The sequence below is a fragment of the Vulpes vulpes genome, chromosome 16 (assembly GCF_048418805.1).
Source record: "Vulpes vulpes isolate BD-2025 chromosome 16, VulVul3, whole genome shotgun sequence".
Lineage (NCBI taxonomy): Eukaryota > Metazoa > Chordata > Mammalia > Carnivora > Canidae > Vulpes > Vulpes vulpes.
In genome coordinates, this window is record NC_132795.1 from 66,033,756 (window position 1) to 66,322,113 (window position 288,358).

General features: G+C 44.0%; 1 protein-coding gene and 1 long non-coding RNA gene across 9 annotated transcripts; both read right to left on the reverse strand.

Moving 5' to 3' along the window:
• Window positions 1-31,389: 31,389 nt before the first annotated feature.
• On the reverse strand, window positions 31,390-182,421 carry NCK2 (NCK adaptor protein 2). Of its 8 annotated transcripts, XM_072742601.1 has the most exons (7): window positions 181,080-181,243; window positions 180,322-180,461; window positions 179,995-180,132; window positions 104,744-104,929; window positions 70,323-70,564; window positions 49,805-50,526; window positions 31,390-32,796 (listed from the first exon to the last, which is right to left on the reverse strand). In XM_072742601.1, exons 5-7 carry the CDS (start codon window positions 70,546-70,548, stop codon window positions 32,602-32,604), a joined length of 1,143 nt encoding a protein of 380 aa, XP_072598702.1. In that variant the 5' UTR covers window positions 70,549-70,564; window positions 104,744-104,929; window positions 179,995-180,132; window positions 180,322-180,461; window positions 181,080-181,243; the 3' UTR covers window positions 31,390-32,601. The 8 variants fall into 8 exon arrangements, with proteins under 8 accessions (XP_072598702.1, XP_072598705.1, XP_025848157.1 ...); XM_072742604.1 differs by lacking the exons at window positions 180,322-180,461; window positions 181,080-181,243 and adding an exon at window positions 182,347-182,421; XM_025992372.2 differs by lacking the exons at window positions 180,322-180,461; window positions 181,080-181,243 and adding an exon at window positions 182,110-182,191.
• Window positions 182,422-284,576: 102,155 nt separating this feature from the next.
• LOC140595884 (uncharacterized) lies at window positions 284,577-286,213 on the reverse strand. Its single transcript, XR_011997829.1, has 3 exons — window positions 286,089-286,213; window positions 285,847-285,982; window positions 284,577-284,695 (listed from the first exon to the last, which is right to left on the reverse strand). It is a non-coding gene; the product is annotated as an uncharacterized lncRNA (long non-coding RNA).
• Window positions 286,214-288,358: the final 2,145 nt, after the last annotated feature.

The following is a 288,358-nucleotide window of genomic DNA, read 5'->3' on the forward strand; positions in this document are numbered from 1 at the left end:
TGGGCCTATCAGCAAATTTCCCAGTATTGATCGGGAAATTCCATGTCAACTAGTTAAAGGTTACATTCCCTGAGAGCTTGACAACACTGGTAGGTTAGGTATTAAGTCCTGGTTTTCTGACTTGGGGCCTTAATCTAAGTGATGTCATTTGGGGCCTGCGATTTTCTTTTTGACACCACTAAATAAATATCTGAGTAATGAAGGGGACGATTTTGTCATATTCAAACATGCACCCTTAATAGGGCTCAGACCTGGGTCTGTCCAATTTTCAATGCCTGTTCGGTTTCCTGCATCATGCTGAAAACAATTCAGTTACCTCTGCTTCAACAGAAACTGATTGCCTGCTCCATGTGAGACAATCCTGGGTAGCCACAGTCCAGGAGACACAAGGAGTAGTTCAGGCAGAGACAAATCCCAAGTCTCCTCTTAAGAGAGGGTGCTAAACGCATATGTGCCAAGAAGCAGCAGGGCGTGCGGTGTTATTGAGGAAACAGAGATCACAAGATACTTTCTGAAAAGGAAAGAACAAAACAAATGTATGTATTTGATGAACCACATCTTGATAAAATGCCAAGGCCCAGAGGATTCTGTGATGAGTAAGAGTTCTCACCCTTGAGATTTCCTGTTTTAGAGGCTGTATTAGCCAGGGTTCTCCAGAGAAGCAGACCCAGTAGGATACACAGAGATATATAGATTGAGATTTGTTGTAGGAACTGGTTCACACAGTTGTGGAGGCTGTGAAGCCCCACAGTCTGCTTCCTGCGAGCTGGAGAACCAGGAAAGCAGGTGGTGTAACTTAGCCCAAGTCTGATAGCCTGGGTACCAGGGGCTAGTAGTGTAGGTCCTGGGCCGATCAGAAGCACCCAAAACTGGAGTGCCGATGTCCGAAGACAGGAGGTGATGGACATCCAGCTCAGATAGCAAATTTGCCCTTTCTCCAACTTTTTGTCCTATTCAGGCCCTCAAGGATTGGATGATGCCCATCCACAGGTGTTGGTGACGGCAATCTTTTTTTATTCATCTACAGATTCAAATCCTAATCTCTTCTGGAAATGCTCTCACAGACACACCCAGAAAGAATGTCTTCCAGCTAAGGGGGTTTCCTTAGCAAAGTCAAGTTGACACAAAATTAACCACCATAGAGAGGAAGTCAGAATTGAACCCAAACATTTTCAAACAGTGGAGTAAGGCTGGAAGCCAGTTTCCTTTATTGCACGGACACTGCTGCTTGCTGATCTAGAGCTAGGCTGTCCCATAACGGTAGCCACTGCCATGTGTGGCTCTGTGGCCAGCCTGGGCTTCCATATGTCATAAGTGTCAAGTACATACTGGATTTCAAAGACTTACTTAAAAAAAAAAAGCTATCTCATTAATTTTTTTTATATTGAATACATCTTTAAGTAAAATATTTTGTTGATCTAAATAAAATATGTTATTAAAGTTAATTGCAATTATATGTGGCTATTAGGAAATTTTGAATTCTATCTGTGGCTTACATTTTTTTCTACTAAACCAGCACTGACCTAGAAGGAAACCTAAGATTCCCTTTCACAATTTTTCTTAAACCAAGACCCCAGGAAGAGCCCTGAGGAGCTTCCAGAATTGTCTTTTTTGGACTCCCCATGCTGAACCTTCAGGCTCTCTTGAGTCTCCAGAATCAGAGACCACCCAAGCAGATGCCACTTGAGTCAAAAATATTCCTCCCACAGGGACTCCTCTAAAAAGGGCCTTGGGAAGTTGACTCCAAAAATGACCTGCAGAGATTCTGTGCGGAGAGCTCCTCACCCATAAACAGAGTCTAGGCACATCTTCCAATTGGCTGCTTCTCTTTGTGCTCTGTCGTATAATACGCAAAACCATGTGAGTAAACTTGATGCATGCTGGACCAGCCGAAGTTACCTTTTCCATGTTGCAAGAATGTTCAGAGCCTTTATGTATTAATAGATATTGCGACTCCCTAAGAGTCAAATATATTTTTTAAAGATTTATTTATTTATTAGAGAGAGAGTGCATGCATGAGTGGCAGGAGGGGTAGAGGGAGAGAATCTTCAAGTAGACTTCCCACTGAGTATGGAGCCCAACTCCAGACTTGATCTCACCACCCATGAGGTCACGACCTGAGCGGAAACCCAGAGTTGGACCCTTAAGCGACTGAGCCACTCAGGCACCCTTAAGAGTGCCAACATTTTATGTGACTCTAACTCTACTGAGGACAGAGTCCCCACACCTTGTTTGAGCATCCGCAAACATGCATCAGAGAGGCTGTGTGGGCTCCGTGACTTCTGGCACCACCCGCATCCTCTCCTTCTCTGGAAGTGGCCAGGGTTACCAGGCACACCACTCTGGGTCTGAGAGAAAACCACAGCTGCCTCTAGTTTCTAGAATACTTTGCTCACTGGCATTTGGCAAAATGGCGCTTGATTTAATAGCGAGAGGAATTTGCTGTTATTCAACCAGGTAAGACCATATTTCTCTGCCTGGTTTTGATATTCTGTCCCCCAGGCCTCGGGAGAACTTAATTGTCCTCTGATTTATATGATCACAGGAGATTTAAAAATATATATGTAATTTGTATACTGGGAGTAAGCAAGAGAGCTTTATATCAATGCCTAATTCATTCACCTCTGCGGAAAAATATAATCAATTTCCAACAGATAGCTTGGAAGATTTACAAACTGTTGGATTAAGGACCTTACTCAATAATCATCATTTCTATTATTTCATATCCAAGCTCTAACCTGCCCAGAGTGTGGGGCAGTGGAGGATAGAGCCTGTCTGTGGCCTGGTGGCAGTAAGCCACTGCAGGCTGGGGCTGAGGGACGGCTGGAAGGGGGCCAAGAAGCTCATTTACTTCAATCCATCTTGCTAACATTGGCTGCTATTATGTTCTATCCCAGTCCCTTTCCTCCACCTCACCCCTGAAACTCTGAGGCCCCTCCCAGTTCAGACCACAGCTAAACTTCCAGCTCCTGCCATTGGCTTCCCACATCTGGCTCACTTAAAAAAAAAAAAAAAAAAATCACCTATAGGTTGGTCTTGCCATCCAGGTATTTTCTTTCTCTTAATTCAATCTCCCTGGCTTCATCACTTAACATTTTTCATAAACAGAACAGCAACACTGTGCCAGGCATGGGCTTAATGGGGGCCAGAAAATCGAGCTCCTACAGGGTCTGCACATACAAAATTGATGTGGATTTTATCTTATTTTAATTTATTTTATTTAAATTCAATTAATTAACATATAGTGTATTATTAGTTTCAGGGGTAGAATTTAGTGATTCATCAGTTGCATAGAACACCCAATGCTTATCACATCACGTGCCCTCCTTAATGTTCACCACCCAGTCACCCCATCCCCCCCACCTCTCCTTCAGTGACCCTCAGTTTGTTTCCCAGAGTTAATGACTTGGGTTTTTTTAAAAAAAGAAGTCCTGGCCTTATCTGGTATAATTCTTTAATCCCTTTTGTTCTTTTATCTTCATAACAATGAAATTAATGTTTGATCCCGATTCGTGGAGGACCATGTCTGCCAGCTGTCTCTCCTTTGGAATGCTCCCTTATTATCCTCATGTTGGCAGTGCCCCTGTTCTCCAGAGGACTTGCTTTCTGCTCTCTTCCAAATACTGGAAACTCCTTGGTGGCTGGTTGCAGGGCAGGGCCATCGCTGGATGCCAGAGCCTTCTCTGCCTCTGCTAACACAGCAGAGACCCAGTTTCAGCTGACAATCTCATATTGCGGGACAGGAAACAAAAGAGCAATTCAGTCCTTGTGAAAACATGCCAGATTTCCATGCAACGATTTTCCTTCTTGAAATCACTTTTTGTGTTTCCATCACAGAAATGAATTCAAAGGAAAATGAGTAATTGCTGGTCTACTCGGAATCACTGGGCCTCCGCAAGTAAGTGCATTCCTGCGTGAATCTATTAATTTCCATTTCCAGGGCTTTCAGATGTAAAACAAATGTTTGATGTAATATGCACCAGTACTCTGCTATAATTAAACAACCTCTTACTGTCTAAATTGGCGAAGCACTTCATCGATCAGTATAAATTTGGTCCTTAGGAGATGGCTTTCACATTTTCTTGATACATGAGGAAATGGCCACAAGGCTTCTGTAAGATTTCTTGGATGCTGTTCTCCCCCAGGTTCCAATAATAGAAATGACTGCTTCTTGGTGGCCTCACTGTACTGTTCATGTCCTGTGATGGCTCAATGCACATGTGGGTAAAGGGGAGTAAAGGGGGAGGAGTCTCCAATTGGAATCAGATACAAGGGCTCCTTGATGGCTCAATGATTGAGCATGATTCCGGGGTCCTGGGATCAAGTCCTGCATCAGGCTAGGTCTCTGCCTCTGTGTGTCTCTCATGAATAAATAAATACAATCTTAAAAAAAAAAAAAGGAATAAAATACAATTTACCCTTAAATAGCAGAGGGGATTAGGGATGTTGATCCCCAGCAGTCAAAAATCCATGTATGGGGTGCTTGGGTGGATTAGATGGTTAAGCCTCGGACTCTTGATTTTGACTCATGATCTCAGGGTCATGAGATAGAGCCTCACGTTGGGCTCCATGCTGGGTATGCTTCATATTCTCTCTCTTGCATCCTTTGCCCCTTTGCTTTCTGTCTTTCAAAAAAAAAAAAAAAATCCATGCATAACTTTTGACTCTCTCAAAACTTTACTAATAGCCTATAGTTGATTAGAAGCCTTACTGATCACATAAACAGTTAACACATAGTTTGTGTGTTATATGTATTATAATACTGTATTCTTACAATAAAGTAAGCTAGAGAAAAGAAAATGTTATTAGCGATATCATAAGGAAAATACGCTTACAGTATTCTACTATATTTACTGAAAAAAAAAATCTGCGTCTATGTCGACCTGTGTGGTTCAAGGATCGGCTGTAGGTTTCAATCCAGGACCATTTCTCGAGGTTCTATGCAACAGCATTCTGAGCCAATGCACTAAGCACCTCGTGCGTACCAGGACTCAGTCACTGTTCAAGAAGGGGCCTCCGAAGGTCTCCCTACGGCTTCTATCCTCTGCTTTCTTCCTCCGCAACGTGGGGAGGTGGGATCCCTGCCGGGTCTGACAGCAGCAGGCGCCCCTCTCCCGGGGCTTGGGGCCGGCTGGCTGCGCCGCCCGGACGCGGGGCGAGGCTGGGCCCGGGGCAGGGGGCTGGGGGTCCCCGCCCAGGGCAGCCGCCGCATCCCCCCGCGTTCCTTCCCGAGGCTCGGCTGCCGACGGAGAGTGCGCTCGAGCCGGCTGAGGCCGAACAGGGTGTCCCACGGGCCCTGCCTGGACACCCCGGGAGGAGCTCCCCGGCTCGCTCAAAGCCGCTCCGCAGAAGCAGGTCACATTCCCGGCCACCAGGGAGGGGCTGCAGGATGAGCAACAGCCCCACACCCGGGGCTGACGGCGGCGCACCCCTGCTCCCTGCACACCAGCTGAAGTCGGGGCTCCGCCTCTGCCTTTCTGGCTATTTGGCTCTTTCCAAACTTAACCTCCCCCTTTGACTCGGGACGGGGATCCTAAGTGATGTCTCGAGTCCTGGGGGGGGGGGGGGGGGGACGGGGCTTTCACTTGCGCGCCCCAGCAGCCTGGGAGGGCACTGGGACACCGCCCGACCTGCATTGGGAGACACGCGGAGGAGCCGGTGTCCGGCTTCCTCAGTTTACCCCTCCTGACTCCATCCACTTTTTTTTTTTTTTTTTAAAGATTTTATTTATTTATTCATGAGAGAGAGAGAGAGAGAGAGAGAGACTGGCAGAGGGAGAAGCAGGCTCCATGCAGGGAGCCCGATGTGGGCCTCGATCCCGGGTCTCCAGGATCACACCCTGGGCCAAAGGTGGCGCTAAACCACTGAGCCACCAGGGCTGCCCACTCCATCCACTTTTTTAAAAAAAATTTTTTATTTATTTATGATAGTCACACGGAGAGAGAGAGAGAGAGAGAGAGAGAGAGGCAGAGACACAGGCAGAGCGAGAAGCAGGCTCCATGCACCGGGAGCCCGACGTGGGATTCGATCCCGGGTCTCCAGGATCGCGCCCTGGGCCAAAGGCAGGCGCTAAACCGCTGCGCCACCCAGGGATCCCCTCCATCCACTTTTATCTTCATAGTTGGCATAATCCCCCAGAGCTCTGGAAACGTATTTCTACTGGCTGAGAACCAGCTGGAACCAGCCACCTGCTGACAAATTCCAACCCCAGGACTGTTTTGTCTTGAGCGCTGGTCTTTGCCGAGGTCCTATTTTCTGCCGGGCGCCTCCCCGCCCCTCCACCCTCCACTCTCCACCCTCCACCTTCCACCCTCCACGAGGGACCGTTTTATGAGGCGTCTCGGCCACCGAAGGCCACGGGTCGTTGCTCCAGGAATAAGCAGCTCCCTAGTCTGAGCCAATCGGGGAGCCCCTCTTGAATCTCTGGGCTGTAACCCAAGACAGTTGCATCAAATCTAGTGGTTGAAGCCATAAAAAAATATCTCAGGAGCTCTCAGAGGCCGTGATTTCTGTCACGTGGACAGCACTGACCACAGTGAGTGAAAAGGAAGCCGAGGGAAGCGGGAAGGGCATCCCCAGGAGAGGCCGTGCTGAGGCCCTGGGCACCCGGCCTCCAGTTTCTCTTACTTCCCGCCCCTGCCAGTCTCTCAGCGCCGGGGGTTGGCTCTGTACCTCAGGAGCGTTGTCTTTCTCCCTCTTTCGCCTCAGTTTGAGGTGGTCTCTGTCCTCTGACACAGGGAGTCTGAATTAATTCATATTTATTGAGTGGTTTAAGGGGGACTGCCTGATTCTCATTAGCGTACACACATACGGCTACTACTTCTAGCACACATGCACACGCGTGCATTCTTGTGCATGCACACACGCTTCCTGAGCCTGCCAGCTCTTAAGGCTCCAGCCCTGTTACTCTGCTCCCCTTCCTCGCAAAGCCTCAGAAGAACTGTCTGTACGTCCCTCCCCACCTCCTCTCTCCCATCCAGTGTCCCCCACTGCTGGCCTTTATATGATGTGGCCCACTTAAGGTCATCTCTCAGCCCCTCTCTTGACCTCTCTGCAGCACTGAACACCACTGATCATTTCCACCTGCCTGGAATTTTCTTCATTTGCCTGCAGGCGCTGGGTTAGTGTGACTTCCCTCCTGCATCACCATTGCCCTTGCCCAGCATCCCTTTTGGTTCCTCCTCATATTCTTGACATCTTAATGTTTGTGCTGTTTGATGGCCCCTTTGCAATTATCTCCCTCCTTTGTCCTTCATCTGCTTTTCTCTATGGCAGGAGACCTGGCTGGGAAGGCTGTTTGCTCAGATGACTACATCACCTGGTTTTTGCTGCACATGACCAACTGGAGGCTGTGCTGGGAGCCCAAGCAGGGAGCCTTGAGTGTTGTCTCCAGCAGCAGCTTCTTTCCATCCTGTGTCTACCTCCGGGGGCTTTATGGGCTCAGGGCCCATCAGGTAAGCCCAGCCCCCAGGTTCTGATAACCACCTCCACTTTATGTCCTAGATGACACGGCTGTCTATATAAAAAATATGATGGAATCTAAAGATCAGCTATGAGAATGAATGAGTTTAGCAAGATTGCAGCATACAATATCAAGATATAGATCAGTTACCTATCTATATACTAGCAACAATCAGAAATGAAATAAGATCCATATGACTTAATGTCACATAAAAATATAAAAAGTGTAGGGACAAATCTGACAAAACATGTGAAAGGCCCCACACTGGAAACCACAAACCTTTGCTGAAATTAAAGAGACTTAAACTGATGAAGATATATACCTTATTCATAGGCTGGAAGACTCACTTTTCCACCAAATGGATCTATAGATTAAAAACACATAGGGAAAGGCACCTGACTGGCTCAGTTAGAGGACCATGAGACTCTTGATTTCAGGGTCATGGGTTTGAGCCCCACGTTGGGTAGAGAGATTACAAAAACAAACAAACAAACAAACAAAAACAAAAAAACCAACTATAAATAAACAAATTTTAAAAAAACACATAGGGAATAGAGTCAATATTATGGTAATAACATTGTATGGTGACAGATGGTGACCATGTTTATGGTAGTCAACATCGCATAATGCATAGAATTGTCAATTCACTAGATTAGGCACCTGAAACTCATATATCATTGTATGTCAGCTGTTCAAAAAAAATAAAAGAACAGTCTCAAATCAAAATCAAAGTAGACTTTTTTGTGGTAGAAATTAACAAGCTGATTCTAAAATCTATATGGAAATGCAAAGGACCTAGAATAGATGATAACATTGAACAAAGTTGGAGGATAGATGCTACTCGATTTCTAGAATTATTATAAAACCATAATAATCAAGACAGTCTGTTACCAGCATAAACACTGATAAATAGAACAGAGTTTAAAAATAGACCCACATATACACATATATATACAACTGAGTTTTGACAAAGATCCAAAGAGAATTTAGTCATCTAAACCAACAGTACTGGAACTATTAGATATTAATATATACAAAAAAATAAACTTTGATTCATAACTTGTACCATATATAAAAGTCAACCCAAAGTAGATGATAGTCTGAAATGTATGACTATAAAATTTCTGGAAGAAAGCAAGAAGAAAATCTTTGTGACTTTGGGTTAGGCCGAGATTTCTCAGTTACAACACCAAAAATAATGATCCATAAAAGAAAAAGTTAATCTTTGCTCTTTGAATGACACAGTTAATAGAATAAAAAGACAGATCACAGGCTGGCAGAAGATAATTGCCAGTCATATCAGAAAAAGACTATTAGAATAAAGGATTCAAAAGCTCAATAATAAAACAAATAGCCTGGTTTGGGGGCAAAAGTTTGAACAGATACTTTACCAAAGAAGATATTTGGATGGCGAAGAAGCGCAGGAAAACATGTTCCATATCATAATCATCAGAGAAATGCATATGAAAACCACTGTGGGCTAACACTACACACCTATCAGAATGTCTAAAATGTAAGAGATGGGCCTCGCCAGCTGTGAGGCTGTGGAGCAACTGGTGGGGCTGCAGAATCGTACAACTACTTCGGAAAATCCACTTACCATATGACCCAGCCTTGCCAGTCTAAGCATATATCCATACAAAGGTCTGTGCACCAATGTCAGACAGTGGCTTTGCTTGACATAGTCAAAGACTGGAAGCAATTCAAATGTTCACCAACAGGTAAAGGATAAATTTTGGTATGTCCGTGTGATGGAACGCTACTCTGCGCTAAAAGGGAATGAACTATGGATACATGCAACGAGCTGGATGAATCACTAAATAAATATCGACTGAAATAAGCCAGAGAAGAGAGCACACGTGTTGTGATTCTATAAAATGCAAGGGGTGGAAAAGAGGTGAGTGTTTACTTGGAGGAGGGGTGGGAGGGAGAAATTACAAAGGGGCAGGGGTAATCTATTCATGAGCTTGATTTGGTGATGCTTTTGTGGGTGTGTTCACCTGTCCACACATTAAATTGTACACTTACAAATATTTGCAGTTTATGGTATATCAATGATACCTCAATAAAACTGTTGTAAAAAAGACTAAATCAGGCCATATTTGCCCTCTGCATCAAACCCTGCATTTCACGTGCCCTGAAAGCCAAGATCCTTGCCGTGGCTTCACACACTATGGCTTTCCCCATCCTCATCTCTCTCTGCTCCGGACACACTGAGCGCCTGTTCTTCACACAACTGTTGAAAGATAGCAGGCAGGTTTCCACATTAGGGCCTTCATGTTTGCTGTACATCTGTTACCCAAATTTGTTACCTGAATTTCTACATAGCTGGGTCCTTACTTAAGCCTTTGTTAAAATATCACCTTGTCAATGAGACCCACTCTGACCACATTATTTAACTCCCCACAATCCTGAGTCCCCTTTCCCTGCTCTGTTTTTTTCCTAGCACTGACCACCTTTTAATAAAATAGACATTTTACTCACTTACTCTATTTATGATTTAATTTGTCTCCACCTCTTGCTAGAATATAAGCTCCATGAATGCAGAGGATTTTTGCTGTTCCCACCCCACCCTGATGGATCTCAAGACTTAAAACAGGATCTGGCATATAGCAGATTCTCATAAATATTTGTTCAATGAATGAATGAGTAATACATGGATAACATTTGCTCATGACAGAGGTAACTTAGATAAGTACAGTTATAAAATCGAGTCAGAATATGTTGACAAAGTTTTGACTTTCATGTCCAGAAAGTGCTTCATAATTTTACATGATTGTGTTTTGAGCAGTAGTATTCTCGATCAGTAATAATGCTCCCCCAAATGCTCACTGACTGTGAATGATTGCAAATACAGCTTGCTAACGTCTCCCAAGTCAAATCTATACATAAAGACTCCCCATTAATGGCTTTTCTCATAACACGCTGAGTTAGAAAAGCAGCAATTACGGATATCCCAAGAATGAATAAACTCATTTTTTGCACGTATTACCCTTTGAGACAATAGAGTCAGCTTGAGAAATTGAGTGCAATAGGCCACTTACTTGCTTCAGTCAAATCTGGTTTAGCTCTACTGAAATTTCATCTTCACACAGACAAGGGCACTGTTCAGATGCCAACGAGCTTTTAGGTAAAAAGTCTTTAAAGTAATTTCGTGACACAAAAATGCACATGTTATTTTTTCTGATTTGATGTTTCAAGTTCAGAATGCCTACCAGTTTCTGCACAAGAATTGTCTACAGCAATTGTTCTCAAAGTTTGATTGCTATTAGAAATGCAATTTTCTAGACCTCAATCAGACCGACAAGTCAGACACCTTGGGGGTGGGATCCAGAATTCTACAAACCTTCTAGGGGATTCTGATGGCTGCCAAAGCAGAACCAGGACCACTGGTGTTCTACACAATAGTGAGGTTTGGAAACAAATTCACTATGATGCTATTACTGCCTGAGCTAGAATTAGTGCCCTGAAAGAAATCAGCAAAAAATTCCTTATTTTTAACAGTTTTGCTTTTTCCTCCATTTTATTTTTTTTTAAAACAGACAACTTTTCAGGAGGCACATTAAAATTTAGATAATTAAAAACACTATTCATTTCCAGTAATCAGCAAAGATTCATCAAGAACAGAATAATATAGATGCATTTTTTAAATAGGTTAACACAATAGATTTACTATCCAGTGGTAAAAATGAAGCGTGCACATATACACATACATGCAGTGTTTTTACTGATGTATTGTGGAGGAAAAGAAGCCAGATGCAAAATAATACAGTATAATTTCGTTTATATAATGTCAAAAAACAGGTTAAACTAAACTGTACTGTTCAAGGATTTGCACTCGGGTGGTAAAAACTATAGAGATCGAGGAGGGTATTGAGGTCAGAATAGCGGTTGCCTCTGGAGGGAAGGAGGGTGTTTTGATGGAGAAGAGTTACAGGCAGGGCTTCTGGGGTAAAAGCAATGCTCTGTTTGCTGACCTGGGTGGCAGTTATGTGGGTATTTGCTTTATAAATATATTAAACTGTACATGGACTTTTTTATGCATTTTGAATGGGCATATTATATTTCACAATTCAAAACTGTCTTAAAAAGAAAGGAAAGTAAAAGAGTTGTACTGCTGTACCCCCTTTGGCTTCAGGAATTAATGTTGCCAATACAGGTGGAGGGCCTGTGGGTTTCCCTGATCCAGTTCTGTCTACTTCCCTTGCCCCGCAGGAATTGTTCTGAATTTGTTATTAATCACTGGGACTCATTTTATCCATTTCTGTTACATATGTGTAACTGTACAAATAAAGCTTTAACTATTGTGTATCACTGTGTTGCCTGTTTTTAAACTTCATATAAATCATCTTACACTAAATATATTCCACTGCAACTTTTTTTTTTAATTCAAATTGCAAATTCGTTGGATTCTTCTGACTGTGGTCATTCATTATTATTTGTTTAGCTAGTGCATTCATTATCTGTGGATGTTCAGTTGTTTATAGTTTTTGTTATTTATTATAAATGGTGTTGTTATGAGACATTCTTGTGCATATGCCACAAAATTCCATCTATATGTATGGAAGATGATATTGTTTTACAATTATATAAACTATGGAAATATGTGTATATAGGCATATAGAGACAAATATGTAGTATATATATATATATATATATATATATATATTTGCCATATATATATGGAATTTCCTGCTGTGTGTTTAATGGTGGATTTCTCAGCCATATACTATGGTTACATTGACCTTGGTTAGATATTGCTGGTTGGTTCCCTAGGAGGTCGCACCAGTTGACCTTCCTCCCAGCAGTACATGGTGACTCACAGCACTGACACACCAGGACTGTCTTACGGGTCTGAAACAGAATCAAAATTTGGTTCTAATCTGCATTCCCCTGTTCCCTGACCGGATGACCATCCTTTTATATGGCCATTATGTTTCCTCTTGTGTAATTGCCTGTGTATATGTGCACCCTTTTTAAATTGAGTGTTTCTCTTTTCCTTTTGTAAGTTCTTATTGTTGAGAAAGTGTTGAGCATATATTCTCCCAGTTCATGACCTGACCTTATTTTTCTCTCTGGATTGTGTCTTCTGAGAAATGGAAATCCTGGTTTCTAGTGGAGTTGTCCTTGTTTATTATTTCCTTCAAGATTTCTGCTTTTTGTGTCTTATTTGTAATTTTTCCATGTCAAATGCGTAAAAATATTGTTTTACAGCATCCTCTAAAAGCTTGGCTTTTATACTGATATTTGTCCTGTCATGTGAATGGGGCTGAGGGTCCGCAGCTGTGGGCTGGCTTGAAGTGCCACCAATTGTCCCTTTCTTTACAGACCATCACTCAGTATTGACTTCTGGACCAAATAGCTAAATATGATGCAGTTATACTGCTCTTTATCAGTTTTTCAGGTGTAGACATTTTCTACCAACTTCCTAGTATGAGGGATTAAATGTAGCTTTTTGACCTGAACTTCTATCTCCTCTCCTTCACCTCCCAGAACTTTCTACATTGTTCTTCCCACCACTTTCCCCTTTTTTACTGGGGAAGGAATTCTTAATAGTTGATTGTTAGCTCTGGCATATCCTACAGTTTTCTTATCTCTTCTCTCCATTTCTAGAAGATGTCCTCAACATTATTACACAGCCCTTCTAATAAATCTAGTACTAAGGCCATCTTATTTGTCATTTCCAAGAGGTTGTTCTGTTCTGTTCTGTCACTGTTCATGTTTCATAGCATCCTGTTCTTGCCAGGGATACATTGTGTTCTGAAAGCAGGATCATGTAGCAGTCAGAGATGTGGGAGGGAAAGCCGGAAGGGGACTGGGCTGGGGAACCTGGGAATTCAGGTGAGTAAACAGCCCAGGCAAACATTGCCCCAGAGAGACATACTGCCACCCAATTATGTCTTTTTAAATGTTCTAATAGACATACTTTAAAAAGTGCAATGAAGGAAGTTGGAATTCATTTTGGTAAGGTATTTTATTTAACCCAAGATATTATTGTTTCAACATCTTATAGATTTAAAAACTTATTAATGAGATATTTCACATCATTTTTTTTTTTTTTTTTTGGTGTGTCTTCACAATTTGGTACGTATTTAACACTTAGGTATGTCATCATTTGGGCGTGCCATGTTTCAAGTTCTTGGCTACATGGCGCTAGTGGTGACTGTTGGTAGATCACGTCCACAGGGAGCTGGGCCAAGCCAGTAGGCTCATTTCAAAGCTGCCTTGACTCCCTCAAGAACTTCCTCTCCAGCCTGCCTCCTGTCTTTCTGGAACTTGCTCCTAGCACTCTGGCTCCCCTGGATGGCGGGCCCTAGAGCACTGCTCCATCCCGGACCCCAGTCTCCGCCAGGCCTCACTGGCACTTGCCCTCCTCTGTATTATCGCCTTTTCTGGACATCACCTGTGTTACTTCATTTGCTCCCACTTTCAACCCTTTGAAAGTGCTGGTGTACCCAGGGCTCACTTCTTGTCCTTCTCCCTCTACCAGGGCCTGTCACCCTCGGGCTCCATTTCATACCTCTAGCTTTGCCATATCAGCCTTGATACCCAGGACTGTTGCCCAGCTGACTAGCTTTTTCATGTGGCTCAAAACGCTGCAGCCTTAAGGTGTCATGATGGGCTGGAAGGAGCTCATCCCTGGTATGGGGAGCACTGGATCCAACTGGCAATTAGCTCTGGGTGGGGTGTGAACTCCCAGATAGGTGGCCAGCTCTGGTCATGACTGGCTCAAGAACTGGAGCAGGCCTGGGGCCTGGGCTCTGGCCTTTGCTTTGGTAGAGAGAAGGAAAGACTAGAAAAAATGCAGTAGGGGCCAGCAGGAGGCCGAAGAGATGCCGCTAGTGCTCATGGGGGCAGAGGCATGGACTAAGAGCCAGGGTTTGCAGGAAGCTCTGCCTGCCCCAGACCCCTGACGAATGGACCAGGCAGGTGTGCCTGATGAGTCAGCTCTGGGCCCCTGCTGCCCTCCCGATGACTTCCAGCTCACACAATAGCCCGATTGTGTCACTGCATTTAGCCATGGCTTGGGTTGCAACCCAGGGACTCAGCCCAGGGACCTCTAGGGACAGAGAGAAACAGCTATGAGAGAGGTCTTTGTGCAAACGCATCCTGCAGGAAGGAGCCTAGGGGTCATAGAGAGCATGGCTGTGGCTGAGGAAGGACAATGCTGGACAAGAGGAGACAGTCTCAGCAACTCTTTCGGACTGATGGCCTGTGGGTGTCAGAAAGTGGCAAGAGGAAAGCTTATCAAATCAGTATGGAATTGCTGTGCATTTTAAGTGGGTTTTCAGACAAAAGACTCTGGAAGTCTGAAGTCTAAGGAAGGTTAGTGAGGTCTCAAGATTCTGCAATGATTTCTAACCAAGTGAATCATTAGAATGCATTTGTCTTTTTTTTTTTTTTATGTTGTCATCACATGCAAGGACCTATTTGACACTGTTTGTAAACAAAAATGAAGGGTAGCTTGGCTCTCTTGGCACTGACAGCTCCAGTCTCCCCTGGAAAAAAAAATAGTTTAACCCATTTTGCAGAAGGTGAAATTTCTGAATGTTTATTCTCGACCATGCTTAGACATGGGACATATGGAGGCATCTGCTGCTTTCTGTGAAACAGGAAGTTAAAATGCTCAGAGATGTGGGGCTAAGACCAATGGAGCCAAGTCCTTTGTCCAAGATGCCAAACAGTGGTGTCTTTTCATGGGCATCAGCTTACAAAGAGTGCTCTCTAGGCGTCAGCCTCTTGTCTTCTGGAGGACATAGGTGGGGGCAAGATTTTTAAGCTCAACATTGTGTTGAAATACTAACACACCGGCCTACAGGCTTTAAGTTGTGATTGTCCCAAGGATATCACTGGTTTCTCTACCTCCAATTGATTCATTAGTGCTGGGTCTTCAGCCCCGCTTGGATTCCCACCTGATTCTTTATGGAAAAACTGGGTGAATCTCACCTAGACCCTGAGAAACTTCTTTGCTCCTGTGTGGACTCCTCACATTCTTTCATTATGGCCTTTGTTGCTGGTGTCCACTAAGTTGGCCTCACTGCATCTATAGAGACACCTTTTCCTCAGATTGTGTGTCCTCTAGTGGGCTCAGAGGGAAACCCAGTATGAGGGTGGGACCATTTTCAGAGAGACCGGGTACTCTTTTTCCTTGCCTTCCCCATCCCCCTGCCCACACGGCTGCACATTCAATCATTCTGTCAGGGACCCTCATGCAAATTCACTTCTACTTCATCAACATTCACAGAAAAGTCTGAATCTAAATGATAACTTAAATATGAGACCTCCATTATTTAATGAAAACTTAAATCCTGGGGGAAACTCTGTAAGGTGTGATAAGATGCCTAACTTAGGCTCTTTTTACCTTGCAGTTTGGCAGGTGTCCCAAAGCCTGAGAACAAAATGGCAGGTGCCACCTCCTAAGGCAATATTATAGGCGCCATATCCTAAAACTAAGCATGTAGAGTTAGTGGAATCAGTTCTGCCAGCATCACCCATCAACACTTGAGAGTGAGTAGGTTTTGGTGGAAGAGGTTGAGGGTGAGGAATGTTTAGGAGAGTGTTGCTGCTCACCCCCTGGGAAAGTGCTCCTCCTTCACCTCAGGCAATGGGATTTGGAGTTCATGAGGACCACTTGGAAATCTGGAGTTCATGAAACCCAGAGCTTGGGAAGAAGAGGGAGTTTTAATATCTACCTGTTAAGCTTAAAGGCCCCAGCCGTTCTTTCCTGGGATTGGAGTAGACAGAACAGACTGCATTGGGAGCAATGGGTACCTGTGTGAAGAACAAAGCAGATAGGTTCTGGAAAACAGTTCATAACTTTGCAGAAAGAAGCCAGCTTGGAGCTGTCGTAAAGGGGATCCCACCTCAGAGGACTGCCTGAGAGGTAAGGAAGCCTCCACAGAGGAAGCTCAGAGACTCAGGTAGAGTCAGAGAGAGCCAGCAGAGGACAGACATGGCACACATGTCTCGGTGGGGAGATTCCAAGAATTCACCAACTCACCCTTCAGGGATCTAAGCCAGAGGTTGTACATCCATACACACTCTAATCAGAACTGGACTTCTTGCCCTGACTCCACCTTTCTGTCTCATTCTAGATCCTTCAGTCAGGAGGAGATGAGGGGTAGTGCAGTGAAGAATAGGGAAGAGTCCACCATACTGTCTTCTACTCCATGGGCTTCCAGTCAGGTGCACCCAAGCTGGGGGAGCTTTCAAATGGACATTTCAGAAACACATTGGAGGGGCACCTGGGTGGCTCAGAGTTGAGTGGCTGCCTTTGGCTCAGGTTGTGGTCCTGGGATTCTGGGACCGAGTCCCATGTTTCTCACTCAGCCTATGTCTCTGCCTTTCTCTGTGTCTCTCATTAATACATTAAAAAAACAAACACACACACACACACATTGGAGGGGAATTTTCAATTATTGAAACAAGACTGGTTTTGTGACTGAAAGGGCCAAAAATACCGTAAGACCTGCTCAAGAGTTCATACATAGACAGGAAAGATGCAAAGAATAAGTTTGAAGGAATAATGGAAGAATAGAGTAGTTTTCTGCTTGCCCCAAATGGATCCGGCTACAGATAGCACAGTTGAATATAATTACTAAGAGTTAATATATAGACAGCAATTAAAAATATTTAGGTACAAGTCTATGGTACTCCTGCTATTAGAGGTCCATTCCACTTGAGATTTCCACTCACTGGCTCACTGGCTCTTCCGCATATTGAGGGCAGTGGTGCTGTTTAATGTTTAGGACATCGTGTTTTACTAAAACTCTTACCTCTAAGCATCAGGATCACACTCAGCATGGTAGCTCATGCAGGATCTGGGACCATGTGCAAGAAGAGCAGTCTTCCACTTCCCATCTCACACTTGCTTCCAGCAGACTCCATGCTCACCCCACAGCGGGGCCACCTACACCACACAGCTTCCTGCCCAACCTTTCTCTGTCTGGATACCACATACTCGAATTTTTGTGGTGATAAATGTGCATATAATGCAACTCCACCTTTATTTCATATATTTTTATATACTCTTATCACATAGGCAAGCTATCCTTTATTGTGAGAAGCTTGGGAACATGCCAGTAAAGACATAGGAAGAAAGCTCCCATAACCCCCGCCTCTTGTACTCCACCCTCAGGCAATTGACTTTTGTGTCTTTCATTAATTGGCCTATGCCACAGTTTCTAGATATATCAGTTTTGGGTATTATGAGATTTCTGCTAAGATGGATGAGAATCCAGTTTGCTTGCACTACATTCCACCTCCTCTTCTGATCCTTTCCGTACCTCACATCCTTCTTTTTGTTTCTCTGTAGGTCAACTTTGTGACTTTAAACAACTTCCACTTTTAAATACTATCTATCAACTACTGACAGGCTCTCCTGAGCTTTCCTTCATGCTCTCTTTCCCTCTTCTCCTATCGACTTTCATCTCAGCTGAAGAGAGAGATTTTCTCCTGGGACAGAATGAGAAGGTCTGGTCCACTTTCAAAACACAGAATTTTATGTGTACATTGTCAAGGTGGACAACATTCCCATGATGTCAATAGCCGCATCATTTCCACACTTTTTCCTATTAATAACTGTGACATTCTTTCAGACCTGAGATTCATTTTGTTCACTTTAAAATGCTTGTTGAATTCTCCCTGTTTCCTTCAGTTGTTAGTTCTATTTTGGGGCTTTAGCATTTCTCCTCATATTTCCTTTAGTATTGATCATTATCGGTTTGGTCACCTGCTTGTCGAATGCCAGTTTTGTTTACCAGAGCCTCCCTCAGGTGAAAAGTAGGCTACTTATGTACATCATTAGTTAACATTAGTTATCACAGGTAATGTTAGTCATTGCCATGTAACTTACCATTCCAGGGTTGGGACACAGTCACCAGGTAGCCCCATATCCGCTCATACACAATCCTATACCACTTCTATTCTGCAACTGTGCCTTGAGCACCAACAGATAATCTTCACAGTAGTAGAAACCTCTGGGGCAGGTCCTCTAGAATCAGGATATGCTGAGACTATGGTCTGGCTTGGGCTAATCTTGAGTACAACCAAGAAAGGCAATTGGAAACCTCCAGGAAAGAACTTGACTGTATAAAAGTAGGCACAGATCACTAGAGAAGATGGAAACTGAAAGTCTCATCAGGACTTACTTAGCTCAGAAAATGGCATATACTCTCTCAGCTCCATGCCATCAGTTTGTGTGCCTGGAATTAGTACTACATTAAATAGTTATTGAGCATGTAGTTTATGATAAACACTGTCTTAGTCTGTTCAGGCTGCTATTACAAAATACCATAGACTGGGAGGCTTATAAACAACCAAAAATTTTTTTTATCACAGTTATGGAGGCTGGGAAGTCCCAAGAGGTAGGTGCCAACAGATTTAGTGTCTGGTGGGAGCCCTCATCTTAGTTTATAGATGGCTGTTCTCTTGCTGTGTCCTCATATGGTAGAAGGGCAAGGGAGCTTTCTGGGGTCTCTTTATAAGGGCACTAATCCCATTTGTGAGGGCCATACTTTCCAAATGCTTCACCTTCAATATCATCCCACTGGGGGCTAGAACTTTAACATATGAATTTGGGGGGATGCAATCCTTCAGTGTCTAGCAGACTATGCTAATCTCTGGAGTCACAAAAACAAAGAGGACACATTCTTCACACAAGAAGCTCACCATCTCAGGAGAAAAGAAGAACGGACCCGTTATAGTACAGTGTGGTGAGTACTGCAGTGAAGATAAGCACAGATCCATGTGAGACCACACATGGCGGGTCCAAACCAAGAAGGAGACAAGCCTCTTGAATAGGTGATTTCAGAATGGAATCTTGGAGACATTCTTAGGTACGAGAGGGTGGCAACTAGGAATAGATGAATGGTCCAGGCAGAGGGAAGGGCAGGCACAAAGGCTTTGAGGCAAGAGAGAGCACAGCAAGACTAGATCTGAAGATAGCATGTATGGATGGAAGGTTGGCGGCTGAGGAAGAGGGAGCAGAGCATGAAGGGATGAGAATCTGGGAAATGGAGCCAGGACGTGTGTCCCCAGCGCTCTGGTTATCCATTGCTACAAAACAAGCCACCTGAAACAATGGCTTAGAACAATGACAATCATTTACTTTACTCACAAATCTGCAGTTTGAGCAGAGCTCACCATGGAGGGCTGGTCTCTGTTCCACATGGAGATCAACTACTTGGCTCAGCTAAGGGTGGAGGGATCTGCATCCAAGATCCCTCCTTATGTAGCTGCCAGCCAGCGCTGGTGGTTGGCTGGGAGTCTGGCCAGTGCTGAGGGCCAGGAACCTTGGCTCCTTTCCATGGGGGCCTATTCATGGGCCTGGTCTCCCTCGTGGCATAGTGGCTGGGTGCCCAAGGTAAGCATCTCGAGACAAAGAACCAGTGGAAGCTGTACTGCTTTTTGTGACCTTGCCTCTGAAATCATGTAGCGTCGTTCTGCTTACTCTATCAGTTGAGACAGCATGAAAGGCATTCAGTTTCAAGGGGAGGAGACTTAGCCCCCATCTTTTGATGGCTGAGTGGCAAACTTCCATAAAAGCAGGTGGGATGAGCTATTTTTAGAAATGCAATCTCCCACCTGCAGTAACTGTATGCATGGCAGTGCTGGGGGCTTGCTACTAGTGGAAAGGATATCTATCCACTAGGAGACGGTTCAAGTGAGCAAAGAGCAGCCTGGGGAGATGGAGATGTATTCCAGAGTCTCCTAGGTTCTGGAAGTCAGGAAGGGAGGCTCAGTAATTAGGGAGCAGCAGTGGCCATGATCACCTTGTCAACTGGACACTGGAGTTTGGATTGGGGGTTTGGTCTGTGTGTCTCGGCTCTCAGTTCCCTCCCTGGCGCCAGTTCTAGGCCATGCTGTGCAGGGCTGCCTGGGGAGTTGCTGGTGTGTGCTGTCCCCACATCAGTCAGGGCTGTGGTTTCTGTGGTCCCAGGGAAGGCTGGGGTGCCACTCACAGAGGCCTACTCTTGTTACCGGCTGATAATAACACCAGGACCTTGCTGCCCACAGAGACAAGCCTCCCCCAGACATCTCAGCTGAGAGAGAGATTTTCTCCTGGGACAGAATGAGAAGGTCTGGTCCACTTTCAAAACACAGAAACACCTCATAGTGGTCTGCAGAGGAGGTAGAGGACCCTGACCTCCAGTGCCTGGCCACCCGTTCAGTGGGGGAACAAGAACATTCGAGATAACATTCTAGAATGCTCAGGAACATTCAAGATGCTTCTGAGAAAGTGCTTATTTTCAAGTCCACATACCTTCAATGGTCAGCAACAATAGGACAGAAAATAACACTATTCAGCTTGCTTGTGAAAGACAAGAATACCTACTGGTGACCAATGGTCACCTATCTGTGTCTTGTTCTTTGAGTAGCACATACCTTCCTCTCTCCCAACCTTGGGATACACCTGTGCTCTTCCACCTGCAAGATGACTCCTTCAATTCACTCCCACCAGCAATGAGTAGGAAGTCATTTCTGGGCTCAGAAGTGTGGCCTTGGCTTTGGCCCAATTATCCTAGTGTTGAAACCCAGCTGGTTGGCCAGCAGAATCCCACCATCTCTGAGACCTTTGAAAGTGCATGAGGACCACTGAGATGGACTCACAAAAGGAAATTGTACCTGGCATCAGCACTGAAGTTGTCAGGCCTGGCTGTCACAGGCTTTTTCTTCATGCTGGCAAGATGAATCTTCAAAAACTCAAGAGTCCCTCACATGGCATGCCTCATGTGAAAGGTGGCTCATCCCGGCCATCTGTTAGAAGAAGCCTATGGCTACAGACATTGCTGATCAAACACTCTTCCCATGTTACTCCTACAATCTCTCTGAGCCTCAGTGTTATTGTCTGTAAATGTAGTGGGTTTGACCATCCGTGTCAGTGCAAGCCTTTGAAATACATTTTTGTAAGAGCAAGAATTGGCCAAGGTCATCCAGATGAATCCAGCTTGACTTTCTTCTCTTCTGTGATGTTTCCTTCCTCTCCTTCTTGATCATTCACTGCAATTGACAAGTCCTATTTGGCAACCACAACTGATTATCCTTCCAATTTGGTTACTTAATCTTTCAATATCACATAGACCTCTGAGTCCATGGATGCATAGGGGTCTTTCTTCCTTCATCAATTTCTCTTTACTCTCCTCCCCTTTATCCAGTGTAGATCATGTGGTTTTGCTTTATAACTATAGGAGAAGATATTTTATCCAATGTCATTTGTTCTGGCAATCAGTAATTTAAGTAAGAAAGCATTTCAAAAGTAAAAAGTTAAAATTGGGCAGGCCAAAAAAATGACACCTACACCTTGAACAAATTATTGTGGCTTACAACAGATAGATGGGCATTCATTCACCAGTCTTTGGAGTTAGGCCCATGCCTTTCCTTTGAGAACGGGTCTGTGGATGGGAATTCTGTACTGCTTCTCTCGTATAAGTCACTGTAAAGCCTCCACTACAATTTTGTTTGGTTTTCTTTATAACGGAGTGACCACCAATCAACACCTGAGAAGTGACCTGAGTGCAACTGTGTTTTTACAACAGTGTTTAAGCCTGGAATAAACAGGTGCTAAAACATCTGTGAGCCTCAAACAAATAAAACCACTTCTTGTTACATAGAAGAAAACAGTGGACAGAGTCAGTGCTCAGGAGTGGCATTTGTCTGCCTCCAGTGCTCACCATCTGGTGGGGTCCAAGTGCGTAAGGTCAATAAAACCCTTGTGCTCTTTGAAAGCTATTCCTCAGCACTTCTTCTCTCCTCGAACCCTAATCCCTCAGTCTCCTTAGGCATCTCTATCAACTGATGGCCTTGCCTCCATCCCTGGAGTGATCTTAGAGCCAGACAAGGCCATTAGAGACTCAATTAGGGGCTAGATGTCTATTTAAGAGTTGTGGCCCTCAAGAAGGACGTATTTGACGAGAATCCCTTCTAGAACGGGGATTCTCACTACAGAGATTAACTGCATCTGACAGAATGGAAGCTATTGTAGGCCTTCCTGCAGAGGGAAACAGCAGCAGGTTAGGCTGGGGACCATCTATGGGAAGGGGATGACAGAACCACAGGCAAAGCCCAACACCCCCCTCCCCTGAGGGTCACAGTAAGAATTCCATCACTGTCTGGGCTGGGACCTCTCTGATCATAAAATATCCCTGCAGTTGAGAAGGTAATCCCAGAAATCTCTTAGGAAATTTTGGCCAACATCATTGGGGACGGCTATGATTGCTCTTTTTGTTTGTTTGTTGTTGTTTTCAAAAGATTTTATTTATTTATTCATGAGAGACACAGAGAGAGGGGCAGAGACATAGAAAGAGAAGCAGGTTCCCTGCAGGGAGCCTGATGCAGAACTTGATCCTAGGACCCTGGGATCACGACCTGAGCCAAAGGCAGACACTCAAACACTGAGCCACCCAGGTGTCCCTGCTTTTGTAGGTAAATATTTCTTTAAATTCTAGAAATGTTTGCTGGGATGAAGCTACAACATTGACATTTTTGAGGTAAGAAAATCTGTGTGTATTTGGTAACTTATGTATTTATAAAATTTAAGAGAATTTGGCCTATTAATTTAAAAAGTCTAAATGAATTTAGACTTCTGAATTTAGGTCGGACTCTCAGTACCTGTACAAACAGCAATGGAACATTTAAGACAGCTTAAGATTCACTGAGTTTGTAAGCTGAATTTATTAGATTTCCAAGGATTACTTAAGTACTTGGAAAGGTTTGTTTATTAATTAGATCATTGAAGTCCTTAAACAGGAAATTGAATTAATGGACATATAAATTCAATTTAAAATGCTTAAAGGAAAAAAAAATAAGATGCTTAAAGGAGTTTAACTTCATGTTAATATGGACAGACACATTAATCAAACTAATTAAAAGGGATTGCTTCGTGTTCGGTTTATAAATAAAACAAAATTTGTAAACTGAATTAAGAAACTTAAGGAAGAACCAGGGTTTGGTAACTGTATTTTGTTTTTTTAAACTCAAGTAACTTCCTTTCAGACACTCTTTCCTATAGATTCAAACACCATTTTTTGAGGACACAAAAAATCTTCCACTGATGGCCTCATACTTCATGGGGAGACAGAAGCCATTGGACAGACATCCTGTCACTGTGTGATCACCAAATCCACAAGCGATCTGTGTCCACCATTCCCTCTTCCTTCCAGGTAAAAACAGAGTCTTGTTCCTTCTGTCATTGCTCAGTTCTCTTTTGCTCTCCTGTCCCTCCCACTTCTGCATGTCCCCTTTCCCACACCATCAGCTTTGCACTAGCACGTAAACAAGCTACCAGAGGGACCAACATGCACTCACTGGTTGGACCAAGAGCTACATATATGAATGGAAGGGGATGGGTTGCCTGTCTCCACCCTGAGGGATTCAATTCGTTTATTAAAGTCATAGGCAAAAGGGGAGTGGTAACTGTTGGAACAGGATTGCATTCTTTATTGCTAACTTGGCTGATTTTAAATGTTAATTATTTTCTAGAATCAATTTCCTTTTAAGACTAATCTCCAGTCTCACAATCTCGTGCTTTTAGATTTCATTTTTTTTCAAAATTAGGGTAAACTGTACTCTCTGCATTGCACCTATGAATTAAGATACATAAAAATTAACCTTTCAAAATAGTATAATGTAAGTTGAATGTATTTGTTAGTGCCAGAAGATGTGTGGCTCTGAGGATGCAGACACTCAAGTTTAAGCTTACACGTGCAGTTATGAACGTGAAACTGAGCTATAATGATGTGACATTTTCCTCTAATCTTTACAAAAATGTCACAGTAATCATACCCATTAGTATGGCTACTATTGGAAAACCAAAAACAGCAACTGTTAGCAAGAATGTGGACAAATAGAAAGTCTTGTGTACTGTTGGTGCGGACATAAAGTGGTGCAGCCATTATGGTAAACATTATGGTGGTTTCCCTAAAAATTGAAAATAGAATTACCTGAGCACCTGTGTGGCTCAGTGGTTGAGTGTCTGCCTTTGGCTCAGGTCATGATCCTGGGGTCCTGGAATCGAGTCCTGAATTAGACTCCCCACGGGGAGCCTGCTTCTCCCTCTGCCTGTGTCTCTACCTCTCTCTCTCATGAGTAAATAAATAAATAAAGAGAAAATAGAATTATCATATGATCAGGAGTTCTACTTCTGAGTATGTATCCAAAAGAATTAACAGCAGAGACTTAAAGAGATATGTGTATGTCCATGTTCATAGCATTATTCAAAATAGCCAAAGGTAGAAGCAACCTAAATGTCCACTGACAGATGAATGCATAAAATATAGCATATACATACAATGGAATATTATTCAGCCTTAAAAAAGGGAGGAAATTCTGATACAGGCTACAATATGAATAAACCTTGAGGACATTATGCTAAGTAAAATAAGCTTTCAGCAAAAAGACAGATGCTGTATGATTCTACTTATAGGAGATATCCAGATTAAACAAATTTATAGAGTTAGAAAGTAGAATGATGGTTGTCAGAGGCTGAGCAGAGAGGGAATGGGGCTCAATGGGGACAGAGTTTCAGTTTCAGAAGATGAAAGAATTCTGGAGATGGATGGTGGTTATGGTTGCACAACAATGTAAATATACTCAATGCCACTGACTGTACAATTAAAATTTATAAAGATAGTAATTTTTTTTAAAAAAAGGTTTATTTTTTAAAAGATTTTATTTATCCATTTGAGAGACAGAGAAAGTGCGTGATCGAATGAACAGGGGGTGGGAAAAGCAGACTCCCCACTGAGCAGGGAGCCCGACAACGTGGGGCTCAATCCCAGGACTTCAGGATCATGACTCGAGCCAAAGGCAGACACTTAGTTGACTGAGCCAGCCAGGCACCCAGCCCAAAGATTTATTTATTTATTTTAGAGAGTCAAAGAGACAGCACGCACGTGCAAGCAAGGGGGAGGAAGGAAAGAGTGAATCTCTACCGAGCATAGAGCCCAATGTGGGGCTGGATCTCAAGATCCATGAGAGCACAATCTGAGCCCAAATTGAGTTATACACTTAAACAACTGAGCCATCCAGGTGCTCCAAGATAGTAAATTTTGTTATGTGTATTTTACCACAATTTTTTAAAAAGTCACAATAGGTCACAGGGCACATTTGGTGTCCAATTTAAGGTATTTTCCAGAAACTCTATGGTAGATTAGACAGATAAGAAAATAAGAAACAACAGTTCTACCGAATGAGACCCTGACTCAATTTCAGACACCATATGACCTTTTTCAGACAGGGAGACACAAGAGCCTGAGAAACACAGGTTTCCTTCTGTGGTTTACATGTGCAAACTCAGGATAAATCAAAATACCACTGGGTCTTAGAATATACTCTTTATAGCTAACGTTTGATTACATCAAGGCTTCCTTTTAGTGTTTTAAGGTGGTTTGTTTTAATTCTTATTAAACTAGAAAGAAGGATGTTATTTCCCCTTATAGGGTCTCTTTTTCTATTGTTAATCAACCAACAAATATTTGTTAAGCATCTACTATGTATACGGAGCATAGTATTAAGCACTTTGAGAAGAGTTTTTAGGTTGAACTATATGAAATTGCCACTATTCAGTCAGTTATGACCTGGAAAAAGAGGCAATTTCACGTGGTTCAACCTAAACTGAGTTGTTGATAGTCTGAGTGGAGAGAAAAAGATACGGATGCCAGAGAGGTTGGCCAGCAACAGCCAGCACAACAAGGACAACAACCAGGAAAACCACTATGGCCCCAGACCTGGGTAAATGCTGTAGATCTCCTGGAGGGGAGGCAGCAGGGTAGAGGGAATAGGGAAGGGGCTGAAACAGTGGGGTCTGATGGACAGAGGAAGTTACTCATTTACCAAAATGGCCTCCTGACAGGTGAGCGGACTTGGAGACACGTGTGCCTGGGTTCCGTGTGGAGTTAGGAGCAGTGGTGAGGAAGCACTGAGGAGCTGAGGCTGGAAGGGGAGTGGGAGTATGTCAGCAGTCTAGTCTGGATTTCATCATCTCCGTTGGACTGGAGGGAGCTGCTGAACACTTGGGTGCTAAGATAGAAGCAGAGGTTCAGGAAGAGAGATGGTTGAGTGATGACATTAGGTGAAGATAGTGGGCAGAAGTTGCCATTTAGTATAGCAGGTGCTGTGAGAAAATAGACCAAATTCTTGGTGGTTGAGAATAGCATGTGGTATACTAGGGGCAGATGACGACCTCACAGAGGAAGCAGATGCTGTGGGGTTGAGTGAGGTGGGGCTACACCAGAAGGGCAGGAACAAGAGATATCGGTGAGGAGGGGATGTTCCTATCATGGATGAAGTAAAACTGGCTTAACTAAATCCCACAAAGTGACAGAGCTTCATTTAGAATTTTGGAAGAAAAAATTGTGACTTGTGAACCATATCCAGCCAAGCAACCATTCTTTTCCATGGGCAACAGGGAGGCATTTTTAGACATGAAAGGTTGCAAAGCACATTGTTCTTTTCTCTTAGGTTGATTCATTCAGTGCCATTAAACAAATACTTACTGAGTACCTACTATGTGCCAAGCAGTGGGCTATTCTGGTTACACTAGGTAGCGAGGCAAACATCCCTGCCCTTGTGGAATTGAATTCTAGCTGTGAGGTCATTCCTTCTTTATTACTCTTTACTATTCACACCCCTGGAAAGGAACTGCTTGTCTTTGTAGAAATGAATACCGCTGGCATCTGAATCCCATCTGTGACTAGATGGGAGTTCGAGGTAGAAATCATTTGAATACGGTGCCTCTGTGGTGCTACAAGCTGATGTGGCCTGGAATCTAGGGTTACAGTAGTAGGCTTCGTTTAGAAAATAACTTGGCATATTAATCGATTTCCTCCTTTTCATTAAGATCATTTAACAAGCTATACAAAGGTTCTAGCTATGTTATAGTATTATGCAAAGCAGTTCACCTTATCTACATGTATAATAATGTCTGACAACTATAATATCATCCTTAAATGGCTGTGTACAAAGTGCAGCTCTGTTGTGCCAGGTTTCTGAGGCCATGAAGGTACAGAGGTCTCCAAACTTTGATGGTCACACTGCTGGAGAGGGGCGGGCTTACTTCCAGGACAGATGCCAAAAGGGTTTGATGCCCATGAAAATCAGATCACTGCCTCTTTGGACTTGCAGTTTCCCCAGGCCATGACCTATTCTTGGAAAGCCACATGCCCTCATCCATCAGCAGGAGCTAGAGTACAAATCTTGAGTCCTCTGGTTCCTCACTTTGGCTGCAGAACCTGGTCCCCAAGCTGAAGAGTTGGCCAAATGCCCACTCCCTGGGGAGGAGGCCATGCATTTTAAAAATCTGTCAAAGTGAGCTTCTGTACCAGCTGTCAGCCTCATCCATCTTCAGTAATAACTTACTGTCAAGTAACAGGATCCTCCAAGGATGCAGTGAGTCTTTCCAGTTAGCTTGCATGGCTAGGAGCTGTGATATGAGAAACCTACGTGGAGGTTGAGGCGAAGAAAGATTATTCCTTAAAAAAGGACCACTCTACTCATTCAAGGTCTGATATTTCTATATGATCCAAAAAAAAGGACGTGCTATAGAAGGTGTGTGTTGTCAATAACGTGAGCACAAGGAGGTGGGAGCAGGTGGTTTTTCCAAAGGTTTCAAGTAGACTATGACAGTATCCAAAGTGTAGGCCCCAAACCATCTACATCAGAATCTCCATGGAGCATGTTAAAAATGCAGATGCCTGCCCCTTGCTCCCTTCAAATTGGAATCTGATGGTTGAATAACTGCATGAAAGGACATTTCTGAATGGTTGGAACGATAAGCCCTCTAGGTCTGAGTGAGCTGTATTTAGAACAGCAATGGCCAGTTTCCTCAGAGCAGTGGGGATACCTTAATGTCGTCTTTAAGGATTGATGTTTGCACTGCCCCTAAATTCATGTTAACATTTAATCCACAATGTGATAGCTTTTGGAGGCGAGGCCTTTGGGAGGGAATTAGGTGACGAGGGTGGTACTCTCCTCACAAATGGAACTATCCCCCTTATGAGAAGAGGCCAGTGAGATAGCTGGCTCTCTCTCTACCATTTGAGGAGACAACATGGTGGGTCAGATGTCTACAACCCGGAAGAGGGCTCTCGTCAGAATCTGATCACACTGGCGCCCCAATCATGACCTCCAGTCTCCAGAACTGTGAAAAATAAATCTGTTGTTTATGAGACATTTGGTTTATAGCATTTTGTTATAGCAGCTTGAGCTAAGACAGGAGGCAGAGGTTTTCTGGACATTGGTTGGCCTATGCAACATTTGCCAGGTACTCAGTGGCTCTTACGTTGTCAGCTCAGGCTAAGAAACAGAAGAAACGTGGAGGGTGTTCTGTCCTGCTCCCCCCCGCCCCCCACTCCTGTTAAGAAGACAAAGATGTTTGCTCCTCAAGGGAGGATTTTTTTTTTTTTAGGGATGCAAATTTGTCAACTACCTGAGGTAAGAATGTAAGGGGAGTATGGTGCTCAGTATGGTCAAGTATGGTTTGGGGCCTGGGCTTCTAATGAAAGATAGGTCACATATTTAGAATGAGGAGTTTCTTGGAACACACGTCCTTGCATACTTGAAGAGTCTAAGTTCTAAAAAGTGGGGCTGGGTTGGCACAGACATCTCCGGTCCAGACCACATGGAGCCAGACCTCTGCAGTGGGGCCCTCAAGAGGAAGCCCGTGGCTGGTGGGGGCATCAGAGTTCCAACAGATGAGGAAACGTGTTAAGTAGATTATGTGACATCCAGTTGGCCTGACCAGCACCGATTAGCATTGTGTAGCATGCCCTACAAAGTTGGTCAAGTGCTCCACCCCAGAGAATCCTCATAAAATCCCATGAATCTCAAAAATGGCGATGAGCCCCGTTTGCCTGTAGACAAATACACTCCGAGAAGCTAATTCTCTTGAAGGGACAGAGCTAATGAGGATAACCAGGCGCTCCTACCACACTTGGCTTTGGCAGCAGCTCCCAAGTCTGGAAGAGGGATACTGCTTCGGGGTGGGGGAGGGGGGGTGACAGCACCCCTGAAAGGTGTCAGGCCTGAAACTACACAAATGGTAATTACATGAATCACACACCTATGGCTGAGTTCTAGCGAGAAAGTGGCCAAGATGAGACCTGTATTTACTGAAAAGTTTTATTTCAGAAGAATACTTTCAAGCTTTTCTATGCTCTCATAGTTTTAAACTTTGGTCTAAAATTAATTTGGCATTCTGGTATCGGGTGGTGGAAACGGTAGAAAAGGAGTTTATAAACCACTTCACATATAGAAACCAAAGACAAAATTGTACTGGCACCGAAAATACTTTGTTTGGAAATGTCAGAGTTTCAGTAGACCTAAAGAGTCTAATTATAATTTAAGACTATAATTTGTGATGCACTTTGGGAGAAAACATGGCCAGTTTTAGATCCTGAGAAACATGATTTAATAGCATCTGGTACACGTCACGTGTGCGGGCTTGGTTGTTCAGGGTCGTAACTCAGCAGGGCTGTTTCTGAAAAATGAAGGCACATTTAATGCAAACAAATGATCAGAGTCACACAACTATAAAATGACTGACCTTTATTGTCCTTTGCTATCTGTGCAGGGGCAAGGGAATGGCAAGACGAGATCTGCCCAGGAAATCTCGGACATGTAGGAAGGTTATGGCAGAAGGGCCACCTGGACGGAGCGTCTGCGGTCCACACTCCAAACCCCGTGGGACCCTGCCTTGACTGCCTTCCCCACTGTCAAGAGGCTCATACTGGGGGCTGTCAATTCACCCTCCACTGGATGCTGTAACTTTTATAAATACGAATCCTGATCTGCCCCACGCAGCTGGAGGACTTCCCATGGTGGTTTGGGACAAGATTGGGAATGACGGTCAGTTTTAACTATAATCCTTAGAGAAGTTGCTGAAGCCAAAATTGTGTCCTTTAATCACTTGCTTCCTTCTTAATTGCTATGTGTACATCCAAGTATTTCAGCTATCCAGACACTCATTATTTAGAGGGATTCTAACATGAAGTCAAAATGGAACACGCAATAGTAACAATCTGAAAATGTCAGAAGGCCTTGTGATTTCGAGGGAGAAGGTATAGAATAGATGTGCTTTGTCTAAAGTAATGATCCATGTCACTCACCTGGATATATAGTCTGATGTAACTGGGTATCCCAAGTCCAGGTACCAGGCCCCAGACTTCTAATTTGTATCAAAGGCAACAAAGAGATACCATGAACTCAGAGAGAACAGGAATGGTAGATTAAGTGCAAACAATCACCAAATATCTTCTTTCTCCTGGAGGCAGGCCCCTGTGGGCTGGTGCTGAGAGGGGGTGGCACCAAAGTTGGCTCTCTGGGTTCACAACCCAGCCCTACCACGCACGTACCAGCCACATGAACTTGTGCATTTATTTTGTGCCTCATTTTCTCCATCTATATAAGGGGCATGAGAGCAGGACCACCTTACAGGGTTGTGATGAGGAGTAAGTGAGCACGCTGTGTCAGGCATACGTGGGACACTAAATATACATTTCCTGTCATGGGCCCACGAACCACAAATCCCGTGATGTGACTTCGTTTCCAGTGCCTGGCATGCTGCCACTGTTTGAAGTTCACTTACCAATCGAGCAAATGAAAGTTAGGACATAGGTGAAGAGAGAAAAGCTGGTGCTGAGCAGTGTGACTGACAAAAGTTTACTACTACACTTTTGAACAAATAATGTCCAAAGAGTAACGTTACGACCAAGCTTGAGATTCTGCTTTCTCTTGGAGTTTCACTAATTAAAATTTATTATTTCAGCATACAAAATACGTGGTGGTAGAAAAAGAAAACACGCAAATAATAAATTTGTTAAACTCCTCTCTAAAAATTGTTTCCCTGTAGGCACTGAGTGTCCAGTAAATGCTAGAGCAATTAGTCTCCCGTAAGGGAGTCTGAGTTTTACCAAAGATAAATACACACATAGTCTTGTCATAATACTTTTTTTTTATTACAATATCCAAAAAACTGAGTATGCAAGTTTAGGAGGTCTCAAGACCCCTTCTTCAGTTGTAGGAATGTGCCATCTCAAGACTGTAATATTTAAACTATAAAGAAGTTCAAATGTAAAGAAAAAAGAAAATGCAGTTTCTTCATAAACATTCTGTGTGTCTCTTGCTACCAATCACATATTCTCTTGTAAACCCTGAAAAATTCCCTGTAAAGCAAATAATATATATAATATATATATTATATATGTATAATATAATATATATATATATATATATATATATGGTGTGGCTGCGTGTGTGTGTGTAAAGTGTACGGTAGCTCCCCTTCCCCAAAGATCAGCTGTTTTCCTTAATCATCTGTTATTAGTGTCAACAAATGGCTACGGATACATATTACTTTGAGAATTAAATACATAATTGTGAAATTTAAACAAGCCAAAGGGCGAGAGGAAAAGCACTATGCGGATGGCACATCTGGGGGTAAATGACCACAACGTCTGTCTTTCTGAGTCACGGGTCTCGCTTCTGCAGACTGACTTTCAAGGAGATCCTTTTATTGCAAGCATAGCCCCGAAGGCACTGGACTTTCCCCACTACTCTCTCATCTGGTGGTTCCGGTATTGCTACCAGCAGGCGCGTCCACTCCCTGGACAGTCTGGGAGCCAGGTGAGGGCAGAGGGCACAGAGCGCGGCTGCCAGGCCCAGGGCCGGGGGCCTCTGCGGAGCTCCCGCCCCCGCTTTCTGAGCTGTCCTGGAGTTCTTAGTGGACCACGGCAGCCGCAGTGCGTTCAAGCTGTGCCCGATGTCTTTTTAACCTTTTTAACGAGGGGTTGTGTCTGCACGAACCATGTGAACAGGCTAAGGCTGTTCTCAGCGGAGCAGGAATGAAGTGAACCAACCTCCCCTCTTCCACCTGCCGTTCTCTAAGCCCGGGCGGGAGTGGGGGGCGGGCCGGAAAGTGGGTGTCAGGGCCCGGCCTGGCAAAGGGGAGGCGCGCGGCAAACAGACCGCCCGACGCACAGGTCAACGAGGCAAAGGAAGCCAAGGACCGACGAGGCGCCGGTCGCAGCGAGGCCGCTGCAGGAGGGCCCGGGGCCCAGCTGAGCGCAGCTTCCTCCCGGATTGCGGCTCCGGCTCCGGGGAGCGAGTGTGGCACCGAGGCCCGCAGGCGGCAGGGGCCGGGGCCGTCACTGCAGCGCTCGGACGAGGTAGAGCTTCTCCCCGTGCTCACTGGTGAAGATGGGCGCCTTTTTGTAGTGTTCCACCAACTCGTCCATGGTGTGAAACCGCCGCTGCCCGATGCAGTAGACATTGTCCACGAGCTGCACCTTGAAATGTTTGTTCTTCCCTGATGCTTTCAGAGACACGGAGAAGTCACTGGGCTGGGGAGGAGAGAGAACACGAGTCAGCAGGGCACGCGGGGAAGTGCACGGACACGCACACTCGCCCGAGGCCGCCCCAGGTTCCGCGTGTCCCGCATCCAAGAAAAATTGCCCCTTGCTTAGGACAGCTTCTGTGCCCCATGTATCTTAGTTATTCGAACACTGGGGACTCCAGGGCATGTAGGATACTGGTGTTAACCTGATGCTGAAGAAACTTAAATTTTTAAATTTCCCAACCTACTCCTGATCAACTGGTAGTTTTAAAAAAGTGATTTGCATATAGGCAGCAGCTAGAAATTTCCCTTGTTCTATTAGAAATGAAGCCATCAAAAATTCCCTAACTCTAAGCTATTTAAAAATAAATACTTTAAGAGCAGTTGAAAACTCTGGCTGCATGTTAAACATGGTTTGAAATATCCCAGGGGGGCAGCTGTACCATGGTTTAAGCACAGATTCTGTTGAGAAGTGTTTGAATTTGTGATTACGTCCATGCCTACTTATATTTGAATAAACTTTAATATCATTATTTTTATTAAAATTGGTCCTGCTCTTTCTGAGGCACTGACGAGCCAGCAGAGTTGATGCGGAAGTGGAAGGAGGCTGGCCCCACTCAGTGGCTCCAGAAGAAAAGCCAACCGCATGCCGTGCCTCTTCAGGGTGTGCCACCAGGCCCCTGCCTGACAGATCTAATCAATGAGACAGAAAGTGTGTCCCACCTCCAGTTCCATTCTCACTCCTGTTCCTGTTGTTCTTTGAACCATCTTGCCCCTCACCTTGGATGACCATTCCTGCAAGGCTCAGCTGAAAGGTTTTCCACCTGAAGAAGCCACCTCATCCTCTCTTTCAATCAAGGTAAGTTCTTCCCCTCCCTGGCTTGCCATATTGCATGAGGCTAACAGCTTCCAGTGGTAGGAGCAGAGTGTAGTCTAGTAACTGCTCTGTAATAAATACTTTACACGTATGTCCTATCCCTTCACTATGCATTAGGCCAGCCAGACCACATCCTCTCCACTGCTATATTCCACAGACAGCTGTACAGATGGTGGGAGCCCACTACAGTTCTTAACTGAATTCCTAAAGCAGGTTCAGCACTTCTCAACATCCAGCAACTTCCTGCTGCTGAGGACCCATCCAGCTTTGCGTCCTGCCCATGGGTACAAAATTAGCAAGGATTTCAGCCACTGTCTATAGGCTGACTTTACAAACATTTAATCCAAAGTGTGCAAATCTCACAAAACAAGTAAAAATTCCATAAAACCAATGACATCCCAGGGAAATGGGTATCTGAGGACATTTAACTCTGTAAAAGCACTGTGGGGCTCACCCACCAGTCATTGCTGCCATGCAAGAATCAAGAGACAACTGTATTCAGTTTGTATTTATGTATCCCTCTGTCCCAAACAGACCAAAGAGAAACAAATCTTTGAGGGAAAAGCCTCCATCTTATATCCATGCTAACCCCAGGACCTGATGCCCTGGAGGAGACCCTGGGAGCGCTGGTGGGATGAACTTTCAGGGAGACACAGAAAGATTGATCTCTGATTCAACCTCAGGCTACATATGATTTTCAGAATCATGGCCACAAGGGGGTCAAGGGGTGGGGAGGAGGACATGGAACTTAAAAATTATTTCCTCCACTAGACTTCTCAGAAACACATCATCACAAACCCTAATGTCACAGATGACCTGCCCTAATAACAATGTTCTAAACAGCACAAAACATCATTTTGGGTAATTTTAAGTAATCATGTGACTGCTCAATTCTCAAATCATGACTGTTTTCACAGGACTGAACAAGATGGATATAACCAACCTAACCTTGGGATCCTCCATATTATTATCCAAGTTGGTTGCTATGTATGGCTCTGAAAAAAGAACCAGGTTAAACAGGTACTGCTTGACAGGTCCTCCACACAGAAGCAAGGCCTGGAGCACTGGCATCACTGTTGCTGTCACAACAGTTACTGGTCCTAGGGCATGAGGACACCTCAACCATGTGTAATCGGACATAGAAGTTATGAACACTCAACTCTCTCCTGAGGGCTTCAGGTTTTCCTTAAAACAGTGTTTAGTTTCAAGCTTCTATTACATTTTATAAATATATAAATTCTGTGCTAGAAGCTTGTGCCTTTTAGATAAAGACAGAAGGCGATCTGATCTCACTGTTCTAGTTTAGCACAAGCCAGGCACTGTGCTAGTTTTATAGAGACTTTAATCAATTCACAGATTAAGCAGCATCATAGTGGAGGTAGTATGTGAGTCAGGGTAAGTACATGATACACCCAATTTTAATTAAGCCAAATGATCAAAAGATGACTTTTTGAACAGGGAAATGTGCTTTTAATTTAAGCTCCTTAATTTAACATCATGGTGCACCATGTGTATTTGTGTGTTACAGCGGTAGCACCAATGCAGTGGAGAAGGTAATTTTTAATTTCATGGGCTCTTAAGCAGAAACCTTAAAAGTTAAGGATGTAGAACGAACCAAGTTTATGTCAAGCAGGAATGCTGAATGCTTGGGGAATTCTCGATTCATCCTGAGTAGATTTTCCAATCTATATACTAAAATGTGGGTACATGTTATCACTAACAAGTACTAAGTGAAGCCTGAAGATGAGCTAGACCAGTGGTTCTCAAGATGTGCTCCCAAGACCAGTACCAGCAGCAGCATCACCTGGGAACTTGTCAGAAAAAGTAAATTCTCAGGCCTCGCCCCAGACCTGCTGAATTAGAAACTCTAGAGTAGGGCCCAGCCATCTGTGTTTTAACCCCGGCCATCTGTGTTTCATTGAGCCATCCAGGGGATGCTGATAAAGTCTGAGAACAGAAACGAAACCTGGGCCAACTACCAGCAGTGTTTTCAAATGTTCAGAGTCATGAGAAAAAGATACAAACATGACTGATGGGCTAAGTAGCCCCTTGAAGGAGAGAGCTCTGTGGCCACCCTCACTTTCAGGTGTGGATGCCTTTCGGATTCTGTCCTAAGGAATCTGGCCCTGTTCGACGTTCCCCTGTGGAACTGCCTCAATGAACAGCTAGGATGGTGGACAGAATCTCTTTGCCTCCCTTAAATTGGGCCAGTTCCCTGGGTCTGACAGAGATGGAGCAGCTCCAGACCCAAAACAACTCTGCCTCCAGAGAAAGAGCATGAGCCAGGGGAGGATGCTTTGGGGAGGCGATGCCACCAGCCTTATCCACATCTTGTCCATTTTCTGGAATGACTTAAGGGAGTCGGATGAAAAAGAACCATTCCACACTCCCCTCGACTAGTAGCAGTGTGCTGATACTATGACTGCACTCTAACTTGAAGCTGGTCAAAGAACCTTAACGGGGTTGTGTTTGAATACCTACACTGAGAAAGAGGACCCGAAGAGACTCCAGTCCCCCCTTCTCTCTCCACACAGGTTTTTGTTTTAGAGTGTTACTGACCTGAAGACACAGGCCCATGTGAGGTAGTTATTAAGCTTTCCACGCTGGGGCCCAGAGCTGAAGTCTGTTGAGTGTCCTTCACTGGGAGGCCAATATGCCACAGTGATTCTAAGGTGGAAAGTGTGCTGGCCTGGGGGACTCTTCATGGTTGCTAGGGGTCCAAGCCAGTACTGTTTTTGCATCACAAAGAAGTTGAAGATGGCATTCTTAAGAACTCTGCAATTTCATTGCAGGGATGTGCCCTAGAGAAGCATGCACATGTGTCCTAGGGTACAGGTTTAGGAATGTCCAAGCATTATTTATAATGACACTGAAGTGCAAACATTCTTCACATCCACCAACAGGAAAATGGATAAACATGAGGTATATACTTCCTCAAACAATGACACAGATGCATCAACATGGACTAAATAAATCCCACAGAGTATGGACCAAAAGAAGGAAGAAAAGAATAGCTACAGCAGGGTACTGTTTATAGAATTCAAAAGCAAGCAAAGCTAAAATATACTGTTTAAGGATACACACATAGGCTTAAATAACCAAGAAAATGATTATCATAAAATTAGACGTAGCAATTACCTTTAGTGGGAGGTGTGGTACAATCAGGAGGCTAATCTGGGAGTGGGCAGTAGCTTCTAGAGTACCGGCAATGTCCTATTTCCTGACCTGGACCTGCTTGAACATGTACTTCTTAATAGACATTTTCTGTGGGGTATATGTCACTATAAAAAATGTTTTAAAGGTGCTAAATTTGAAAATAGGAGACTTGGCTTGGCAATCCACTAGTCATGTGACACTGGCATTTATCACTTCAAATACCTCTTCTAGGGATCCCTGGGTGGCGCAGCGGTTTGGCGCCTGCCTTTGGCCCGGGGCACGATCCTGGAGACCCGGGATCGAATCCCACATCAGGCTCCCGGTGCATGGAGCCTGCTTCTCCCTCTGCCTGTGTCTCTGCCTCTCTCTCTCTCTCTCTCTCTCTCTCTCTCTATGTGACTATTATAAATAAATAAATAAAAAAAATTTAAACAAATACCTCTTCTACCCTCTTGCTGACCTCTCCTCCTCATCATCATCCACTCTTTTGGGACACCACTTCCATGTATGTTAAATCACTTGGGTCCTATAAATCTCAGTTCAGCCTTCTATAACCAAACACCATAAACTGGGCAATTTAAAGACAAATTTACTTCTCACAGTTTTGGAGGTGGGAAAGTCTAGATCAAGTAGCTGGTGGATTTGGTATCTGATGAAGGCCTGCTTCCTGCTTCATAGAGAACAATCTTCTCATGGTGTCTTCAAACAGCAGAAGGGGCAAGAGAGCTCTCCAAGGTCTCTTTTATAATGGCACTAATCCCATTCACAAGGGCTAATCCCATGCACTCACCTAATATGATCACATTGGGTACTGGGCCTCAGTGTGTGAATTGGCCGGGGACGAGGCAAGACATGCATTCAATCCATAGCAAAACTTCTTATGCTCTTTCTGTATTTTCTGTCCTTTTTTGTGTGTATCCTAAAATCTCTAATTCCTCTGGGCTACCTTCCCATTTACTAATCCTTTCTTTAGCTGCATTTAATTTACAGTTAAACCCACCAAGTTCTTTATTTCAGTTACTGTATTTTTTAGTCTTATAATTCTCACTTTTGTTCCTTTATATTGCTTCTAGTTCTCTACTCAAATTCATCTGGCTGAATTTCTTGAACCTACTAATCCATATATCTTAAAGACCACATTTACAAATTTACAGTCTGGGCTTCTATGAGTCTGTTTCTATTCCCCCTCCCCCCCTTTGTTTTTGGTAATTCGGTCTTGTCTTTGGTATTTTAAATTTCAGGTTTGCCTTTGCATCTAGTATGTAGACTTTGGGGAGTCCATACTAAAGGCCTGGATTTTCTTCTGGGGCCTTGCCTCCTTGGTGGCTCTGACCTCCAATTTTTACCCCCAGTACTGTAGGTTCCTGAAAGACTACTTACTTCTTGGTTGCTTTTGACTGTTTCAAGGTTTCACCAAGCTTTTTGAGCTGTTTTTGGCAGAAGTGTTAGTCTATGAGAAATTAGTCCACCGTGACCAGAAGTGGAAATTGGTCATGTAACACTGGACAAGTTGTCATTTGTTCAGACTCCAAGTCTCTATTACAGTTACACTACTGAGAAGCAGGACAGCTGGCTGTATTATGGGCTCTGGAAGCAGGCTTCATGGGTTCATATTCTGGTTCCTTTACTAACTAGTGTTGTGACCTTGGACAGATTTCCTGATGGTTTTCTGTCTCAATTTTCTCAACCACAAAACAGAGATAATTCCTGAAATTGGGAAGAGACTGGAACAGTTTAATGAACTAGAGTAATGTCAGGAGTACAACATTTGGGAAGATATTAAGCAAACACTGTCATTTAGGGCTTTTCCTTAAATTCCTTTTATGAAACTTTATAAAGATAGCAATCAGCATCTTGTCAATTTTTAAAAAGATTTCTTTTGACTAGAATTTCTTGAGAACACTTAACTTTCCAAACTAACTAGAAGAGGTCTACTTCCTATTGCAGAAGCACCACATTTTGCTCCACTCGTGGTCACGGTGTCATCTCTACTTGTTTACAACTGTCTCTCCTACTAGGCTCCAAGCTCTTTAAGGAAGAGGGTCATTTATATCTCATTTTTATATATGTAGGAGAAAAGATGTATCTGATACGTAATAAGCACTTGATAGATGGACACCGAACAATGTGCCACCCAGTGTCTTTGAGGTCTCCTCCTGATTTCCAGCAGAGGGAAAATAAACATTACCAACATGATGTTTGCTACTTGTTTGCTCTTTCTTTAAACAACCAATGGTAAAACTGTGTCTCTTGAACTTTGTCATCTTCTATTGTCGCCTTTCTTTCTATCCAAAAATACCTTATTATTTGTCTACTGCTGTGTCACAAATCACCCCTAAATTCAGTGGTTTAACCAACAAACACTTATAATTGCAGGTTCTGTGGTTCAGGAATTTGGGAGTACCTTAAGCCTTGAGTTGAAACCACTCAGCTCCTGTTGGGTTGTAGTCAAGACATCGTCTGAAGTCACAACTAGGGATTCAGGAATTGCTTCCAAGAACCAGGTTTGTTCACATGAACCACTCAGTAGGCCTCTGTTCCTGGTCTTATGGGCCTCTCCACAGGGCTACTGAGTCTTCACAAGCTGGCAGGTGACTCCCTCATGATCAAGTGATCCAAGAGAGAGCAATGCCAGAATGTCTTTCACAATCCAGTCTTGGAAATCACCTAACATCACTTCTACCACATTCTGCTCAATAGAAGTGAGTCATTAAGTGAAGCCTCTCCTGAAGGGGAGGCAGTTGGGCTCTACCCTTTGAAAAGGGCATCAAAGAATTTGCAGACATCTTTTTAAGCTATCACAGTCACCATATTTGTTAAACTTTCTCTGGCTGCTCTAAATCTAACTAGACTAAGTCCTGAAGCTTCTCTTCCATTTTGAAACATCTACTTTCAATTCCTATTGCTGAGCTTCCTCCCACTATCCACATTTTCTTCCCTTTTCTTCTCCAAAGGCTATACTTATTGGTATCATTTCTCTTCACTGAACACTAACTTTTCAAATTTTCTAACATGAGACCATGACTTCTTGTACTCTCTTTCTCTGTTCCTTAAAGGAATGATTTTTCTATTCTCATAGCTTTTGAACCGGAGATTATGAAGAATTATCAATTGGGATAACCTGTTCATTCTACTCTTCCTTCCCCTTTTAAGGAAGACATTTTCCAAGTGGAATGGGAGGACAATTAATAGATTGGCAGACAATCAACCTTTCTCAGGGCTTTTACTAATACATCATTTTGTTTAGGTTTTAGATCTTCTATTTGAATGTAATCCCTCTAAGTATAAGAACTTGATTTAACCCTGCATGTCCACACTGGGATCAGAGTAGGTGTTCAATGAATGTACTAACTTATGAATTTCCCACTCGGACCGTCTCTTCCATTCTTCATCCCTTTAGGTAATTCTGACATCTTTGCAATTTCTGTTCACAAGTGACACTTATAAAAGAGAAAATCAAAGAACACCCTCTCTGATAGTATTTCTATAGCTTCACCTACTTGATCCACTGTTATAAATACTGCTGTAAAGCACCTTTGCATTTTTAAAAACAGATGACTTGGTCAAATATTTCTCTCCTTTCCTCAAGATTTAATCACTATCTTCTCATTGATGGGGGAAATTGGATGCCGAGAACAGTCTGTAATGTCCTTTATTTCTTTTTCTATCCCTGATAGCTTAAGTATTAATATGATTTTCTTCTAAGCACATGGCTGGGAAGAAATAACAGGAGAGGGTGGGACCTTGCTCTCAGGCACTCCTGATTCTTCAAACTTCTACTTATCTTTCATTTTGGAGAGTAGAAATGTCGTTTGTGTGGTTTGCCCAGCATCCCGGGTAGACTGGATGGATTTCCAGTCTTGCAGGTTTTTGAACATCAACTATTTATGCATATGTATTTTTTCTTTTAAAAACATATTTTATTTAAATTCAATTTGCCAACATATACAATTTATGCATATATTTAACACTCCCTCTACTTCCAAATAGAGGTCACCGTGTTGGTTTCTTGTCAGTAGCTGAATCATTCTTTCCTTTTGTTTGGTAAAATGGATGTCTCTCTTTTTTTACTTAAGGAAGGGGCTCTTTGTCTAGAAGTAGTTCCTTTACCAAAAAAAATAAAAAAAATAAAAAAAAATCTGAGAACCAATGATCAGAGGCAAATTGTATTCCGCTGATCAATACTCTCTCTGTTCTTATCTCAAAAATGCTGCTTCTTGGTTTTATCATTCTTAGATCACCTGCCCTAGTTGTCCAATATGGCCTTCTTTTAATCAAAATTGACTCACTGTCTATACTTAGGCCACTAGCTGTCAGCTGATACTATTCTCTTTGTTTTTCTACATCAGATCTCTTCACTGGCATTTTCTCTTCTTCTACATATGTGTCTTTGAACTATTTCTTCCACAGGCCTAAAGCCAATTCATACATGACATCATCAAATATTATCATTTTTATTATTTTCTGAAATGAACTTTTTTACATAACTCACTTGTCAACCACAGAACAGTCCCATCTATTAATCTTCAAATGACAGTGTTTACTGTCCATTTCCAAATTGGTAGGTGCATGTGTGTTTATGCCTCCCTGCCTTCCAAAATGCATTTCCTAAAGTTAAATGTAAATACCTCACAGGCTAGACTTTAGAATACCTTTTTGCCATGGCATGCCCAGTGCAAATGATCAATAATAAATGATAGTAATTCAATTCAGAATCTTACCATAAAACATGGTGCTGTTCAAAAGGGCTGGAACCAATTTTATATGCCACAGTTCAGTGGTTCCCAAATCTCAATATCTGAATTGCTGGGAGACCTTGCTCACACTGAGGATGCAGAGTGCCACCCCAGAGACTCAGATTCAGCAGGTCTGGGGAGAGGCCTGATAATCTGCATTTCTAGCAAGTTCTGGTGACACTGATGCTTGTCCAACAACCACACTTTGAGAATTACTTCCATGAGGCTAAGGAAAATTTTACATGTGTCTTTTCCCATTTGCTTGCAGAACTAGTTAGATTTGTTTCTGTAATATTTCCAGTGACTATAATCTAGTGGGAACTTTCAAAAAAGGTGAAACAAGGGATGCCTGGGTGGCTCAGTGGTTGAGCGTCTGCCTTTGGCTCAGGTTGTGATCCCAGGTCCCGGGATCAAGTGCTGCATCGGGCTCCCCACAGGAAGCCTGCTTTTCCCTCTACCTATGTCTCTGCCTCTATCTGTCTCTCATGAATAAAAATAAAATCCCTTAAAAAAATGAAACAATACAGTAAGGAAGAAGGGGGTGAGCAGGCCGTTCGCATACAATTCCACTCATAGTTACTACCTGCGGACCTAATTCATAATGAACTGCTTTCTGTGTTATACACTCTGCGGGGGAAACTATATTGTTACTCTACCCGGCTCTTGCCACGCTACAGAGGCTATGGGGAGGAGTTGCTTAGTAATAGTGCCACATGAAACATCCCCAAACAAGCAAACAGTGAAGCTGAGAGTAAGAGATTACGTGCTGATGCAAATCAAAACCACAGTGAGCTGTCACTTCGCACCCATTAGGATGGTTTTCGTGAAAAACAAAACCCCCCCAAAACCAGAAAGTAACAACTGTCAGCGTAGATGTGGAGAGACTCTGTGCATCACTGGTAGGAATGTGCTATGTGCAGCCGCTGTGGCAAACTGATGGCAGGTCCCCCCAAAATTAACCAGTGATTACCATTTGACCCAGCCATCCACTTCTGGGTATACATCTAAAAAACAGATGGCAGGGACTCGAAAAGATACTTGCACAACCATATTCACAGCAGCATTATGCACAACGGCCAAAAGGTGGAAGCAACCCAAGTATCCACAAACAGAAGAATGGATAAGCAAAATACAGTCCATACATACAACAGACTCTCAGCTTTGAAAAAGGAAGGACATCCTGTCACATGCTATAATATGAATGAACCTTGAGGACATTATGCTACATGATTTAAGATAGACTACAAGAGAACCCATATAAGGTTCTCAGAGTAGTCAGATTCACGGACAGACAGAGAAAGCAGAAGAAAGTCACCAGGGGCTGGGGGAAGAGGGAAATGGGTAGTGCTTAGTGGCTATATAATCCCAATTAGGGAAACTGAAAGTTATGGAGATGGATGGTCGTGATGGTTGCACAACAGTGTGAATGCTTGTAATGCCACTGAACTTAAAAAGATAGTTAAAACAGTAAATTTTATATGATGTACATTTTGCCACTATAAAAAACATCTCTTAAGTAAGGTTTCTGTGCTGGTCTAAAAAGCTTTGTGAAGTTCTGGTGGAAACAGGAATGTGACAGAGGGAGCCAAGGCATCAGGACAGGCAAGGACATGTGTTCTTCCTGCCATGGAAGCTAACATGCAGTAGTCTGGGGGCGCGGGGTGCAGTCTCAAACTGCAGGGAATGCTGAGGTGGGTGGGGAGGCCACAGGGTCCAGTGCACTGCCTCCTAGTGAGGGCACAGTGGTGGTACACGGAACTCGACATTTCCTTTAGATCATCTCCAACACCTGGTGACCCTAGTTAACAGCTTCTCCTGGGAGCAGGGGGATGGGGCAGTGGGAGACATGGCTCGGATACGGTTCCTGAACTAAAAACGGTTGCTTTCCTTTGGCTTGTGGTCAGGTGACAGCGATTCCCTAAAGTTTACTTTTTTTCTATGAATCACTTTTTCTCAACCTCCCAAAAATGATACCGTGATACTGCCTGGCTTAGGCTGGGACCCCCACTGGGCTCTCTTGGAATATTTCAACATTGGTGGTATTAGTAAGATACCTTTGAAATCACACGGGCTGGGCAAGTGCTTATCTTGCACACATCTTAAAACTAACGTATCCACTTCTTATGGAATTCCTTCTATAGGTTGCAAAGGAATGGTTTTCAAGGGACACCTGGCAAAGACTCCTGGCCGGCAGTATAGGGTACTCAGTTTAAGAAGAAAAGACACGTGAGCTTGCCTTCCAGGTGTTTCCTTACATACAAGAATATCATGTTTATGTTTACCAAGTGTCAACCAGAGCCAAATTTAAACACTTCTCCATCTGTCCCGGCTCCTTGGCATCTGTCACCCCATAATCTTGAAGGCTGGAGATGGAACTCATAATCGTCCTTCCCTAGCTCAGAAACCACATCTACAGCAGGAAGCACCCCGCTGGACTGGCCAGTGTACACCTGCTGGGGCCTGCAGCCTCACCTGCCCCTCAGTCTGTGTCTACGCACGCATGGGTTGTGAAAAACAAAACAGAAATGCACAGTTCAAAAAGATCCTAATAATTCCTATGATTTTCTTTCATTGCTAATTTAGGGGAGCAATCGTTGGATTACTGGGAAGGTAAGCCTAACTTCTTTCTACCTCTTGTAGAAACCAAACAGAAGTCTCAGTCTAGAAGACAATCACATTTAGTTATTTCTGTAGCCACAGCTAAATTTTGAAATTGGGTTAAAAAAAAAAAATACCCAAAAAACCCAGAGGCCTACACTGGTACTGCACATGTTTGCCATATAAGCCTTTCTAATAGATTAAATGCTAAAAAACTTCCCTGACCCAGTTTTTAAAAATTGCCATTACACCTTTAAATGTTTTTGGGGAAAACCATTTCTTACAGGTACTTGTGATTTTCTATGAGAGCAAATATTTAGATAAGTGGTAGCTCATGATCCAAGAGATTTTTATGAAAATTTTCTGAATATGGTCATGGATACATTATTTACTTGGACATATTTTTTTGTTTTGCTTTGAAAGACTTGTTCTTCTGTTGCCAGTGGTTACTGGATGAGCATTTCTTTCCTCATTGTGTTTGCAGGCCTGAAGACAGGGTGTCTGGACCTCTCTCGTGGCAGCAAAGAATAAGCCAGAGGCACGGTTCTGATTCAAGCTCAACAGTGCATTTAGCACAAGCCCAGGAGAACAGAGGCAAAGAGAGAGAGAACTTAGGAATCTCCAGCATGCTGCACTGGTTGGCTGCTGATTCCCTTACTCAATCTATCATGCACATTCTGGATAGTCAATTCATCAGTTAACACAAATACTATTTCTTGGAGTCCCACCAAGATAGTAGGATTCAATGGCCAACAACATGCCACAATATGCACGCTCTACGCTGACGCGGCCTTTGAAGGGGGCAACATAGCCAGGTTCAGGAGGAATGCTACCCTAGCACCAGACTGCCCAATGCCCCCAGGAGCATGTGGGGAGCACGTGGCCCAGGCCTGCCTGTCAGAAAAGGCTTTGTAGGCGCAAAGGTGGCTGGAATGAGACTTGAAGGATGTGTGCACATTACATTGGTGAGGGTGCAGTGGAGGGGAGCTGTATTCTAGAATTTTCTAGACCTGTACGAAGGTCTGGAGGAAGAGACAGCCCAGTCCAAGAACCCAACAGCAGGAACAAAGGTGCTAGGACCTGGAGAGACACGAGGCACAAAGAGCAGGCAGGCCACTCAGCAACTCTCAGTGACACGATGGGAAGTGGGCCCTTGTAGCTTCGCCTCCCAGGTTCTTTCAGGTAAGGGTCAGCATCAGGAGCTCTATGGGGTGGGGCCTGACAGTCTCTATTTTACCAGGGCCTCAAGGAGATGCTGGCACAGAGCAGATTTTGAGCATCACTGATCTACAGCGACAAAGGGATATGACCCAAAAACAGAGTTTTGGCACACGTACACACAAAAAGATGATTTCTATAAGAAACAGAATTCAGAAACTGTAACAAGGAACTATACTAATTTTTTTCTTCTGCCTCTCCCTGGCCAAATAATCTTAATGGATTTTTCTTAAAAAAGGAATGAGGATTGGAACACATGACTGTTAGTGTGGCCAACGCGTACGTTAACATTATCTTTAGCGAGGTAGTTTGTCTCCATCAGAAACAAACGAATGAACAGAAATTAGTATCCACATCCTACTGTGGAACATAAAACATGTGAAGCAAAAGGAGATCTCTCCGGACTTTTAAAGTCCTGCAGAGGAAAAGATGGAGACGGTACAGCTAGCCCCTTGGTAGACTGCACCCCAGGTGAAAGCTGTCTCTATCCGAATGATCTTTTCAAGGACGAGGAGGGCAGAGCAACTGAAAAACTAAAATATTGCCAACTTCCACTGCTTACCAGAAACCTCGTTGCTGGTTATTCTTAACTGTGAGCATAGCTTTCCCACCATATCCACAGAATAAATGTGGGCAAATATATAAGCAGGTATGATGAGCACAAAGAGGGCAGCTAAGAACTTCAAATTTTCTAAATTTAATGAGCTAGGGGTTTGCAGGTGTAGGCAGGATAAGGGAATATGGAGAGTGAGAAATGGTGCTGTTTCACCTCGTGCTCGCTAAGGATAAATGACAACTATAGAGTGGGGAGGAAGGGAGAGAAGATGGTAGAAAACACAGAGGGTAGGTATTGAGATTCAGGACAGAAAAGAGAGCCCGAACAGGATCATGGGGTTCGTCTGGTCATTCCTTGAAAACACATGCCTGCCAGATACCTCCCCAAAATACCCAGGACATCACTGACACTGGATAGCACAGGATGCGGCAATGTTTGTGTTTGTTTTTCCAAAATATGCACTTCTTCTGCAAAAGCACACATGTCCTAAGGCTCAGCGCTGGGTATATTTTTATTTTTCAAAACAAAATAATACTGAGTATTTTTAAATGCAGGATAATGTCAAGCAAGAGCCTAGCTTATTTACATTGGAATCACTCAGGATATCTTAACAAGATGTATCTTGAAGCGGGGCTCTAAAAACGCTACTGTGCTTATTCAGAAGTCAGGCGTCCGTGGTAACCTCGATCAGAGGACGGTCCCAGGCCCAAAGATGGCAAGAGAGAAAGAGGAAGTGAAATGAAGATGCCTCTGAGTCCTGCAGGAATGCAGACCCCCTCAGCAACCTTTCTGGCCCTAGCATGAGACGATGTGCTGCAAGATTACAGCTGCTAGATTGAGGGCTCCCATCGGTCTGGTGGTTGCTTTGAAAGCCAGGCTCTCATCCCAGAAATGCCATCTTCAGAGATGAATAGGAAAAGAGACAAAGAAGGAGAGCAAAGGACAGGAGAGCACTGGCAAGAGGCAGAGGCAGTCAGTGGATGGTGGAAAATGAATACAGAATGGATCTGTCTGCCTGTCCATCTACATAGCTCCGCAATGACCCGGATGTGAGTGAGAAAAGCAGACCTAGGTCTGCTGTTGGAAGAAATAGAGCAACATGCCTTGGAGACTCCAAGAGCATCCCTTTGGCACAAGGCAGGCATCCCAACAGCAGAACAGCAGAGTTTACGTGTAATGGCACAAGCCACCGGGAGGCAGCTGTGCATATATGGTCAGGTCACATGGTGCTCTTTGGCTGAGCTAGTGCTAGTGAGGGTGCAGAGCTGATGCAGGTCCTCCTGTCTCCATTGCCCTAGAGTCACACCATGAGTGTGTCATAGCTTAGTTTTCTGAGTTAAAATCCAAAAAATTTGTAATGGGTCCTATCAAAGTAGTTAAAATAGAATGTAAACAATTAATGTTTCAATTATTTAGAAAGTCAGTATATTCTGTAATAATCTGAGACAAACAACACCCTGGAGCTTATTCAAGGGTTAAGATGGAACCCAGATAACATAAGCTCAGGTGTACCCCAGAGATACTTTAGACCACCGCAAAAAAACCCAAATTGAGTCAAATGAATTCTTTGGTTTCCCAGTGCATATACAGGTTATGTTTACACTATCCTGCAGTCTGCTAAGTGTGCGATAGCATTATGTCTAAAAAAATGATGTACCTGCCTCAATTAAAAAATACTTTACTGCTAAAAAATGCTAACCATCACCTGAGCTTTCAGGGAGTCAAAAATCACTGATCACAGATCACCGTAACAAATACAAACATAATGAAAAAGTTTCAAATACCTAGAGAATGACCAAAATGGGATAGGGACCCGAAGTGAGCAAATACTGGAGGAAAATGGTGCCAATTAGACTGGAAACAGTATCTGTGAACCTCAATAAAGAGAAGCACAATGAAAAGAGGTATGCCTGTATCTCTCCCCATCCAAAAGGATTTGGTCTCTGAGTCCAGAGAGTGATCCCAGCTGGGTGTGTTTTTCCTACGGAAAAGCAGTAGTAGATCTACTCCAAGGCCAGCAATCTGGAGGGTGCTTTACTTACCTACCCTGTCCTCAAGCCCTAGACAGGAAGAACAGTGAATGGGGCTGAGGCATACACGCTGTGGGGATTGCTTTAGCCCCTCTCCATTCTAGAAGTATCTTCAAATTCAAAATCAAAATTTGTTTTAAATTTTTAAGTAGTCTCTACACCCAGTGTGCGGCTTGCTTGAACCCACGACCCACGACCCCACAATCAAGAGTCGCACAGTTCACCAACTGGGCCAGTCAGGCACCCTTCAAATTTAAAATTTCTTAAATCAAGATTATACTTTCTAGTGCTGGATTAACATTTATCACCTAAGTACTCTGGACCAATCACCTTATGCTGTAATTGGTTTTCCAGTGATTTCTCTACGTTTCTGCTCAAAAGAGTTAAAGGTGTGGCATACCGCATTCTCCTAAGCCTCCAGCGGCACGATCTAAAGGAAGCTATGCACAGAACTTACGTCACGTGAGACCGATTCAATCTGATGTCCTGCCAGAAATGATAAGCTCTGGCGGCTGGATAAGAAAATCTCAGCATTCAGATTTCAGATGTAGTTAATACCCAGGTCTGGTATGCTAGCCCCAGCACGTCTAAGGCAGCCGCCAACCCTGTGACTTGCTGACACCGTGAGGGGTCTGGTTTCTACCACCAGGATGCTTCTCCTGTGTCTAAGAAGAACAGATCACAGCTGCCTTTCTCTCAGAAGAGGAAAAACATTTCTTGTGGCCTGGAATTGCTCTCAGATCAGTCTGCAAGAGTCTTGAATATGCACTTACTGTGGTATCAACCTTCCCAGAGGATACCAATTATGGTGCAGATCACATATTTACCAGTCTTACAGTATGCATTTAAAAAATTAAACTGAAACCTGCCAGAACCAATACAACGGAACCACCATGGATTCTATCTGCAGAAGTCATGTTTTTTTCTGGAGGTGGGGATCTTATTATATGGAGGGCATATCTGCAAAGAGATCAACAAAATCCATAACGTACCCATGGAAAGGTTACCGTGTGTGACAACCGGCTCAGTTCTTCCAGACAGGCTCAGCATACCCAAAAATTCAAACCCCCAATCCGCCTATCCCTGGAAAAGGATCTGCTGCAAGTCAGGCGGCCTCATACCTCTGATTCAGTTCACACACACACAAACTCGTCTCTTTCAAGCCCTGTCTTTTCCTTTTCGATTCTGCTCATAAGTGCTTTAAAAGCTTCTTGGAGATGAACTCCCTGATGCCGCCTGCGGTCGCCGTGCCCTTAGGATCGTCTGGGTTTCAAAAGAAAAAACAAACCGACCAACAAAAGGCCGTGTCAGAAACCAGGTGCCCCTCCCGCTGTGACCAGGAGACATGCCTGGGACCTAGAGAGGAAACAAAGTCAACCAGCGGGGCCTGGGCTGCGGGAAGTGGGGTCACTCACAGAACGGGAAACCTGGAGAGAAACTGATGTCGGAGTGTGTAGAACATCGAGGGGACAATCTCAGGAGAGCGGCACAACCGCCTTCGGCAGCTGCAGGACCATTCTACCTGCCGTCCCACCTGCCGGAGTAGGTCCCCAGGTGGGTTCCTACACCCACGGGGGACCGCAGTCCATCACAGTCCGTTACAGCAACCCCAAGCAGGCTTGCGGGCCGCGGGATTCCTCTAGCTGACCTGGATGCGCGAATACGTGGGGCTCTATGTGAACAGGAGCTGCACACACCCTCCGGCTACTTGCCGTGTGCGCCAGAGGGAACGGAGAAGAGCAGCGCGCCTGCCCTTGCGCACCCCCCCCCCCACCTGCACACACGCAACCGCCCAGGCCCCGCGCCTCCCGCACCCGCACCCGCGGCCTCCCGCAGGCACTCACCGAGGACTCGCTGTCCCGAATGAGGAAGTCGCCCTCCACGCCCCGCTCGTTGAGCGCGCACTCGGCCTGGTGGCGGGTCACGTTGCCGTAGTACCACTCGCGGCCCGCGAAGCGCCCGCTGCACGCGGGGCCCGCGTAGCTGATCTGCGGCGCGTGGGCGGGGTGCAGGGCCGGCCCGTCGCTCAGGACCACCACGTAGTTTTTGGGGACCAGGCCGACCTGCCCCCGCGCGTTTTTGCACTTCCACCACTCGGGGTCGTTCTCGGGCTTCTCGATCACCTCCATGGTCTCGCCCTTCTCGAAGTTGAGCTCCTCCTCGGTGACCGAGCTGAAGGGGTACAGCGTCTGCACCACGTGCAGCACCCGGGCGCCCTGGCCGTTGCTCAGGGACGCGCCCTTCCGCAGGCTCAGGAACCTGGGGGACTCGGCGGCCGCTTCGTCCATCTCCTCCAGGACGTAGTTGGAGGGGAACCAGCCGATCTGCCCGTTGTAGCTGCCTCGCCACCAGCCGTCGCTGCACTTCTCCATGACGGTGACGCGCGACCCCTTCACCAGGGACAGCTCGTCCTCCCTCTCGGCCACGTAGGCGAACTTGACGAAGGCGGGGATGTTGAGGTCGTAGATGCGGTCGGCGCCGCCCCCGTTGGCCGGGTACTCGGCGTCCGTGCTGGGCGTCGGGGACGCGTCGCGCGCGCTCGTCTTCCTCTTGGTCTTGCCGAGGCCTGCGGAGACACGGCGGGGCTGAGCGCTCAGGGCCGCCCTGGCCCTCCCCTGCCCCTGGCCCTGCCCCCGCCCCCGCCCCGGGGGCTCCACGCCCTGCCCCTCCCCCACCTCGGAGGGGCACTGCCAGGGCACTGCCAGGGCACCGGCGCCCCCCAAGGGTGGTGCTCCTGGAGGACTCCCGAGGGCTCAGCCCGGAGGTCTTCCGCCTTCTTGCAGGGGCGGGCGGATGGACTGATGGACGCAGACCTGTCCAAGGCCAGCCCGGGCACAGGTCAGAGCTGCGTGCCTGGGCCACTCCGGGGACACCCGCGACCCTCCGCTGGCTACAAACCAACACCCTCCCCTCCTTTATTCTCTTCCTGCGCTTCTGTCCTTCCAAAACGGGGGTGGTGGTGGGGGGGACTCACTTCCCACATGTTGCAATGAGCCAGTTGGAAGCAGTCAGCTGATCTGTTAGGTCTAAGGCAGAATTTTTTGTATTGTGCCTCAAAACCCACTAGTGGATCATAAAATCAATTTACTGGGTTGTGACCATCGTGTGTGTGTGTGTGTGTGTGTGTATGTTCTGGTTTTATTTAAGTTAGTAAGATAGAAAAACCTCCCAAGTGCATCAAGCATAGTGTGTTGCTTCAGTTACGTAAGGGAGCGAGTGCGGAGCTGCAGTGTGAAACTTATTTCTTCCTGTGTGTGGGGAAACCAGCGTGAAAAGCCCTAAGGTAAAAATGTTGCAGCCTGGGTGGAATGCAGAGAATTCTGGAGCCTTCCTGAGAGGGGAGCCTACGGGGAGAAGGCACATCAGCGCTCAGAGCTGTGGTGTGCCACTAGACCAGTAGGGCGGGCCATGGTCCCCAGCTTTTCCTTAGATGGCTGCCTGCCCACCAGCTCCACACAAGCTCCTAACTTGGTCAATGTGCAGGTTTTGATGGTACGGAGACTGGCCATTTGCAGATTCCCCACCCTTGCAAAATGACACCAAAGCACTTTTATGGTAGCTTATTTTATTTCGTCAAATAAAATACCTCTCTCTCATTTTATTTCTTCAAATGGAGTAAAGACAGAATGATCCCAAGAATTACCTTTGCTTCTACTCCTTTGTTGAGGGGGCCAGGAGTTCAAGGGGGGAACAAAACGTTGCCTTGTGATCATCCTTGACTGTGGAGTGCTGTGCACTGCCTTCTAGAGCAGACCCATCCCTGGCCTAAGACTCTGCTCCCCTTGGATACGTGCCCAGCTCAGCACCACCAGTGTGGCTCCGCACACTAAAAGGCACTTGGATAGCAGACATGAGGGGACAGCACACGGGTGTGAAGTGACTGTTCACAAGGTTTTCAAGTGAACATACCAATTCTTCAAATGAATGGCTTCTGTTTTTTTTTTTTTAAATACACATTTTATTCAAGCATACAGGGAATAGGAAAGTAAACCAGGATACTAAACCAAGTTAAAATTTTAGACTTCTTCTTACAAGTTAACTCACTTTACATGAAAACACAAACCTCTAAATCTTTGAACGAATCCTTTCATGCGATTTCAAACCTACATTAGTTTAGCTATGCGTGAGAGAGCACTGTGGTGATTCACTAGCTTCAGAATCCAGAAGGCAGACCGTACACGAAAATACACTTCTGTCCTGAAGGCTCAGGCACCAGGGTATTCTAAGCCTCATCAAGGAGTCGGCATGCTAACGCAACAGGCAGAGGACAATTTCTACTTGTAACAAGACTTCAAGAAATAACACAAATAACTTTTTAAAAAGATTTATTTATTTATTTTAGGAGACAGAAGGCACGTGCGAGAGGAGGGGCAGAGGGAGATAATCTTTCAAGCTGACTCACTGCTGAGCATGGAACCGAGTGTGGCGGCTCCATCTCATGACCCTGAGATCATGACCTGAGCCAAAACCAAGAGTCAGACGCTTAACCCACTGAGCCCCTCAGGCACTCCTACAAATAACCTTCTAACAGACCTTTTCAAGTTTGTGAGTAACGAAAGGTACTTGAGAAAATACCTACAGAAGAGCAGGATTTAGACTACTCATGGGCACAGAAAGATGTCAAGATCAGCAGAAAAGACAGTAGACCTTAGACCTCATAAAACTTTGTTGAAGACACTTCACAGCTGACTTACGAATATGCCACTTTGCTGACTCTTCAAGCACAAAATTACATTAGCCACTGAGTTTTTACACCAGGCACTTTTCTAGACTTTGGGGGAGACCAAGAAAAACAAGGTAGGCACACTCCTTGCCTGTATGGAACTTAAATTTCTCTGTCAAGACTGGAACATTCCACATAGCAACCACACCACAGAAAATTCACCTGTTTTGCTTGAATGGGATCCAAATAGTCTTTGAGGCAACTCTGTAAAGGGAGGGGGTCATGGAATACAGCAGAACAACTGAATCCCAAGGAGGCCACTCATCAGCTATATGCTCTTGGGCAACTTACTCAATTTGCGTCTTAGCTCTCTTACCCATAAAATGTGGACAACTGTGGCACTGTATCAATGTGCTAGGGCTGCCAGGACAAAGTACCATAAACTTCAGGGCTTCAACAACAGAAATTTATATTCTCATAGTCCTGGGGGCTGGAAGTCAAAAAAGATCAAGGTGTGGGCAGGGCTGGTCCCTCCTGAGGCCTCCCTCCCTAGCTGGCACATGGCTGCCTTCTTGCTGTGTCTTCACACGGGCTTCCTTTCATTGTAGGTCTGTGTCCTAATTTCCTCTTCTTATAGGACATCAGTCACATTGGATTAAGACCCACCCTAAAGACCTCATTGTAACTCAATTACCTCTTTAAAGGAACCTTTACCATGTCCAGTCACACACTGACTTCCTGGGGGTTAAGACTTCGACATACGCATTCTAGGGGACATAATTCAGATTGTAATATAAAACAGGAAGCACTCTATGAATAGCTATTACTACTCGGTCCAAGTCAGGCCTTTGAATTTCTGTTTTCTCAGACAGGTATTTTACCAGGAGAGGGCCAAAGTCCTTTCAACAGTCTTGGCAATGATGTTACCTGTGCCAGATGGCCACCAAAATAGAAAGCTTGCCTGTCAAGCTTTTGGCACCTGAGAAACATTATTCCAAGGGAGCAATGTCACATGTAGCTGCTGATGCAGTGAAATTCAAGAGACAGGTGTCTGGGAATAGGAAGGAACTTGACTGTACTGACATTCATGTGATCTGAACACTCACAACAGTCCTGTGACAAAGTGAGCACCTCCCTATTTCTGCAGATGGGGAAACTGAGGCTGAGGAGATCACGGAACTGGCTTAACATATACAGCCAGTAAAGTGGCAAAGACTTGGCACACCAATAAAGGCCTATTTAGTCCAGAAGAGTCAAGAAACACAGTTCCATGAAGAGGCTGATATGTAGCAGGCTTTCCATGGCTAACACATCATGATTTGTACCATGATTACTTTTTTTATTTTATGTATTTGACAGCAAGTAAGAGAGCACAAGCAGGGGCAGAGGCAGAGGGAGAAGCAGACTCTCCGCCGTGCAGGGAGACCAGGGCAGGGCTCGATCCCAGGACAACATGAGCCGAAGGCAGATGCCTAACTGACTGAGCCACCCAGGCGCCCCTGGGCCATGGTTTCTATAAGAAATGTATGAGGACCATGGAGTGTCAATAGTCCATCCTCACTTTCCATTCCAACCCTCCAAGGCAGTGAGGAATGCTTCCTCTAATCCTAGAGAATGGAAATGGCCCGTGTCTCCAGGCGGAAGTGGGGCTGGGGTTCAGGGAGTGAAGATCTGGGATAAGAAATGTATCAGGATGAGCATGAGGCCACGCGGCCACTGCCATGTGGCAGCTATGAGATCTCGAAGGCTCCCAGGGTCATCTCTGTATGCAGAACATGCAGATACTTCACGGGCGTATCAGAGGATGGCTGTGCTGCTGTATCTGCCAGTCCCAAGCCCCACGCCACCCCGAAACATCCAGGCTCCAAGCAACGTTTCTAATTTCAAGGCAAATGTGTTATCCCTTCCAGGGAAGCAGGTAGGGTGGGAATTCCACAGTCCCCCCTCCATTCTCTGGGGCTATTTTTCCCACACATCTGTTCCATTACTACTTCTTTCATTAAAGTCATACCACCTACATCTCCCAGTTGTAGCAAAAGCTCCTTGAACTCCAATGTGTGTTTTTGATTTTCTAACAAAGATACCGTGATTTTTTTCTTTCTCTTAAAAGTTTACATATTTCCCCAGCAGGAGAGGCAAATCCTCACACTCTTTTGCAGAGTCTCAGGCAATTTTTACCTACTATAAATGAACAGTAACTAACCAAATGTGGCAGACCGGAAGCCCTCGTTAACCAGTGTTTCTGCTCACACTCTCTCCCTGCCATGTTTTGGAAGACACACTTTCCCATGGGGCCTGCTCACCAGGGCCCAATCGTGAATTCCTGGAGCAGCCTGGGTTGTGGACAGGAAGAGCCCAAAAGCAGCACCCTGCCCATCCTCACCACAACCCTCCCCCCTGCCACACTCCTCCCCACCCACCCCTCTTAGGTAGGGGAGCTGGATATGTGCCCGATACCAGGCAGTTCCAGACCCTGCCAGGTGAGACCTGAAGCATGGGGGAGTACTGGTGTGTTATCAGCAAGATCTGGCATGACTTCAAATGATGGGTGGCTCTCCTTTCCGTTGTCAATCATAAATTCCAACTGCACAGAATTTATCTGGTGCATAAGCGTTTTGGTTGGAGGTTTTGCTGCACTGTGCTCTGCATGAACCGTATTATGGATGAGAATATCTAGAATGGGATCATCAGAACATCTCTACAATTGCTGGCATGCTGTATTAGGTGATGTTAACATTTTTTTGCAAGGTAATGACTTTCTCTACAGCTTGTTCAATAATGTATAACCTGCAACACCTTTGCACAATGAAGGAACAAAGAACTGAAATCACTGTTAAAAAAGGAAAAAGATGGTGTCTCACGTGGCACGTGCTCCAGAGTGACCAGATTTTAACTTCTACAGTAAAGATTAGGCTCTCAGAACAACTGTGGTCCACCCACCCCTGCCCCGCCTAGTCGCTCACCCCCTGCCCCCACCCAGCAGCTTCAGAGCTCTTCTTGCTCCACCAGGGGTCCTGGGCAGGTCGGTGCTGGACAATGTGCTCCACATATCAAGATGGGTGAAAGCCTTGGAGAGAGCCTGAACACCTGAACACTGGCTGGGGCTCCGGGTCAGTTAGCAACCCGGCTGGACAGAAGGGCACGGAACCCTGAGCACGGGGCTGCCTCGGATGGATTGGGTTTATAGCTAAGGAAGGATGTGAACAAGCTCCTTGACAGAGCTGCCTCCACAGCTGTCATGTTAAAGACCAGGCACAATTTGTTCAATGAGCTTTATCTGCATCTAAAAATAGTAATAAAAATATTATTTGAAGTGGCAAATAGGGGAGTTGGATCTAAACATAAACCAGACTTTTTAGCTTTTGTGATGATTTTCTTGCACCAAACCCTGGATCTCTGTTCCTGAGTTACATTTTCATTGACAATGAGCACATTTTAACTTTCTTGAATAAAATTACATACATTAAAGGCGGAGTTCTAATAAAAGCTTAAATATGTCATACATTATTAATGTTGGTGATTTTCAAGTCAAAATCTTTTAAATACTCCTTTTAAGATAAAGAGATGTTATAACAGATGACTTCAAAATATGCTGTAACTGTCACCTGCCAGCTGGAGATCTGGAGATGTAAGACAAAATGTCAAACAAATTTGATAGTTCAGAAATATATTCAAGTCAATTCATTTAGATGGTGTGCACTCAAGTTTTAGGGGGTCTATGGCAAAGACATTTTATTTTTGTTACTTATCGGATCCGCAACATAAACCAGATTTAACTAGAAAGTTTCTTTGTACCTAGAATGCCATTTACAATAAGACTGGAGGTCAATAATTTGTGGGGATTTCCCCCATTAGGGTTAGGACCTATTATAAGAGTGAACTAAAAATTATGAAGGGTTTTTATCATTAAATGTTAAGGAGCTCTGACAAGGTTTGATTAAGGTATAAAGTGTCCAAAGTAACTTTTCATAGAAGGTGAGGATCTATTTAATGTTTGGCTTCTAATAGCTTCCTGTGCTGTTATGTATGCATTCAATTTGTGTCTAGTGTTCTAGCTATGCCAGATTAGCTTTCGCCATTCAAAGAGTAGCCAGTGCTGAAATTTATGATCAAAATATTTGAAATATAAAGGGGGAAAAACCCTCAAATTTATTAAACTTCTGATGTTTTGAAGGGTGACCATTTAAAAATCAACGCAGTGGTCATCTGTTGTTACTTTAAATTGTTCAGTATCCTTTATCCCTTCTCTTATTCAATAGAACTCCTCTTCTTGTGGCTTCTGCGGAGCCATCCCCACCTCATGGTGCCATCTGTGGAAGACCCAGGACTCACATCTGCTGCAATTACAAGGGGGTACCAGCTCTCGCCATCTGGAGCTGCCCAAGTTTGTAGAAGTCTGTAAGATGAAGGCCAGAGCAGGGATAAGGCCCAGAATGAGAGAAAGAACCCCTGGATCCAACCATACTTCCCAGTGATGTGAGCCAACTGATTCCCTTTTGAAATTTTCCTCTTCTTTTGTTCTTTTTTTTTTTCCACCTTGTCTACTTTTTGGTTTGTCTTTGTCACTTCAATTAAGAGTGCTGAAAAATACAACTGCCCATCCCCTGCTCTCACTCCTTTCCCAACCTACCTTCTTCAGTATGCCAAGCTGTCAATTCCCACTTAGCAAAGTGGTATATTTGGGTAAGTCAAAGAGAATACAGTTGTAGACTGGGAGCACCCAGGTTTGGGTATGGGAGTGGAGGTGGGATGGTGGAGATGGGGACCGGCATCTCTACCGTGTCAGGGTTAACTGCTGGGCTGGTGTGCCTGCTTCCTAAGCCCAGAGAATCCTGGGCTGAAAATACTTAACTGTAAAAAATCACGAGAAATCTGTGACACTGGTGGCCATAGACATCGGGCTTAACCGGCCCACACAACTGAACCTCCATCTGATGAAGGCCAGCATATCTGACTTAGGATGAATGAATTCAGTGTGGCCAGTATCTTAGGCATGGGCTATCAGAGAAACCCCAAGGGCAGCTCAAGAGAGGGGGACAGGCTCTCCAGTGCAGCTCAAGAGAGGGGGACAGGCTCTCCAGTGCAACTTATTTCAGACAAGGCCAAATCTAAGTCAAAATAGACTGAAGCATAAATGCTCTCACTCAGCTGTTTCAGTTAGCATCTGTCCCTTTTGTCATACAGAGGCTCAAACATGTCACCAACTGCTGATCACGGATGAGCTCGGGAGAGGAGAGGCAGGGTGGGGGCAGAGGAGACAGGCTGCCCGGGGCTGTGAGCAAGGCGTGAAGGTTGGGGCCATGCTCTGGAAAACGAGCGGGATGTGGGACGAAGCCAGAGGGCTGGGCCGGGCTGGAGTGAAGACATGCACAGTTGAGGCGGGCAGAACTGTGTTGGGCAAAGCAAAAAGCTTATCAACTCCATTCTCTTCTTAGTGTCCCACTGGCAGAAAAAATTCCACCTGGCCATTAGGGATTGGATATGCTGAAAGAAGGGGAAACCCTAGGTCTCTAACCACTTCTGGGACAAAGGACTAAATGCATCCTTGGTGGCTTTTGTCTCTTGTTGGGCAACAGCTTCATTTGCAAAAACTCCCAGCTTCACTGTCACTGCTGTTGGGTGCCACAGTTCCACCCTTCTGTAAGGATTGACAATAGGAGAGAATATAACCTTCTGACAGCTGGGCTGTGCTAGAAGCAAAGGAGGCTGCACTAGAGTTGGCCAGGGAACTTTCTTCCTCTAGTTGTTGGAATGTAGCTTTTAAAATGAAAACCAAGGTTTTTTCCAGACGCTTAGTCAGTCTGCATGGCCAGACCACAGGCAATATGACCCACGGGCTCGTGGGCAGGTCTCAGGGTCGGTGAGTAAGTAACTTCCCATGGGCCTTTCCCCCTCAGTAAAGCAAGGGCTGATCACAAACACCTGCTCAGCAGTAAGATCTGTAAACACTAAAATAATGTCACGTCACCCTTACACCCTCCTTATAGTGCTCACCCACCTCGATTTCAGTGCCCACCTCACTGTGCTGAGAAAGATGGTGTTTAGTTATTTTGTGGCCTCAGGGCCTGATATTCAGTGTTTGCTCAGCTAATAAGCTCCACTTCCCATCTCCCCACCAGTACTCCGTATGTACTGGTAAGTCGATGATACACTCCCATGTTGCCAGGAGTGTTAACACATTACTGAGAAGCAGGCCATGATCACAACGAGCAAGCTTCTCAACGTGTAGATGGAAGGGGGCTGTTACACCCGAGGTAAACCCCCACCGGCCTGGGTAGGGCTTGCCAGCTGAGGGAGAAACAGAGTTACTACCGGCCATCCCTCCACCCCGGTGGTCTCTCTTCCAATGGGTGGCCACCCCGGGAGCCAGCTTAGAGACAGGTGCCAGAGCAAAGGGCCTAGCATCACCCGGGGCCACGCGTCCAGGGCTCTGAACTGGAATTTCCATCTTTGGGCATATAAGCAAGCCTGCCCATGTGTGAGCAGCCAGGCAAATAACATGATGGAACACTGAAGCCTGAAAAAACAAATCACTTAGAGCATAGGATTTTCTATCAAATGTGAAAGTCGGATGGTAACACAGATGCCATGAAAAGAATTTCTAAAAATTTTAATTATAATTTTTAATTAAAAATACATATGTAGTACCTCTCAACACATACTCCCGACCCATTAGCACGAGCATTTCTGAATATGCAAAGGGGTGTACAAGACGTGGCATGGCTCAGCTGCGGCAGGCTGCCACGTTACTGAGAGCGTCAATCCCCTGGCAGAAGCCCGGCACGCATGCAACTTTTTAGGACTGTACCTGCTAAGTAAAATGAAGTATGATAAATAAATGCAAACGAGTAAAGGGACGGCGCATTCGTGGGGGAACACGAAGGTGGCAAGTGGCTGGCAAAGATACTGAGCCATACTTCACACCGCCTTCCAAGCCTGGCTCTCACACCAACTAGCTTTCAACCTCTAGCATCTACATTCTACAGCAACGCGCTATCCTCGGTTTCTTCATCTGTAATACGAGGGTATCGGCGGCCCCTGGGGGCTGGTAGGAGGGTTCAGTACCTGGGGAGGCACATGAAGCACACGTAGCGTCTAAGACATCACAAGAGACCAAGTAATGGCTGTCACTGTGTTTACTGCTATTATTAAACATCTATTTCCCTTCCTGGCTGAGAACAAAGGAGCAAGTGGAGAAGAGCAGAGGTGGTGCTTTCTCAACAGCAGTGTACACATACCTGGTTTTTTCCTAAAATGCTCGGTGGGGACCTCACACTCCCTCCTGCTCTCCAGGTCAGGAGCAGCTATGTCATGAAGGCCCCCATGATCAGTCAGAGAGAGCATGTGCAATCAGTGCAAAATGGACCTTTGCAGAGGGTGAAAAAGGAGCCCCGTTTTCTAAGTAGGGATGAGCAGAAAGGCTCAGCAACTCACATGCCGCTCTGGACAGGACAGGACAGGACAGGCACCAGTTACTAACATGCCAGGTGGTACCTGCCCGTGCTCCAAGAAGAGATCTTTGAGGCTCTTGGGCTTTGGCCTCCAGGCCCTCCCTCATCTCTGGCTTCCATCTCAGTGCCCCACCTGAACCTGGAGAGACCTGGCTTTGCTGTGAAGGAGCCTCACAACCTTGGGCAACTTGTTTGATTTGCCTGATTTTCGTAGAAAAGCTTAGGCCAGGCTATCTCAAGCCTCAGGCTGGTGTTCAAGCCCAAAATCTTCAACAAACGCCACTTTTTAAACTTAACTATATGCACTAGGATAAGAAAAAATAAATAAACCCACAGAAGAACCACAAGGGGTTCAAATGGTCACCACAGCATTTTTCTTAGCACCTCAGGTTAAACATTATGGATTCAGCCAAGTTAAATTACCAGTGTAAGAGCAACCACAGTTTTACTACTAGTTCATGCTCTTGTTATAAACACCCCAATTTTCTAAGTCAGACAATCAACTGCGTTGTTCCTTGAGAAACCCAAAATACAAAATCAAGCGAGATTCCCTGCAAACAGCCACCACAGACTGTTTGGCTATGAGGAAACATGTTGTCCCCAGCCTTAAAAGCGATGAAGAGCTGCCCTCCAGGTGGCTTCCCAGCTGCAAGAACCACTGGGGCGACCGGGGGTGTTTGCGGAGTCTGTGAGTTCACTGCAGAGTGGAGGAGGCGTGGAGAGAGGGCATCAACAGCATGGAGGGCTGCCCGAAGCCCACCAATTACACTCCAGCCTCGTGTGGGTCAGGCAGGAGCCCTACAGGTGCCCACCTGCCCCCTGGGGTGGGGCGGGGGAGGTCAGCAGGAGAAGGCACCAGGAGGAGGTGAGCCCGGGCCTTGCCGGGATCCAAGGGGCTCAGCATCAAGCACTGCAGCACATGGGAGTAAACAAATACCCTCTTCTGCACTCCATGCCTGCCCCCAGGGGACAGACTCAAAAATGTAAGAGAGAAGGAACACTTGAGACATATGGAGAGGATCTAAAAAAGAGAGCGTGCCATATGGGGAAACGCAGTTGGAAACATGCTTAAGAAGATTTTACTTTAATTCCTCGGCATTTTTAGTTCGTGTTTCTCTGTTCTGAAATTTAAGGCTCCCACACGAAGAACTCTATAGTCAAGAAGGAGTTCTCTATGTTCTTTAGAAAACCCAAAGCAGAAAAATGGTCATTTTAACAAGGAGCAAATGAGACGTCGGTTTCTGGGAACTACTTCACCTGTGTTCCTGTCCTGCCTCAGGACACAAGGGGGCAACGGCTGGCCCAGGAGACAGAGCAGTGTGACTCTCACACACCTGCCTGGGACCTATACATGCCAATGCTGCTCCTGATTTTCTGGGGGTACAGACCCCTCCTCATTTCCCATCGTCTCTCCTGGTTTTTCTCTCGTTAGCGTTCTTTTTCACAATCTGTCTCAGCTCTAATTAGCCTCCCACTAATCTGTTGTGAGTTGTTTTACATTTTTGGTTCTAAATACTTGGACGCTTATGAGATACAAAAACAAATCCAAGTTTATTTTGGGTCACTGGCACCACATTTGCCGTAGAAGCTTCCATATTATGTGGGCAATACGTTTGGCAGGTCACTTCGATTGGGAACAAGCTCACAAGACAGAATCCTAAAGAATTCCAAATTATGAGATGTTATAGGTGACTCAGGTTCATAACTGGTAGATTATGCACCAGAGACCAGAGAGGTAAACCTGATGTGTTAACTGTAACTCTGAAAACCCAGACTCCAGGTTTTATTACCATGAGGGGATGATAATTGGCTGGAGGCATCAAATGTTCAAAATCCAAAGGAGCTACTACGTGATGGGGATTCAGGAGCGCACCTGTCATGATGGGCACTGGGTGACATGTGGAAGTGCTCAATCACTATACTGCACACCAGAAATGAATACAACACTGGATTTTAGCTATACCAAGATTTAAAAAAAAAAAAAGCAAAAGGAGTTACCCTGATCTTTTCATGTGTTACGTACAAACTTTTCATGGGGAATGGTTTGGCTTTGCATTTTCTCGAAATGAAGAACTAGTTCCTCATGACATACAGACATAGCTTAGGAACCATGTTTCAGTGACTTCCAGGAACGTTAACAGTGATTTTCTTTACTCCTGAAGAACATTCCATCCAGGAAACACACTACTTCTATGACAGATGTGCCATAAAGAATCAGCTTCTCCTCTTGCAGGGTTGATAGGATATCCAGAACTCGGTGAGCGTCCCCGCCACCGACCAGCCAGGAAGTAGACGTCAAAACTCACTTGGCCAATCTCCTTTCCAGCATGTGCTGGGACCAGGAATATAAACCTTGGAGAAAGAGCTCACCACCTTTAGACTAACAGCAGGGTGATAGCTAGTATTAGTGATGGCAAGAAGCCACCCACGCCATGTGATTTTGATTACAGACGTGTCTCAATTCTGAGAAAACGGACACACATGATTACAGACGCAGGGACGGGTTCTGGCTGAGGAGGTCAGGGGTGATTTGTATTTTTTCATATTTTCCAGGCTTTTTAAAATAAGTATGTGGCGTCAAATGGTAGTTGTAGAAAGTCTCGGCATCTCCGAGGTCACAGGGGCGAGGAATACCTGCGTCCAGTGAGATCGTGAGTGGCCAGGACGGCTGAAACGTGCGTGCGCAGCGTCGGCGGCACGGCCTGCTGCAGGCCAACCGCTCCCGAAGTAAAAATCAACGTACAGACAAGGAGACATGTTCCCGTGACATTCTGCCTCTAAATCATTTTAGTTAATGGCTCTTGCTCACCTCGACATGAAGGAACTGGGCAGAATTACTACGTGACTCCCTGGGGGTCAGGGAGAAAACGGTGCTCACCGAAGGGAGCTGGTCCCGAGCACCTGAGAGGCGGGAGCAGGAGCCGCAGGAAGCCACAGAGCCGGGCGGGTGGGGCCGGGGAGAGGGGACTGCACGGGCACCGACGCCAGGCACGCGCGCCTGTCCCCCCAGCCCTGCCCGATCGGAATCCCCCATTCTAGCAGCCGACGGACAATGACAGAGGTGGGAGTCAGGCAGACGTGGTTTCAGTTCCAACCCCGTCCCTCACTGCAGGCTCCTGGGCATGTCGCTTAACTTTTCAGTGTCCGTGTTTTCACGGGGAAACCAGGATATCATCACGTCCCTCTTCGGGTTATCGTGAAAATGAAAACAGAAACGCGTGCAGGCACCTAGCGAGGTACCAGGGTACAGCGAGGCACTCAGAGGGAGATGGTTACTACTGTCCACTCGCTGGAAGCACGCACACAAAATCCACTTGGGATCCTGGTTTGAATTTTTTGTGGCATAAGCTTTTGGTTTGGCTGCAGGGTGTGGGGTGACACTTCTTTGTAGGGACTGTTGGGAGCCGGGGGAATGTTGGCTCAGGGAGCCTGCAGGCTCGGGCCAGCTATCACAGGGCCTCCCGTGGGCCCTCTTGTCATGGCAGAGCTGTGGTGACAGCTTTCCAAAGGGGACCGGAGGCCTGGGACCAGTCCTTGAGACAACATAAATGCTGAAAGCCTATCTGAGGTCCCTACTACATTGGCTGCAGACACGTCAGGTCTCCACTGCGGGCCCTACATAAAAATATCAATATATTAGTCCAAAACTAAAATGCACTTAAAAATAGGAAGCACTGGGACGCTTGGGTGGCTCAGCGGTTGAGTGTCTGCCTTTGGCTCAGGTCGTGGTCCTGGGGTCCTGGGATCAAGTCCCATATTGGGCTCCCTGTAGGAAGCCTGCTTCTCCCAAGCCTATGTCGCTGCTTTTTTTTTTTTCTCTCTCTCTCTTTCTGTGTCTCTCATGCATAAATAAATAAAATCTTTAAAATAAAAATAAAAAAAAGGAAGCATGTTATCCCAAACATCTGGATTTTGTCTCCTGATGTGGACATTCATGCCTGAAGCACGCTACTGAATGCTTCCATGGATGTCCTGCGAACACCTCAAACTCTCAAAAGGGTGTTGCCTTCACGGCCCCATTTCTTTTTCTACTGGCTGAATTCTCTACTGGACATTCATTCAGGCTCAGAACCCTAGAGTTGTCTGTGGCTAATACTACTACTTCTAGCTGCTCCATACCCAGTCAACAAAGAGTCCTGGGGTTTTCCTGCGAAATCCCCCTCCGCAGCTCAGCTCAGGACTTATGACCTCATTTCTGGGATGATCTGAAGCCTCATTCCCAGCCTCCTGTGGACAGATAGACCCTTGCCAGTCTTTTCCTGAGGACCAGGACCAGGTTGCTTCCTGTATGCCCTGATGGTTTTCTGTGTGCACCATATGTAAACTCTTGGGGGTTCCCTTTTCAAATGGTTGCAGGCCTGGTGTTCAGGGCCTGCTGTGTGGGGCACTCGGATCCCTCAGGGAGGCTCTCCCTCACTCCAGTCCAGCTTGCTCCCTGAACGTCCTCCAACACAATGTGGCTCCAGCCTCCAAATCTTGTGGCTTATGTTCTCCCTTTGCTCATCTGAAGCTCCAGCTGCTCTCCCAAGGGTCCACTCAGCCTGGGTATTCTTTACCCAGTGACTTCATTCAATTCTCAACAGGAGAGAAGGAGTCACTCATCCCATTTTACAGATGACGCATTTGAGGCTCAGAAAGTTCAGCAGTTTGGCAAAGACGGGATCTGAACGTAGTGGAGTCTCTCTCCTAACCACTATTCATCCTGCCTTGTGAAGGGTAGGACAGAGGCCCTCACTGCACAAACCAGCCCAGTTTCCAACGAGACAGGCAGAGACAGTGCCACTGCTCAACTGAGAACTGCTTATTTGTGCCTGCTTATTTGTGTCATGTTCCCAGTTGTCACAAGCTCCAGAAAGTCAGGGACTAAACTTTGTCCTGTCTTCATATCCCACTGGATGAAATGATGTTCAGCCAGGCTCCCCCTCCTGATCCAGACAGACCCTGTTACACCACACTGATCCCCACAGCGTGTTTACATCCCTCTTTCAAAGGCTTTGTTATTGTTTTCAAAGGTCATCCAGCAGGGGATGAGGCTGAGGGTTCAAAAGGGATCTTCCAGGGACAGACAAGGAAGGGACAGCCCAGACTCACCTTAGCTCCACAGGCTGTGGCATTCATTACTGCTCAGTTTTAACTGACGACCAGGCCTGGCTCAAGCCCCCTGAGCACATTTATAAGCACAATCCTATGGCCTCTAAACAGAAATTCCCTCATATTCCACACAATCCCAGAGGCGGTGAGCCCAGGAGATCCCTTGCGACCATCACTCTCCCTGCCTCCAACAGAAAAGCATTCACTGAACTGGCTCAAAACAGTCCGGGCTGATCCAGTAAGCAGCAGGGATTTCCTTACTCGCAAGCTAGCGATAAGGAGAAGACTCTGGATAATCACAGAAGTATTCTGGGAAACTATTCTTATGAAGAATCAGTTGGACACGTTTCCACCCAGTGTTATCCTCATGTTTTAGGGCCAATGGCAGCAGGTGCTCAGTGATACTCTGATCTCTGAAAGGCTGATGCAGAATGCAGGGTAAACAGATGCCTAGATGAAGGTGGAGGAACCTGAGTTATATCTCCTCTGCTACGAGCCTACTTCAGAGCCCTGGGGTGGCACCTAAGCCACTCGTCTGTCCATTCATTTGAATGTAAAGTTACAACAACAGCACAAAAATATTCTTTTCCCTGAGACATTGGACAGCCGCTTCCCTGTCTATATGATGTTCCGCCAACCTAAATACTCCGTGTACATTGCTACTTACAGACATTCTCCTCCACAACCGCGATACAGCCATCAAATCAGGAAGTTAACATCAGTACGTTATTACTGCCTGATTCTCTGAGCCCGTTTAAGTTTTGCTGGTAAGTTTTTCATCTCTAAATTCAAGGACTTGGTACCAGTAAAATCTCCTCTAACATTCTGACTGCCTGTCTCTGTTAACAGAATTCTATCAAATGCCTACCCACTAAACCAGGATATTGGACTTGGTATAGAAAAAACAAAACCCCAAGTTTGTGTTGAAGTCCCATTTCCGTCACACACCAGGACCAGTTTCCTGTGGAAGTCACTTAGCCACTGAAGTCAATCCCAGTGACTCTGCCTCTGAGCCTTGGGAATTTCACCCATGGGAACCACCTCCTCCCCAGCTGGAAGCATTAGCTCAAAAGGGCACAGGGGCTATTTTACAGATCGTTAGCATCAGGGAGTCTCCCTCTGCTCCCAGGTCTGGCTTGGAATCAGAGGTGGGAGTCCTGGTGCTAATCCCTGGCAGGCTGCTAACTGGCCTCAGGTGTGGTCACAGTGAGAAAAATGCTAAAGAAACAATGGTGGGTAGCTTCTGGCTCCAGACACCCAGGAAGGTGGTCAGCAAAGGACCGTGTGCCTTGGAAAAAAACTCTCTCGAGGAGCTTATGAATAGCTTGTAAGTGGAGCTACGTCGTTTTCCGTAATCCGAGTCAGCACGTGGACTCAAGTGAGCTACTGAGAAGGGAGCTAACCTTGGGGGGCTTTGTGGGTCCCCAGGGCTGTCACGAAGTTGTAACAAAAACTGCTCTTCAGTATTCTGAAGGAAAATCTTTGAAAAATACCTCCCTGGAAGCAGCTTCCCTCATCTTAAAAGATGTGACTTAATAAGTCAGGCTGCAATGTCAAGGCCAGACTGTAGACCAGGAATGCTCTTCACCGCTGAGCCAAGAGCTGCGCGGTTTGAGCCCTTCAAAATATCAACTGGGCTCTGCCAGCAGAAAGAGTTCTTAACAATTGCCCCTTGTTATCTGCGGGAAAGTTCTCTTTGACTATTCATGATCATAAGTTGAATATGAGAGGAGATCCAGTATATAAATGTTTTGCTCATGTGCAAATAAGAGCCCATATTGTTTTATTCGATTATAAATTATTAGAGAAAAAGAAAGAACGTTAATCCTTTCCTAACAGAGATCTTTTTGTCAAAGGTACTGCTTTCTAGAAGTTACTGTAACAAAGTATTGCATGTGACTAAACTGAATTTTCCACTGACCTCAACAGAGCAACTGAGTATAAGAAAGCAGGAGGGAGCCCCACAGAGTTGCAATTCTCTGCTTTGGAGACCGAAACACATTCATAACACTGTGACTTTGCTGGGGAGTCCAGTGCTATTTTACTCCAAGCCAGGCATCTGCCAGGGAAATCCTACTCTGGATTTAGGAATCAGGTGGATTTCCATAGCGTAAAAATCACAAATGTGCGGGACACCATGAGTAGCTACTGGAAGGTCGACACATTGCCCTGTAGGTTTCAACATAATTTCCACTCCTAATACGCAGCAGAGAGCATTCCTGCCAGCTGCATAACCAACTAAAGTGACACTGTAATCGTGACAGCATGCTGGGGACAATCAGTTAAGCAGGGAGCCACAAACACTTGGCTCCAATCTTTGTAGCCACAAGGACGGTGGGAGGCAGGCTGGGCTGCACAAAGTTTTCTCACCTTCCTTGATGACAATGATGCCATGTCAGGCCCAGCTGTGGGGGACTAAGAAGTCACGCCACTGAGGTGATTTCTCGTCAGGGGTGCCTGCCTTCAAGAGGGCAATGGAAAGCTCACGCTGGAATACCAAGGTCTCCCTTTTTGCAAGAAAAGCAAGCTCTAGGTCAGCGTGGTGAGCACAAAATAAAAAGATACACAAAAACATGGGGGAGGCACTGCCCCACAGATACGGATGGTGAAAAAACTGCATTCGAGCTTTTAGCCGCTGGAAAGGTCAGCACAACGCTTCCACCTGAACTGTGCGTGCGGCCTGGCGGCGGGCGCACACTTGGAGGCTGCCAGGAGGGGGCCCGGGTGCTCAGCAGCTCTCAGGGCGCGACAAGGGCCAGAGGGAGAACGTTAAAGAAAAGCAAACTTTGATTCTATTTAAGGAAGAGCTTTCGAGCAATCTGTGTTCTCTGAAAATGGAACTGGCTGACTGTTGAGGCAGAAGTGTTCTGGCGGAGCTGGTGGCCATCTGGGAGGGGGGCCAGAGAGCCCAGGGCCCCGCAGCACCCAGCACCCGGAGGGCTCCCCTGGGCTGAGGGCCCACAGTACCCCCGGGACCCGAGGGCTCCCCTGGGCTGAGCGCCCACAGTACATCCGGCACCCGGGGAGGCTCCCCTGGGCTGAGGGCCCACAGTACCCCCAGCACCTGGCACCCGGAGGGCTCCCCTGGGCTGAGGGCCTATAGTACGCCCAGCACCCAGAACCCAGAGAGGCCCCCCTAAGCCTAGAGCCCACAGTATCCCCGGCACCCAGCATCTAGCACCCGGAGAGGCTCCCCTAGGCTGAGAGCCCACAGTACCCCTGGCACCCAGCACCTGGCACCCAGCACCCAGAGAGGGTTCCCTAAGTCTAGAGCCCACAGTATCCCTGGTACCCAGCACCCGGAGAGGCTCCCCTAAGGCTGAGAGCCCACAGTACCCCCGGCACCCAGCACCCAGAGAGGCTCCCCTAATGCTGAGAGCCCACAGTACCCCCAGCACACTGGGCAGATTACAGCTCAGGAAAAAGTAAACACCGAGTGAGACACCTGGTTAATAGTTTCAATTTGAGGCTTTGTCTTTTCTCTTTCTACCAAGTTAAGGAGGGAAAAAAACACAAGGTATTCAAGAGAATTTCTAGATGGTTCAGAGCAGAGTGCTTGCTTTGTCTCATTTCCCTTCTGATCAACTCATTCAATTTCTCAGTATTTCATTCTTTGCTATGGTATCAAGAATACATTTAAAATGGACAAGAAATAAAATAAAACTAGTCAAGAATCTGTAGTCTCTCCCAAAAAAAGGCACTTTGGTGGGCAAGAGGCTGATACTGGAAGAAAATAAATAAAAGTAAGCTCAGGTATTTTATCTGTTCACATACCTGTATTTCTACAACAGTCAATTAAGAGTTATAGGTAAAGGACAATAATGTTTCTTTCAAGTGACTTGCTTGGAGGAAAAATAAAATGACAGGGGTCTCAGGTTAGTGGAAAAAGAATCAGACTGCTCATGCAAAATGAAATTTCTACATCAGCCTCAGAATCTGCGAAGGCTGGTGTGATTCATACTCAGGCCTGTGTCTCATTTCTCTTTCCCCATCGCCCTGACATCAAAACACTACCCAATAAATGAAGTCTTTAAATGGGTCTGAAGAGAGACGTAATAGACTTTTCAAGATTGCATGAAATGTAAGACAAATATTTGGCAACACCCACTTCATTCGGTGTATCATTTTCTTTCCAGTTTTCCCACCTGCTTCCCTCCCACCCGACGTGGAACAAATTCTCCTGTTAAAAATAAAATGGAAAAAGTCAAGTAAATGTAACACAGGTGATAATATTGACTTATTTCATAGCAAACTCTTAAGTGATAATCAGCATCTCAGGTACAGCCCACACGATACTCATAGAAGGAGGCAACATTCACGTTTATAAACGGCAGCATGGCTCATCCTGCAACAGCAAGGCCCTCACAGTTACTCCCCCGCATAATCTGAAGCAGTGATTACTATAAGTAGGTCGGATATGCAAGAGGGGACACCATTAACTTTAGATGATCCAAGGTGGCCTGTCTCACATTGGGATACTGGGTGTGCGGGAAGAAAACCGGGTGACGAACCCACTGCACTGAACTCCCAACAGTCCCCACCTGTGTGACCGCCAACAGCCCCTGATGTCATACTGGTGCACGCCCGTGGCCACTTGAGCAAACACTGGCCAGGACCATGGGATGGACGTCATCAATTGAGGAGAGGGAAAAAAATCCACCTGGCTTAAAGTGCTTGTCACTCCTTCCCACTCTATGCATGAAGGCCAGGTGGACAGGGTTGTGGAAGACACAGAAGGCCTGGGCAGGGAGGAGGGTGATGCAGGCCATGCGGCAGACACTTTTGGAGGTGGTGACTCCACTTTGGGAACAGACTACTGATGCCAGGAGACAGAAAACATGGGCAGGGATCCCTAACATGCAGAAGTATCAACTTACATAAGACTCCAGACTCTTAAGATCTCTAGGAAATGACAAGCATGGTATTTCTCCATCTTGGTCTCTTCATTTCCAGAGATCAAAAATAAAAAGACAACTAGAAAGATGGCAACTTAGAACAGACCTTAAAAAAAAAAAAAAAAAAAAAAAAGACACACACACACTCACACACAAACTAAAAAGATGAACACTCGGCCCTCCAAAAACACGAGGCTTCCTCGCCTTCGTAACAGGAAGTGGTTCAGCTCTAACCTGGGTCCGAGGGCAGGGGCACACTCACCTAGTGTGTCCTTCAGATTCTTCACGAGGGAGCCTTTCTTCAGGCTGTTCTTCCTCTCCACATAGTTGGACGGCACGTAGCCCGTCCTGTTGGCCGCGTTCCTCACCCGCCACCACGTCTTGGAGTCATCCAGTAGCCATAGGCGCTCGTTTTTCTTGATGTCCAGCTCCTGGTCCTGTTGGGCAGTGTAGTCCCACTTTGCTATCACAATAACTTCCTCTGTCATCTTTCATGGAGTCCTTCTGCCAGCAAAACATTTGGAGATGCTCATTAGAGAACCAACCAAACACTTCATCCTGTGCATCAACTTGAAAAATTATGCATTGACAGCTTTTATTACAACTTGGCAACCGGTTTTCCTCCTGGGTCTTGAAATAACCTCAAAATGACCTTCTTTCAACAAGCTTTAGCATTTTGTTTAGAAACAGCAACCTAGTAAAACAGATCCTCATTTTGTACACTGGGAAATCTGCATGCTGTGCCAAAACCAGAAACAAACTTTCAAAAAAATTCTAAGTAACAATGTCATAATTAAATGTGTTCACTTGATTAAGTAACAGCAGCTCCTTGTAGCTGCTATGTTTGTATCCACCGTCTCAAGATATGCTGAGTTTTATGAACGCATTTAACGAACACACACACCCTAACTGTTCTTACAAATTAAAACGAAAATAAATCTAGTATCCCGGATCAGCTCCTGAAACAGAAAAAGGATATTAGTGGAAGGAATGGTGAAATCTGAATAATGTCTAGTTAACAGTAACATATACCAAGGTTCAACTCTTAGTTTTGCCAACAGTACCATGGCCGTGTGACACAGGTTAAACTGAGTAAAGGAGGTATGGGAATGCTCTGTACTATCTTTGCAACTTTTCTGTACATATAAAATTACTCTTGAGGGGCGCCTGGATGGTTCAGTCTTGGTTAAGCATCTGCCTTCAGCTCAGGTCATGATCTCAGGGTCCTGGGATCCAGCCCCACATTGGGCTCCCTGCTCAGTGGGGAGTTTGCTTCTCCCTCTCCCTCTGCCCCTTTCCCTGCTCCTTCTCTCTCTCCCCCAAATAAATAAAATCTTTTAAAAAAATAAAATAAAATTACTCTTGAACCCTGCACAGCGTTTAAAACAGCTTCATTCACACTTGGAACAATTTGGAAGTGATCAAGATGTTCTTCAGGAGGTGAATGGATAAACTGTGGTACATCCAGGTACTGGAGTATTACACAGTGATAAAAAGGAAATGAGCTATCAAGCCAGAAAAAGGGATGGAGAAACCTTACTTAAATCCTCTTCCCAGACTAGGCCTCAACACCTGTAGTTCCACATTTGTCTCTGCGTGTCCCAATTTTAGCAGGAACCCTGCTGGGCTGGTTTAGCCAGAACCCTCGCTCTTGCCCAGGCCATGTGCCCAGTCGCCTGGCCTGCCTTCCGGGAGAATCCCGTCAGGTCAGTTTAGTCAGAGTCCCTCCTTTACCGGATGTTTGCTCTCAGTGACTGCATTCATCTGTGGCCTACCTTACTCCTTGGCTATAAACTCCCATTTTTCCTTCTTCTATTTAGAACTGAGCCCAAATGCAACCCCACCGTAGTAACGCCTCTCAGTTAAGTCTGCTTTACCCTTCTTTAAACAATGTCATGAATAATTTTTTTCTTTAACAATGCCAACTATATGACATTCTGGAAAAAAGCAAAACTATGGAGACAGTAAAAAGATCAGTGGTTGCCAGGGGCAGGGGAGGAGGGTGGGATGAACAGGTGGAGCATAAGATTTTTAAAGTAGTGAAACTGCTCTGGATGATACTTTAATAGTGGATACACGTCATTACACATTTGTTGAGACCCATAAAATATCAAGAGTGAACCATATATAAAATCATCCCAAAATATCAAGTTTATTAAAACAACAAGAAATAAATATAGTATATTATACATCTAGTTAAGTCAGTTTTTGAAGCAATATATAGCAAAGGCGTATGTGAATGACTAAACTGAATACAGTTATCAACAATGTCAGCAGCTCCATACTTTTTAGGTACAAGATGGCTCAGTATTTTTTCCAGCAGAAAAATTCGATATCCAGTCCTTCAACTGAGTCGGTTTCCTTAAAACTTGAAAGGAAGGGATAGTGGAAAGACTCTTGACTAACACCCTCTTTCTTCCCCCTCGGACAGAGACAATTTCTCACTACTTTCTAGGGATGACTTCAGGATTATAGAGGGAACCAATGCACGCTGATGCCATGGAAGCATGAATACCATTTTTAAATAACATGACACTTTCTACTAGATGCTAAAGAGACTTATAAATAATACATGTTCTCCTGTTTCTTGAATTAACTTCCAACTGTAGAGATAACAAACCTTTTGGGAAGGAGGAAATATTTAATAAACCTCATGCATAATGTATGCAACATCTAAGAGGACAGAGTTTATACAATGCTCATTTCCAAACTGTAGACCATTTTGTTACATACTATTGGAGATCTCCAGTCCATACTATGTATCTCTCTCTCTCCAGACTTTTCTGTTAGGGTTAAACTTTTCAAAGTCATAAAGGCCATTTTTCTTTGCTTTTTTAAATAATAATGAGAGCAGTAATAGGACTGGGGCTCAGAGAATATTCCATTTGAATACCAGGTTTATTTCTTAATTACAGAGTTTTCAAGACTTTTTAACAAGACCAGCCCATCGCGTAAGACCAATCGGAGCAATTTATTACTTTCCTGTGTAACTTAACTGTACGAACAGTTGTTAGGTAAGAAGTTAGCTGGGCAGGGTGTGCTTCAGAGTACGTCATGTGGGAACATCATGTGGGAGCTTAAATAAATATGGTGCCTAGGCTCTACCACAGACCAAATATATCACAATCTTAAGGAGTGAGGTCTGAGCAGCAGGTGTTTACAGTTCATCTTTCTGACAGGCCTTAGGAGGGAAAAACCAAGTAAGGGGGATCTGAGTCACAGAATGCCACCTCAGGATGCTTTCCTTGGGTCCTTAGACCTTGGATTACAATGAAAATTTTGAGTGTGTCTTGGGTACCTGACACATGTCAACCTGTTTAATCTCCAGAACATTCACCTTTCAGGGAGGTGTTATCTTTTAGGAAACTGAGGATCACAGAGATTAAGCGACGAGCTGAATGACAGAATCAGGATTTGGGCCCAGATCTGTTGACTCCCAAATCTATGCTTATGTGCCCACTTCTGTGGGTGCCTAGGTGAGGGTCTACTGTGTGATCTATATTTTGATGGGCTTATTCCAACCTAAGAAATTTAGGATTCTAGGCCAGGTTTAAATAAAAAGTTCCCTTGCACCTAGGAAATGACAGCTATGGGTTTCAAACCTATTCTAACTGATTTGTGACAGCTTTTCATCAATATAAAAACTTCACAAGGCCAGCCAGTCAATACCTCCCTCATTCCAGTGAAGTAGGCCAATCAACAGGTGCTTCGCCTCAGTGCCTCAGAGGGCTAGACAATCAACAACTGCCTCACCCCAATAGAGTCCACCAATCAACAACTGCTTCACTCCAGTGCTTCTGAATGCCAGCCAATGAATGGCAGCCCCACTGGAAAGAAGCTGAGAAGGGAGTAAAAGTAAGGGGATGGAAGGAGGTGATGCTGAACTGGGTCTAGGGTAGTGAGCGTAGAGAAAGGTAAGGAAAGCAGGATGGGGGGAAAGGGAAAAGAGATTGATTTTCAACTTAGAAAATGGGTGGGACTCGGGGGGAGTGGGACAGTGGAGTCAGAGGTGAGCTCGCCAGGCCTGAAAGGTGTTAAGAACCAGAGGACAGGAACACATCACTAAGGAAAAGAATTAATAATAAATGACTCCAGTAAGTCATTTAAAGTAAAAAGTAAATAGAATATATATCTCTGATATCTTTAAGTCTTTTTTATTACAGTTAGTTTAACATACAGTGTAATAGTAGTTTCAGATGTATGATACAGTGATTCAATACGTCCATACAAAACACTATGCTCACAAAAAGTGCCCTCCTTGATCCCCATCCCCTATTTCACCCATCCCCCCATCCACCTCCCCTCTGGTGACCATCTGTTTGTTCTCTACAGTTAAGAGTCTGTTTCTTGCTTTATCTCTTTTGTCTCCTTGTTCATTTTGTGAAATCATTTGGTATTTGTCTTTCTCTTTCACTTAGCATTATACTCTTTTGATCCAGCCATGTCATCGCAAATGGCAAAATTTCACTCTTTTTTTGTGGCTGAATAATGTTCCATGGTGTATATATACACCACATCTTCCTTATCCATTCACCAGTTGATGGACTCTTGGGCTGCTCCTGTAAGTTGGCTACTGTAAATAATGCTGCTATAAACCTAGGGGTGCATGTATCCCTCTGAATTAATGTTTCTGTACTCTTTGGGTAAATACCCAGTAGTGTGATTGCTAGATCCCAGAATAGTTCTATTTTTAAGTTTTTGAGGACCCTCCATACTCTTTTCCACAGTGGCTACACCAGTTTGCGTTCCTACTAACAGTGCACGAGTGTTCCTCAGGATATCCTCTGGTTTTGCTTTGTTTTGTTTTAAGCCATTTCAATGTGAAATTGAGTACCCTTCCCCCACCCAACACATCACCCTAGATCTTCCTTCTCTTTGCCAACACAGGTTGGAAAAGTCACCTGGAGGCCCATCTGGAGGGAATGGCAAGAGTTCGGAGGGGCCCAACGGGAGGACACATTAGTTTCAGTGAAGGGCCAGGTACTACAGCATGTGGGGATACATTGGAATAGAAAGAGATGCAGCTGAATCAAGATTACTCCATAATAAAATTAGATTTAATTTGCTAATAGCAAAAAGCCTTAACAGAAGAAAGTATGAAAAAGTACACTCTAACTGCTGAATGTTAAGTGAGAGACAGTGTTCTTATTTAATCTAAGAATCACAGAGGTCAGATCCCAAGAATAATGCACGTTTATCACTCCAGCCTAGGTGGTTCAAGAAAATCTCATCTTTGCCTTTGTTAACTACAGCTAATTATGTTATCATGTAGGTCTAACCCAGAGAAAAAAGAGCCACATACTTAATATTATACAGCCAGATCCTATCTTAAATGTCACGTGGCCATTCTAGAATGAAGCTTAGCAAGAACCTCATGTTATACTGTATAAGAGAAACCCTCAAAGAACCTAGCAAATGAAGATACTTTTTCAAGATTTAGGTGGGAGAAGATTAAAAAAAAAAAAAAAGTCTAAAATAGCTAAAAAAGTTTCTTGGCATAAAAGTTTTCACTAATTCCTAAAATAAATTGATCCTATTCTAGGACCCTATTTTCTTTCTAAAAACGATCCTGTTAACTGCATCCTCCTGGGTTATGGCGGAGTTACACACTATTCATAATAGCCCAGGTTCCTCCAACACTCAAAAATGATAATAGATGTTTCCGAAGAGGTCTCCAGGACCATGGTGAGTCATGATAACAAAGACATGAGTCAAGGGACTGTGATGCTAAGCTTAGCCGAACCATGTGTAGGTCCACCTCAGACTTTAGCTTATTCTGTAAAATGGGAATAACAGCACTTCCTATGCCTCATTAGATACTCTTGATGCTCAGGAGAAACACAATAACGTAGTGTTTGAGAGGGTGAGGTTTGGCGTCAGACAGACATGGGCTGGGGTCCCACTATGCCACATTACCCCAGCTGCTTCATGTGCAACATGGAATAATAACAGCACCTCACTTGGGAGCTTGCGAAGAAAGCTGTAAACACACTGCCCAGCAGAGAAAAGACTCAAGGATAGGAGCCACAGGATACAGAAGATGTATTTATCTACCATAGGATATTTCTCAGCCATAGAAAAGAATGAGATCTTGCCATCTGCGACAACAGGATGGGCCCAGGGGGTATTAAGCTAAGTAAAATAAGTCAGGGAAAGACAAAAACCATATGATTTTGTGAAATCTATAAAACAAAACAAAAAAATCCAGACTCTTGAATACAGAGATCAAACTGGTGGTTGCCAGCGGGGACATCAGTGGGGGAAATGAACAAAATAGATCAAGGGGATTAAGTGGTACAAACTTTCAGTTATAAAATAAACAAGTCACGTTTAAGTACAGCATGGGAATACAGTCGATAATACTCTAATACTGTTTTATGGTGACAGATGGTGACTACTTCTCATGGTGAGCACTGAGTAATGTACAGAACCATCAAATCACAATGTTGTACCCCAGAAATGAACAGAACATTGTAGGTTAATTATACTTCAAAAAAAAATGAGAATTACAGTCATGATTAAAATCTTCTGTACACTGCAGCATACTTTACAAAGGTAAGGTGGGGCTGTGTTCTAATGACTCCTTCCTTCAGTCAAGATTCACTACACACTTCCAACACAGTAGACGTTCTTCCAAGGCATCAGGGCTCCTTGCTGAGTAAGACAAATCTAGGTGTCTACTCTCTTGTGATTTCAGCTCTGATTCAAGGAGCACCTCCACAGAGACACATCCCCTGGCCTCCCCATCTAAGGCAGGATCACTGTTGGGGCATCTCCTCTCCAGGAGTCAGTTAGTGGACAATTTACTGCTTTACTTCCTCAAGAGCACCACCTGAGATTGCCTGTTTGCCCATTTCCTGTCTGGGAGGTCCCACTGTATGACAGGAGCTTAAATTTAGGCTTCAGCCACCTGGTTTGATGGGGAGCTCAAAGATAAGGCAGGCTGATGATTCCAGGTTAAAATACATCTGCCTCATGGGGCGTTTGGGTGGCACAGTAGGCTGGTTGAGCATCCAACTCTTGGCTTTGGCTCGGGTCATGATCTTGGGTTGTGAGATGGAGCCCTGAGTCAGGCTTCACCCTCAGGGCAGAGACTACTTGGGATTCTCTCTCTCCTCCCTCTGCCCTTCCCCCCCATATTATCTTTCTCTCTATATAAAAGACAAATAAATCTTAAAAAAATTAAAAGAAATATATATATATATATACATCTCCCTCATTTACTCTTCTACCAACAAACCAATTTAGCCCACTGCAGAAAAGACCAGAGTCATAGAACTTTAAAAAAAACTGCCAATCCCACTTTGCAATATAAACCTTACACAGACAGAATAGGATTCCTTGAACTTAAGTCGAAAAACATAGACAGATAAGTAGACAGACCAGAAAGGTGTAACTTTTTACCTCTTGAATATTGGAATTTCAGAAAAATACATATGTGCAACACATGGATACAGACCTATCGAAATCCATGTGTCTACGGACAAAATAACTGGTCTAGAGAGTAATCATGTAGGAAAAGACACCAAGACTACATGAAAAAAATTATTGCCTCCCTACCTTGATGTTCAACATATAGTCTGACTCAAATAATATAACCAGCTTCACTACGGGTATAAAGTTTTTTTTTTTTTTAATATTTCATGCCTTCAACACAGTCAACCAATTATTATAGAAATTCACTCAACTATAGGCTTTTGGCAGATGGGGTAAGAGAACAGCAGCCGCCCAAAGGTATCCCGAAACTAACATCTACAAACCTGCAAATGTGCTAGATTATGTGGCAGAGGGTAACGGAGGGTGCTCATCGGCTCATTTTGAGAGAGGGAGATTATTCTGGATTATCTGGGTGGGCCCAATGCAATCACAAGGGTCCCTATCAGCAGGAGAGAGAGGTGGAACAGCCAGAAATGTGGAGATACTGCAGTGCTTCATTTGAAAACACAACTCTTCCCTATAAGCCGAAGGAAGAGGACCTCTCTAGAAGCTGGAGAAAGCAAGGAACAGATTCTCCCCTAGAGCCTCCAGAAGGAACATAGCCTTGCTGAAACCCAGATGTTAGCCCTGTGAGCTCAGGTATCAGATTTCTGACTTCCAGAAATGTTTAAGTGGCTAAACCTGGGCTGTGTTAAGCCACTGAGTTTGTGGCAGGTTGCTATAGCAGCCAATAGGACAGCCGTGCAACGAGTAGTTATGTGAAGGTTGGTCCAAAAAGGGAACACCGTCATATGTTCCAGAGCCTTCCTCCGTTGGTGTCTACCGGCAACTATTTAAAAATAGTACATTTGCATTAAGAAGATCTACTCAAAGAAACTGCCCCAGAAAGCAACCAAAATACCTTCTAACTTCCTTATTAAAGTTTCAAGTTGGGTTGTAGCTAAAAGACTTGCCGAATGCCAACTCATTTGACAGGAGTTGGCAGGAACCTGTGGTCTCCTGTGGAGGAAGAGAAAGGCCAGTTGGTGGCTTTTTCCAAGCAAGATCACTAATTACAGCTAATATGCTTCAACTTTAAGTAGGACAAAACATGGAATCTGGTGGCTGTTCCAACTCTTGGTAATTAAGCCACAATGAAAGTCAAGGTCTTACTACTTCCCCAAGGCACAAAAATGCATCACATGTAAAAGAGAAAATAAACAGGAGTGCTAGGCTCACTGCACCTTTTCGCCACAGAGGAGGAGAGATGCCAGTATAAGCTGCCAACTGAGTACTTGAGGGGTGCACGGCTGTACGTGAGCAACCACATTCACCTGGTCCCCCCATGACACCGTTTTGTCAGTACTAGCTTTGCCGGCATTTACAGTGACCATCTGAAATACAATTTCTCTACAGATAAAGCCAATGAATGATAATCCTGGGGTATAATTAAATAACTTGTCCAAATCCACAGAGCTGTAAAGGGCCCGGGCAGGAAGCTGAAGCCCCTGGAACAGTCTCACAACAAAGCCCAAGCTTTATATCCATTATGCCCTACAACCTGGGAGCGATTCCTGGTAGAATGTTGCAGCATGGCTGAAGAAGGAAATCCCGAAGGTCAATGCTGATAAAAGAGTCTTGAATTTTGAGTTCTTTTTGATGATGTGGTAAGTGAGAATCCTCAGGGAGAGAGAGACAGCAGGAGCTCCCAGTCTTCCAGGTGCAACCTGGGAAGGCCTTGTGGGCTCTTTAATATCCCAGTGGAGGAGGGGTAAAGGAAGACTGGACCAGCTGCAAGGGACGTTCCCCGATTCCAAAACACAAAGCTGAAGAGTTCTGTTCCCCTCCTGATGCAGGAGCAGGCCCATCGATCGGTACTGTCATTACCCTGAGCAGACTGCCACCACCTGCAGCTGCTCCTGCTAAGTGTGGCTGAACGGGACTGGGCATAGGCTTCTGAGGCACAAAGAGCCTGGTGGCCTTCCTCCATAGGTTATTTTGGAGAGGATTTTTTAATGATTTGTTTGCTCATTTTATTGGATGATAGTCAAAGCCTGTAACCTGTAAAGTCTCTTCATCTTTGAATTTGCAAAGGTTTCCTTTGTGATATTCCTCTCCGGCTAGAGAAGGCCAGGGTGTGAAATCCAGTCTTAGCATCAACCAGGCAGGTGATGTTGGGGAACGTTGCCTAACCTCTCTGACCTCCACCGCTGTGCTCGTTGGTGGGCTTGGGGCTTCTGTGAGGATGAGATGAAATAATCCACAGGAAGTAGCCCCTACCTGGTCCGTGCAGGGTAAATGTTAGACATTTTTGCTTCCCCAGTACCACGTGATGCCAAATCACAAGACTTGCTAGACTTCAATGTAGCTTTTACAGGGATTAAAAAATTTATTGCTCTGGATTATGAGAGTGTCATTTAAAAAGAATGAGAGAATTTAAAATAACAATAAGACCAATGCTCTAGGGTAGTGTCATAAAATTGAGATGCCACAGCACCATCGATCTTATTTTAGAAGTCTTACCAAGAGGTCCCAATGGGTCTTGGGTACACCCCAGTTCCCACTATGGCTAATAGGAATGATATCTGCCTGCGTTCAGCCTAGGGAGAATTTTCATGTGTCCACAGCACTTACTACAATACATTTTATAGACAAGTAGACATAGCCAAGATATTTCTAAAACATAAATTTAAAGTATTTGTTGATGTTTATTCCAGAGAGCCAAGGTGAAAAAATACCCAAGAGTGGGGGGGATTGTTGGATTTTCTTCTTCTTTGAGGCCTGCTCTTTCCTGGTGCTCCTGGCCCCTTTCCCACCCCTGGGGCTCTGCAATGGAGTTTGCTTCCCACTGCTGGCTCCAGGGTTCTTGTTCCCAGGCCTCTGTTCCTCGGGGTGCTGGCTCTGTTGCACATCGGCACTTAGCCCTGCTGATGGCACTTAACCTCATGAGCCAGAGAAGCATTTACCACTTTTTAAAAACTGATACAGTATTAGCAGAAGCTCAAGCACACAATATGCCACACAATTTCTTTTTTAAAATTGTGGTAAAATACACCTAACATTAAAGTTACCATTTTAACTAATTTTAAGGATATACTTTAGTAGCATTAAGTACGTTTACACATTTACACTGTTGTGCAACCTCCACCTCCAGAACTTTTTCATCTTCTAAATTGAAAACCAGGTATCCGTTACACACGAAGTTCCCATCCCTCCCTACCTCACCCCACCCGAAGCCAGGAACCACCATTCTTTCGGCTTCTATGAATGTGACTACTGTGTAAGTAGAATCATACAGTGTCCTTCTGTGCCCAGCTTACTTCACTCAGCATCAAATCCTCAAGGTTCATCTACATTGTAGCACATGTCAGAGTTTCCTTCCTTTTTAAGCCTGAAAAATATTCCATTCTGTATATAGACCACATTTTGTTTATCTATTCATCCATCAAATGGCCATAGTAGTTTACTTCCGTCTCTTAATTATTATGGATAACACAGCTGTGAATGTGGATGTGCAAATACTTCCCTAAGATTCTGTTTTCAATTCTTTAGGGTACATACCCCAAAGTGGATGGGATCATTCTATTTTAATTTTTTTGAGGAACCTCCATACCGTTTTCCATAATAGCTGGCACTATTTTACATTCCCACCAGCAGTTACATGAGGGTTCCAACTTCTCCACATCCTCAACAGCCATTTGTTATTTTCGTTTTTTTGATAGTAGCCATCCTACTGGGTGTGAGGTACACATAATTTCTTGAGGAAACCTTCTTTGTACTAGATCCTTTGAACAGGATTTGTTAGTGGATGGCAATTCTCAAAAAAGAGAAAGTTTTATACTTTATAATGCATCTCGGGTTTTCTGTTATATCCCCTCCCCATCTTTTTTTTTTCTTTTTAAGTGAATGTTATTAATTTATCTCTATGACAAAGATCAGACTCTTCCCCAAATTGAATCATATTAAGAAAAATACTTCAAAATGTGAATCTGCAGAAGTTCATCACCAAGCAGCTAACTTTACTATGTGAATTCCAAAGACTAGACTAGTAAGTCAATTGGACTCATTAGTGCCTAGGAAATTTTCCAGAGGAAATATAATACTGGGAGCTCTGTTGCTTCAGTAGAATCTGGGAAATGCTATTTTTAATGATATTTTTATCCATAATTTACCACTCAGGCCCCAAGAGTATCCATGTTGCTAACGTTTGCTAACCGTTCTCAGCTTATGAGTGTCCTAGACATTCGTAATGCTGAGAAGCAGGTTATGAATGTTAAGGCCTGAGTACATCATTTTGGAGACTCACTGTCAATGTAATAAGCCAATTTCATTATACAGTATTAATTGTAAAACACAGAATTCCAAACACCTGCACTTCACTTGGAACCAACAGACACTACGTTACACTGACCTAGAAGACATCACAGTAACAGGGTCATGAGACAAAGGAGAACAATGGAAAAATACTGCCCCCTCCCCACCAAAAGGGCAAACTCATAGCAGAGCAGGAAAGTGGTTGCCAGTCACTGGGAAGGCCTGAGAAATGGGGAGTGGTTAGGAGAAAGGATATAGGCTTTTAATTTTGAGATGAATATGCTCTGACATCTCCTCTAAAACACAGTGACTACAGTTGGTAACACTGTATTGGATAAGTGAAATTTGCTAAGAGAAAACTTATTTTTTTAAAGATTTTATTCATTCATGAGAGACACAGAGAGAGGCAGAGACACAGAGGGAGAAGCAGGCTCCTTGTAGGGAACCTGATGCAGGACTCAATCCCAGGACCTCAGGATCACATCCTGGGCTGAAGTCAGGCGCTCAACACTGAACCACCCAGGTGCCCCAGTAAGACAGAAACTAAATGTTCTAACCAAAACAATAAGTAAATTATGTGATGGATCACATCTAGGGGGGAAGAACCCTTCCACCATGCATACAGTAAGTCACCATGATGCATACTTTATATCTTACAATTTTATTTGACAATTACACCTCAATAAAGCTGAAATGAAAAAAAGAAAAAAGAGAAATACTCATCTATGAAAATGGACATTGATAGCTTTGGTGAAATGCGACCCTCCTTCACCATGCTGAGAGAGCGTGAAGTATTTTCAGACAACGCATACCCACTGCTCCCAAGTAGACACCTTGCCACCAGTCTCCTTTTTTAGGAGTTTATTAGGCATTGCTAATTTCCTCCCCGGAAAAGTGATTTTTAACTGTCATAATTTTAGTATCTATTTCATAAACCTATCAAAATGTAAATGTCATGAGCGTCCTTGGTTTACTAATGAATTCAGCTACACTAATCAATACTTGACCTTCTTCCTGACCACCTTATTCAAAATCCTCTGCCTAATTCTGAAACAAACACGAGTGAAACAAGAAGCAGAGTGATTTCGAAAACACTCCATATTATCAAGGTCTCATAATGTTCAAATATAATTAAGCTGCCACAGTTATTTTAGTTCTTCAGGTATACAAGGCTTATGCCCACATTCCTAAGTATTCTCTGCTTTCAATTTTCCTATTTAATGGGGAAAGAAAAATTATAGAAAGCCCCTCCATACCTGGTCACGGGATGGGGACCCTCACCCTTCATGCTGAGGACCAAGCCTGGCCCAGGACAGGGACCCAGTACACGAGAGGGGACCAGGCTACTCTGGGTTTACTCACTACACAGTTGTGCCTACAAATGGTTTCATAAAGATAAATACTGATGTTTATTCCAAATATGCAACTCTTTTAAGGATGTCTTTCCCATTAAGAAAACAGAAGGAGGAAATAAGATTTTCTAATGTCCATGCCTGATTTTTTGAAATAAATTTTATTTTTTAGAATAGCTTCAGCTTCCCCTAATATGAACATATTACATTAGGACGGTACATTTGGACAATTAATAAACCAATATTGGTACATTATTAACCAGAGTCCATATTTTATTTGGATGTCCTTGGCTTTTTATCTAGTTATCATTCTTCTTTAAAATCTGCAATCCTGCCCAGAAGACCACATTATTCAGTTCTCATGTCTCCCCAGGCTCCTCTTGGCAGTTGCAATTTCTTAGATGTGGCTCATCTTCATGACCTTTCCAGTTTTGAGGGATACTTGTCAGATCTTCTGTAGAATGTCCCTCAGCTGGGATGCACCTGGCGTGTTTCTCCTCATACGAGTGGTGTTAGGGGTTTGGGGAGGAACAGCACAGAGGCAGAGTGCCGTTTTCATCACGTGACATCAAGGACAGTTACTATGCACCTGACTCATCACTGGCGATGCTGACCTGGCTCAGGTGTGTGTGTCTGTCAGGTTTCCCCACTCCTGCGTCATTCTGTCCCTTCTCCATGCTGGGCTGTTTGGAAGGACACACGGGGGTGGGGCTTCCACTCTGTCTCCCTCAGAGAGGGGGGTCCACGAACATTATCTGGCACCCACACAGGAGATTTGTCTCTTCCCGTTTTATTTATTTTTCTTCCCGTTTTAAAATGTATTCACTTATGTATATCAATGTAGACTTATATTTATTTTATACTTTGGGCCACAATCCAGTATTATTTATTTTGTGGCTCAAACTGTTCTAACTTTGGCTGTTGGGAACTCTTACAGCTGGCTCCGAGTTCCTCTGACACTCCACCATCGTTGTGAGTGTGTGTGTGTGTGTGTGTGTGTGTGTGTGTGTGAGAGAGAGAGAGAGAGAGAGAGAGAGAGAGAGAGAGAGAGAGAGAACATGTGTACTGTGAGTACATCCTTATGTTCTGGCCTTACCAGATACTCTAGGTTGTCCCTGTACATCTCCTGCCTCAGCTCCAGAATCAAGATTTCTGACCTGAGAGTAACCAGCAGGACCTGCATCCCACTGCATGTGCATTTTGCACACGAGCGTTCTCCCGTGCTGCCTCTAGCCCAGCTCCTGGGTTACAGTATCGTCCAAGAAAGTAAAGCAGCCACTCTGTGGGACTCCTGTTCTCGGGCTCTGGGCCTTCCCGCCTGTGCAGCAGTGCTGTTAGGAATGCCTCTCCTGCTTCCCAACACGCCCTCACTGGGGCTGCAGCCAGTTACCACCTTCCCCAGACACCTCCCCCAGTAAGCAGGCCTCCCGGACCCCACCTGTAGGCCGCTGCACATACCTCACACTACCACAAGCACAATTATTTTCCTTCTTGGTTTAGGTGAACCAAAACTCGGTGATGTATGTCAGGAGCACCTTAGGAGATCTCAGCTGCTGTAAACCAGGGGTGTGACATGGCCACCCAAAGTCCCAAGGGGGCATTTAGAAAAGCCTGGTAGCACCCAGCCGCTGCTGCCCCAGGGCAGTGGAATGTGCTGCCGCCCAGTCCCACTGTATACTTCTGATCACCGGCCCAAGTGAGCCCTGGGTGCTGCCCAGCAGCTCGCTCCACGCCCCAGGTGAACTCCCCACCCCCGTAAGGGGTCTCACTCAGATCGTCCCTCTCCCTCCACTAACGTCCCCCACCCCTTCTGCAGTCTCAGGTGATGAATGACCTTGGCTCTTATTTCATGGAGAGAAACAGAAGCAGTCAGAAGGAGACGCCTACCTGTGCCTACGAACACACCACTGTCCCTCTGGTTCCCAAGGCAAGCACCTGGGCCTCCTCCTGAGGCTGGCCCTCCTCTGTGCCCTGGATGCCACCCCCCTGTGCCTCTAGTGAGCTACCACGATACTGTGTCATAAATACTCCTCTCCTTTCTGGATCATCTTACCTGCACGCTGACAGCTGACACTGTCCATCAGCCCTTTCTTGAACCCACCCCTCACTTGGCTTCCAGCCAATCACACAGCCTTGCTTTTCTTCCTCCCCACTGCCTCTTCTCAGTCTCCTGCTGCCCGCTCCTTTGTTTCTGACACAGGGATGCAGCAGTAGCCGGTGTCTGCGAGCCCCTACTCTGTCTGCTTGCTGCCTGGAGGCTTCCATCCATCCTCCTGGCTCTGAGCGCTATCTCCATGCATGTTGCTTCCAAAAGTTAAGTCTTCACTTGTGTTTGATTTTTTTATATAGATTTTTAAAATTTTATTTTATTTATTTTATTTATTTTATTTATTTTATTTATTTTATTTATTTTATTTTATTTATTTATTTATTTATTTATTTATTTATTTATTTATTTATTTATTTATTTATTTATGAGGGACACAGAGAGCAAGGCAGAGACACAGGCAAAGGCAGAAGCAGGCTCCCCACAAGGAGCCTGATGCGGGACTTGATCCCAGGACCCAGGATCACACCCGGGATCACACCCTGAGCCAAAGGCAGATGCTTAACCACTGAGCCACTCAGGCGCCCCTTCACTCCTGCTCTTAGCCCTAAATGCCAGAATGTTCCAGCCAAGTGCCTACTGAATGCGTCCACCTGAATGTCTAATGTGGTTCTCAAACTGCACAAGCCCAGGGACAACTCTTCATTCTCCCCAAGTCAACAACAACAAAACCCTCCTGTTTCCCAACATTTTCCCTTCTGAGTAAATGACAAAAGATATCCATTCATCCAGTCACTCGTCAAGTCAAAAATGTTGGAGCCATCCTACAGCCTCTTCTCCCATACCACCCACCCAACTCAGCAGACACCAAGGGCTCACTTTCAAAAAATGTCTCCAACCCACCCACTCCTCGTCCCCTCCACTGCCCTGCTCAAGCCAGCAGCCCCTCTGGCCTGGACTGTCTGACTTTCTCCTAAATGGTCTCTCTGGGTCCACCCCTCCCCCCAACCCCACTGGTTCCCTAAGTGGCCTTGCAAGGCCTGTACACAACACACGGTGATCTTTGTAACTCCTTTGTCCAAACCTCACTACAGCTTCTCATCACATTATAACAGAATCCGGAACCTTTACAAAGGCCTCAGATCCCTTGACCTTGGGCTCTTTTTCTTGGTGCTCATATCCTCCTGCTCCTCACACTTTGCTGTTTCTCAGAACAACCCACCAGGTGAGCTCGTGCCTTGGGGCCTCTGCAGGGTGCCCAATGCCTACAAGGCTGTCACCCTGCTATCTGCAGACTCTTTGTCCCCTCACTTTGCTCAAACCTCTATCCAAATGTCATCATCTCCCTCACTGTGCTATACAAGCCCTGCTTGCCCCACCTTATCTAAAATAGCTGCCGTGGGGGTGCCTGGGTGGCTCAGTGGTTGAGCATCTGCCTTCACCTCCTGTCGTGATCCTGGGGTCCTGAGATCGAGTCCCCCTCTATGTCTTTGCCTCTCTCTCTGTACCTCTCATCAATCAATAAATAAAATCTTAAAAAAGATTTTTTTGAAATAGCCACTGCATTCCCTCCATCCCCTCGGTCTGTTTTCTCGTTTCCAAGGCACTTGCCAGTAGTACTTCATGAATGTCTTTACTGATTGTTTTCTCCCATTGAATATAATTTGTTGAGGACAAGGACTTTGTGTCCTTGTAAACAGAGCACTTAGGAGGGCCTGAGCCTATGCGTGGAGCCAGCATGCATCTGAAGGAGTGAGTGGATGAATGGCCCATGGATGCTCTTTATCAGCAGCTGTCGACGGCCTCCACCAGAAGAATCCACTCGTGGGTATGAGGTACTGAAAGGCGGCTGTGTCCCATACCGAAGTCCTGGTTTGCAGTTGGATTCAAATTTAAGATGCCTCATCTAAAACAATCTTACTTTTTGAGACAGCCATTGTTATTCTACATAATACGGGCTCTTTACTCATGATGGAAGCCACAGAAGAATTCCAATTAAAATTTCAAATTTTAGACTATTCAGCTACTTTGAGGAAAAGGATAAAAGTACATGGAATAGACATAAATATTCATGAAATGCAGATCAATAATGAAGAGTGAATCTTCCAACTCTTTCTAGCAACTGATTAGAGCAGCAACAGATAATGAAAGATGCCAGTTGAGGCAAGCCCAGGAAACGTCTGAGAATGCACAGTCCAAGACCAGATTACACACTTGGCTAAGATAATGTGAGTACCGGTAATCAAATTCTAGACCGGAAAAACTTTGTATTTATCCTTTTCAACCCCCAATTTCAAAATAGACAGTTGGACACTGAAACAACACAAAATGTATGTGGCCCTTTCAGCGGAACTAGAAAAATATAAGGTTCCCTTTTACATGTAAGCATTAAAGTTTATAACTAGAGGTATCCATTGCTGGCACCAATAAAGACTCTATTCTAGTTTTAAAAATGTCTGGATTTTCAAGTAGGAATTCTTGATTTCCACATATTAAAATCTGATGAAATATACTTGTAAAGAAAGTGTTGTAAGTACCGCACATAATGACAAAGGACTGGCATTTAGAATACATAAAAACCCTTACAATTCCAGAAGGAAAAGACCAACAGCTCGATTGACAAGCAGGCAAAGGACACTGTCATTGCACAGAAGGGCGGCACAAATGGTGAATACATACACACAAAAAGCTCTGTTGCATTCATAATTTGAGATCATAGTTAGTAAGACGCTGTTTGAGTCCAGATGGATAAAAATGAAACAGGTTGATGATACAGGTGTTAGGAAGGCTGGAGAGACAAAAATGGAATGATCACTATGAAAGATGATTTGGACTTTCCCTTGAAGCTCAACTGGGCATACTGTACAAGGTGGCAATGCCACTCCAAGTCACAGGTGGTAGAGAAACTAGCATGTGTATGTCAACACTCACAGCAGCACTGCTACAACAGGTAGGGAAGAGAAATAAAGAGCCTGATCAAGGGGAAAAGGGAGAAGTGAGTGTGCAGTCACCAAACTCTGTATTACACAGCAGTGACACGGAAGCAAGCCTTCCCAAACCACGTAGATGACTCCCAATACCATGCCGAGTAGGGAAAACAGTCAAAGGACATCCTACACGGTACCATTTTTGGAAAGCCGTGACACCAGCAGACTAAACAGTGTTGTTTAGGCTTATGGTGTGTAGTGAAATGAGCTTTAAAAAGCAAGGGAATGGGGGACTCTGGTGGGTGCAATCAGCAGAACATGCAACTCTTGATTTCAGGATCAGGAGTTTGAGCCCCAAAGTCAGCGTAGAGATTACTTAAAAAAAAAAGAATTTAAAAAAAGAATAAAAAAGCAAGAGAACAAGAGAACAGGCAATGGAATAAATAAATGAGAGATGGGCAGCCCGGGTGGCTCAGCAGTTTAGCGCCAGCTTCAGCCCAGGTTGTAATCCTGGAGACCCGGGATCGAGTCCCACATCGGGCTCCCTGCATGGAGCCTGCTTCTCCCTCTGCCTGTGTCTCTGCCTCTCTCTCTCTCTCTCTCTCTCTCTCGCACTCTGTGTCTCTCATGAATGAATGAATGAATGAATGAATGAATGAATAAGCAAGTAAGCAAGCGAGAAAAGACAAATATCAGGCAGCCCCGGTGGCGCAGCGGTTTGGCGCCGCCTGCAGCCTGGGGTGTGATCCTGGAGACCCAGGATTGAGTCCCACATCGGGCTCCCTGCGTGGAGCCTGCTTCTCCCTCTGCCTGTGTCTCTGCCTCTCTCTGTGTCTATGAATAAATAAATAAAACCTTAAAAAAAAAAAAAAAAGACAAATATCCCTAGAAGATTTCCAAATAAATAATGTAGCTCCTCCCCCTCAAGGAGGGGGAGCTTAACTCCGCTCACTTAAGTGTGAGCTGTACTCAGACCTCCTTCCAAGGAGGACAGCGTGTGAAGGGCATGAGGAAGAACTCTGGAGCCAGCAGGTCAAGGCCTCCGTCATGCTGAGGAGAAGGATGGACAGTACTTACCCTGGATATTATGTGATGAAAAATGGCACTTTCCCCCTATGGTCTTCCTCCAAAAACCCATGACCCCAGTCTACCAATGAGGATAAATGTCAGCTAAATCCTAATGGAGGGATGCCTGACAAGTGCTCAGAACTGTCCAGATCACCAAGACTGGCAAGTCTGAGGAAACAGCATAGCCTTAGGACACATGGCAACTAAATGTAATGCGCTCTCCTGAATGGGACCCTCTGTGCCTGGGATTTTCCATAGTCTGAAGTGTACTTTGATATTAATACAGTCATTCCTTCTTTTCTTTTGATAATGATTAATGCTTGCATGGCATAGATTTTTCCATCCTTTTATTGTCAGCATATACACATACACATAAGAGGTCTCTAAAGTGTTCCAGGATATGACAGGAGAGACAGAAGCTCCGCAGAGGTTAGACACATACCTGGTTGGTTTGTGCTAAGAATGGGGGGGGGGGGGGGGGTACTGTAGGGATAAGTCAGGAATGGGCCAAACCCAGGGGTCCTAGGACCACACAAAAGAGGTCAGAACCCTATACTAGGTAATCCAGGTGGAATCTGGCTCTGTGGGAATAAGAAATTTCTGGTTTCTGTTTTCGCAGGGGAAAAACCCCAAGTAATCAGGTGTGCTCCCTCTCTTTGATTTTTCTGTTCCTGAGACAGTCAAAATGACAACCTTCCCCACAAGCATCCTCCATACTGCCAGCAAAACAGCCAGGGGGTCAGAATTGGGCCTCATGGGGTCAGCCTCCAAGGCACACAGAACATCTTCAAACTCAGCTCTAGAGTCACAAAGGACATAACTCAATCATTTGGTTTATCAGCCGATCTGTAGGGATCCTGCAGTACCAGGAGCTCCAATCCTGGTCACCAGGACACCGGGATGTACGGGACTTTGATCCTAAGGCTAGAGGGCGTTGGGTCGGGAGCCAAACATGTCGTGTGCCATCACTGACAGCAGAACCGACTTTGGGTATGCTGCCTCTTATAAAGCGGTAACTATTTCACTCGTCTCCCGGGTTCTGCAGGTAACCCAGATATTGGTTCCACTGAGCAAAAGGGCGGGCTCTGTTCAAAGCCCCTAGAAAAAAATAAACTATTTTCTTTCAAACTAAATAATATAGGCTCTGCTGTGTGATTTCTCCACTGAGCCTGAACCACATTTTGCAGGAACCCATCATCCCTCGGGCTGAAATCTCCAAAGTAGAGAACATAAGGCATGGAGAGCAAGTACTAACACTCCTATTTCTGGTATGTTCTAAAGAATCAAGGTGTCCCGTGCCTGCTCCCTGTATCTTTGTTATATTCTGCTAGATTTCTGCGCAGAAGACCAGTTTCCCTCGAGGGATAGCTCATCTACATTCAGAACGGCCAATAAACACTGTAATCAGTCATGGAATGGATTCTTTTTTTAAGGTTCACGAATTATCTACAGTGTGAATACATGAAAATTCTCAAATGGAGGACTTCAAAGTAGAAGGTCTCCTGTAGGAAGATGGATGCAAAAACATACAGACACGCACGCCCAGCTCATTCTGGGTTGGTCTAGTCAAGTCTGAGCATCCTAGTGGCTCTTCGAGGAAAATGCACATTTCAAAGTGGCCCAGAGCATACAGGGGGCGAGCCTAGCATGAATGCAAGTCCGGCTCATCTAGGAAACAGGAACACTGTACTGGGACACCCACCTTACCCCTCTTTTCTTGCTTTCACTATGCTCTCAATCCCAAATTTGCCCCTTAGCTCTCTATGGCTAAAATAAAATCCAGAGTCCACATTAGCAGTTTCCAAACTGGCTGTCGGAATGACTTGACAAGCTTTAAAATAAAGCAAAAAAAAAAAAAAAAAAAAAAAGTCCAGGCTTCCCTAAATCGAAGCCCCAGAGCCCAGAGCTGGGACCTGGGCCTGGGGTCTGTGTTCTTTAAAAGTGCCTCCATGAGGGGGAAGCAGGTTTGGGAAGAGTTCTGCTGAAAACATTTGCACCAGCGATTCTCTCTGTGTCAGCACATCTGAATCCCTGGAAAGCTTGCAGCATGAGATGCCCAGGCCGGTCTGGCCCTCCAGGTTGGTGGCTCCCTTATGCACCCAGCAGGCACTGACTCAGAGCTCCCTGAGGCCTGTGTGCTTGCTTCTGGAAAGAAAGTAGTGAGGCAGAGGCCGTGGTACACCTTCTCCTCCTATCCCCAAGCACCTTTCAGGTTACCAGCCCCCTCTATGCCTGGCCCACCGGCCAGCGAAAGTCAGCAGCATGGGCAGCCTGTACTCCTCGGGAATCCCTGGTCCCCTGTCCTGGAGGTGAAAGGCACATTCGAGATGATTAAGAAGCTTTTCCTGCCAGATGGGGCCAGAAGGGGGCCTATGGTGGCTCACACACCGTGAATATTTCTTCCCACAAAATTCTGTGGGGTACTGGCCAGGATTGTAGTACCAACTATCCACGTGGTACTGTCCCTGGACTCCAAAATCACAGCCCCGCACTCCTCTGGTCCCTCCATGTCACTGACCCAGAAACTAAGGCCTAGATGTGAACACATGGCTGTGAAAAGCACAACTGAAGAGATGTCAGTCCCTCTACCATACGCCCAAGCACACACCACTTTCTCCAGAGACCTCTGTCTGGAGCACAGGTCAAAGAGGCTTGGAATCTAACCACCAAGAGAATATGAACAACATTTAGCAAAACCGTGCTCAATATGGAATTTTGGAATTATACGATATAGTCATTTGAAGATGGCCAGCATGCAGCTCTTCCCACATAAGAGGTGGCCACTAGAGCCAGGCTGCTGACAGGAAAGACGTCTTACCTCAGGCTCCTGGGATCAACAGCTCTCCCCAGCCCAGCTGATCTTGCTGTGGAAAGGGTCTCATAGTCTTTGTAAGCACTACAAAACCTACACAAAACCTCCAGGTAAGATCATTGGCGGTAGGTCCCTAAACCTTTTAAATAAAAAAAAGTCTGAAGGGGGCGGTGTCTCAGATCAGATGCGCAGCCTTCTGCAGAAGCACCCCACCTGCACACTGAGCATTCTGCTTCCCCTCTGGGCTTCGGTCTGGCCGGGGTCCATGGTGGCCCTGGGATACACCTGACTAGGGCCTGCCCACATTGTGGCTGGCACGGCGTTCCACGCGGGAAGCTCGGAGAGCCCAGGGCTCTGGGTAAGGAACTGCCACAAGGAATTCGACAATTAGGATCTCCCTTACTTCTTCCAGAAAGCAGTCAAACTCAGATCTCACCAATTAACTTGTCAGTGTTTGGTCAAGTTCGACTCTCAGAGAGGCCAAGAAGACAAATATAATTTCACAGTGAGAGGCAGGGTGGGCGCCCAGGGCCATAGAGCTGGCAGGTGGACAGTTACCCACTGCCCTCAACAAGCACTGGGTGATCCTACTGCTTTTGTTACTATCTTGCTCATTAACACTGTACCAAAAATCGTTCCCCTTAAACTGTGATCTTCTATGGTCTGATGTAGTCGTAAAGTTTTTTTTATTTTTTTTAAGATTTTATTTATTTATTCAGAAGCAGAGACACAGGCAGAGGGAGAAGCAGACTCCCTGTGGGAAGCCCAATGTGGGACTCAAACACAGGACCTGGGATCACGACCTGAGCCAAAGGCAGACACTCAACCACTGAGCCACCCAGGTTCCCCAGTCGTAAAGTTTTTACTTAACTTCTTGGAGCCAGAACTGTTTGCAAAGAAAACTTTTACAACGTTATAATAAAAGTCAATAGGAGAAACCATTTTGACAGGCAGAAATCTTAAAACTCGGGTTGCATTTGTACTCTCTACACTGAAGCACACCAGTGACACAAGAAGGTGGAAGTTCAGAGATCCCTAGGATTGTCCCCGCCGCCCCAATCAAGTGTTCCAGGACCAGACACACTTCCTGTGCGAAACAGCTCTGCAGTCTCCATACCCCTTCAGATCACCACACAATTCTCATACTGACACAGCAACTTATTTTTCAACTTTACTAAGGGATACTTAGTGTATTTAAAAAGTCACACATATTTAATGTGTACAATTTGATGAGTTTGTACTTATGGCACACACTTTGGTATCATCACTATCAACAAGGTAATAAACATAACCACCACCCTCCAACAGATTTACCTGTTCCAGGTCTACACATGATCCCCAACTTCCAACAGTTCAACATAGGATTTTTCAACTTTATGATGGCATGAAAGTGACATGCATTCGGTAGAAACTGTACTCCAGGGTTTGAATTTGGATCTTTCCCCAGGCTGGCGGTATGTGCTACAATCCTCTCTTATGATTCTGGGTAGCGGCCACAGCCCCTGTCAGCCATGCAATCATGAGGATCAACAACCAGTACACTGACAACCATTCTAGCTTTCACTTTCAGTATAGTTGTCAATAAGGCACACGGGTATTCAACACTTTATTAGAAAATAAGCTTTGTGTTAGATGATTCTACCCAAGTGTGGGCTAATGTATGCGTTCTAAGCATGTTCAACATAGACAAGGCTAAACTATGACGTTCACAGGTGCATTAAATGCCTTTTGGCTTAATAATATTTTCCACTCATATAGGTTTATTGGGATGTAAACGCATGTAAGTTATGGATGATCTGTAATTTGCTAAAAGCCTACATCCCCCTCCACTGTGACACATGTACATAGCAGCAATGTGCTTTCTGTTTTTCTGCAGGAAGGTCAAGAAAGAACACTTTCCTAATTTTGGAACCTTGCCTACAGCAATGTTCTCATTTAAAGCTCCGTGTGATCTGTTTCTTAGTATATTGATAGTTCTACTCTATCGACATTCCCGATCCAGTGGCTCTTAAAGGAAGTGTGCTGCTAAGTCACTGTACAATCCAGCATGCAAACAAGCTATGGGACACTATACAATGCTGTGCCATATTTGGCAAGTAATTATAACCCACGATCTCCTGGCTCATTTCCTTCTTCTATAAAATGGTGGTGGTGTGGGGAGAGAAGGGGGAGCCACATCACCTGGTTTTAAGGAGAATTTATGAATGTTTATATGAAAATTCCTTTGTAAACTGTAAGGTACAATTCAGAGAACAGTGGAAAAATGACAGGAATGCCACGAATTCAGCTTCTACGATGTGTCAGAGAGAAAAGAAGGGGTGTGTGGGGAGCAAGGACTTTTTTTGTGTTTTTAATTGGTTTGTCCAGCTTTCTAAGAAGCCACACTGCTAGGGCATGTGAGGTAAAACAGAAAAGAAAAATGCTTGGTTAAATTTTGATCATCACTTCAACCACTAGAAAATGATGATTTCATTAACTACATAAAAAAACATTAAATTGCAATTTTGTGAAGCTTCTCTCTGTACAAAAGCACTGTGGAAGTTGAACAGACCATGGGCAGGGCCTAACACACAGCAAGTATTTGAGGTCCTCTTGCTCCTACACATAACTTTTTTCAAAGGTCTGTTCATAAGTTAGGAGTCACCAGTACAAGGTGACTCTGAATGCCATCTATGAACAGCACAAATGGAAGTTCAAGGCGCATTCTGGCCTCAGCTTGGTTCTGAGTGACTGAGCTCACCCTGGGGACTTCAGGAGGTACAAGGACCTCCATGGAATTCTGGTTCTTGTCTCCCACCCCTCCAAACCTCCCCAAAGCTTTTCTTCATGTTCCCTTCCTTAAATTTCCAGAAGGAACTTGCTTTCAAACTATACTTAGTTGCTGGGAACTCTTCTATGGAAAAAAATTAAGTAAATAAATAAAGCTCATGGTCTAATAAGAATAAAAAGCTTTGGGTCAGGAAGATGTGGGTGTACAGCCTGCTCTGCCCTTACAAGCACTGAGCTTTGGCCAAGCTGTTTAATTTCTCAGAGCATCAAGTAGTTCCTGGTTCAGGTGCTCACACAACAGGTGGTTACTATGTCATTGTCAGGGTATGTCAGGACATGGGGAAGAGAAAGAACATGGACTTCTAAACCATGACCTTGGTCAAAATGCTATTATCCAAGTTCAACTCTAAACACAGGCAATCCTTTTAACTTCTCCTGAGGGTTAGTGTCTCTTCCTATAAAATGGAGGTATAAGATCTGCATTTCAGATTAGAGATAACAATAGAGATGGCAAGCCCTGTGCCAAGTACCAGGCAAGTGTCTTCACTAGCTATATTACCAGCTTAATTGTGGTAGAATCAACAATGCAATATTTTTAGCAACTGCCAATACTTACTGGGTATTTATTTGATCAATTATCACACATCTAGCTGCTATAAAAACTAGAGCATCAAAGGCTATGTCTAGCCCCACTCAATATCCCTTAAGGAAGACTCAACTAGTCCAGCTATAGAATCCCTACCTCAGATTCCTCAAGAGTCCCAGTGCAGGGGAGAGTAGCAGTAAGGGTCCAGGATGATTCCTTCTATTTTGGCATAAATCAACAAGTTACTTCCAGATATCTCCACCTCCCAATATCAGCCATAGCCCTTAAAACTTAAAGACTGAGAGATGGGTCTTATATGTAAAAGGTCTTTCTAAGTAATCCCTGTGGGGACCAAGTGAGTTATCAGCCATCTCTAAAATATTTAAAAAAAAAATGCTGGGATATGGTAAAAAGTGACCGGAAAAGTTAAGGGAACTTTACAAAATATATAAACTCAGAAAAAAAATATTATACAAATTGAGGTTGATATAAAGAGAAGAAATAAAAACGTCCCTTTACTAAAAGAAGTATTACTGGATAGGATTTTTATGAAAGTAAGAGTGACTAATATGGTTGGCTTTTAATTTTCTTCTGCCCAATGTGTGATTAAACAAATCATTGCTGCTTCTGTAGTAGACCAGAAAATAATGCATACAGACTTGTTATCAGATGCTTAAAGTAAGCTGTTTACTTTACTGAAGATGTTTTATATAAGCCTCATGGTAACCACAAAGCACAAACCTCTAATAGATACACAAAAGAAAGACAAAGCAATCTAAGCATACCACTCGAGAAAATCAATTCACAAAGGAATAGACAAAGAGAAGAAATAAAAGAATTACAAGAAGCAAGACAATTTTTAAAAATGACAATTGTAAGTCCATAATTATCAATAACTACATGAAATATAAATGGACTAAAATTTTCCAATCAAAAGATGGGCTAAAGAGTGGCTGAATAGATAAGAACTATAAGACACCTCTCCGTGCTACCAGCAAAGAACACTTTTCAGATGTAAGGACATACACAGACTGAAAATAAAGGGATGAAAAGCTATTCCATGCAAATGGAAACCAAAAAAAGGCAGGAGTACTTATACTTATTACCAGACAAAATAGAATTTCAGCCAAGAAATGTAATTAAGAGACAGAAAGTGTGATGATGTAATAATGATAAAGGGGTCAATCCAATAAAATATATCACTTGTAAATATTTATGCAACCAATGTAGAAATACCTAAAACACATAAGGCAAATATTAACAAACAAAAAGGGAGAAATACAAAACAATACAGTAATGGTGGGGGGTTTAAATACCTTACTGACATTAATGAATAGATTATCCAGACAGAAAATCAATAAGGAAATTTGTACATAAAATACATAGACTAGACCAGATGGACTTAATATTTACAAAATATTTCACCTAACAGCAACAGAATATTTTTTTCAAGCACATACAGAACATTCTCAAGAATCTATCATATGTTATGCCACAAACAAGTCTTAATAAATTTAAGATGGCTGAAATCATATCAAGCATCTTTTATAACTTACAATGGTATGAAACTAGGAATAAATTGTAAGACAAAAACTAAAAAATCTACAAGTTACGTGAAGACTAAACAATGTGCTATTGCACAACTAATGGCTGGAAGAAGAAATCAAAAGATAAATAAAAAATTATCTTGAGGCAAATGAAAATGGAAATACCATGTATCAAAAGTTATGGGATGCAGCAAAAGCATCTAAAAGGTAAGTTCATAGTGATAAAAACCTATATTAAGAAAAAATAAAGATTCCCAAATAACATAACTTTACACCTCAGGGAACTAGAAAAAGAACAAATGAAACCCAAAGTTAGTACAAGGAAGGAAATAAAACAGAGATTAAAAAGACAGTAGAAAAGATCAATGACGCTAAGAGCAGGTTGAAAAGAAAAAATACATAAACCTTTTGTAGACTCATCAAATAGATAAAATCAGAAATGAAAGAGGGGACATTATAACTGATACCACAGAAATAAAAGATCATAAGAGGTAACCATGAAAAACTGCACACCAAGAATTGAATAACCTAAAAGAAAGGGACAAATTCCTAGAAATACATAAACTATCAAGACGAAAATTTACAGAAATAGGAAAATCTAAATAGACTGATTATTAGTAAGAAGATTGAATCAAGAATCAAAAACCTCCCAACGAACAAAAGTCCATGACCAGACGGCTTCACTGGTGAGGTCATAAAGCACTTAAAGAAAAATTAGTACCAATACTTCTCAAACTCTTCTAAAAAACAGAAGAGGAGATAACACTTCTAAACTCATTTCACAAGGCCAGCATCACCCTAAAATCTAAACCAGACAAGGACATTACAAGAAAATTACAGCCCAATATCACTGACACGTATAGAAAATCTCTCTACAAAATACTAACAAATTGAATAGCATATTAAAAGAGCAGATACCATGATCAAATGGAATGTATTCCAGGGATGCAAGAATAATTCGACATGCACTAATCCATGTGACGCGCTACATTAAGAACATGAAGAATAAAAATATGATAATCTCAAGAGATGCAGCAGAAGCATTTGAAAAAATTCAACATCCACTAATAAAAACTCTCAACAAGCTGGGTATAGAGGAAATGTACCTCTAAATAATAATAAAGCCCACAGTTAACATCATACCTAATAGCTTTTCCTCAAAGATTAGGAAAAAGGATAGGATGCCCACTCTTACCACTTTTATTCAACATAGTACTAGAAGTCCTAGCCAGAGCAATTAGACAAGAAAAAGAAACAAAAGGCACCCAAATCAGAAAGGAAAAGGTAAAACTGTCATTATTTGCAAGTGACATATTATATATAGAAACCTTAAAGACTCCTCCAAAAAACCGTCAGAACTAATAAATGAATTCAATGAAGCTTCAAGATACAATATTAATATACAAATATCAGTTGTGTTTCTGAACATTAACAATGAACTATCAGGATGGAGAAATTAAGAAAACAATCTTATTTGCAATTACATCAAAAAGAATAAAATACCTAACAATAAATTTAACCAAGGAAGCCAAACATCTGTACCCTGAAAACTGTAAGACATTGATGAAAGTGAAGAAAACACAAATAGGCTATCCATTGGAAGAAAGACAGTCTCTTCAATAAATGGTGCTGGGAAAATTGGACATCCACATGCAGAAGAATGAAACTAGACCACGCTCTTGCACCATACACAAAGATAAACTCAAAATGGATGAAAGATCTAAATGTGAGACAAGATTCCATCAAAATCCTAGAGGAGAACACAGGCAACACCCTTTTTGAACTCAGCCACAGTAACTTCTTGCAAGATACATCCACAAAGGCAAAAGAAACAAAAGCAAAAATGACTATTGGGACTTCATCAAGATAAGAAGCTTTTGCACAGCAAAAGATACAGTCAACAAAACTAAAAGACAACCTACAGAATGGGAGAAGATATTTGCAAATGGGGTATCAGATAAAGGGCTACTTTCCAAGATCTATAAAGAACTTATTAAACAACACCAAGGAAACAAACAATCCAATAATGAGATGGGCAAAAGACATAAAGAGAAATCTCACAGAGGAAGACATAGACATGGCCAACATGCACATGAGAAAATGCTCTGCATCACTTGCCATCAGGGAAATACAAATCAAAACCACAATGAGATACCACCTCACACCAGTGAGAATGGGGAAAATTAACAAGGCAGGAAACCACAAATGTTGGAGAGGATGCGGAGAAAAGGGAACCCTCTTACACTGTTGGTGGGAATGTGAACTGGTGCAGCCACTCTGGAAAACTGTGTGGAGGTTCCTCAAAGAGTTAAAAATAGACCTGCCCTATGACCCAGCAATTGCACTGCTGGGGATTTACCCCAAAGATTCAGATGCAATGAAACGCCGGGACACCTGCACCCCGATGTTTCTAGCAGCAATGTCCACAATAGCCAAACTGTGGAAGGAGCCTAGGTGTCCATCGAAAGATGAATGGATAAAGAAGATGTGGTTTATGTATACAATGGAATATTACTCAGCCATTAGAAATGACACATACAAAAAAAAAAAAAAGAAATGACAAATACCCACCATTTGCTTCAACATGGATGGAACTGGAGGGTATTATGCTGAGTGAAGTAAGTCAATCGGAGAAGAACAAACATTATATGTTCTCATTCATTTGGGGAATATAAATAATAGTGAAAGGGAATATAAGGGAAGGGAGAAGAAATGTATGGGAAATATCAGAAAGGGAGACAGAACATAAAGACTCCTAACTCTGGGAAACGAACTAGGGGTGGTGGAAGGGGAGGAGGGCGGGGGGTGGGGGTGAATGGGTGACGGGCACTGAGGGGGGTGCTTGACGGGATGAGCACTTGGTGTTATTCTGTATGTTGGCAAATTGAACACCAATAAAAAATAAATTTATTATTAAAAAAATAAAAATAAAAAATAAAATTTGTATGGAACCGGAACCTGGATGGCTCAGTGGGTTAAGTGTCTGCTTTGGCTCAGGTCATCCCAGGGTCCTGGGATCAAGCTCCGTGTCAGGCTCCCCAGTCAGCAGGGAGTTTGCTTCTCCCTCTCCCTCTCCCTGCCACTTGTGCTCTCCCTCTCTCTCAAATAAATAAACACACAAAAAAAATCGTATGATAGCAAAGCAACCTTGAGAAAACAAACAAAAGCCAGAAGCATCACACTTTTGATTTCAAGCTATACTACAAGCTATAATAATCAAAATAATATGGTATCTATATAAAAAGAGACATACAGGGGATGCCTGGGTGGCTCAGCAGTTGAGTGTCTGCCTTTGGCTCAGGGTGTGATCCTGGAGTCCCGGGATCAAGTCGCACAATGGGCTCCCTGCAGGGAGCCTGTTCCTCCCTCTGCCTATGTCTCTGCCTTCTCTTTGTGTCTTTCATGAATAAATAAAATCATTAAAAAAAGAGAGAGAGAGAGACATACAAGCCAATGGAACAGAACAAAGAGCCCAGAATTAAACATATATATATATGATGAATTATTATCATATATATATATATATATATATATATATATATATCAATTTCCAACAAAGTAGCTAAGAATACACAATGAGGAAAGGATAGTCTCTTTAATAAATGGTGCTGAAAAACTGGACAACCACATGTAAAAGAATAGCTTATACTATAGATATAATTAACTCAAAATGGGTTAAAGGCTTAGTAAGACCTGAAACCATAAAACTCTTAAAAGAAAACTCAAGCAGTAAGCTCCTTGACATAAGTGTTGGCAACAACTTTTTGGATTTGACACCAGAAGCAAAGGCAATGAAAGCAAAAATAAGCAAGTGGGATGACATCAAACTCAAAAGCTTCTATATAGCAAAGGAAACCAACAAGAGTGAAAAGTAACCTATGAAATGGAGAAAACTATCTACAAATCACATGTCTGATAAAGGGCTAATATTCAAAATATACAAAGAACCCATATAATTCATAGCAAAAACACAAAGAAAAAATGGGCAGAGGATCTGAACAGTTTTCCAAAGAAGACATCTAATTGCTCAATAGGTACATGAAAAGGCACTCGACATCACTCATCATCAGGGAAGTGCAAATCAAAACCACAATGAGATATCACTGCACACCTGCTAGAATGGCTATTAGCAAAAATACAAGAGATAACAAGTATTGGCAACTATGTGTACAAAAGGGAGCACTTTCTCACTCTTGATGGAAAGGTAAGTTGGTGAAGCCACTATGGAAAACAGCATGGAAGTTGCTCAAAAAATTAAAAACAGAACTATCATATGATCCAGCAATTCCACTTCTAGATTTATATCCAAAGGAAATGAAAATGGGATCTCGAAGAGATATCTACACCCCGTGCTCACTGCATTATCCCAACGGCCGAGATAGAACACCCTAAGTCTTTGTCCAGGGATGAATACCCACGACAGAATATTATTCAGCTGTGAGAAAAAAGGAAATCCTGCCATTCTTGACAACACAGATGGACCTCAAGGCATTATATTAAGTGAAATAAGCCAGCCAAAGAAAGGCACATACTGTGTGGGACCACTCATATGTGGAACCGAAGGGAAAAAAAAAAAACAAAAACCAAAAACAGAGTAGCGAAGTGATTGCAAGGGGCTGAAGGTGGAGGAAATAGGCAGAAGTTGATAAAAGGGTACAAAATTTCAGCTGTAAGATGAATAAGGCAAAGGATCTAATGTATAACATGGTGACTACAGTGGATAGCACTGTATTATTTAATTGCAATCTGCTAAGAGGAGTAAATTTAAATGTTCTCACATACACAGACATGAAGATAAATAGGTGAGGTGATGGATGTGTTAATTAAATGGTCAGGATTCTTTCATGGTGTCAATGGTATATCAAAATCACCACAACATACACGTCCAGTATGCTACAATTTTGTCCATCATACCTCCATGAAGCCAAAAAAGGATCCTTTGCTTCCCTTTTGCTCCTAATTCTTCAACTAAGCCATGGTCTTTTCCTCCCCCGTAACGTCCTCCTACCCCTTGGGCTTCCATCCTGAAAATGTCTCCAAATAGTTTTTCAAAAGAGAAGAGATTTTTGGCCTGGTGTACAACGCCCTTCACATCTTCCATCCCCAGGAAACACTACCCAGCCTCCAATGACAGTGAATTACAGTCACTTTTCAATTATACATGGGAAGAATTAAGTGCAGGCTCTACATTCACTGATGTGGCAGTGTAAATGGAAGGACTTTGCCACCATGCTTCTCCTGCGGTCTCCACGCCCCACAGCAGTCAGGGTAGGGCTGGGGAATTCCCAAGAATACAGGGCAGGCAGGTGCACCACCTGGAAGCAGTGTCCTGGGCCCTGTGAGATGCAGCTTGGACACTCCACTCTCCTCAAACTGCTCTCTGCAGCCCAGCCCTTGGGGCAGGTCTCAGCTGGAACAGGGCAAACTACAAGTCCCAGTAACTGGGAAATGCATCCGAGGCTAACGTCCGATGTACCACTTCACTGGACTAGTGCAGCTTTCATTTCTTTCCAAAATATACCCTTCGATAAAATCACTTTTCCACTAGTGCTTGAAAGACCACTCACCAAAGAGCATGCTGGGTCTCCACTCACTATTGCTTAAATGATCTGGAGACTCTGAGATCCATTACCCAGTGAATTGCCTCACCTGTCCTTGCCATGGGGACCCACTATGTCTCTGCACAACACTCCCTCATTCTCTAAAACCCACTCCAAACATAGCATCCCATGGTTTTTCCAGACTCCTCTCTAAGGGACAGTTCACCCTGACTTAGGCACCAGGGACTCACTGTAAGAACCTCAACCAGAGCTGTCAGGGCCCTGCCCCATCCCACAGGGCCACGAAGAAGGCTGATAAGAACTTATTTTATCTATTTTTGTAGCTGCTAAAACTCAGTGCTAAAACACTGTAAGAAAAATAGTCTAGAATCCAGTTGGTGTTCATAAATAGTTATTATATGAATGGATACATCTAATGATTTTCCCACTGGACATTTATCTAACCACAAAAGTAACTTTAATAAGTTAATCAGGATTTTGGCCATGGATGTCATGAGCTTATAAAAATTAATTATTTGAAATGAGTATGGATATTTTTTAAAGTATCTTTTCATGGTTAAGAATGATTCTCTACCTAATTGTACATAGGAATCAACCATTTGCCTAACAGTACTGGACACCTGCCCAGCACTTGTGCAGAATACACTGCTGGGAGTAAGCATGTTACTTCCCTGCCTTACCACTCTCCGAAAGAGAAACTTTCAGAAAATAGGAATGATAAAGTGTGTTACTATCATTAAGTGTCAGATGCTGATACTGATGAATTCTGATGATCAGATTGGAGGATTTGCACTAATTTCTTGCTTATTGCCATGAAATACATGACTGCATTTATAAAAAGACTAAGTCGTAAAAGGTTCCACTTCAATGAGTATTAAAAAAATTGATTTGCGACGGGTAAGAGCTTTCCTGTGTAATGGAAATCTCCTAGGACTGGATGTCTAATACCCCAATAGTGTTCATCCTACATGAGGTCAGCGAGAGAGACACAGGAGTGCCCCATCAATGCAGGAGAGGCTGTAAAGCTGGGAAGAGACACGTCCAGGATGCAGTCAGGATAACTCTGAGCATGGTGAGAGAAAGAAAGAAGGGTGTAGAATCAGGCTGCACAATATGACTTCCAAACTCTCAATTCCAAACCAGGGTCTAGGTCTGGAAATCACAATTAACAACACTCTAAAATAAATGAGATGTGTCATTTCCTCCAAATGAAACCATAAAGGATAATAAGGTGAAGACACCCAGCCACTTAATCCTACCCTTATGAAATACCTCGTATTATTTCTGTGCTGTTCTGCTTACCACACATCAAAAAGGAATATCAGTGAAGAAGCTTCCAAAAACAAGAAAAAAAGGTGGGTAGAGGGGAAAAAAACCCCACACTTATAGGAAGTTTAATAGTAATTTTAGAGCAAATGAAAGACAATTTTAATTTCTATTACACTAATAAACTTACAGATACCATATCAAGAGATTTATAGTCCAAAGTTACAGACCTGAGAATAGTTTAAAATGATTTGTGAATAACACAAGCCACATAAGGGTTTGAAGTACAGCTGATGAACTGGGTACTGTCCCTGCTGGAGATGAAATCATACCTTCTCATAAAGCACTCCTCACCACCCAGCCAGACAGAACACCAGACCAACCAGACTGCAAACTGCAAACTGCAACTCTTATATTTAAATCAAACGTCCCAAACGATTTGTTAGGGCTGAGAAACATTTCCGTCCTATGGACACACGTTTTTGTCCAGCATCTGTTATTACAGGACCCCTGGATGCGGTATTAGCGGGTACAGTTTTAACACTCATGAGCAGACTTCTCATACAGACAAGCCCAACATTCCCCAGAATCCTTTTATCTGTTTGCGTATCTTCACATAGACTTATCTTCCCAACAGCAAAGTCGGAATGAACCTTTACTAGACTATAAGTAGCCTGAAGGCAGTTCTTGTGTATCTCATCCTTGCAAAGCAGCACATAAGAAGGCTCGGCTCCAGGCCACCCGCTGGGCTGCAGAGCCGGGTCACAGGGGCATTTTACAAGTCCAGGACACCCACCAATCTGCTTCCTACCTAGTCAATGTCACCACATGCTGATGCAGGGACGGCAATCTCATTTTTGAACCAGAGCCTTTGAAAACTCAAGTCTGATGTGGCTCAAGCAATCAGGGCCACACTTACTGCTGTTTTACTAATGTAAAACCTACCCAGCAAATCGAGCATTTGAGGCAAAAGCACCAACTTCTCCCACCGGTTTTGAGCAGGAGCCTGCAGACTCACCTTTGGCACTCAGTTATAAGAGATGATGGGCAAAATGCAGAACTCTTCAAAAGGTGACGTTCTCAGCTGGTCACACTCCTGAAGTTACACAGCTGCAAGAATTCTCCAAATTCTCGAATCCAACCCAAATCTCAGCAGAGAATGATGATCTGGGAAATCACTTGTATACAAGGGAACATAGGAAATCTGAAAGCGAACAGAAAAAAAAAAAAAAGTCATGTATTAGGGCTGCTTGCTTGCTTTTAAGTAACTGCACGATTAGTTATTTGTCTGAAACCAGTATCTTTAATACATCCCAGAAGAAAATTGCTTTGTACCTACTGACCTCTACCCAAACAAAGCTTCTCCTCTTCTACCTTGGGGTCCCTGTTACTAGCTCTGGGGCAGGCAGGTACCTCTGTGGGGAGAAGAGATAGGGAAGGTGGGGGCAGGTGGTCATCAACAAGGCACCTGTGTTCCCAAGATTCTTCTAGCCCTCCCCCCACAACAACTCCTCCCCACATCCCTGCCAAAAACAAAAGAAAGGGGTGCGAAGTAGAAAGGAAGCAAGTCTGAGAGCCTAGTTAAGGGAGCCCGGTTGCAGAGAGCCCGGATATTTACATTTAAAGACTCATTCTTCTTTTGGAGGTTTCTTATGCTATTTATTGAGAGGCCCCCTACTGGACCCATAGCATCCTCCTAGGAAATCAGAGAAAAATATTCCAAAACTACAAAGAAGTTGAGACAAGAGAAGCCTGACAGATGAAGCCAGCAGCCTCTCCCTCCTGCTTGCCAAGAGTTTGCTGCTGCCTTAGGTTCTCTGTATTTGGGTGACTATTTCCTGTCCTTGCCCAGCATTGCTGAGGGGACCCTGAATCTCCGTGGGCCTCCAAGAGTTCACTAACATTTTTAATTACATTTCAAACCCAGAGGGGATCTGTCCTTACAGTTCACTCAGAGAAGATCTATTAATTCATCCCTGGCATGATTATGACCCAAAACGTTAAATACCCCATAGAAAAATCAAATTCTATTTTAGTCAAATAGAAAAAGATAATTCAAGTAGGACTTTCATAAAAATGTTATACAGCAAGTTCATAAATTTTGATTAAAAAATTAATTCCTCTTTGTGCATTCCTAGCATTATTTTAAAGGCTGCATGACTTTTTTTTTTTCAAAGATTTATCTATTTGACAGAGAGAGAGAGAGAGAAAGGGGGGCAGGGGCAAAGGGAGAGAAAGTCTCAAGCAGACTCCACGCTGAGTGTGGAACCCAATGAGGGGCTCAATCTCCCAAGCCTGAGATCCAGACCCAAGCCAAAACCAAGAGTCGGATGTTTAATGGACTGAGCCACCCAGGAGATCCAAAGGCTGCATGACTTTTAAAAAATACACAACCTAATGCAGGGGAAAGGTTATGCCCAAACACAACAGGAAGACTAGACTGGGGCAAGACAGTAAATGTGTACTAGGATAATAACAGCCCTCTCTCTGCTAAATGTTTACAATAAAATGACAGGGTTTCCAGAAATAGAACTTTGGTGTCTGGACTCAGTTCCTGACCATATATTCTTATTTCATTTTACAGCACCTACTGAAGAAAGCCAACAACTAATAAACACAGCCATGCCCACAAATACCACTTCCATGTTAGTATTTTCAGGAGTATAAGCTGGACTTTTAAAATTTTAATTGAAAAGTGAATTTGCCTGGAGTCAGATCCCCCTAGAGCACTGTTTGGGGGTGTCCATGCAGCTACCGGAGCTATCTGCATATGGGCCTTCCCTCTGGACCCACCATGCTCTCTCATCAGTGAGATTTTTAAATTCTCACAATAACCTTCTACGAGTGTTACTAACACCCACTTTTTTCATGAGTTAACTTTCTCAGGGAGGTGAAGGGTTTTCCTTAACAGGCTTTACTTAGGAACACAGGCCTCCCAAATTCTAGACCAACCACAGCAATGGTAAGCTTGATGCCACAGCAACGTATTTACTAGCCCAGAGTTAAAGGACAATGGGCGGATCTGGAAGCCCAGTCCTTTGATACTCAGAGTGGTGGGCAAGGTGGAAAAGCCAGATGAAACAGCAGAATTTGAACTGAGAGAGCAGCTCCAATCAAAGGGAGACCATTTTATGTTCATTTAAACATGCCCATGGCTGTCTAGGATTTAAGCACAACAATGAGGTGTTTGCTTGGAGAAAAGCATTTTGTGGACAAACTGTCAATGGACTAAGCATACACCTCAAGTGGAAATAAACAGAAGGATCAAAATTTGTCCAGCCTGGGGGTTAAACATAGCCTGCCTACTGCCCACGTTTAATGTAGTGGAGTTATAGGCATACTCAAAACCTCTGTTAAGGACAAACATTTCAAATCAGATCTTAAGTACAAAGATCTAAACTCCAGCACCTGGGTGGCTCAGGTCATGATCCTAGCGTCTTGGGATTGAGTCCTGCATGGGGCTCCCCCGCTCTGAGGGGTCTGCTTTTCCCTCTACTCCTCCTCCCACTTGTTTTCTCTCTCTCTCTCTCTCAAAAAAAAAAGTAAAAATAATTAAAAAACAAAGAAGATCTAAACTCATCAGGAAAGCAGACACTGTTGCGCAAAAACCACCTCAGACCGCAAACACTACTAGGTACAAGGTCAGCTGGAGTGCAGAAGGCTCTCACCCAAGAATTCACTCAAGGATGGTCTACGCTGTGCACTTCGGCAGATGCAAGGGTACGAAACGGGTCTATGTTTGTTTTTGAAAATATTTATCCACTAGCTCCCCATGCTTCCACCTTTAGAAATAAGAGGAGAGGTAGGACTAGAAAGGAATTAACACTATTACCAAATAGATCTCCTTCCCTGCATTACTGTAGACCTCTAATAACCACAAAATTTTATCATTGCGAAATCCACGGGATTATCTGAATTCTCTGTAACGCTGACATTTTCTTCAACTATGTCTTGAAAGACCTAAGCCACAATTGGGGTCTCCTCCCCATCTTTTAGGGGTGGCTGGCTGCAGCATTTGCTTCAGCTGTGAGGGCATGCTCTGGGCTCAAGGGCCTCCGTGGCACCCTGCAAATCTGGGAGCGCTACAGGTCCTGGGGCCAGGGCCTAAGCACTAAGATGCCCCAAGTGGCTATCTCAGTTGAACTTGAAACTTCCAGTGCCTGCTGCAGCACCAGATGCGTCCTCTGGGAGGTCCCAGGCAGCTTCCTGGGCACCTTAGTCTGCAAGGAGACCCCGTGGTGATGTGATCATGTCTGTCACTGATGCATTTCACTCCAGAGGAGTCATTAAGGGGTGTAATAAGGGTGTGTGCCGGTTCTGCTGATGGCCCATCAGCTAGTGCCAGACACTATAGCTCTACCCACTTTATGTTGGGTGATGTTCCCGGATAACTCAAATCTCCCAAAGGCTCAGTGCCTTGGGTGCTCAGGTCATACTGCCTCTCCTCCTGGATTCACAGAATAGAGTAACAGGCAGGGAGGAGAGCTTGATTGTGGTCCCAGTGAGACACTGCACTGTGCTCCACCCTCACAGCAACTCTGAGATAAATCTTACCATTCAGCTCAGAAACTAAACCACCAGATGCCCCACAGCCAGAATCTGAACTTACCCCAGTCTGGTTTCAAAGCCCAGCCTTCCTTTTTCTTCTTAAAAAAAAAGATGACCACTAGCAGGTCAAACCTTGAGACTCAGGCAAATATTGTCTGTGGTTGCCACCTGTCTGGAGTACCTGCTACCCTGGGAGGCCGGCTTCAGCCCCTCAAGTAGGGGAGGGACAGCATAATGCTGCAGCAAGGAAACAAGCCATGAAGGCATAAGACATTTTATTTTCAAAGGAACAATTTCACTTAAGTGTTAAAGCAGCAAAAACAGAATTACTGGAAAACATCATCTGACTGGGTTGGGTACTGACACAACCTGAAGACGCACAGTCCACATCAGGCATGCACTATAACCTAATCTTACATATGCCAAGCACACCGAGAGAACCCCCCTCCAACCCCTTAATCCATAGGTCGTGTCTTTTTTCTTTTATTTCAAAAGTAAAAAACAGGGGCCCTTGGGTGGCTCAGTGGTTGAGCATCTGCCTTTGGCTCAGGTTGTGACCCCAGAGTCCTAGTATTGAGTCCTGCTTCGGGCTCCCTACATGGAGCCTATTTCTCCCTCTGCCTATGTCTTTTTGCCTCTCTCTCTCTGCCTCTCTCATGAATGAATAAATAAAATCTTTAAAGAAAACAAAACACCCACATGACCACCCTAGGCCTCTAGGCTCACAAATGCCCCAGTGTCATCTCTTCCTTTCTTTCCCTCCTCATTGTCCCCACAAGACCCCCTTCAGAGCACGTAGCCCCACCGCGGCCTCTGTGGATATCCAGGGCAGAATGAACACGCAGGGCCACCGCCTGACCAGAACAACACAGGGCTGGGCTGCCTTGTTGACTTCTGGCAGAACTAGCTAGATTTCATTCCTCCTGAACTACTTGGTGGAACACTTTATTCCGGTGGGAAAGTGCTAGTTTCAGATGCTGAACAAAGCTACACACAGGTCTCCTTGAATGGCCTGGCTAAAGTTCAAGCCTGGTTTCTTCCCATGTGGCCTGACACCACGTGCTGTGGTTCCCAGTCAGGGCCCGAGAGCACTGAAGGCCGTAAGCTAGTTTCCAAATTTCAGAAAGTCCCACGAAATGAGGATTTTTTACTCAAGATGAAACAGTCCTGAGCAGGACAAATACCAAGTTCCTCTGCAGTGGGCTAGATTTCTACCAGTTCTAAATGGTAATGCTAAAAAAATATAAATAAATAAATAAATAAATAAATAAATAAATAAATACATACATACATACATAAATAAATAAATAAATAGTAATGCTGATTCTCAGTTGATTATATCTATTGACTAAAAGTTGGTTAATGAAAATAGAAAAAAATAAAAAAGGACTGATTTATAAATCTCTGAACAGCCTCCAAGAGACATCACATGTGGCTAAGGCAGGTGTTTGGGGAAGAGGGTAAATGGTGAGATTTTCAGCTCTGAGGTTCCTATGTTCTAAAATAACAGAGATTTCTGCCTTCCGGGACTGAGGAAAAGAACAAAACTATAGGCAGTGAGGTCAACCACATATAGAGAGACCAGAAAAAAATGGTATGAGGCCATGGATCAGGAGAACGGGGTTCCAGGCCCGGTTCAGCGAGCCAAACACCCTGTGTGACTCTGTGCCTGTTTCCTCCTCCATGACAAGGGTTCCTCCGCCCCAATTCTGCAGCTTTGACATGCAAATGGCTTTAAGAATTATCAAAAATTGATGATGCGGTACCAAAAAAATTATTAAAGCTTATCTAAAACACCATAACAAAAAAGTCGTAATGTAAATCTTAATATGAATTTAAATTTTACAGTCCGCTGCCGAAAAATTCTAATAGATAGGAATGTGATTAGTAATGCCATTTCTGATGGTTTGTAAAGATTTTTGTTTACAGAGTTGATGGTAGCCTCTTCAATACAACAATACTCCACTCTCTAAAAGGTCTGATAAGATGTTACTCTTAAGATCTTCCCACTAGTCCAAATCAGTTTTCGAAATCAGCAGAAGAAGCCTGGCTACACATCTCAATGCCATAATGAGACAATCTAATTATATATATGAGTATAGTTCGGAGATACGGTGGCTCCAGGTCCAGATCACTGCAATAAAGTGAATATTGCAAAAAAGAAAGTCATGAATTTTTTGGCTTTCCAGTGCATTTAAAGGTATGTTTACACTAGAATGCAGTCTATCAAGTGTGCAATAACATTAGGTCTCAAAAAACAAGGTACATGCCTTAATTAAAAAAATACTTTATTGGTTAAAAATGCTAACCATCTTCTGAGCTCTCAGTGAGTCATGATCACTGATCCCAGATCACCATAACAAATGTGATCATAATGCAAGAGTTGGAAATACTGCAAGTCTCACCAAAATGTGACACAAAGACACGAAGTGAGCAAATGCCGTTGGATAAATGGCACCAATAGGGTTGCCGCACACCTTTCAATTTGTACGAAACCCAGTATGAGCCAAGCACAACAAAATGAGGTATGGGTGTAACATGTTTAGAAGGCTCGCTAGCATCCTTCATGACATGGGGTTTAGCTGTTGTTCAGGTAGTTAAAATGCCAATAAAATGCATACTGACAAAAGTAAATGCTAAGATGCACTACTGAATAAAACTTGTGTAAACCCCTCTTTTGTTTAAAAAGAAGGAAAGAAGGAAGGAAGGAAGGAACAAACGAACGAACGGCGGGCAGATACACACAAAGGTTCCAAAATCTTATTGAGATAATTCAAGTACGCTCAGTGATTCAAAAGATTTAACTATGAATATGTGTAAGAATTACTTTGATTATTTTGCTGAAGTTCATATCCCTTACCTTTTGGGAATAAAGGATTGGAAGAATGAGGGAAAAGCCAAGGGCAACAGATAGGGTAGGGGTGAGCAAATCCTCTTTCTCTCTCCCAACTCCCCGCCTCTTCACTCTCTCGCTCACTGGCATGTGTGTACACACACTCACATTTCACTTTTTTTTTTTTTTTGGTAGAATCTTAAAAAGGAGGCAAGGCCATGCACAGGCTGTTGGTGGAGTAGAAACAGGGATGAAGAGTATGATTTTACTATTAACTTTATTCTTTTCTGTAACATGTTTAAAACTGTGTCTTACTTTCTTGATTCTCTTCACTGCCTGGTCTTCTGAGAAGCATAATCTGGTCACCCTAGGGCAAGGGCTCTTTCCCTCCCTCTCATCCATGCCTCACCAGGCACTAAACCACTCCTCACCATCCTTCCTGGTGCTGCCATTCAGATCCCCATTGCTATAATGGCTGCTCATCTTCTTGGTCTGCAAAGCTCTCTCCCACCTTCACCTCATCTTTGGGAACTCCCAGTAAACTCTCGGCTCCCTCCCATCCTGACCCAGCACTCAGCGAGGGGGTGAGATCCTACCCTCTTTCAAGAGATTCAAGGCACCTCCTCTGGGAAGAGTTTCTAGATGCCTCCAGGGTCAGTTAAACACTCTCTCCCTCTGGGTTTGAGTTTTATCCAACCCCCCCAATTCATATGTGAAAGTCCTAAACCCCAGTACCTCAGAATGTAACAGAATTTAGAGATGGGATCTTCAATGAGGTCATTACGTTAAATGCAGACTGGTGCTAATCCAATATAACTGGTGTCCTTATAAGAAGAGACACGAGGGATGTGCAAGCACAGGGAGACGGCCATGTTAGAAGGCAGCAAGATGGCAGCCATCAACAAGACAAAAGGAGAGGCCTCGGGAGAAACCAAATCTGCCAGCAGATTTCAGAACTGTGAGAAAACAAATTTCTGTTGTTTTATTCCCCAGTCTGTGGTGTTTTGTTATGGAAGCCTCAGCAAACCAATTTACCATCTCCTTCACCAGACTGTCAACCCATGAATTCTCAGCACATACAACAGGAACCTGAAAAATATGCCCTAAATGAATGCAGGAGTGAACGAATGGAAGGAACCAGCCAGTACCCAGTCCACCAGAAAATCCACAGAACATCTCCTTGCCTCCTTCCTTCCGGGCACAAAAGAACAGATTCTCCAGTTTTCATACTTTCTTTAAAATCCAGTTTAAATACTGCTACCTCTGGGATCACACTCCCGATTCTCCTACAAAGAGACACAGAACACACTTCTACACAGAACATGCTTCCTTTCCTCCTCAGTGCAAAGTCTTATTGCAGCATTCACCACACTGCACCATCATTATACTTTGTATTTTATCATAGATATTTAACCATTGACAAAAATAACCAGGATATGTCTCCCCAGGTACCTTAACATTCAACCTTGGCATTTATGGACCTATAGCCAATCACCTGGTCCCAACTCTAAGTGATTTTAAAGCAAATCCCATAGAAAAATTATTTTCTCTGCACATACTTCAGTGTGTATCACCAACAGATAAGTACAACTCCATTATTACACCTAAAATAATCATTAATTCCTTAATATAAACCTCTTATTTAGTGTTCTAATTCTCCCAAGTTTCTTGTGTCATTTTATAGATGATTTATTTGACTCAGGATCCAAATAATGTCCATAAATTACAATGTCTTTTATGTCTTTTAAGTCACTTTTAATCTATTTTATTTGAAGAATGATTTGTTGAAGAAATTGGGACATTTGTCCTATAGAATAAGTATCCAGCATTCTGGACGTTGTAAATTTCATCTCCCTGATGCTGTTTTACATGTTCCTCCACCCCGGCATTTCCAGTGAATGGGCAGTTAGCACAAGGGACTCAGCTGATGGGAGAAGACTTTCTCAAGGGCAGAGATTCAGCGCTGACCCCATACTTGGTACCAGATAGCAACCCAATGAATCAATGATTCAGTAAATAACAAAACAAATTGGAGGTACTAATGTATCAGTGCAGTTCTCTGCTTTTATCCTTTCTGCTGGTCCCATTTTTACACATGATCCTCCCTGGGATCAAGGGTATGATGCTTCCCCTCCATTTCTGGCCCCTGCAGAAAGAAAAGGTGCCACTCTACTTCTTCAACTGAGAATAGGTATCTAATATTTGAGACTAAAAGTAAAAAAAAAAATAGTCTAAGCATTGAATGAGATGTTCTGCTGGGTTTTAAGAAATTGGTTTAAAAAGAAAAATCATCTGTGGACAGATGGGCCCTGAACAGTGGCTCAAGGTGTCATGGTTTCACTGATGGACATTCTTACACAACCCGAGAAAGGCATTCATGCTCCCAAACTACCCTATTGAAAATACTGCCCCTGTATTTTTCCAAAACAAGAGTCCTTTTTTGTTTTTTTCCTACAAGGAACATTTCAATTGTTTTATATAAATCTAAGCCCAGAATCAAATTAGAAACCTTCAAGTTCAACACCTCGGCGTTGTTTTAGCACCACACATTAATTTTAGGAGAACAACAAATCCTCCAAGCCTGCAGCTGATATGCGTGGGCATCACGAGACAAAAACATCCAGAGAGAGCTATTCAGGTGAGGGCCTGGGTTCTAATTAGCTCAGGATTAAATCGCTGCATCCCGAGTGAATGAGCTACATGTACGGAGGCCGACTTCAGTATTTCAGGGATTTGAAGTGTTTATGCAAGACCCTATCTTTGTTCAAGGTCACATCATCGGGCTTTTAAGAAATCCAAACAGGACTGTCAATATGAGGGTGAGGGGCATGGTTTTTACTGCTACCTGATGAAGGTAATGACTTAAAAAAGATTGGGAACTCTCCATGACCTTTGGCATCTGAGAAGTCCCTGGAAGCACAGAGAACAATTAAGTTCTGGAGAAATATTTTGTGGGAAGGTTGTTTGTTTGTTTTAATTTTGTAAATTACTGGTAACTGAGAAGCCTCCCACAGAATGAATTTGCTACTAAGAAACTGCAGGGAAAAACATTTCACTGCATATTATCCTATTTTACTTCTGATGGGTACTAAATAAACTTTTTTCCCCACTTTTAAGTAGAGGTGATGTTCATATAGATATTATAGCATCCCTTAAATGTATTCCATAAAATTTCATAAAACATGGAATGAAAAGGAAACTAAGTTAAATTTTCCCAACAACAAGAAAGGACTGGGTGCCTAGGTGTCTCAGTAGGTTAAGTGTCTGCCTTGGACTCAGGTCATGATCCCGGGTTCCTGGAGTCAAGCCCACAAGAGGCTCCTTGCTCAGCTGGGAACCTACTTCTCCCTCAGCCTCTCCCCCTGCTCGTGCTTGCTCGCTCTCTCTCTCTCTCTCTCTCAAAAATAATAAATATTTTTTAAAGGGCTAATAGTTAATAAAGTTTAACCTGTAGAGAACAAATTTATGATTATTCCAAATTAACAGAAATTTTAATACTACTGTATTCTGAAAGTATACTTAGCTACTTTTAAATATTCCTACAACAGTGAGAGTATGTTTCACCCACATTTTCCCCAAATGCCAGATGCTTTCACAATTCTGTGACTTATGTATACTATTTCTTCCCCCATATTGAGGTAACTATCGCTCCAGCTTCCCAAAGTCATTGTCCAGCTAAATCAGCTCATTTTTCAGAAATGAACTCAAACAGTTCCCTTTGGGGGGACATTCTATAAGAATGGAAGACATTCCTAGAGAAGCCATTCTTATATAATCATAAACTCCCCTATTTAAAGGCTATCTAGACAGGAAGAGCCTCCAGGAAGGGACCTCCACATGCAGAGGTCCATATGGCTTGGCCACATGGCAGGCGCTCAGTAAAATGATAATATCAGACATTTATCATCCAATAAAGTTTCACTTCTTTAATTATATTTGTAAGATCTGTTGCAATTGTCTAATACCCTACAGCATTCAGTGCCATCTGGCCCAGAATCCTCTCCTCCCAAATTGCAAACCAAGTGACCCTGAATCCCTTATACAACTGTCCATGAGCCAGAGTATAAGGGTCAACACAGAGCTTTAAATACAGAAAATGACATAACTATGCCAAAACCAAATGATGGTTCTACTTATAAACCATATTTGATTGTATTGCTCTAAATTATTTTTTCCTGAGATTTTCATTTGTTAAATAAATTACCAATGAACCAATGAGAGGGTATGAATCAAAGGGTACTTTGAAATATATATATATGACTTCCTATGGCAGCTGCCCAATTAATGCCATCCATAAAACCATTCAAATACTGTGTGTGGGCTGAAATCCAATTAAGTCATTTCTGTCTGAATATCCCCAAAGAGCCTCCTGGTGAGCTGGAAGTGGAAATAATCACAAATGCCAGATTAGCTGTGTAAGCACTTCCAAGGCTGAAACCAGACGAGAGCGTGAAAATCTACATGCCCAGCCTTTCAACTGGGCACAAAGAAAGAAAAAAAAACATTTCAATGACCACCTGGCAGAAAGTCAAGCCCATTTCCTTGGTTTGCCAGGTCTTCTCAGATAATCCGCACCCAGTGGGAGTATCAAAAAAAAAAAAAAAAAAAAAACCAGCTTGATCCCTTCATTTACACACATTATGAAATGACAACCTTCCACTCCACAATGCAATTTTGTGTACAGAGGAAAGAGAGTCAGGAAGAGATTTCAAACTTTCTCTGAATTCACCATTTTATTCAACCAACCCCTTATAATATGTCTTGAAATTAATAAACTCTGAAATTCACAACTGCCTCTACGCTGTGATTTGTCCCATTAAAACATGCAAGCAAAGCCAAACCTTTTGAGTGGCTGAGGAACAAAACAGACTCAGCTCATGAGTTCAAGTTCTCCTTCACCTTACAATCTATCACTTTTAAAACTCTGCAGAGTACACAGTATCTTCAGCTTATGCACAATAGTTCAAATCTTGAGCGTTCTAACCATGCTCCAGAAATGCAAAGGGCCCTAGCTTGCCAATTTGTTCCAAACAGATCCCACCTGAGACCTACTGAATTAGAGTATATACAGTTTATGAAAGCTTCTAGGCAGTTAAAACGCCAGCTCCAAGTAAAAACCACTACCATAGAGAAAAGAACAGAAAGTATAAAAGGCCAGTTCAAGAAGCCCTATTCTCTTAATCCTAAATATTTGAATAAAGGGTTATCTGAAAGATTAATACAGGTAATGAAGTTTGCCATGCCTCTGTGCATGATGTAAAGGATGCAAAGACTTTGTTTTAAACTAGATGCCAATTCCCACTCTACGTCTTACTAGCTATAGGATGCTCAGGCTGCTACTTCACCCCAAGCCTCGGTTTCCTTGGAGGCAGTATCAGTCACCTCGCTAGGAGAATCAAAGTCACACTTACTCAATGAAAATGTGTTGCACATCTGCTATGTGCAAACACTGTACATAAATAAGGCACAGCACAGATGCTGTCCTTCCTAAGGAACTGGGTCTGGTCATGGACCAAAGTCAAATAAGAGTGACACAGCAGTGCTTCTTTATTTCATTTGCAACAAGAAAACTCACCTATTAAAAAAAAAAAAAATCACCTGAACTGTGCTAGGCACCTTCTAAAACAGATGTGTGCTATTCAAAATATTTGCTTTAAAATAAAATTCTAAGGAGACAAGCAAATTGAGTATATGTGTGTGTGTGTGTGTGTGTATATATATATACACACACACACACACATATATATACATATAATAGCTTTAGGTAAAAAATAATTTTTGGTGGAAGAGAAAGTAAGTCTCATCTCACTACGGTGTCTCTTGGGAGTCTCTTCTCCAAGCAAAACCTTCCTCACTGGAACAATGCTGAGGTTCTCTGAAACCTACCATCCCAACACCATCCTCACTTCTAGACAGACTTCATGTTAACTCATCCAACAAGTATATTTTGAACCCCTACCAGTACTGTGCCAGGTCCTAGACACACAACATACAAGGCAGATTATGCTTTGCCCCATGAGGCACCTACAAGAGACAACTGGAAGAGCCAAAATGTGGATTCTGGATGCTACCGATCATTATCAATCACCTCTGTAAGAGGCACGCAAACTGAAATGAGGAAGTCACGTGGGAAAGGGAAGTGCTGGGCTACCTTGCAGAGTAACCATGCCTGACCCTGCCAGGCTTCTCGGGCAGCATCACACCCACACCACAGCCCCAGCAGGTATATTCTGAGTGGCATCTGCTACCTCACTAATCCTCTTGTTCCACCTCAGCATGCCAGTTTTCAGTTCCAGCTCTGCAAGTGTTCTAGATTCTAGATTCTAATTCAGTCATGGACGATCTCAATCACTCCATCCGATTACCATCTGAAAATTTGAAACACAAGCTTACAACCATGCTCTGGCACAGATCATGGCCAAGGACATACACATCTGAGACCTGAACTCAGGGAAGGTCAAGCTAGCAGTCCACACATTCTGCGGGTATGGCCCTCCAAAGAGCTACTTCCTGACCCTGGGGAAGATCAAGCTGGCAGTCCACACACTCTGTGGGTACGGCCCTCCAAAGAGCTACTTCCCCTGACCCCGGGGAAGATCAAGCTGGCAGTCCACATGTTCTGTGGGTATGGCCCTCCAAAGAGCTACTTCCCCTGACCCCGGGGAAGGTCAAGCTGGCAGTCCACACACTCTGTGGGTACGGCCCTCCAAAGAGCTACTTCCCCTGACCCCAGGGAAGATCAAGCTGGCAGTCCACATGTTCTGTGGGTATGGCCCTCCAAAGAGCTACTTCCCCTGACCCCGGGGAAGGTCAAGCTGGCAGTCCACACACTCTGTGGGTACGGCCCTCCAAAGAGCTACTTCCCCTGACCCCAGGGAAGGTCAAGCCGGCAGTCCACACATTCTGTGGGATGGACCTCCAAAGATCACTAATCTGCATAATAGTTCAATAGGAAAGGAGAAGGGCCTGTTACCTGATTTGGTCAAGGAGCTTCGGCTTTGGAATGAAATATAAGCTCCACTCCTTGGCTCTTTCGGCCAGCTGGCTTACTATGTCTAAAGCTTAAGTTTTCTTATCTATAGAAGATAGAGAGATAGGATTACCTTACAGATGTTTTGTACATACTAAACAGCATAACAAGCACCCAGCAACACTCCAGATATGTAGTAGGCACTCAGAGAAAACACCACTTTGTTCCCCTTACGAGACACTGAAATGCCTCTCCTCATAGCAGGGGAGCGAGCTGGAGACCATCCTGCCCCTAGCCCCCAACCTCTGAATTGGGCCAGCCAGAGAACACCACGAACAATCCTAGCAGCTGGTATCAGAGGAGATAAGGTGAGCCAACTGGGAGATGAGAGGATGACGGATGGAGTTGAGAAATGTCCTTTCTCAGTCCTGGCACTTCCTACCGTTCCTCTGTGCCATGAGCCACTCCCCTCCACGCCACTGAGTGTGACAAACTACCTCTGTCTCATGTGCCCTGTCCCCTCAGGTTGTCTCCTCTTCTTTCTGCTGATGTTGTGCACCCTTTTTTTCTTGTGGAAACAGACTCTGAATGTAAAAACCACACGACTGTCCCCCAGCCATGTCCGGTGTGTGCAAGATGCTACAGGAAGTCAAGGCACTGGTAAGCGGATCGAATTTGGGGGAACAGAGCAGGTGACCACAGACCAATCCTCAAGAAGACAATGTCCCAGAAAGGCTCCTCTACAGTGACCAGGGTCCGAGGGGAGGGCCCCAGGGGAGAAGGTATGTTAACACTAAAGACGTAAGTGGGTCTGACTTTATCCAGACACCCTGCTGACATCCAGCCACACAGCATCAGGGAGAAGAGATGCCGACAGGCTCCCCGTTGCCAGCTTTCATCTCCATTCTGTAATCTGTTTAAAGGTCCCTTTCCTGATTCTGCTTTTTTTGTTTCCATTTAGAAAATTAGAACATTTGCAATCTGTAGCCTCCTGGTCGTTCTCTCCTTCAAGGCCACGCCAAGAATATCCACAGGGATTCTGCTGTCCACCTGTGAGCGCGCATACTTCATCGGAACCTCGGTGGAGGAACGCAACGCGGTCAAGTACTCTCCTCCCAGATGAACTTATCTCTTTGAGAGCTTTAATTCCTTCTCTGGGATATTTTTTGTGTACTCTCTGTTTTGAGGATAATTCTTTTTGCCAAAAAACAGCAACCAATACATACATGAAAGTTGATGCATCCCGTTCCTGCTACTGGTCATATATGACACCAGGCACCATGCCTCCACTCTGGGTCCCTCTCTCAGACAGATCAAGGGCAGAGAGAGCATCCTCTTGCTCTAGACCTTCGAATGTTAAGGCTCACTTGACCTCACCTGGGGTTCGGCCTGCCATGTGCTACTCACACATGTACATGCCACTCTCTCATTTACTCCAGAATCATATCCTATCTTCCCACAGCTTGCAAATCCAGGAACTGCATACCTCGGAGTTTCCCCACTAACAAGGAACAGAAACAGACCAGTGCAACAGTAATCCTTTACTCGGTGTTTACTGGGTGTCACACACTAGGCTGAGTACTTGTCCTACATTATCACATTCACTGCTGACACCAGGATGCTCCATTGACCCCCTTTGCAGCAGAGGAGTTAGGGGATGCACTGAGGATCTCTGAGTGCACAGGTGCTGAGACAATTTGGAGTCCGCTAACCTGAGAGACCTTGCTCTTGACCTTGTGCATGCTGCCCCTGGAGCTGGAAACCAAGGACAGCCTGACTCAATAGTGCCCCTGAGCAGAAACCTACACTGAACCCCCTTCCAAAGGAGCATGTGCTAAGGGAGGAACTGGTTATGATCTCTGTCAAACACTGGTGGAAAGAGAGGCTTAACTATGTCCTAGGAGCACAGTGGTTCTAAATGATACAGATTTCCCAAACACCAGAAGCTAAACTTATCTAGGAAAGCTCTTCAAGGAATCCCTATGCTTTCCCTCTCTCTCTTTAAAAAAAAAAAAAAAAAGTCATTAACTATTTTCAATCACAATTCTCCCCGTTCATCCTTAACCTGTCTCCCACATCCAAGAACACAGCTGGTGAGACTACAGAAGGGCCTGCCAGGTAAGGATCATCAATATGCCTTCTTGCAATGGATTATTATTTTACCCACTTCTGGACACAATAGAAGGTACCATCTGCCTTCTACCCCAGGCCAAAACAACTCGGTGATCTTTGGGCCTCTGCTGTCTCATTTGCTAATATGCAAACACAGTAATTAGCTTTTTAGAGACTTTCATAGAATGCTATTTTGTTTTGTTTATTTAAGATAAGAGAAAGTTTTCAAAAAACTCATCTCTTCCAGTTTGGCATGGCATATATTGCAACTAGCAAACAGGAACATAGAAATAGACCCAAGTGCTTCTGGGAATTTAGTATATCATAAAGGGTGCTAGCTCTAGTCACTGCAGGAAAGACAAGCCTTCTCAATAAACAGTGATGGGATACTTTGGTAGTCATCTGGAAGAAGATGGAGCCACACTTCACATCTTACAACAGGCTGAATTCCAAATGCATCTAAGGTTTACCATGAAAAAATAAAAGTATACAAGGACATATGGAAGAAATTCTTTATAACCTTGAAGGAAAAACTTTTTTAAATCTACAACTAGAAATCCAGAAACCACAAAATATGTTTGAATTCATCTATATAAAAATAAAAACTTTTTTTTTTAACATGGCAAAATACACCCCAGGCAAATTCAAAAGACAAATAAAAAGAAAAGAGATTTTTGGGGATCCCTGGGTGGCGCAGCGGTTTGGCGCCTGCCTTTGGCCCAGGGCGCGATCCTGGAGACCCGGGATCGAATCCCACATCGGGCTCCCGGTGCATGGAGCCTGCTTCTCCCTCTGCCTGTGTCTCTGCCTCTCTCTCTCTCTCTCTGTGACTATCATAAATAAATAAAAATTTAAAAAAAAATAAAAAATAAAAAAAAAAAAAATAAAAAAAAAAAAAAGAAAAGAGATTTTTGCTTTTCGTGACACAGACCAATACCTACTCTTCCTGATTTGGGGAGAGCTCTTTAAAACTGCTTAGAAGACCAGCAAATCAAGAAAAAGAGGCAAAGGAAACTGGGTAGGAAAACATCTTGCTTTCCAGATAAATGCTGGACTTCAATAAAATAAAGTCATATGAAGATACCATCTTGCTTCTATCAGACTGTCAGAGAACAGAATATATGGTAACAACTCGGTGTCAATGTGAACTTCCCATTTTGCCCACTGTCTTATGGTTACTTAAATGTTAACATTTGAGAATGCTGAATGAAGGGTATACAGAAATTTTTTTGTGCCATTTTTATAATTTTTGGTGAGCTAAAGTGTGTTTCAAAAGAAAAGTGAAGACTTTTTTTATTTTCGTGTGATAAAATGGCACATGGGTGAGGCTACAGGGAAGCAAGTATGCTTGTGCACAGTTGACAAAAAAGCAAAATTGCACAACTCTGTGAAAAGCTAGCAATTGGGTAAGACATATCAAAATAGCCACAGCCTAAATGTCCATCACTAGGTAAACAGTAAAATACATTACATCTGCATACAAAGTATTTTTCACGAGGAATGTCTCTAAGTTCTAAATAGGAAAGAGTTCAAAAATTGATAGTTAATTCAGAAAAATATGGTAAGAACACTTCAGATTATTTTCCCCAAATGCATTTGTCTGTAAAGAAATTTAACTACCACTTGGCTGCCTAGTTAAGCTGCCTCAAGTATATCCCGGCAGTTTATTCTCATTATATTGAGATTCATGACCCATTTGAACTTAATTATCAGTAACCTTGGTGAGCTCACTACAGGCTTCTCCATTGAAATAACCCATAAAAATATGTTTTTAATCCAAGCTACAGGGATCTCTGAGGAACCTCACCATTTGTATCTGATGATATGAAGATGAAAGCATTTCACCCTTCATTTCTTCCCTCTAAAATCAGTCTCCAAACTCTAAGGTAACTTTCTATTAAATTGAGATATAATTCACACACCATAAAAATTCACCAATTAAAATGTACTATTTAATGGTTTTACTTATTTTTAAAAGAAATAATGAAATTTATATTATAAGATGGAAATGGGGGGGGGGACAGAGGGAAACTAATGAGTTGAGTACCTATTATTTAGATACTTTCAAAACATTGTGGACATACAAGAAACCATAAACCTTGCCTCTGGTGAGCTGGTGAGGCCATCTGGCGCCTGGGATAGGAGGTGGGCTTCCCTCCATGTTAGATTTCAGCTGCCTTTTGCATGTTTGGGGTTTGTTTGTTTTCCTATGCATTACTCCCTCAAATAAAAACTTCTTTCAACAAAATGATAGCAGATAGAAAACAAATCTTACAACAAGCTAACCTTAACGCCTACTCCTTTCACAGAATACTAAATCCTATAGATACTTATGTTCAACAACACATCTTCTGGAGCTGGGAGATAATTTAATATTCACCCTGAAATAGATGGATCACACCCGTAAATTAACGAAAATGTAGTTATAATTTTGTTCTCTTCGGAAATGAACTGAATCAGATTAATGCAGCTAGTCATCCTCCAGTCAGACCTTCCTTAGGATGATTAAACTCTTTAAAAATCTGCAGTTAGTGCCAGTAGCTTTAAAAAACTTATGAAACCATAAATTAATGAGTCCACACCAAAGTGCTCAGAGTTCTCAGTGCCAAATTTATGAACTGGTTTTGTTTTCTAGAAGCATCCTGCTTCCATGGAGAGGCAGAGGCTGACTGGCATCCACAATATAAGGTGCTTTGTTTTAACTGGGGTTACAAAACCCCAGCTGCTGGCTGCAGCTCCCTCATTCTAACTATGGGAGAATCGTAATGCATTTCATCTTGGTTGGGAGTTGCTGTAAACCCAAGGACTTACTGACTGTGACTATGCACCCCTCTCCCAAGGACCTGGCAGGAACCCTAACAAGACGAGGCCGATGCTAAACTCCCTCCCCACCGACCCCGAAGTCCTTAAATCCTCAAGCCCCTGTCCTATGCGTGGTTTCCTGCAGTGTGCACAGGACTATTTAAAGACTTCCTTCCACTTGCCCACGCAGACTGGTAGCTTGCTGCTCAAGCACGCCAACTTTTCTTCCTTCGAAGATGCAAACCATCTTTTGCCCTTTACATCGAACAACACGGACTTATATGCTGGTGGTACCTTCATTCATGCTCTAGAACCGTGAGTGCAACACTCAACACTCAGAATAGCACAAAATCTTTTTTTATTTCTGTGCAGGGGAAAAAAAATTTGACCCAAGCTTCAGAACCCTATCAATATTTAAGGGCTGCCCCCTAAAAACTAGTAGGAAGGCTGAAATAGGGGTATTTTGTAAGGTTCTGAATTTAGCAAAGGAAAAAGGCTTATAAATCAATGTCAGCTTTTCTCCTGTGGGGGCCAAAGATGCAGACAGAGAAGGGTTAGTGGTATAGGATGGGAGTCAAAGGCCTAAAAAGGATAATAAGTGTTTTTATTTTCAGGCCACAAAGTTAAAACCAAGAAGGAGTTTTGATGACTCAATTTATTTCTGAAAGACCACCCTCCTAACAATCCAGACACTCTTTCACACCTGCCAGGAGCATCGAAATCCACTTTCACAAAGAAGTGTTAAAGCTCACAGGTAAAATGTTAATAAAATTTATCCTAGAAAACCAACTCCTAAGAGGGCTGCTAAACCTGTGCACTGTCATTGTTAATGTCTTAGCTATTCTAGTGATATATATTTCCTTTCCCGGAATCGAATTTGTATCATATTTACTTGTGTCAAGGAGTAATACTGATGTGTTTCCCCCCCGCCACACACACACACAAATCATTTAATTTACTGGATACAAGAGTGGGGAAGTGTTAAGGGGAAAGAACAGTGATATTAGGAACTCCTGGAATAACACTAAACTCCTGGATACTCTTCATCGCCAAAGGCAAAAGGTGGACAAGGCTCTGAAACCATCAAGGACCGGACAATGTCCACTTTCAACATCAAAACATCAAAAGGCCCCTACACCCTGTGCTCTGACTCCAGGCCCTCTCTGGGAACAACCAAGTGCAAATGACCCCACTGTGCCTTTGAATGACAATCTTTTTTTAAGATATTATTTTTATTTTTTTGAGAGAGTGACAGAGCATGAACAGGGTAAGGGACAGAGGGAGAAGAAGCAGACTTCCCGCTGAGCAGGGAGCCCAACTCAGGGCTTAATCCCAGGACCCTGAAGTCAAGACAGGAGCCAAAAGCAGGTGCTTAATTAACTGAGCCACCCAGGTGCCCCAAACAACAATCTTTCATAAATGGATAGTACGGCAAGACCAACCTAGAACCCACAGTGCCCAGTACACTGTCACCTCACCAAAATCTCAATTTCGATCACTTTCAAACACCTGGTTGGTGTTCCACATGCCTACACCTGCCATCCCCCAAAATACTTGGTTACACATATGATTTATACCAGAGAAAACTAAACTAGAGCTTTCAAGTACTAAGTTATATTTCTTTATACAAGCCTTGTCAGGTACATGTCATTAATATTCTCATGTCTTGTCTTTTTTTTTATGTTTGTTTGTTTATATACTTATGGGGGGGCAGAGGGAGAGAATCTCAAGCAGATTCCCCACTGAGCACAGAGCCCCACACAGGGCTGGGTCTTAATTAAGACCCTGAGATTATGACCTGAGCCAAAACTAAGACTCAGATACCTAACCAACTGAATCACCCGGAGCCTCTTGTGCCCCTCATGTCTTTTCATTTTAAATGACTTCTGGGGGCCCCCGCGTGGCTCAGCGGTTGAGTTTGTCTGTCTTCGGCTCAGGGTGTGATTCCGGGGTCCTGGGATCGAGTCCCACATCGGGCTCCTTACAGGGAGCCTGCTTCTCCCTCTGTCTCTGCCTCTCTCTCTGTGACTCTCATGAATAAATAAAATCTTTTAAAAAATAAAATTTTTAAAAACTGACTTTTGTTTTCCTAAAGTCCTAGACATATTTATTCAAGAAGAAGAGCTAGAAAAGAGAAAGGGAGGATGAGTAAGGTGACACAAGCTCTCAGAAGCACTGTTGAAATAGAGCATTTCTCACCAGTGGCACAATGACATGTGGGGGCAGATCAATCTTTGTTGCAAAGTCCTCCCGAGCACCGTAGGATGGTTTAGCAGCAATCCCCATCCTCCCTGGGGTGGTGACAATCAAAAATGTCTCCAGACACTGAAGACATTGCCAAATGTCCCCTGAGGGACGATATCGCCGTGCTGAGAACCACTGAACTAGAATATATGTAAATTAAATAGACCAAGTGGCAGTGGTGCTGTTGTTTTTAAACAGCAAAAATAAGAAGGAATATTCATGTATTTTCTAACTATTTCAGAATGTGATTAAAATATTTAGATGGCAGTTGCTATAATTACCCCTTCCAAAATCACTGAATAAGTAGGCACATTCAGTTAAACTCAGTGTCATGATTAACTAAGTCATAGTATGCCATATAATTAGAAGACAACCTCTCAACTCTAGTTTGGGAGAAGTGGGTGATGTATGCTATTGCTTATTTAAGAAAATGAGAAATATTAAAAACAAATATACAACTGTGAATTGTATGATGAATATATGTCTGTGCTTGCATTAAAAAGCAATAGGTAATAGGGGGAAGGAAAAAGTCATCCTTTTACAAACAGCAATGAAAAGGGCTGGAGAGAAAAGAGCCTCAAGACCCAGAACGAGACTTCTCTGAGCACACTTCCTCTAGCTCTGGAACCATCTACATGGTTTACATAACTAAAAGCCAATGTTAACTTTTTTTTAATTCCTAAATATCAAAAAGCAAATGGAAACCAGTTAGCTAAATTATATATTGAGTTGGTGGCATGAACAGAAAGAAAAATTATTCCAAAAGACTTAGAAACAGGGTAATTTGACTGTATTTCTTTAGTAGGATAAACCCTAAGGACAAAGACATCTTCTGCTGTTTCCACTACTCACATGGTTGGTAAAAATGTTGGTAGTTACTCTAAACATGTGGTTTTTTTTTTAAATAATTTTTTTTAATTTTTATTTATTTATGATAGTCACACAGAGAGAGAGAGAGAGACAGAGACACAGGCAGAGGGAGAAGCAGGCTCCATGCACCGGGAGCCCAACGTGGGATTCGATCCTGGGTCTCCAGGATCGTGCCCTGGGCCAAAGGCAGGCGCCAAACCACTGCGCCACCCAGGGATCCCTAAACATGTGTTGTCGATAAATAAGATAATCAAGCAAATAAATGCTCATGCCAATGTTCCTAGGGATGAAATTTTCAGCATAAGACAAAAGCGATACAAATATAAAACCACATAAGTTGGAGATCCCTGGGTGGCTCAGGGGTTTAGTGCCTGCCTTCAGCCCAGGGCGTGATCCTGGAGTCCCGGGATCAAATCCCACTTCAGGCTTACTGCATGGAGCCTGCTTTTCCCTCTGCCTCTCTCTCTCTTTCTCTCTGTCTCTCATGAATAAGTAAATAAAATCTTAAAAAAAAAAAAAAAAAAAAAAAAACCAAAGAAGTGAGATAGCTAGTAATTCTAATTTTGAATTAGAAATATCCATGTGAGTTTACAGAGGATTATGTCAGAAAACACACCAAATCAAACAAATGAACAGACCCACCTCTGTCCACTGAAAAGGCCCAGATCCAACCGCCAGCCTGGAAGCAAAGATTCCCTAACTCCAAATCACCCGTCCCCAAATTCCACTTCCTCCTAATGGGACCATGGTCTTTGAAATGTGGGGCCCCCGCCAGGGGAGGGCCCGGCTGGAAGGACCCGAAGCACAGCAGCCCCTTGCCTTGGGTGGCGATGTCCCGGGCTCTGGGCATGAGAGCGGAACATGGAGCAACCCCAAGCAGCCCAGGAGGCTGCGGCCGGGCCTCTGAGTGCAACAAGGATGTCAGCTGCAGTGATGAAAATACTCCAGAAATGCCTTACATCATGAGCTCCCAACGCCTCTAAAAACATACAAGCAAACCACCTCGCTGGTGCCTTCTGGAACCAGAACTATTTATTCTAAAAACTACGGAAGAAAAGGCAAGACTTTCCTGTGTCAGCGGACCTCGGGATAACAGCTGCGCGTTCTCCTCGTCTGGCTAGGAGCGGGGAAGGGATGACATGATCAGGATGGCATCATTTTGCAAGCCTGGTGAATTCTGGACGGAGGCGGTGATCACCAGGGCTGCCGGTTCTCATGCCCTCCTCCTGAAGCGCACACACCACCCACGATGTAGTCTTGCCCGAAAATCAGCCGAATGGGCTCCAGACCTGACCAGCAGTTTACAGGAAACGCGGGCTGAGGGGTGTGTCAGGGAGGGGGGTGGTTAGTGAGCTGCAGCCCTGGAAACCCGAAAGACTTGCTTTCTCCCACAAATCAATCCCCGTGGGGGGGGGGGGGGGGTGAGGGATGGGAGGGTGGAGAAATCACAGACTACTCAACAGCAGTAAGTTTTTAAGATAGTTGGGGAGATCTGAACACGGTGATAGGTGTGGCAATAGTACGGAATTAGTTACTAGGGGACTTACTATGATCTTTACAGATGAACCGGTATGTCGGATTTGCTTCCAAAAGAAGCCACTGGGGTGTGCAGGAGTTCAGATGGACCGACGTTGGCCATTAACGGGTAGCCGTGTACTGAAGTTCTGATAACGGGTATTCATGAGGGTTCATGCTATGGTTTCTACCTTTAAAATCAACACGGACTATGATTATCCTGTAAACTAAGAAGTCACAGCTTATGGGTGCCTGGGTGGCTCAGCTGGTTAAGCATCTGCCTTTGTCTCAGGTCATATGCCTGGAGTCCCAGGATCAAGCCCGGGGCCAGCTCCTGGACTCGGGGAAGTTTGCTTCTCTGTCTGCCCCACCCCCACTCGTGCTTGCAGGCTCACTCATGCTCTCTTTCTCAAATAAAGTATTAAAAAAAAAATAAGAGAAAATCATAGCTTACAAATGCCCAAAAATAGGGCCTTCAGGAACCACCAGGCTCCAAACCATCGCCTCCATAGGAAGGCCAGTAAAACAACCCCAGAGCCCATCGCGAGGAGCCAGTGAGGCCACCACAGGCCTCGTTCCTGTAATCTCCTTGGTCTCTCCGTGGAACATGGCAGGACTGAGTAGAGGAAGGGACACCAGCAGGTCACAGGTGAATCTGGACACACTCATAAGCCTTTTTTTTTCTTTTTTTTTTTAATTTGAGTGAGAGAGAGAAAGGGAACAAGAGAGAGTGCTCCTCACTGAGCAGGGAGCCCAACACAGGGCTCAATCCCAGGACTCCTGAGCCAAAGGCAGACACTTAACCAACTGAGACACCCAGACGCCCTGTAAGCCTGCTTTTTACAATCAACTGCTAAGATATTAAGGCTCTTCCTTTTTGTTTGTGAAGATACTTCAAAAAAAAAAAAAAAAAGTTTTTGGTAATTTGAATTCCATCCCCCACAAAGAAAAAGAACAATCAATTCATTCAATTAAATTGAGAATTTATTCAGACGTGGAATATACAACAGGCAATAACACCTTTAGTGTCCCGTGAAAGCACAGCAACAGCTGCTGAGTCATCCTCACACTGATCAAACTACAGACACTCTTCCCAGCTCACAGGCTGCAGTGAGAATGCGTGGCACTGGTTTGTCTGAATTGTGAAATTATAAAAATTAAGATATTTATCAAAGCACCCACTTCGCCAGGTCACCGTAATCCGTCGTTATAAAGTGAGTCCATCAGAAATGTCCCTTACTCTGAAGAAGTTAAGCCCATCAGAGAAACTCTATAAACACATAATAAACTGCTGACATACTAGTAAAGAGTAAGGACATCCCAAGGACATTAAGCCAAGATAAAACTGCTGGGAAATGTTGGCTGGTGAGGACCGAGGGAGGAGAGAAGGTACATTCACTGAATCGGTATTTTAAGCACCCACATCTCATACAACTCCCAGCCCCAAACAGCAGCACCCTGAAATTCACAGAGCCTCCATCTGTGCCCGTTCATTGTTCTGTGGGGCAAGGACAAAGAAATGAAGGCATAAGAGATTAAGTGAGGGAGATGAGAAATGACCAAATTCTTATCAGCGTGGCTATAATTGACATCACTTCCCCAGGGTTCTCCAGATGAAATTCTCTTACATTCTCTTACAGATCATTCTCTTACAGATCACTAGAATTTAAATCCTAGTGGGGGAAGGATTACAGATGGGCTCTAAGCCCTTCACTTAACAAATGAGAAAAGAAAGGTATAGAACAGCTGAGCCCTGGGATTTCAGGGTGTTTCCAAGGATTTCACCCGGGTTTCGGGGTGACTCAAGCACCCTTCCAGTTGTGTTACTCTAGGGCATTTCCAGAGCCCCAAAGGTTTCCTGGCTGGAGGAGACAGCACCCAAGCTATGTCATTCCAATTCTTGTCAAGTTCCAATGACAAGAGAACTACGCTAGTGGTTTCTGTGTGTCAGCATGAAAGGGAATCAACTTTCATTCTGGTTGATTCCTTCTGAAGTCCTGTGGGCAAGAGCTCTCCTCGTCGGCCACATGGAGCCCGGGCTGACCATCTAGACTCTTGCTCTGGTAAGAGTCAGAGAGGAGAGCACAGGGCTGAAAGTGCCTCCCATAACTTGCCTGTGCACATCAGCTGGTGGCAAGAGGCCCACTCAGACAGCAGCCTTAAAAACAGGTGGAGCCCACCAAAGACAAGCTCTACCTATTTACACTTCTTGGCAGGTGTGCTGAGAACAGAGCCAAGGACCAGGGGTTCCAGCAGACCACCCTGGTGCTGACCCCTCTACCCAAGACTAAGATGGGCCAGAAGGTGAGAGGCAGTGAGATGTCCCATCAGATGGTGAGACGCTTGGTACAGCACCTTGCACAGTTCCCAAGCCCCCAGACTTGGGACTCCATCTATAGCTCCTCTCAGGTATGTGAAGTAGCAAGAAGGGGCCAGGGCAGGTGGCCAGGACCCACTTAGTAGCACACCACCTGACCTGGTGCCCAGGCATATAACCTTACCCATCCTATGAGCCTGGCTACCTGCCAGCCCACAGCACCAAGCAGCACAGGCCGTGGCACCGGGTACCACACTGAGTCAGCAGTGCAAGACCTACTAAAAATAGGCGGCAAGCAGTTACACAAGCTGCAGGAAGTGAAGAAATAGAGTCTGCAACTGTAATCCGATCAACAAATTCTAAGGACACGAGCACTGTTTCTTCATGGTTTGCTTTTATGTCTAAATGTGCAGGCCTATTTATGGGCTTTGACAAAGACGTAGCTTACCATATTTTTAGCTCACAAATCAACTTTTAATTCTTCCCATTCTACAAATGGGAAATAACATTTCACATAGCACAAGCAATAAAAATTAAGATGTTTTGAAGATAAGCCACTTCTGTGCATTTGCATTTAACACATGACTGACTCTACTATGCATTAGACTGTGATTCTCTGCTCCTCCTCCAAGCCATGAGTGAAAGGCAGAAGTCGACATCCATTTGTGGAAATGTAGTTAACTGCTGTTTGTGGCCAATACTTTCTGGGCCAGGGCAGTGGTTCTCCCCATGTACCCTGATCAGCAGCAGCAGTAGTAGCACTTGGAAGCTTCTTAGAAATGTAAATTACTGGGGCCCACTCCAGACTGCAGAGGCAAAAATTGGGGGCTTGAGGGCAGCAGTCCGTCTCAACAAGCCCCCTAGTTAATTTGGAACAAACTCAAGTTTCAGAACCACGAACCACAGGGCAAGATCCTCATAAGAGATCATAATAGGCAATAAACGTTTTACAATGCGTGTCGAAGACATGTTTTATTGCCCATATTAGAATGTTATCTAGCAAGAGAATCATTTTCATCAAAAAGACTCTGCAAAACAGTTCTTCAATTGCAAAGAACTCTCTCATTTGGATCATAAGAAACAGGATAATTTTTTCTCATTGAAAAAAGTTAAGAAACTTTTTTTTGTGCACATGGGTCAAGTGCACGTTCGAAGGCAACCTTGGCCTGGGCACACGCCCACCCCCACAAGGTCGCGGTCAATCCACTGAGGAAGGAAGGCGAATAAATGGGAGAATCGAACAGCTTCCCCCCAGCCTGAGCACAGGAGACGGGCCCGAAGAAGGAAAGCCTGGCAGAGACACGTGCATTAGATACATCACAGTCGTCATATATTTTAAGTTGGAGCTTGTCTACATCTGCTTAGCATTCTGAGATTAATGCAACAAGAATACATTTTTAAGAACTCAAGGCAATAAATAAGAGATCCACTGCCCTGTCGTCTCCCTCTGTCAAAAACACATGAAATTAATACAGATGGCTTCTGTCTTGAAGCACACAGCAGTGAATTACAATGGCTCATAATTGATTTAAAGCTATTTAAGAATTAAAAGAAGGAATAGAGGGAAAGTAGAAAAAGGATGTATTTTATGGATAAAGAACTTTTAAAGAAAAGAAACAAAATCTAAAAACTAGGGAAGAGAAGGTGTCTCGGGGAAGGTAAGATCTGCCCTGGCCAACAGAAGATCTCATACGACGTATACAGTTCTCAAACAACCTGAGATAACACCTTCCCATAGAATGAGATGATATACACATACATGTAAATACTACTCAGAGTACTTGTTAAGAGATAAACACGAGCAACAGTTTCAGAATATCTATCCCCACTGATGAGAAAAGTTAACTTGGACAGAGGATGAGTCTGCGTGTATGAACCAGAGAAGAAACTGGAGCACCAGGCCAAACGGTCATAATCTAAATGGTGCGGACAGAAATGGTGGCCAGCAGAAGAACTTCCCTCTTTTTTGAACCTACTTTTAGGCCATGGCTTATTCCACCACAGGAATAACCAATGACAGCGATAATGTCTCACTTTGACCTCCAACTCACATAGCTGATGAGAGACACTTACTATATTCAGATCTGTTTTCCTTCCTCCCGCTTCTAAACCGCCAAAATTCCAATCAGCTAAAGTGGAAAGAAAGGCAGCATTTTGCAGCTTTCACAATCCTGGTCCTCATTTCTGCACCCCAGTGCGGCAGGTGCACCCGAGAAGGGTGGGGTCCCAGCAGAATCTGCCCCTGGGGAGCAGGATTCCGCTCAGCCCCCAGGGGCCTGCAGGTGGCCAGCGAGTGACCTGGGAGCCAGAGGTCCGCAAGCCTGTCTCATCACGGAGAAGCCGGGCTCACACAGGAGGACAGATTTCCTCCTACAGAACAGCTAGGGGTCCAGAGTAAAGAAAAAAAACCAATAACCAAAAAAACCATCATCCTTGATCTTCCCATTCCCACCCCTCACTGCTATCCAGGCCAGAGAGCAGGGCCTCACCTGTCGCCCAAGGGAAGCTGCGGGCATGCGAAGGGGCTGGGGCAGTGGTCTCCCCAGCAGTGCAGGGCCCAGTGAGGCTCACTGTGTTACTCTGCTGGGACGAACGTAAGAAAAGACCACAGAGTGGGTGGTTTAAACAACAGAAATATACTTTCTCATAGTTCTGGAGGCTGGAAGTCCCGGATCAAAGTGTGGGCTAATCTGGTTCCTGAGAACTCTGTTCCTGGCTTGCCGACAGCCGCCTTCTCGCTGTGTCCTCACATGGCGCAGAGACGGTTCCGGATGCTCTCATGGGGAGGACAAGCATCCCATCCGTTCAGGGTTCTACCCTCAGGAACTTACTTAACCTTGATTCCTTCCTTACACGTTCTATCCCAAAAGAGCCACGCTGGGTGCACATGAGGTGGGGGTGCACACTTCAGCCCAGGTTGGGGAGCTGTCCTGAGCAACAGCAGCAACTGGATCAGAGCTGGGATTGAGGTGTCCACACCTTCCACAGCCCTGAGCTGATCCTCCTTCCAGATGAAGGAAAGGACCCAGGGAAGGGAAAGATGGCTGAGTGGTGCACGGCCATGGGCTTCACAGATAAGGAGGGCAGAAGGACCAGGCAGCTGTGTGGCTGCCACCACCCCTCAGTGGGGCAAGAACCAGACCCAGGCACAGTGTAAGCAAAGCACAGAGCAGATGCAAGAGGCAAAACGTAAACCACCACGCTCATGAGGCTGAGGGCCTCCAAGCTCTGGCAGTGTGCCGGGCCCCACTGAGGCCTGGCGGGGTCACCTCCTCTGCATCTGATGACAGTAGTCTAGGGCCGGCACTCAGAGTATCACTCGTGAGAAATGAGAGGCTGAGGGGCAGAGGTCAGGAAAGCTGCCCAAGGCCACTCAGCTATACGACCAGGCAGGAGCTGGCACCAAGGCAGAGGGCCCAGAGGGCAGCCCTCCTGGTCTCCGTGACAAGTGGGAAGGGAGCAGACCCAGGAGGGGGTGATGCTGGTGTGCAGGGAGGGTGGAAGGAAGGAGGGGCAGAGTCCAGAACTAGAGGACACAAAAATGAGAGACAGTGGTAGAGACAGGAATCAGAAGGGCTGTGAGCTGACACACATCATATCCCTCATGGCCTGGTGAGAGCGGCAATTCTTCCTTTTCCTAAACACACAAGCAGGCCTTGAGCTGAAGGGACCTCCCAGCAGCCCATGCCTGAGAGGAGCAGATGCCAGACCCAAGCGGGAATTCAAGGCCAACCCCAAGGCTGGAGACAAAGTGTCCAGACCCAGAGACCTTCCCGACATGCCTGACCCCACTGCCTACTAGCTATTCCCAGGGCCAGGTGAACCGAGCGAGCGCTTACAGCCAGGCCTGGCACACAGCAAGTGCTGTGTGGTTAATGGTAACGGTTGCTATTACACAGACTCAAAATAAGTGTTTTGTTTGGTATCAGAGCCATCTGTATATATTTCTCCATCTTCCCTGTATCAGGTGCGGAGGCTGTCTACTAATCGTGGAGCCCTCCACAGAAGAGATGATCGATAAAAGCCTGGAAAAGGGAATTAATTAACTGATAGGGAAATTGTACAATGGTAGGGACATGAGAATAAAGCAAATAAGGCAGAAGGCAAATGAGAAATTCGACAGATGGGTGAAGAGTGGACACACATAGATGAAAAGATGAAAAAAATAGGCAAAAGATAATAAGTGTAGGGGACAGAATGGTCTGGGTTAAATGATTAGTGTCTCCCTGGAGTGTCTTTCTAGACCAGAAGGATTTCACCACTACCAGCTATGATCATCTATTTTCTTCAGCACGCCAGATAAGAATGAATAAATAAACAGACATGCACTTACTAGGAGGAATTAAGCACCCTACAGCTAACCTCCTGCTAGCCTGGGGGGGGGACATCCGCCATGGGACTGAGTCCTCCCTGGCTTTTTCAAACAAAGCACAATAGCAAAGTTCACCGTGCACCTGGCAGGGTGACCCCAGCCATGGCAGGAAGGCTACTAACACCTGAGCTGACAGCGACACAGGCTGGTCCGACAAGCTTGGTGGCCTCCCCTCTATGCTGGCTGTTTTACACTCTCCCCCATGTTTCATGGCAGGGAGACCCATCGGTAGGTCCATTCCGGTTAAGGACATACATAAACCATGCAGAATGAGAATTCAGCTTCCTACTGGATGTCTTTGGATTGAGTCACTTTTACTCCATTTTAATTTTATCTTTGTGATTAATAGGAATTACACCGCTATGTCCCTCCGCCCTGACAACACCATGACTGTTTTATCCTGTGGCTACAGACGTCACAGGAGAAGGAAGCTTCTAAATGGGCTCCTCTGATGGGGAGCGGGAAATGTCCTCTGCTCTGCACCCACCGGCACACAAACACCACGGCCCCCTCGGGCTCCTGGCGATAGCCATGCCTGCCCCAGAAAACATTTTGAATTGTGAGACAGTTAATCTGCATTCACAATTTCTTACCTGTAGCCATATATCCTATACAATCAGTTCTATAGGATGAAATACCTATGTATATCATCAGAATGCTGAAATGGGAAATGTCAGAAACCTAGAGACCAGAGGGCTCACCCTGCCCACCGCCCTGGGGCCTGAAACAGCAGCTGGACAACCGGACCCAGAGCAAGGAGACAGATGTTCCCTCCAGAGGCCAAATTTTCATGCCCTTAGTCCACAATTTTGAAGGTGCTATAACTTTCACTAGATTGAGACTCTTATGGAAAGCACTTACAATGGCCTGACCCATACATGTGCTGCACATAAACCTTAGTGATTAGCGTTACTATAAATGAATGATAATTGTGCATTCATGCTCACTTAATGCATGAAAAACCCGAAAACCTCTTAAAACCCGAAAACCTCTTCATATTGTATACTTCTTGACCCTTCCCGCTGGGACGTGGGAAGGCAAGAGTGATGTGCATTCTTCCGGGCATTCCTAGCACAGCTCCTGGTACACAGTAGAAACGCATGTAGGAATGGTCTCTGCATGTCACATGCCCCTTCATTTCAGTGGAAGCAGGACCCACAATCCCTGGCATGAAAAGGAAATGAAATAATTTGCTATGTAAGCAAGTGAATCTCCTCTCCTCTTCACCCAAGCTCAATCTGCAGGGGGAAGTATTTCTCACTGGCTATACAAATTAGCACGTACCATTCGGCAAGCATAGTTTACAGCCAGCGAGTAAGGCCAGCTCAGAGCCAACTTTCTACCCTCGAGAGCATGCTCTATGTGAGCGACACAGCAGGACCCCACACAGGGGCATCGTTCAACCACTAGCTCTGCCCTGTACCTAAAGTTCTACCAAAGGCAACTCACATGGACCTGCAGGGCAGTCACCATCTAGGTAAAATCTGACAAGGCACAAATTAATACAGAGACTGCTAACCATGCCTCCATCCAGGTGATCATAAGAAGGTCAGTCCTTGTGCACTGGGTTACTTTTGCAATTACAACAACAACAAAAACCTCACTAATTAAAAATGGAAAACCAACCAACCAACTAAATGATCACAAGGCCCCCTGTGGCTCCTAAGTATGTCACTTAGCACACTGTGACTAGCCAGGAAGTTCTGACATCAGCTAGAGAAAAGACGGAAACTCAAAAGCCATGTTTTCCTAAGAGCAGAGTTACATTTTCAATAGAATCAATGAGCGAAGTACTAGTTCAGAGCTAAAACTGCTTTTTACAAAACCTGTAACAAGGATGACTTCAGTTCTGTTCACGCACATGTGCTGCAAAGTCCAGATGCACAAGAACATATATTTCTGTTCTTTGTCAAAGAGGAAACAGGGCTGATGTGGTAAAATGCGTGGCCCGCAAGTAACGGAGTTCTCTGTAAATCTCTGTTACCCAAACCATGATCAAATGAAGGGGACACAGCATTCAACGCGGTGGGTCATGGAATATATGTCAACTTTTACACTCTGCATTTTGCTTCTGGAAAGTAAAATAAGACAAAGTTGCCTTTTGCTAAGTGTGATATTTTAATTTATAGGAAAGGGATTTATCTTGAGAAACTTTGCAAAAGGTTCATGAATTGTTAAACGTCTTCTTGTCTCTTAGATAGGTGGCTAGTCTTCCACAGATGCTACCATGTTCCACCTGGAGTGGCCCAGCATGGTGGTGGTGTCCTGACTTACCTGTCACATGGCAGCTGGACAAGCAAGCCCCTTCCAGCGACAGGCCAGCACCTAACAAGTGAGCCAAGGCAAAGCCAAGACAGCCACTGATGAAGCTCGCGTTCATGTCCTTTTCCACCTCCCAACATCACATGTCACAACAGAGTGCGGTGGGCAGGCCCCTGGCCCAATAGGACTAGTGTCCCCATGAGAAGGCAGAGACTCCTGTGGGCCACCACCTGATGACGAGGGCAGGGATGGCAGCTCCACAGCACCAAGCCAAGCAACGCTGAAGCCTGAGGTGACCAGAAGCCACAAGAGGCCAGGAAGGGTTCTCTCCTCCAGGTGCAGAGGGAGTGTGGCCTGCTGACCTGGGCTTCACACTTCTAGCCTCCAGAACTATGAGACAATAAACTTCTGTTGCTTCAGGCCACTGAGTCTGTGGCACTTGGTGGCGGCACCCCAGGAAAGGTATATAGTCTGCTTCTGGGAACATGGGGGCTGCACAGCTCAGGCCAGACAGCCGCCCACCCTTCCCGCAGGATCCGGCCTGCACCATCCACACACCGTGGCCGGGTGGCTTGTAAGACTCAGCGGGGAGCCAAACCCAGGATAAGGAACCTAAGGAACTTCTCTTCAACGTTAGCCATTTGAGGGCTTTTAAAATGGTTGCAAAGTCATATACAAAGCAAGAAAAGTCTCTTCTAGAGCATGATCAAAGACAAACACCTCTGACAACTGCTTGTGTATCTCTAAGGAAAGAAACATAGTGCAATCATCAGTAGACTCAGTGACCACAAAACAAGGCTCTTCAGAACTTAAAATGCTCTGAAGAAAGAACAAAGGAAATTACTCAATCATTTACATAAAATTTAAAAGCTTCAATGGAGAAAAGTCAACAAAAAGTCACTCCCAGGGGGTATGGGTTTGTATTAAAATCCAAGCATCAACACCACCAAAACAATATATAAATAACAAAACATTATAGCACCGAAACAGTTACAAATACACAAAACAGTTTCATACACGAACACTTTACAAAGTACCAAGTGCCCTTCAGAAATGATTAGCAGTTGAGGCAAACTCAGTCCATCTTACTAAGTCTGGTATCAGACTGGTATCAGCACTCGGTAATATGACAGCAAAGGGCAGCCAAGAGTAGCATTACCTGTGATGCCACACTGTGCCCCTTCCCACCCCCACCCCCAGCTCCTTCCACCTGTGCAGAAGGGAGACTCTGCTGGGGACTCAGATGCCCCAGGATGTTGCAGATCTTAGTAAACTACTTGTCTCTCACAACCCTCATCCTCCACAGGTAGAAAAGTACCTAGTGCATGACGAGGTCACTGAATTGTAATAAAGATATTCATGCAAGGCACAGACCTAGGCTCTTCGTTTCAAAAGAACCTATCAAGGCCCCCAGCCAGCTGCTCCCCGACATGGCTATCAGCATTTCCGAGCATATGCTACACAAAGCAGGGCTAACCACGCACGAGCTCAAGTCTGCAGGGGGAGGCTGTGCTTCTCCCTGGTTTAAGGAAGGCCTGGTCTTCAAAGCACACGTATGCAAGAGGAAAGTTCAGGAAAGCCTCTTTCCTAGTGGCAATCTATGAGGCTCCCCAAGGGGATGGGGACCAACCAAGCCCAGGCTAAGTTACAAATGGCCCTTTGGGCACTTAGAAGTTTAGAAACACCACTCAGCATTTTCGTTACCATCACTGTTCAGTTTTCAATCATTGCATATTTTAAAGAAAAGGGCCCGGTAAGGCCTGCCGCAAGCCCTTTTGGCACTAATTCAGCAGGCGCTAAGACTCCGGCTCACTCTGCTTCCCCCGCTGCTTCAGCAGAAAGCACAGCACATCTTGAGAGGATTTTAAAACCACCTTCCAGGGAATTTTAATGCCACCTGTTTTACTCTCCAACCCGGTAAAAAGAAAAGTTCAAAAGCTAGACACTAGCTACTAGCAGAATCCAAGAGCGGGGTGATGGGAACATACAACATGATGTGTGGCCAGCATTCCCCAAGTAGAAACTCATGTGGAACTTAAATTAACTTTCACAGTTAAGAGTGCTGAGTATGTAGGGCATGTCCCTTCAAGTGCTCAAAAGGCCTTCAGCCCAACCGTCACCTAAGGCAGAGAGATGGAAGGCACGGGACTGGTCTGAAGGGAACACTGGAGGCAAGGGGATGATCGGCACCCACTCTGGTCTGTGGGAGGCCCCTAGGGATGTACCTGGCCCCCTGTGCCAGAACGAGAGCCCATCACTAGTTCCCAGGCCTGTGCATCCTGTCTGCTGATGATCAGACCAGGAAAGTCATCCTCCCACTCAAACCATTCAAAACCAGTGATGGGAGGAGCAAGAAACCATCTAGTGAAAGGCTCCCACTCAGGGAGAAACCTGATAACAACTTCTTCCAGTTGGGGAGGGGGATGCTTACAACCTGCATCTCTAAGCTACAGGCTTCTTCTCTTTAAAATAGTCATAGTTACAGGGTAGCATGTGGCCATCCTTCCCTTCCCTTGGCTTTTCTTTTCTGTGGCAAGAACAGAATAAGGAAGGGGACAGGCCCAGGGGGCAACTGGGTCTTTATCCTGGAGCCCTTCCCTTGGTTTAAGGGACCTGCGGGGCTCCAGGTCTTCACTGTCACACTGATACCAATGAAACTAGCAGCTCTAAGTATTTAATGTCAATCCAAAGCATTATAGCAAGAAATCAGCAGGGTCAAGTGTATACTCACAGGCACCGATCTAGTTGGCAAACACCCAGTGGCCCCAACTACACAGCCAGAGTCCTTCTACTTATGGACTCAGATGCCAGCTGGAGAAAGAGACATGGGTACAGAGAGTGGACAGCGACCACCGGTCACAGACAACCGCAAGGTCATCACACATCAAGGGACAGGCTCCTTTCAGGCGCTGCTCTTTCTAAACCTTACAACTATCCTAGGAGATAACTATTTCTAGGGTCCCCATTTCTTAGATCGGAAAACTGAGGCACGAGGAGCCCTACCAAACCAAAGTCACGCAGTGCTGAGCAGAAGGCCACGATCCATATCAGGGGATCAGATCTGTACGACCACGTTGTATTGCCTCTTGGGGTAGGGGAATGAGTGTTCAAAGACAGATGTACAGGAGAGGCCAGGAGACCTCCTAGGAAGGAGCCACTAGTTCTAGTTCGGGGAATCCAGACTCACCAAAGGAGAGATGCCCCTACAGTCCTGCCATGTGCAAGGAGGTGAGTAGTGGTGGTAGTGGAGGAGGCAGGCCAAACATTGGCACCAGCATGGACAAAGAAAGGCACAGTGTGTGAAAGCTCATGGCCTTGTTAGAAGTAAACAGTGTAATTATGTCCATAAAACTTAAACATTACTAGATGGTGGCAGATGAAGCAAAGATCAGATTTTTAGGGACCTTTAATAACACTAAGGAGCCCAGACTTATCATGAAATGGGGACCCCAGACCTCACAAAGAGAAAGTGAAACAAGTAGATCTGTGTATTAGAAAATCAACCCTGGTACCAATAAAAGAGGATGATGAGAGAGAGAAAAATCCAGAAGCAGGAGGACGAAAGGACTATGGCCAGGTGAGGGAGAAAGGCTAGATCCTGGCAATGCAAAGAGAGGAGGTCAATTTTTCAAGGCTTGGTGACCACACGGTACCTTCTGATCTGTGACTGTTGGCTCAGCGTCATTATTAATACCCCTTTCCACTCGCAGAGGCACCCTGGTGTAGCCAGAACTATGGTCACTTTATTCCTCACCCATTTGGGCACAATGTAGGGCCTGAGGGAGAACCAGGTTTGAGGATGAATGTAAGAATGTTAGCCCAGATACCAATTAAAAATAAGGGTGTGTGTCTTTTAGATACATTTACATAAATGAAAACCATGTTATGGAAATACAGTGACAGATCTAGATATTTATGACAATCCTGCCCCCACTTAACCTACACACTGTGAATGAAACTTTTTGCACTGATAATTTCACTTCAAAAACCTTTCAAATATTCTACGTTTATTATTCTTGATTAATCTCACAATCAATTTTTTTCTAGTAAGAAATGTATGCCTTGTTTCCAGTGCATCCTAAATACCCATTAAAGTAATGCCAGACCACAAGGGGGAAAAAAAGAAAACACCTAAATAAATGGGAGGAGGAAGAGTTTATGAAGAGGGTAGAACTGAATTAAATGATCGAGGAACAGCAAAGTCCAGAGAATTCAGTCAGTTGTAGAGTGTGTAGGCGCATGTATGATATTATGTAAGACGGCAGAAGGGAGTCTGATCGCACCCACCCACGTAGGCCACGGTGTCCCCACGCTGCTTTCCTCATGTCAGCTCCTCCTTTCGGCACAGCTAAGAAAATTAATCCCATGAACTCCACCAAATAAATCCACTGCTAGGGATGTATGTGTGCATGTGTGGGAGTGTGGGCTTTAAACCACAGATGAACCAAGAGGTCCAATTCAAACGCTGCGTTAGTGGAATACATCTATACATCTAGCTTCCTTTACACACACCCTCCACTCACCCACCGGTGGGTCCTCTACACTGTCTGGACTGAGGGTCTCTATTCTGCGCCAGGAAGCCACGTTTTGCTGTCACGCTGCAACCTCTCACTTAATAGGTGGTAAAGGGAAACGCTGCGATTCTCTGATAGGTCATGGACTAAAAGGTTGATGCAATCAACCCTGTGCATCCCCTTTAATTAAATTAATGCAAAAAGATGAAAAGTTCTGAATGTTGTCTTCTTGGTGCTCTTCAGGAGTGATTCTAATAACAAACATATGTACTAGCCATTCCTAATCAAATTATTCTCAATAATTTCTCAATTTTGATATTTCATGAAAACCGAATTTCTGACTTTAAAAAAATACATTCTTAAGGCAAGTTCCTAAGGCTCTTTCTTAAATAGCCCTTACCAACTGATCAAATATCAGAACAATTGATACCAAATATCAGACCAACTGATGCCCACACCGGCAGTTCTAAGGGCATTATTTCGCACAGTCCAAGGAGACATGAGCAGGGGCTCCAGCAGACGATGCCCCTGTCACCTGCTGTGGCCACAGCACTGGCATAACTCTGGGGAAGCCTGCCCTGGACGAGCCCCACCAGGAGGCTGCTCAGAACCAATGACTTCCCCTCCACCCTCAGCAGCCCTTCTCCCCATGCCCAGGTGCATACAGTAAGGGCAGTCATGTTCTCCAGGCCATCTCCTCCTCCCCCATAGGGGATGGCCCTCTGCCTGGCTCAGGGTGGGTATCTGGCCAATGTGGACCAAAGTGCCCTCCTGAGAGGGGGACACAGAGCAGCACCTCTGCCAGTCACACAGCCTCGTGCTGTTGCTGGTGACTGCCCAGCCCCGGCCCTGGGGGAGGGACAGCCAGTCTGCAGGGTGTGGGGAGGGGCAGAGCACAGAGGCAGGGGGGCTCTCCAGGACCCTGATGTGTCCCCAAAGCCCTGCAGACACCCCTTCCTAGGACAGCCTGTCCTCAGGACAACTACGTCTCTTGCTTCAGGGAGCTCCCGAGGGCTTCGGGCCCTGCCACCCTGGCCCTGCCACCCTCCCATTCTCCGAGCACAATGGGGTGCCCGGGGGGGGGTGGGCAGGGAGGAGCTGTTTGCTGATGCAAACAGTAAGTGTGAGGAGCCCCATAAAGTCATAGTCTAAAACAAGAAAGCCTCCTGTTCCTGGCAGACGGAAATGGGCTGAAAGGGTGAGCAAAAGCACCATGCAGTTGTGTGCACCCCATTACCATCACCAGCGCCGAGCTGCCCTGCAGCTGGGCTGTGCAGGAGGGGCCACTGTCACTTCCTGCTCCTACTCTGTAGGAGCTCAACAGTCTGTCCCAGGGCTTCAGAGAGGTCCTGCCCCCCGCCCCGCCCGACACAATACCCCAGAGGGAACCGCAGTGCCTCACTTGTCTTTGCACAGCAGCACCTGGACGTGCAGTGCACACGTGGATGGCGGGTAACTTCCCCGCCGTGCAGCTGTGATGGAATCATCTATATTCATTTCTAGTAGTCAAAGTGGTCATGTTCAACTTTTTGTTTTGGTTTCCCTCCCATCCCGAAAGTAAAGTCTGCATGATGCACAGCTGGTGGATTATCAATAGTCTGTTTCTACTGATCCCCGCAGAGATGAAACAGCAGCCCCCGCTCCATCCCCCATGTGCCAGGTGGCACCGGGGCAGCTCATTGTGTCCGCCCTCTGGGGAGTCCTGTGCCCAATGCGCCCTGGGACCACCACCCGGCAGCCGTGCTCTCCTCTGTACCATGGGGAGTACGTTTCCCAGGCCCTTGCCAGCTGGATTCTCAGGTTCTGCGAAAGACAGGCCCTGGCGCAAAATTAAAAGTCAGGAGGAGGGCGCCAGGGTGGCACCGTCGGTGAAGCATCTAACTCTCGATTTCTGCTCCAGTCATGATCTCAGGGTCCTGGGATCAAGCCCTGCAGCATCACAGCACCGCCTCCCTGCTCAGCAGGAAATCTGCTCGAGATTCTCTCTCCCCCTCCTTCTGCCCACTGTCCTCCACCCTGAGCTCATGCTCTCTCTCTCCCCCTAAATAGATAGATAGATAGATAGATGATAGATAGATAGATAGATAGATAGATAGATAGATAGATAGATAGATAGATGGATGATAGATAAAATCTTTTAAAAATTAAAAAAAAAAATAAAGGCAGGAGGGAGTGGGAGGACTTGCCCACCCCCCACCCCAAGGCAGCAGCAGGAGCGCTAAAACAGCATTGGCACAGCAGCAGCAAGTGGCTGAGGCTCAGCCTGTGCCTTAGCTCCTAGGGCGGGACCAGCAGTTCAGGCTTCCTGCTGGCGTGGGGGGGGGTTGGGGGGGTTGGGGGGGTGGACGGTGGTGGAGAGCACCTGCTCCTGGGCCCTGGGGGACTCCCATGTCCTTTTTTCGTTCCTGCAGACCCAGATGCTTGCTCCGTTTCTCATCTTTGGGTAACATGCCTTCCTTTTTGGTTCCTTTAGACTTCGTACACTTTTGTAACCATTCCCTGGACAAGACCTTGTGCATCTGAAATACCTAAGAAGTTTCTATTTTGCTAACGGAGAGGCCCCGAAGAGGAAGGAAAGAACCCCACAGCAGAGTGAAGCAGAAGCCATCTGAAAAATTATGGCTGGCAGTTAAGGCAAAACAGAAAGAAACCAGAGGGCGGTGTCACTCCTCACTGTCACCTGTTGTCTACTAAAGGTCCCCACAGCTTGGGCAGACCTGACATCACTCAGTTGGCACCACGGAGCTCAAACCAGCTGGGCAGGCTGGAGGAGGAACAGCCAGTCAGCCTGCATCAGCCACTCAAGCATCCAAACGGAGAAGAAAATCCACAAGTTCTTTTTTCTGGTCAGGCTCAAAATGTCATAAAAGTTTTGGATATGCTGGGCCAGGGGATAACCTTGTGTGGTGCAGCAGCCCTCCATGGATGGGGAGGAGAGCCACAGGGAGCAGCCCTGACCACAGCTGGGTGACCCTTTACCAGCCAGCCAGATGGCCCACCTGTCATACACCTGGTGACACAGAGCCCCAAAGCCCTCCCCCCAGGTTTCTTTGACTGCTTAATACTGAAATTTCAAGATATTTGCAATGCTTCAAGAAGAAAGGGACAAAAGGCAAGTAGCTGATTTTGTTAGAGAAAATCCAGGGGGTACGATGACCGTGGCTGGAACAAAAGTTGGGGATCTTCCACCACCGCCCCCTTCAGGACACAAAAGGGAAGCAAGTGACATGAGACAGCAGAGCAGACCTCTGAGATTCCCTGGGGAGGACCTGAGGGCCACACAGGGCCTGTCCATACCACTTCTGCCCAGAGGTGGCCCACGGTAATGGACACAGATGGTACTATGCCAAAACAGACCAAACCAAAAGTACAACAGGTGCATTTTCTTCAACTTATTCCTTAGGTGGAAGTCATTCAATCCCTAAGCAACTGATGGTCAACAATTATTGCCTTCTGCTAGATTTGGGGGGTTTTTTTTATAACCACAAAACCAGAAGAGAACTCTGACAAGCAGCAATTCCAACCCTACCTATGAGGAAATTATGAGCATGATTAGTGCATTAAAAAAAAAAAAGTTCCATATTAAAAGAATCCAAGTGAACCAACATAGCTCCTAAAACTTACACTCAGGGAAACATGGTGCCTTCGGTTAAGTGAACCAGGCAGAGAGGTCAAGAAGGAAAAAAAAACTCTTACTTTCAAAAGGGTATAATTAGCTGGATTATTCTTCATGTAAAGGTAGGGTGAGACAGCAACTTTACCTACAGCAGAGGTAACTAAGGTCCAACCATAAACTCATAAATAATGTTTAAAACCCAAAAGAGACAAGAAAGAACTTACATATAAAGGTCCGATAATGACAATGAGAAAAATAAGCAAGTCGGAGGAAAAGCAAGTTCTAACACACCAATTTAAAGTTAAATTTGGGGGCATCTGGGTGGCTCAGAGGTTGAGTGTCTTGCCTTTGGCTCAGGGTGTGATCCTACAGTCTCAGGATTGAATCCCACATTGGGCTTCCTGCAGGGAGCTTCTCCCTCTGCCTGTCTCTGCCCCTCTCTCTCTTTGTGTCTCTCACGAAAATGTAAATAAAAATTTTTAATAAATAAAGTTAAATTTGAACATTACATCCTGCTTAAAAATAATCCCAAGAAATGATATATATATCTGGAATTCACTTTACAATCATCTAGCAGGGCACATGGGGGGGTGGGTAGGGAGAGGAGCAAAGATGAGTCCTGAGCTGCTAAAGCTGAGTGATGGGCTATAGTATTCTCTGTGCTTCAGAATTTTCCATTATGAGTTTAACATCTAGATAAAACTGACAAATTCTCATCAGATATGCACCCCTGTGTCACACACAGTACAAATTATTTAGGGCAGGACTGGGAGATCAACACCACTTATTATTATTTGTTACAAAATAAAGTTAAGCCAAAATCAGATCACAAGGTATTCAGAGGATATGACATTAATTTCTAAACAAATCAATCTAGTAATGATGCTTAAAAGCATTTTTTTCAATTATACATCACATATGACTTCTTCAGCCTGATTTCATTAAATAAGCCTATAACTCAAAAGTTTGCTTTAGAGATGATATATATTAATCGGTGTCTCAGAGATGCCTCCCACAAGCTGCTAAATAAATGTGAGTTAAAACTGGGTCTGCCTATGGACCTAGATTTTCATGATGCCCGGGCCCCAGGCAAGCTGAGACCTGCCCCTACCTCGCCCATGAGGGAGGACAGGCCCTGCAGTCAGGTTGGTAAGTGGCCACGGCTGACCAGTCCAGCAGTGGACACCTGCCCTAAAAGGCAAATGAATGGGCTCCAAGACCCAGAAACACCACCGCAGAGACTCAAACAGAAAACAGTGAGCATCGGTCAGACCATCAACACACCGCATAGAGGCCGGGGTCCTGAGGCCAAAGAGAACTCAAGTACCTAAAACACCCCTCCCTAAGACACCTCTCATGCCAGATTTCTAGAGGCACAATTCATTTGATGTCTCTGGTATCTCCCTTATGATGGAGGCTCTATTTCTTTTTTAAGCAAAATAAATCAGTTACACAAATGATTACTCAACTACTCAAAAGAGTACATAAGAGCAAAGCAAAAGGCCACACTACTGTCACTCCCTAAGAAGCCACAGGGCACACGTTCATGGGAGCAGGGGCTTGCACCCACTTTTTCCACTGCAGGATCACCAGGGCCTAAATCATTGTGTGACACCAAGTAGGCCCTCAAATACTTGTTGAGGGAGTGACTGATGCTTGAAATCTTTCAAGGAAAAGATACATACCCTAGAAGCTACAGCATTCATGTATGTGTCAAAGGGATGCCACTGTGGCTGAGTGACTGTGTCCCACTCCAAATCTTATCTTGAAATCCTAACCTCCAAGGAGGTGTATCAGGAGGAGAGGCTTCTGGGAGGGGATTAGGCCATGAGGGTGGAGCTCCCTTGAGTGGGATTAGACTCCTTATACAGAGACCCTGGAGAGCATCTTTGCTCCATTAGGATCCAAGAAATCTGCAACCCAGAAGACAGCCCTCACCCGAGCAGCCCTGATGGCACCCGGACCTTGGATTTGCAGCCTCCAGTCCTGTGAGCAACAGATGTCTGCTGTTTCTAAGCCACCCAGTCACAGATATTATGGGACACCAGCCTTAACAAATTCACATACATTATGGCCATGGTACTGGGGATGATTATAGGAGAGATTTCTTTTTTAATTTTATTTATTCATGAGACACACAGAGAGAGGGGCAGAGACATAGGCAGAGGGAAAAGCAGGCTCCTCACAGGGACCCTGATGCAGAACTCGATCCCAGGACCCTGGGATCACAAACCTGAGCCAAAGGCAGACACTCAACCACTGAGCCATCCAGGTGCCCCTAGGAGAGATTTTACCTGAAATGGCACAGATTACAAACACCACAGGAATCTTTCTACTGAACTTGAAGTTCCCTGTTCAGCAGGTTACACATACATTGTACATGGTCACAAACACCACAAGAAACAAGGGAGAGTTCCAGGGAGGAGGGTCGCATGAGCAAGGCAAGATGCATTCAGGACAGGGAGACAGGTCTGCCTACAGCCTATGGCTGGAGGTCAAGGGATAGGGGACTAATGCCACTGGAAGATACAAGAAACTGCTGCGTTTAGTGGCAGGGAAATGACCAGGACCATCCTTGGCTTGATTCAGAGGGCACATGGCAGGACCAGGAGACCAGGGACAGGGAGCACACAAGGAGGGCTGCTGGCTCCAACAGGACACCTCTGCTGTACCCGCTGTGTGAATGGAGTGGGGACAAGCGGCCACTTCCAGAAAGAAGCACTTAGGACACAAAACGTGAGCAGGAGGCTGTAATGCCTCAAGCTCCCTGAAGTCAGAGGCAACACAGCTTTGCTGTGTCCTTCCATGTCCGCTACGACAACGACCCCATGCTGACCTGCAGGGACACTCAAGTCCTGGCTCAGTGCAGCCGTGTGTCACAACACAAGGGTGACCCCAAGCTGAGCTAGTGGGGGTGCCGGTGGGGATGGGAGGAGAACTGGAGACCCAGTTACTTCTGGAGACTCTGAGACTGGACCAGCTGCCTGCAGCGGGGCTCAAGGGCACCCCAGGATGGTGCCCACACCCACTGGGAAGGAGGCAAGCCGTGTTTCCCTCGTCCTAGGCCCTGCCCTCACTAAACACAGGCACATGCATAAGATCTTTAGTGCTATTCATTCCATGAGGTTGGAAGGTTCTCTCCAGGGACTAAATAAGTGAACTGCGGGTTTTAGCTGATCCTTGAGAAAATGCAAATCAACAGTCCAAATCCATGGTTCTCAGACTCAGGGCCAGGAAGGTGAAGAGTTCCCAAGAGTCTCAGGGAGGCCGATGGGAGGATCCTGAAAAGAAATCACTAACCAACCAGTGCTCCCAACTCTCCACTACTGTTTTGAGGCAGACCATCTGCCTCTGGGAAGCCAAGACTCCCGACCCTCTCCACCACGGGCAGCCTGGCAGACGAGGGGTAGCTTCCCTGCTCGAGTCCCCAGAGCCTGCAAACCTTCTCTGACGCCTCATCTTTGCCAGTGGGAGATACGAGGGAGGGAACGGAAGACTAGGCCCTCCAACTGCACCAGGAGGGGGGAGGCCGCCTGAGAAAGCTTCTGGGAACAGCTGTAGGGGAAAAATATAGATGTGAGTGACAGGCAGGCCCTCACATAGGAAAGGAGGTTTTGATGCCAGAAGGGTTTTTTTTTTTTTTCAAAGATTCTATTTATTTATTCATGAGAGACACAGAGAAAGAGGCAGAGACATAGGCGGCATAGAGAGAAGCAGGCTTCGTACAGGGAGCCCGATGTGGACTCTATCCCGGGACTCCAGGATTATGCCCTGGGCCAAAGGCAAGTACTCAACTGCTGAGCCCCCAGGCGTCCCATGCCCAGAGGGTTTTTAATTCAGACAGAGAAAAAGAAGAAATAGTGGCAAGTAGTTTTCAGCCAAAGTACATGCTATTTCTAAAAAGGTTTATGAAGTCAAAGGAAGTCTCAAAGCTTCTGTTACTGAATAAGTCTACTGGCCAGGGTCATGGTATTGAGAGGTGATTATAGGTCTATCTATATGAGATCATGAGGGAGGGGACCCATGCTGAGATAAATGTCCTTATCAGAAGAGGAAGGGTCATGGTTCTGGGGTTCTGGAATCAAGTCCCTCACTGGGCTCCCCATGGGGGGTCTGCTTCTCCCTCTGCCTGTGTCTCTGCCTCTCTCTGTGCCTCTCATGAATAAACAAAATCTTTTAAAAAGTGGGGGGGGGGGGGGAGGGGGAACAGACCAGAGCCCCTTTCTCTCTCCACGTCTCAAGGACTGCAAGAAGGCAGCTGTCTCCAACCCAGAAAGCAGACCTCTGAATCAGCTGGCACCTGGATCTCAGACTCCCACCCTCCAGAATCGTAAGGAACAAGTATCTGTTGTTGAAACCACTCAGTCTATGGTATTTAGTTAGAGCTGCTTGAGCTAAGATAAAAGATAGCCTCTGTTTAAGAAACATGGGCTTTTAAAAAATATCCTCTAGTCATTAAGAAAAGAACATAGTTTTCACTTAAGCCATATGATGAGAATGAGAAACCAGTCTTGAAAGATCTGTCCATAATACAACTTCGATTCCGGTTTCCTACTGTAAAGTCAGAATGAAAAATAGGGAGAGGGCAGAAATGATATTAACATCAGGACTGTCAACAATGAAAACTGAAGTTATAAAGAATTTAAAAAACAATGTAATGTAATAGAGCTTACTTCCCTGAAATGACTTTCTTGAATATTTTAATTATTTTAAAAGGCTAAAAATACTTTTTCAAAAATGTTTTTCTTGACCTGTTAAAATAAAGATATCTACATGAAAATTAATAAACACACCTCAGACTACTATCAAGGTCCACATCCTTGGCAAGATAGCTTCCTATGACTGACCACGTGAATCAAACTCGGAATCGCGACCTCACTGTTTTAAAGACAACGGCCTATGTTTCTGGAGCACAACTATGATCCCTTAAAAATGACATCCTATAGCCTTCTATTCCTAAAAAATATATATATATATTTTAAATGTGATCATTTGTGATCACACACACACACAACACCCCTTACAGTAAGCTTCAGCATTCAGAGAAGCACAGTATTCTGATACCTCTTATCACATATATCTCTCAGAAAGATAAAAGCCAGAAGCAAACACCACCCTTTAAAAAGATCTTTAACATCAGATAGAGCTGCTGACCCTACTTCCAACCAAGTCAAACAGAAATTCTAATCACGCCCTTAAAGTTAAAAGAATGTTGAGTGAGCCATGTCCAAAAAATTACATTTTAAAAAATTCTGATTCTTAGAAATTCCTCTAGCAACCATGGCCCACTTACAACGGCTCCCATTCTGTCACCATCTCCTTATTCCTGCAATATACCTTTTCTTTACTAGTTAGTGCTTTATGTGATGAAATTATACAAATGCAAAAATACTTATGTAATGTCATGTCAGACACTGTTCTCAGTGTTTTGCACATTTTAATCCTCATAACAGTCCATTTTCCAGTGAAAGCAACTGAGGCACCAGAAGGTGAGGTTACTTGTCCAAGTCCCAGTCCTAGTGATGGACCAAGATGTGCCCCCACCACTCTCATTCCAGAACCCTGGATTTAAAATTGCAAGACCAAGTTGAATTAGTAAACATTAAGAATATAGACACATCATGCAAGCAAGGGAGACCAAAGACTACATGAGGAATAAAAATCCTAGTTTTTCCTAGTCTTCTTCCTGAACCAGTTCCTTCAGTGATGCCTCAATGCACATGGGCCACACTATGGAGGTGCCTGAATAGCCCAACTCCTCAGGACGGGAGCTGTGTGGACTGGTGGGCCTTCTCGGCCAGATCTAATTTACCCTGTGCTTCCACATGGCAGCAGGTGGTGTGGTGGCTTCACCCACACATCCCACTTCTTAGAAAACCTGCACCCTAGATGCCTATTTGCTACAGTGGAGTTATTCTTCTGTACGTTGTTGTAAGTAGAGTCACCATTTTCGTGCTACATTTAATCAGTTTGTGTCTCTAAGCTTCCCTAGAAATGTTACTGTATCTTTCCTACATTTGCTTCCTGAGAACCAAGAACTGGGGGAGTTAGCACAGTCATGATTAGTCAAGAGAGGATAGAGAAGAATGTAAAATAAGAATGCATCAGCTGTTTTAGAGAGGAGGAGTGTTCTTAAATAGGGCACAGCCAGCTGGGGAGGAAGAAGGGAGGGAAGGCATTCTAGGGCTGTCCTGGTGTGGTATAATAAAAAATATATTTGGTCCTGCTCCGAGGTTCTGGCACAGAGCTCCTAAAACCCCTGGAATTTCCTGATAGGGACATCTTATTATTCAGATCAGCCCCTTACGACCACACCCCAGTTTATGCTAATGAAGTGACTCAGGGTAGCCCTCCACTATCTTCAGGATGGGAGCTGGCCACAGAAAGACCAACCACTCCGTGAGGATGGTGGAAACTTTCAGTCCCAGCCCCCAACAACTGAAGGAATAGGGCTAGAGACCAGGTTATAAGAACTCTAGAGCAAGATTCAGGGAGCTCCAGGGTTGGGGGACACACTGATGTGCTAGGAGAGGATGGCAGGCCTGGAGAAGGTATACCTCCCCCTGCCCATCTTTCCCTATGCACCTCTTCCATCTGGCTGTTCCCGGATCCTTTGTAATAAACCAATATATGCAATCCTTGCATCAAATTATCCTTGCATCAAATTATCCTTTTGTATCCTTGCATCAAATTATCAAACCTAATGAAGGGGTTATGGGAACCCCTAATTTTCAGCCTGTCGGTCAAAAGTACGGGAGGGTCAGAACTTGAGACTACCATCTGAAGTGAAAGGGAGCCTTATAGGACTGAGCCCTTCATCTCTGGGATCTGAGCTAACTCCAAGGAGTTGGTGTCAGAATTGAACTGAATTAAAGGATGCCTAGTTGGTGTCAGAAAGGCAGAGAGCTGTGCAGTTCAGTAGCCCCTAGCCACATGTGGATGCTGAACACTCGAGATGCAGCAAGTCCATCTGCATCCTTCTATTAGGGTAAAACATTCTGGATTCCATAGACTCATGCAAAACATAAAAAAGGAAAAGAAAATAAAAATCAAATATCTCATTAATGATTTTTTAAAAGATTTTATTTACTTGAGAAAGAGATCAAGAGAGTACAAAAGCAGGGGGAAGGAGCAGAGGGACAGGGAGAAAGAGTCTCCCCGCTGAGCAGGGAGCCTGACACTGGGACTGGATTCCAGGACCCTGAAAGCATGACCTGAGCCCAAGGCAGACACTTAGACTGAGCCACCCAGGCACACCAGCATTAGTGATTTTTTATATTGATTATAAGTTGAAATGATTTTGAGCTAAAGAAAATACATTACTAAAAATAATTTCATCTACTTTTTCAATGAGATTAAATAGGAAATTCCAAGTTACACATTTAGCTCACATTGGTGGCTTGCATAATCGTTCTACGGGATAGTGCTGTTTTAAATGCTTTCATTTCAGAACACACAGGGCCTGAAAGGCACTTTTCATCTCAAATTTTCACAAAGAAAGCAACTACCTGAGAAAGGGAGTGAGGGATGTGCGTAATCAAGGGGAGAAGGAATCAATATTCATCATGTGCTTCATTTGTGCTGGAAACCACCCAGTACCTGGTACAATTTCATCCTAAATCCCATGGATGATGAGAATCCTCTTCCTACCAGAGAAAAAGGCACCAAGCCTCACTTGCACCCATGAAGTCACAGAGCAAGGACTCTGCTGCACTCCCATCCTTCCTGCACAGCAGGGCTGGCAGACTTTTTCTGGAAAAGGACCAGGTAAGTATTTTAGGCTTTGCAAGTCATACAGTCACTGCTGTAATGACTCAACGCTGCCCTTGTATCATGAAGGCAACCACAGACCCTGTGTAAATAAAAGGGGCCTGGCTGTGTTCTAATAAAGCGGTCTTCACAAAAACAGGCTGCCAGATTTGGCCACGGGCCAGCACTGGCCAACTCTGCTCTGCACAGTTAAAAACAAGACAACAGGGGCTCCTGGGTGGCTCAGTGGCTGATCGGCTGCCTTGGGCTCAGGGCATGATCCCCGGGGTCTGGGATGGGTTCCACAGCTGGGTCCCTGCAGGGAGTCTGCTTCTCCCTCTGTCTGTGTCTCTGCCTCTCTCTGTGTCTCTCATGAATAAAATAAATCTTTTAAAAAAACAAGACAACAGGTCCAAAATTGAGTCACGCTAAATCTGGGGTCACCAAACCGAGACTTAGCTGATAGTTTCCACTCTCCCAGAAACGGAATCTTAACCAGTCAGTGCGGAATTGCCTAAGAAGCACTCCTTAGGTAATCCGCCTGCCAGCCCCCTGTCCACCGCCCCTGCCCTGCCATCCCCTAAAGGAAAGTGACCTTGTCAGGACCGACCTGCTTTTTTGTCTGGTATAACTTCTTGTTCCCATCCTTCCCACCTACAAAAGCCTTTCATTTTGTACAGCTTCTCAGAGCTCCTTTCTAGCTGCTAAGTGGGATGCGGCCCAATTCACGAATCGCTGAATAAAGCAAACAGGATCTTTTCACTTTACTCAGTTGAGCTTTGTTTTTTCAAGAGCCTGGTGGCAGTGGTAGGATACAAGAGACTTCTTCAGGGAGCCAACCCTTTGAGTTCTCTTTCTTGCCATTTCCAGGGTCCGTGGATAAGGTCCTCTGAGCTCCGAGCTCCGCTCCGGAAGAATTCCCGAGGTAATCGGCTTTTCAATCCAGGGCTGGCAGGTCAGTCTAAACTGGCCTTGACTGGTCCCCTGGTTGGTCCACGGTCCCAGTCCAAGGCTTAGTAGATCAGCTTGAGCTAGCAGATAGATCCCCCCTGGATCCCTAGCCCCTGGTTAGTTCCTAGTCCCCATCTGTTGGGATCTGCTCATTTGGCCTATAGATCCACACTGGGAGCTGCTGGTGCTGCACACCGAAGGTCTTCCCTTGGCCGGTCCACGGTACCATCTCTCTGGTTACTGCTAAAGTCCACAACTGTTTCCTTGGTTACTGTTGGTCTGTATTACTGTGCAAGTGAAGTAAAGGAATAATAGATCCACTTTTAACGGGAATCCCAGAAGCCAAAGCTGCAAAACTGGTGGGCACAGCAGGCCAAGCAGTGAACAGCTGTAGGAGTGCTTGCCATGTAACTCTAAGGCTCTTGTGCTAGGATAAGCTGGTCACAACATGGGTTAAATGGACTCCAGGACACCTGCCCACCTCAAGAAAATTTCCATGCAACGAGGTACAAGGTAATGAGCACCATCCAATCCCCAACCCAGTGGCACATTGCTCTTAGGTATTAATTTGGCTCCAAGGGACCAAAGGCTTAGCTAAGGAATGGTATCCCTCTAGTCTCAAAGACTTGAGCATGCCAACTTCTGGTAGACCTGCTTGTTTTATACCTAAGAACTGTGGTCTTGAAAGCTGTAGATACCTCCAAGAAATGACAAAAATCTCATGAAGACAAGCTAGAAGTACAATGGCCATCATGGAGAAGACAACACCATTCAAGATTTCATTTGAAAGCAAGGGTTCCCAAATCAAACAGAATAGGATACCTATTTTGATTGGCATGCAGAAGCCCCCAAAATTGCTTCATTGAAAGATTATTTGCAAAAGGTTAATAAAAAATCAAAGACATAAGAGGTACCTAAAACAAAAGACTAAGATGTCACTCCTATCGCTCCCCTCTAACCTTTATCTGAAATACTCGGTCTGCAGATCCTCTGCCTGAATTGTCTTTTCACTAGGCAGAGACTACAAACTGTAAACAAAAGTTGGCCTGGGACCCTGGGTGGCTCAGTTGTTAAATGTCTGCCTTCAGCTCAGATCAGGATCCTTGGGTCCTGGACTGAGCTCTGCATCCTGCTCCCTGCTCAGCAAAGAGCCTGTTTCTCCCTCTATCCCTCCCCCTGCTCATGCTTTCTCTCTCACATGTTCTCTCAAATAAATACATGAAATCTTAACAAAAAAAAAACCGAGGTCAGCCAAACTAGTGGCCTTACAGACATCCCCATATCTATCCTTGCAGACCTTTCATATGGGCCCCTCCCAGGGTTAGCGGGACTCAGAGATTTCTCTGGTAAATTACTACCAGAAAATAACTACCAGTTATTCCCTTCAACAGCCAAGGGGAAACTAAAATTGAAATTAATGCAAATCCTTACCAAATTGTAGTAGATACTAGAGCTATACCCCTCTCTACTTTAAACCCTACTCTGGAGCCTCTAGATAAACTGTGGGAAAACTGGCAGAAGTTGGCAAAGGGTGATCTGTGTGTCTCATTCTGTGTCCTGAGAATTGTCTAAGTCTTCTCCCTTTTGGCTGGGGGCGGTGCCAGTAGCATCCTTTGCACGCCCCCCCCCCCCCCCAATGCCTCTTGTATCCAAGGGTGGAGAGGGATGGTTCAGGACTGCCAGGACTATTCTTTCCAGCTGTTTTTCCCATCTGAAACCTGACAAGCTACTTAAAAGGATTTTTTAAGTAGCTCTGTGGTCAGAAGTTGGCCAAATCGGAAGATATTCAGACCTGATAGTAACGGTTTTTAGCTCCCACCTCTCAGCTAGGCTTACCCAAAGAGGGGAAGGAAAACATCGGGAAGACAAACCTCTAAATCTAGAACATAGGAATCTTTTTAAAGATTTCCATCTTATTTGAATATCTCCTCCCTGTATAAAAAGACACGAATTGACAATAAGGTAGTTGGGCAGGAGGGTCAGCCCTTTTGACTTTAAGTCACAACCCCATCCTTCGAGGAATTAAAGCCTTTGTCTTCCAAACTGAGTCTTTACAAGAATGCAAATGCAGCTCTGGAGGCAATTCAAAATCCACTTATCCTTTTAACCAATCCCCAAACCTCACCCATTCATCTCAAAGGCTCACAAAATTCAAGATTTAGGAAACAGAAATCCTTAGAAGGAGGAGCTTGCATTCTCTCCCTGTGCTTTTGAGATGTAAATGTTCTACATGGTCTCTCTAGGAACTGAGGTAATTCTTATCAGAAGACGGGGAAAAGTTGCGGCAAGGATATTCAAAAAGGAGGGAAATGAAAAATCCTGAAAGTCTTCTCTACAAATATTGGTAAAAAGTTTAAACCATCAGAATGGGTAACCTTAACTTATTGCAACTTCTAGAAACACAATTTGGATCTAGCTGTTCTTTTAGAAACTAGTGAGTTACTATACCCATCTTGTGCTTAAAATTATAAAACAACAGCTGTAAGGTCTGTTTGTGTCTGTGTGTATGTTACATAGGCTGTAGATGTGTGATTTTTTTAAAAAAACCTCTGGATGGTACTGCCAAAATTAACTTTAAAAAAGAGTAATTAAAGAGAAATAAGCATTTACCAAATTAAATATTCTTAGACTCTTAGAAATAAATGAACTAACCCAAATATTTTTCAGGTTTACCTGATTGGGGATAGTCTTTGGCTTAAAAAAAAAGCAAGTCTCAACTTGTTGGTTTAATTAAAACAGGCATGTATTTAGAGCTACCAGCATTAAATATACTACCTGTATTCTACCTGGGTATTCTACTCAGATAGACTGTTTCCTCTGTTACAAAGTCTGTCAGCAAGAAAAATATCTTAGTATAATATTAGAGTTAACTTTGTTTAATGTTTGCAAAATTTTCATGGGTAATTTAAATGTTAAAAACAGGGGTGCCTGGGTGGCTCAGTTGGTTATACGCAGCTGCCTTTGGTTCAGGTCCTGGGATGGAGCCCCAGACCAGGCTCCCTGCTCAGTGGGGAGTTGGCATCTCCCTCCCCCTACCCCCCAACTCATGTTCTCTCTTTCTCTCTCTAGCAAATAAATAAAATCTTTAATAGTAAATATATTAAAGACAAGTGATTTAGATAGATGTAAGTAGGATAAAAGTTTTTAGAATTTTGCTATATTGAATGATGTATAGTCACTGAGTAGATCATTTTCAAATAAAATAAATAATAACACATTAATTCTTGATCATAGGTATATCTAATTTTACTTTTGGCTTAATATAGAGAAACTTAAGGTATGTGGGTATGTTAGTAAAGATGTTTCATGCAACACTGAGAAATCCACTATGAGAAAGAATATACCCCTTCAAGTTATGAAATGTCTTTTACGTTTGTTGATCCACAGAATGGTAGCGTAGGAGACAGTCTGTGATTGCTTACTTCTTAGTTTTTGCTAGGAAATAAGGATTCTGTGGATTAAGAATCCTAATAAATAGAAGTACCTGAACCTCCTTAGAAATAGCAAGGGTGAAGGGGAACAACTATGTATGTATTAAGAGCAGGTAAGGAAAGTAAAATGACTGGTTGTTTCAGAAGGAGAAAAAACATACATATGGAACAAGATATGAATGGATAGAAAAACAGTTGTAGGTTTGTGGAAATGGAATCCTGCAGAGGGATTTTACATGTGGTCAAATAGGCTAAGATTGGAATGGATTTATTTATTAAGTTTTTCTAATGAGTTTTAATAGCAAAAGTGCACTGGTACAAAATTAGAATTTGATTCTCTCCCTGCTAAAAGGACCGTGTTCTTTTGGACCTTTGGTATGCTTTAGATCAGAGATGGTGAAAGCTGCCTTATCTTTTAAGTAACCTGCCTGGGGATCCCTGGGTGGCGCAGCGGTTTGGCGCCTGCCTTTGGCCCAGGGCGCGATCCTGGAGACCCGGGATCAAATCCCACATCGGGCTCCCGGTGCATGGAGCCTGCTTCTCTCTCTGCCTCTCTCTCTCTCTCTCTCTCTCTCTGTGACTATCATAAATTAAAAAATAAATAAATAAGTAAGTAAGTAAGTAAGTAACCAACCTGCCTGGGCAGCAAAGATTTCATGTTTTAACCAAAATAACTTCCTATGCTTCACATTGTCATCAGCTCTTGGGTTACTTAAGAAAATCCAATCTTCTCAATACTAAAAGAGCTAAATTTTGTTCACAGCTATGTAACCATCTGCATTTGCCTTTAACATCATTTTCTACTGTCATTTTGGTTAAACAGATAATGAAGTATTATTTCATAATGATCTGTGATCCTATTTAGTCAAACATTCAAACTGCTTGACGTTTTGACAACTTCCTAAAATCAAATTCTAAATGGGGGTTTTTCTCCATCTTCAAGTAACTCTGAAATTTCCCAGAGGGTCCCTGGAAAATCTCAAAGGATTTATCTCTCATCTGGTAAAATATCAAACTAATTAGGTTTATTTGCTATTAAATTATGTGGGAAGCATTATCAAGTAAGAGATACGAAACCTCCTTAGCTTATACCTGTATGAGCAAAGGTCATTAATACAAGTGTTCTAGAAAATGTGTGATACTCCTAGAAATCTGATATGTCCCAGCATAATTTTACCAGTCATAAATGCAATTATTACCTTAAAATGTTGTGCATCACACAAATAACCAAATTTCCTTGTCATTTCCATTACGAAGAACCCTAACGATGAGCATCTTTTATGTCTTTTGACATTTACAGACTACTTACTGTTTTACTCTGATGCTTTTGCAGAAGTGAGACTCATGACAAGGACCCTACCAGGAACTCCGGATCACTGACACGGCTGCCATATTACAAGGTATTGAAACGTGGGGTGCATATTTCACAGCTGAAGAAGGCCCCACCTGACATCTGGTCCTGTGCAAATGCTAGAGACCTCAAAATCAAATTGGCTACAAAGAGAAACAGCCAACATCAAGGTAGACTGCTTCTGCCCAAGACATCAGACCAAGTGAGTTCCTCTCTATTCCTCCTTCCCTCCCTGACCATCCTTTTCCTAATTCTTAAACAGGAAGGCCTTTATGATTCATTTGCCCATATTTTGCTCTGCTCTGGCCTGAAAGATAATGCCACTGTTCATATGCTCAGGCTGCTGCAAACAGGGATAGCCCTATCCCCAAACTACTGCTGGACTGGCCCCAGTGCTGCCAATCCTGTAGTTCTGCCAATCACATACTTCTCTGATTGCCAAACACCTTGATTTCTCTGGAACTAAGTAAGCTCCCTCTCTATGAGGTCAGGTCCCTTTCCCCTGCCTCAATTTAACAAGCCCAAACCCAGGGAACCCTGTATCTGAGCTCTGTACCAAGAAGGAGACATGAGAGTAACCAGAACAAAACTGCCTGTGTGGTCTACACAGACTTACATTTGACTGGCCTCCTCGCTGTCACCTTCCCAGCCCTGAGCCACAAACTCAAGCAGGAATTACCAGGGGGCATTCGTGACTACCTAGATAGCTTCCTTTGGTAGATCACTGGCTCTTGGCAAGGGTGAGTACAAAAGAAGCTATTGCCAGAACCTCACCTTAACCCTTAAAGTTACGTACTGCAGAATTCCCTGTGAAAATCATAGCTGCCAACAAAAAATCCCTGGACTCTCTAGCCAAAGTTGTTCTTGATTGTTGTTTCAGCAGAGCAAGGAAGTGTCTGCACTGTGGTCAATGTTACTTGCTGCACTGAATGGACACTTTGGGGGAAGCTGAGCTCAGCTGCATAAGATCACTGTACCGCATAAGACCACTGTACCCAGCCAGCAGGCTAAAGAAAGGGACTCCTTCAATGGGATTTGATCTTGATGGCTATGGGTTTTGGGGACTATGGCTCTGAGGTACTCCAGACATTGGGAATTGTCCTGCTTATAATAATCATAGGGGCATCTGGGTGGCACAGTGGAGTAAGCAGCCAGCTCTTGGTTTTGGCTTGGGTCATGTTCTCAGGGTCCTGGGATCAAGCCCCTCACTGGGCTCTGTGCTTAGCAGGGAGTCTGCTTGGGATTCTCTCTCTCCCTCTGTCCTTCCTTCCACCTACGCCCCCCCAAAGTGTGCTCAATAATAAATAAATACATCTTTAAAAAAATCGTAATAATCTTCCTGGTTCACCGTATTCTCTCACAAGCTTTAAATGCATGTTCATGTTCACAGTCTCTCACAAGCTTTAAATGCACGTTCATGCACAGCAACTACCCACCAAGCAACTGATCTCATTGAGAATGGAACGTCGGGATGCCTGGGTGGTTCAGCAGTTGAGCGCCTACCTTTGGCCCAGGGCATGATCCTGGAGACCCGGGACTGAGTCCCACATCAGGCTCCTGCATGGAGCCTCTCTCCCTGCCATCCCTTAAAGGAGAGTGACCTTGTCACTAATCGGCTTTTTTGTCTACTATAACTTGATTGTTCCTTCTCCCTTCTTCCATTTTCTACAGCTCCTTGGAGCTCCTTTCTCTACGCAGGATGGAATGCTTCCTTGTTCACAAATCATTGAATGGAGCCAGTAAGATCTTTAGAAAATTGACCCAGTTGAGCTTTGTTTTTTAACAACACCATAAAGGGAAATAGCTACTCCTAAATGATTCTATCAGTGCACCAAAATATAACATTATAAAGGATCCTTTTCACAAAATAGTAATTAGGTTATTGTAACAAGGTTGACCTGGGGAAGTCAAATTCTGTAAGTTACTTTACCAGTCGGCATCTAAGCTTTTCTTAGACACCACAAGTAGGCCATTTGGGCACTGGCACTAGAGGTATCTAGTTAATACCAAATTACAGGGCAGCCCAGGTGGCTCAGCAGTTTAGTGCCGCCTTCAGCCCAAGGCCTGATCCTGGAGACCTGGGATCGAGACCCATGTCAGGCTCCCTGTTTGGAGCCTGCTTCTCCCTCTACCTGTCTCTCTGCCTTTCTCTGTCTCTCATGAATAAATAAAATCTTAAAAAAAAAATTACATTTGATTCAATGTAATTGATGAATGTGGCAAAACTCTCAAGGGAATGAAGATATAGATATACAGAGATATGGATATGGATATAGATGATATATAGATATAGATATAGATAGATATAGATATAGATATAGATATAGATATAGATATAGATATAGATATAGATATAGATAGTGGAGGACATGAGATGAAACACAGGGAGGGTCTGGGCATCCGGGTCAAAGTCAGCCCTATTTCTGACCAGGAAGGGGTAAACACCATAATCCTGGCACCGATGCGTGTGTATCTGACCTGGTTAACTTCACACATACAGGTGATGCGCACCTGGGCAAATACTCCCTGACATGGGAGGAGGCATACTTGACCATGTCAGGATTCTCTGTGAGACCTACTTCATCCCCTCTCTGACTCCAGGTTTTGACCATTGCTCTATAGGCAAAAGCAAAATGGAAGAAGGCAGCTCAAGTCAGTCATTAAACTTATGTGAACACTTTTAAAAATATTAACTAATAAATCGTTACTCACTACAAATGGAAATAGTCTGTGGGGTGCCTGGGTGGCTCAGTCAGTTAGGAGTCTAACACTTGATCTCAGCTCAGGTCTTGATCTTGTGTTGTGAGTTCTGGTCCCCATGTTGGGCTCCACTGTGTGGAGGCTACTTAAAAAAAAAGGTGGGAAAAAAATCCCTGCATGCCTGTCAGGTGGAAGGAAGGCCAAGAAAAGCATAGGTTTGGAAATTAAACTGAGGTTAGCCAGGGTGTTCACCTGGAGAGCCCCCTGCTTCCTGGTTTCTGACCACCCTGAACGGTGCCTGATACATAAATATAAAGGGGAATATAGCACTAGAAAAAAATAACATCTAAATGAAATAAGAGAGAAAGACATCTATCAAGTCTGTCCCACCTTATGGTCACTCCCAGTACCACCCACAGCAAAGACATCTCCCAGGTGGAAAGGAGCACCCACATTCCGTGTCTCACGCTATGATTCCCACACATACCTTGCTCACCTTTCCCCACTTAACTCCTGCCAACCCTCCCCCCTTCATTCTTTCATATTCTTTAAAAAATCTTTTTAAAGGGCTTACCATAAAGTGAGTTCTACTATATCTTGAGCCAATTAGGAGGAATGTCATTAAAACCTAATAAAGAAGTAGGGTTTTAGTTTTGCAGAGTCCCACTTGGCAGCCAGAAAGTCTTAAGGAAGTCTGACTGTGGAGGAGTCAGGACAGCTCACACTTATATACTGTATTAGTCACCTACAAGTGGGTATCCAATCACCACAGGCTTAGCAGATTAAAACTACACGTTTATTATCTCTGTTTCTGCAGTTCTGGAGTCTGATGAGTATGGCTCACCTGGGCTCTTAATTTGTTACTCAACCACACACAGCTGATATGCATAATAATATGCACACGCGTGCACGCGCACACACACACGCTGGACTGGACCCTTGGGAACTGATCTGCCTGTTTGAAGTGTGGCAAATTCACTAAAAATATTTGCAACTCCTGAAAATGTCTTCAGAGATAACAGAAGTCTCATTCCCTCGGGCCCAAGTGGCCAGGGACCAAAGCAGGATAATCCACTTCTGTCACCCACTTCATGCCCCAAACAAGGCTCCAATCTATTATTCACAAAAACTAAATTCACCCTCAAAGGGAAAAGATGTGCTACAGCTAAACAGCCCACCAGCTAGAAAGTCCAGTCCAAGAGCCAGTGGCAGAGCTGAGCCTTGAGAATGACCGCGTGGGTGTTCTCAAATCCATGAGCGCCTGCGGAGCCCCTGACATTCAAGAACTGTTTACACCAGGCCTGTTTGAAAGGACATGGTAGTCACTGTATTAACAAATTCTAGTCAACCTGTTTTTAAACAGCAGCAACACTGTTTTAGGATCTCTCAGAGATAAGGTTCTCTAGACTACATGAACTCAAAATGCCTTTATGGAGAGGCCACTGACATGCTTTCAAAAGCATCTAGTTTGAGTGACACTGACACCTTCCCACTGTTGAAAACTGACACAGGATGCCACTGGGTGGCTCAGTGGTTGCGCATCTGCCTTTGGCTCAAGGTGTGATCCCAGGGTTCTGCGACTGAGTCCTGCATCGGGCTCCCTACAGGGAGCCTGCTTCTCCCTCTGTCTCTGTGTCTCTCACAAATAAAAAAATAAAACCTTTGGGAAAAAAAGGAAAAGAAAGAAAGAAAACTGGCACAAGCCTTTAGAAGGGCATTATGGTGACATATATCAAGAACCAGAACGATGTCCCTACCATTTAACTCTGTAACCCCTCTCTCAGGAATGGATTCTCTAGAAACAACTCAGTGGAAGAAAAGAAATATGCTCATATGCACAGAAGCACCTTATCTCCTGGAGCAAACACTCAAATGACCAGGTCAATAGGCTGCTTTTCCAACTGACAAAACTCTCAACTCTTTGGGATATCACTCAACAAGCAAACAGTACAAAGATAACTAATAAAGGCAGGAAATGTTCATATTAAGAAAAATATGAAATTATACATAACATGTACAATTTATAGAAACTGCAAATACTTCCAAGGACTAACTACAAATATGAACTTTCTCTCTTGGGATAAGACTGCAGGAGGCATCTTCATCTTCAAATACCATCTTTAAGAGTTAGTATGTTGTTATCATGAAAAGAAACTTCACCAAAGAAACAAAAAGAAAAGAAAAATTAAGAGAAAACACGGCAGTGCCAAAAAAAGTCTCAGGAAGCTAGTCTCAGTAGGGCATGTGAGCGTTGGTTCACCTCTTCTCAGACCTGGCAGGAGCTGCAAAGCCCCCCCAGGAGGAGCAGAGAGCAAGGAAGGAGGCCCAGTGTGCTTCCTGGAGCCTTTGTCTGGAGGGCAGGGCCCCTGAGTCTGGAGGCAGCTCTGTGACTGTGCCTTCAGGCCCAGCAGGACTCAGGTGCCCACAGATGCAGGAGGCGGCAGGGAAGGAGGTTCAAGTCCCCGTGAGCATGGAGACCGTCAGGAACGTGGACCACGGCCTGCCCGCACTGCACCCACCTGCACAAGTGTGCCAGGAGAACACGGGCCCACACGAAGACAGAGAGCTGTCGGGACTCACACTCAGATGATCCTTAGCTTCTCTAAATGCCTTGCTTCACCTGTTACACAGGATGAAGGGCAGCCTGTAAGGCGGTGGTGAAGATGGAACGGGAGCCTGTGTCTGAAATGTAAAGTGTTTGATAAATAGTAGCCACGGTCACATTAACACTTCAGGCATGTTCCTCCACACCGTCCGTCATTTTACAGGAATTTCCAGGAGATTGTATTTATACTCCTATGTACAGGGGAGCACAGTGCAAGCCATGCGCACATTGACTCTTCTTCCAAACTACTTTTTATGGCATTTTTCTGTGAAACATGGGGTCAAAACTCTGGAAACCATTTTGCCACAACGCTGCTGAGAACCACACAGTCCAACTCTTTTATGTGAGAGATTTTTAAAAGTCATTGACATTTTCCTGATGCTGGGAGTTACTAGAAACCCACAGGTACCAAATCCACAACCCACTCCCATCGTTCTACTAAATGATCAAAAATCCCAGAGCACTATTTATATTCGTTTTTCTTTCCACTAGTAAACCGAATATATATATATATATATTTTTTTTTTTTTTTCCTACCTTGACAATTTAAATGACTAAATCTACAAAACATGATTAGGCTTTTTATCTAATTGAAATAAAATTCTTTTTAGTTTGTTTTTGTTTTTTTGTTTGGTTGGTTGGTTGGTTTTGGCTTTTTGCAGAAAAGATCCTTTTTTTTTTTAAAGCCCACCGGGGAGGTGTCCTGTCATCTCCCAGGTGGAAATGGGACTGGAAAGTGCTCTGCCAGGCAACAAAATTAAATCACTTTTTTGCAGGGCCTGTGCAGACCACCTCCGGCCTAGGGCTATGAGACAGAAGTGAGAGACGCGCCGCCTACCCCCAGTCAGAGCGCTGAGGCCTCGGGACTCCTTCTCACAATGCTTCCAAATGGTTTTCAATTTATGCAACTGAATTAAAACACAGTTATTAGAATATTATTTAAAAAACACATCTGAGATATTGTAATATATGTGCTTCTTTATTAACTCACTGAACAAAAGGGTGTCGCAGCAGATCTAATAACTACCATAATTTCAAGTAAGAGTAGCTCAAATTTCAAAGTATCTGCAACCACTTTGATGCAGTTATGAAAATCCCAGTCATTTCTGGGAGACTGTGAATGTCAAGGATTGTGTTACCTGCATCCACAATGGAAGGAAATACTAAATTTCAGTTAAAAACTAGTGAACATAAAAATGTTACCTTTTTCCCCACCTCATGTGCTTGGATACCCCACACACACACACTGCAAAGTCCATTCACTCACAAAGTGGGACCCTAGGTTCAAGATTCCCACTTTGGGGAGTCACTTGTTACTTCGTATTATGCCATGAACCTGGGCCATCAGATTCAGGAAATCCCTAGACTTGGCACAAGGAGGCTACAGGAGGGAACTTCTGTTGCTGTAAATAACGGGAAGCCTACAAATGTGGGGAGGGGGAGCAGCCCATGGCCTTGACACAGCCCCCAGTCCGATGCTCTGCCTATTACGTAGGACCCATTTCCTAGGGCAAGGCCTCTGCCAGCTTGAGAACTGGAAAAAGAGAGATCACTTTGTTCAACTCTACTCTTACATATGGAAACTATGCTCTCAAAAATCTCGTATGTTATAAGGAAAACCGAAGGCCAGCCACTTCTAGAAATATTGCCCTTAAATGTTTCCCAACAAAGTGCGAGTTCTTGTTTTCATATCAAGTGATTCTTGTACAAATGGCCACCAAAACTTCACAAAAACTGGATCAAAACAAAAATGCAGATAAAAAGACAAGATTTTTTAAAAATTAGAAATCTGCAGGTCAAAATAGAAATTGTAAATTATACTTTGAACACAGAGGCATGGATTTAAAAGGAAATCATGTTCAAAGAAGCCACTGAAGATGCTCACATCCAGTCAATTTTAATGAACAAACGCACTAATACAAATTATATTTGTGTAAATGAGTACAACCGAACCTCTCTTGTCCATGTAGCTCTGGGGAGAGTGGAAAAGTAAGGAAGCCTTCCACCCCCTACCCTCAAAATCCTACCACTGCCGTGAGAGAGAAGAGGTATAAAAAGGAAAGTGAAATGGGCTCCTGGCCTTAATTCTGACCCTTTCTGCACCCAAGAGAAAGTCAACCACTCTACTCGCTCTGGAGAAAGATTCTCTAGAACCTTCAGTCAGCCACTAGAGAAAAAGGGGCCCTCCCAAGCCCTCCTCCCACCTCAAGCCAGCTGCTGAGCCAGCTCCAACCTGGGCCCAGACCTCTGCTCCTACATACACCTAGAGCTGTGTCATAGCACCTGGGCAGGTGGTAGGGACCACCAGCACATGCTTGGGGCAGCAGACTCTGGCCTGTGTCTACAGGAGCTCCCTCTCACCAAGCACCTCCTTCAACAGGAGAAACCACTTCAAGCCACTGCCTTCCCCCTGCAATCAGGGATCGCCTAAGAGATAGATGGTCATTGCACAGCAAGAGGCATGGGTAATACAAGGAATCATGAGCAGCTGCTGGCCGTTCTTACTGCCCAAACCTGCATAGTGTCCACAGGCTTCCCCCACTGTCACACAGTCTCTTACTTATCCTCATGTGCACACACATAGGACAAAACCATTTAAGACAGGTCTGAGCATTTGAGGGCCTCCCTACTGCTACCCAGACTGGCCCTGCCCATTGGGCTCTCAGTTGCAACTCCACTACTTCCTCTCTGCTGGAGCTCTGAGGGCACTGCACTGAGGCAAGAATGATCTTGTGTTGACACAGGGAACCACTTACATAGAATATCCAGAAGGGGTTAAAACTGTGGGGGTGGTCAGGACAGAGGCCCTTTGCAGGTGAGCCATGGCACTAGATGCTACTGGCAGAAGAGAGGGTTCCAATGGAAATACAGAGCATAGTTCTTGGGCAACTGGTTCAACAGGAAGAATTCCAAACCAGCACTTCCCAGAAGACTAAGGCAGTAGGGCTAAAGCAGGCCCCAGGAATCTGTGTTCCTAATATGTACCCTACGGCCATACTCTACAAACAGAGTGGCTCCTAACTTCCCTCCTCTGGAACAGCACCAAGGGCAGTGCTACAAAGCCCCTGTGACCAGCTGAAAAATTTCCCCACTCAGAGAAAATAAATAAATAAATAAATAAATAAATCTCCCATGCAGAATTCCTCTCAAGGATGTAGAATGTAACTCCTCCCTGTTTAAGTGACTTTTTCCCAAAATTTTCTATATGGACAGAGGTGGGGAAGCCTGCAAACAGATGATCAAGGTCAAGAGTAACAGTGACGGGGATCCCTGGGTGGCGCAGCGGTTTGGCGCCTGCCTTTGGCCCAGGGCGCGATCCTGGAGACCCGGGATCGAATCCCACATCGGGCTCCTGGTTCATGGAGCCTGCTTCTCCCTCTGCCTGTGTCTCTGCCTCTCTCTCTCTCTCTCTCTCTCTCTGTGACTATCATAAATAAATAAAATTAAAAAAAAAAAAAAAGAGTAACAGTGACAAGTCACATTGACAATATGTGCCACTGAGACAATGCACTGCAAATGACACTTGACTTCTATGATCTTCCTCCCCAAAACTTGGAACTCCAGTCCAAGCATGAGAAAAACATCAGACAAATCTCAATTGAGGAATGTTCCATAAAACACCTGATTTAGGTATTTCTCAAAACTGTATGGGTCATCGATCCAAGGTGACCTCGAGATGCTGTCACAGCCAAGAGGAACCAAAGTGACATGATGACTGAGTATCACATGGAAATCTGGGTGGGACCCAGAAAAAGGACAGGAGGTAACAATTAAGAAAATCCAAATAAACTATGGGATTTAGTTAACAATAATATAACAATAGGACCTTTAGAATAGTAAATCTAGGGGGATCCCTGGGTGGCTCAGCAGTTTAGCACCTGCCTTTGCCGGGGGTCGTGGTCCTGGAGTCCCAGGATCGAGTCCCGCGTCAGGCTCCCTCCCGGCATGGAGCCTGCTTCTCCCTCTGCCTGTGTCTCTGCCTCTCTCTCTCTCTCTCTATCTCTCTCTATGTCTATCATGAATAAATAAATAAAATCTTTAAAAAAAAATAGTAAATCTAAAACTATTCTAAAATCAGGGGCACATGGCTAGCTCCATCGGAAGAGCATGTGATTCTTGATATGGAGGCTGTGAGTTCAAGCCCCAGGAGGCTGCAGAGATTACTCAAATTTTTAAAAACTTTAAAAAAAATTAAAACTATTCTAAAATTAAAGGTTGATTTGAAAATATATACGCACTACACATATGATACTACATACACATATGCAAAGCATTAATGTGGATGACTTTCAAGAATGACAAATTGTACTCTGGAAAAGTGGGTAAAAACTGGAGTAAACAAAGGAGATAAATATACCCAATTAGCTTAACACAATAAAATAAGGTTATTACATGGTTGGAATGCAGTACAATTTTTGTGCTGTTCTTTGAAAAGAGAGCACACTATATGTACTTGAATAAGCAAAATAATAGACTGCATTAGTTTGTAAACAACAACAAAAACTTCCTCCCTTGAATGAGATCCAGAACAAACTAATTGAACATATGTTAAACTCTCTCCTACTCAGGCCCCCAAGAGCCAGGAATCAATGTATTCCAACCAATTTTTAAAATTGCATCACGTAACTCATATCTCAAGCTACATTCTCATTATTCTCAAATTAAGTTAATTCGAGCACTAAGCATTAATTACAGTGTATCACAAATTAATTACAGTATATCATAAAAACTATTTTACACTAATCCACATCATCAAAAGTGAAACATAAACTGGTTCCATATGAAATGGAAGACAAATCACTAATTATGATTTTAATTGTTTGGAATGCCAGCATTAAGTTATTTCCAGATGCTAACCAGAGCTAAACAGAAACACCAAAATTGGCCCACCTTTAGAAATTAGTTTCATACCAACGTGCTGTCATATGGCACAATGATTTGAGTAGTAGAAAAAGCAGAAGTCAACAATCTGAAACACTGTATTTAAAATACTCTAAAAAGAACCTATGACAAAATAACAAAGAGTTTAACCTTCAAAGGAAATACACTTCAAACTAGACTATCAGTAGGATACAAAATAAACCTGGGAAATGTCTGGACAGGAGTGGTTTACAATATTCACTACTAACCCAAGTGAAGTAATAGTTTGGCTAAATAAATCTTTTCTAGGTTAAAATATAATGGTGCAAAGCATTTATGCCATTATCAATTTAAAAAAGGGATAAGGAGGGCAGCCCGGGTGGCTCAGTGGTTTAGTGCTGCCTTCAGCCCAGGGCGTGATCCTGGAGACCCTGGATCGAGTCCCACGTTGGGCTCCCTGCATGGAGCCTGCTTCTCTCTCTGCCTGTGTCTCTGCCTCTCTCTCTCTCTCTCTGTGTCTCTCATGAATAAATAATCTTAAAAAAAAAAAAAAAGGGAGGGGATAAGGAGCTAGTAGTGTGCTACCTAATGCCAGCATTCCCTTAAAAGCACCAAGAAGTAGCTTTACTAATTTTTAAGCTCTAAAAGTCTCAGGCAAATAAAAAACACAGAAGTAGAGTTTACATTCTCTGGAAATGATGGATTAGTTGCCCCCAAATTCAAGTGTTCATCCTAAGCAAACGGCTGGCTAGAGCCTCAGCCAGGCCCTAGGAGAACAGTGGCAATCCTGAGAAGAAGGGGCTGGCCCAGCTGTGGTGGCGACAGAGGTTGACTCCTGGCAGGTGAGACCATCTCTGCTCAGCTGGCATGTCACGGGCTCTTTGATTTCCTGAAGATCTCAAAGGAAACATGATCCTTCCCTGGAATATGTGAAATGAGTTCCACCTGGCCTTGGGGACTTCCCCTGCATCTTTCCCTGTATTCCCTAGAGGACCCCCACAGAGGTAACGAGCCATCCTTTTATACACTAGCTAACTGGGATGAGAGCTGGGTGGGCGCCTGTTGCACCACCTGGTACTGGGTTACAAGCTCCGGGAGGGCAGGCTTCTGTACCAGAGCACCTGGCAGGGTGCCTCTCATGTAGTTGGTGCTCGAAAGTACTAGGTGTATGACAACAGAGCTACAGCCAAACTGGGCCAGCAGTCCAATTTGTAGGTCAGAGCAGGATGAGTAACGCAGTCTTTTCTACCTTTGCACACACGTGCCTTTTCCATCCTCAAACCCGATTCACAAAAAAATGAAGAGCAACAAAACGGGCCACAGAAGTCGGCTCACGCCACCCTCCTTTGAAGAAACTTCTCTGAAAAGGCACGGTACGGTTCAAATTTTTAAACAGGGAACAGCAGGCCCATACAAGGTCTTCAAAAACAGGAGCGCTGAGGCCTCGTTGCAGCGAAGACAAAACAGAGGTCAGGAGGTTACAGACGCGCTGTCCCACCTATGCCAAGTTAGCAGCAGGTGGAAAGGCGTCTGCACCCCCCCTCCTCAGACGCAGCAGTGCTATTTTTGCAGTTCGAATCTAGACTAGCTGCTAATGAAGTTCAGAATGATACTGTATTATTTCAGCTCCTTTTCTAATTAAAAGTCAAGATGTCACTGCAGAAGGGCCAACATTTTATTTTGAGGGAGGAGACAGCCTACAAAGTCCGAAGGAAGTCCAGGGTTTGACGGCTCTGGAGGAGAGCAGCTCATGCACACCCCAGGCCCAAAGCATTTGCTGACAGCGTGCGGCTGGAGCGGCTCCTGGGCCAGTTACTGCCCTGTGTCCTGCACTTTCCTCATGCACACAGGGCTTCCTGATAATACTGGCCTCCCTCCACACCCAAGCTGTGAGAACCAAAGGATACTAAGCCTGGGCAAAGAACAAGGAGATATGTTACATTGTTTTAGACCTAGAATGTTCCAGTCTGTCCAAAGAGTGACTATGAACTTTGCAGAGGCCCTTCTCCAACCACTGAGGATGGGACCATTTTGGAAAAGAAAACACTGTACTTTTTAAGGATCTTCACCAAGAGAAATTCAAAAACTGAAAAAAGTGCTGATTTTGTGTTTATCTCCCTAACTGAACAGGAAGAAAGAAGAAGCAACAAAGTAAAAAAGGAAGAGCTGTACAGCAGGAAGTGATTTATACAAAATAGACCTAGATAAAGTCAAGGAGACTTTTAATTGATAGCCCTCTTAATTTCAGGGCTCAATATAGGACTTTGTCAAGTGGGAGACTATGTCTGAAAAAAAAGGCACGGATATCTACGTCATATTCCAGGCCCGCTAATAGGCAGCCCTGCCACTAACCTAGGCAGAGACTGGCGGCCAAATTAGAATTTTCTCTTTCCGATTCCCTGGATAAGGTCTAATTTGTGGTATTTTCATGCGCTCTCCCCTGAAGTGTTTATTTTTCGGAGCTATACAAAGATGGGAGTGAAGCACTTGAAAGCTAACAGATGTGACCAGCTCAAAGATTATCAGGTTGAACCTAGAGTCTTATGAACTTTAGTAATAACTTTTTTCTTCCTATGCACAATCACCAATTGAAAGGATTCTGAGCTACACAAACAGGTTGTGAATGGACCAAATTCTGAAAACTAATTATTAAAAGCAATTAAGGGGCACCTGGGTGCCTCAGTTAAGTGACTGACTCTTGATTTGGGCTCAGGTCATGAACCCAGGGTCCTGAGATCAAGCCCCAGGTCAGGCCCCATGCTCTATGGGGAGTCTGCTTGAGATTCTCCCCCTCTGCCCCTCCCCTCACTTGCTCACTTGCTCTCTTACATACATACATGCAACTGAGAAGTGACCCCATTACTTCTTTGTAAGTGGACATTCTAAGGGGCGTTTGTTTTTATCACAGTTCAGCCAGATTTCAAAATATTTCCTACAAAATGACATTTTATACTTACAGGATCTAAATATGTAGACGTAAAAAATTTGAAAAAGCAATGTATGCCATATTTTACCATAAAAAGTATTGCAGATAAACCATGGTTAAGTCAGTTATATTAAAGTAGGTTTCCCCTTTATATAACTGTAGGATGTATAAATAGTGTCTCTCTAAATAGATATTTTTCATGTTTATAAAAATGGATGAAAAAAATGATCTCCATATGGGCAACTGTGTGAAAGAATATATGTGCCATTAATTTAAGGGTTTAAGTAAAGTAGAGAAGCATTCATTGCCATCAAGGTTGCTGAAATACTGAAATTCTGGGCCAGTTAATTTTCTGTGATGGGGGCTGTCCTGTTGCACGGAAGCATGGTTGAGCAGCACCCTTGGCCTCTCCACCCACTAGAATCCAGGAGCACTCCCCAGTCGAGAAAGTTCAAAAATGTCTCCAGAAATTGCCAAACGTCCACACTGGCAAAATCACCCCAGTTTAGAACCCCTCATCTATACATAGGACTGCAGGGTTCTTTTGGGTTTTATTTAAAGATTTTTATTGATTTATTCATGAGAGACAGAGAGAGAGGGCGAGAGGCAGAGACACAGGCAGAGGGAGAAGCAGGCCCCATTCAGGGAGCCCGATGTGGGACTCGATCCGGGTCTCTAGGATCACGCCCTGAGCTGAAGGCGGTGCTAAACCGCTGGGCCATGGGGGCTGGCCAGGACTGCAGGTGTAAGTCTCAATTAAGTTTTTAAAAATATTAATAATTAAAAAGGCATTTCTATAGTTGCAAACATAATTGCTTTTATTTCTTAATCCATACCTAACAGCCGGTAAGATCCAAAAATGGATGGGAATTTGCATGTAGTAACGTGCATTATGCTGAAAACACATCTTCTTCCTTCAACATGTAACTCTCACCAGCCTGAGACACCAAGGAAAGGACAATCTACCTCCCTTGTTTGGAAGGTGCAATCAGCTTTCCTGGCCAGTGCTGCGTGTGGGGCACAATCAAGTTTCAGCAGCGATGTAGTGAACACCTGAGCCTTCATCTGTGATGCATCAAGTGAGCTTCGGCCCTACCCATGAATGCTCCAAAATGGAAATTATGACAGCCAAGTGTGTGTGATCCCCAGTCCCCTTTTTCCTTTGAGAGGATAACTGCAAAGTTTGTTTACAGTCACCCCTGGGTCTTATCTACCAAACCATATAAAACAGACCAAGAAAAGTCTGGGAAGGTGTGAATACAGGAGGATGGCTCAGTGAAGAGGTAGCAGGGACAGCTTCTAACTACAAAGTAGGGGAGGCCAAGGGAGGCTGCACCAGAAGCATATGAAGGAAAAACCATGAGTGTAGGTACTGGAGACAGATGGAAAACAGACTTTAAGATAAATGGTCAGGGTGGCGGCGTACGTTAAGTAAATCACATGCAAAGGTGAAACATGGATGGGAGAACCAAAAGAATAGAAAAACCAGCTTTTATATCTGTTTTGCCAGATTCTGTTCCTAAATAGGTTTTAAGTGGTTTGAAAAAAATTCACTACTCACCTACATCAAATTTCCTGAAACTGTGTCTAAAATAACTCCCAGAACCCCTTCTTCTTTCTTGATCTCTTAAAAATTCTCAGTTTGCATTATGTCCAAGCTGGCTTCCATCACTCAGAGCAGCAGAAGGGCTGTTTATCACCGATTCAGACCTCTCCCCACCATTCCCACCCAACACAGACTTGTAAACCAGGAAATAAGCTTTTAGAGAGATTGTCCTTAAAATGGACACAGCTGGCACAAGAGAAGGGGACAAAGCAACTGTTCTCTTCCACAGCCAGACTCATAAGTGGCATAATTAAAATATTTGTTGACTTGCAGACATCCTTAAATATTCAGCCAAAATTCATAAGATATTAAACTCAGGCACATCCTCTAAGGAAAATCAATGTTGACACTGATGGGCTTTGTCTGCGAAGACAGCCACGGGCACTTTCTAGGCATCTTGCTGTGACCTCAGCTTCTTGTGCCATTTCTTACTAGCTGGCCACCCCCACCCCATGCCCACCCCCACTGGGAGAATTACTAAACTTGTGTAAGTAAATAAATCTTCGCTGCTACTCCTGCCAGAACAGGCTTCATACAGAGCTGGCCCCAGGAGAAACACTTGACAGCAAATCTAAGCCTGTGAATTCAAAGCAGCTGCCCAAGGTGTATCCCATCCCAAACCACTGTGTTCCCGAGTCCTGGAACAGACGTACAGACGCCTCCCCCAACAGAGACGCCAGACTCTTGGTTCTACCTCAGTTCTATGTGCTCTGGGAGAAGGCTACCCAACAGTCCTAAGGGTCTCCCAGAAACAGAAGAGTAAGTTAAGAATCTCACTTGAAGTGGCAACCAACATCAATGCTCCCATAGGAAGCCTGTAACAGAAGCCTTCTGGAAATCCAGACTGATGCCCGACCTGGCCTATTCTTATGATCCGAGCAGTGGATTTTCAAAGCCATGTGGGGATTCTTTAAGACCTGCACAGACAGCATAAAAGCACGAAAGAAAAGGGTTTGGTATGTTGGGCTCCAGGACTTCAAGCACCTCCCTCCCTCCCTTCTCTTTATGACACAGGAACTCACTGAGCAGCAGCTAACAATGGCCTCCCAAAAGGTATCCAACAATACAAGGTCTTAGGCCCTAGGTGGAAGAGCAAGAAAATCCTCAGTCCTCCTTCCTCAGTCCCCACGGTGGTAGAAACTGGGTGAGGACCCGCCACGCAGCCACTTAGGAAGGGCCCAGTTGAGCAGACCTGCACAACAGGGCCTACAGGCAGGCTGGCAGGCTACTCTCGAATTACAATGCTGTTACTACCCAAGAGAGAAACCTTCTCACTCTCCTGGTGTCATAGAGCAAAGTCCTTGGCAGTGGTTCTCAATATGTGGTACCCATCCCAACACACGTAACCTGGGAACTCAGCAGAAGTGGGCATCCTCACTCCAGACTTCCACGGTGGGTCCAGCCATTTGAGTTTTAAGGTAAGCCCTCCAGGGATGCTGATGCCCACCTGAGGAGCACTGGCCTACAGGATACAGCAAGGAGAGACTGAGAGGAGAAGCAAGGCCAAGGCCAAGAACCAAGGCCATCATCAGTAATGCTCCCCTGTGACGCCACACAGCTAGCCTTCCAGGACCATGTGAGTGGCTCTAACTACTAAATCCGTCCTTCCCAAGCTCAGGGCGTCCTCCATTGCTTGGCTGCTAAAAGAAGTTCCAGAAGTTCCATTGCTGCCCAAGCTCCACTCTTTATTGATGGTTGTCCATCAATGTTTCTCAAATATTTGCCTAATAAAAGTTTATGGTTCTGTTTATGTATTTTCAGATACATCTTAATGAAGAGACGTGGCCTAGGTTCGTGGATGAGAGCAGACTCAGAAGTGAGAAAGTCTGACTCTGAGTTCCAGATCTGCCACCATGCTAGCTATGGAACACGTAGGCAAGGTAACCAGCTATTTCTCCGAACTCTTATCAGTAAGGACAAAAACAGGAAGTATCTACACTTAATTTTTGAGAGGATTCAATGTGTTATTACTTTGTATGAAGTGCTTAGAACAATAATTATGTGATTTTGTAAGTCTTAATGATAAACTCATGATCACTACAGAAAATATTTTAGCTTCTGTACTTATAAATCAAGTACTTAACATACACCAGTATTATGTTAAATACTAATACCCAAAAGTTATTTTAAATTGGTAATTTAACCTCTAGAATCCAAAACACATCTTAAAATCTTAGTAAATGTCCAAAGTATTTTAATTACATGTAATCGAATGTGATTTTTGTACTCTAAAACTGAGTGCAAAGGGGATCCCTGGGTGGCGCAGCGGTTTGGCGCCTGCCTTTGGCCCAGGGCGCGATCCTGGAGACCCGGGATCGAATCCCACGTCGGGCTCCCGGTGCATGGAGCCTGCTTCTCCCTCTGCCTGTGTCTCTGGCTCTGTCTCTGCCTGTGTCTCTGGCTCTGTCTCTCCTTCTATCTCTCAAGAATAAATAAATAAAATCTTAAAAAAAAAAAATTTAAAACTGAGTGCATGAAATATTATATTACTGTCTGTAACTATGAAGATCGTATCTGTCCCACTAAGGAATAATAATAATTGCCATTACTATTATTCTAAATTGTTTCCACTCAGTCTTTTTAGCTATCTCAACTCTGAAACCTACAGAATAAATGAAGCTGACATCATAAAAAGTATATCAACCTGCATTCTGCAATAAGGCAGCCGCTAGCCTCACAGGGCTCCTGGACACTTGCAAAGAAAAAAAGGAACGTGGTGGGCTTGGGGGGGGGCATGTTTAGAAGCAGGGAGAAACAGTGAAGGAGCTCCATCATGCAGACCCACCCATGCCACAGTAAGGACACTGATCGGATGTGGACCACAGCCAGTCTGGAATGTTATAGCACAGTGAGCTGGTCGGATTGGCAAGAGTGGTCAAACAGGTATTCTGAGAGTCCATGCAGAAGAGGAAATCAAGTATAGCAGAGCTAAGCGATCTTTTGGAGGCAAAATCACTAAGTTCAGGATATGAGAGAAAGGGAGAATTCAGGGATGATCAAGTGAGTCAATGATGGGGATAAACTGAGAAGGCAGGCAGGTTAGGAGATGGTGACATTAAGATGTCAGCTTGTGGCATTCAAGAGTTTTAGGCAGGCATGATGGGTAAGAAGTTGGATAATTCATATAAAAGATAGACTAAATAAATAAATGAATGAACCATACAGATTTGGAGCTAGAGGGCTGCCCATCCCACAGACATCCCCCCTGCCTTATATAATCATCTTTCACAACCCAAACTGGCCTAAGTCATGGCCACAGAGAATGCATACAGAGCTCAGGGTGGACCTTACCAGACTCTGTCCTGTATGAGTACTAAAGGGACCCTTGCTCACATCGCAGAGACCACAGGGTCACAGCAACAGCAGACCCAGAGTGGATGGCCTTCCCTCCCACTTTGCTCTTCACCCAGGGCCAGGAAACACTTTCTTTGCCATACAAAACCCAGTGGGCGCTTTCCCTATATCTGATATTTTATCATGACCCTAATCCAAAAAAACCTACCTATACTGAGGAGAAGCATCCATAAATGCATCAAGTCAGCACTGATTTCTCTCCTTAATCATCCTACCTAGAACCCAACCAGCATCTGGAAGCCCAGTGCCAAGGATCCTTCCCCATTTTGAGGCTGTATGACAACTAATGAGCTGCCATCCCCTCCTTACCTCTGCCTTCTAACCATCCCTGGCAGGTGTCCTCAAATAAGCAGTTGCTAGATCTGGGTGAAGGAAGCAAAAGGACTTCCTACAACAATCAGCCTTGTTTCTGAACACAGAGTTACACACTGGTATGGACTGAACTCCCCCTCCCCCCCAAAATGTTGAAGCTCTAATCCCCAATGTGACTGTATTTGGAGACAGAGCTTTGAAGGAAGTAATTAAGAGTCAGTGAGGTCATAAGGATGGGGCCAAAATCCCACAGGACTGGTGACCTTGTAAGAAGAGGAAAAGCCACCAGAGTCTCTGCAGGCAGAAAGGAGAGGACACACAAGGACACAGCGAGAAGGTGCCCTTCTATAAGCCGGGAAGAGAGACTCACCAAGACCTGAATCTGCCAGCACTCTGATCTTGGACTTTCCAGTTTCTAGAACTGCGGGAAAGAAATTTCTGCTTTACGGACTGTGCGGTACCGTTACAGCATCCAGAGCAGACTGATACACATAGTAAGCAAGAGTAAGCACCCTGTTGCAGACTTCCACAGCCATGCCAGCTCCTGGCAAAGAGGCAAAGACAAAAGTTCACGGAAACTGCTCACCAAAACGGTCTCCTCTGAAACCGCTCATCTTCAAAGAGTCAACTCACACCAAGAATCTGCTCCCAACCACTATTTGTTCACATCTGCAAATGGCAAAGGGATCCACGGCTGCGCTACATGCCTGCGGATCAGGAGCCTCACAAAAACGTCGATGCAGCACCTTCTGGTGTTCCTTATCTACCTCCTGCTTAGCAGGGCCACAGGGCTCAGATGGCAAGGAATTGCCTCAATTTCGAGCTCTGGTCTCCTCACACAGAAATAAGGACTAGAGCCCATTTTACCTTGTTATCTTTTCAAATATTAAATAGGACAGCACTGGTGGAAAGCAAACTGTAAACTATAAATTAATGCATGAGTATTAATATCGATTATTTTTATCTGACTATGGCACTTTGGATCTTCACTAACCACTAACCAGCTGAGCTATCAAGAGGAAACTGCAGTATTTAAATTGTGAATATACTTGAAGTTTCTTCCCTTAAAAACATTAAAAATATGAAGGGGATGAAAGAGTAAGGTGGTGCTAACGAACTAACTAAGCCAGGGTAACAAATGCTTTGCCCCAAATTTCCAGTTGGTGTTGACACCCACAGTCTACTGAAAAGTACTATGTAGAGCCAAGCCACCAGGTGGTTTATGCAACTGGATTTGTTTTTTGTTTTGCTTTTTGTTTGTTTTGTTAAGTTTAGCTTCAGGACTATAAATGATTCATTGGATTGAGAATTTACTCAAGAGAGAGGCCATATTTGCCCATTATCTGGACAAGTCCTAGGGACAACACCTTCCACCATGTCACAGCTTCTGAGCAGAATGTACAAAGATTCTGGAGAGCTTCTATTATATCTCAGTGGGAACCTAGAGCCCTAATAACTCAATAGGCTCAGAACTCAGCATTCATGTGTTCAGTAAGAATTTACGGCAAACCACATGTTTAAGATACAAACACAGAAACCACAGGGCAGACTGTGACAAGTGTGTGTGTGCGCGCGCGTGAGAGGGGGGGAGAGAGAGAGAGTGCGTATGTGGGGGGGGGGTGATATAACTTACTAATGTTGATTACACCTTCAGAAGTATACATACGTTTGGATCTGTTCAACGGAAAATGTAGGAAAGAACAGTCTAATTGTTAAAACTGTGTTACTAACGTGACCTAAAGAAATTGGAAACTATTTTTACTTTAGCTGCATACTTTTGATAACCGGTTAGAGGGCTGTCTTGGCCTCCTTCTAAGTCACCTGAATTCAAGCACTGAACATACATGACAGCATTTTTAGCTTAGGCCCTTTGAAAATATGTCATGAAGGGTTTCCATCACTCATCTGAGAAAAGAGAAACAATTTGGAAGTGCCATTTGCTATCCCTCTGGACGGGAAAACTAATTCCCTAAGCCTCTGGGGTGAGTGGTGGGGAGTTTCCAGTTCATTTGTGAAATAAAGTTCAGCTTACTAGTTTTCCCGAACATTGTCCACTGCCCTCCCCTGCAGATCCAGCAATTTTCAGCTCCTCAGCTAGCCAGCCTTGTTCTGAATGATGGAGAACCCTCTCTCCCCCAGCACACGCTGCAAGTCAGTCTGGGCAGTTAGAAGCATGTGTATCCCGGAGAGCAAAACTGCCTCATTTAGCCAGGGCAAATTAAGCTAATGCAAGTTATCAAGTAAAGGACTCCAGGTTATTCCAGGCAATCAGGGAGTCTTTGGGGTATTTCAAAAGGTTATCTAGTTTGTGCACACGCAAAGAAGATTTCCGGTGTATTTAATATGGATGATAGTGCCTTTCTCAAATACAGTGTACATAAGATCGGCTGTCAGTTGGAAAACCTCAATAATCCCCCAATGCAAATGACAGGGCAGGGTCACAGATTTCAGGGATGAAGAGATGTAACCATGGACCACGTCATAAAGCAAAACCCAAAGCCTGGAAACTGAGCACAGCTATTAGAAATGCATCTTACGCAAGCCCCACCCATTTAAAAAGGGCCAGTTTCGGGGCGCCTGGCTGGCTCTGTCCAAGGAGCATGGGACTTTTGATCTCAGCGTTGTGAGTTCTAGCCCCACATTGGGTGTAGAGATTACTCACAAACAGAATCTTTTAAAAAATCAACCAATCAATCAATCGGGGCCAGCTTTTCCATGAGTGGGCAGAGGTGGGTGATAGAGCACTCAGTTCTACGGGTGGCGGTTTGCCACCCAATTTCATCCACGGTTCCCATGATCAATACTGTTGTGTGTTTAGGTAGCAGCTGAGAAGCTCCGAGCTGAGCCCAGGTGAGGCCTATCGGAGAGGAAGCAGAGCCACGCACCTCCACAAGCTCCCCGCTGCTTAAAGTTTTTAATTTCAGCCTCCAAGTAGCTGCAGCCAGAAGACCACAAACATCCGGTCTTTTCCTGCCATCCAAAGTACATCTAAGCAACCTCAAGAGGAGAAATAATTAAGGGAGGATTTTCCCATGTTGGTCACTGCTTCACGAGCCTGGTTAACACCCATTTCTTGGGAAATCCCTGTTCCAAACACCTAAAGATCTCCATCAACAGCCCCACCTCCCCAGTCAAGCCCATCTCTTCTCTGCGAGCTGCTGGCCACCATTCTTTTTATAAAACGCCGCACATGCCTGAATCCTGTTCACTCACCCACCCACCCACCCACCCAGGAAGGCCCGGTAGGTGCGTTAAGAGAGCAAAGTTTAGATCTGTTTTGGTAAGTTATAGTAGCCCTGCTTAATTTCATTTTCAGTCGTTTTAAGACTTGCAGAGCAGGGCCGCTAACGATATACCAGCAGTGGTATGAAACACACCCGAATTACTCTCATTCCTACCCAAATCCCTTCCCAGAAGCCAGGGCCCGAACCAGGGAGGGCCTCTCCTACCTGCAGGTCTGGGGCTAGGCCGTGCCCGCTGGCCTCCGTGGTTCAGTTTCTGTTTGGTTCAACGGAAGGAGGGGGCCCAGCGCTGGGGCCTGCTCATCCCCTTACACAGACACAAAGTTGGCAGATTCAGCCTTAAACCTGTTGGCAAAATAAACGAAAACAAATAAAGGGGAAACTGCCAACGGCAATTGTCTGAAGTGACAGAGGCCTACTGTCCCCGTCCCTGCCCAGCCCCTGAAGCCCTTACACAGCTGGTTAAGAGTCAGGTGCCCGGGGTTCGCCAGCCGCCGCCCCCGCACCCCCGCACCCCCCGCACCCCCCGCAGACCTTCCAAGGCGGTCGCTGCTGTCCACGCACCAAAGGTTCCTGCAAAGTAGACGCCTCCACGCAACGCCACACTCGGTGCGCTCACGGGAGGCGCCTCCAGCGCCTTCACCCCAACCGCACGCCGGCTCCTTCCAGAACCACTTGGTGGTTAGATCGCCCCGGACGCACCGAGAGGGCAGAGCGTCGGGAGAAACTTTCTCTCAGGTGGCGGGAGGTCCTGCCCGCCCCGGACGGGGCGCGGAGCCTGGCACCGCCCCCGCGCCCCCGCGCCCCCGCGCCCCCGCGCCCCCGCGCCCCGGCGAGGGCCTCCCCCGCGCGGCGTGACAGCAGCTCTGTGCGGGGTCACGAGAGTTGCCGTAAACACAGCAAGTTCTCGGGCCTCCCGCGGCCTCCCGCGGCCTCCCGCGGCCTCCCGCGGCCTCCCGCGGCCCTTCCTCCCGGGGCCGCTCGTCCCCGCGCCCCCGCCCCCGCGCGCCCGGGGTCCCCGGTCCCGGCAGCGCCCCCGCGCCCCCGCCCCGCCCCGGCCTGGCCCGGCCCGGCCCGCACAGGGGGGCCCGGAAGGCGGGCGCCGAGGTGCGGAGGTGCGGGGCCGGCAGCGGGGGGCAGGCCGCGGCGGGGCCCAGGGCGGCGCGGGGCGCCCAGGGCACGGCCCCGGCCCCCGCCCCCGCCCCCGCCCCCGGGCGCGCGCCGCCCCCCGCGCGGCCCAACTCGGCGGCCCCCGCCCCGCGCCCGCCCGCCCGCCGCCGCCGCCCCCTTACCTCCTGCGCCGCCCGCCGAGGCGGAGGGCAGCGGCGCGGGTCCCGGGGCGGCGGCCGCACCGCGCCCGCCCAGGCGCCGCTCTTTGTCTGCGCCGCTCCCGCCTCCCGCCGCGCGGCGGACGCTGCCGGCCCGGGCCGACCCCGCCGCCGCCGCCGCCGCCGGAGCCTCCCGCCGCGAGCCCCCGCCGCCCGCCGCCCGCCGCCCGCCGCCCGCCGCCCGCTCGGCCGCGCGGCTCCGGCCTGACGATCCCGGCGGCGGCGGCGGCGACCCTCCCCCGGCGCTGCGCCCGCCCCTCCGCGCGCTTCCTCCTCCTCCTCCTCGCGCCGCTCCTCCCCGGCCGCGCGCGACCCCGCCCAGGGCCGGCCCGGGCCGAGGGGGGCGGGGGCGGGGGCGGGGGCGGGGGCCCGGCTCCCACCTGGGGCGGCGCGGGCGGCGCGGGGACCCGGGGCTCGGCCGGGGCGCGCGGGGGGCGCGGGGAGGGCGCGCGGAGGGGGGTCCCCGCTGCCCGCTGCCCGCTGCCCGCGCGGGGACTGGGGCAGCGCTGGCGGCGGGCGGACGACACACGAGAGAAAGGCAGCAACTTCCAGCCCCCAGTGACTGCTGCGTGGCCTTTCCATCCTCTTTTTGTTTGATTTTCTTATCGCGACGCTCTAGTTGGCGGCCGGCCCCTCCCGGAAGCATTCCCACGGCACCCTCGGCACAGCAGGCCTGGGGTCCATCAGGAAAGTGACTTACATAAAAATGTCACTTCCTCCCTGTAATTGCCTCTGGGCATTTTTATTTATTTGCCTTGTATCTATTTACTTTCCCAAACAGACACTTTTGTACTCCATCATTCCCGTCGGAAGCGCTTCTAGAGAGCAGAGAGGACACGCGGCCCCGCGCCGCCCCAGCCTGCGGTCCGGCCCCCGCGCCCACCCGGCAGAACCCGGCAGGAGCTGCCAGCGACTGGGCCCCTCCCCCCCCCGCCCCAGGCCTCGTCACTACCAGTGGACTGGTCCGGTCACCTGGCCACACGCAGGGACTTACCTGTAAACAAATTCGGAAGATTAAAACCCAGGAGGAAGGGGAAACACGAGTTCCCCTCTAACAGGCACACGCGTCCAGCTGCCCGTGCTCCAGTCTCCTTCCCACACGGCTTCCCAAAAGGAAACCCGACTATTCAAGTGATTCTGATTTCCTGGCGGAATAGCCTGGATCCATGTTAATGAGATTCTTTCTTAGGCTCCTGGCTTCTCATTACTATTAAGGGCAATAATAACTTACCCAAGGTGACAAGGCTGAATCATTGATCCTCTGCCTCGTTCACAAAAGGAAGTATCCAGGTTGGGTAACCAGAACCACTCTACCTTTGAAGTCGCAGTACAGCCTTTGACTATCCGCTTTTTCAACTGCGGAACCTTGCACAGGTGTTTCTTAACCGATCTAAAATTTAACAAATGGAGAGATCATATTTACCTAGCTCCCATGTCAGTCCCTGGCACCCTTCCTGCCTGTAGGGCACACTCTGTAGGTCACTAGCTGGGAGTAGGCACAGTGTACTGAGCAGGGATGGATCCAAGATCAGGGAATCTGGATAGCCTCCTTCTCTTTGCCCTTGGGGAAAGAGCTGCCTCAGTTCATCCTTCTGTCTTACTAATAAGGAAGGCAGAATTATAATAAATGGTCTGACCCAATTTTAAATTAGTTTACCCAAAATCCATATAATAACATTGACCCAGTTTTTAACTTGTCTGCTTTGTAAACCATCACTGAATCGCGGTTCTTGAATTCCTCTTCCTTCTTCCTTCCTTTACAAAGGTAGAGTCCCCAAGGACATTCTCTATCTAAAATCCAATGTCGCTTTCTTAATCTTTATCCTATGCAGTCTTCAGAAGCACATGGCATTTCTGCTATTACCTGAAATTCACTTATTTTCATTTATCTAACACAGCTACCCTTCTGAACTTCCTACATCATTCTCTTGGAGGGCATATTGACCTCTAACAGTAATATTCCTGATGCAGAATTTGGCCCTTTGTTTTTATAATGATTTGTGCCTTTTTTGTTTTTTTAAGAGAGTTGATCATTTTTTTGTATGCCTCCAGTCTGGATGTTCAGTGATTAACTCTCAGATCTGTAGCCTTAGAGAATTCCCCCAGCTTGTCTGCAGTCTCTCTGGGCAGCTCATCATCTCTTCAATATCACCAGGTTCAGAATGAAATTTATCCTCTTCCCAAAGTAGCTCCTCCTCCCACGGTCTCAGGCTTGGCCAAGAATCCACCAGACATCTCAGCTCCTTGGAGAAACTTCACTGCAATCTCATTTCTTCCTTCCTTCCCTCTCTCCAAGATCTCCCCAAAGGCAGTGAGGAGAGAGTGCAAGATGACCTTGGGATCCCTCTCAGTCTAAATCCTCATGATTCTGCGTCCTGGTGTTGTTGAAACTGCTCTTTGTATCTTCTTTTCTCTTTCCAGTGACACCATCCAAATTTTTACATTGTTACTGATGACACTTATGAAACTTCTTTTATATATGTGTGTGTGTGTATCTGTGTGTGTATAAAATAATTACATATAATATATGTAATAGTATCATGTGTGAGTTACAGGTATACATATACAGAGTATTATCCTCATATACATATGAAAAAAATGGAAACAGTAAGTGAAGGAACTGGGATCAGAACTAAACATACTTGACTTCAAAACTCCTGTTTTTTCCTGTACACCCCATTGCCTTCCAAGGAGCCTCCTGTGGCTCACTTTCACCCACCTCCCAAATTTTGGATATCATTGTCATAGTAACCTTCCTAAAAATTGCTTCTATTTTGTCCTTCCCCTACTCAAGAAATAACCATGGCTCCCCATGGCCTACCACAGTTCCTCAAAAGTTCTCTGACAGCAGAAGATGAGCATTTGCTCCTGAGAAGGCTGAGGAACTGAGCCTAAGAGGCCTATATTCATTTCTTGGAGCTGTCTTTTTTTGTTTGTTTGTTTCCTGAGAGACACAGAGAGAGGCAGAGACACAGACAGAGGGAGAAGTAGGCTCCCTGCGGGGAGCCCGATGCAGGCCTGGATCCCAGGATTCTGGGATCATGACCTGAGCCAAAGGCAGACACTCAACCACTGAGCCACCCAGGTGCCCCTCCTGAAGCTGTCTCAATAAATTACCTCAAATTGTATGGCTTAAAATAGAGGAGTTTATTCTCAGTCTTCTGGAAGCCAGAGTCTAAAATCAAGAAGTCAGCATATTCTCTCAGAAGGCTCTAGTGGAGAATCCTTCCTTGCCTCTCCCAGCTTCCGGTATCTCCAGGCCTGCCCTGACCTGTGGAAACATTACTTCAATATCTGCCTCTGTCTTCCCATAGCCTGATCCCCTTCTCTCTTGCCATTGGATTTAGAACACACACACACACACACACACACACACACACATGCACTCATACCCTGACACCATCTAGAATGATCTTAAGATCCTTACCTGATAACAGCTACTAAGACCCATTTTCCAAATAAGATCACATTCAGTTTCCACATGAACATATCTTTGGGGGCCACCATTTGACCCACTGTGAGACCCAACATGGGGAGGACATTTCTTTTCAGCTGATGCTGTGTCTGAAAATGAATGTCTCTGCATTCCACTCTGTTAGTATGCTGTTAATATTGAAATGTCTTCCATAATGAAATATTGAAAGTGAAAAAGTACAAACCTTGGGAGCCTGAGTGGCTTAATCAGTTAAGCTTCCATCTCTTGGTTTTGGCTCAGGTCATGATCTCAGGGTTGTGAGATCAAGCCCCGCACAGGGCTCTGCACTGGGTATGGAGCCTGCTTAAAATTATCTCTCATCCTTTCCCTCTTCCTCTCCCTTCCTCTCCCTGTCTAACAAAAAGAGAAAAGAAAAAGTATAAACCTTTCCCTCCAAATCATTTCAACGTTAAATCCTAAGACTTGTCTTTCTAACGGTTCTTAAACTTAGTCCTACCACAACAATCTCATTGTTGACTCTGTCGCAATCTAAGCTATTTACTCTGGTCACTCTGCTCCCCACCCTGTGTCCCACTTAGTCACACCAATTTCTACTTTGACCATATAGACATAGGAAGGCATTTCTCACCCCTCTCTTTCCTCAGAGCTCCATTCAGAGACCCCTCGTTAGACTCATGGGAAATCCAAGGTAAAGTTGAGGGTGTTGGGTCAGACTTCAGAGGCATGCAGCCTGCCTACGAGCCCGTGACTTAAGATCATTTAACCTCTTTGGGCCTCAAATAGTAATAACACTACTCTTACAAAAAGCTGTGAGAATAAGTGAGATAATGTAAACATGTTTCAACTATCTGTCAGCACATGGTAAACACTTGTGTCAGCTTTTGTATGACCTTCTATCTTAACATTCAATTTAATTAAACATATCTTGTATAGGTCTATTTGCATTATAAGAGATAATTCAGGAGAAATAAAAATAAGTGGAGATTTTAATCTCAGAGGAAGGATAAGACCAGGATACAAATAACTCTAATATAAAACTAAATATGAAAAACCCCAAGCAAAATATGTTCTGGGAGTCAGAGGAGTCTTTAGATTTCATGAAAGGTGGTAGCATCAGGAATGGACCTTGAGAGACCTTGGTGGCCCTCTAGACAGCCCCCTTCCTGGTTTTAAGGCAGCCCCTGGCTGACTGTGGAGGGGAACTGAGTGGGTTTCTCCATCTCTTCCCTCCCCAAAGCCCTGTAAGAATGAATGGTCTGAAATTGACCAGTAGAACCTTCTCCCTCAAGACTTTGAAACTGAAGAGGGTGACAGAGCGGAGGAAGAAGAGATACAGTTTGCTTTTACAGGAAGGGTCCTGGAACCTCCTTACGGAGGCGTTAAGCTGCTTGGTTCTCACCCCTTCTCCCAGCATCTCCAGCCCCACTGCAAGCTACTTGATATTCTTCCCATAAATCCCTGTTCTGTTTAAGGCCACCAGAGGCACTTCCCCTTCCTGTTACCCAAACCCCTAAATGACACAAACTATAAGAAATTTTTAAAGATTTTTTAAAATTTTATTTATTTGAGAGAGAGAGAACACAAGCAAACGGGAGAGGCAGAGGGAGAGGGAGAAGCAAACTCCCTACCAAGCAGGGAGTCCAACATGGAGCTCCATTCCAGGACCCTAGGATCATGATCTGAGCTGAAGGCACCATTTATGTGACTGAGCCACCCAGGCATCCACAAACTATAGGATTTTGAAAGTTAGAGACAGGGAGGAAATTCCAGATGGAGGAAACTTAGAACCCTGAGCACAGAGGGGAAATGTGGCAAGATTCCATGGCAACAGGGAATGCCCCTATTTGCCTCAATGGAATGGAGGATGCCAGCCAAGGATCCAGGGGAGGTAAGACCAAGGAGATATGGTAATTAAGTGTGGACATTATGGGAGCTTGTTCGCAGGACAACTCATTTGGCATGCAAACCAAGGAACACCTGGAGGTAGGAAGAGTGGTGTTACGTTTGCATTACTCAGATGTAATAATTCAAATTAGGGTGGAGTCAATGGAGGGGCATCAGTGCAGGGGAAATTAAGGGGAAAGACAAGGAATTGACAAGTGATCGGATATGGGGAGGCAGAGGGGGAGGGGCATCAAATATAACCTGAGGGTTCAGATATGGATGTGTACAAAGATGATGGTATCAATATCAGTAATCGGAAAGCAGGATAAACTGATCTATTAGGGATAAACAGTTCTGGTTTTGTCCATTTACTTAAATTTAATGCACATTATTGCCAACTTACTACACAGAGATTGTTCTACAGAAATGAGCAAAGCACAGTTCCTACCCTTGAGTGACCTGTGGCTGGGAGAGTAGCTATTAGTGCTCTCGATCTAGAATATTCCACTGGGGTAACAAACCACACTGCTCCTTAATTGTGACATCCATTTTAGCATGGATGGAAACACCCTGAGGGCAGGGACTGAGTCTGATTTTCTTCTGCAGCTCTAGCACCTTATTCTCTGTACCCAGTAGGATCAGACACTTAATAGATCTGTAATGATGGATGAAAATTCCACACCTCTGTGAGTTTGCCAAAGGCAACACAGGACTGTGAGCATTAGTGAGGAGATCTAAAAAAGAGGCCTTTATGATCTCACCATAAGAATTTCAGAACAAATACTGTGGACTTACAGATTTCGGTATTTCATTTTACCTACATTAGCAGGGGCCGGGGGTGGGGGGGGCGTGGAACAGAAACATGAGTCTGAAGATAGTGTGGTAATTTCTTACCCAAACTCCTGAGTATTCTCATTACCTCTTCAGATTCAAGAGGGGACAGGCTAGAAACCCATGACATTCATCTCTCAGCAACTGGCAGAATTAAGTTTCTTAAAAAACACACACACACACACACACAAAGAGTAAGGTTCATAAAACCCTCCCTGTCCCCCCCCCCCAAAAAAAATGTTTTCTGTGTCTTGTCAATGCACAATGTCTTGTCAATTATCCTGCTTCTAGCTCCAAATTATGATCTGGACTTCAGGAAGTGGTGATGCCTTGGATAATTATTCAAATAAAAGAAAACAGGTGAGGCGATAGTATAAAGCTGGGTATGATTTAAGGCAAAAGGAAAATTAAAAACAAGTAAGCGTGCTCACACACTGCCCAGTCTGTTCTATGCAGTTTGTCCAGGAAAGCTTACTATAGTAATAGATCTATACAGTATAACTTTCAAACTTGAAGTTGGCTTGCTCTGAAATATAAAAATGATCAAAGTTCAAATTGTTTGTGATTCTTAGCAGCAGGGAAGAATTCATTTTGATAGGAGAACTTTTAAGAGAGCCCCATAACTTTAGAAAAGCTAAGAGGATTTTACTCAAATTTCCATTTTGAAATCTGCCTTGAGGGGAACATCCCATATGAAACATTTCTGTTAGATACAATAAACCCTCAATTAATCAGAATGCCTCAGGAGGGAGGTGTTCTGCTAAATTAAATTTTCATTTTGGGTAAGGATTAACCAGAAAGCCCTTTCAGCTGGAACATAAGTTGAAATTAAAATTAAAAAAAAACTTGCAAGCTGATATCTTACCTTAAAAAATGCAGTCAAGTATGTGAAATGAGTCTTGTCTTTGATGTTAGGGTGCACACGGTGCCTCAGAGTCATCATTCTGAGCATGCATCCTCATTTTCCACTGCTAAATGTAGGGAGTACTGGGTGGAATCTACACAAAGTCAGAGCCATGTGCCAAAATGACTTTAAAAAATTGATGAAATTCATGTGTTTTCCTGCATTTGTTACTTTTTTTTCCCAAAAGAGGGTGCTTTCAGTTAATGAGGGGTCCAGTTACCTCTAGTCTAGTTACTCAGTGTGTTACCTGCATATTTTAAAAGAGGAAGCTTCTAAAATATAAAGCAATTCTCAACTAGAGTCTTGGTGAAGAGAATGGTGCTTTTATTAATCACATTCTTTACTGAAACACAAATAAGTTAACAAGAAAGTATGTTCTGGAAATGCTATGATGTAATACCTCTTTTGTTTTGTTGTGTGTGCTGCACCGCTGGGCGCAGCTCTATGGTCTGTGCATTTGATGGAACATTTCACGGAAATGGCTGTTTGAGAAATGATCCTGAGTAGTTTGATACCTGGCAGTCTGGGACGCCCACCCTTCCCGAAGCATTCTCCATTCAGGATTCTGTAAACTCTCTGCTTGGAGTGTCCCTCATCCCCACATTGCTCCTGGGCCACTTAGCCACAAATGCCTTGATTTATAATCACTTATGTCCTTATGATACTTAAACATGACAAATTGATTAAAAGCAAGAGAGATTTCTTTGACTTCCCCAGAGTATCTCCTACAAAGTCAGCAGTTAATAATGGCTTTTTGAAGGAATGCTGTGGGATAAAACCATTTCAAAGTATTGTTTTTAGTGCAAATGTTTACCTATGTATATGATGAGTAATTATTAATGCTATGATTATTCATTTATTGTGTTTTTACCACTGACCAAGCACATTGTCTGATCCTCACAACCCAATGAAGGAAGCATGATGACCCCCATCTTATAGATAAGGCTTAAAAAAGCAAAGGTAACAGGTGGTTGTGAAATTTTTTTGTGTGTGACTTCTTATACAAATATTGGCTCACAGGATGCCTGTGAAATACAACCAATATTAATAAACTATACTCATTTTATTTTCTCATTAAACCACTTGCATGGTGAATTACTTCCCCCCCACCCCATGACTTGTTTATTTTATAACTCATGTTTGTATCCTTGGTTCTCTTGAACCACTTTACACACACACACACACACACACACACACACACACCACCGTCTGCCTCTGGCAACTACCAATCTGTTCTCTGTGTCTCTGAGCTTGTTTTGTTTGTTTTGTTTTTGGGAGTCCACATATAAGTGAGGTCATACAATATTTGTCTTTCTCTGTCTGACTTATTTCACTTAGCATAATGCCCTCAAGTTCCATCCATGTTGTTGTAAATATCAAGATTTCATTTTTTTATATGGCTGAATAATATTCCATGATACACACACACACACACACACACACACACATCACCGTTTCTTTATCCATTCATCTATTGATGAACACTTAGGTTATTTCCAGATCTTAGCTTTTGTCAATAATGCCACAATGAACATGAAGATTCACATATTTTTGTTATTGTTTTTTGTTCTCGTTGGATAAATACCCAGAATTGGAATTACTGAATCACGTGTTATTTCTATTTTTAATTTTTTGAGGACTTCCCATGCTATTTTCCTTAGTGGCTGTGCCAGTTGACATTTCTATCAACGGTGCACAAGGGTTGCCTTTCTCCACATCCTCACCAACAATTGTTATTTCTTGTCTTTTTGATAACAGCCATTCTAAGAGGTTGAGGTGATATCTCATTATGGTTTTGATTTGCATTTCCCCAGTGATGAGTGATATTGAACATCTTTTCAAGTACCTGTTGGCCATATGTATGTCTTCTTTGGGAAAATGTCTATTTAGGTCTTCTGCCCATTTTTAAAATCAAATTGGTTTTTTGCTATTGAGTTGTATGAGTTCTTTATATATTTTAGATATTAACTCCTCATCAGATAATTTGCAAGTTATTTTTTCCCATTTAGTCAGTTGCTTTTCCATTTTGTCTTTGGCTTCTTTGGCTGTTCAGAAGCTTTTGAGTTTGGGGCACCTGAGTGTCTCAGTGGTGGAGTGTCTCCCTTTGGCTCAGGGCATGATTCTGGGGTCCTGGGATTGAGTCCCACATCGGGCTCCCCACAGGGAGCCTGCTTCTCCCTCTGCCTGTGTCTGCCTCTCTCTGTGTGTCCCTCATGAATAAATAAATAAGATCTTTTTTTAAAAAACGAAGCTTTTGAGTTTGAAGTGGACCCATTTGTTTATTTTTTCTGTTGTTGCCTTTGCTTTTGGTGTCAAATCCAAAAACTTATTGCCAAGACAGAAATGTCGAGGAGCTTACTGCCTATGTTTTCTTAAAGGAATTTTATCGTGTCAGGTCTTACATGCAAATATTTAACCTAATTTGACTTGATTTTGGGGTATAATGTAAGATAGTGGTCCAGTTTTATTTATTTGCATGTGGTTGTCCAGTTTTCCCAACACCATTTATTGAAAAGACTGTCTGTTCCCCATTCTACATTCTTGGCTTCTGTGTCATAAATAAAGTCACCATAGGTGAGTGGGTTGACTTCTAGGCTCTCCATTCTGTTCTATTATCTATATGGCTGTTTTTATGCCAGTACTGTTATGATTTGTAATATTAATTCCTAATCAGGGGGCATAATGCCTCCAGCTCTGTTCTTATTTCTCAAGCTTGTTTTGGCTATTCAGGGTCTTTTGTGGCTCATACAAATTTTAGGTTGTATTTTTTTTTTCTGTAGAAAGTGTCACTGGAATTTTGATAGGAATTGCATTGAATCTTTAGATTGCTTTGGGTAGTATGGACATCTGAACAATATTAGTTCCTCCAATCCATAAGCATGTAATGTTTTTCCATTTACTCCTTGTCTTCTTCAATTTCTTTCATCAATGTCTTATGGTTTTCAGCATACAGAAGTTTTACCTCCTTGATCAAATTTATTCCTTGGTATTTTATTCACTTTGATACAATTGTAGTGGAATTGTTTTCTTAAGTTATCTTTCTGATAGTTTGTTATTAGTGTGTAGAAATGCAACAGATTTCTGCAATTGACTTTGTATCTGCAATTCTACTGAATTCATTTATTAGTTAAGGTTTTCTATGTAAAATATTATGTCATCTGCAAATAGTGGCAGTTTTACTTTTTCCTTTCTAAGCTGGATGACTTGTATTCCTTTTTCTTGCCTAATTGCTCTGGCTAGGACTCCCAATACTATGCTGAATAAAAGTGGTAAGAGTGGACATACATGTGTTGTTCACATGGAGGAAAAGCTTTCAGCTTTTGACCATTAAATATGACAACTGTGGGCTTGTCATGTATTGCCTTTATTATATTGAGGTATGCTCCCTCTATAATACTTTGTTGAGGGTTTTTATCATAAATGAATATTGAATTTTGTCAAATTTTTTTTCTGCATCTATTTTGATGACCATATGATTTTTACCCTTCATTGTTAATGTAATGTATGACATTGGTTAAGTTACATGTGTTGAACCATACTCTCATTCCTGGAATAAGTCCCATTTGATCATGGTATATGACCGTTTTCATTTATTGTTGAGTTCACTTTGCTAATATTTTGTTGAGGATTTTTAAAAAATCTATGTTCATCAGGGATATTGGCCTATAATTTTCTCTTCTTAGGACAACATTGTCTTGTTTTAGTAGCAGGGTAATGCAGCCTCATAAAATGAGCTTGGATGAGCTCCTCCTCTTCTATTTTTTGGAGGAGTTTGAGAAAGACTGGTATAAATTCTTCTTTGAATGTTTGGTAGGATGCACCAGTGAATTGATTTGGTTCTGGACTTTTCTCTGTTGGGAAGTTTTTGATTATTGATTTAATCCTTACTGTAATTAGTCTGTTCAGATTATCTATTTCATCATGATACAGACATGGAAGATTGTTGTTTCTAGGAATTTATTCATTTCTCTCAGTCGTCCTATTTGTTGGCATTTAATTATTCAAAGTAGTCTCTTATGATCCTTTGTATTTCTGTAATATCAGTTGTTGCTTCTGCTTTTTCATTTCTGATTTTATTTATTTGAGTTCATGTTGAATTCTTAGCAGAGTTCCTGATTCTCCCCCACCTCACTGATTTTATTAAACACTTTTGATGTCTGCAGTGGACCAGGATTGGGGAGTGTGTGATACCTTCACCTATATGGGCTCAGGCTAGAGGGAAATACAAGTTCACCAAAGCGCCCCTCTGAGCCAAACTGGCTGGGGAATTAATTTCTTATTGCTGCCGTAGCAAATTACCACGATGTCAGAGGTTTAAACTATGCACATTTATTACCTACAGTTTTGTGAGACAGGTCTCATTAGGCTAAATTCAAGGCATTGGCAGAGCTGTGTTACCTGTAGGCTACAGGAGATAATTTGTTTCCTTAATTTTTTGACTTCTAGAAGCTTCCCACATTCCTTAGCTTGTGGTCCCTTCCCCATCTTCAAATCTACCTCAAAAACTATCTCTATCAAGCCTTACCTTATCAGCTAAGGCTGACCTTTTAAAATTTTTTCCAAACTAACCCTTGAAGACCATTTAAACCTTACTTCACGAATACACACATATTGCCAGTGTGATTTGCCTTAGACCTCAAAACCTCTCAATTTCTGTTATTCATAGGTTGATTCTCAAGATTCAGTAGGAAGCAGGGTGCACTCCAAACCACTTTTCCTAACCAGTTAGTATAGGTGGGAGAAAAAAATGTGATGTTATTGAAGAAGTTGGTGTAAAACCTGTACTAATTTTATAAACACCAGGGCAACCTAAAAGTAGATACTACTCTTTAATCCAAATGACTGTGGTAGAGGCCACTATGGCCTCTCCAAAGCCCAGTGGCGGTTTCATTGGACAGATCCCCTTCTTCCCTATAGGCTGGTGTCTTCCTATGTCAAGTGAGGGCAAGGCAGAGTTCTAGGGAGTTAATCCCCTCAAGCAACCCAAGCAATGGGGAGGTACATATGTAAGTAGATACCCTACCTTCCTTAACTCTTGGTAGTTCTACAAGGAAGCCCCCATTGCTCACAGCAGTGACCCATTGGTTATGTTCCTTTCTTACCCATCTCACATCCCTATTCCCTCTCTATACTTCCAGAAACACCAACTCATTTAGTCTTCTAGAACTGCCATAATAATAGGTGGCTTTCTCACAGCTTTGAGGACTAGAAGTCTAATATCATGATGCCCACAGGGATGCTTTCTCTTGAGGCTCCTTTCCTTGGCTTGCAGATAGCCACTTTCTCAGCATGTCCTCCCATGGCCTTTTCTCTGTGCATGCAACCCTGCTGTCTCTTCCTCTTCTTACAAGGACACCAGTTGTATTGGATTAGGGCCTTACCCTTATGACCTCATTTAACCTTAATTACTCCTTTAAAGGCCTTCTTTCCAAATACATTCACATTGGGGGTTAGTACTTTATCATATGAGTTTAGGGGGATATTTAGTTACAAACATCTACCAAATAAATTACTTGCACTCAAATCCTTATCTCAGGGTATGAGACAAAATTAAGGGAGTCATATGCCAATTTGCCTTAGACCCTGAAAAAAGTTGTTATGGAGAATAACACACATGCGCATGCACACACACATGCAACTGACTTGACAAAACAGGCATTCCTGCAATCAGAGAATGCCACTGAGCATCCCAAGCCAGATTCCATGTAGGCTTGGATTGCATAACCCAAGAATAAAAGTTGCATTTATGTAAGGATACTCCTTAAAAATAGCACTTATAGATTTATGGGATTTTGCTTTTTCTGCACCAATTCCTTTCTATCATGCCATTTACTCTTGTTCTGCATGAAGGTAGATTGGGTGCACAGCTAATCTTGACTCATAGGAGGAAATTCAAGAGACAGATTTCTCAGCAGTGTGGGGTGAGTCTCATCTCAGGAAGGCCTCATGCAGTGTATTGCACTTATCTAAAACAATTTCATGGTAGACTTTTCAGGGACCTCCCATCATGACCTCTTTTCAGACCTGGCTCACCTTCATCTGGAGGGTCACCGTGGTCTGTCCCTGAGCCAACAAGTGGTCTGAGCAAACCTTATGTCTTGCACATCTTGCACATGCATAAACTACTATTTTTCAAACGCATACAGACACTGTGGTGATGAATAAAACACATGTTCATTTTGCAGTGCTACCGAATTCATTCTAACTTTCCATCACGTGGTTTTCTAATCAAAAGGATATTTAAACTACTACCACTAACGCATGAAAATATTTTTAAAAAATTATGTAAAAAGGAACCTTCCTACCCCAATTTTGGAGTCATTGTTCTAATCTGTAATAAAGACGTTTCTAACTCAGCTGCCCCTCCATGGACATGGTCTAAGAAGAGAGTCTGTAATCTACTGCCTGTTTACAGCCCTTCGTCCCTTGAAGAGCTCCCTTAACCAGAATTGCCCAGGCCCGTGGGTCTTCTGTTCTGGCTATCTTTGTCTTCTAATTCCTTTTGTTTGTCTTGCTATCTTCTTCTGCCAATATTTTTAATTCTATTCAGATAGGCTTTCCTCTTCACCCTGATCAATACTTTCTGTATTCTTTAATCCCTTCTTTTAATCACCAGTTCATTGATAAGGCTTCTTAACCCCATCCAGAAGTATTTCCATCAGGCCTGAAGAACTTCACCCAAATGCAGAGAGGGAGAATTTAGACCATAGCAGAATCACTCAAATTCACGCCGCTACTTAAAGGTTGGCTGCACACAGTATAGCAGATGCAGCTGGTATCCAGCCACATCCCCTTGGAAGACAGCATTTCCCTACCCACAGGCCTGGCTTCCAAATGCCAGTACCCACTATGTTTTGCCTTTAGGCTCTCTCTGGCCAATAGTGTCTGTTCTACCCCAGTGCAGGGCAAGGAATAAGTGCTAGGACGTTAACACCATCCAGAGTTCTGGCAGCCAATGACTGATGGGAATTCATTGACAAATACCCAGCTTCCTCACCCCTCTGGAGGGATAACTGAAGTGCACGTCCTACACCAGTTCCCAGGGTTCTCTGGGTGATTAAGCCCCAGATGTCCATAGTAGTCACTGGATTCCTAACAAATCTCTTATGTCTTTTTTCCTTATCTTATCACACTCCCCTGCTCCCCAACACTGTTTCCTGGGATCTCTTCTTGCACTGCAGTCCTGTCTCTGTCTTAATGGGAAAACCAAATCAGGATGCCCTGGGATGTTCTCTGCCCTTATACATTTTAAACAATCTATTTTTTTAGGTTGAAAAAAAGATAATCTGGCTGTCATCTATTCCTGCTTGGATTTGTAGTTTCATTACCTGGAGTTGACACTTAAATATCTATGACTTGGATAAGTCACTTTTGTGCCTCACTCCCCTGATGGTAGAATAAGGGTTTGGACAGTGATTTTCAAAGTGCAGGATTCCTATGAAATAACTTTGAAGATTCTCCAGAAAAAAAGCAAAATCTGGAAATGAAAAGGCACTCATAGAATCATTTAAGTTAAATTACAAAATTTCAGGGAAAGGGGAGAATATGCTGTTGGGTATTGAGAGACAATTCTCCATGGGTTTCTCACGTTTTTGCCTATCTCACAAACAGAGGCCCTGACAACTTTTATTTCAGACAGTTTTTTCTTTGTCATATAGCAAAGACCTTTGGAAATAAAGACAGTGTCGCCCAATAGCCAGCAGCACGTTTGTTGACCATCCAGTATAATAAAGATAATGCTTCCCTCCATGGCCAAGGTTGGGTAGATTCATTGACTCGTAGCCCATTGTAAGAATTCGAGTTCCCTGAGCTTTGGGTTTCTGGGCACTGATGAACATCCACTGCACACATAATATCTTCTGGGCCACTTGATATTCATCCAAGGAGACTTGAGAGGGAAGGGGAACATGAAGCAGACATGAAGCTCATGCCACTCGCTATCTGGGAATATGAAAGCCCTTTGTCTCTGATCTGGGAATTTCCTGTCTTCTGCCAGCATTCATGAAACTATGGCATGATAACTTTTTAGCTTACAAGTTGGGTAAAATCTCAGACCCTTCACCATACTTAACATGTGGAAAGTGTTACTGAATCTTCTGTTTGTTGGTATTACCAATGAAATGTAGGCTGATAGAAGGTTTGTATGACACAATAATTACCATTGTCCAACAACATAGTCTAAAATAGAATCCAAGAGTACAGACCCAAGATTCTGAAATAATTGGCTTAAAATCTGAGCTTAGTAAAATCTTTACATTTGAAATAGGCAAGTGTGTGGATGTTGGTGATCTCTTTATTTTGATTGTTTTTTATATGTTTTTACAGGCAAATAAAAGGGATATTTATCGCTTTATCAAACACTCACCATAGACAATTCAGAGAAGAAAATTGTAACTGCTTAGGACTCAAATAACACGCCACAAATAACCTCATAAAAAAATGTAGCAATGTCTGTATAACGAGTGATAGAAAAAGTATTTGCATAAAAATTATTGCTGATATGTATGCAAGTAGTATATTTGCATAACAAGCCCTGGCTGTTAACAAAAAGGCAACTTTGTTATTTAAGTGTTGGATAACGTCCTATAAATTGACAACTTTATTAAAGGATTGTCTTCCCATTGCAAACTTTTCAGTTATTTAGAGTGATAAATGTGATGAATTCCAGAATTTACTTTTCATATTGAAGTTCACTGGTTATACTGAAGAGACGCATCAGGGCATGTAAATACTTCAAATGAGAGAGAAAATTACTATTGTGTAATAGAAGCATCTTTAGCTGAAACTCTCAAATATAGCATGACTGTGCTGTTTGCATGCCTTGTGGATATTTTTAAAGAACTAAATTTGGCAATGCGAGGCCCCTATGTTACCATGCCTAAAATTACAGTTAAAATGTCAGCAGCGAAACTGAAAGCTAATGTTTTTACTCAACATGCAAAACAAAGTAAATTAGACTATTTAGAAACCTCAAATTCTTATCTGACAAAGAGCTGTGCTACTGTGACTGATTTTTAAAATATTAATATGATTTTATATTGTTTGTGGTTATGTTTGAAAAGGATTTTCTGCTCAGTGATAATTAAAATTGCCTTACTATTTCTCTGTTCTCTTACTATTCATCACATTTCTGAATTAGCTTAATTGATGTGTATCCTAGGTTGCAAGAAAGTGGTTTTTAAAACTTGTACAGCTTGGAACTAGTTGTGTTTGTGAATTTTAACTGTTTTAGTTCTGTACACCTAAAAGCAGGGGAGGCAGCCAAAAGACTGCACCTGACATCCCTAAGTCCCAACTCCCAAATTTTGTGTTCATATTATTGTTCTTGATGATTTACTTTTTAAGTACAGGTTATGGATTTAAATGTGTAAAATAAATTTATGTTGACAAAATGCCATACTTTCTGTTTTACACATGAGAGCTTTACCTAAGATCTTATTTTTGTGAGAAGTTTTGGAGGAGTAAAGAATTTGGTAAATCACTAGACTAATTGGTTTTTCAGTTTCTTTTCTTTCTAAAGACTTTGTTCTTCTAACTTGAATTCAAAAACAACTTTTCTATTTTTCAAAATTATTGAAACAGAAGACTGAAATGCTATCCAAATTAGACATACACACCCCCACAAGCATATTCTTGTCTCACTGTCCCAGCACTTCCTTCTCTGGTGCAATCCAATTGCCTTCCCTCGTCATTGTCTGGATCAGATGTGCCAACTTTTCTGATTATTTGGTTTGTAAGTCCTCATTTGTCTTCCCTCAAGCTGGTTTCTTTTGGTTTCATTCACTGCTCATCTATACTTTTGCAGAAAGATGGATGGAATAATTTACATATAACAACAAAAATGGAAAGCAGGTCATTTTGGTATTTTGTCAACTCTGATAAAAAGCTTTTAGTGGAGTAAATATTTAGACTTATTGGCTGGGACAATATTTTAGTCTTTTATGCTGCCATATGAAGATTTCTGTATGATGAAAGATTCTGGAGAAAACCTTGTATCACACAATTGAAATACTCTTTATCTCAGATTATGGTGATGTGCCTCAGGCTATATATTAGTTCTCTTGCTGTGTAACAAATTACTCCATAATTTAACATATAGAGCAACATACACAGGTGATCTCATGTTTCCTATGGATCCAAATTCCTGGTGCAGTTTAACTGGATGCTTCTGTCAAGGTCTCTCATGAGGTTATAGTCACACTATTTGTCCAGGGCTGAGGTCTCATCTGAAGGCTCTAGGAGGGGATGAAGAGTTTGCATCTGCACTGACCAGTATGGTTGTTGGCAGGATTCAGTTCCACAGAGGATGTTGGACAGCGGCTTATGTTACTCACTGGCTCTTGGCTGGAGCCTCCCTCAATTTTTTTCCACATGGGCCTTTCCATTGGTCAGTTTACAACCTAGCAGCTGCCTCCTGTCAGTTTGAGCAGGAGAAAGACCAAGAGAGGGAGCTCAAGACAGAAGCCACAGCTGTCTTGTGGCCATTTCAAAAATGGCATCCTGTAGTTATTTCCATATTCTGTTTATTAGAAGCAAGTGACTGGGTCTTGCCCACAATCAAGAGGGAGGGTATTGCACGAGTATTACACCAGGATGTAGATCTCTGGATGTGCTCTCTGAGCCAGCTGACCACAGGGTACTCTGTAGAAACCTCATACCTCTCCCACAACCTAAGTCATCCCAAATCACATAGTGAGTAGGACTATGTGGCTGACATCACTCTGTTCCTGAAATTGAAAAGAAATGACAGCTTCCCTACCCTTATGTGGCCAGCATTTTGAAACCATACAATTCGGAACAGGAGGATGTTGGTGGCAGTGGTGGAAGGCACACTCACTCCATCATCACAGACACTGAGGGTTTCATAGTGTGCCCACCAGAACAGGAATTGGCCAGCCAAACTTTTCCATGAGAACCACAGGACACACCACACAGCCCACCATGCCTCTCTTCCTCTGTAATCATACCTTGTCGCTACCTGCCAGCTTGCCACCACGCCTCACTGCATATAAAGTGACTTTTTAAGGTTAAAATAATTCTTCCCCCAAATTGGGGTTGACAAACAACAGGTATACTGCAGCTGAGCCTTTGCTGTCCTGACTAGCTGCTGTGGCAGTTTCTAGAACTTGCTAATTGGCGTGTGCCCAGATTTCAGTACTGTGCCTGTTTTAGCTACTACTCAAAGTAGGAGCCAACAGTGCCAAGGTCTCTGCATGGCCCAAGTCCCTGCATCACTCATAGCGACAGCTGCACGGAGAACTTCCTGGGTGGAAGCTCGATTGCCTGTTATTTGCTGCTGCTAATAAGAAATAATTTGTGTGATGGGTTAAATAAAGCATTGGATATATGTGTGAAAAAAATTATATTTACACAGAGAAATTTGTATGAAGGGTTAACTCATATCCTGAAATGCAGAGTAGACAAGAGGAGATAATAATCCCAAATTGAGGACAAAATGGAGTGTCACTCCTCTTGAGAAACACCCAAAAGAAGATGATCTAGAACAATGAGCAAGGAAAGCTCTAGTTTTCATCAATTAGTACTATAACTCAAAATATATATGATTCCACAGTCATTCCAAGTGCAGATCGTGCTTGGGTAAAAGTTATTTTGGGGTGCATTCTTGTCTAACCTTGACGGAACCTAACTGTTGGAATGTTCTGAGCTCTGCAGGAATGCTAGGGGTTGCAGTGGCAATAACAATTTGATTTCCTGAGATCTCAGCTGCCCCACCTCTCCTCAGTAAGATTGCCGAGGGAGGAAGGAGTTATGCCAAAAACTATTTTAAGGCTCTGTACATTAACTAAAGAGGCATATCTATTTTTAGCCCAAATGTATAGACATTTACCATCTTAACCCTAAAACTGAAGATGAGGATAAGTTAGTGGGTCTTCCTCTTCCATCTCAAGCATTCTTTTTATGTCTTTAGAAATTATTCTTGACCTAGAATGTGATGAATTCTGAAATATGGTAATTATCTGTTTATAATGCAAACAATTGGCAGTACATTCTTGATCAGATCCTCAATAGGGATCCTCAGAGATATTAGAATTCTTCCCCAAGCAGCTCTTGAAACACACATTAGTTTTGACTTATAAACTTTGGCAGTGCTTAGGAGACACCCAACTCTCCTGTTCCTTGCCATAAGCTCAGGGGATTTGTCTTCCACTTTGAATGAAGGCTGGATTGACACAAGCTCAAGGAAAAAGCTTAGAGGTAAAACCAAAGAGAGAATTAAAGAGCAGGTCCGTGATAAAGGGAGTTAGGGCAACCAGAAGGTAGACACAGAATTTAGATGGGCTACTGGCATCTGGGTTGCTTCCTTTATGCCTAAAAATGATTCCTAAGTGTCTCTATTTTCTATCATCAAATTAAAAATAAATAAATGGTACACAGAAAATTTTCATTTAATACAACTATATTTCTTCTTAAGTGAATGCTATGCACCAAACTTCAAATTTTCAGAATTGGCAAGATAAAGAATTATTATTTTTTTAACTGACATTTCTGACTTACATAATTTTTAGGGTAGTCTATTGTTGTGTGTTTACATTGCTTCCCATCAATGTCTTCAATCATTTCTGTAGATCTTTCTTTCTGTGGGAACCTATCTTAATGTGACTTGATGATGGAGATCAATGTAGTTTAGAATATGGACATTTGCTCTCAAAGCTATTGAAGTAAAATTTATCTGTTCCATAGCATGAAAGAGGCATGGAAAAGCACATGCATTCAACTGCTTATCACAAGTTAATATTGTGAAATACCACCCAGGCTCCTGTGATCCTTCTCCCCAGGAGGTGCCAAGACCTTCCATTTAGGGACAATCGAATGGAGCTTTAGATCACTTCTAGATCCTTCCTAGAGCCTGAAGGAGTGCTAGAGTGTCCAATTAGCCCACTAGCAGAGGACAGCATAGCCAGTGCAGCCAGACCCAATGTGACCCTGTGGAGGTTGAGGTGAGACTCCATGGGAACCCATGGCAGTCTGGCTTAACCAAAGAAGATTGACATCCCTGGAGTACCAGCCAGGATAGATGTCATTACCCAGAAAGGTCTCCTGTCTGTTCCCCTGTCCTGCCACTGTGGTCTGACACTACATATGCAGATCAACCTCAGGAAAAGTGTTAAGTGAATATGTTTGTGTGTCTGAGAGGACACTGAAGTCATTACAGTTAAGTTTCTGTCACCAGGGGGTAGGGAGGGGGTTGTACTCCCCAAAGAAAAGAGTTATAGATGAATAAAGACTCCCTTGGGTTCTGGAATGCAGGTTTTTTTTACCTTCAGTTCCTATAGACTTCAATATGAAACTCAATTTACCTGTTTATCAACTTTCTCTCTCTCTCTCTCTTTTTTAAAGATTTTATTTATTTATTCATGAGAGACACACAGAGAGAGAGAGGCAAAGACACAGGCAGAGGGAGAAGCAGGCTCCATGCAAGGAGCCCGATGTGGGACTCAAACCCGGGTCTCCAGGGTCACACCCTGGGCTGAAGGCAGCGCTAAACTGCTGAGCCACCCAGGGATCCCCTGTTTCCCAACTTTCTAAAATAATCCAAAACTAATTCCAAATGGACATTTTCAAGTTTGCTCAGAGAATGCTCATCATGTAGGCTGCAGTGGACTTTATTTTTAACAGTTTTATTGAGGTATTATAATTGACATTTTGCAAATGACACTTGTTTAAACTATACAATTTGATGGATTTTGACAAACTTATATACCAAAGAAACCATCAACATTGTTAAGAAAAGTCAACACATTCATCATGGACTATAGTTCTTAATTCTTCAACATCTACAATGGCAAGACACAGTCAGGCTGAGTGATGGCCACCAAGACTACCTTTATCTTACATGGAAAAAGGGTCTTTGCAAATGTGATTAAATTAAGGGTCAAGTTGGAGAGATACCCTGGATTATCCAGGTGGGCTTTGAATGCAATCACACGTATTCTTTCAAGAGGGAAGTGGAGGGTGGCAATTTGGGCAGAGAGAAGAGAAGGCCAGGCAACAGAAGCAGAGTCAGAGAGAGGATGCTGTGTGCTGGCTTTGGAAAGGAAGGAAGGGACAAGTAGCCAAAGAATGGAGAATGAAGCTCTAGATGATGCAAAAGGGAAGGAAACGTTCTCTCCCTGGGCTACCAAAAGGGAACTCAGCGCTACTGACAGCAAGGTCTCAGCACCATAATCCACCTTGCTAGCCTCCAGAACTGAAAGAGAATACATTTCTGTTGCTTCAAACCACTAAGTTCATGGTAATTATTATGACATCCATGGGAAATAATGCAGGTGTCTTTTGACTTGGACCAGATCTGAAGATAGAATGGATCAAAGACATGGGTTTAGGGTCACTTGAGATGTTCAGGTTGTCCTTCTCAGCGCCAGCATATGCTCTCATTACCCGCATAATCAGCACCTCTCTTCCCTGGAATTTCCAGGAATTTTAAGGAATCTATGACATAAGTCTGTTTTTAAAAATTAGATGTCTTATAAATCTTACCCCCCCAATTTTTTTTTAAATAAAGAAATTTCACATCATTTCATAACCACAAACCAGATATGATTACCTTTTTGGCATATTTCCTTCCAGGCTTTTTTTTTTTTTTTTTCCAGGCTTTTTTTCAAATGTACATTTTACTTTCATGGTTGCTTGTATTTTTTTTATTGCCCATACAATTTTTCACAGCTTGTTTTATTCAATAATATTTTCTCCATGTCGCATTATAATTTTTATAATTACTGCTTGCAATGTACAGCATACTACTAGTGAGCTTGCAGAATCCAGCTGTTGGTTTTTTGACTTTTTCATGGGAAGTCTTTAGTAATTGCCTTCCTGTATATTTTTCCATATTTAGGGATATTTCCTTAAACTAGAATTTTACAAGTAGTGTTGTTGGAGCAAAAGAAATTAATCTTTTTTTTTTTTACCCTTTGTACACATTTCTAAATTCTCTTTAAGAAATATAATGCAGTAACAGTGAATGAACAAGTCTCACTACACTCTAATTAAAATTGGGTAGTATTTTTAATTCAACTTAAAAAGTGAAAACTGTGGCCACTTTGTTGTTTTCATCTACATAATTTCAATTACAAGCAAGAATCATTGGTGGGGATCGTATTTTGGTCATTAATTCTATTTCCCTGATCTTAAATGACCTGCTCGTGTTCAAGGTTTTAATGTTCTTATTTACTCACATGAGCTCTTCAGCTAATAAATATATTGAGCATTTTTCTACTAAGTTTGTCCTAGTCTACAGATTCTCATTTACGTGCTAAATATTTATTCAGTCATATCTTTCTTTTATGACTTGCTGTGCTACTTCTGTGCTTCAGAAACTATCCCTCCTCAGGGTTTTGACAAATATATTATTTATTTTATACATAAGGTTTTTCTGTGTTTAGGTGTTGAAATTTTCTGGCAGTGTAGATAAAATCTCAAATAAATGAAAACACAATGATTCTTTCTCAGACTATAATCCCAGTTCCCTCCCTCTCCCATCCGGCTGGGCCTCCAGCAGCCACACTGCTCTTCACCTCCTCCACGTCTTTGAGCAGAACGTGGAAACATCTTGTGGCAGCAAAGCCAAGGGCTCACGGGGGCACCATCCCTTCCTCTGACTGCCTTCCTGATCTCTGAGAAAACGGAGCCACTCACCTCAGCCTGGTTACACCAGAAACCACTGAGCAGCTGAGATGCGCCAAGCCTTGAGATTGCCTTCTGATTTGACGTTAGGAGAATGTCAGCCGCCTGCTGTGAGCATCCCCCTCGTGGACCTGCGGCGCTAGGGGCCGGGTGGCCCTTTCACTTGAGGGAAGGATACAGCAGGAAAGTCTTCCTGAGGCCATTCAGATGTCTCAGGACTTTCCTACAGCTCTTTTTTCCTGCCTGTCTCTCACTCCAGCTGCCTGGAACCTTATGCATTCCTAAGTGTGGAGCTGATACATCAAGATTTCCTGAATTCCCAGGGACAGTGTACCCCCACCCCCCACCCCATGCAAAGATGCTCGGAGTCCACAGGGATGAAGTTTTTCCTGAGCTGAAGAAACCACTCCCACAAGAGACAGATGTGGGTCCTCAAACCTCAGGAGAAACACGATTTTCATTTTCTATTAATTTTTTATCATTCTTGACCACTTTGCCCCAGAAATTTCAAATCTTATCAATCCTCCACCATTCACTCTGTAGCATTTTCAGCACAGAAGGAAATGAGATTGCCATTCTCTCACATTGTAAAAATTATGTTAGCCTGTTTGTATCGTGTCTCTGTTTTGATTCCAGTACACTAAGGTTGTGTTTTGTTTTGTTTTGTTTTTGTCTTTTATTAAGACTTGCATAGAGAATCTAACGCCCACCCTAAACATGGTCCTACATGTATTTTGTGAATGTTATTCTTTTCTTGGCAAGATGGATTTGGAATCTTAAGATGTCTTTCGAGCTTGTATTACTACCCTTGAGCATATAATCATGCTTTACTTTTATTAATGCAAGAAGGGGTAAATGTTTTCTCCTTGTAAACCTAAATCATTTCGTTTAGGTGACTTAATTGACAAACAATATGTCCTTTTAGTTGATAAATATTAACGAATAATTACAACAGCATAATGAAGATATGTAATGAAGATTCCTATCCAAGGAAACAACACTTTTATTGGAATAAATATTATATCAAGAGGGGCATCATCCCTAAACAATGGGGACAGGTGTGTCTTATTTAATAAATGGTGTCTACATATATCAATGGAACAGAATAGAGAACCCAGAAGTGGACCCTGAACTTTATGGTCAACTAATATTCGATAAAGGAGGAAAGACTGTCCATTGGAAGAAAGACAGTCTCTTCAATAAATGGTGCTGGGAAAATTGGACATCCACATGCAGAAGAATGAAACTAGATCACTCTCTTGCACCATACACAAAGATAAACTCAAAATGGATGAAAGATCTAAATGTGAGACAAGATTCCATCAAAATACTAGAGGAGAACACGGGCAACACCCTTTTTGAACTTGGCCACAGTAACTTCTTGCAAGATACATCCACGAAGGCAAAAGAAACAAAAGCAAAAATGAACTATTGGGACTTCATCAAGATAAGAAGCTTTTGCACAGCAAAGGATACGGTCAACAAAACTAAAAGACAAGCTACAGAATGGGAGAAGATATTTGCAAATGACATATCAGATAAAGGGCTACTTTCCAAGATCTATAAAGAACTTATTAAACTCAACACCAAGGAAACAAACAATCCAATCATGAGATGGGCAAAAGACATGAAGAGAAATCTCACAGAGGAAGACATGGACATGGCCAACATGCACATGAGAAAATGCTCTGCATCACTTGCCATCAGGGAAATACAAATCAAAACCACAATGAGATCCCATCTCACACCAGTGAGAATGGGGAAAATTAACAAGGCAGGAAACCACAAATGTTGGAGAGGATGCGGAGAAAAGGGAACCCTCTTACACTGTTGGTGGGAATGTGAACTGGTGCAGCCACTCTGGAAAACTGTGTGGAGGCTCCTCAAAGAGTTAAAAATAAACCTGCCCTACGACCCAGCAATTGCACTGTTGGGGATTTACCCCAAAGATTCAGATGCAATGAAACGCCGGGACACCTGCACCCCGATGTTTCTAGCAGCAATGTCCACAATAGCCAAACTGTGGAAGGAGCCTCGGTGTCCATCGAAAGATGAATGGATAAAGAAGATGTGGTTCATGTATACAATGGAATATTCCTCAGCCATTAGAAACGACAAATACCCACCATTTGCTTCGATAGAACTGGAGGATGGAACTGGAGGGTATTATGCTGAGTGAAGTAAGTCAATCGGAGAAGGACAAACAGTGTATGTTCTCATTCATTTGGGGAATATAAATAATAGTGAAAGGGAATATAAAGGAAGGGAGAAGAAATGTGTGGGAAATATCAGAAAGGGAGACAGAACATAAAGACTCCTAACTCTGGGAAACGAACTAGGGTTGGTGGAAGGGGAGGAGGGTGGGGGGTGGGGGTGAGTGGGTGACGGGCACTGAGGGGGGCGCTTGATGGGATGAGCACTCGGTGTTTTTCTGTATGTTGGTAAATTGAATACCAATAAAAAATAAATTTATTATTAAAAAAATAAATGGTGTCTGGATAAGTGTTTGGCAGGTTTTGGCGGAAAAAAAAATCTCCTTAGTCCCTATAGCACTGATTGGTCACTTCCCTATGGATCCATTCCCTTCTTCCTCTTTATTAATAACCACCCTGAGCTTTAGAGGAGCACCTCCATCACTGCCTGGCTGTGTTCCCCAGCTCCCTGGCAAGTATGTAAATGGTACAACTTCCAGGGCACTTTCTTTACCCAGAACACTGCATGCCCTTCATCCTTTCTCCCTTCCTGCAGACCTGGATTCAGACTTGCTGGTGGCAAATCATCGGTGTCTGCAGGAGAGAAAAACAGCCTGGGGACTACTGCAATTGGAGGGAAGAAGTGTGGGTCCCAGGGTCCCCACATGATCTCATGGAACAGTGTCCTATACTCATTGGCCCTGGACCCTTGACAACTATTGGTTATCATTAAAAGAGACTAATTATCAAATTGAATGAATAATTGAATATTTAAAACACAGGTAAAGACAAAAGATATAAAATATTCATAGGACAGGAAATACGACTAGCTCTAGGACATATGAAACAATGCTTAATTTACTCCTAATAGGAAAAAGCAAATTAAAATAGCATTTTTAAGCCTCTCAGCTTGGCAAATCATTAATACAAAGTGATAAAAACAGTAAGCTTCAAGTGAATAAATAAGGAAAGGATGCAAATAAAAAATCATACAGAAAAAGAAATATATATATTGAAGACAACAAGCCAACTTTTCCATATATTAATTGGCAACATTGCCAATATTATGGTGTAATGGGTACATTCCAACAATGCTGAGATGAGGAAATTGGGTACAGTTCTTATGGGGAATCATAAAACTGTTTTTTGCTAGGCTTTGTCAGTCTATTCAGTGAAATGACTCAAAATGCATATAGCAAAGGCTGAATACATGAAGATAGTCATTGCATTATCATTAATAATAGTGAAAAATTAAAATCAAGATGCCCACAGAAGGGAGATAGTTATTATGTAACCACTCAGTGGAATAGTGTAATCATTTCAAATGATGCTTATGAGAACTGCAACATATGACAAGAGGATTGATATATTTTTTAAGTGGAAGAAGCAAGAGTCAAAACTGCATATACATTACTTTTGCTGTTGCATTTTCTATGCCTACGTTGTCAGGCTCGGTATCTTCAGCCCAGATCTGTCTCTTCAGCATAATCCTGAATTTCAGATGGCTATCTCCACCTGTCTACTCCTTATCCCTCTCCAATAAATCTTCCTTGCTTCTGCCAAATTAATTCATCCACTGTTTATTCAACAAATATTTATTGAGTGCTAATCACTAGGCAGGAATAGTTCCAGGAGCAGGGGATACACCACTGAACAAAACAAAGAACGCTGATCTCACAGGGATTATGTTCTAGTCAGGGGAGACAAACAAAAAAATAAGTCAATAACTATACAGTGCATTAGAAGGTGGTTAGTGCCACGGGGGAAGAGATAAAGGGAAATAGAGCACTGCAAGGTGGTTGGCTGCAAGATGGGGACAGGTCACAGCGTGACATAGAGCTCTTGGAATAGGAGCTCATTGAGAAGGAAGATAGGATCAAACACCAAAAGGAAAGGATGCAGTGAGCTGAGTGGATATTTGAGGCAAAAGCATTCCAAGCAGAGAGGACAGCTGGAGCTGGAGCTCTGAGGCGGCTTTGGTGTGCACCACGTTGGAGGCCCAGTGGCTGTTGTGATGGACCGATTGGGTGGGGGATGTGGTGGGAGAAGGGCCAGATCACACGGGCCCCTATGAGCATCACAGCTCTGGTTTGAGTGAGACCGGGCAGCACCACAAGGTCTGAGCAGGTGAAGGTGCATGCTCCGATTTGGATTTTAGAAGAGTTCCTGCCTGGGCTGGGAATGGAAAGAAGGGGCAATGGGAGAAAGAAGCAGACATCAATTTAGGGTGAAAGATGAGAGGAGGGAAAGAAGTGATAGGATTGCTGGCATCTGTTGATGGTAGAGCTACAGGATTTCCTGACAAAGTATTAAAAATGGAAGGGAAAAGCCAGGGTGCTTCCAAGCCCTGGGCTGGATCCACTAGAGAGATATAACTGCACCATTGGTGGTGGACGTGCGGCATTCGAGATGTTTGCAGAACCTCCTAGTGTTGGTGCTGAAAAGAGAATGTAGGAGTCTACAGCATGGAAGACACAGCCATGAGGCATTTAAAATAAAACTTAATATGAATATTTGCCTGTTGGGAAATGGAGATCGAGTTGCTGTAAAATCGCATGAAGTTATGTTGTTTGCTTCCTTTGCAGGTGTTATTTTATTTTATTTTATTTATATTTATATTTTTAAAGATTAATTAATTTATTTAGGAGAGGGAGAGAGAGAAAGTTAGTGTGAATGAGGTCAGGGGCAGAGGGAGAGGACCTCAAGCAGACTCCCTGCTGAGCACAGAGCCTGATGAGGGGTTTGATCCCATGACCCATGAGATCATGAGCTGAGCTGAAACCAAGTAGTGGATGCTCAACCATCTGAGCCACCCAGGTACCCCACTGTCCCCTTATTTTAGAGCTAATGATTTTTGTTCAGATCTCAAAGGGCCTGACGGGTCTGTAGGCCTCTGGCACTGTGTCTATGGCCCTGACACTTTCATGGGCCAGCAGGGTGGACAGTGCCCCTCGCCCATGAGCCCAGAGCTACCTTCCTAGTTCAGTTTCTGCCACAGTCCTCCCCATCCCCTCCACAGCTCATCCAGACCCACCTGTATTTCTTCTAAACAGCTTCCCACTTTGCGTCTCTGATGCTTCTGCTCAGGCTCCTCCTGATGCTGGGTCTCACCTCTCCCTTCCCATTACATGTCTGTTGGTGGAAGTACTAAAGATTCAAGAAGGCAAATAGCCCCAAATGATCAGAGCTATGCTCTGGCGATGGGCTTCTGACAATTTTCCCTGTACTTTTGAGAGAAATTCCATAGAGTTATGTTCTTCAAATGACTTTTAAATTTTGTCCATTATTTTTCTCTCCTTCAAAATTAACTGCAGAAAGATTGATTATAAAAAAAATCCCATGGATGTTGGCATTTTAGTTTACATGCCACTGTGTACATGCCACCTTTATAATAAAGGTACTGCTGTGATTGTCATCCTACCCCGACTTCTGTGCTTGTGACTCAAAGTTCTTGGTGCATTTGAAATGAGCCAGTTCACAAATGAACCCCTAAAGGCAGCAGTATGTTTTCTGCAGAGCACAAGTAGTACCTGAGCAGGGACTTTCAGTTCTTAGACGAGTAACTCCATCCAAGTTGGGCTTGAAAGGTCACGGGCAAGTTTGTTTCTGGTGAAAACAGAAGTTTTGGCTCCAGTTTCCATATGAGGGGCTGTGGGCCCTCACATGGAGACCTAGGGTGGCAATAGTGGGCCCGGGGGAAAAGCTGGACACCGGCACGTTTTAGAAGTTCTGGACTCTCTAACATGACAGGACCTGGAAGTGCCAGCACGAGGGAGCTGTGAGCAGAGCAGGACCGCAGGCATCCTGGCCTCCCGCTCTCATCCTCTGTGAATCCTGACACATGTCTGAAGGCTCCATCTCTGTTGCTTTATTTATAACCCGAGACACTAAAAACTATGCCATCGGCTTTAGTGCGTGTGTAAGGACTTGGCAGTTTGGAATGCACGAGTGCTCCAGGTGCTCTGTTCTCAGCAAATATGAATTTCTCTTCTTTTTCCCGGGATATAATACCTGAGGTGGCATTGATCTAACACATCCGCAAGCTGAAGAGGCGTGCAAAGGTTTTGTTGAGATCCAACATGTCTTAACCCTACCCGGACTCCCCAGTAAGCACGAGGATTATTTATATAATAATCGCTGGAGAGCCAGCCAGGGGCCTGGGCTTTTATGTCTATTTACACACCAGCCGTGTGAGACAGGACCTGCGACCCTGAGAGTCACGGAGAGGGGAGGCAGGGCCCCCTAAGGTCACAGACAGCAGCGGGGAGGGGCAGGTTTTGACCCGGGGGCCCCCCCGCCTTTCTGCAAGCGGGGTCCTATCAGCTGAGCGCAGGCTGGGAGCAGCCCTATCCAGGGGCTCCCGCATCCCACATCCACAAGTAGCTCCTGCTGAGTCAATCCTGCTGACGCGGCTCGCACAAAGATCTTAATTCACTGTGACTCCAGCGCGGCTATTTTCACTCTTCCTGTGTGCTGATTGTGCTCACAATGACATTGGCAAAGGCGTGACACGGAGTGAGACAAAGCATTCCTGGAAGCTAGATTTCCAGAAAGACCGTCATTGTCCTCGAGCTTCTCTCATCTACCCCCCCCCCCCGCCCCCCGCCCCCGGGAAGCCCCCAACCCTGGGGAAGTGACTCCTTCAAATTTCATCATTTACACTCTCTGCCGAGCATCTGCTCAACTCACTCCTGTCTTGCCCTTTTTTTATAAAGATTTTATTTATTTATTCATGAGAGACAGAGAGAGAGAGCGAGCGAGAGAGAGAGAGGCAGAGACACAGGCAGAGGGAGAAGCAGGGTCCATGTAGGGAGCCCGATGGTGGGACTCGAACCCGGGTCTCCAGGATCAGGCCCTGGGCTGAAGGCGGCGCTAAACCGCTGAGCCGAAGTAGGCAGGTCGGTGCCTCGAATCCTTCAACTGAGGAGTGCCGGGGGTCAGAGTCTGGGCTGGAAGGTGTTACATTTCAGTGCATTCCTGCAAGGACTCCGGTCAGAGCTTTGCGGCTTTGAAATGTCAAGGCCCCATTTTCATCTGTTTTACCACTGTTGACATCTGACTGGCTGAAAATTGCCTGTGAATCTTGTTCAAACATTTGAACTGTTCCGTCTTATTGTTTCTGGTGCTCACGGGAGTGTCAACAAATAGCGTGCAAATCAGATGGCTGGATTGTAAGCTCCTGTGCATCATCTCCTTTGCTATGACTCCGCCTTAAGCTCCATGCATGGAAAGAACCAAAATCTTGGGGTAAAACTGCAGCATGCACGAGCACAGGAAAAGACAGCAGGGAAGTGTTTGCTGATGAAATTCCTCAAAGATGGAAGGTAGTATCTGTTCAATAAATGCCAGGCGCCTGAGGTAGTTCACTGCAGGAAGTGACAGCTGGGGCGTGGAAAGAGAGAAGGGTAATTGGCTAAATTAAAATTGAGATCAGAGTTAACACTCTTACATGTGTGAAACTCACAATGCAATCTAAAATGAGCTAAAACTTGTTGGGATCAAAATATTGTCTGGCCTGTATTTGAATTTCACCACCCACTTCCAATCCTTGCCATTTCCACGTACCTCTTCATTCTGTTACCTGGATGATGTGAAAGAACAGATAACCCCCTGCTCCCCTTGACTGGGAATCGTCTGTCCAGGGGCCCTCACACTGGAAGGGACATTGGAAATACCCTCTCCCCCCCCACACACAAGGGGCTTTTAATTAAGCACAGAATGTTCTGCACACACCCCCCCCCCCCCCACCAAGCATCTGAAATAAGCCTGGAGGATGGACCTAAGAATTTATATCTTTCAAATTTCCTGGTGATGCTGATGCTGCTGGGCCACAGACCACACTTTAAAAACCACTGGTCTATCTAATGTGGACTATGAGTTTTTCTCAATTTCTGTAAATCCAGTAGAACTGGATTAAGGATGGGAAAGGAATTGGTTTTGGATTAAGACAAACCTGGACTAGACTTCTAGTTCTGCCAATTACTGGCTGTGTGAACTTGGAGATACTGCTTTAACCTCCAGGAGCTTCAGTTTCCTACTATGCAAAATATGGATAGTAAGAACTGCCTGATAGTCACTGCCAGGATACAAGGTTGTATAGATTTCACAAATAAATATATTAGCTAATAGGATCTCTGTCCCCCAGACCTTACTCTCTACACAAGCCTTGATTGCATGTAACAAAATCTTCTAAAACACTAATGTGCTATGCATTAATCCACACCCCAATAAACAGGAATCTTTGCTCTGGAACATTTTGGCTTCTTATTTACATTAATATTATCTTTTTGCTTGACCAGCCCACAACATGGGAGGCTCCAGTTCTGCATCGACTTTGTTTTTTTCAAAGAGAGTATCAATGCAAATGATAATGGTAAATGGCCTAGAATCACAAGACAGACACACTGAGAATCTCATGTCAAATATGTCATGTGTTAAAATGTTGGTCTAAAAGTTCTCAGGATCTCACAGGTGGCAAATATGACCATGCCTCTCCACTGTGTTTCCAGCTGATTCTGGCATTTGCTAGTGTGGGAGCCTCCTGAACAGACCTGCAATCCAGCCTCCCCCATAATTCCCGCCTATGATAATTTCCAAGAGAAAACTGGGACCAGGCCAGTGATGAGTCACCCACAGTGACTAAGAACAGAGGCTCAGAGATCTGAATCCCTTCCCACTGGTCCTGTGAGCTCATTCATTTCCAGATCCCATTTGGCCAAGTACTGGTCACTCGAAAGAGTTTTTTAAATGTTATTCAGTTTCACTCATAACTCAGATGACATGTTCATAGCAACATTACTCAAAATAGCCAAATCGTGGAAGCAACGCAATGTGTCCATCAATGGATGAATGGATAAACAATGTGGCAGATACACACAATGGACTGTTATTATACCACCTTAAAAGAGAAGGAGGCTGACACCTCCTATAATACAGATGAACTTTGAGGACACTATGCCAGTGTAATAAGCCAGTCACAAAAAGACAAATACTGTATGATTGGACTTATATGAGGTACCTTGTAGTCAAATTAGGAGACAGAAAGTAGGACGATGGCTGCCAGGGGTTGGGAGGAAGTGAGGAGATAGTGTTTAACAGGGACAGAGTTTGTTGGGGATGATGAAGAGTTCTGGAGCTGGATGGTGGTGATGGTTGCATAACAAAGTGAATATTCTGAATGCCACCAGACTGTACACTTAAAAATAGTTAAACTGATTAATCTTATGTGTATTTTACTATAATAAAAAAATTAAATAACAACAAAAAAAACCTCAGTGAGTTCAGCTCAGCACTGGGGCTGTCACTTGATGAATTCTGAAAATGAATGGAGGCTGGATCTACCAGCTTCTAAGTGACTTTCTAACATGAAGGTTAAGCCGTCCTGGCATCTGGAGGCTGCCTTGACACGCCCCCCCCCCCCTCTAAATTTATACCACAAACGAATTACAGAAAGAAATAACTTGAGGAAAGGGTACTGTTCTTATGAAACCAAAGGGCTTATGAGTATGTCGAATAAGAGTGCCAGAATATTCTCCAGTGTCACTGACATGAGGTAGCCGTTGGGAGGCCATGGGAATTAAATCATGCATTTCCCACCATGCAGCTGGGACAACACTTTTCTTATATTCACCAGCAGATTCTATTCCACATAATTGAATCTATCAGGAGTCTTGGGATGTTCTATAAAATGACTTTTACTGGCAAATTCATTTTGCAAAAGCAATGAGAGAGAGTCTGCTTTCAACTCTCCCCTCTGCTCCTCAAGGCGGACTGAGCTTTTGAGCAGAGGCAGTGGGACCTCTGAATCCCTCCCATAGTTCTCAGCCATGATTACCCTTCAGCTTAGCCCTGTCTGCACAGGCTTTTCTTTTCTTATACATGCTCTAACTTCCACAGATCTGGGCACAAATGAAAGCATATGGAAATGCATTAAGCACCTAAAGCATTGCAGAGGCATGACGATGCACAAAGGGGCATTTATGAGGGGGCACACATCAGGCGCCATACCCAGAGTTTTCTCATCAATTCTTTACAACATTCTAGTTTTGTTACCCTTATTCTATAACTGAGTAAATCAAGGCTCAGAAAAATAAAAACAAAACAAACCCAAAAATAACAATAATCCAAAGAAGATCCTGCAGCTAGTAAACAGACGAAGGTGAATTCGAAATCAGATCCGTTGCATTTCTTATTACCGCTAATGGAAACAAAACAAAGTGAAACAGGGTCTTTGGTTGGTCTCCCTTTACCATCTCTGATCAACTTTGAAGACTGAGCAATTGAAAAGAATAAATAGACTGGTCAGTCTTGCCCTCACTTCAGTATTTGTATTTAAATGTAATGAGGCAAATAGGAAAGTGGAGGGAATTGTTGGTATGACTTAGTATTCAGAGAGCAATGGGCAAATATGAGACATGGACTGACAATGAGGAACCAAACAAAGTATGGCCAGATTACCTGTAATGTTTGAGTGGTACAAAAGTAGAAATAATAATAAAGGGTGAACTCTTGGGAAGGAAAGTAATGTAAAGACCAAGATACACTCTTTGGATATAATATTTTTTTCTATAAAACACAGAATGGCAGCAAGTTGTAAGATGGTGTCAAAGATATATATCTCTGCCCCACTTTCCTCTTGGAAATCTGCCCAAAAGGACAAGAAACAATATATAAAAAAGTAGGAAACACTAATAAATCCCACTTAAAATTTATGATCAAGAGCTACAAGATACACTAAAGGCACACAAGGGGGTGGGATAAGAGTGAGGCATGATGCCTGGTATTGGGTCTTTAGGCAAAGTCAACAGAACGTAATTCTCCAAAGAGACACACATAGAAAGGGAACTGACCATTTCTTGCTCGAACTGCATTTGTTCCAGATGGAGGCAGTGACAGAAAAAACACATAAACATACCATCTTTGTGGGGAGCAATCTGACAGTGACACTGGGGCTCTCCCATAAGACTCTTCTGCAAATAACTTATAAAATATAATTTTAAAAAAGGACAGAGAGAGAGAGAGAGAGAGAGAGAGAGAAAGGCAACACATTAGTCTGTTCAGGACATAATATATGCTCATAACAGAATATCACAGACTGGTGGCTAAAACAACAAAAATTGATTTTCTGACAATTCTGAAGGTCGAAGTCCAAGATCAAGATGTCATCAGGGTAGATTTCTGGCAAGACCACTCTTCCTACCGTGCAGATGCTCCTCTTGTTGCTATGTTCTCACTTGGCCTTTTCTCTCTGTGTGCACACCCCTGGTATCTTTCCTTCTTGTTTGTTGGACACTAGTACCACTGGATTAGATTCCCATTCTACTGACCTCATTTAACTTTAAAGGTAAATGCAATACAGTCCAGGACAGTCACACTGAGGGTTAGGGCTTCAACACATGAATTTGGGGGCATAAATTCAGTCTGTAACAGATAATAAAAATATAAATTCACCAAAAGCTGACCTATAGAAAACTAGAATGATCTTATTAAATAAACGGAAGCAGCAGTTAAAAATGTTCCCATAAAATAAACATTAATTCCATATTTTTTTCTTTAAAGATTTTTATTTATTTATTCATGAGAGACACACAGAGACAAGCAGAGACATAGGCAGAGGAGAAGCAGGCTCCCTGTGGGGAGCCCAATGCAGGACTTGGTCCCAGGGCCCTGAGATCACGGCCTGAGCCAAAGGCAGATGCTCAACCACTGAGCCACCCAGGTGCCCTTGGTGATTTTTATAGTTAGGTCCTACCATGAATGGAATTATAATCTTATATAAACTTTTCCTGAAAATTGAAAACCAAAACAGAACAAACGACCCCTAATTCATTTTTGAGGTAAGCATAAAATTGATACTAAAATTTGACAAAGATAGTACAAGAAAAGGGAATTATAAGCCAAACTGATTTATTAACGTAGATGGTGTTATTTTACTATGCTAACAAAGCGGTTATCTTAATACATGAATACGAAAGCATACATTTAGTATTTTCCCAGAAAGTATAAAAGTGATTTACCTGAGTCTATTCGGTTTAATAGCACTTAAGGTCTAGGGATTGTTGAGAGAAAAAGGAATCTGGTATTGCGGGAACTTGCAGTCATACATCATTGCAAAGGAAACCCAAAAAATCAGAGCCACTTGTAGATTTCAAAACTAACAAGCACCCAAACTTTGAAAGGATGTGCAGGCTACCATAATAAGCATTGTATCAGTCATCTATTTTGTCAAATACATGTCATAACTTTTCACAATGGCCCTGGAATTTAGGCATTTTTACCATGCTTAATATATGAGAACACCGAGATTTGACAAAGTTACCCCTACGAGGCCTCAAAGGAAATAACAGCTCTCGGGGTCCCTGGCATAGGTGTTCTGGGGCACCCACTCATTGGTGGTGGAGGTTCTGTGGGCTCACGACCGACAGTTCTCTTTATGTTGTCTGGTTTCTCAGTCATATCACTCCCAGGCTACTTCCCTCTTCTTTCTCAGAGTCTCCGTCTCCCACATGTGTCCCCTGTGTGACTCTCATCCAGGTCTTCTATTTTTCCATCCAGTTTATTGAGGCACTCTCAAGGCCTTACTCTCCATGGGCCTTCCCTTTTGCTTCCCAAGAGTATTTTCTTGAACAAAAGCCAGTGTGGTAAATCAGAAGTTCTGGCTTTGTTTTATCTAGAAAATGAAGAGGCGGCATATTACATGGGAGAAAATACTTGCAAATGATATATACGATGAAGAGGCTAATATTCAAATAAGTAAAGAACGGACACAATTCAAGAACAAAAAAATCTGATTTAAAAATGGGCAGTAGATCTGAATAGACATCTTTCCAAAAAAGACATGCAGATGACCAACAGACACATGAGAAGATGCTCAATGTCAGGAAAATGCAAATCAAAGCCTCAGTGAGCTATAACCTCACACCTGTCAGATGCCTATCATCAAAAATTAGAAACAAGTGTCGGCAAGGATGTGGAGAGAAAAGAACCCTCGTGCACTGTTGGTGGGAATGGAAACTAGTACAGCCACCGTGGAAAACAGTATGGAGGTTCCACAAAAAATTAAAAACGAAAGGACCATATGATTCAACAATTCCACTTCTGGGTATTTAACCAAAGAAAACACAAACTAATTCAAAAAGGTATATGCACCTGCATGTTCACTGCAGCATTATTTACAATAGCCAAGACATGGAAGCGACTTAAGTGCCCATTGATGAATGGATAAAGAAGATGCGGTATAATATACATTAAGATGGGGACGCCTGGGTGGCTCAGTGGCTGAGGATCTGCCCTCGGCTCAAGTCTTGATCTCAGGGTCCGAGGATCGAGTCCCATCAGGCTCCCCACAGGGAACCTGCTTCTCCCTCTGCCTATGTCTCTGCCTCTTTCTCTGTGTCTCTCATGAATAAATAAATAAAATTTTAAAAAATATATACATTAAGATGGGAAACACACACACAACACGTATATATATGTACACACGTATATATTACACAGCAATAAAAAAGAATAACATCTTGCCATTTACAACAACATGGATGGATCTTGAGGCTATTATATTATGCTAATTGAGATAAGTCAATATATGCTGAAATAAGTCAGAGAAAGATAAATACAGTATTATTTCACTTACATGTGAAATCTAAAAATAATAATAATAATAAACCAATATAAAACCAAAGTCATAGATACAGATAAGAGCAGGTTGATGGTGGTCGGAGGGGAAGGATGGAGTAGGTGAAATGAGTGAAGAGGATCTACAGGTACAAACTTCCAGTTATAAAATAAATAAGTCACAGGATGGAATGTAGAGCATGGTGACTGTAGTCAATAATATTGTATTGCGTACTCGAGAGTTGCTGAGAGAGTGAATCTTAACATTTCTGTCAAAGGGAAAAAATCTGTAATCTTGTATGGTGTTAGAGGGTAACTAGACTTACTGCGGTGATTATTTCACAAAGCACGCGAATAACAAATCAACATGTTGTACATCTGAAACTGATACAATGTTATATGTCAGTTATGCTTCAATAAAAAATAAACAACTTTTGTGAGAAAGAAAAACACAAAGATTAATATTTCAAAGCAGTGTCTTCACTACACAAAGAGCAAGATATTTTTCTCTCCAGAAGGAATCGTGTTAAATTTCAGTGTTTTAGGCATGGGGCTACACCAGGGGAGCAAACCAGACCAACCTCTCTGCCTGTCCTTCTAGAGTTTATGTTCCAGTGGGAGACACAGAGCAAAAACCAGTTAATAAAACATTTAATGACAATTGTGACATATGCCTCAAAGGGGGCACATGAAATGAAGCAAGCATGTGAAATCAGGGAGCTTTTCTGGATTGTCTGGATTTTTTTCCCCCTGGATTTTCAAGGAATGGACTCCAAGATCTCAAAGAGGAGGAAGGGCTCAGATGGAGAGAAGAAAGAGGAAGCAAAGAGGCAGGGGAATGCCCTCTAGCTGAGGCCACAATTGCAGATTTGTAAACTGCTGTGTTTCTTTTTTCTTTATTTTATTTTATTTTATTTTATTTTATTTTATTTTATTTTATTTTATTTTATTTATTTTATTTTATATTTTTAGCTAAAATGGGGTTGACACACTGTTATATTAGTCTCAGGTGTACAGCACAGAGATGCCATTTCTCTGCACATAATGCCATGCTCCCCACGAATGCAGCTGCCACCCGTCACTGCACGGCACTATTACACCATTGATGACGTTCCCTGGGCTGTACCTTTCCTCCCCGGGCCTTGTTCATACCAATCCTGGAAGCTCATGCCCCCCTTCCCCTTTGTTCAGTTCGCCCATCCCCCCACTACACCCCACCTCTGACAACCACCAGTTTCACTCTGTGTATTTACAGGTCTGTTTCTACTTTTTGTTGTTGTTGTTGCTTTGTTTTAAACCACTTCCCGCCCCCCCCCCCCCCGCCAACCTCCCAACTAACACATTGTGACTTTTTTTTCCTGCTGCCAAATACTTTCTGTAGCAGGATTTTTTTAAGTGGCTGAATAGTGTTTCTATATAATTTATTGAACCAATTTCTTTTTATTGTTGCAAATTTAAATTGTTTCCTGTCCCCCCTCCTATTTTCAACAGTGTTTCAAAGTCCTCGGGTCTCTGGGTACATATGTATTTATTTCCTCGGGGTACATTTCTAGAAGAGGAACTGTTTTGTCAGAGGGAGTGCAGAGGGTAAGGTGTTTGATACGTGTTGTTAAATACACTCTAGAGGGGGCATCGGGGTGGCTTAATCTAGTTAAGTGTCTGCCTTTGGCTCAGGTCATGATCTCAGGGTCAGGGTCCTGGGACCAAGCCCCATATCAGGCTCCCTGATCAGCAGGGAGTCTGCTTCTCCCTCTCCCTCTGCCCGTCCCCCTCCACTCATGTTCTATCACTCTCTTACTCTCAAATAAATACATAAAATCTTTAAATAAAATATACTCTAGAAAGTTTGGATGATTTACATGCCCATCAGAGCACGGGAAGTGTATTTCCACATGCCTAATGCTATTATTATCTCTAAAAATCTTGCCAGTTTCATGATGGACACATGGCAGGTATTGATTTTATTTTATACTGCGTGTTTTATTTCTGGTGAATGTTAACATATATTTGCATGGCTAGCAGGTCTCTAAATTGCTTCTTAATTGGATATTTCTATTCTTCACCCATTCTTTTTTTTTTTTTGTAAGATGTATTTATTTATATTTAAGGGGGTCAGAGGGAGAGAATATCAAGCAGACTCTCAGCTGAGCACAGAACCCAATGTGGGGCTAGAACTCACAACCCTGAGATGATGACCTGAGCCAAAACCAAGAGTTTGGGACTTAACCGACTGAGCCACTCAGTCACCCTTCACCCATTCTTGTAATATGGTATTCTTTCCTTGATTAAATTTAAATTTAATTTAAAATAGCACTCCTATATTAAGGCTATTCAATCACTTGCGCCACATTGCATTGCCTTAGATTTTCTCTCTGGTGCTTTTTTTTTCTTATACATAAGTACATGAAGTATTTCCATATGGTAGGCATATATACATGTGCATATATGTGCAATTGCACCAGTATATCTGTAATATAAATTCCTACAAAGTTACGGGGTCAAAGAGCAGATGCATTTAAAATATTGATAGCCGTTACTAATCACCCAGCACATTTAATGCCCATCGCAACCCTCTGAGATGGCTGTTCCTGTCACGATTGCAAAGATCAGGAAAAGGAGGCTCTGAGGGTAACTTGCTCAGTGGTGCACAGCTAGTAATTGGAAGAGCTCAGAATGGAAGACACATTCTCTGATTCAGCCAATATGCTCACTGTCTCTGGTATATTACACACACACACACACACACACACACACACACACACACAGAGGAAGGACTTTATTTCCAATTTCTCAGACTTCTCCCTTACCAGAAATTAGGATTGTAGAGACTAAATTAAACAGTTTATTTTAAACATCAAAAGAGAACATGACCTAAGTTAGGAAAGGAAAATCTAAATTTGCTGCCAAGTGATGGTCTCAGCCCTGAAGCTTGCTCCAGAATCTTCTGCATCATGTTGCTTAGAATAGGCAGCGAGGTCTATTTTTATAGGGGTGGCCCCTCTATGTCAAATCACTGAAAACACATTCCTATGTCCTCAGTTCTTTTGTCTTAATGTCTCTGGGTTATTTTAGAGCTGATGGGAAATCTAAGAAAAAAAATCGCAGGTATTGAAAAAGAATAGATTTTTCTATTATATGCTGCACAGTAGAAAAGTTTAGATGAAAACAGTTGAACCTAAAAAATGATTTCAGCTCGTGGGTGAAATGAAAATATATACAACATTATTTATTACTCTTTTTCGACTGAGAAACAATGTGGCATTTCAAAATGGTGTAATGTAATGAACTTTTCTGGCACAGTAAATAACTTTAGCTACTGTCATTGAAGTAATTGACTGTTTCAGAAAAGGCTCCCAGAAGGATCGACGGAGGATACCAATGAACTTGACTATTTGCAAGACAATGTCTTCTGGTTCTTTACTGTGCTCTAGCTGTACACGAGAAAAGCTTCTTATGCCAATAAAGTCTCCCCTCTTAAAGAATGGAACTGCCTGTTTGAATGCAAAGGAATCTAATAAGAAACAATAGTGGTAAGAGAGGAAGGGATGTAGCCACGATTAAGGATCATTGATCTGCTATCCTGAGCCACTCTGGACAATCACAGGTGGTGGAATTGGGATCGATGGGCAGCTCACAGCGAAGCCAGGATTGGCGAGGAACATCCTGTTTCACACACCCTACGGTACACAGCTTTTCATATTTTAACACCTCTCTCATCAGGATGTGGGGCACAGTCAGTGGCATCTTACCATTGATAGCTTGCCTGTATATTTATCCTTGGTGGTACAGCAAATAATGGTGCACCTCCCCTCGTTCCCCCAAGGCTGTCCTAGAGTCACTGAAGTAGGGCTGCTGATGTACAAATAAGCAAAGCATGGAGGAGGTGGCCGTCATTTGCACACACGGTCGGCAGTTAATTGCAATTACGGTATTAGGGGCTCGCACACAAGACTTTAAGCAAGGTTAAAGGGATATGATGTGTTGTGGGGAAGAAGGACAGCAAATAAGTGTGATGAGGCTGCTCATTTACCTAAGTAAGATGACAGCCAGAGCCCCGTGTGGGAAATTGCCACATTACTTCATCTCCCAGGAGCAAAGAAGCAGTTTATTTTTAAAGCATGTATTCTGGGTATTAGCATTAGAGCCTGAAAGCCAAGTAAATTAAGGTTTTTATAGAAAATATTGGATTGTTTTGAACACAGTGTTTGTGTCTATTGATTGTGATTTGTAACAATTAATTAATACTCAGATGTAATAACCAAACAAAACACTTCTGTTCTACAACGTGATTATAGCATTGATTTTATACAGAACATTTTCAGGTGAGGTGGAGTTACATAGCTAGGGAGGTGTAAGGAGAGTAGGCTTAGAATTTAAGTTGAAATCGATTCTAGCCTTTTACATTTGGAAACATGATAACAGGACACCAGGCTGTGATACCAAGACCCCAGACCCAGTATGGTCTGGGCCTTGCTTCGTCACTGAGGGCAAAGTTGGATGATCTCATCTTGGACCTTGAGGTCCTTTCCAAACACATGCGGTCATTGTGTGAACAAGGCCACTTGGCCCAACAACTGTCATTTAAGGCCCAAGAGGAAGAATAAATACCACGAGTGTTCAAAGGACTGAGATGTTAGCCCTGGTTGGGTGGAGATGAAGAAAGACTCCATGGAAAAAGCCCACTTGAGATGGGCTTTAAAGGTGGGATTTCATGATGTGATGAGAAGGCAGATGGGGTGTGTCCCATGGAGAACAGAGGGCATGTGCTAAGGCAAAGTGGCAGGGAGCAGAATACTTAGCACAGTGGATCTCAGGCCTGGCTGCATATTAGAATCCCCAGAACACTTTCACCAAGCAGTGCCTGGCCTAGCGCTATTCCTGCCTAACCACATGCTCATCACCTACCTCCGCTCTCCCTGGTACATGGCCACACCAATCTACCTCACCAGGCCAACAGAACCAGAATCTCTGAGAGTGGATGTCTCAAAACATTTTCTTAAAGATTTTATTTATTTATTCATGAGAGACATAGAGAAAGAGGCAGACACACGGGCAGAGAGAGAAGTAGACTCCCTGTGGGGAGCCTGATGTGGGACTCGATCCCAGGACCCCGGGATCATGACCTGAACTGAAGGCAGATGCTCAACCACTGAGCCACCCAGGTGCCCCTCAAAACATTTTTTTTAAGTAATTCTGATGTTCATTCTGAGTTGAAGTCCTTGGATTTTTGGTATAGCAGGTGGAAGAGTTTTATTAAAGTTCAGGGTAGGAGTCAGGAAGGTCAGAGAGAATGGAGAAACAGGTCAGGATCTTTTCCAGAAGACACATGGTGTTAGCAGGAAAGAGAATCCATGTGAGACAGGTAAAGAGGCTTCAGGCAGTGGTAAGGGGATCAGCAAGAGATGTGAAGACATTGATCGAGATCATTCCCAGATCTGGGGAAAGAAGGAGCCCAGGGAAAGCCAGACCCTGGAGGAGGGCAAGTCAGCAAGGGGCTGGGGTCTTGGAGTGGCCCTAAGCAGGCAGGGAGTGGGGAGGAAAACCACCCCCTCTCTCTCCCCATCTTCCAGTCTCTTTCTGCTTCCTCCCATTGTCCGGACCCAACCAGAAGCCACTAGGCCAGCATCCTGGAGTGAGGAGCCTGGAGTGAGATGGTGGGGATGGAGAGGCAGATGACACATGGAATATAAGTGGCACAGGGTTAAAGGCATTTCTACAAGTTTTACCTGAATTTGCTAGGCAGTGGTGAGACACTCGAGGCTTTGGACCAGGAAAGACATAAATTAGAACTGTATCTTTAAAATGCTTAAGTTGCCATGATATTAAAACTTCACATGAATGGGGAAAATATTAACGCATAGGTTGGTTATGGCCAAAAGAAAGCAGGAGATGTCCTGCAAGGGCGCTGGCCTTGGCCTGCTCCCCTCCCCCCGCAGGGTCAGAGGCTCCCCCTGGGGCTGCTGATCACCGCCAAGAGCAGTGGGTGATCTGCTGGCAGCTGCCCTGACCTTGGCCTGCCTGTACAATTTTCGCTTGCTGCAAGTATTCCATTCTGAAGAACAAAGGCCTGTCTGTTCATAAACCAAATTTACGGAATTGATTCATCCCGTGTCAACATTAAAGAACTATGAAAATGTTGGCAAACCCACGGGAGCATGTCAATTCTGAATTCCTGCGTGGAACTGAGGCCTCGATAGTTCCTTGGTGGATGTGTGGGAGGGAGTGGAGCCATTTCCAACTGTAGCCACCCTGGGAAAATACAGTGGGGGGAGAAGGATCTCTACCTAATAACTTGGCTCTGCACTCTGACGTGAGAAAGGACCTCTCCAGGCTGTTCACTCTCCCGCAGCTCTGATTTGGGAATGAGATTGTTCAAACTGAGTGCTTCAGTTGGGGTCCAATAGAGGCATCTCCTTCTGCGTGCTGTGGGCGAGCAGCGAAGTTGAGTCTGTCTGTAAATGGAGAGCTCACCCGTGGCAGAGAGAGCAGACCTGCTGCCTCTTGCTAAGGAGACATTTAAAGGATGATTATTTTAGTTCAACATGTGCAAAAACTCTACCAAAAGGAATGGGCTTCCCTGTGACGCGGTGAGTCTCAGCTTCACAAGTACTCCAGCAGGGCTCTGGTGGTACAATGATGACTGATGTTTTGGAGGATTTTCCTCAAAAGGACCAGAACAGAGGTTAGATCAGGCGACGCTCTGCTATGGGCTGAATTGTGTTGCTCTCACCAACCCCCAATTGTATGTTCAAGTCCTAACTCCCATATTTCAGAATGTGATTTATCCGAAGATGGGGTATTTAAAGAAGCAGCTAAGTTGAAATGAAGCTATTAGGGTGGGCCCTAACCTGATATGACTGGTCTCCTTACAAGATGAGAATATTTGGAAGCAAATATTTGGCCTACAGAGAGATAAGGCCACGTGAGAAGGTGGCCATCTGCAAACCAAGGAGAGAGGTCTCAGGACATACTAATCCTGACAGCACCTTGATCTTGAACTTGAACTTGCTCTAGGATTTCTAGCCTTCAGGACTGTGAGAAAAGAAATTCCTGTTGTGTAAGCCATCCAGTCTGTGGTCACTGGTTATGGCAGCCTTAGAAACGAATACGCCCTTAATCTTTCTGAGACTCTACTATTTGATGTGAAAATTTGAAGAAGAAAAAACGTTCACTGGAATGCAGAATAACAGTCAGGATAACAAGTCTTGGCATTTAGTAAAGCAGCAGGGGTCTCAAGCTGCAGTTGCACATTACTTAGCTTAAATAATTGAAATAGGAGGGTATCAAGAGGAGGAATTACAGGCAGGATATATTCATTCATTAATGAATATCTGTTGAGGGCTTTCTGTGTGCCAAGAACATCAAATCAAACCTAAAAGCAGTCAGCCAGCATGGTTGCAGAACGCAGGCTACTGCAGAGGCGACTAGGACTTTCCCACTAGCTGGGCAGGTAGGAAGCGTCCAGGTGGGTAGACACTGGGTATCTGGGTTCTAGAATGTAGGGCCAGATGGCTCTTGGGTGGGAGAGAGAATTGACTTTCTCTGAGCTCCCATGACTAAGAGCAAAGGGTGGAAGTTTCCGAGAAGTAGATTTTAGCGCAACTTTTGGAGACTTGTCAGACTCTCAGTTTCCCTGAAGGTGAAATAGGTTTCCACTAGAAGTAAAGAATGTTTGTAGGAATGTTCCAGCAGGGTTCAAGCACCAGATGAACTGGAACATGGGCAAGAATTTTCCAACCTTGACCTCCCACTGTTTTAGGAAGGCTGAAGTGGGAAAGCCATCGGAATAATTCAGTATGGAGAGGCTGAATCTTTGTGAGGCTCTCAGGGGATGATCTTTGTGAGGCTGTCAGGGGATGGGAAGGAAGAGCTAGACGTAGTGAAAGCAAATACCCAGAAAACTTCTGTTTGCTCCTCTGGTTCTAGCTCCACAATCACCCTGGCTCATCCCCATCAAGGATGATATGTTTGGATTTTATCAGCCGACTTCCTTGTCTTCTGGAGACTGGTTGAGTTTAATCAGCAGGAGATGGGAGGGAGGGAATAGGAGGATGGGGGTCAGAGTATTTCCTGGTTCCTCCTTAGGCCTCAACAGAGAGTCACTGGCCCTCTCAAAGTATCCCATTCTCTCTCTCTCTCCATGTTGTGATAACCATTCCCTTCTCTCTTCCTTCCAGACGTAGGCACAGTGGCAGTTCCCTGCTGTTGGCCTGAATTCCTGCACGCCCCTTTATGATTCTCTGTACTGTGCCATACCTTTGTAAATAAAACCCCTTCAAATTATCCAAATTCCTGTATGCCATCTATTCTCTTTCTTCTTTTCCCTGACCACACAAACTGCATACCTAGATTTAATCAGTGGTAAGTTTTCTGTGAATTAGGGCATCTCCGAGTGTGCTGTGAAGGTGGGGGGAAGTGTTTTGTGTATGGCCAATCAGCTCTGTTTACCTCTCCAGCTTCTCTCTAAAATTTTATTTGTATAAAGGATTTCACAAATAAGACTCAGTTTGAAAACCTCTGGAAAAAAAGAAAACAATGCCCTAATTTTGAGCATGGATCATGAACTAAAGCTCTCATACAATCCTTGCTACAGACCTCAAGCAGCCCACGATCTCGTCCAAGTCTCGGGCTGTAACTTCTCAGTACAACATCGGACAGAGTCTTGGCATTTTTCCATTTAATTTGATAAATGTACACCACTAGCAAGGTGGAGTGGCTTAGTGTCTAAAGGAATCCACTTTGCAGTCTAAATTATTCAGGTAACCTGTCTATATTAATCAAACCAGCTGGATCACTGCCAAATCTCCACTCCTTTTTGTATTATTTAGGGCCAAGACAAGATGACAAAGAAGGGTGGAGAGGGCAGGGAAGTCGGTGCTACCTATATCTTCATAGAAATGCTGTTAAGATAAAGTCTACTTTGCTGTGTCTAACCCACCTATGAGACTGGCAGCAAATACTTGTTTCCAAGGTGGCTCTAAAATGTGAGCCTCAAGACAAACTGTGCATCCTCAAGAATAGACACTTTGGTAAGAATGTACTCTAGACATCCGTGAGGTACCAAGTTATGGAGACCAAAAAATGTCTTCCCCCCCAGTACAGGTGCTCTGTCAAGTGTAATGTAGACAGTGCCTGTCAGCCGAGCACCTGCACTCAATGAGGAAGCCAGAACAGAAGTGAAAACTAATTGGAGAGGCAGATGTCAAGAGTCGTGAAATGAAATACTCTGACACCAATTGCTTCGGGACAATGTCAAGAATTGTGGAGTATTTGCAACTGTTCGGTTCCATTTGAGATTTCAAATTTCAAGAAAATAGAGATGTTTCCATCTTACAAGGTACAAGGCTGGTGAAATGTGGAGGTCAAGGGAGGGAGCATGCTGTCCCATGGCAGCAGATGTAATTGCTCCCTTTTAGGTCTCCTGGCAGTTTATGGGACAGGGAGCCCAGTGTGGCTCTTTAGAAAGAAGGCCTTCACTTGTTGAAGTTCTGCTCATGTCTGTTTACTATTTTTTTTTTCTCAGCAAAATGGTAGTTTGGATAAAGCTTTGAAGGGAGCCTCAGAATTGCTGGATGAAAATCCCACCAAGCATACTAACCAGGAGTGAGATGTTAATGGCGCACTGCTCTGGCAGGGTCTATGAGAGGGGAAGGTGATGGGCCATGGTGGGGAGTCTCTGATCTGGAGAGAACTTAGTTTGTAAGCCAATTTGAGCATGGAGCCTCTTCACAAGGACTGATCCTCTTTGGATGGGTTCCAGGATGGGCCTGAGAGTGGAAATATGTTGGTCCATAGAAGAGGGGTGTTGTGTGGGAGAACCAGTCTCACTGGGCTTCAGTCCCTCTGCTGGAGAGAAGGGCTTGGATAGAAGATTTTGTCATTTCTTCCATTCCTGATGCCCTATAATTTCATATCTACTCATCCATGAAGCACCAACTCTTCTCTCTGAACTAATTGCCCAGAAAAAATTGAGTTCTTAACATACTAAGTAATCTTTCCTCTTCTTTCATAGAAAATAATAGAAAATTAAGGCATAGATGACTGGTTTTCATTAGCTGCTCTCGATTTAGACACTGTTTTTTTCTAACCAAACTTAATGTGTAACTTTGTGTTGTGGTCTATACAGAAAGCAGGTTTGCTTGTTTGTTTGATGGATGGTATTTATCCCAGATAAGCTAGAAGGATTCTTCTATGCTTTAGCAATTCCGAGGACATTGGAAAAGTTTCTAGTCTGTTGGGCTGATCTGATCAAGAAATTTGAAGATCAAAATTCACTCAGAATCCTCAAATCTGGATATCCTCTTCTAAGGTAAAAAAAAAAAAAAATACTAGCAGGTGGGACTGTCAAAAAGATAAAGACAGGGACACCTGGGTGGCTCAGTTGGTTAAGCATCTGCCTTCAGCTCAGGTCATGATCCCAGGCACTGGGCTCCCCACTCAGCAGGGAGTCTTCTTCTCCCTCACCCTTTCCCTCTCCCCCTCCCCCATGCTCATTCATGCCTTCTCTCTCTAGCTCTGTCTCTCTGAAATAAATAAAATCTTAAAAAAAAAAAAGATAAAGACTGTTTTACTTCCTTTCTTACAAGAATCTTTCTAAGGTCAGTCTGACAGAATGTTAGTCAAGAGCTGATTTGCTGACTCAGAAGCTTATGTTTTCTGCTTTCTAGGATCAAACGCCAAAGGTGAGAGGGACAATTTAACATGGTAAAGAGGCACAAGACTCTGATGTTAGAATTTCAGTATCTAAATTAAAGGCCAAATCAGGAAATTCAGAAATTTCTTCTAAAATAGTCTTTATAAGGCTAAGCAGATTCTTAAATAGTGAAAGTCTGTAACTCCAAGAATTTAAGGCATCTGGGTGGCTCAGTCAGTTAAGTGACTGACTCTTGACTTGAGCTCAGGTCATGGTGAGATCAAGCCCAGCCTTGGGCTCCCTGCTCAGCAGGGAGTCTGCTTGAGATTCTCGCCTTCTCTTTCTGTCCTTCCCTGCTGTTCTCTCTAATACATAAATCTTTAAAATAAGAATAAAACTCATCCCCAGATCTGTAGCATCTGTTTTTTTTTTTTTTTTAATTCCTTGAAATTTAGATCTTTCCTGGGCCGGTTTCTCAACGTGATCATGTGAAGACTAATGTGTCTGGAGCAGGAGCAATCTGTCATCAGCCTGGTAGAGCAATCTAAAGGACATCAGAAATTTGCAAACCCAGGACACCCAGGTGGCTCAGTGGTTGAGCATCTGCCTTTGGCTCAGGTTGTGATCCCAGGGTCCTGAGATCAAGTCCCACATCGGGCTCACCATAGAGAGCCTGCTTCTCCCTCTGCCTATGTCTCCGCCTCTCTCTGTGTGTCTCTCAAGAATAAATAAATAAAATCTTAAAAAAAAAAAAAAGGAAATTTGTAAACCCAACAACCCCGGGACATGTTGGGTGTTGCGGTATTAATGACGTACGCTGAGTTGGGAGGGGTCCCCAAGTCCAACAGGGCGACCTATCATTATTTCAAGTGAACAGCTAAGGTCAAGGCTATGTCAAGTCATTAAAAGATGTCATGATTAAATTGTCTTTTAAAGGATGGTTTATTGTGACAACATGACATAATTGGAAGTAACTCCTTCTGACATGGAGCGTTTTTAGAGTGGTGACTTGCATAAAAACAAGGGGTGGTTGAAACACACTGTATCCACAGAATGCACTGTATCAGATTTAGAGGACAAATGAAATGCACCCCAGAAAGTCATGCATTTATTTATAAGTATACCTGATTATAAGTATACCTGATAATAATATTAATTTTACCTTTTTTATTGCTAACACTGAGGCAGTGTTTTGTTGTGTTTCGTTTTGTTCAACACAAAGGAACTGAGGGAAGTCCTAAAACTTATTAAGCCTCAGGGACGAGTCTGGCTTAACACATGCATTTGTTTTCGTGGGAGAAGCTGCATGGCTTTGTCAAGGTGAATGGATCCCTAGGGCTGCTCAGTCATAGGCAGGACCCCTTTCCTCAGGCTGCAGATCCTTGTTACTTTCTTCCCAAAGGGAAAAAGTCATATAGAAGGTCATCCCTGTGGGCTCCAGGCTGGGCAGCCCGTAATGTAACTGAGCGCTTCACGTAACCCTGAATCCTGACTTCCCACTGCTAACGCAGAGGAGTGGACAGATGTGCTTGCTCCCTGGCCAAAGGCTGATATTTCTTCACAAACAGAGACCAGCATCATTCACTCCATGTTCTGACCACAACTTTCTGTCTTTGCAGGTTTCTCTTCTAGTCCCTGAAAAATTCCAGATACCTTCTGACCCCACCAGGACCCGCACCATTGATTCTAACCCCCCCTCCTCCATTGTCCTTTACCCTACATTTCCTCTCTCAAATTTAGGGTTTTATCACTGACTGTTCCTCCCACCTGAACCATTCTTTTCTTGGATAGCCATATACTCACTTTATTCAAGCTGCTGCTCCAATGTCACCCTGAAGCCTATGGTAACCCCTTTGAAATAATTACAACCTACATCTATGTCTCCATTCCTAATCTCCTTTCTGACCCACTATAAAAAAAGGTTCTCCTACTGCTTACCACCTTTTATAATTGTTGTTTATCCTCCTTCCCCAACCAAAAGGAATGTTGCATGAATGACAGGGAACTTATGTCTGCACTGAAATACACTGGACATCAAGGACAGTCCCAGTCACTCAGCCAGTGCTTGTTGAAATAAATGCATAATGGGATCCCACAGCGATGCAGTAACACTATAGTTCTTCTTTTAGAGTAAGACTCTTGGATGTATCCAAACTCTGAACTGGAAAACGTGTGAATTTATTCAGTTTTTAGTGAACACATTTTGACTCTCCTATTTCAGAGTGTCAATCACATCACTTTTTAAATTTTTAATTTATTTAAACTAGAAAAACCAAAAACCATGAAGTGTTCACACTTTCTCTTCCCCTCCCCCTCCCCCTCCCCTATCTCTAGGAACCATTAATCTGTTCTTAGTATCTATTAGCTTGGTTTTTGATTTTGTTTTAGGTTCCGCACATAATTGAGATCACGTGGTATTTGTCTTTCTCTGTCTGGCTTATTTCACTTAACATAATGCCCTCAAGGTCCATTCATCTTATTACAAAAGACAAGCTGCTGTCTTTTTTATGGTTGAATAATATTCCTCTGTGTGTGTGTGTGTGTGTGTGTGTGTGTGTGTGTTTGTGTGTGTGAATTTATCCATTCATCCATTAGTGGACACTAGTTTGTTTTCCATATCTTGGCTATTATAAATAATTCTGCAATAGACGTGGAGATGCATATACATTTTTGAGTTAGTGTTTTTGTTTCCTTTAGGTAAATACTCAGAAGTGGAACTGCTGGGTCATGTAATAGTTCTATTTTTGATTTCTTGAGAAGCCTCCATACTGTTTTCCACAGAGGCTTTAGTGCACAATATCCTTACCAACACTTGTTGTTTCTTGTGTTGTTGATATTAGCCATTCTAACAGATGTGAGGTGATATCTTATTGTGGTTTTGATTTGCAATTTCCAGATGATGAATGAGGTTGAACATCTTGCCATGTGTCTCTTGGCCATCTGGATGTCTTCTTTGGAGAGATGTCTGTTCAGGTCTTCTTCCCATTTTTAAATCAGATTGTTTGTGTTTTTGTTATTAGTTGTATGAATTCTTTATATAGTTTAGATATTAGCCAGTTATATATGTTTTGGAAATATTGTCTCTCATTGTCTTTTCATTCTGTTGGTGATTTTCCTCGCTGTGCAGAAACTTTTTAGCAGATGTAGTCCTACTTGTTGTGTTTACTTTTCTTGGTTTTGCTTTTGGTGTCAGATTTTAAAAAAATCATTGTTGGAATCCATGTCAAGGTGATCACTACTTATGTCTTCTTCCAGGAGTTTTACAGGTTTTATGTTCAAATCTTTCATGATTTTGAGTTGATTTTCGTGCATGGTATAAGAAAGTGGTCCAATGTCATTCTTTTACATGTAACTGTCCAGTTTCCCAACACCATTTATTGAAAGACTGTCCTATCCCCATTGTGTATTCTTACCTCCTTTTGTTCCAATTAATTGGCCATATAAGTGTGGGTTTATTTCTGGGTTCTCTATTCCATTCCATTGATCTATGTGTCTGTTTTTGTGCTAGTACCACATTGTTTTAATTACTATAGCTTTGTAATATAGTTTGCAATGCTTCCAGCTTTGTTCTTGTTTCTCAAGATTGCTTTAGCTATTCAGTGTCTTTTATGGTACAATTTTAGAATTGTTTGTTCTATTTCTGTGAAAAATGTCATTGGAATTTTGATAAGAATTGGATTGAATCTTCAGATCATTTTGGGTATGGACGTTTTAAAAATATTAATTCTTCCAATTCATAAGCACGAAATATCCTTCCATTATTTGCGTGTTCTTTGATTTCTTTCATTAATGTCTTGTAGTTTTCAATATGCAGATCTTTCGCTGCCTTGATTAAATTTATTTCTAGGTATTTTATTCTTTATGATGTAATTGTAAATAGGATTGTTTTTCTTAATTTCTCTTTCTGATACTTCATTAATAATGTATAGAAACAACAAATTTTTGTGTATTGATTTCTTATTTTACAACATTACTGAATTCATTTACTAGTTCCAGTAGTTTTTTTAAAAGATATTTTATTTATTTATTTATTCATGAGAGACAGAGAGAGTCATAGACATAGGCAGAGGGAGAAGCAGGCTCCCTGCAAGGAGACTGATGTGGGACTTGATCCCCAGACTCGGGATTATGCCCTTAGCCAAAGGCAGACACTCAAATGCTGAGCCACCCAGGGTCCCTAGTTCCAATAGTTTTTGATGGGACCTTTGGGATTTTCTATAAATTATATCCTGTCATCTGTCCTCTATATCTACAGTGACAATTTTACTCCTTCCTTTCCAATTTGGATGCCCTTAATTCCTTTTCTTGCATAGTTGCTCTGGCTAAGATTTCTTAAAAAAAAAAAAAAAGAACTTATTTATTTCTTTGAAAGAGAGAGAGCACATGAGAAGGGGGGAGAGCCAGAGGAAGAAGAAGACTCCTTGCTGATGCTGGGCTCGATCTCAGTACCCCAGGATCATGACCTAAGCCAAAGGCTGATGCCTAACTGACTGAGCCACACAGGCATCCCATGGGGAGAAATAATATTTATTTATTTTTAAATAAAATCCTTAAAAAATTTAAATAAAAAAATAAAATATCAAAAGTTTATAGAAAGGAGATAAAAGGCAGCAAGAGAAAAACAACTTGTTTCATAGAAGGGAACCCTCACAAGACTATTAGCAGACTACTCAATAGAGATTTCACAGGCCAGAAGAGACTGGCACAATATATTCAAGGTACTGAGAGAGAAAAACACTTTCAACTTGGCAAAATGATCATTCAGAAGTAAAGGAGAGGCATGGAGTTTTCCAGACAAGTAGCTAAAGGAGTTCATCACCACTAAGCTGGCTGTAGAAGAAACATTAAAGGAATTTCTTTAAACTGAAAAGAAAGGACATTAATTAGTAACAAAAGCACAATGAAAAAACCTCACTGGAAAGGTAAATATCTAGTAAAGGTAATGCATTAATCACTTATAAAGTTAGTATGAGGGTTAAAAAATAAAAATAGTAAAAATAACTATGATTACAGTAACTAGCCAAGGGACATATAAGATTAAAAAACATAAAATATGACATCAAAAACATAAATTATGGCAAGGAGCATCATAATGTTGAGCTATACAGTGGGACCAAATTTAACTCATTACCAACTTATATAAACTTGAATAGATAATAGTTCTTTATGTAAGTCTCATAGTAACCATAAAGCAAAAACCTATCATCAATACACAAAAGATAAAGAGAAGGGAATATAAGCATACCACTAAAGAAAGTCATAGAACTCCAAAAGGAAGAAAGTAAGAAAAGAAGAAAGAAACAGAGAAGAACTACAAAAGCATCCGGAAAACAATAAAATGTTAGTAAGTACATACCTATCAATAATTACTTTAAAAAAAAATGGACTCAATTCTCCAATCCAAAGACAGAGTGCCTGAATTGTTAAAAAACAAGACCCATCTATATGCTTCCTACAAGAGGCTCATTTTATTTAAAGATTTGTTTATTTGAGAGGGAGACAGAGAGAGAGAATGATAATGTGAGTGAGAGGGGCAGAGAGGGAGGAAGGGAGAATCTCAGGCAGACCCAGGCAGAGTGTGAAGCCCCATGCAGGGCTCAAGCACACTACCCTAAGATCATGACTTGAGTGGAAACCAAGAGTCAGATGCTTAGTTGACTTCCACTCAGGCACCCAAGAGATTCATTTTTAGATATAAGGAAATACACATGCTGACAGCAAAGAGATGGAAAAAGATATTCCATGCAAATGGAAATCAAAAGAAAGTCAGAGTAGTGATACTTCCATCAGACAAAACAGACTTTAAAACAAAGACTCTAATAAGAGATAAAGAAGGGTGTTAAATAATGATGAAGGGGTCAATCTAAAAGGAAGATATAACATTTGTAAATACCTATGCACCCAACAGAGGAGTACCTAAATATATAAAGCAAATATTAGCAGACTTAAAGGGAGAAATAGATAGCAATTTTATCTGCAATACAATAATAGCAGATTTTAATATCCCACTTCATCAATGGGTAGCTCATTCAGACAGAAAATCAATAGGGAATCATTGGCCTTAAATGACACATTAAACCAGATGAACTTAACAGATATATACAAGACATTCCACCCCAAAGCAGCAGAACACACATCATTCTCAAGTGCACATAGGATGTTTTTCAGCATAGATCACATGTTAGGCAACAAAACAAGTCTTAATACATTTAAGAGGACTGAAATTCTGTCAAGCATCTTTTCTCACTTCAGTGGTATGAAATCAGAAATTAATTACATGAAGAAAACTGGAAAATTCACAGATATGTGGAGATTAAACAGCATGCTACCAAATAACCAATGGATCAAAGAAGAAATTGAGAAGTTAAAAGTGCTTTGAGACGAATGGAAATGGAAATATCCCAAAATGGATGAGATGCAACAAAATCAGTTCTAAGAGGGAAGTTTATAGAAATATAAAGGCCTACCTGGGGTGGGGGGTGGGGTGGAGAAACAGCTCAAATAAACAACCTTACTTTACATCTGAAGGAACTGGAAAAAGGAGAACCAATGAAGCCCAAAATTAGTAGAAGACAAAAAAATAACAAAGATTAGAGCAGAAACAAATGAAAGAGAGATTTAAAAGACAATAGAAAAGTTCAGTGAAACTAAGAGCTGATTCTTTGCAAAGATAACAAAATTGGGCTAGGCTCACCAAGAAACAAAAGGAAAGACTCAAATAAAATCAGAAAAGGAAAGAGGAGATGCTACAACTGATGACAGAAATACAAAGGATCATTGGAGACAGCCATGAACAATCATACACTGACAAATTGGAAAACCTAGAGGAAATGGACGCATTCCTAGGAACATACAATCCACTAAGACTGAATCATGAAGAAATGAAAAATCTGAACAGATGGTTGACTAGTAAGGAGAATGAACCAATCATCAAAAACCTCCCAACAAACAAAAGTAGCAGGACCAGGCAGTTTCCCTGGTGAATTCTACCAACCATTCAGAGAATGGAATGTCAACTCTTCTGAATCTCTTCCGAAAAATAGAAGGAATTCTTCCAAACTAATTTTATAAGGCCAGCATTACTCTGATACCAAAACCAGACAAGGATACCATGAGAAAATTATAAGCCAAAATCTCTGATGAACATAGATGCAAAGGTCTTCAACAAAATATTAGCAAACTCAATCTAATAATATACTGAAAGGATCATATAAGACAATCAAATGGTAAGATTTATTCCAGATATGCAAGGGTGGTTCAACATCGGCAAATTAATCAGTGTTATACATTACATTAACAAAAGGAAGGGCAAAAAAATCAAACAATCATCACAATAGATGCAGTAAAAGCATTTGAAAGAAATTCAACATTCATTTATGATAAAACCCTCAACAATGCAGGTGGAGACACAATATACTACAGCATAATAAAGGCCATATATGGTCATCACTTTTTTGTGTGTCCCAGTTTCTGTTTATTTATTTTTTTGTTTTTTTTTTAAGTATGGAAGCTTAAGTATAAGATATAGATTTTTTTTAAGCTTTACAAAAAAAACAAAATAAAACAAAAAACTTTTGCATTCCATAAAAATTGACAGAAAAGCACCTGGCCAGAAGAGCAGATGGTCAGCAGGCCCCACTCCGCACCCCCACCAAATGGGCTCCGGGGGACAGGGGCCAGTCTGTGCAGGACAATGCTGAGGGCCATCTCCTTTCTCCAGGAGTTGTCCCCTGTCCCCCTGGCCCCAACCCCAAGCAACTCCCAAACACACGTGGAATCAGATCAGTCATTTCAAATCAGTTTTGCTATAGATAATGGGTTAGCACTTAAATCTCTATCAGATGTTATATAGCATGTGTACAATTTCTATTAAGAAAGATGCTTAACATAGAGTTCCTTTATGTTAGATAGTTTTGGGAGACATGAGACAAATTACATATTTAGTCATTAATTTTATGTATACAGTCCCCTTGAATAGGCTCATCTTCCTGGGCAAGTCTTATCCCATTGCTTTAGACTTGTATTAAGATGAGGGAAAGATCTCTCCTTTCTCTCTCTCTCTCTCTCTCTCTTTTTGATTTATTCACTTACTTGAAGTAGGAAGGGGCGGAGGGAGAGAATCTTCAAGCAGACTCCCTGATGAGCATGGAACCCAATTCAGGGCTTGATCTCACGACCCTGAAATCATGACCTGAGCAGAAACCAAGAGTTGGACCACTTAACTGACTGAGCCACCTAGGTGCCCCACACTCAGTTTTCTCTTAAGCACAGATGTGGGAGTCACAAAAGCAGCACCTTGTCATGAGGATCATGGCGGAGCATCTAGGCCCCCTGCTTCCGGGACATGTAGAAGAAATTGAGTCTGTGCTAACAGTTCTTGGCCACAGAAGTCCTAGCTGATTTGGCATCATCTACACAGGCATGTGTGTTAGGCCTGGGGCTGAGAAATTTGGATCTGATAAGAATCAATCTGAATTTGTTCTGAAGACACATGGTGAAAGACGAGCACAGACGCTCCGAAGGCTTTTAGAAAACCATACGCAGCTCTCATCTACTGCACTGCGATGTAGTAATTTTGGCATGTCATTTAAAAGATTTTTTTAATGAGAATAACTCTCTCTTGTCTACATCAGAGACATACTGAAGTGAAAATCAACACTTCTGATGTTCTAAAAACAGTCTCGAATAAGCAGTGCTTAATACCTATTAAGTGAGAATGATATTAAAATTTTCTTTCCTCAACAATGACTGAGTTAAAAAATAAATATACTCAGCAGGGATAAAAGCATGTAGTGTCTACCTACAAAGCCATATACAGAGTTCATTAATTTATCCATGCATTCATTCATGGGTAATCAAGTGTTGGGCACTGCGTGGAGTGGGAGCATCCAGTGGAGGAGAAACTGGCTGCTGTTCTTATCCTCTTGCAACAAATGGGGGGAATATGCCCAACAAATTAACATACAAAGAGACACACAACTACCAAGTGTGATAAAGAAAGTGAAGATGTTTCAAGGGGATGTGAGCTGCCTGGTGTCAGAATTAGAAGCTTGAGTTAGAGCTGAAAGCTGAATAAGAGGCAGGACACCCTCAATCCCCTCTACACACACTCCTGCACACACACAATACACACGTACAACACATACAACAAACACCACACATACAACATACAGAGAACACACATACAAAGTATGCACGGCATGCACACAACATACACATACAACACAAGATACACACACAGCATGTACAATATACACAACACACGACATACACGTATACAGGATGCACACAGCACACACACATAGCACACACACACACACACACACACACACACACACACCAGGGCCCTTTGGGAGTGCTGGGCTTGTCTTGAGAGACTTGTTCCTAGTCTCCCTATGGGGATGTGCTTCCAGAAAATCTCAGGTAAGATCCGAGGGGGCCTTTGAGGGGGATCCGGGGGCCTTGTTCCCTGTGTGGAGTGTTTACGGGAGCTGCTGTGGAGGCCACCCTCTCAGAACAGCTCGGCGCGTGTCCTCTGGCAGAGAGCCCAGAAAGAGCTGGAAACCACTCCCCTCGGAGGACTCACACACCAGTGCTCTGCGACTCACTGCTGCTCTTACATGTTCCTCTTCCTTTTGCATCAAGTGGAATAGCTGCTAAGAAGGCGATTCCCAGCCCTCGTCAGTATTGGCTTTTAAAGTGAGCTGTCACCTCACTCTCTTAAACACATCCGGTGGAATTTCAATGCACTGTGATTTGACAGCTACTTTTATTCATTACAAAAGCGCATGGACAAGCTCTTAATTAATACGCTGAAATGTAAAGCCTTTCCCACATCTCCTCCAATTTCCATTCCACTTTCCTTAAGGAATATTATTGTCTGTAGTGGTATATGCTCCCAAGGCTTTTATTGCTATCTCCATCATGTCTATCTGCAAAAAAATAAATAAGAAATAAAAGCACGTAAATTGAATTCATTTGACTTCACTTAAGTGTTAAAAAGATCCTTCTGGATTGTGCTGTTGTTGCAAGGTTTGTTAACAGGAATTTGTTTACAAGAGCAAAACATATAAACTTTATTACCTTATATATTAAATGGAAGCAGTAATATTTTGAGGGGAAACAGTAATATTTTATTAAGCATGCATCTAAATGAGGTGTTTGTACCCCAGGAAACAGAGATTCTGCAAGACATGAGTGATCAGAGGGACAGTGTAGACCTGCTACAGAGGCTGGAATGGAGACTGATCTAGGTGGGATGGGCCAGCCAGCCCCTGGGAAGCGTGGGCAGGTACCTGAAGAGGGAGGCGGACATGTGGGGAGAGGCCTAGCCGTTACCACTTGGGGCTCCTGGGAGCCTCCTTGAGGGATTAGTTTTGCTCCTTGCACCATGGAAAGTCTGGAGGTTTGAAACAGAAGTGGGGAGGCACAGTTGGGTCCTCAGATGAAGAGGATCTCTTGATCTCTCGATCAAGAAGGACCCCCAAGACATGTCATGATTAAGTCCCTAGGTGGCTTCTACACTATCACGCATCAAATTGTTTTTGTGTGTGTTTTTGTGTGTGTTCTTTAAACGATTTACAAACTGGAAATAAATATGAACGCTGTTCTAATCACCCCATGAGAGTCATGTTCTACTTTCATGGAATCCAGCAAATATGTTCTATCGGGCAATAGAAGTTTAATTTTCCTGCTTTTGCGGAGTTAGTTTAGTGATAACATACCTGTTTAAATCTCCATCATCCTATATCTGGGGTAGGCCTTGAGTTAGAGCTGATTGGAAAGAGATATGAGGGACGCCTGGGTGGCTCAGCGATTGAGCATTTGCCTTCGTCTCAGGGCCTGATCCAGGGTCTGGGGATCAAGTCCCGCATGGGGCTCCCCGCAGGGAGCCTGCTTCTCCCTCTGCCTATGTCTCTGCCTCTCTCTCTGTGTGTCTCTCATGAATAAATAAAATCTTTTTTTAAAAAAAGAAAGAGATATGAATGAATGTACAAATCTAAAGCCTGCTGTTACCACTGTGACCAGGATTTTTCTGGAGAAAAGAATCCAAACCATTTTTCCACTCACAAAAACAGATTAACTACTATGTGACTTCATTCAGATTCAATGTGAGTTAGTCACTAAGGCAGTTGAAGCATATTTTATCAGAATGTATCATAAAACATTTATTCCAACTATGCAATTGTATCTTTGAGTCATCGTGGAATATATGAAGGTTAGGGCTTTTTCAATAATAATAAAAAAATTCTACAGACTACCTGAGCTCAAAATAAAATAGAATAAAGAGCTGGTAAAAAAAAGATATTATTTTCCTGCTCAACTTTTTCTAACAGAAGATTTAGACCTTTATAAATTTTAGGTACAATTATTTTTAGAATTCATAATATATATAAAAAGTATTGATAAAATAAGTCATGGGGATGTAATGTACAGCTTGGTGAAGATAGTTAATATTGTATTTTATATTTGAAAGTTGCTAAGAGAGGAGATCTTAAAAGTTCTCATCATAAGAAAAAAAATTTGTACCTATGTATGATGATAGATTTAACGGGATTTACTGTATGATTATTTCTCAATATATACAAACACTGAAGCATTATACTGTATGCCTAAAACTAATATAATGTTAAGTGTCAATTATATCTCAATAAAAAAATAAAATTGAATTCACATGTCTAGAAAATTAATTTTTTGGCTCTAAAATTTGAAATAATTTTGTCATTCTACTCTTGAAATTATTTGCCTTCAAGTGACTCCACAATCACGGTACCTGCTAGGGGATTTTTACAAAGGGTCAAATCCACAAATTGTTTTCAAGTGTCTTAAAACATTCATATATTTTGAATTTAATAACTAATGAAGTTGATATAATACGTTTGGTAGACATTTACAGAGTCATTTAAAACTATTAATTTGCTTGCTTGCTTTCTGATTTTTGTTTTGTTTCATTTGAAAGCAGAACTCAGGGGCTGGCATCCTCAACTCAAATCCTGGCTCCTTCTCCCCCTAAGGGTTGTGACCTTGGACACTCTGAGTGGGTTCCTAAAAACCCAGAGTCCAGTTCTCTCTCTCTCCCAGCCACACTGCCCCCTTGAATTACTCTCTTTTGCATTTTTATGTGGCTATCAACACATCTCTAAATCATAGGATTTAGAATCCTATGACCAGAATTTCTTTAACTACTAACTTAACTATTCACGACTGTGACGAGCAAGGGGTTGTAACCACAACCTGCCTCCCTCTTTCCTCTGTTGGCATATTTCTTGTTCACCAGCTGCAGGCACTGTGTCCAGTCTCTCACTTTGTAAGATGAGGGATTGGTGCTGTGCTGCCTTCATCTTTTCTCCAGTCTTTCACCTCCCCGAAGGGGGGGCTGGGGGTTTAAAGGTGAAATGTAGGCTTTGTGTGACTAGCTGGTATTTTACTTCTCAACAAAGCAGTATACATTAATTTTAACTGTGTCTCTATCAGAACAATGGTGAGACACTAGTGTGTGTATGAGATGCGGAAAGACCAGACATCATGAAGAAGGGCTGCGGGTGACAGAGCACCCCGGTGCTCTGTCACCACAGGCGATTCCAGTAGCTGTGACACATTCAGGCTCCTAATGAAAATGAATCATGTGGTTTTTGAAGCAGAAGTAACCACTTTTGTCCTGTAGACGAGAAAACTGAAGTTCAAGGGAGTAAATTGAGGTGACGTGAGTCACGTAACCAAAAGTCTTTGGTAAGAGTGGACCTGGGGCTGGATGCTATGTCTCCTAAAGGCCAGTTGTAACAACCCCAGCACCATCCTTCCTTTTCCCACTGGCAAGAACAATGCTTGTTCAGCTGGTAAGCAGATCTTAGGGATTGTGATGCATTTTCTGGTGCAATTGTCCTTCAAGATATAACTGCCATGAAACTACTTTTTATGATCTTTCTGGACACACTCTGGTGCAAGCCACTCTCTTTGTCTTGCAGGGAATTAATTTTTTAAAAGATTTATTTATTTATTTTTGAGAGAGAGAGAGAGAGAATCTCCAGCAGACTTCCTGCTGAGCACAGAGCTTGATGCAAGGCTTGATCCCAGGATTCTGAAACCATGACCTGAGTTGAAATCAAGAATTGGCTGTTTACCTGAAAGTCACCTGGGCATCCCTTGCAGGGAATTATTATGATAGATTCCTCAGTGGTCTCTTTGACCCTTGTTCCCTAAGGCATATTCTCAATGCAGGTGGTCCCTGTAAATTGTGCATCAGAACATTTCTCTATTGTTCTCAAAGTCTTGAAGTGACTTCTCTTCACTCAGCGTGCAAAGCCAGGGTCTCTTCTGTGTCCCATGAGCCTCTATTCCCAGTTCCACCTGACCTGCTTTCCTACAATGCTTGCCCTTGCTCACCAGATGCCCCCTGCAATGATGTCTCACTTTCCACTAGCCCTTTCAAGGGGAAGTATAGCAAACTCCACAGTTGGCCTGACCCATTCCCTGGGGCTTATCGTGGGCACCTTTGGTGGCCAATTGTGATACCTCCATCTCCCAGCCTGAGGAATTCCTCTGAACTCCAGAGCCCTGGCAATCAGAAGACCTATAGAATGAACACCCCACCACTCAGCAACCATCAACCACTGACCTGAATTGGTAGATAAATATCCCAACTCCCCTGTGAGGCACATGTTCCAGAATGTCTCTCAGAGGCCCCTAGAATGGACTGAGTACAGCAGTTGCCCTCAATAGGAACTTGCTGGATAGTAAGGTACAGTCTTAGTTAGCTCCGGCTGCTATATCAAAACTATCATAGATTGCAGGGCTTAAACAACAGACACTTATTTCTCACAGTTCTGGAGGCTAGGGAGTCCAAGATCAAGATGCCAGCCAACTTGGTTCCTGGTGAGAGCTCACTTCCTGGTGAGCTGCCTTCTTACTGTGTTCTCACACAGTAAGGAGAGAGTCATCTTTCTCTTGTCTCTTTTTACAAGGCACTAATCCCATCATGAGGGCTCTACCCTCATGATCTAATTCACTCACTTCCTGGTGAGGAGCCTTCTTACTGTGTTCTCACTTCCTGGTGAGCTGCCTTCTTACTGTGTTCTCACACGGTAAGGAGAGAGTCATCTTTCTCTTGTCTCTTTTTACAAGGCACTAATTCCATCATGAGGGCTCTACCCTCATGATCTAATCACCTTCAAATGTCCCATCTCTATGCCATCACATTGGGAGTTAGGACTTCCACATAATGAATTTGGGGAATGCAAACATAGACAACATCCATCCATCCCATATAAGTCCATAGATAACATCCTTTGTTGACTTTCTTTTCTCCTTGCCCTATTTCTCTAGATCTCCCTTGGGACAGCCTTGTATATAGATTACTCACCCTAGACATTTCAAGAGTCTACTCTGGGGAAACCTGAAAAGACAGGGTAGCCAGGATAGCTTCCAAATTTCCATTTACTAAAGCCAAGGATTCTAGAAAAATGTTAAAATATAAAAGGCCATGTTTTAGTGGGATGCTCTTCTCTTTCATAATGATAAAGCAATTGTCTATGAATTAGTTGCATTTACAGGATCATTGGTGGAGAACCTTCTCAGAGGAAAGTGCTTAAGAGTTGGTTGAATGATCTGTCCCAGGAGAAGGCTGCCCAACAGCATCAGCAGTGAATATGAGGGCTCAGGGTGGCAAAGCTATGAGGTAAAGCTGGCACATTGTGAAGTTCTGTGGATTCCTCCCCCCTACGACAGCCATGAGCCCCGCCATGAGCAGCTTGGGAGGTGTCACATGGGCTCAGGAAATGCTTCTGCTATTAGCTTTCAGATCCTTGGTTGGTTTTCTTGATGTTTGAAGCAAGAGACTACAGGATCCTGTTTTCAGAACCTCCCTGACCCACCCTGTTCAGAGTGACTGCAGCCTTGGAATATGCTCCCTGTTCTCAGATTTCCTTCATATGAAACTAAAGACCACTCTTATCAAGACACAGACACTTACCTTCCAGCTGGAGGGTTAGCAAGCTGTTTTTTGATTCATGAAAAACATCCTTCAACTATTAGAAGTTCAGGGATTATTCTGACTAGAGCATTCAAGTACAATCCCTAAAAGAGTTTCCACACTAACAGCTTGGGAGGCAAAACACAGGCTCAGGAAATGCTTCTGGTGTTAGCATTCAGAAGCCAGGTCAGTTTTCCTGATGTTTCTTTTCAAAGAAAAGAAAGGGGGAAAACTCTGTCTGTGCACCAGACAAAGCATTTATTCACTCTGGTGGGGGCTAGACGACTGCAGGTGGCACAGGCAGGGGTTTTGTGGCCAGAGCCCAGGCCTCGTGCTGGGTGGCCGGGGTTAGCTCATGTGGATGGTACCCTGTACACTAGAGCGGAAATAAAATGACAGGATGGCAGGTGATCAGAGTTATAATGTCCTTCAAATGCTCCCCAGGAGTCCCCTCTGGCCACTGGCCGACTTGACTATCTCCTTGCAACTCTGAAAGGAAAAGTCAGCAGAAAAGAAACAGCTGGGGTTCTAGATTTATTAATGTTGGTGATAAGGAGTAAGACCTATTTACACTCCTCTCCCTGGCATTTAGATAATGATTAATTGAATATTCAAGAGGAAGCTAAAGTTAAATGGAAATGTGTTTTTTAAAATGCCTCGGAGGAGCAAGGAGAAAATCCTAGGACTTAACAGACTTTTGCTGCTTATTCCTATTCTAGAATGAGTGATTTAAAAAAAAAAAAAAGTCTCTTCAGGAATGAGGATCATTTTGTGGTTAACAATGTAGTGGTGGGTGATTTGAGCAACATGCCACCCTCTCCACTGGGGGCTTGCATGGAAGCAAGGGGTGAGGTCAACACCCAAGGGGACCCTGCTCTGGGAACAGGACAATTGTGGGCTGGAGAGTTCAGAAGATCTGATTGGGAGATGTGTTGCTCCACTTGTACATTGTAAAATACCAAGTGGCAAATCCGACATGACCAGAAAAGGAATGGTTGCTCATACTCTCCTGCAAACCCCGAGTGGCCATCACAACCAAGAGCAGCAAGACCTGTGAGAAGTTATGGAGCTGCATCATGGATGGATGGCAGGTGGGTGACATGGTGTCCTGGGTCACCGTGGAGCAAGTGGAACACAAAGGTGGGTGAAGGAGTGGTGGGGGCCAGAAGGTGCATGTTGTTCAAAACAAAGAGGCCATGGCATTGTGGGAGATAGGGAATTAGGCAGGAAGGACATGTGTAGCAATAAAGAACGGGGAGAGATGGAGACTACAACACACATATGCAAAACTTGCCCAGGGCCCCCATACTCTAGGGGCCACCCCGGTAACACCATCATCCAAACTCAAGGTACCCCAAAGTGGGTTTCATTATCTTCTCTCTGACAAAATTTACTTCCCCTCCAGTTACTTAGGGATGTTGCTATTCACTGGTTCTAGGAACCTTGAAAATAAATTCGATTTCTTTGTCACCCCTAATGCCTTTCCCCATCACCATGCACACACACACAGGACCCCTGACTTCCCTTGCCCCCCTCTCTCCTCACCTTCACTTTCACTGCCTTGGCTCAGGGACACATTACCTCTTGTCTCGAAAGAGCCAGCTGGATGGTCCTCTGGCCAGGGAACCTGAATGGTTCCCTGCTCCCTCCCCATATTTATTTTTCTCTTTATCTGTAATGAACTGTTTGTAGCGGTAGGATGAAAAGTGTTTCTGTGCCCTGGTGCCTTTGTGCTCACTGCTCCATCTGGACAGAATCAGGATGCCTTCCTCACTTGGCCCCCCAATAGCCCTCTCTGCTCATCTTTTAAGACTACACGTCCTCTACGCGTCTTCCTACAATAGCCCAGGTGAAGGACATGCTGAATCCTGTCTCCAACTACCTCCTGATTCCATAATAGTATTTATTACAAACTACAGTACCCGTTTGCTCACCCATCTACCCCACCCCCACCCCCCACTGACCCTGCAAGGGAGACCATGTTTCACATTGAAAATACAATTTGGGAGACAGATTGACCTTGGCATTATTTTTTTTCTTTTCATCAAAAGAATAAAATATTACTATGTAAATAAAGGTAGATGATGCATGATAAAGGTGAGTAAAGTTTTGGGTACAATGCTTAGCCCATTTAGATGCACTGTGGATAGTAGTTGTCATTCTGATCTTGTCTTTCTTGGTTCCTAGCCCAGTGTCCACACAATGAATTCTCTCGGTAAAAAGAGAGTGCACAGGGAGTGACTGTTGGGTCAGACTCTGCCCGCTGGGGGCAGTGAGGGTGGCAGGGGCACCAAGTTCTGATGACATTGAAGACCACAGGATGGGGTTTCAGGGAAAGCCAGTGGTTAGGCTCTGGCATATGCCTTTTGCCTTTGCCTTCTTTCTTGTTCCACTTGCTCTGTGGTTGAGAAGCCAGGGCTTGAGTAGCCATCTTGTGAACTATGAGAACAAAAGTGTGGAGCGAGAGACAGTCTTGAACAGCAGTCCTGGACTACTGACATTTGGATTCTTTGTTTTCTGAAAGAAATAAACCCCTCATTTGTTTAAGCTGCCATTTGTGGGCTTCTTTTTGAGTTAACTCCCCCCTGAGTTCCATTCATCCAGCATCTCAGACTCATTATGGACCCAGTTGAATTCACCATCTTTATCATCACCCCCCTGCCCTGGGCCTATTTCCTGTATTTGTGTGTGGGCAACTGGGATACAGACCATGGTCATTCCATGGTTTCATATGCTCCCCCTTCTGTCTTTGATTCCCTCCATCTCTATCACGTCGACCCCTCTCGCCTAGAATGAGCTTTCCACTCTGAATTCCCATGGCACTTCAGGTCATATTGTCCACACTTGAGTAGGTAACATTTCATATTATTATTTTTGTATATGGACAGCTTGGTTTTATATATATTCTACACTTGCCAGACAAAGAGCATGTCTAAAATTTCTGTATCCCTGCCATGAAGGTTTCACTCTGAGCTGGGCATGGAGTTGGCACGTTGTAATATCCTCTGGCTGATTCTGCGGTGTCTTTTCAATTAACGAGTGCAGTGGATGTCATGGCTTGGGGCTTCTTCATGCGCATTGATCAGTGAGATGATCAGAATGGAAGCCAGTGCCAGGCAGTATCACATCAAGGGACACATCCTTTGTTTTAGAAACTTCTCGCCTTTTTTCGCCATTGTCACTGTGGTTGGGATCTTCCTTGGATACAAACGTGTTTCCTCAGGTCTCCTTCCTGGCTGGCATGTTGCAAATGCTCAAGCCGTGCAAAACCAAAGTGCTCTCAGGGATGAAATCTCTGTGCTCCCACATAGCCTGCAACAAAAACTCCAGCTCTGGGCGCCTACCATCATGGATGGCGAGGCAAAAGCAACAATGATTCCTCCCTACTCCAGGAAATGACTTCAGGAGAGGATGAAAGAACATTCACTGCAGGACAAAAAGCTGTAACTTACACAACAATCTGAGTGTCAGCAAGAGGAAAGACAACAGGCAGGATGGGGATAAAAAGGTAACCACATTCACCTTCTAGGATGGCATATTTGGGAAGATCTTCTTGCATGAGGCGCCTCTCAGAGCCACCCATTTTGAGCACCCCCACACCATCTGACACAGGAGTGGTCGCAGTAGAGTCTGCGGAGTGATGTGACCAAGGAAACACAAGCCACCATGAACCAAGTTGGCAGTTTCTTCTGTTAGCCTATATATATATTGCCAAGTCATAAGTTTTAGGGCAAAGACACACTGAATAACCCCTATTTTCAGAGTGAGAACAAGGAGCCAGTGCAGCTGGGGTCAGAATATTGGTCAGAATATGTTGGCCATGTGTGGGAATATGGTAATCCCTGAATTGGATTTTGACTGTTTCTCTGAAGTTTACTCAAGTTCTGGCTGTCAGACATTTGCCTTATAATTACCGAGAGTGTCTAAGGTGCCCATTTCTAGGCACCCACCCACTCCTCTTTTATGGGATCTCTAGAGGTGGGGCCGCGAAACAGGCCTTTATAAACAAACCGTTTGGGGATCTGGCAACACATGCAGGGTGAAGAAACACTTTTTCAGGTGTGTACGTCACAGCTTTTGAATTCACTTAGGAACATAAAATGAGAGTATATCAGGAGGCTCTGATGGACAGAAGGAGATCTGGGGACGGAAAAAGTTGGCAGATGAGGGAAACAGAAAGAACAAAAGTCAAATTCCCACAGCATTTCCTTTCAAACAGAGTATCCTCTATCACACTGAACCTTTGAACATGCACTGCCTCCCCAGCCTCCTGCCCCCATCAGCCAACGCATAGCTTCTGCAGATGTTCTGGAATGTTCCAGCCTTGGTATAGGTGGGCTGGTCGTGCAGAACATTTGCCTGAGGTTTGCTTCCAGGCTCTCCCCTCCCTTCTCACCACTGAGATGCACACACAGCTGAGCCGAGAAGCAGGAGGCCCGGGGAGCACTGGCTCTGAACAATCCCTGGCAATCTGGGGTCCTGAGCCACCAGCACATGTCAGAGGGAAACTCTGCATGCCCTACTAAATGCATTGTTAAATTTTTAAGAATTTGTAATGTTAATATGATTGTAAAGAAAACAAAATCAAGCAATACAGAATGATATTAGCCACATACATTCCCTGTTCTTTCTTCTCTGATGTCCAGGGAAGGCATTCTTGGCATGGCGCACATACCCTCTGATCATTTCCTATGTATGTGGAGTCGATACAGAGCCAGCTTATACATATGTCAGTGTGACGGGAGAGCTTGTGGTGCCTCCCCTCCATCCTTGCACACATGATCATGGAGACAGTCACATTAGCTTTCATTCTAAGCTGCCCTCATGTCTACCATGCTGGTTCCTTTGCCAAATGTCCCTCAGTTCCAAGCCCAGCCTTTGCTCTGTGATACTGTAACAGGGACTCAGAGAGTGACATTCTGCAGATGCCCTTCCAAACACACATTCTTAATTTTCTCAAAAATTTCTTTGGCGAACTAAGGAGCCTGCTGGTGGAAGTGTGGTTGGAGGGTGTACTAGGGATCCTATAAAAGGATTGAATTTTTTTATAAGTAGAAGTTTTGAAATCAGACATAACCCCTCCCGAGACATCGATCTAGATTCTCTAGTGATACGGGACGTTTTCTGGGCAGAGCTGTCTGGCCGGGCTCTGTCTGCAGAGGTTGGAGTGCCCTGGGGTTCTCATTTCCCTCTCACTGGTTTGGGATGGCTGCTGTCTTCAGTGCTAATGCAGCCTCGCAAACTCCCGTGACAGGGGCCATGGATGGGGCACATTGCCTGAGATGGACACCCCTGATTCATAGTGAAATGCTGGCCTTTGAGATAAACATCACTCTGGGTCCTTGAGGACCACTGAGTTAGCAACTTTTGCATACCAATTTTTCCACTATAGCCAATATTCAATTTCCTTGGGAAGGAAGATGGACTTTGTATTTTGTCTAGTGCATCTGTTTATCTGGTGACTTTGAGAATAAATGCTGGCTTTCAGCAAACCTGCTAAGGAGCTGTGTCTTGGTGATTTCTACCTTGCTGTTCATCCAGCTTTCCTCCTTGCCTTTTAGGAGAGTGAAGACCTACTCTGAGCAAAGCTGCGTGCTAAGTCCCTCAGACAGCATTTTGAATTGTCCGCAGAACAACCTTAAGGGAGAGGTATAGTATTGTCCTGCATTCCGTAATGAAATAGGGTATGAGCAATTGAAGTGCCTAAGCCCAAGATGATGGTGGGCATCTGACTTTAACCCCTTAAGTACTGCTCCATCCTGCCTCTACTTCCCGCAGTATCCCATTCCCACCTAACTGTGGGGATGTAGCAAATATTTATTGAGCAACCTCTGTGTACAAGCCACTATATTGGGTGCAAAGATGAATAATACAAAGCTCCTTCACATATGGAGTTCAAAATCCTGGACTAGCAGCATTGATATCATCTAAACTTGTTAGAAATGCAGATTCGCAGCCCTATCCTCTGGACCCACTGAATCAGAAGCCAACAGGGGACAGGGTGGAGGGAATGATCCTGCATTTTTACAAGCACTCCCCTCCACCTCCCTGTGATTCCAATGTCTGCTAAAGCCTGAGAACCACTGTGCTGGGCTATTTGGTTGCCCCTCTGGGATGCTGGACTCCTGGATCATTCATCAGTTTAATGAATCTTTACTGTGTGCAAAGCACTTTACTTTTCCCATTTTATGACCATAAGTTGGAGGTTTGAGGGACATTTCATGTTGCTGGCAGAATGTGGGGAGGCCCAGTCAGGAGCAGACCCTGGAAGCCATTGCTCTAAGTAATTCTAATCATTTGGCACCAGTGGCTCTCTTATTGTCCCCGGGGCAGACCTGAAATTCAACAGTTTAGGACCTCAAATAAATGAGAATCACACATGCTCCAAACAGACCAGTCATGCTCCCCACCTAAGCACAAATTTCATTAGTCTGAGAATGTGTCACAGCTCACTCCCACCCATGTTTCCTTCTGAGCCTTGGGTCTGGGCACTCACCTTGTGGCCACTCCTAGTTCCTCTGGACTGGGTGTTTGGACTCTTCCTTCAGGCACTGTGTTATCCTCTTTATTCTGGGTCCCCAGTGCTCTGGCCCTTGCCTCCTCCCAGCCGCCTCAGTAACATATCCCAAACCAGGGTCCAGAGGACAGAACTCAACCCTCACACCCAAACTCTAAAAGCACACTTAGGAAGAACTTCTGATAAACTGTAAAGTAAAAAAAAAAAAAAAAAGTGATACCCACAATGTAGGTACCTTGGGATTAGAACTCTAAAATTACAATGAAAAAGATTGGAAGGGAGTATATACAAAATAAAATCTGGGATAACTGATTTCATGTTGATCCATTATAAGGGCACCTGGGTGGCTCAGTCTGTTAAGCATCCGACTCTTGATTTTGGCTCAGGCCGACCTCAAGATCATGGGACTGAGCCCCAAGACAGGTTCTATGCTCAATGGGGAGTCTACTTGAGTAGACTCTCCTGTTGCCCCCCAGGAGAGAAACACATCCTTTAAAAAAATCCATTCTATATACAATGCATGTTTTAAAGTTGCATCGTTAAAAATTGTGGTAAAATACATGTAGCATAATATTCACCATCTTGACCCTTTTTATTTATTTTTATTTATTTTATTTTTTTTTAATTTATGATAGTCACACAGAGAGAGAGAGAGAGAGGCAGAGACACAGGCAGAGGGAGAAGCAGGCCCCATGCACCAGGAGCCCGACATGGGATTCGATCCCGGGTCTCCAGGATCGCGCCCTGGGCCAAACGCAGGCGCCAAACCGCTGCGCCACCCAGGGATCCCTTGACCCTTTTTAAATGTACAGTTTAGCACTGTTAAGTGTACCAAACTGTTGTGCACTTGATCTCCAGAGCTCTTTTCATCCTGCAAAAAGAAAACTCTGTACCCAATAAACAACTTCTCATTTCCGTCTCTTCCTGGTCCCTGACAACCACCATTATTCTTTCTGTCTATAAATTTGATTACTCTAAATACCTTATACAAGTGGAATTATACAGTATTTGTCTTATTATGAGAAGCTTATTTCATGGAGCATAATGGCCTCGAGGTTCATCCATGTTGTGGCAGGTGGCAAAATTTCCTTCCTTTTTAAAGGCTGAGTAATATTCCATTGTGTGTATGTATATGTCATATTTTGTTTATCTGTTTATCTCTTTCTGGCCACTTGGGTTTTTTTTCACCTTGCAACTACTGTGAATAATGCTCCTGTGTATTCACTCAGAAGTAAAAATAACTGGATCATATGGTAATTTTACATTTAATGTTTTGAGGAAGCATTATACTATTTTCCCTAGCAGTTGCACCATTTATATCTCACGAACAGGGCATGAGAACTCCAATTTCTCCACATTTTCACCAATACTGGTTATATTCTGTTTCTTTGATAGTAGGCATACTATCTGGTGTGCAGTGGTATCCTATTATGATTGTGCTTTGCATTTCCTTAATGATTAATGATATTGAGCATCTTTTCCTGTATTTATTGGTTACATATATATCTTCTTTGGAGAAATATCTATTTAAGTCCTCTGTTTGCGTTGTCAGGTTTTTGCTATTTTTATTGAGTTATAGGAGTTTTTCCTATTTTTTGGATATTAGCCCCTTATCGGCTGTTGGCTTTTCATATATTACCTGTATTATGTTGAGGTAGATTTTTTCTAAGATTTTCTTTATTTATTCATGAAAGGCACAGAGATAGATGCAGAGACATAGGCAGAGGGAGAAGCAAAGAGAGAAGCAGGCTCCCTGAGAGGAGCATGATGTGGGACTCAATCCCAGAGACTGCAGGATCATGACCTGAGCCAAAGGCGAATGCTCAAACACTGAGTCATCCAGGTGTCCTCATTTTTTCTATTCCTAGCTTGTTCCGTGTTTTGTTTTGTTTTTTTTAATCATGAAAGTTTGTTGAGTTTTGTCACATGTTTCTTCTGCATCAATTGAAACGATCATGTGGGTTTTGTCCTTCATTCTGTTAATACAGTATATCACATCCATTGATTTATATATGCTGACTCATATTTGCATTCCAGGAATAAATCCCACTTGGTCACAGTGCATACTACTTTTAAAATTGTAGTTTTTAAAGAGAGAAACTCTTTGTCGAAGACAGTGGTTACTGAGAAAACAGACTCTTGAAACTGTAGAAAAACAAATCTACTTCCCTGCTAACTAAAAGGTTACAGTGAAGTGGATGGTGAAGACACATATTCCATCCCAAAAATATGGGATGCAGGACCTCTGACCCTAACATCTGGGGGTGCTGGTTGACTTCTTTAGCTTTCTTGGTACAATACATCCTTCCTCCCATAGACTCTTGGTCTTTCAACTTTCACCTTGGGTTGGGAAAGTTAACCTCTAACACATTTATCATAGATACAAATTAATGGCTTAGAACTTCTTGTTCAGTTATAGGTTGGTTTGCAACTAGATTCACTCTATTGGTTGTGGTGATTTCAGATTTTGTCTATTTTGAAGTAGAATAGAACTTTACCACTGGAAAGACCCTCGGGGACCATCTACATGTGTTACCTCATCCTCCAGATTAAAAAAAAACAAGATTCCCAAGGAGTTAAATTCTTGCCCAAAGTCATGTAGATAATTAAACATGAGAAAAGGAACTAAAATTCGGGTCTTCCAGCTGGACACTGTCCATATGCAGCGTCAGGGCTCGATTACCTCCTGCCATAAAACAAGAAGCTGTCTAGGACCTCAACAGATTTGCAGAGATTTGGGATTCTGGTCCAACCAGTTCTACCAGAGGCAACTCCCTGCCCTCTGCATTGGCTGGGGCTGATAGTCAGAATACCACACAGCGTCTTCTCACCTCTGCCACAGCCCAGACCACAGCAATGACACACACAGGCTGTGCCTTGTTGATTGTTGTGTTCCACCATCTCATAAATGAAAACTTCCAAGTCCTTGCCTGGGGATGGGGAGACTGAGGATGAGGCCATTTGATGCCATCTTACACATTTTCCAACTTTTTCTTGAAAAGACAAAGGTCTCTCAAGCAAGTCATTCCAGAGAACATGGACTTGGATTTTCTTTCCTTTCCTGACCTAATCAATATACCAGTACTCGCCACCCATTTCTATTTGCATGATATTGTGGAAAAATGTTAAATTAGAATACTGTCCTAGTCTGTCATGGCTGCCAAAGCAAAATACATAGACTAGGTCACTTACCAGCAACAGAAATGTATTTCTCACATTTCTGGAGGTCAGAAGTCCAAGATCAAGGTGCCATCAGATTCAGCATCTGGTAAGATCCACTTCCTGGTTCATAGATAGCTCTCTTTTCTTAGTGTCCTCACATGGCAGAAGGGGCAAAGGAACTCTCTAGGGTCTCTTTTATAAGGGCAATAATCCCATTCATGAAGACCCCACCCTCATGACCTAATCACCTCCCAGAGGACTCTACTTCCAAATACTATCTCACTGGGGATTAGAATTTCAACATATAATTCTAGGGAGACACAAATACCCAGTTCATTGCAAATACAGTTTTAATGCCATCCATCGAGTCATCCAATTGTTTTTTACCTTAAAAGTGTTAGTCATTTTTTCTGTGGCAATAATTTTCTGTAATTATAAGATTTCTGCTTCCTAACAGTCTTAATTATAATGTTCAGGTAAATTTTTTTTTCATGAGAAGAAAAAAGACTAGACTCTCCAGGTTATTATGATATTTTACTGGCACCGAATTCAAGTAAAGTAGGTTTAAGTTGTTTTGAAAAATATATTATTCTCGATCTCAGAGATTTATTTTATTTAAATGCATTCTATATTTATTTCCTTACTGAATTAAAACATGGCGTTCCATTTTTAACTGCCCTTCAAGGAAAATGTGGCAGGAAATTTATGAAGGCAATTTTACTTCATATACATATTTCCAAATATTTAATTATATGCTCATACCAAATCCCATATGTAATTGATCTTTTAAGGCATATATGAAAGTGTTCAGAAAATAAATGGGACATGCTATAGAAAACATTATTTATCAAATACTTAGTTAAAATGCAATATGGGGAGCCTGGATGGCTCAGTCGATTGGGTGTTGACTCTTGACTTCAGCTCAGGTCATGATCTCAGGGTCATGAAATTGAGTTCTGCAGGGAGTCTGTTTGAGATTCCCCCTCTCTCTGCTCCTCCTTCTGCATTTAAAAATGCAATACAACTTGAGAAGGGAAGCTAAGTTTTTAAGGTTAGAGAAAATAGAAGTCAAACTGAGATGAGGTCCTTCTCTCCTTAGGACAGATGCTAAAAGTCCATGGAAATTTTTACATCAAAATTCCCATAGCCACAATGAAAGCAAAGGGACTCTCTTCTTTGGTCATATAATCACAAAGACCTTCTCTAAAATATTAAGATTTGCACAGAGGAGACATCTTACAAATTCAGTTTGCAGCTCTACTGATAGTGTCACATGACTCTCTCATAAGCCAGTTACATTTGTGTATACAGAAAGCTGGGTTCTAGTGTCTTCCTCAAGGCAGGTCCTCTCACTTCCCAACCAACAGCCTAGTGTCAGCACCCAGATTTTTCTGATATTAGTCACCAAGAATAGATTTGGATTTTGTAGACTTTCCCTTTGGAAATCAAGGGGAATCTCTATAAATACACATTACAAAAAAAAGTACACAGTCATAAACAAAATACCTTCTCACTCATTGTGTGAATTTCTATCACCACAGGGGTATTCTTGCAATTTAACTATGGAGTTTTATTTTTGATAATATTTTACTTTTGAATGATGAGAGTACCATCTAAAACTTGACTAAAAAAAAAAGTGGGGAGGGGGGGCCTGGGTGGCTCAGTCAGTTAAGCATCTGCCTTCCACTGGGTATCCCAGGATACGGAATTGAGCCCCACACAGCAGGGAGCCTGCTTCTCCATCTTCTTCTGGTTCTCCCCCTGCTCTCTCTAGTAAATAAATAAAATCTTTAAAAAATTTTAAGAAAAAAAGAGGTTCAGACATTTTACCCCTGCTTTGGCAGGGTGTGTGTGTGTGTGCGTGTGTGTGCGTGTGTGTGCGTGTGTGTGTGTGTGTGTGCGTGCCCGCAAACTCAGGACATCTTTGCCTGTTTTTCCTTGTGTTCTTTTTTTTTTTTTTTTTAAAGCCAACCATCTTCCTCCTGTTCAGATTATCTCACGGAGGTCATCTTGTCAGGATCTGGTTTCATTTATCCACAGAAACCACATCTGCTTCCATGTGATTGGCTACCTCAAGAGCATATTCAATTTGACACCTTATCTTTTTAGGCCTAAGGCCATTGCAACTTTCTGGCAGACAAAGGTCTCAGGTTCCAGCAGGGAATCTGCTCTCAATTAGAGAAACCCATTTCCCAGGAGACAGGACACCAATCCTATATCCCACGACCCAACTATCCACATCACGCACACACATCACACACTCTATAAACCATATAACACACACATACACACACACTTACACACACTATGTAACCTATAACACACACACACACACACACACACACAGTGTGAAACTAAGATCCATATGTAGAACACCCTTCCCAAGTGCTGCGAACATAATAGTAATCCTCAAGTCACCTTTGGAATGTAATTTGGAATCTACCCACTCCTTGCCTTTTAAATTAAAATAGCATTTAAGAGTAACTCAGAGTGTACATGAGTCATGAACTTGTCTCCCTTAATGGGCCATGAGTCTTTCCTCAATGTTTAGTCTTAGGACATGCATCTCCAATAAGTTGAAACTTGGCAGAAATAAACCAATGAAGGCATCATGGTGCAGCAGGAGGTGGGAGATTCAAGGGGTGTAACCACAGTGACAGAAGTCGGCAGTGGTCAAATGGCTAAACTTTGGTGACAGAGGAACAGGGACTTCAGCAGAAAGGCCTTTAAAGAATTAATATTTCTGCCATAGAGAGATTTACACTGAGATAGGGCTGATGGGAGCTGCCATACCTGATATGTTGGGAGAGGGGTGGGGGGGGTCTGGTGAGAGGGAGGAGCTAGAAGATCCAACTCACATCAGATCCCTCAAGTGGGTGGGAAGCTCTTCAGGGTGTTCTAGGGGAGAGCCAGGCTTGGGGGGCAGGTGGACCAGACCAAACCACCCCTGGGAACTAGGGATCCCTGACACCGGCTCTGCTTAGCTGATACTTCAGTGCACAGAGGTACCTCACGAGTCCTTGTGGTCCCAATCCACATCCCCAGCAGGCCTGCTCGCTGCTGTTGCTTTATGTCTCATATGAAGGAGAGATTTTCAATCAAGGGAATGCCACTTTTTAAGACATGTCAGATGTCTGGGTGGCTTAGTCAATGAAGTGTCTGCCTTTGGGTCCTGGGTTTGAGCCCCACTCGGGGGCTCCCTGCTCAGTGAGGAGCCTGCTTCTCCCTCTCCCTCTGCCTGCCACTCCCCCTGTTTGTGCTCTCTCCCTCTCTTTCTCTCTGTCAAATAAATAAAAATAAAATCTTTAAAAAAAACAAGACACATCAGATATGTTTATGCTGACATTTTATAGGAACTCTTTTCTCTCCAAGTTGAGTAAACCACCCCCTCATTGGACTTGCAGTGGGAGGAAGACCAGAAGCAAGTATTCTAGCCAGGATTGCCCGTCCACTGCGCAGTGTCACTTGTCTGAGATGAGCGTAGAGCGCTCTCTGGGTGCCCAGCACTCCCTGGTCAGGGCCGAGAAGCTGGAAATGTCCACCTTAAGCCAGAGGGCTGGAGACAGGAAGCTGAGCTGAGGCCGGCAGGGGCAGGCCCCAGGCTGCACCACAGAGGGTGCCCAGGTGGAGGCCCAGGCTCAGGGTTTCAGCTCACCTGGTGGATGGAGAGAAGTGGGGCAGACCCAGAGGATAACCTGGGGGCAGGGTGGAGACTGGGAGTTGGGAGCCCTGCCTACTTAACTTGTCTCTGTTCCAGAAGGCAGGGGGCCCCCTGCAAGTAAGAAAACCTCCCTGGGGCCCTGAGTCTGCTTGGAGAAGGAAAAAGCTCAGACCAGACCCACCTCATAGGCCTTTCCATCCTGGGCCTGTGAAGGCTGCGGGGAGACCGTGGAGCCTCACTTAACACCCCTGTTGCCCTCCTTCAGCCTCGGGCCCAGCCGCTTGCCACTTTCTACTGCAACTGAAAGTGAACACGATGGTACACTCTATAGACCACGTTTTCATGACAAAAAACTAAAAATAAAAACTGGGAAAGAACTTTCCAGAACAATGCAAAGACAAAATCCAAATGCCAAAATGTACCAGCTAAGACACCTCTCAAAAAGTATCAGGAGTTGGCTAGACCACCTGAGACGCTGTTTACCCAAACCACAAGGGAGAGGCAGACAGACAGCACAAGAAAATACAGGTTAGGTCTGGTGGGAATAGACATTCTAGCTCTCTGCTCAAATGGAATCATTGTCACGGCCGGAGGAGACGCTCTGTTTACGGAGAGGTGCCTGGCGACCTCATTTCCATCGGGCTCCAGCCAGTGACTCACTGTCTGTTTACTCAGTACCCTGTCATAGACCTCGGCTGCAGCCCGCGGAGACAGCGCTTGCCGTGCACAACTGCTTCTGGATCTTCCGCTATCCCACCCGGGCCCGGATGCCTTTATGGAACAGAGGGCTGATTTTCTACCTGCGGAGCTACACCTCTGTGTCACCTTGAGCACGTTTCTAACCCTCTCTGGGCCCCAGTTTCCATATTTGTCAAACGGACTCATATGGCATCCCCTTCAGGGAGTCCTTGTCGTGATTAAATGAGATAATACATGCGGAGTGCTTTTAATGGGAACACAGGAAAGTCCACCATACATGTTAGCTATTATACATCGTCTTTAAAAATACACTTTATTTTTTAGGGTAGTCTTGGAATCACAGCAAATTGAGTGGGAGGCACAGATTTCCCATATACTCCTGCTTCCACAGGTCCCCCATGATCAAAATCCCCTGCCTGAATGCTACGTTTGTTAAAATAGATGCCCTACACTGACACATCACTCTCACCCCAAATCCACCATTTAATTAGTGGTCATTCTTGGTACATTCTATGGGTTCTGGTAAGTATATAAATATGTATCTGCCATGCTAGTCATATGGAATAGTTTCACTGCACTAACATCCTGTCCCCTGTGTCCACCTCTCCATCCCTCCTTCCCCCCACCACTTGCCATCACTGATCACTTTATTGTCTCCATAGTTTTGCCTTTTCCAGAATGTCATACAGTTGGGCTCTCACAGCGCGTGGCCTTTGCAGACTGGCTTCTTTCACTTAGTAAAATGCTTTTAAGATTCCTCCATGGTTCTTCATTGCTTGATGTCTCATTTCTTTTTTAGCACAGAATGATACGCCATGACCCAGATGTACCCTAGTTGATGTATCCAGCCATCATTATTATTATTAATTATTATTCTTCACACCTGTTCTAGCTCTTAGAAAGCATAGCCCTGGAAGAGCCCTTAAACCAGGTGTGAAGTGAGACATACACCCATGAAAGAAGCCCAGAGTTTTGTTTGTTTGTTTTTGTCTACTCTGGTGACTTTATTTCAACTTGATTCCCTGTGTAAAGACCCAATGTTACATTCTGACACACTAGGGGTTAGAGATTGAACACATCTTGGGGGTAGGGACACAATTCAATCTGTAACACATACCTACCACATAGGGTTACTGGATGATTAGATGAGATAATCCACCAAAAGGGTTTTTAACTCAGTGCCTGGCATGTAGCAAGCCCTCAGTATATTGTTTATTGTTCGTCAGGGAATTTATCACACCCAGAGTAAGATGGCACACCATGCGTCTGCCTTGACCTGACCACAGTGGAATTAGCTCGACCGGGCAGCGCAGAGATCGGCCGTGAACCAGGAAGAGCTAAGGGGGGCTCCGGGGACAGAGGCAGAGGGGCGGCACAGGTGGTGCCCACGGGTCACCGGGAAGGCTCCTTCCCAAGGCCCGCTGGTAGATGGAAAGGAGCCGGGCTGAGCTGATGAGCTATGAACCCAAGGCAGGCCCGAGCGGTGGAGCTTTGGAGGCTGGGAGACCGGGGAGGCCCTGCGCACACAGTCCAGGCCGCTTCACCCAAACCCTCAGAAACAGGGACGCTGAGCCCGGGGAGCCTCATGAGGGCCTGGCTGAAAGCACTGAGGCCCATCTGGAAGACAGGCCAGGCCTTGCAGGGGTGTGGGGAGGGGGGCGGGGAGGAGGAGAGAGGCCTGAAGAGGAGGCCAGGTGGAAAATGTCTATTCCAGAACACTAATGAGAGGGATGGGACAGAGAGAGTTGAATGGATATTTTACAAAACTGATGAATTGGATTTAGTTTTAGACACTTTGAGATGGAATCCCATGTGACAAATTATTGACAGTATTGTTGAAGTATTTCTTTAAAAAAAAATTTATTCATGAGAGACACAGAGAGAGGCAGAGACACAAGCAGAGGGAGAAGCAGGCTCCCTGCGGGGAACTCAACCCCAGGACCCCTGGATCATGCCCTGAGCAGAAGGCAGATTCTCAACCACTGAGTCACCCAGGTGTCCCTAGTCTAAAGTATTTCTAAATCAGGACCTGGTGCTCTAGAAGGAACAGGAACAGAGGTGAAAGCTAGGGGGTGGTCCCCACTGCAGACAGATAATCAATAGATCAATGGATAGATGATAGATAAGTCGACAGAGATACAGGGTATTTATATATATATATATATATATATACACCTACATATACACATATACATAATATGCACATGTACACACTCCAGATCCTTCCATCCAGGAAGGCAGGCTGATTGCAAAGCCTAATGCAGGGAGGATGATTTCTGAGCTTGTTTGCGGGCTGAGAGCTTAGCCCTGGGAGCTCTAGACAGGGGTGGCTTCCTGGCACTTCAGCACACCTGGCCCCACCTGCTGCCACTTCCTATCCTGGTGGGCTCTTGACCTTCCCACCCGCTGAAGGTTAACCCAGGGAGGCAGGTTGAGGCTTCCTCCCTGGTTTTTCTTTGCCACTCATTAACAAAGCCTCTCTCTTTAATTTGCTTACTGTAGGCACATGATTAAGTAAAGATGCTGATTTATTTACTTTTTATCTATTTTTTAAGATTGTATTTATTTACCAGAGGGAGAGGGGCAGTGACAGAGACAGAGGGAGAAGCAGGCTCCTCGTAGGAAGCCTGATGTGGGACTCGATCCCAGGACCCCAGGATCACACCCTGAGCCAAAGCAGACGCTCACCTGCTGAGCCACCCAGGCATCCCAATTTATTTACTTTTTAATTGTTGCCCTCGCCCCCTGCACTAGGTTTTCTAAGTGCTCTGGCTCTGAGCGGACTCCCCTGACAGGTCCACCTTTGGTAAACAGGAAGAAAGATTTGTAACTAAGTGGCTAGGTGTGGAAAGCTAGCTTCACCTCCGGATAATTCCGAGGATACACACTGTCAAGTTCATCACAAGTAGCTCACAGGGGGGCTTCCTTATCACTGAGGGTCAAGAGGGGAGGAGACAGGTCAAAACCCTAAGTGTCTCTCTCTTCTCTACAGGCTACTGCTGAGCGACCCCCACCCTACCCCTGCTTCGTGGCTGGCTGCAGGCAGCCTACTGTGAAGGACAGTCTAGCTTGGTAGTAAAAGCAGAGGCTTGGGAGCCAGGCTTCTTGTGCTACTACAGACTGGGACAGGTCACCTCTCTGTATCCCCATTTCCTTGGAATGGAGTCTGGATCATAAAGATGGGGCTCCTTTGAGAGGCTGCTGAGCTGCTTATAAGTAGATGATAGCACATCATTCTCAAATGAGGTTTGGTCCTGAGTGGGCTGCAGCGGCAAAGGCTAGGAAGATCCCCTTCCCTGTTCTGACATTCCCTTCACCTGCAGCTCTGGTTTCACAGCTCTGGTTGCCCTCCACCGCATCCCTATGTCCCATCCGTGGCCTTGTTAGAAGCACTATCAGGTACCCTGCCTTTCCCCATCCTTCCCCTTTCCCCTCTGGGTAAGAGGGTCCTTCAGTCCACCATGAGGCCTTCCCCAGTTGAAGCTCCAGGATGAAGCCAATGGGAGACTGGTTTCCATTTACAGTAGAAGGAAATCTTTTTTTTTTTTTTAAGATCTTATTTATTCATGAGAGAAACAGAGAGAGAGGCAGACACAGGCAGAGGGAGAAGCAGGCTCTCTGTGGTGAGCCTGATGCACGATTTGATCCCAGGACGCTGGGATGGGATCATGAGCCAAAGGCTCAATCACTGAGCCACCCATCCATCTCTGCACTAGAAGGAAATCTTACTGTAGTCCTTCTGCATACTCAAAGATTCCTCCTTATCATCTACCTGTGACTTTTTTTATATTTAAGGGCAGAGAGTTGCTAGTAGCAACTTTAGAGCCCTTTGGATCTCAACCCATTGGAAAACCATGGCTCATGCATTTATTAGCATGTCATGTTGTCTGCTCTCCTCCATCAGAAACAAAAACAAATTGAAACCTTCAGAGGGATATTTCTCAAAAAGCTCAGTGTTTCAGTAGTTCTTTAAAGACTAGTGATGTCTAACCCTCAGTGGTCTCTGAGCACACATTTACCTGGGTCTTTAGGGACCACACACAGCACTGCTCTTTTTCTTTCAGGACAAAGACAGCCCTCTCTGTGACATTGGCCTCGATGTGTGTGTGGTCTCTGTGGCCCCTCTCATTTCCCAGTAGTTTCCAGGATCCTATTCTTCCTGGGTGTCACTACATCAGCAGGCTTCAGGACCCACCAAAGTTGGAAGCTACTTGCAGAGTTCAGTCCAATCAGACTTGAGAAGGTGCTCCTTTCTTCCTCCCTGGAATCTGTGTTCTGATGGGAGGCACCTGGGCGAATTTGGAAGGAAGGTTCCCCTTCCTTGTCCCTCCCTTCCCTTTCAGGCCCTGGCCCAGCCTCCTAGCCCTCTCCCTCCATTGCTCAAGAATTGCTCCTGTCCCGGCAGGCATTACGCATTACACTTGCTGCTCAAGCAGGGACTCTCAGTGTTTGATTCTTAGAAGTTTGGAGGCCCAAGAGGTTATCCGATTTAACCTCCTCATTTTGTGAATGAGATAGGGGTTCAGTAGGTCAGAGGGAGACTTTAAGGGGAGACAAGAGCACACAGACAGCCCATGTGGGGCAGGGACCAGAGCCCAGGCCTCCTGACCCAGGGGTCAAGGTCCCTTGCCAACACATGACTCCATCCCCAGGACTCCACCATTCACCTTGCCAGGCTCTAGGGGAAGGGAGCCTTCCTTGTTTTGTCATTCTGCCTGGCAAGTGACCTTCTGCTTATCCTAAGCAATCATAGAGACTCCGACTTTGGGTCTGTCACACTCACTCTTTAAGCACAGAATTCTTGTAAGCAATATACTTAAGGGACACCTGGGTGGCTCAGTGGTTGAGCATCTGCCTTTGACTCAGGTCATGATCCCAGGGTCCTGGGACTGAGGCCCACATCGGGCTCCCCGCAGGGAATCTGCTTTTCCCTCTGCCTGTGTGTCTGCCTCTCCCTGTGTCTCTCATGAATGAATTTAAAAAATTCTTTTTTAAAAAATAAGTAATACTCAAACTCAGTTGTGGGCATGGACGTTGTTAAAATTCTCTAGGCTTCTAACCTTTAGTTGGGATGGGAGATAAGAGCAACACATGATAGTGACCTCTGATTATGTACTGGGCTCTGGGCTCTGCTCACAATTCTTCGTTTATTCTCAAAACCATCCTACCATCCACTGGTTATTCTCCCTGTTTTACAGATGGGGAAACTGAGCCTTGGAGACGATAAGGTAGTTGGCCAAGATCACACCACCAGGAAGTAGAGGAGCTGGATTTCACCATTTGATTATACAACTCATGCCATTAAATCCACTAGATCTAAAGGTGAGGTCCTTGGACCAGCTGGAAATCTGTTAAAAATGCAGATTCTCAGCCCCACCCCAGACCCGATGATTCAGAAATCTTAGGGTGAGGGGTTGGCACCTGTTTTTACAAGTCTCCATGTGATTCCAACAGGTTCACACCAAAGCCCAAGAATCACTGTACTAGATACTGGGATGTACTAGACTTCCCAGCTGTCCCTCTGGGATGCTGGATACCCCCAGGATCATTGCAATTCACAAATCTGTACTATGTGCATAATACTTTACCCTTCTCATTTTACAACTATAAATTTGAAGGTCTGAGAGACTTTCCAACTTGCAAGTAGAGGATGGGGAGGCTCACTGTGGGGCAGACCCTGGAAGCCCTCACTCCAAGGAATTTTTCTAATCATTAGATACCAGTTCCCCTCTTACTGGTCCTGAGCCAGATCTGAAGATAAATAGCTAAGGGTCTAAGATAAATGAAAGCCACACTCTGTCCAAATAGATCAATAATGTTCTCTACTCTAACATGGATCTTCTCAGTTGACTGAGAACAGGTCCCTGCCAGCACTTATTTTAGCAAAGCTGTAGATTCTTTCCGCCCATCTTAAGCATCCCAGTTTTTATCCATCACCTGGGCACCAGAGATCAATGATCTCACAGGTGTGGGGAGATGTTAGCGGTCACTGCTGCTATTAATATACCGATGGAAGAGAAACAATTTATTGTGGCGTTTGTCATGCCATTGATCTGTTTGCATACATGTTGCTGGAATAACAGGGTATGTGGCTATGTCTCCATGGGGAACAAATCTGATACCCTCACGACGAGAGGAAAGAGCAGGCAATGTTCATTTCGCATAACAAATCAGGTGAGCTAAGAGCTTAATGAGAGCCCGCCTCATTTAATCCACCAGAGGCTTATGAGTGACATTCCAATGTCTCTCTCCTCACCACCTCCCTCCTATCCCTCACACACACATTACAGAGACACCTCCTCCTGGGCCACAGGGAGAAACTGATGTGAGAGAAATGCCTTTGAAAATTGATTTTTGGAAAACTTATGTCCAAACTATGCAAGAGGAACCTGGTGAAGCCACTTCCTTTTTTGCAACATGTTCTGCACACAGTAGGTGCACAATTAGTAAGGCATATTGACGACTGCAATGTGTCCTGTCTCTCTTGATTGTCAAGGATGTCAGCTTGCTCCTGTTTGGATGCTGTCTGTATTTTATAAAAACAGTCGTATTTATTCATGTAGCCCATTATTTATTCATTCATTCTTTATTCCTATGTACCAGGAATGTGCTAGAAAATGAAAGTCCAAAGAGGAATGAGTCCTCCATCTAGACTAGGAGATCTAGAGAGGGAGACTGACCAGCAACCCTGTAGAATGCCTCGCAGGCTCCAGAATACCCTCCAGACTCCCACTGGACATGACAGCACCTTGTGAGGGACACAGTTCAGACCGTAACGCTGATTTTAAGGACAAGGAAAAACTGAAGGCTCTCTGATTAAAAGACATCTTCTCCCAATGAGATTCCTCCAGGAGCTTCTACAGATTGTGACAACTGAGTTTTGCTTTCTGAGCAAACATACCCCCCATCTCTTGCTAAGATACAGGTCACAGAAGACATGACTGTCACAGGGGTGACAAAATGTGCTCTGTGGAGCAGGTGACTGAAGGTGTCAACCATTGGGGCAGGCTTTCTGCTTCCCGAATAGAGCCTGTTGGGACTTGGAAGTGATACTGCGGCTTCTAAGTAGATGTAGCATTGCCTGAGTTGGGGGGGCGGGGGCAGGAAGCCAGGCACCACTCACTCCAGTTCCCTGGGGGTCAAAGTGGATGTGAGTGAGGGATGTCAAAGCCATCAGTGGCTTGTCAGTGGCTGCCTAGGCAGCAGCACACATGTCCCCAAGCCCTTGCAAGGAAGGTTGGTTTGGTTGCTTAGGCACTGCAGGTTGAAGATCTCAGTACAAAGGTGTGGGGAGGCTGAGAAGGACCTGTCTCCCCAGCTCCCTGTCTTCTTGCGAGGCCCATGGGCAGGAGTAACCGTGTGGCTTTTCTTGTGCTCAGAGGAGACTGCTGCACGTGAGCAACAGGCGCGCCTGTCTTTCCTCCTTCTGGTCCACATTTCATCACATCACAGAAGAGCTCCTTACATGTGCTCAGCAGGTCAGGCCTCAGAAGGCACCGCTTCCCACGTCGAGCCTGTGGCCCTTCGCATGCCTCTCTGGTGGGGGTTTTTATCCACATTTTAGCAAGGAGGGAGAGGGACCAGAAAGTCCCAAGTCTCACAGCTGGAAAGTGGTGGAATCAGCTTTGGATGCAGGTGTTATTTCTAACGAAACCAAAGCGAGGGCAGACAGAAGCCACAGGAGCCCAGGCTGATGAGCCCGGGAGGGGAAAGGCCCGCGGTGGGTGAGTGCTGTGTGCTCCAGGTCGGGGAAAGCAGAACAAAAAGGAAACCCTTCTTAGGAAGGAAGCAGAATCTTCAAGTCATCTGGTTAGGTATTTTGTTTGTTTTCCCCTAAAAAGAAAAAAAAGTGAGTTTTTCTGCCTTCTTTGTTGACATTATTTTGTTTGAATTAAACATCTGCTGTGTGCCAGGCACTGTTTTGCACGCAGGTTTCCTGACGCCAAGTCTGGTGAATTTTTCATCCGGCGCAGCTGCCTTACCCCACCGCCTGGCTCCTTACCCTCCCCTCCAATCCCTGGTGCTCTAAGTCATTCCCAACAATAAAGGACGTGGGGTTTGCAGGAGCTCCTGAGTGTGATCTTTCAGCACACCGGGTCTCCGCAGCCAGGGGAGCTCAGCATGACCAGACAGAGAATGCAACGCTGCAAATACTCAGGCAAGCAAACCTCCTCTCCTTTGCCTGTCCCGGGCTGGGTAAAGTAGCATCCCTGAGGCAGAATGGTTTCATTTGCAATCGAGCAATCTCATGCCAGAGCTTTCTGATCAGCAAAAACAGGCAATGCCCCTTTTCTCAGGAGCTTGCAGACATGTCAGTCTCCAAAGTCATTAATTTTCTCTCAAAGCAGCCAGGCATGTGGACAGAGGACTACAATAGAGCTCTCTCTTCCTGGAGTCGGGACCCTTGCGAAACTGCAATTTTGATTGTCACCGAATAAATCACCACTGTGTCATTTGGGGATACATACAAACAAGTGCATTGAAACAGGGAGAAAAGTGCCCTTCTCAAGAAGCTCCCGTGTCCTAACAGGGTGGTTTCCATAGGCCCCCGTTTTTCCTCAGAGTCAACAGCAATGGATGAGGGTATAAACAAGACCTGTATCTTTCAAATGTTTGTTCCCAGAACTAAAAATCCCTACTTTGCATAGAGAGAAACCAAACCTGAGCTCGTTTGGCCTGGTAGCATCTGAGGGAATGCTCCTCATTTGACACCTGCAGCTGCTCATTGCTCATTTGGGAGAATTTCCTCCTGGCTCACAGCTATGTCAGGGACACCCTGTATCATCTCTTCTGAAAATCAAGTGTTTACAGAACCTGTTCATCCTGCTGTGACTTCCCGATGACCCATTGTGGGTGATCACCCCACCCCCACCCCGTTTGAAAAAAAGAGAACGTGACACCTAAGAGCAGCAGGTCGGGCTGTCTCAAACTCTTGCTCCCTTTCTACAAATACTCAGGGTAAGAGAAAAACTGGCAAGGAAGGAATCTAGCAGTTCTTGGTCATTCTGTTTGCCTTGAGTGTCATTTATTCTCTGCCTTGACAGTAAGAGAAAGACACAAGAGTTGCCCTCCCTGGCTGTGCCTGGTTGCTGAGGATTAGCAACCTTGTGTCCCAATTGGCTGTACATTTTTGCTAGGAATAGACAAAGCTGTAAATTCAACTTTCTGAAGCCCCATAAAAACCCCTGCAGAAATCCCTGTTGGGGGCACCTGGGTGGCTCAGTGGTTAAGCAACTGCCTTTGGCTCAAGTCATGATCCAGGGGTCCCAGGATTGAGTCCCACATCAGGCTCCCCAGGGGGAGCCTGCTTCTCCCTCTGCTTATATCTCTGCCTCTCTCTCTCTGTGTCTCTCATGAGTAAATAAATGAAATCTTAAAAAAAGGAAAAAAAAAAAAAAGAAATCCCTGTTGAGATGGCCATAAACCCTTAATAAATCTCCTGCCTATTCTCCACACATCAGCTCTTTCTCTGATAGGCTGCTCTGGGCTATGGGGACACAGCTGCACATAGGACCCCGGTAAGAGTAGGGGGAAAGGGGGGTGATGACAGGCTGTATAAACCCTCCTGGTGAAAGATGTGCAACCCCTGAGCCTGAGAAGGCCTACCAAGGGCGTCATCAGTACGATCCTTAAACACGGAGCTGGGGTAGGACACATGCTGTGAGGTGTACCTTCACGGCTTTCCATACCGTGCTAAATCAACTACTTGGTTACGAGCACTGCTAACTATGGCCCCAGGATCCTGAGAGCAGTGAAGAAGGTGCATGGTGGCTGTCTCCCTTGGCTTCTCCCCTGCAAACCCCTCTTCCTCCCACCTACTCTGTATCTTACTGGGCCTTCAACTCCTTCACCTTCCCTGTTCCAGCTCAGCCTCCCTTCCCCAGAATTCCTGGATGACTGGGCATCCATAACAACTTTTCACTCAGAGATTGCCTTGTGATGAGATTATTTCCACTTGTATATAATATCTTCTTTTCTTTTTTTAAATTTTAAATCAGATGACAAACTCTTTAGTGCCGGGGGTTAGTACCATTTCCCTCCACTCACCTTTTATGGCTGAGCCATCATGCATTCATTGCAAACACTAGAAACAGAATTTATTGGTCATCTGTTCAACTCATGTCTCAATCAGCATGTGAGGTAGAGATATAGACAATGTCCATGTGCAGTGAAAATAAATTACTCGGGCCATGTGGTCAGGTAAGGCCACTATGTGGTCAGGAAAGAGGCCCCTCCCCTCTCCGCCTCTGTGATGACATGTGCGATTTCATCATCAGCTGGCCTCGCGGTTCTTACATGTGAAGGGAGGAGATTATTTCAGACCACCTGTGAAAGTCCCTTCCAGCACAAAAATTCTGCCAATCAACACTTGCAAATTTGCAGGATGGAAGCCCGGTGGCTGCCCAGGCTGCCTCCCAGAACAGCACTGCCCTTCTCTCTAAGGCGGGAGCCTCACACCTTCCTCCTTGTCAATCCCATCAGTTGGTCCTCAGTTCTGCCTTTTGAAGTCCCAAAGTCAGTTGAATCACCTTTCCCATGATGGCTCCTCAGATGCTGGAATACCTGTATCACATGCCACCCCGCTTCCCCATTAGCCTGTTCCAGCCCACCCATCTGCTCATCCTCTGACATGCTTCCCAGGCTGCCCAGCGCATGAGTCCTGCCTGGGGCAGGCCTCACTGGTGGAGCTGCCTACAGTACCCCAGATGGGCCGTCCTCCGCAAATGTGCTGAACAATGGGTCTATTATCCCCCTTGTAATGGACACTGTACTTTTATTAATACAGCTTAAAATTTCACTAGCTTTTTTTGGCAGCCGTGAGCCATTTTTAGATCCAAATGAATATGTGGATATCTAAAACCTCCATGCCCTTTCCAGAAAAAAAGCCAAGTTTTCTCCCCAGTTCTCTTAACAGGCATTATTTCATCGAATTTAATTGATTAAATCAAAGTTACTAGCTTCTACTGCTTATTCTATTTAAAAGGGTGGTTATTCATAATAGGAAATTTTGTTAAGAATGTTTTTATACTTTGACTATGTGGCTTGAATAATAACTTAATAGAAAAAAGGACAATTTTTAGTAGTTCCTTTCTTCAGAAAACACTGTTTTCTTTGTGGATAAGTGAGAGTTCTGATCTTTGGAACTCTGAACTAAAGATGAATCTGTTTTCTATTCACCCATTTGTCATTCTGCAGCATGTAGATTATTCCAAATGTATCAGACTGGAGTTTGGAAAAACTAGGATAATCTGAAAAAAGGAACTCTGAGTCATTGAGTGATGTTGCTGGGGAGAGCATTCAGCTGCTTTCTAGGCTGCTTACTTGGAAACAAAATTAATTATAAAATTCACAGATGAAGTTTTGCAGTTATTGAATTTGTAGATTTTTCAAATTCATCTGTACTTTTTAAGTAAATTTATTGCTTGGGTGTTTGTTGGGACTTAAATAGAAACAAATCATCCTAGCCCTTTACAATAGTAACTCTAGGCTGGATTTAATTTTGAGAAGAATGCCAAAAACTTCTTACTCCAGTTTGCTAATTAATATCTTTATGACTACAGATGCAGTGGTATCATTACAAGTAAAAGTCTCGAGGCCAAGAGGGTCCAACCTGGACAATTTGATGAAAATGTAAGGCCTTCATGCCAATGAAATATGAGGATGCCATCAAATTATTCAACCATCAAATAATTAGGTTTCAACCTGTTGTTCTATAATCCCAGTGATATATATTTTTCTTTGTAGAAAGTGAAATTAATCTGGAAAAACATCCTTGGAAATGTTTGTGAAATCTTGTGGTCACCCAGATTAGAGCTGTTCTCCCGAGGACAAAATGGGCCTTTTCTCTGACACCTGTCATTTTAAGCTACCAGGGCTATATATTGGATTAGGAAACATCACCAGCTGTTCCTGGAATGCTTGTGTGTGTGTGTGTGTGTGTGTGTGTGTGTGTGTGACTTTTTGATTCTTGTTAGTACTGTTTTGAAAATAACATGTTTTTCTTATAAATGTTATATACATAAAATCTTCACGGCAGAAAATTAGAAAAGTAAGTAAAATATAAAAGAAGAAAAATCATCTCAGCATCATAATCAACATTCTGGTATATTTTCTTATTACTTTTTTTTTCTATTCATGAAACATGTAGGGTAATTTTGAAATAAGAAAGACATTTTGTATATACAAAATACAAGGTTGTGAGTTTCTTTTTTTCTTTTCAAATTATAAAGTAGGCAATTCCACGTATCATTTACTATTGTTCAAGTATCTGATGTTCAATGGCTATATAATTTCCATATATATGCACATAAATATATAAATATACATATACATATATCTCCTAATTTAGCACATTTGGGTGTCTTCAAACCGTTTGCTGTAATAATGCTGTGAGGAATATCTTTGTGCATCCATCTTTGACCAAGTATCTGACTATTTAGAATAAGTTCCAAGAAGTAGAGTCATTAAGTTTAAAGGAATTAATGTTTTTTTATGGCTCTTGATATATATGAACCTAATGCTTTTAAGGAAACTTTCCTCAGTACAAACCCATTTCAAGACTGAACAAGAATGCCTTCTCACTTTATACTTTGCAGCACTGAGTCTTATTTTCCATCTGTCAATTTTATATGAAACAGTCAATTCTCGTTTTAATTTGCATAGCTTTGATAATGACTTGTGAGAAACTTTTCTATGTGATATGTACATAGGTTTTTTTATGAACTGACTTTTCTTGTCATTTGCCGAGGCTATGAATCTTATTAACCTTTACCCCTTTTTAAGAGATCTTAACAGTTGACATTTTAAAAGCCAACTTTGGACTGCATCTGTTCGGGATATATTGCACTTGTAAACATAAGTTCATTGTGGCTCACTGGAGGGTTCAGGCTAGTGATTCTTTCCAAAGCACTCAATGTACTGGCCATTCAGGCAACAATTATTTCTTCTTTTGTCCTCACATCTCATTGGCTTAGATAATATTCAAGCAAATTATACATGTTAAGAATGAATTTGGAAACAAAGAAAACTTGTTTACAGAGCAATGATTCAAGGAGCAGAGCAGACCTGGATGGGCCTGGGTATATGTTAGAGAGATCTTCAAGCCCAAAGAAGGATGCCGTGCACTGGCCCCAGCCAGTTTATCTCACAGGGGAATGGGGAGTAAGGGCTGATGCATCCAGCCAGTTTGGTGAGTGGAGCCAGGCCAAGAGGGTCTCCTGGACTTCATATTCCAAGAGGAAATTGACCCTAGGTTTCTCTTCATTTCTTCTTTCCTCCCTTTCACTCTCTGGTTCACCCCTAAGCTTTGAGAAGGTGAGTCATTCACACTCCCTTTTATTTTGCTACCAGCTCTTTGATGCTATTCTCCAGCAAGACTTCTTGCAATTTTTGACAGCCATTAGCAAAGTCTAATAATGACATGCAGCAAACTCATAAAGTTCTGTTGCATGAATAAGTAAGCAAATGAATAAATGGATGAGCTGCCAAATATGTTAATCATAAAAATCACAACAATTACTACCCAAAGACTGATGTTCAGTCTCTAACAAGGGAAAAAATACACTTCTAGAAGATGCACACTGACAATCTATGGAGTGACAACTGAGGACATTTATGTCCCCCAAAAAGGGACATAAAGCAATGGCCCTGTCACCATGGCATTTTGGTGGTGAAAAAAGCCAAGTGGCTGTCCATATTTGGGGTTGTCAGATAGTAAGTTTATGTACTTTCAAAATGAAGACAATTTGTGATCCAGCTATCAGATCATGAGCAGAATTGATAGGAGAAAAAAATAGTGGGAAAATAAGTTGAGTAAAAATTTGAAAAAAAATCACTTGGAAGTACTGAAGGAAATCCTTTTTTGCATTGTAAACTGAGACATATTTACAAAACAAAAGGTAAAACAGATACTTTCCAAGGGTAATGTGTTCCCAGTTACATACCAAACACTCCCAGCCACTTGGACAAGCAGGTGGGACACTCACCTCCAAACGGTAAGTGTAGATGCTGGGGATGCAGTGTTTGATGCCACATTACCTCCCCAAATGGCTTGCTCCATGAAAAATCAACTGTTAGCAGATATCAGGAAATGTGTCACATGCATTCTCATGAAAACATTTAGAAGGGACTTGCTATAAAACCTCAGTATAAATAGTCAACAGGAAGTTTCCAAGCATAAAATCATGGTAGAGATTATTTGCTTACCAAAGTGCATTTTATTGGCCTCTGAAATCTTGCTTCCCCTATACTTGCCCCTTCTCTCTAGGTTCAAAATGATCAAAAAATGATCTCAGTTGTAAACAGAGGCATCAGGCATCAGAGTACTTGCCAATGGGATGAGCAGAAGTGAGGCATGTCATTTCTAGGCCACATGGTATGCTTCTCTCTGGCTCTTTCTCCCCATCTGCCACCGTCAAGACCAGAGCTGCTTGAAAGCTTTGTGCTGAAGGTGACAGGGTCTCCATTAGCCCAAATCCCTGAATGATTGCATGGACCCGAGCCCCTGCATCCCTATTGGCTGGACTTTCTGTGACAAGGAAGTAAACTTCTGTTGGTTATTAAGCCACAGGTGTGGAGCAGGGCCACGCCCACTCCGCCATATCTTCTTTTTCTAGCCAACAGAGTGGGTATATCCCTGAACTATGGGCAAGGAGCAGTGGTGGGCAGGAGAATGAGTCCACTAGATTATCACAGGCGCTAGGGAGGTAGGGCCTGGTGAGAAACCACTCAGAGAGCAGACCCAGCACTCTGCTACCCACTCCTGGCACACACCTCCTCTCTCACTTTATTCATCAGTGGGGGATCTTTCTCAATGAGCTAATATAGATGACAGAGAACACAAATTCTTTCTCCAGTATTGAGGGACTTTGAGTTATTCCTCAGAAGACAGCTTGGTTCAAATGATTATATGGGTAATACAGTTTCTCCTTTTTCCTAAATCACATGTCTTGTAATTTTGTCTCAAAGTAGCATTTTCATGAAAATCATCAATAAAGTAACACTAGCAGTGTTCCTTAGATTGAACTGTGGCTCAAGATCAAGCACCGCCCTGCAATACATAGGAACTTGTTTCCTTTCTGAGTTTCATGAATCAAGGTGAAGCATTAAGAATATTTATGTGGAGCCAAAATGATACTATCTTAGTTTGAGTTCCTCAGAAGCAGACCATGAGAGACATCAGAGGGATTCCTTAGTATTCCCAGGAAAGGCCCATGGTTGGGGAGTAGAAGAGAGGAGGGAAGAAGGCCAAACAAAGCTACAGTATCCACTAGAGACCCCTGGCAGCCAGTGTCCACTCAATGCCACAGGGAGTTCGGGGCAGTGGGGTTACATGGCAGAGTTGCCCTGAGGGTAAGAAAGCTCCAGTGTTTATAGACTCTCGTACTGTCAGTCCTTTTATGAAGAGTGGACACCTCAGGGCAGCCCTTATGTCCGGGGCTAGGGGAGGCCTTTGGGGAGCCAGGATTGAGGGGATAAAGGCAGAGCACTCCCAGTATCCCCTATAGACAACATGAATAGAGTGGGCAGAGGATTGTCCCACCCCAGTACTCCACCACCTTGTGCTGCTGTCCCTGGGTGGCTGCTACACACAAATTAGGTCACCCCACTCATCATTTTGTTCTCTCCAGCCACTACCTCCAAGCCAAAGCTGAAGTGGAGGAGGGCAGCTGAGACATGGAGGGTGGCTATGGCTGGCCACCAGAAACCCCACTCATGGGGGCTGTGGGATCTGCCTGGTGGCAAGGACCCCCGCCCCCCCCCCCCCCCCCCCCCGTAACTGGCTTGGCGTTCAGGGTCAGTATTCTACAGAGAACACTTTTATGGATATTTTCATACAGGCTGAGCTTCCTAGGACTAACAGTCCTCTGTTTTACTTTGTTTTCTGCTCTGGCTTCTGTTCCCTGGGCATGATTTTAAGGAGTCTATATTTTTACATGAAGAAAAAAGAAAAGAAAGACAAGTTACTGACTTATCTACATATATTTTCATTTAAACCCTAGTGCCACCTTGTGAAAATTTATCAAGTGGTGTATCCATGGTTTGTGCAATTGTCTGTTTTAGTTATACTTCCATCAAATGCTGAAAAATAAGTATAATTTTACATTTTACCTTCAGAGCATGACCAGCATTCATGGAAAATTTTCCCCTTGCCTCACACTTTAGCTGGAGCTCTTAAGTGACAAGGTGGATATCCTTCTGCCAGTCTAGATGTTCAGATCTGGGCTCTTTGACTTGTCCTGGAGGCCTCGACACCAGGTGAATCGAAGAGATGGCTTGCCAGGTTCCTAGCAGCCACTGCCTGGGTCAACCTGGCTGCCAGCAGAACTTAGGTCATAGAGAAGGTGGAAAAACCCAGAATGATAAAAAGGAAAATACTATCAATTTTCCAAGAAGATGATTCTCAGATATCACGAGAGTGGATCTGAAAACAAAGTAGCACTCACTCAATTATTTATGGGACATATTTAGCTCGCTGGAAATATTTTGCAGTTTAGAAGCAGAGCTAACTGAACCCTATTATTCTGTTTGTTTGCATGGCCTACATATTCTGAAAGAGAATTCTGAAGGAAGGTTCTATTGCTGAACAAGCAGATGGGAAAGATACTACTTAATCTTTCTGAGTCCTGGCCTCTCTGTGTCATTCCTCTCAACTCCCCACATCTGACCGAAAATAATGCTTAGGACCTAGGGTTCTAGACCTCTTCTCACCCAACATAGCATGCATGCCTTGAGCAATTCCTCTCTGTTCTAAAATTCCCTCATGTCTGAAAGCCTTTTGAAGAAGAAATGTTAACAGAAAACAGAAACCAGGTCGAAAAAAACGATGTGATTGTTTTTTTCAGTTGGTCGAGTACCAACTACTAACCAAGTGCATTTTTCTAAAACTGTCACCCATTCTTTCTCAGGGACGTGTGAAGGGATTTAAAATAAATGAAATCAGCGTTCTTTCTCTCTCACTGATACACGTGTTCCTTTTCTCAATGGATGGCTTTTCCAGGACCAATAACTACTAATAGAGGTCTATCACCAATTCTGACTGCTATGATTATTTTTGTCTCCAAGGGGAATATTACTTTGTAATTGAGAGCCTTCCGAAATTGCATCTGGCTCTACTGAAAAAAGACATTTGTTGAGGGCTCCCAAGAAGCCTGCAACTTAATCTGAAACTATGATTAAAACATACACCAATCAAAGGTCCAATAGGATACAAGTGTGACATTCAAAACATTTCAATAAAAATGATTTTTTTCAGTAATAGAAATAGCATATTTAACTTTGAGGGGCATAAATGTGAGAAGCAAATGAACATCACTCATGACCCCCATACTTAAGAGGTAATGACTACATTGTATGTGTGTACTATAAACATATATATGCACCACATATACAGAATTCCATTGAATGCAATTTCATATTTGCCTTTTCAGTTTATATGAAACTGAATCTTCTCATACCATCACATATTCCTTTAAAAAATGTGCATTTTTAGCGAGTGCACTTGTCATGAAGAGCTCACAGTCATGTGTGGCAATGTTGAATCACTGTATTGTACACCTGAAACTAATATAACATTATGTTAACACAGTGGAATTTAAATAAAAACTTAAAATAAAAGAACGGTGCATTATTTACCACTGACAGAAAGACAGGAAGAGCATCTTTGTAGCCATCTCTCAGCCAAAGAAAGAAAATATTTGGATCCTGCTGAATTCCTTTGTGCACCTCTATCAGTCGTAAATCATTTTCCCCCACTGAGAGGCAACTCTCTTGCAGATTTTGGTGAATACTATCTTGTCCATTTCTTTATATCTTCCCCTCATGTATTTTGGTTCCTAAGCAAGATACAATGGGATTTTTTTTTTTGTACTTTTAAACTGAAAAAAAAAAATGCCTTAGTTTTCTTTATTTTGCTTTTTATCTTCTCATTATTTTGCAGAGATAATATTTTGTTTGGAGGTTCATGAATGTGGATTTGTGCCACTTAGGCTGTTCACACTCACTACTACCTGGTGAGCTGTGAAGTATCCACCAGCCCTCTAGTGCACTGTTGTTTCCTGTGTGTTTCCTTTAGAAGCATCATTGCTATTACCATTCCTGGCTGTGGAGAGTTTCTCTAGGAAACTATACCTGGAGTGGAATTGTGGGGCACTAGACGTTGCCCATTGTGCATAGATTTCATATAGCTTCGTGGACTTATTGTCAGATTCTCAGATTTTTACCAGGTTGATGGGTATAAAATATTATTTCACTGTGGTTTTACTTAACCTTGCCTGTTACCTAAAAACACAATTTCCATAGATGCATAATACTCTGTCTTAAAAAGAGATCAAAACTTATTCATTTTCCCCTTATTATGGATATACAGTGTGTTCTCAATTTTTCACTATATCAACAATGCTTCACTGAATATCATTGAACATCAAATATCCTTTAATGGAGGAGAAGCTGATCACTAATCCTTAGGATATATTTAGGAGGATACATTACTCCAAGTGCTTACACTGGCTGCCCAATTCCCTTTCATGAGGACACACCCGTTTCCTCACCATGGAGCCACTTCTGAGTGTGCCCATCTGCTTGCACTTCCATAAATACTGGTTTTTAAATTATTTAATAAACAGTATTTATCAATATGTGAACAATTGTAACTTGTTTAAATTTTCATGTTACTCCCTCACTGGTGAGTTCAGTCTTACCATTATATGTTTGTTGATTATCTTTATTTTTTATTTTGTAAATTATTAACACATTCTCACTGCCTATTTTTACACTGACTGTCTAAAGAAAGAGATAGCTTGACCCTTGAAGATATTGTCATTTAAAACTGATTTTCGATCAACACAATTGCAGGATAAGTTCCCCTAAGCAAATGAGCTATTTTGTAAAATGGTGTATGTCCAGAGTGGATATTGTTAATCAAGTCACATGGTACCATTAGGAGGATAATTATTATATGGACTCGGAACTTTCAGACTTTGGTTTTGATTTTAGTTTGAGCCAGGTTACCTGATAATGTTCCCTAAGGACTATAAACCTGGCATTAATAAGTTCAATGTTAAAGGTAAAGTATGTTAAAAGAATATTTTCTACAAATCCAGGGTGTGTGTTTAGCTGAGAGAAATCTCACTGGACCAGATACTCCTTCCAATATACTCACACACAGCCTTGTGGCAAACTTCATAATTAAGTGTGATTATAGATGAGAACATAATTCAAAGCCTTGGCAATTTTCTACTAGGACCCAGAGCCATAAGAAAGAAGTTCACTCTAGCTAAGAGAAAAGTCATAAAACAAGCTGGTAATGAAGCTCATTTGCAAGGGAAATGCAGCATTTGTGTGAGCTGAGCTGATTGCTTTCCTTAAATGGGAAAAAGATTGTCATCTTTTCAACCTGATAGGAAGGCTCTGATATCTGTTTCAGGAAGACTCTGCCTGTCTCCCCAGTCTTCTTTCCCTCCCTACACTGGGGTGAGAAGGCCCAAGATGTTGACATGGCACGTAATTAAATGGCAATCAACTCATAAATATGCAAGAATGGGGAGAAAATCATTAGTTTGAAGTCAAATGAAGTAACTGTAAATCTGAGAGAAATGTAATGAAGCAATTAGAAGTCTGAAGACCAAGTATCTCAATATATCTAGAGTCTAACCTTGTTATTCACAGGATTGTTGACCCTCACACAACACAGGGACTAGGGGCACTGGCCCCCACATAGTCAAAAATCCACGTATAACTTTGGAGTCCCCCCCAAATTAACTAACAGCCTACTGTTGACCAGAAGCCTTAGCCATAACAGAATAGTGCATTAACACGTATTTTGTATGTTATATTTATTGTACACTGTATTCTTACAATTATGTAAGCCAGAGAAAAGAAATTGTTAAGAAAATCATAAGGAGGAGAAAATACATTTATAGGGCTCTATTTTAGAAAAAAATCTGAGTGGATCCAGGTAGTCCAAAGTCACGTTGTTCATGGGTTCATTGTAGTTATACTCTATAAAGTCACCTCAAACACTAATTTAGTGAATACTGAACCTCTGCTGCTAGAAGAAATACAGAATTAGGTTTCTGCAAGCTTCTGGTCAACAGATCAATACATCAACTTATTTTCTGTGTGCTTCTTTTTAAGGACACCTTATTTAATATACACTGTTGAATCATTGACATTGAACTCATGGCTAACAGCACTCTAACTCATGCGGGAGTGAAGCACATCTCACACCCCTGTGTTCTTCATAAGGCATCTCTCAGCCACCCTGTGCTTGGGAACACAGACACCACTCCAGCACAGCCCCGAGGGCCATTTCAAACACAATGTCACCAACAAAGAGTTCAAAGACGCAAACAATTTCATAGTATGAAACAGCCTGGGAAGAAGATGCTTTTTTTTACAGCATGAGGGTTGGAACAAGAAGGCAGACCAGTGCCTTGTCCCACCTGGGTTTGGAATGAGCACATGAGTCAACTCAAATCCCCTGCCCCCTGTAACATGTCTGTGAACCACCAGGAAAGCACCCAGAGTATTGATTTGGTGACTGAAAATAAACTTTAGTGAGTGGGTGAATTCACAAATACAGAGTCCATGAAAGATAAGGACCGACTGTATTTTTACTGTACCGTTCCATCATGGCAGACATTAGTTGTTTCAGCCTCTGTTCCTCTTTTTTTCCTGATAATGTTACTTAGTTTTTCCTGAGATGCTCGCCTTCCTCCACAGTGAGCATTTCCGACAATATTTCAATTAGTAATCCGGTTCTCTTATGACCAAAGGATGGACATGCCATTCAAGCCAGACCAATAAGAATATCCATTCTGGATATGTGAATCTTGAGTTGAGTGATACCTGGAAAATGGTTGAAGCTGATTCATGCAGACGGTGGCACCTACAGGACTTGGTCCTTTGGTTCCTACGCTCTTGAGCCCCACATGTCCTTTTAGTTTCTTCCTTGACTGTGAGCTACCTCTTCTATCCTTCCATTAGACTCCTCTTCTGCTTTAGTTAGCCAGAGTGAATTTCTATTGATTCTGCCTAAAGGGTCTCGACTAATACACATCCTGAAAAAAGGGTGTGTGGGAAGGCACCTGTCTTGTTTTGTCTCCTTCCACACAACTGTACCAATTTCTGCTCAAGGAAGCAGGCTCCTATTATTTGCATATTTTAGGGCCAGGGAAAGTGGCCTTCAAATGAAATTGTGCGTAATTACAATATACAATACATTTTTAGTGCATATGTTTGGCATTTTCTTTTAAACAACAAAATACCCATTGATGGAAAAGGACACAAAGTATGCACATCAATCTGGCCATCTTCAGTGACATCTGTTGATGGGTAAACCTCAAGAACCTCAGAGAGCCTGTCCTCTGGTTTCTTTCAAAAGTATTGAGGGCATTGGGCAGCAGCTGGTGGAAAATTGAAGGTTCTTGAAAACAAGGACTCCTATCCTCTTCTTTCTTAATGCCTTACCTCTGGTGAATAAGGCAAGACCTCTATTATTACTTCCCATTTAAATGAATGGCAAAATTCAATATATCCAAAATTTCTTTAGTTAAATGATTGGCCTTATCATTATTGTTGTTGAAATGGGAAGTTAGGTTTATAACATGAAAGGGTACTCCCAGATATTTTTATTTGAAAGGTGATGATAAAATTAAGCCAACTGTTTTGAAGGCACATGTCCCTAAAATCCTTGTGAATCTATTCATCCATTTAATGACCATTTAACAAGTACCTGCTGTGTTTTAGGCACTGAGCTAATCATTAGGGACACCAAGATTCATTCTGTCCTTCACAAGTACTGGCTGAGTGCTTCTGCACTCAGGAAATCCAGCTTCTGCCTATAGGGGATTGCTCATTCTGGTGCAAGAGGTTTACATGTAAACAAATGACTGGAAAACACTCCATTCATGTTACTTTTGTGGGCCTTGGCTACTCAGAGTGTGTGTTGAACTAGCAACACATCACGTGAGAGCTTGTTAGCAATTGCAGGAGGTGATGAGGAAAGAGGTAGTTTAAAAGTGAGTCTGGAGGGACAAGTAGAATCATCAAGCCAGGCCAAGAGTTTTGCCTTTAGGAGTGAAGAGCTTTGCTTTTCAGAAAAACAAGTTCGGCAACTACACTGAGAATTAATGGTAGTATGGAAATTTGGGGTTATAAACTAGACAAAAGACAGGAAGACTAGGTCCATAAATCCCAAGGCCTTTCTTATATCTATCACACTGTAAGTGACTGTACTTTCCAGATACAATCCTTTTGAGCTCCTTCATTGACAATTAATATGGTTCTAGAACCTACCATGCTGGCTGTGTTACCAGGCTGTGCAGGGGGCTTAGGATGAACAGTTTGTAGATTTGCCTTTCCAAACACCTCCAGTCAAATAGGCAAGGTTGGAATGTTGAGTGTGTACCTGTAAAAGATGACTGTAATACAAGAGTACATACACCTAGTGCCAAATAAAAGGTGGAGTTGGCAAATGCTATGGGAAGAAAGTGATGTCCCTTGGCCACAGATGTTGAGGGGAGTCTTTAAAGAAGGTGGGGCTGGAGGTGAGTCTTGAATGACCTCTCCACTCCTGTCAGGAGAAAAAACTCACAGGCTAATTCTTACTTGTTCATTCAAGGGCAGTTCTAAGACTATAGGAAGAAACATGAATGAGGCACAATTATAGACTGAGGATCTCTACACTCTGGTGAAGAAATATTGCATTATTTAATTTTTCTAAAACATATGAAAACTCTGCCCAAGTCTCATTTTCCAGGAGGTAGAGGAACTTCAACTAAGCTCTGGCATTCTTTGAAGGGAGTATATATTGCTTCCATGCCAAACTTGGGATTAGGTGGAAAGCTACGGACCTAGGGTTCCACTCCACCTGGAAGGATGGACCATCCAGCATCTCCAGGCTGATGCCCTGCCTCTTTCTGGGATACCGAAGTGGTGCTTCAGCTGCTCCCATGCCTGCAAATCTGTCCTCTATCTCCTCACCCCAGGTCTGCGTGGTGCTCCTTCAACTTGCCTTTTAAACCAGGGTTGAACTTCTATAGTAAGTGGAACAAAGACCCCAAAGATGTCCAAATCCCAATCCCTGGAACTGGGAATATGCTACCTTATGGGCTGAAAGGGACTTTGCAGATGTGATTAAGGATTTTGAGGTTGGAAGATTATCCTGGGTTGTCTGCGTGGGTCGCTATAATCACAGAGTACTTGCAGGTAAAGGGGGAGGGGAAGGTGGGAGAATCAGAGAGATTTGAAGATGCTACGCTGCTTCTTTTGAAGATGGAGGAAGGGCCATGAGCCAAGGACAGAAGGTAGCCTCTAAAAGTTGGCAAAAGAAAAGGAACAGATTTTCTCCTAGAACCTCCAGAAGGAATGTAGCTCGACTGGCACCTTAATTTTAGTCCAGTGAAACCCATTTTGGACTTCAGACATCCAGAACTCTAAGTTAGTGGATTTGTGTTGTTTTAAGTCACCAAATTTGTGTGAATTTGTTATAGCAGCCATAGGAGACTAATACAGGCCTCCTTTCCTGAGGAGGAGCAGAGCAGAGGAAAAAGGGAATCAAACCTCCCCATTCTGTTTCTTGCTAGAGTGTTAAAACATGAGTCAGGGACTTAGCCCACTGTCACACGATGTGGAGTCCAGCCGCCTCGGGAGGGAAGCCTGTTCCTGTCACAGAAGGAGCTAAAGGCTGTTTCTCAGAGATGTTTTGGAAGGAGTTCCTGCTTTTGTGTGTGTAGGAGGTGGAGTGAGGGGAAAGGATTAGTCTAGAATGTCCTCTTCTGTGTTTTCCATACCTGAGTTTCCATTATTTTGAATTAGAAAAGAAAGACTGCTTTTCTTCTTTATGCTCAAATAACAAATCCCTTGTTCTAAAAGCTGGATCTTTTTTTGGTTCTTTTTGCATTTGGAGATGGTAATGTAAGCTGCCAAGATGGCTTATAATCCTTTATTTGAATAACATTCAAATAGCAAAAGGGGCTTACTTACACCACACGTGGTATATGTGCTAATCGGGTTCATTTTGCATTTTCTACAAGAAGGATTTTTTGAGCATTCCAAAGCAAGCCAGCATCCTGAGATCCAATGAACCCCATGAGTCCAGCTGCATCGGGTCTGGAGCCCCAGAGTGAGATCTGAGGAATCTTTCAGCCTCCTGAATTGTAGGATGCTCTCTGAGAACACCGGGAACTCGGGTTCATTCCCCACGTATGCCAGGCGTGGAGCTGGGACAGAAGTGGGAAATAAGCCTAGTGTGTGCTGGGGGCTTGTGAGCCTCCCTTCTCTCATCTGTCAAACTGGAATAACACCTGGGAACATAGCGTTGTTGATAGGACCAAATGAGTGTGCAAAGCACAGCGCCTGGCAGAATCTGTTTCCTGGATCCGCCTTGTCCAGCTTTTGGTGCTTGTTTCCCATTTCCAGTGACTAAGTGTCCATCTCCTTTCCAGGCAGGGCCAAGGCCTTCAAATTAATTGAGTATAGCTCGTTTTAATTTTTCTTCCTCAGAGAACTTGAACATTAAATGTGCTGCCCAGAGAGGGGCATGATTAACCCAGAGGAAAGCGGGTCAAATGATGGTGGTCTGGGTGCAGAGTGGCAGGGTAAAGAGGACACTGGCTTGGGGAGATGGGGCTGGGATCAGAGGACATCCCTGGACAGCTCGCTCAGCACCACACAGAGAGTGTGCATAACTACCTTCCGTCTCCTGGGGGGTGGCCTTCAGGCACAAGGCCTTCAGGCACAACTGAACAAACACACCTGGCTCCGTCCAGCTTTCCCTTGAGAAGAATCAGGGCCTGCCCTACTAACGGCAGCCTGCTGGCACCCTTTTCTTGGGATATATGGCACCCCAAAACAAAATAAAAACCAATGACCTGAAAATGGAATTGTATTTCTTCTTATTCTGGGTAGCTGCTTCTAACGGACACTGATCTCCACACCTTTCCCTAAACACAAAAGCCGCCCCCCCCCTCCCCTTCTGCTGGTCAAACATGCTGGTAGGCCTTCCAGTTCAACTCAAGCACACTCCAGAGTCATTTCCCAGCTCTCAGGAGCTTATGTTGCCCCTCTCAGCCTTGATTTTCCCAAGCGAGGCTGTTAGGTTGGGGTCACAACGTTTTGGGGGGACTCCACTGTTTTTTTTTTTTTGCCTATAATCTTTAGACTATATGTAAAAGCTGAGGGCTCTATAAGGAGCATTCTTGAGCTAATGACTTTTTCTGACTCTCCTGGGCTAATGAGATGTGTGGAAGGTTGCCCAGACTCAGAAAAATGTCACGTCCTCTGTTTGCAGGAGTGCATGGACTAGAATCACCACATTTTTAGCCCCTTGAGCTACTGACCTGTGCTTCCCCCCCCCGCCCATCACTCCCCACTCAACACCAGATTGGACCACCGGTAATAAAGTAGTCAGTCAATCCACAATCTCCCACTTTTAACAGGCAGGAATTCCAAGGATATCATTTCTACATCTCTCTGCATGCGCCGAGAAAATTCTAAGCTTCCCCATAAGCCTGTGTTTGTGCGCTTACCCCTTACTCCTTCCTGGTAGACAGACTGAGGCCCTGCCCACTCACCCGCCCCCAAAGATATCTATGTCCCAGTTCCCAGAATCTGTGAATTTGTACCTTCCATGGCATAGGGGATTTCACAGGTGTGATGAAGTGAAAGCACCGGGATGGGGAGATGATCGTTCCTGAGCCTGATGTAATCACAAGAGTCCTGATCAGGGAAAGCAGGAGGCAGGTCAGAGTCAGAGAGAGAGAAAGAGTCAGAGAGAGAGAGAGAGAGAGAGAGGTGACAAGAAAGCACACAAAGAGACAGCAACTTGGAAAGGACTTGCCCACAGGGAGTCGGCTTGAAAACTGGGGAAAGGGCCTATGAGCCTGGGAACATGGTGGGGGGTGGGGGTGGGGTGTCTCTAGAAGCCAGGATAGGCCAGGGATGGCCTCTCCCCTCAGGGCCCAGGAAGGAAGTGTCAGCAACTTTCTCTTAGCCTGGTAATACCCGAGTCAGACTCCCACCTACAGTAGTGTAAGATAATAAACTTGTGTCATCTGACACACTCAGCTTGTGGTGACTTGTGCCAGTATCCGTAGGACACCAATATGCTCCTCCAAAGTAAAATCAATACATTCCATTCAATAAGAAGATATTTTTTTTCAAATAGCTATGGCTTCGGACAATTTGAGTTCATAGTAATCAAGCCCAAGCAGTGTAACGTGTCTATTCTGCAACCACTTTTTAAGGAAGGATGGAGGACAGCACTTGCTCCAGGTCCCACGGTTAACGAGGTGGCACACCAGCTCCAGGGGTGGGCCTGTGGGTTCCTCTGACTGTTTCTGGGAAAGGTGACTCAGTCCCTTCTTCCTACTGCATTTTGTTTCATGGCTTCTCCTGCATCTGCTCTAATAATGTTGTAACTCCCAAGCCCTCCCCACATGTGCCCAGGCACACACACACACACACACACACACACACACACAAATAAAGAGGGAGTTTTCTTTAATGTCGCCCCTCAATTGAAATCACCTTTCCAGATAGAATGATGCCTAAATTATCTCAGTTTCAACGTAATTCAGTTAAAAGTCATTTCTTGAATTATGCATTATGTTGGCTCCATACGTACAAAGATGTGCGGGAGCTATATGCACCTTGAGTACATCAACCAGATGGGGTGAGAAGAGAAAGGAGAGGCTGATCTTAGTTTTATTTATTTATTTAGAAATATTTTGCTTATTTATTAATGAGAGACACAGAGAGGGACATAGGCATAGGGAGGAGAAGCAGGCTCCATGCAAGGAGCCCGATGCAGGACTTGATCCCAGGACCCTAGGATCATGACCTGAGCCAAAGGCAGATGCTCAACCGCTGAGCCACCCAGGCATTCCTGATCTTAGTTTTATTACAAAGGTGCTCAGATAACAAAATACTACAACCTCCCTAGATGAAGGCTTTGCTGTCGCCTTCTAGAAGCCTCCTTCTCTTGGGTTCTATGAACAACCATCTATCTCTGAGGCCCTCAGGATCTCCTTCCTTAGGATCGCCTTCCTCTGGCCCCTAATGGGGTCCAGCCTGGGGTGCGGGTGCGACCTTCACTGCTCGTTCCACACATTCTCTCTCAGAGGTAACCCACCCTCCAGACCCAACCTCACAGCTCTGGGCCAAGATGACTGCTCTTGGATGTGGATGCAGACAGACATACACAAGTCTGTCCTTTTCTCATCCAGGCGGCCATGAACCTGCACCCCACCTCTGTCAGTAGCTCTGTCATTTTCTGAAGCTTGAAAGTACGAGTTGTACAGGACTTGTTGCTCCTTACCTCCACTCAGGTCCTAGCCCACTGCTTTGTTGCTCATTTTTACTGTAGCTCTCATGTGCTGAATACTTGCCAAGGGAGCCAAACATTGTAGTCCATCATCTTATCATTTCCAGAAAACCCTACGGGATACGAGTATTAATTCCATTTTAAAGAAGAAGAAACGGACACCGAGAAGAGTCAAGTCTACACAGGCTGCCACACAGCAAGCCTGAGCGTCAGCCCAGGTGTGTCTGACCTGATTTCTGTGTTGATTATGTTTTTAATTTTTTTCTATTTTATGATATTTTGACATCTCAGGGCCTTGTGGGCCTGGGGAGGACAGCCCCTCCCAGGGTTAGCTATTTCCTAGAGATAGCAAATAACCAGCCTCAGAGCATTTCTTTGATATGCAAACTAACCAGTCTGGAGCCTAGAGGCCCCCCCCATTCACTTCCTTTAGCAAACTGTCACACACTCAGACAATATACCACCCCCACCCTTCCCTAATGCACCCCTGAGCCAGATACCAGACAACTGGGGACCACCCCAATGGCCAGGTCCTACTGAAATTACTCAGGCTATGCCATCCTGAGTTTATTCAGCATGCCACCCCTGCATCACCCATTTCTTACCAGGAAAACCACAACAAAGGCCCTGGCCCCTGCCTCCCCCTCACTTCTTCTGCCTCCAGACCCACCCTGGTACTTCCCCTGGCAACCTTGCAACATAGGCATGCCCCCACCCTCTTGGGAACTTTGAGTGATGACTCTCCTTTCAAGGCCTTATCTCCCTGTCATCTTACCACATCCGATTAAAATAAAATCCTGGGGACATTTTAAAACAACTTCCTGTTTTACCCTGCTTCTCTCCATTTCCCCTGTGCTGATCTCTTAACCCTGACCATTCTCCTTAATTTGTATGTCTAGTAGCCGCCTTCATTTCAAAGCAGGATCAGAACCAGCTCAACCTTCATTGCATGTTAGAATTACCGGATGAACTTGTAACAAAGCCACACCTCCCTCACTTCACCCAGAGATCCCGAATTACTTGCTGTGCAGTGGGGAAGTCTCATACTTGGGAGGGCATCTCACTCACCTGAAGGACTGATTAATACAGACAGTGGCCAAGTACTGCGGCATACTTCTGGAGGACAAGGCACTGGCATGCTGAATGAAGCAGGAGTGGGGACCTTGGCTTCAATGTCCCCTGCTGTCATTTACTAGCAAGGGCCCCCCAGTCCCTAGGAATCTTCTCTCTGCTGTAAAATAAGGAGACCACCTGCCAGACTTACCTTGCTGGGAGCCATGAAAAGCCCATGAAATCCACGTTCCATTCTGCCCAGAGGAGGGATGGGTGTCCAGGGACACACAAAGTATCAGCAGAAACTGAATTGTCCCATAATCAGAGCCCTCGCTCACCAGTTTCTCCTGTTTATAAAAAAGGCCATTTTTAGTTGTTGTTGTTGTTTTTTTTTACCAACCCTTTATAGTTTCTTTAAAATAATGCTATGAAAAAGCCATGTATAACATTGACCTGAGGACATCGTTAACTACCCCAAGGGAATAGATTTCTCTGCTTGCTGAATATCCAGGGCATCTCCACTCTCAATTTTTCATATATTCCTGTGAGTTGTCTCTGCACTGCTGCCCGGGAGGCAGACGGATCGCACGCTCAGTGGGGACTCCGCTTGTTTTCCCACACTCTCCGGGATGAAATACAGACACGCTGTTCTCAGCTCCCCCAATTTTCCTGACTGAGTATGTTCCAAATCATCCCAGACCATCTGTGAATTGGCTCACACTAAATCACTCTGTCTCCTTATCTCCATGGAAGCCGTCTCTTTCAACCCCTTCCTTCCCGGGACAGCGTGTCCCCAGCTCCTCCTCTGCACAGCACTCAGGGAACCACAGGATGCAGAGAATGGAAAATCCCGAGAGCAGTGTCCTGAAGTGTTTCCAGCGCTTCTGCCTGAAGCTAGGAGACTGTCTTTGACAGGTTTGGAAGAAGGCTCCAGAATGTAACAAACCCTGCAAGAATCTCAAGGGTCTCTACTCCTATGAATCTTTCTAGGATGTGCTTTTCCTTTTAACTTGGGTCCCTAAGGCTGCTGGTGAGAGGAGGCACACTGAAATTCAAATGCAGCTAACCTGATGCCCAGGACCCTGCCAGGGTCAGGAAATGGTAACCCACCCTCTTCTGAAAGGGACAAAGCACTTGAAGGCAGATGAGTTCTCATAGTTTATCCCATGGTTTTCAAACTTCAGTCCCTGGAGTCCCCGGGGGTTCCCACAGAGCTGTCTGAATCCAGCCTTTAACAGAGCAACTCCCTCCCTCTCTACTCAGTGGTGGTCGTCTTTCATACAGTCTGTTTGAGATCTTGTCTGACCAAACGGAGTGCAAGGAGGAGTGAAAAGTGATCCTCTTCAAAATAGTCCCCTTTCTCCACTTAAAATATTGTTTCGTTGTTTTTAACTGGAATATATGCAGATGATTAAAGAAGTTAAATAATAGTGGAAACATGTAAAGAAAAGGGATAGTGGGGTTGACAGGCCTATTCAAAACCATGAGACCATCTCCCGTGTTCAGCCCCATGTCCTGAGGCTGCTCCAGAGCTGTGGTTCACGCCTGAACCACAGGGTTGGCCAGGCTCACTGAACTCCTTCATCTGCTGTTCTTCCTCAAAACCAGGCCAACCTGCACATTCTCCCCCCTCTTATCTGCTTTCCTTCTCCCATCATTCTGTTGAAGTGTCTTGTCTATTAGTGACTCTCTTCATTAAATTTGCATTTATATGTTATTTATTCCTTTCCTATAATTTTATTGGGATCTCTGGAAGAAGAGGAGATAAAATGTGTTGGTTCAACCTGTTGTCTTTAACCATCTCAATCTAGAAAGCGTTTTCGATGTCAAATTTCAAATATCTTCAAATTTAGTGCCAGTATGTTTTCTTTACAGCATGGCTTTGTTGACCAGAGATAAGTCTGGTTCCATTGTTTTAATCTGATGTTTTTGGTTATGGAAGATGTGGTAGTGACTGTGTTGGGGCTCAGGTATAGTGTATGCCATAATTAGTGGTTGTCACAGGTCAGGATCCCTGAAAATAGACCCCGAGACTCTGAGATTTTTGTGAAGGTTTTGTGGGAGTGCTCTGAGGATCAATATCCATGGGGAGAGAAAGTGGAATTGAGCAGCAGAGGCTCCAGTCCATCCCACAGGGAGCTCTACGCCTGGGGCATCTTTTAGAGATGTTTCAAGTCAAGGTGAGGGACTGGGACCTTGCACCTCCACAACGACCATTCTCAGGATGCCTATTCACCCTAGGAAGGCATATGACCTTGGGTAAGGCAGCTTCCTTAGGCCAAGGGCAAGTCCCAGAGATGTGAGTGGTCAGCAGCAAAGCCTGCCGATGGGGTCTGGGTGCACAGTGCAGTATCCACTACATTTGTCATTTCTCCAGATCAGAAGGACTGAGGTGGGGCCTCAGAAAACATCACCAAGAGGCCTGGTAAACATGAGCATCAGCAGGCCAGTGGATGTTCAAACTCTGCTCCAGGAAGTCCTGAGGCTGCTGTCAGTCCTCTTTGCTACTCCTAGACACCTGGATTTAATTCTTTGTGCTTATTCGGCTTTCTGGTGTGGTTGGAAGCCTCATCAGAGAATCATCTGTGAGAGTCTCCCCTTACTCCTTCAGGCGGAGTGAGTCACAGAAGGCAACCCTGCCCAAAATGAGGGGAGTGCCTTTAGGAGGGTGGGAGAGTAGCCCTGTAGTCTAGAGAAAGGGGTCTGGGAAGCTACCTCTCATG

Excerpts from the sequence above, each read along its gene's own strand:
- NCK2 (XM_072742604.1), bottom strand. The coding sequence starts at position 70,548 with ATGACAGAGGAAGTTATTGTGATAGCAAAGTGGGACTACACTGCCCAA. Across the intron at positions 50,527-70,322 it reads GAATCTGAAGGACACACTAG|GCCTCGGCAAGACCAAGAGG; the intron begins GTGAGTGTGCCC and ends GTGTCTCCGCAG. Across the intron at positions 32,797-49,804 it reads TTCGGGACAGCGAGTCCTCG|CCCAGTGACTTCTCCGTGTC; the intron begins GTGAGTGCCTGC and ends TCTCCTCCCCAG.